This window comes from Panthera pardus, unplaced genomic scaffold, assembly GCF_024362965.1.
Source record: "Panthera pardus isolate Hobbes unplaced genomic scaffold, ASM2436296v1 HiC_scaffold_10, whole genome shotgun sequence".
NCBI lineage: Eukaryota > Metazoa > Chordata > Mammalia > Carnivora > Felidae > Panthera > Panthera pardus.
The window spans coordinates 43,295,149-43,583,506 of NW_026526655.1; the positions used below are offsets into that span (position 1 = coordinate 43,295,149).

Below are 288,358 nucleotides of genomic sequence, written 5' to 3' on the forward strand. Positions count from 1 at the left end.
GAGAAGGTGGGAGGAAGGTGGAGAGGACCTGGGCAGCGTGAATTCTTTGCATTGTGAATTGGGGACATTGAGAGACGTCCCCTACTGCTGTCGGAACCCATGATCTGAGCAGCAGGATTTCTCTGTAAAACTCAGCATCTGGGCCAGAAGGGGAAAAACCCCACACAATGAGGTTGGTCTGGTTCTGGGTTTTGCTGAGTGTGGGGACAACATCAAAGGGGAAAAACGGGTGAAGCGATATGGCATGGGCAAGGTGTGACCGAGACTGAGGACAGCGCTCATGTGACTGAAAAAAATCTACTTTCTCCAACCATGTGTGATTGTGTTACAACAGCTGACAAAGCCTTGACTCTTTTGCCTTAATGTTGTTACTCTGTATTAGGCTTAGACAGTCTGTCGGTTGGCTAAGGGTTCTCCTTCCCACAGGGATAGTAATAAAATCATAATAAACATTTCTTAGACCTTCAGAACATTCGTGCTAGCGGCTTCTCACATTTTACATTATCTAATTCCCATGATGATCTTGTCCTTATGTCTGGTATTGCCCTCATTTATAGACGATATTTGGACTCAGAGCTTAATTAACTCCAAATTCACGTGAGCTTGGCTGATTTTTTAAAATAGCCCCTTGCCCCAAGTCAACTCCAAATGGGGTGTTTGCTTCAGCTTTTGAACATTCTACTAGAGCTCCTGACGACCGCATGTGTCTCCAAATAGCCCCAAATAAATAAAGAAATCTCAAAGAATACAAATTTCAATTTCCATGAATTGAAGGAACCTGGAGAGAAGTGGTCCTTAAGGCTATGGAGACAGGGCAGGGAAGCAGGGGAAGGGGCAGGAGAGTGAACACTCTCAGAGTGCTGAGCATGCCCCCAGAATTGCAGATCCTGGACCAGTGTATCTGGCAGGAAAGCCCCTGAATGCTGAAAATCTTGAACCCTTTGATCAGAGGCTTTTCTGAAAACTGTTCCTCCCTCCGCCTGCCAGCCACGTGGAGGACTGAGAAATCTTATTAAAGGCCTTTCAAAAAAGCTCCATGTCATGGAGCATCTGCCTCTGGTGTGCGAGAGATTACACACGAGTGATCTTGGCCAGGGGGACCCAGGCAGCTCCAGGCTTTGCCAGGGAGACAGGACTTCAAAAGGGAGGCACTCAATTAAGGAAGCAGCCTTTCCTGGTCGTGGGTCTGAATCTCATTTCCAGCACAGGCTCCTCTGGTAAATGATAAGAAGCCAGGGATAAGAGCCTGCTTGTCGCCTGAATGGCTTCCTTCCTGAGGGAGAAGAGAAAAAGGAAAGAAAAAAGATTAGCACAAGCATCAGGCTCCTGATTTAGCTTCCATTCTGAAAAAAAAAGAAAAAAAAAAGAAATTACAAAGAGCCCTTTACCGTCTGAGGCTGTTTGGATTTCTCTTCTTGCACTGCCCCATTTAGGTTGTGTTTTATTTCTTATGGTTGACCCTGTGCATTGTGAGGCATTGTGTCCTTTTTCTATGGAAGGCACTTAATGGATTAAACCTGAAAAAAGTCAATGGTAACCAGACATCCATTAGAAGGGTCTATTTACATGCAGTCACTCCTGCAGTTTTTAAAAAGCACAGAATTAAAAGAAAAAATTGCTGGAAAATACAATCATTAGAGTCCTTTGTCCCTCTTGGTTCCTCCTCTTCTTACCCCCTATCTGTCAAGGAGGAGGGGAAGGTATCCAGTAACTTCTTTGAGATGGGACCTTGGGAGCAAGGGCACGGCTTCTGGAGCAAAAAGAACACTCAGGACCAACGGGGAAGAATGGGCCTCTGGATCTTAACATTTTCCATTCTGCTCCTGCTGTATCTGAGGATCTTTTCCCCCTAAGGTCATAGAAACTGTCTTGAACAATTTGATTCAGGACAACTTCTAAAATTCTTTACAAAAAGCAATGGGCCTGATTTGAAATTTCAGATTCAAGCCTATTTTATATCAACAGAGTCCTGGGCCAGAGAGTAACTGACAGGGAAGTTCAGAAATTTCACATCTCTCACTCCATGGAGTATTTGCACCTGTGAATCCTTCCTCGAAAGGACTATTATTATTTGTAATTTTTTTAAGTTTATGTATTTTGAGAGACACAGAGAGACAGCGCGTGTGCACATGCAAGGAAGCAGGAGAGGGACAGAAAGAAAAGGAAAGAAGGAGAAGGAAAGAGAATCTCAAGCTGCCAGCGCAGAGTCCAATGTGGGCCTCGAACTCGCACGAGATCATGTGACCATGAGATCATGATCTGAGCCGAAATCAAAGAGTCGGATGCTTAACTGACTAAGCCACTCAGGTGCCCTTATTCATAAAGTTTTTTAAATCTACACATTCAGAACTTGGTCATTTTTTGCTTTCGGCGTGCTTTGTGATCTTCACATGGCTAGCATCGTTGTTAGCAGAACACATCTTACTCACTAATGGAGAAGGCTGGTAGCAAACACCCGATAAACATCTTTTCCATTCAGTATGGATACAAAAAGGTTTCTTTGATTTAAAGCACATAGCTCACAAAAAATGCAGCATCAAGATTCTCCTTTGGTAAAATATAAATTGAGGCACGTTAAAAAATTTTAAGAGTCTATTTGAGCAAATATTGATTTGAATCAGGAAGCATCCATCTGGCAGAAAGAAAGGAGCTCCAAGAAGCTGTACAGAATGAAAGACTTTTATAGCCAGAAGGGAGCAGAAACAAGGAAGTTCTACTAGGCAAAACGTGGGTTCCTTGATGCACTTTCCTTTAGGGAAGGGCAGGGGTCTATTGGGCAGATTACCTAACTCCTGCTGATCAGGCGACTCCTAATTGACTGGTTTAAGGTTTTATTAATGGGAGAGTTACTTCTCGGTTTGATGACTCAGGGCTTAGTATAAGGGACTCCACTTGGGGCCTGTTGTCTTGCTAACACATCTCAAATTACTTTTTAAAGTAGAAAACCTTGGGGCACCTTGGTGGCTCAGTAGGTTAAGCCTCTGACTTCGGCTCAGCATGATCTGGTGGTTCCTGAGTTTATGTCCTGCACTGGGCTCCGTGCGGACAGCTCAGAGCCTGGAGGCTGGTTCAGATTCTAGGTCTCCCTGTCTCTCCGCCCCTCCCCTGCTCATGCTCTGTCTCTCAAAAATAAACATTTAAAAAAATTTTTTTAAATAATGTAGAAAAGCTTAAGGGTTATAGAACATAAAAATAATAAAAATTCAGAAAGCTTTTGTTGTGTTGACAGCCTAAAACAAAATGCAAAACGAAAATCAATTCAACAAGTATTTACTGACCAACTACGCTAGATGCTTCTAGGAATACAAAGATAAATTTAACACAAATGAATGTCAAGTCCTACATTTAGGTTCAGTCAGTTGCGTAAGCTCACGTTACATGGTACATGGGTGAATTAATTAAAAGTTGATGTAAAATAAGCTTTGAACCTTTGTTGTGACTGGAAAACAGCTGATGAAGACGTGCCTTCTCCAATCGAAGCACAGTATCTAGTATATCTAGTACGAAAGCGGACTTTTTTTTATTTTTACAGTTTGTTTATTTATTTTGAGAGAGACAGAGAGAGTGCACTCAAGTGCTCGAAAGCGGGGAGGGGCAGAGAGAGAGAGAGGGAGAAAAAGAGAGAGAGAGAGAGAGAGAGAGAGAGAGAGAATCCCAAGCAGGCTCCTTGCCCAGCACAGAGCCTGATGTGGGGCTCTGAACTGTGAGATCATGACCTTAGCAGAGATCAAGGGTAGAGGTCAAGAGTCAGATGCTTAACCGACTGAGCCACCCAGGTGCCCCCAAAAGGGGGCAGTTTAAAGCAGACTTTTACAAAGCAGAATCCATGCAAAGGGAGACACATGTGTGGTTAAAGGTCTTAGGAAACATATAATGTGAGGAACACTTGAGGGAATGGAGACTGTTTACCCTCGAGAGGATCAGAGGTAGGAAAGAGCTAGAATCACAGAATTGACAAGAGAGAATGACCAATTTTGCACTTTTTTGTCTAACCCCTGTCTTTTACAGATGCAAAATCAGGCCCAGAAAAGGGAAATGCTTTGCTGATCTCCATCTACAGCCTTGCCTAAACCTGCTAGTTTTGTTTCTGTAGTACCAAGGTACTGATCCCAGTACTCATTATATAGCTCGGTTTATGCTTCCAGTCGACTGTTGGTTGATTCCTGTTGTCAGAAAGGATGGACCTTCCTTGCCCTCAAAGCCATTTGAGTGTTGGAAAGAAGAGGAAGCCAAGAGTCCAATTCTTTCATCATCCGCCTGGCAAATACCTTCTTATCCTGAAAGGCAGCTCAAATATCATCTCTTCTCTGAGCCCTCACTTACAGTTCTGCAGTAAAAATTAATGACTCTCTCCTCTCATTTCCCCCATCTGGAAATAAGTCACTGTAGCATCTTTCACACTGAATTGTAATTATTTATCATAATTACTTGTACATTCATCTTTCCATTAGACTCTGAGGGCCCGATCTAGCATGTCTCAAAAACCAGGCCTGGCTGACACCATCCCCTGGCATTCCATACAATGTCTCAGTTTAACCATGGCATCCTCACAGCATGACTCTCTGAGGGCACTCAGGCTCCAAGAGCAGGTTCCAGTGAGCAAGGCAGAAGCTAGTGGCCTTTTGTGACCTTGCTTCAGAAGTCATTCTCGCCAGGCCTGCCAAGATTCAAAGAGTGGGGCATAGACCCTACTTCTCTATGAGAAAAGTGCCAAAGAATTCGCAGCCATGTTTTAAAACTTCCACAGGTTGATAGGAAACAAACTAAAAAATATGTAAGATACTGTATATAATGTCTAATGGCAATACATTTTATTAAGAAGAAAAGAGTAAAAAAGGCAGATAGAGAATACTGTGACTTGAGGAATTAGGAGTGAAATTCTAGGTAAGAGGAAATTCTGGTAAAAGAAAGCCTTACTGATAAGTTCGAGCAAATGTTTTTCACTGTTTGATCTTTAACCCATATGTTCAACCATCTTTCCCTTTCGTCCATATCTTTAGGCCATGTTCTGATTGACTTCACAGTACTCAAAGTTGTTCCGGCCATAGACTTTTTAAGATTTTACACTTTTATGGCATTGTCTATCACAGTCTGTAATGTGAATTCCTTTCTGCCTATTGCACAAGACATGTCACATACAATCCTTGTTTTACACGACACTGTGTTAACAGAAACTCGTGCATTTCAGAATTGTGTCCTTGCTGAGATATGTCATTACTACAGAATCATGCAAGGGAGCAGACAGTTTCTTCCTATCTGCATGAGTATCAATTAACATGATACTCTGCAAAGCAAAAAAATACCTGTCTTCTTTCATTTTTTATTTTTTTTTTTAAGGTTTTATTTATTTTTGAGACAGAGAGAGACAGAGCATGAACAGGGGAGGGGCAGAGAGAGAGGGAGACACAGAATCGGAAGCAGGCTCCAGGCTCTGAGCCATCAGCCCAGAGCCCGACGCGGGGCTCGAACTCACGGACCGCGAGATCGTGACCTGAGCTGAAGTCGGAGGCTTAACCGACTGAGCCACCCAGGCGCCCCCTTCTTTCATTTTTTAAAAAACACATTAGGGACGCCTGGGTGTCTCAGGTAGTTAAGTGTCTGACTCTTGATTCCAGCTCAGGTCCTGATCTCAGGGTTGTGGGATCCAGCCCTGTGTTGGGCTCCAGGTTAAGCATGGAGCCTGCTTGGGATTCTCTCTCTCTCTCTCTCTCTCTCTCTCTCTCTCTCTGTCTCTCTCTGCTCCTCTCCCATTCGTGCTCTCTCTCTGTCTCTCTCCAAATAAATCAACATTAAAAAAATTTTTTTAAGTTATTATTTCAAAGCTTCTCTTGAATACTTAAATAGTGCTCCTTTGCAGGCGCTGCTTGACATTTTTGAGCCAGGATACTTAGGTGTTTGGGATGTCGAATAAGTGTTTTCAAAGATAGAAAAGTTCACAAGTGAAAGTAAGGTAAAACACAATGTGAGCTAAGGTAGCTGGTGGACGTTGTGTGCATGTGTGCACTTTGGGTGTTCCTATGGGCTCAGCTGGTTGCGGTTTTATGCATTTACCTAATATTTCTCACAGACGACGTTGCACATAAGCAAAAGCAAGATTAGTGTCATGCCGAAATTATTCCCTGGTGTATCAGTCATGTGGAAACAAACCCACAATTTCAAAATACGTGTTATAGCAGAACTGATTGTATTGACTTTGAGACTCCTATTGTCATACAAGTAGAGATATTGAAGGAGATATTTGTCTCAAACTCAAGGAAGAGATCAAAGTTAGATATACAAATTAAAAGGCCATCGATGCCTACACTTATAAGTAAGGAAAATAAATTAAAAAGTCATTGGTTTATACATGTATTTAAATCCATGAGATCAAACAGAGATTGAATATATCAGAGAATATTGAGAATATTGAGATATTGGGAATATCAGACTGAGATATTCCAAAATACAAGGGTTAAAGGGAAGAGGTTGCTCTTTTGCAACCAGCAAAGGAGACTCAAAAAGAACAGCTGTGATGTAGGAGTAAAACTGAAGATTATTTTAGAAACAAGATGAAAAATGTGTTTTCAAGGAGAAGAGAATGATCAGCTTTGTCCAGTTCTGCTGGTTAACCAAACAAGATGGGGACAGAGATTTAATCATTGATGGAGCAGTAGGAGCCAAAGACTAACTGCAGAGGGTTCCAGAGAGAAAGGAAGGAAAGTAATTGGAGACAGCAAGTGTAGATAACTCTACCAGCATTTTTGCTCCATCCGGGAGAGTAGAGAAGTGAGGTAGTCATTAGTCTGGGATATAAGGTCACAAGAGATTTTTTTGAGATTTTTTTTTAAGATGGGAGAAATTATAGCAGACTTGTATGCTAATAGAAATGGAAAGGGGAAAAGGAAAATTTGATGATGCCCTAGGGAGAAGAAATAACTGACAGAGGTAAGTGCCTCAGTATGGAGGAGGGGATGCAGGAGATTCAGCACCCAAGTAGGGCTCCTTTTTTTCTCTTAGTAAAATAACAAGCAAGCTCATCAACTGAGTAAAGATGGGAGGGATGGAGAGATTGAGGAAAGCCATGAAGGCGTAAAACAGTTATCTGAGAGGTAGGAATAAACTAGGGAAATGTGGGTAGATGGCTGGGTGGCAGTAAGTGGCCCAGTGGAGATTAGTGCTCATGAGATGATCAGTTAGGTAACAATCATATGAAGAGCTTGGAACAGTGCCTGACACATCGTAATGGTGCTGTCGTTGGTAGCCATTTGTTGTTTTTGTTATTACTGTTGTTAATATTATATCACACCTTTTACTCTTAAGAAATTTTAAGCCATCTTAAAAAGAGAGGAGAGGAATTTAATATTGAACTAATATAGCCTCGTTGTAAGAATTTTCCATTACCATTTCCTAGCACAAGGCTCTGCTTTTAAGGAGATCGGGGTTGGTCTACCGAAGTAGTCACTTCCTCTAGGGCTGCTGTACCGATGGTGCAGGGAACTCCAGGAGTGTCATTCGGATTCACTATGACCTAAGTTGGGCCATCACAGAACGCTGTGACCCCGGGAACCGTGGTCAGTCTCATGGTAGATCATGACCCAATGATATTCTTCCCCTATATTGCTATATAAAATTGAGAGCAGGAGAATTTTCTTTCTTTTGGGTTGGCTAAACTGGGACATGCTCTATACCTTTGTCTAGTAGATGCTTTCAACTGATCACTGATGTGTCTCCAACAGATGGTGTCCATCCCTTCCGAATGCACTGAGTAATACCCACAGCACTTTCATTACTCACTTGTGGCTTCTAGAATACAGTCTCATTTTCTCATTTCTCCTCCTATTGGTCCAGTTGTATTTCTATCAAAAGTCGATTGCATTTGTTTCCAAACCTGCTTATAACAACCTGTTCTTTCCTTTAATTATGTAACATGGTGGGGCACCTGGGTGGCTCAGTCGGTTAAGCGTCCCGCTTGGGCTCAGATCGTGATCTCACAGTTTGTGAGTTCGAGCCCCGCATTGGGCTCTGTGCTGACAGCTCGGAGGTTGGAGTTTGCTTTGGATATTGTGTCTCCTCTTTCTCTCTCCACCTCATGTTCTGTCTCTCTCTCTCAAAAAATAAACATTGAAAAAAATTTTTTAATTATGTAACACAGTGTATGCTGTATAAATCAATGATATATTCAAAGAGACTTATACCCATGAAGACAAAGGTAAATGCTGAGGAAAGACTTGAGAAAAGCAAAGCACTATACAAAATATTGTTATAAATTTATGTGTGGACATATAAAATATAAAAGATTGAAAGAATCATAAACCTCAGGTTTAAAAGCATCTTTAGGTTCTCCTCCCATTATAAAGAAACCAACACTAAAAATAATACACAGTGGAATATTTTACGCAAGAGAGACAACTCAGAACTGTAATCAGAGAGAACTTGGCCCTTTATGGAGAAGTTGGTAAATAAATGTATATTAAAATATTTTAGGTTAAAATAGAATGTTTAAAATAACTACATATCCTTTTTATGATTTTATATGGTAATCAACTTTTTAAATTTACTTACCACCTCCCAGACCTGATCCCATAGGATGAGCATAATTTGATAGCTACTTTTGAAAGCTCTGTCTTTCCAAATATACTAGGAGGTGAAATATAGACAGTGGAGGGTTTCATTAAATAAATTACATGCAAGAGTAAGCACTGAATGGAGAAGGAAGCTTAGGTCAAAGTCCGATCAGAAGTCCAGTTTAAATTTGTGTCAGGGGTGTTCATTGGTGCTCCCAGAGATCTAACTGGGAAAGAAAACAGTTTGCAAGAATTTAACAAAAGCAGGAGGACAAGTGTTTCCAAGAACGATATGTAGAGGTAGGAGGTGATGAGACAGGCTGATGGGTCTAGAGTCAGGATTCCCAAGTCGTGAAGCAAAGACCAGGCATGGAGGGGAGCGCAGACCCTAAGGGAGAGGCTTTTTTGCTGTCTGCTCCATTTTATGCTGTTAATGGAACCTACTAACCATGGGCCTCAAGCTGCTATCCAGAGTCAGAAGGATGTTAAAAGACCTCAAGGTGAATCTTGACCAATTTGAGGAAGAGCTGGAGACACTGAGATTAATTCACACTGTGAAAGATTTGGGCACTAATTTTTAATGTGTAGACTTGTTGAACAGAATTATTTGAAGTAGGAAAGCAAAACGTTTTCTATTTTGGAAAAAGTATTCCAGGCATTATTCATGACTGACATTTTTCTCTTCTTAAAGACAAGTGCATATATACTCAATGCCAGCAGGCCTAAGAAAGAATTCCTTTTCAGATGCCATATTAAGATAGCATACCTCATGTACCCACCTTGTACTTCCTTGTTGTCTCTAGAGATAAATCAAAAATGGTTATAGGCTTTAAAGTCCTGATCGCTTTTACTAAAAAGCCAAAGGCCCCTTGACGTTTTGAGAAGATATCATAAAGCTAGGTTGATGACTAATACCATATAAGTCTAAGTTGAATTTTTCACTATTTCAAGATTAACTCTCCAGAGTTTTATTAGGCTTTCTTAGACAATTTTGCCACTAGTCAGGTATAACTGTATTTAGCAATAAATTATTACTTTTCTGAAGACATCCATTCGCTATGCATCAAATTAGATAGTAACTGTGAGATCTAAGTTTCTTCTGTTTCAACAAACGATTTAGCAATCATGTATGTTCCATTTTCTTGGACAGATACTAACATGCTGAACTTCCTATGCTATTAACACTTGTTTAGTGCCCTAATAGTTACCTAAGCCTCTGTGAAGTCAAGTTTTTCATCTGCAGAAGAAAATGACTATAATAAATAAAGAAGGATCTGGAGGTGTAACAGACTAAGTCCTCCTAGTGCCCAGTGTATTTGGATTCACTTCTCAATGGAAATCTGGCAACATAATTCAGAGGACAAGTGACAAATTCAATCTAAGGAAGCTTCATAATGATCTTAAGACTGTAATTGAATGTTTTGGGGGCAGTTAAGTTGTAACCTTTCATTCATTCATTCATTCATTGGTTTTCTTCCTTCAACATTAAACATATCTAAAGGTTATATATGCAAGATGTAAAGACAAGATACATATTTATATGGAGGCTTAGAACAGTGCTCAATAACATAAAAACCAAGTAGCAACAAGGTAGTCCATTTTCAATTGCTAGTCATGTGGTATTGGTCAGTGAGTGTTGTGAATCAGAAGAAGGAAGGAATCTCAGAAGCCGATGTGCAGGGTAACACCCTGGGACTTGAGCAGGGTCTTGAAGGATACACTGGAATCAAGTAGGTGAATGGATCCTATGCATATAGGATGAATGAGGGGAAGGAGGGAACAAGGTGTGGGCATGGAAATGACCATGCTTGCTTAGACTGCATGGGCTAGTCCAGCCCATCTGCCTGTGGTAGATGTCTAATATATTTTTGTTGAATTTAACTGCTGAAGCATTGGAGGAGAGTCCTGGGTGCTGGCCTGCAGTAACGGAACGTCTGAAGTCTCTTGAGCCAGGGCTTGGCAGGATGAAATTAGTTAAGTGTAGTTCAGGAATAATATAACAAGAGCTTGGAGTAGCTTAATCAGTGCATCGGTCATAGACATTGGTTGAGGAAAATGGAAATATGTATCAAATTTATCCATTCAAAGTGAATCCAGGGGCACCTGGGTGGCTCAGTCAGTTAAGCTTCTGACACTTGATTTTGGCTCAGGTCATGATCTCAGGGTTTGTGAGATCAAGGCCCATGTTAGGCTCTGTGCTGGGCATGGAGCCTGTTTGGAATTCTCTCTCTCTCCCTCTCTTTCTCCGCCCCTCTCCCACTGGCGCGCATGTGCGAACTATCTCTCCCTCCCTGTCTCTCTCTCTCTCTCTCAAAACAAACAAACAAACAAACAAACAAACAAACAAACAAACATTAAACAAAAAAAAAGTGGGAGCACCTGGCTGGCTCAGTTGTTTAAGCGTTAGACTTTAGCTCAGGCCATGAGCTTGTGGTTCATGGGTCCAAGCCCCATGTAGGGCTCTGTGCTGACAGCTCAGAGCTTGAAGCCAGCTTCAGATTCTGTCCCCATCTCTCTCTCTCTCTGCCCTTCCCTGTCTTGCACTCTGTCTCTGTCTCTCTTTCTCTCTCAAAAATAAACATTAAAAAATAATTTAAAATTTTTTTAAAAAACCAAAGTGAATCCCAGCATTTTTGTGTAATGTCTAGAAGACAAATAAGTCTCTGTTGTGATATAGTTCTGGACAATGAAAAATAAACTGAAGCTTTGACAAGGGGCTCCCAAAAAAACTCCTTTAAAGGTAAGATTCAATAAGCATACACCATTTTTGCCCTTTTTGCTTTTTCCTTAATTCCTGGAAGTGGAAGCTCTGACTGGAGCCATGAAAAAAGGGCCAAGAGGCTCACTGTGACCTTGGCCTTGATGATTTTGAACCACCCAACCCACAACAGCAAATACCTATCCATCTCCTACTTATCACATGAGAAAAAGTAATGTTTACCCTGTTTAAGCCACTGTTGGGTTTTCTGCTGCATACAACTAATTTCACCTCTGCTAACTTCTCTTCCTTAATTTTTCAACCTTAAATTTCCAATTCTCCCCCAATCCCATTCCCTTAACCTGCCCTTGCACTTCTCCTGTCAGTAGCACACAATTTTCCGTTTCCCCAACAAGCCGTGTCCGCTCACCTGTAGGCCTTGTATATGCTCTTTCTCCTATTTCTTCTCTCTCCCTCAAACTCTTCTCTTCAAAGTCAATCTTTACGTCTCCCTGTAGATGGCATTTCTCCCTTGATCACCCCCACCCCCACCCCCATCCAGATTTGAAGCCTTCCTGTGTATTCCAAAGCACATGTTATTCTCCATTAGAAAAACAACACATCAAAGGGGCTTCTTTGAGAATGCCATGCCTTTCAATATGCTCAACATATGGGAATTACGAGGACCCAAGGCTTCCACATCCATGTTAGCCGTCTACTTTTGGCCTTTCCCAGAGAGCCTCGTGGCCTGACAACCTGCCAGAGAACATGTGAAATACTGGATTCCATCACGCCCAAGAGAAGATCTTTTATCCAATGGAGTGGAGAGAAAAAAAAAAAATGGAGCCACTTAGTTCTTATTTTTTATCATATGGATCTAATAGTCAATTCAAAACATAGGCAGGGTTGGCTTATCCATTTTTTCCTGGTAATTGAGTACGAAGCTTGCTCTATCATGCTGTGATGTAAACATCCAGCAGATTCTGACCTGTTCTACCTTGGTTCCAATATTTATATCACTTTATTTTCCATCTAAAAAATAATGCTTGTGAATAGATACTTTTCTCCACCTATATTCTTTCCTTCTCTCTCCCTTCTATTCAAGGAAATAGCTCCATTCTCATGGCTTTAGGTAGGTTTTGTAGCAGGGCTGGAACAGAAGCAGCTTAGAGAAAGGTCCGGCTTTGTCTTACAAAAGCCTGAATCCTAAGGAAGAGCTCCGTAGCTCTCTTGCCCTCTCTCCCCAGATGAGAAAAGGATCTCTTGGCCTGTTTGTGGGGAGAAAGTGAGAGAGAAAGCAAGTGAGCATGAGAGATGCAGACGGAGGCGAAGTCTGAGAGAGTGAGATCCATAAGCAGAGGGCAACTATGCTGCTCTTTGCAGAAGCTCTGAGGGGAAATGGCTGCACGGGGCGTGTGGGCAAAGGACCACGGGCTTCTGAACCAACATCTTCAGCCCCTAAGCATGTAATGGAAACAGCAGAGGGCCACTGGGCCTGCAACAATAAACAGACAAGAACGATGGACATCAGAAGGCCACATGTATGGACAACCAGAAGGTGTTTCCCCACTCTCCCACCTCCCCCTCCTGAGGTCTTGGAAATTCACAGAATCCAAACTATGGCACTTACCCAATAGAACTGGGGAGAAGCCCAAGAAAGACGAAGGTTGTCAGGACTACCACACCTGCATGCATTTGTTGCATCTCAAACAAAAGTGCCCGGTCAAAGGGCGAACGTGCAGGCCGGGAGAATCCCATGTGTTCTCTGCACCCCAAGCCCTGCACCTAGAGAAAGACGGTTTTTGTGATTTTTCTACCCTTAAGCTACCCAGAAGAGGTGCTTTGGGAAATTGTTAGCGGAGCCCTGAAAGTTTACTCTTACCAACTCAGAGTCAAAAATTAATGTGAATCTTAGACAAGCTCTAGTCTTCCATACCTAAACTCTACATGAGATCCATAGCCACTATATAATGTTTGCCAGGCCTGCCTGATAGATCACCGAGAATATCAAATGAGGAAATACATATGGAGAAAGTGTTTGAAAACTGATGACATGCGCACCAGCTTAGCGCATTATTATCAACAGCTTTGAGCTTTCGGGCCAGAACATTTCTTTTTGTGTATGATTCACGTGATCAGTATAAAATATCTCATTTCTCTTGGTTGTGTGTTATTTGGAAGTGTGAAGGAAAGGCTAAGCCTAGAAAACTGCATGTGTACTTCATACCATTGCATTTGGCTTGTGGAATGGTCATTCTACATCCTTAGATCATTTATTTGTTTAGCAGAGACAATGTTATGTTCTATGCACTATTAAATAAAATTGATGATGGTAACACTAAAATTAAAAATGTAAAGCACCATGAATCGCAGTGCAATTGTTCTTAAAGGACTCTGAAAAGCAAACTTCCACAAGGCCAAAATAATTTCCTCTGTTGGAACACCAGACCACGTTTAAAATGAAAATACGGCATGCATATAAAGCTACATGGTTTTGCCCTATATTGTCACAGCAAGATCTGAACCTGGGGACTCTATTTTTGAAATGGAATCCAATAAAACTTCTATTTTGGCCTCGTAAAGGCCTTTCCTTCTTTCCTGTTCCTGCCTCATTTTGTTTTTTAAACTATAACTAAAATGACTTAGAAAAAATGTTTTGAGACATGTGAATTCATTTAGAAAGCAGTTCTGCTGTAAAATATCTTTTTGGCATCATTTTCAATGAGCTCACTCTCCCCTTTTCCTTTTGTTTAAAGACGATGGAAACTGGTAGGAGGAAAGACTAATAGCCGGGGAAGGGGGTGGGGGGGATGGTTGGAGCCCTCAGGACAGCCCGTGACAGGAAGTCCCAGTGGAACAACCCACAGTCACAGGAAGTGAGGAGCCTTTCTTCCCAGAGTCTTCTGCAGCTGTGTGGCTCGAGGAGGCCACATTCCTGGACCGACCTCCACTTAATTACTCTGACCAACAAAGCCCCAAAGTCTGTCCTCAAAGTTGTAAGAGTATTTTCCGATTTAAAAAAAAATGTTTTGACTCCTCACCTCTTCCAGGCCAGCCACTGCTGTGGGCTCCACCCCCAGAAGCGCCTTGGAGCCTCTTCTCCCTGAGTAAACTATCTCCTGGGACTGTTCCCAGGCACTGGGTGGAAGAGCTTGGTAAGACCAACCAGGCTTTAAAGAAAGTCTATCCGGGTGCCTGGGTGGCTCAGCGGGTTAAGCGTCCGCCTTGGCTTGGGTCATGATCTCGCTCAGACCATGACTGGCTCAGGTCATGATCTCGAAGTTTCTGAGTTCAGGCACTGCCTCGGCTCAGTGCTGACAGCTCAGAGCCTGAAGCCTGCCTTGGATTCTGTGTCTCCCTCTCTCTCTGCCCCTCCCCCCTTCCTGCACGCGCGCGCGCTCTCTCTCTCTCTCTCTCTCAAAAATTAATAAACATTAAAAATAAATTAATTAATTAAAAATAAATAACAAATAAAGAGCATCAAACTGAGAGTCTGCCCAATGTTACACATTCTTACTATCTTCTGTTTTCTCTCAGTAAAAATGTGATATCTCAGGAAATTCCAACCAGTGTTGATAAAAACTTGTATTAATAACTTCTTTTAATGTTCACTAGTTGGAAGAAACAAAAGTTATTGACCCAGAGTCTGAAGTTACCTATATTAGTCATTTTATTGTTTGACCTCTCTAATACCCTGGGCAGGATAAAATGTCCCAGCACGATACGTTTGCTTTTGACCTTCAGAGAAGAAATGGGATTTCAAACCTTTTCAATAGGAGAAATACCCTTAAGCAAAAAGAAACACACTAAGTTGAGAGCAGAATGTGATGTTCCTAAAATTCTCGCCTCTGTTTCCTACATTACAGTGCCCAACTACCAAATAAATTAGGGCCTTTGGGGAAGCCATAAAAACTCATCATTTAAAGGCACATTAATTCTTCTAGGTCACTGGGTGTCATTAAGTAAATCACTGGCCCAAAACATCTTAAGGTGCCTTTGGGGCCTGAAGGAATATATATGCTTTCCTCAAAGAAGGACTCGGTCACTGAGAGCTGGCCTGCCTGCCCTTCTTCCTGGGAAAATCAGGACCAGTCTATTTGAAACTCATATTTAATTCTAAGAAGTTGCTCTATGCCAATGCCGGGAGCCAGCTTTTGCTGAATTGCAACTGTGTGCTTTGTATAAGGGCTTAACACACTGATTCTTCACCCTGAAAGTTTCCTAACGTTAGACCAGTGCTCCTCGACCTTTTTTTTCATTATTGCTCCCATAAGGAGCCTTTTTTGACATTTTCCCCCCCTATTTTTCTACTCTCCTCCCCAGGAAATTAAATACCAAAGAAGTGAGGAGTACGATTTTTGTCAGGTAGGGTAAGGTTGAGCCATTGTAATACTTAAGTTACTATCCTTGTTGAGAATATAGGCTTTAGACCAGTTCCTCAGCCTTGCCACTGTTGATATCTGAGGCCAGATAATCCTTTGGTGGTGCAGGCGGGGGCGGGGCGGTGCAGGTGACGCACACAGAGTAGAACGTTCAGAGCATCCCTGGCTCTACCCACTAGATGCCTGGAGTTCTCCACTCTTCAGTTCCAGTGTGACAACCAAAAAGATCTCCAAACACTCCCAAATGTCCCTAGAAGACGAAACTGCCCCCATCTGAGAACTGTCAAATTAGACATATAAACTAGAAGGAGATATGTCCATGTGTACGAAAAGTCAGAAGAGCATTTTGGACAAAATTCAGGAGAGACAGTTTTTAAACCGAGAGCTTAGGGGAAGACTGGGACCCAGAAGGTGAAATACAGACGACAACAGTGAGAAAGGTGAAGTGCAAAAGGCAATGCTGTGGTTTGGGGGGGCGGCAAGGGGGAAGGAGTGCAGGCAAAGGGAGCAGGTGGAAAATGAGACCTGGTCACTATTTGTCCTGGAGGGTTGCACGCTGATCTCATTCTCCTCACCCATTCTGCCTCCTCTGCCCTCGGGCTCCCAACACGTTGAAGGCCTGATGGCAGTTTGTTGATTTATGTTTTATTTATAACTCTGTGGATCAGTTTCTTGACTTTTAATCATTAACTCTGCAACTTTTAGTGGCAGAGTCTGGGGGACGTATTGGCAGAGTTTGTCCTGGATTGGACTGAGTTGCGAGGCAACCAGGCCTCCGTTTATAACTGAAGTTAACTGAAGAGAATAAGAATCTTGACTTCCTTGCCAAATCCCTTTTCGTAATCTGTAGTTCTCATCCCCTATTAACTGATTCTCAGCAAATAAAGTGATGATTTAGACCTGCCTAGAGCCTCACCCTGGCTTCAATCAGTAAAATTGGCCTTTGATCTGTTTGAGGTACACTCACAAGATTTTATCTGAAGAAATAATTCCTCCACTTAAAATGAAAGCATCGATCATTTAGAAACTGTGAATGAGATCTTAGAACCTCACTTTGTTCGCAGGGCTGAGACAAGAGCTAAAGGTACCAGAGCAAGCACCAATAAAGTGCTATACACCTGCCTTATTACCTCTTATCCCAAGAATTCCAATAATCTGAGAAATACCTTTTGAAAAGGATGGACATTAATGGTTTAGCATCACCCAGAACATCCCTGTTTAGATTGGTGTGAGTAGATTTCATCTCTACCTATAAAACTTGTAGAAGACTGAGAAGGTTTAGAGAAGTACAGCAGAAATGTGTAACAAATAAAAACCAGAAGGAAAAGGTTAAAGAATGTCCATTTTCTTGAAAGAGAAGGCCAAGAGATGATTTAAAAGGAGGAAGATAATTAATAGTTTCAATGCTTTCTAGATATTGTGAATCTTAGTAATTTAATCTTTACAATAAACTAGTGAGGAAGGCTACTATTTGCTCCTAAGATTCATTCTTTCCTTCTTCCATGGTAATAAAATTTGCAACAGGGCTCATAGCTCTTCAGAGCTAACACTCCATTTTCCGGTCACAGTGTAGATGGCTATTTATCTGAGTTCTAGTGATTGGGATAAATATTTTGGGTCAGACTTTGAGACTGCTTCTCTCTCTCTCTGCTTATTCCGTCATTGCTGTTGGCCGGAGAGTAGACATAGTAGCTAGAGCAGGAACTTTAGATGGAACTTTAGATGAACTTGGTAATGAAGCCTTCTACAGACAAAGTCATAAGATGAAAGGAGCCAAGCCTGGGTCCCTAACAGCATGGAATACCATACCGACTCTGGACCAACCTCCAGACTTATTCATGAAAGATAAATAAACTTTTATCTTGTTTGATGCTTTATTATTTGGGATTTTTCTGTCACTCCCAATTCTTTACCCAATTTCAACTAAAAAACCTAGATATGGCCATTTATCATCCTTTCAGATTAGGAAATTGAGTCTCAGAGGTGTTAAATAACTCAATGCCATCTAGCTAATAAAGTTCATAGTACTCTGTCCAACTCCAAAGTCGGTGAGCTTTGTATTACACTGCATTTAAACTACCATATAAATTTAGTGTCGGACAGGTCTTTAGGTAGAATGAAGAATATTTATTGCTGTTCTCCATATCAGGACAGAAAAGTATGGGTTTATCTTATAGTAAAAGCTTAGTATACCTATCCTATTGCCTGATCCCTACTCAGAAGTCAAACTCACATCGTTGAACTTACATCTATAGTTTAGGTATAGACTTGCTTGACAAAGGAATAATCCACATTTAGTCTTTTTTGAACAAATGTCCAATGAACTTCTTCTAACTGCCAGGCACTGTTCTGGCACTGGGGAAAGAACAATGAACAAAAGAGAAAAAACTCTTGCCCTCATGAAGCTCGTTTTTCCCCCATGGAGGTAGATAATAAAAGAGTAAAATGATATTTTAGATGGTGGTGAGTATTATGAAGAAAACTACAACAAAAAATGGAAGTGAGGAATGCCAGTGGAGATAGTGGGGAGGAGAGGAGGGTGCATTTCAAATCGAATGGTCAGGGAGGGGCTCACCGAGAAGGTGACATTTGATTCAGACCTGAAGGAAATGAGGGAGTATGCAGGGTGGATATCTGAAGGAAGAGAGAATGGCCAGGACTAAGGCCTTGAGACAGGAGTGTATCTCTTGTGTGTTAGCACAGCAAGAAGGCAAGCGTACCTAGAGCAGAACATGAGATACAGTTAGCAGGATAAGGAGGGAGCCAGATGGTGGAGCACCTTGTAGGTCGTTATAAAGAATTTGGCTTTCATTCTAAATGTAGTCATAAATAAATAAAGGGTTCTAACCAGAAAAGTGAAGCGATATAACATAACTAGTAAAAGGCAACATTGGGCTCCCAGGTAGAAAACAGACTGAAGGGGCAAGAGTACGAGTGAGGAGACCAATTAGGTGGCCGTTGCTCTACTCTAGGGAAGAAACGATGGCAGTTTCTGGTTCCAGGAGTGGCAGGGTAACATGTATCAGACTCAAGTTGTCACAGATCACAAGTGTAAAACTCCGGACAAAATATTTTTTAAAAATCTAAGACACTGTCAAGTGATCAGAAACAGACAGAAGAAACTGGAGAGAACAAAACCCTTGAAAGAAAAGAATCATGATGAGTGAGATTGTGGCTTTTCACTGCACAACAGGCTCCAGTCTGTATAATTGGGGCAGCTAGAACCCCCTCAGAAAGCACAGTCTCACTGGCTTGAAGAGTCAGAGGACAGAACTTGGGGACTGCAAGAGCAGCTGGAACTTGAGCAGAAAAATCGCAGAAAAATCCACAGAGTGGGGAGCCCAGAAATCTATATATAAATTCCACTCCACTCCCCGAGTGACCCCTGAACTGTAAACATACGGGGTGAAAAAGCCCAGGGGAAAACAAAGGAAGAAGACCGTAACAACCAACCAGAGATGTTAACTACCGCTCACAGAAGGGGAGGCAAGCTTAAAGTTTAAGTTCAGCCAAGCGAATTGTTTACTAGAATAACTGGATAACAGAACCAAAGAGTGTGAGATATATCATCCACAACGTCTAGCTGGAAATCCAAATTAGTAGATGTGAAAAAAAAAAAAAAAAGATGAAAATGTGACTCGTGGCCAAGACAAAAAGCTATCAGTGGAAACCAGCTCTGACCAGATACTGGAATTAACAAAAAACAAACTCATTACAGCTATTCTCACTGTGCTCAAGCCCTTGAAGGAAAATGTGGTCATAATTATTGGTGAACCTCCACAGAAAAATGGAAACTTGTTAAAGGAGGGAAGAGGTTCCAGAACTGAAAAGTATAATATCTCAAATGAAAAATTCACTGAATGGGCTTAACGGTAGACAAGAGAGCAGAAGGAAGAGTCTCTGACTTTCAGATAGAAATTACAACAATCCATAGAGCAGAAAGAAATTAATAGAAATTATCTAATCTAAGAAACAGAAAGAATAAAGCTTTAAAAAAATAGAGTTTAAATGACCTGCGGGACAGTATCAAGTGGTCTAATATCTGTGTACTTGGAGCTCCAGAAGGAGAAGAGAAAAATTTTTATTTTTCCAAAATGGAGAGAAAGGACAGCAGATGAAAACAGATTTGCAGGAAGAAATAAAAAGCACTGAAATGGTAAATACGTGGGTTCAAAATAAAAGGCCATCTTTTTTTTCTCAATTTATTTTAAAGACTGCTCACTTTTTCAAGCAAAGAGTATGTTGCATTATTGTATTATAGGATTTATAACATATGTAGATATAAAACGAGGCGATAATCCAATTAAGCATCAAAATATATCATGAAAGTAACAAAATGGAACACAATGGATATGTCCACAAGTTCCTGCTGACTTAAACAAACACATAATACAAAAACAAATGGGAAGATAGGGAATTTCTTCTGCACAGAATGTTGGCAACTAATAAATGTAGAGATGGCGCATTTTGAAAATCATCAACAGAAGCCCAAACGAGTGGTGAAAGTTTGATGAGAACAGCGTCATCATATATTGTCTTAAACATCTCCCTCCAGATGATTTATTAATTATAAAGGGAAAATTTACCTATTAATTATAAACTTAATTGTAACTTAACACTGAAAAAAACAGGTAGATACCACTTTAATCAAGGTTCAGAATAAAATTTATGTATATGTATTTGTGTGTGTGTGTGTGTGTGTGTGTGTGTGTGTGTGTGATGTTTGTGTGTTTGAGAGAGGGAAGAAAAGAAAGATAAGTGAATGATAAAGTCATTGAAAAATGTAAAACATTAATGACTCTGGGCAATGGGTATATGGGAGTTCTTTATACAGTTTTGGCAACTGTTTTATATGTTTGAAATTATATTGAAATAAAAGGAAATGATGGCAGCTTAAACCACAGTGGTAGGCATGCATAAGAAATCATCAGATTTCTGAATATATATATATATATATATTTTTTTTTTTTTTTGAGAGAGAGAGAGAGAGAGAGAGAGAAGAAGAGGGGCAGAGGGAGATGGAGAAGGAAAGAGAGAATCTTAAACAGGCTCCATGCTCAGCACAGAGACCTGTGCGGGTCTCAGTGCCACAACCATGAGATTATGACCTGAGCCAAAATCAAGAATCACACACTTCACCAATGGAGCCGCCCAGGTGCCCCAGATTTCTGAGTATATTTTGAAAATAGTACTTGATGATATTTTGATGATAGATTGGCTATGGGGTGTGAGAGACAGAGAGGTGTCAAGAATGACCCCAAGATTTGGGATTAAGGCAGTTGGAGGGAAGATGCAGCTGTATGTTGAGATGGGAAAACTGTGGGTGGAGACAGTTTGTAGAGTTGGAAATCGGGGTTTTGGTCTGGGACGTAATAAGTTTGAGATGCCTATTAGGCCTCCAAGTAGAGCTATTCAGTAGGCTATTCGAATTTCTATGTGGACATCAGGGGAGAGGTCTGGGCTGCAGATATAAATGTGATAGTCATCAGTTTAATTAAAGCCAAGAGATGATGCAGGGGATTAACATAGAAGACTGACTTCTGAGAAACTCTGGCTGAAGACCTTCCTGCCCTAAAGCTACAAACAGCACATAAGTCCACAGTCTGTGTTTAACTATGTGCATACTCATGGTGCAGTTTAATATGTTATTTTGTCTAATTTATTCACTTAAACTTTATAAAACATTTGTTGAGTTTCTTCAGTATGCAAGGCACTGTCTCCATATACCTCTAGTGCAAGTACCAACGTGTTTAAAAGGGTCCACCTAGGTAATATGAATTAGTAGGCACTGAACATAAATAAACAATCCAGAGTCATGTATCTTGTCAGGTGGCCTAATTGGTTCACAGAAATTTATTGCCCTGATAAATTACAAAGATGTTTTAGGTAATATTAAGCAATGCATCTGCAAGAGAAAACACATAACTCTATTTTCTCACCGCTTCTGGGAGAGCAAGGGACAAAGCTTATCACTGTTTTGTTTACTTGTTTTTAAAAATAAACCTATTGCTCATGAAAGGTTACAATAAATTGGAGGAAACTTAACCCAAAGTCCCCTAGAAGCAAGTTTTCTATGTCAGATCAACCCTTGACCTCTGTAAGGCATCGCCTTGCCAAACTAACAGTTATGGAAAAATTCGCTCAGTCTTTTGGTTATTTTGGCTTCTTTCTTTTTCATCTCCTTTTCAATTTTTTTTTTTAATTTTTTTTTTAACGTTTATTCATTTTTGAGACAGAGAGAGACAGAGCATGAACGGGGGAGGGTCAGAGAGAGGGAGACACAGAATCTGAAACAGGCTCCAGGCTCTGAGCCGTCAGCACAGAGCCCAACGCGGGGCTTGAACTCACTGACCGCGAGATCATGACCTGAGCCGAAGTCGGCCGCTTAACCGACTGAGCCACCCAGACGCCCCTCCTTTTCAATTTTATTGTAAAATAAGACACTAATACAGAAAACCACACACAGCAAATGTATGGCTTTGTGAATCATTAGAAGGCCAACACTTCTAAGGTCATGAAACAGAATTTCATCAGTCACCCCAGAAGGCCTTCAACATGCCCCTCCTTTCCCCATAAGCTGCAAAAATGATGATATTCGAGGTATCTATTTCTTTCATTTATTAGTTAGAATACTTTCATAAAGAGACAGTTCCCCTCTTCCAATGTTTGGTTACATGGTAACACAGTTCATATAGAGAAGGGAGGATAAATGCTTAGTTCTGCAGCTCTGTTTGCCAGATTTCAAGATAATAATTTGGCTTCCTATCATCCTCCAAAAAGTAATAATTACTTACCATAGTTTTATGAAATTGTGGATTTAAACATATTTGATGAATTTCAATCCACTGCAATTATCATTATAAACTCAAAATTTTCCATCTTTGGCCTGTGGGAGCCTCTTAAAGTTGACTCCAGAGTCCTTTAGACATGACCCTCGTAGTCTTTGATAGCTTCTGTGCCATCTGGTGTGACAAGATGTCCCAGGGTCATCTTGTTAATTTCCTGCCCTAGACCTGGAATCCATCATTTCTCCAAAGAGACCTGGTCCCTTGTAGTGAAAAGTGGTGTTGCAAGGCCACGATCTGCATGCTGGAGATGCTCATGGCTATTGTGTAGCTTGTTGTTTCTAGGTCTTTTCAGTGGACATATCGGGAAGTAAAATAAGATCAAGTACTTCATGGGTTTGTCTTGATAGTTCCAATTCAGTTTTGAGACCACAGAGTTTTTACTTAACATCTTCTCTACTACTTTAGCATCTTCTTTCATCCATATCAAGAATCCTGGTTCTCAAGGAACCAGGGACAAATGAGATGATAGAACTATTCTCAGGAACAAAGGAGATGATAGGATTGAAGATCTCATAAGTACTCTTTTGTTTTAGCCTATGTCGTACACATAACAGTCTCAGGATAGCAGTTATAAGACTAAAGTCAATGTAATAACTAAAAATATCTTGCCCTCTATTTTGAAACATTTGTAGGACATCTATGCTATCAGAAGATATAGCTCTGCACGTGCTCTCTCAGCGATCAGTTAGTCATCTTGGTTCCAGGAACCTCTGTACCTAATGCTCACCAACAGTTCTTATATCAGTCTACGTCTGTCTAGTTATTTTGTTGTTTGAGGCTTATTTTCTAGAAGATTTCACAGGAAGAGCCCATGAAAACGGTCTTTTGAGTTCTATCTGTGCCCATTATACTTGAAGGTTATGCTTGATCAAGAAAAGAAAAAATCTTTGGGGGCGCCTGGGTGGTTCAGTCTTGCTCATCCAGCTCTTGATCTTGGCCCAGGTCAGGATTCCAGGGTCGTGGGAATAAGCCCTGTGTCGGGCTCCACTCTCAGCACGGAGCCGGCTTAAGATTCTCTCTCTCCCCGCCTTTCCCTTGCCCCTCTCTCCCATTCGCGCGCTTTCTCTCTCTAAAATAAATAAATAAATAAATAAATAAATAAATAAATAAATACATTTAGAAAGTCTTTTTGATTTCACACTTCCTTGAAGATCTTACATTTGTTAGTGCATATTTTTTCTCACATAGAACATTTGCGTCAAAAAGTGTAATGATCTAATTTTCTTTTTTACAATTTTTTCATAAAGTTTATTTATTTTGAGACAGAAAGAGAGACGGCAAGTTGGGGAAGGGAAGAGAGAGAGAGAGTGAGAGAGAATCCCAAGCAGGGTCCACACTGTCAACACAGGGCCCAAAGTGGGGCTCGATCTGGAACTGTGGGATCATGACCTGAGCTGAAATTAAGAGTCAGCTGCTTAACTAACTGAGCCACCCAGATGCCCCTAATTTTTCTCTTTCTTATAAATTACCTACTCTTTTTTTTTTTTTTTTTTTAAAGATACTCAAGAGATAGCTTCCTTTTCTTTAAAGTTGAGTGATTTTACTAGACTATATCTTGGTGTTGGTCAATATGGGTCAATATTCTCAGGGTAGATGGTGTATGCTTTCAATATTCAGTTTCAAGTCTTTTTTTTTTTAATCTCAGGAAGATTCTCATACTATCCATATGTTCTATCTTCTTTGCCTATCTTCAATATTGATTGTATTTCCTCAAATTCTTTTATGTCTTTCATTTCCTTTTTATCTCCTATTTTTAAAAATTTAAAATGTTTTAGGCGTGCCTGGGTGGCTTGCTCGATTAAGGGTCTGCCTTCGGCTCAGGCCATGATCTCATGGTTCGTGAGTCTGAGCCCCTCACCGGGCTCTGCACTGCCAGTGCGGAGGAGCCTGCTTTGGATTCTCTGTCCCCCTGTCTCGGCCCCTCCCCCACTGTATCTCAAACATAAATAAACATTAAAGACACTCTTTAAAATATTTTAAAGTATTTTTCATTCATTTTTTTTTTACTTTAGAGCAATTTTAGACTGACAAGAAAAAGTTGTAAAAATTATGCAAAGAATGTCTGACTACTGTTCACCTAGTTTCCCTACATGTTAACATCTTGCATATTAATAGTACAAGTCTCAAAATCAGGAAATTAACAGCGATGTAACTCTGTTATCTAATCTACAGACCTCGCTTAAATTTCATGAGTTGTTCTGCTAATATCCTTTCTCCTACTTGAGATTCAGTCCAGCATCACACATTGCATTTGGATGTTTGTCTCTTTAGTCTCCTTTACCTTTGAACAATCCCTCCATCTTTCATTATCTTTAGTATTTCTGAAGAATATTGGCCACTTATTTTCTAGACTGTACTCAGTTTGGGCTTATCTGATGGTTCCTCACAGTTAAATTTACTTCAGGATAGCTCAGTTTTGGCACTATTGACATTTTGGGCCATAAAATTCTTTATCAAAGGAGTCTGTTCTCTGCGTTGTATCTGTTGTATGTTTAAGGGCCCCCTTCACCTTGACCCGCTTGATGCCAGGAACACTCTTCCAGTCTTGACAATCAAAAATATTTCCAGACAGGTGGGAGGGAGGGGAGGGTGGGGTGGGAGGGAGGGGAGGGTGGGTGATGGGTATTGAGGAGGGCACCTGTTGGGATGAGCACTGGGTGTTGTATGGAAACCAATTTGACAATAAATTTCATATATTAAAAAAAAATATTTCCAGACATTTTCAAAAGCCCCCTGAGTGTGAGAAGGAATCAATTTCAGCTGAGAGCCACTAATATAAGTTACGTATTTGGGGCAAGGATACCACACAAGCGATAGGTGTTCTCATAACATCGCATCAGGAGGCACGCTTTGTTCCATTACTGGTGATGTTAACTCTTGATCACTTCATTAAGGTGGTTCTGTCAGAATTCTCCACTGTAAATTTAATATTTTACCCTTTATAAAAATAATATGTGTCATGTAAGATCATAGATATATAGTGTTTCTCATGATACTTTCACCTACTAATTTTGGCATCCATTGATGATTTTTGCCTGAAACAATTACTACCATAGTTTTTGCCAACATTTCCTTCTACAGTTACTACTTATACTGCCACTTTAAGAAAGCGTTTCCCTTTTCCTCCATTTATTTCTTCATCTATGCTTATTCTTATTGGTAATTTGTTACCATCCTCACGCATTTTATTGCTCAAATTGTCCCTAATATGGCCACTGGGAGCCCCAGAAGTTGACTTTTTTAAAAACTTAACTAAGTTTATTGATGTCTAAAATGTAACCCAAGAAAAAGAAAAGGCGATTTCTCAATCCCCTCCCTTGATTGCTGTCTCCAGTCTCTTCCATGTGGGCATTCTGCAGCTGTCCTGCTGCCAGGCTCTGAGGTTTGGACTTTGTTCAGTCAGTGAAGGTGATGAGAGTCTTCTTTTTTTTTTTTTTTTTTTTTTTTTTAATGTCAAAAGCCAGTTGATCTGGTCTGCAGACCAGAAAACATGGCGCTGAGAGAAGGCAACCACACTCTAGCAAGCGGAGTGAGCACAGAGAGAGGGGGTTGTTTTGAGAGAAGGGAGGTGCTGCATTGCTTAGGTGCAATGAAGAGAGGTCTGTGATATCACATAACACCCAGAGGAAATGCACGTGGAGGTCTCGCTGTGCGCCAGGTGCTCTGCTAAACAGCATCTCACCTGTTCTTCCAAGAAACCTGTGAATTCAGTATGATCAGCAGCCTCGCCAAGCACAGCCACCTCAGATGTTTGTCCTGGCACCCTGGGTTTTAGACTCCCTGCAGCAGGAGATTCAAATAATCTCTAATGGGCCTTGAACCTTGCACTGGTCCCCCAAAGGCCCCAAATTCCATGAGTGTCCGGGTCACTGTGAAGGTCCTCTGACCACGATATAGCTTTCAGAGAGGAAAAAAATATCTGCTGCTTTTTACCTTCGGTGGTGGGTCCTGCCTTACTACTTTCTTGTATTTCCCTCTAAATAGAAATGTGTTTGGAGGCTGGGCAGCTAAAATGACAAGTTCATAAACTGAAATTGTAGATAACAATGAAAGCAATAGCTCAATGCTTATTGCTTACAGAATTTTTGGAATTGGTATGGCATATTGTATAAGTATATATATATATATATATACACACACTCCCTTCCCAAAGGATTATACCAACTTGCACTTAGTGTTTGATGCCATAAACTGGTTGATCCAACAGTAATTTTCAACCTCTTCCTCTCTTGCTACTTTCTGTTATAAAGGCTGGAAGAACAAAGCATTTGATTTTTCTAGTGCTACAGTAGTGACTTTGAGATACAGTTTGTGATGTAAATAAAGATGTGGTTTATACATAGAATGGAATATTCCCGGGGCACCTGGGTGGCTCAGTTGGTTGAGCGTCCGACTTTGGCTCAGGTCGTGATCTCGCAGTTCGTGAGTTCAAGCCCCGCATTGGGCTCTGTGCTGACAGCTCAGAGCCTGCTTCAGATTCTCTGTCTCCCTCTCTCTGCCCCTTCCCCACTCATGCGCTGTCTCTCTCTATCTCTCAAAAATGAATAAAAGTTAAAAAAATTTTTTTAAAGAATTTGGCAATGAGAAAGAATGAAATCCTGCCATTTGCAGGAACGTGGATGGAACTGGAGGGTATTATGCTAAGTGAAATAAGTCAGTCAGAGAAAGACAGATATCGTATGTTTTCACTCATATGTGGAAGTTGAGAAACTTAACAGAAGACCATGGGGGAAGGGAAGGGGAAAAAATAGCTACAAATAGAGAGAGAGGGAGGCAAACCATAAGAGACTCTTAAATACAGAAAACAGAGAGTTGATGGGGGAGGGGGGTGGGAAATGGGTGATAGGCATTGAGAAGGGCACTTGTTGGGATGAGCACTGGGTATTGTATATGTGATGAACCACAGGAATCTACCCCCCAAACCAAGAGCACACTGTATACACTGTGTGTTAGTCAACTTGACAATAAATTCTGTTAAAAAAAAAAGATTATAGGAAGGATTTTGGAAGTCTTTGTTTTCTTAATATCGTCCCAATTTTTTTTTCCTTTCTGTCTTGAATACATGCATGATATCTGGAGACACAGAATCTACTTTGCAACCACATGGCAGTAAGCATGAGGGAAAGGCCCAGAAAATCCCAGACACACTGCTGTGACATCACCAGTGAACCCAAATCAGCACCTACCTGTCTCCAGACATCTGTGAGAAAATAAGCCCTTGTGTGTTTTTGGTTTTTGTTTTTGAAAATATACCTTTCTTGATCTAATTTACCAAACAGAGAAACAGAACCAATAGGATGTGTATGTATATAGAAAGAGGCTTATTTTGAAGAAACTGGTTCACACGATTATAGAGGCTGGCAAGTCCAAAATCTGCAGGATGGCCAGACCCAGGGCAATGCTGATGCTGTGGCTCAAGTCCCAAGGCCATCTGCTGGTAGAATTCCCTCTTGCTCGGAGGATGAGGTCAATCTTTGCTCTGTCAAGTCCTTCGATTGATTGGATAAAGCCCACTCCATTATGGAGGGCAATCTGCTTCACTCAAAGTCTACCAATTTAAATGTTGATCTCATCCAAAAACACCCCCACAGGAACATACAGAATAATATTGGACCAAATATCTGGATAGCATGACCTGGTCAAGTTGACACATAAAATGATTTAACCAACACAATCACTATAATTCAAATTTGTGTTATTTGTGGCATTCCTCATAATAGTGCTATTTGAAATCTCTAAAATGACTTAGGTATTCAAACATTTCTCATCCTAGTTAACCCCAGTCCCAACCACACAAATTATATCCCTGCTCTGTCTTTACTTATTCTTCAACCTCCTACAGTCTCGACCAAGATCTGTGCCTCTGAGAATCCTACCACTCCACTGTGTATCAAAGGCCTTAAGAAACACTGGTAAGTATCTCCATATTTTTAGACAGAGGATTAATTTTTTTCTCACTTTTATTCAAATATTAAGACTGTGGTAATGCATAGGCCTCTGATACAGTAACCACTAGCTATTTATAGGAAGTGAGCATTTAAAATATGGGTAGTTTAGGGGCGCCTGGGTGGCTCAGTCAGCTAAGTGTCCGACTTCGGCTCAGGTCATGATCTCATAGTTCATGAGTTCAAGCCCTATGTCAGGCTCTGTGCTGACAGCTCAGAGCCTAGAGCCTGCTTCAAATTCTGTGTCTCCCTCTCTCTCTGTTCCTCCCCTGCTCACACTCTGTCTCTCTCTCTCAAAAGAAATGAAGATTAAAAAAAATTAAATATAGGTAGTTTGAATTGAGATATGCTATAAGTGTAAAATACATATTGAATTTTGAAACTTTAATTCAAGAAAAAAATGTGAAATATATCTAATTTTTTACACTGATTTCATATTGGAATTGTAAGATTTTGGATATGGGGGTCAAATAAAATGTATTAAATACATTGTTAAAATTAATTTCACTTGATTCTTTTTACCTATTTAATGTGGCTACTAAAAAATTTTAAACTACATATGCAAATTGCATTTGTGGCTCACATCATTTCCATTGGGCAGGGCTGGTATATATAAATTCTTTTTTTTTTTTAATATTTATTTCTTTTTGAGAGAGACAGAGACAGAGCGTGAGCAGGGAAGGGGCAGAGATAGAGGGAAACAAAGAATCTGAAGCAGGCTCCAGGCTCCGAGCTGTCAACATAGAGCCCGAAACAGGGCTTGAACTCACAGACCACAAGATCATAACCTGAGCTGAACTTGGACGCCTAAACAACTGAGCCAGCCAGGTGCCCCAGCGCTGGCATATATACATAAAAGGATTTTCTGGAAAATTCACTTATTAACTTATCAATATTGTATGTACATTTTATTTGGATTTAAAATTTTATTTAAAAATATAAATTGACTTGTTTTATTTTTTTTAATGGGTAGCTGTAGCATTGTTCAAAGTTCAGAAGAATAAGAATTATAATGAAAAATCCTATGTGTAATGAAAGGTTTATAACAGAAAATCAGCACTTTCTGTCCAAAAAGTTTAACAATTTTCCCAGCTAACTGAATTGTGGGAACTCGGCTTTTCCAGGGAATAAATATGCTATTTTTAACATTTTTATTATACAATTTGTCACAGGCTGTCTCATGAGAGTATCAACAATCAGTTTCAAACAGAATCCAACCACAAACACTTCTCCACATGTGACTTGGAACATCTGGCCTGCTCAAGTCCCCATCTATATCAGGCGAGTGCCGGTCTGACTTTGATTGTTAGGCTCCTGAAACCCTTTGTCCCACTTCCCACACTGGGAATGAGGTAGGGTGAAACCATCTTCAAGGGGCCAGCCCGAAGCAAGTCTGAGTGCCAGGCTTGTGTTTCCCCTCACTGATGACCGCAGGCCCTTTCCGAGGGAGGCACGCACTGCGTTCCAGCGATATCACGAAGCAGTAATCTATGTGGCCTTTTCCCTAACGGGCTGATAGAAAGCTTTTTTTTTAGAAGAACTTTAGCCAGCACCTCCTAGCTGGATTATAATACCTGCGCTGAGCAGAATGCTTGAGGCAGGAGGTAAAAATTCTTAAGAGGTACAGGGCTGCTGTGTTGACTATACTTCCAAGGAATGACGAAAAGGCTCATGACAGGAAAAAGGAAGAAAGAAAATGCTCACTGTGCTCACTGAGTCAGGGGCGCTAAAGCAATGAAAGACACCAAAACAGGGTGTTCTAGGTGGATGGAAGAATTATGGAAAGGGAACGTAGGAGTCTTATCTCCTTTTAAGCAGTATCAGTCTTTCTGAAAGTTGGAAACTCACTATTAAAAATTCACTGATGTTGTTGGCCATCTAAAAAAAGTCCCATAGGAAGGAATCCTTAAGGAAGCAAAACTATCCCTAAATTATATTTTCCAAGTACAGGTATCCATACCAGTTTTTCTCTCTTTTTTTTTTTTTAGTTTTTTTTTTTAATGTTTAATTATTTCTGAGACAGAGAGAGACAGAGCATGAGTGGGGGAGGGGCAGAGAGAGAGAGGGAGACACAGAATCGGAAGCAGGCTCCAGGCTCTGAGCTGTCAGCACAGAGCCCGACGAGGGGCTTGAACTCACAAACCGTGAGATCATGACCTGAGCCGAAGTCGGTCGCTCAACCGACTGAACCACCCAGGCGCCCCCATACCAGTTTTCCTTTAAGTGAGGTGTGCATATAGAAGATTCCAGTTCATAGAAGAGAAGACTGTTCAGAATAGCACATACTTACAAGTAAATGTTTTGACACATAGGCTTACCCGTATTCACACTATGCCAGTCATTACACCATAATTCACGTGAGCATATACACACTTAGGTGTTTTCAGCAATGTTAGCAAGACTCAAAAAGCATTTGCTGGAGCAGAAAAACAGATTTTGTTTTCAAGAGGGTCTTTATCAAAGAATTTGAGAAAATACTTAAGCAGAATTGCTATGCATAAGAAACTTACTATAGAATTAAATACATTTGAATGGATATATGCCATTCCTTCATTATCTTAAATATAGACATACGTGTTGCCTTTTGCCACACTCAAAATTGTATGCAATAAATCAGAAGATAGCGAAAGCTTCAACCTGAGTTAGGCTCAATTTAAGATCATTGCTACCGTAACTTTTAAATTCAGTCTTGTAACTTTAATGACAATGGAACATGCAGCATATGTATATAGTTTGTGCACAGAGCACAATTTTTGTTTTCTGACTTTTATGGGGAGTATTATACCACCTTTTATGCTGTTACATAGTCTTCATAATATTCCTGAGTTTTTGAAAAACAAATGAATAAATCAACTAAAAGGAAGCAATAATGCAGGAAAATAAAGAAAAAAGAAATTCTGCAAAATCAATACAGCATTTTCATTGGGAGACACTGTTCACAATATGCTTTTAAATTTTAATACCTGACAAGAATTCATGTGATTTGTTAGAAAGGTTCGCCACCTCTTCTAGTTGATGAATGGTATTCCACATCAACAGAGGTGACAGAAGTGGTGTTTGTGTTGGTTTTTGCCTTTGGAAGAGTACAAGTCCGGGTCACGGATAGCCAGGAATCGGGGAAGGAGACATAGGACTAACAAACACCTGTGTTGCAGAGTCACTGCCAAGTTCTTCCTCTTAATAGTAATATTATTGGGGCAATGAGTAGATAAAATACTTGCATCTGTTTTTTAAAAAGCCAGGTTACTAGGGGCGCCTGGGTGGCTCAGTCAGTTGAGTGACTTTGGCTCAGGCCATGATCTCACTGTTTGTGGGGTCGAGCCCCACTCTGGGCTCTGTGCTGACAGCTCAGAGCCTGGAGCCTGCTTTGGATTCTGTGTTTCCCTCGTTCTCTGCCCCCCACCCCACTCATGTTCTGTCTCTCTCTTTCTCTCTCAAAAATAAATTAACATTAAAAAAAAAGCCAGGTTATTAACACTCTGCAATGTTTCTTTCAACATTTCATTGGGTTTGGCCCATGCTGAAATCCCATCTAATCATGCATTGACTATATTTCAGGAGTTAAGTTCATTATGAGACACCTGAATATATTTTCTTATAAAGGTTGTTCTAAATGATAGTTGGGTTCCTATGCTCATAGCCAAAGCTTATTCATATTATAATGTGGCTGACACCACCACATTTGTAACAATGCTGAGTTGAAAATAATAGTATGCAATATTAGTCATTAAGAGGAAAAATAATGAAGTAAAAAAGGAACTATTTCCACTTGAAACTGGCACATAAGAGAGATTTAACTGGAAAAAGATGAGGCGATAGAATGTTTATTTTTCAAGGATTTTAGATCTTGATCATACTAGTTTTTTATGATGTCTACTTTTAGTTGCTTTTTCTTTCTCTTAAATGAAGATAATTTGATGCATTTTTCATTTAGAATATAAGCTTCAGGAGCTTTTATTTGTCTATTTTATTGGTCATCATATCTCCAGCACCTAGGTCAGTATTTGACATATAGTAGGTGCTCAGTAAATATTACAAACATTCATCCATTCAATTCAGCAAATGTTATTGAGTAGCCACCATGTGCCGGCCACTATATAGAAGCTGGGAGTATTTTTTAAAAAGGAGTGAGAAAAATCAGTCTCTTCTAGGGGAGAGAGAAACTCACAAAAGAATCTCACTAATGAATGTAATATAAACATTTAAAGACAGCTAAGCACTCTTAAAGGAAAGAGTTACTTTGCCATTATTAGCACACATTTTTGCTCATAAATGTCATAAAGATGGGGGCGCCTGGGTGGCTCAGTCGGTTAAGCGTCCGACTTCAGCTCAGGTCATGATCTCACAGTTCGTGAGTTTAAGACCCGCGTCGGGCTCTGTGCTGACAGCTCAGAGCCTGGAGCCTGCTTCACATTCTGTGTCTCCCTCTCTCTCTGCCCCTCCCCTGCTCATGCTCTGTCTCTGTCTCAAAAATAAATAAACATTAAAAAGAAATTTAAAAAAAAATGTCATAAAGATGAAGGAGCTACAAAATTCTTCCAAGAAAAACTGAGACGCTAAGGGGCAAGAAGGAAGGAAAGTATAAGAGTGTGTGTAAGCGGAAGAGAATAAACTTCTCGGGGTTGCAGTGAACTGAGCAATAGAAGCTGAGCAATGGAAAGGCAAGAGAAATGGCCCACGCAGCGGTATGACACCACTAGGGAGCATTGGTGAGAGAAGCAGGTGAGAGGAGGGTATGTCCTCCGCAGTGCCAAGCAGCATTGCCCAGCATGGGTCAGTTGGGAGCACATTGGTGGGGGATGACGGAAACAGAATGCAACTTTATTCCATTATACAGGATGTTTTGTCCCTTAGAAGGTTCCCACATTGGGGCGCCTGGGTGGCTCAGTTGGCTAGGCATCTGACTTTGGCTCAGGTCATGATCTCACGGTTTGTGAGTTCGAGCCCCATGTCAGGCTCTGTGCTGACAGCTCAGAGCCTGGAGCCTGCTTCGGATTCTGTATCTCCCTCTCTCTCTGCTCCTCCCCCACTCATGCTCCGTCTCTCTCTGTCTCTCAAAAATAAAATAAAACATTAAAAAAAAATTTTTTTAAGGTTCCCACGTTGTCTTTCTGAAAAGTTAATTTAATGATTCAGACAAATTATTTCTGATTTAATAAAATTATTTCTATAATTGAATTCTGGAAGGCTAATTGGAAGGAGAAATATAAGGACATAGTTGACACTATATTAATTAGAGAGCATGGCATCCAACTCGAATCGCCTCTGTCGTCACTGCAAGGTTTCCTCCCGCTTGTCACCAGTCCAAACCGGCAGTCTTATCCCAGGTAGCCCTACCTTGCCTGCCGCTCTCTTCACACAGCTTGACCACGTCCTGTCGCTATCTCCATGATGTCATCGTTGCTTCTCCCATCTATCTTACCCTTTCCTCCATTGCTTTGTCAGAATGCCCTAGAGCCGCACAGGCCAACACACTGGTCCACCCTGTGGAGACTGGATGGAGCATCACTGTTTTCTTTTTTCTTTTTTAACGTTTATTTATTTTTTTGAGACAGAGACAGAGCATGAACAGGGGAGGGTCAGAGAGAGAGGGAGACACAGAACCCGAAACAGGCTCCAGGCTCTGAGCTGTCGGCACAGATCCTGACGCGGGGCTTGAACTTACAGACCGTGAGATCATGACCTGAGCCGAAGTCGGACGCTCAACCGACTGAGCCACCCAGGCGCCCCTTTATCTCTCTTTTTTTTAAGTTTATGTATTTATTTTGAGAGAGACAGAGACAGTGTGAGAAGGGGAGGGGCAGAATGGGGGAGAGAGAGAGAGAGAAAGAGAGAGAGAGAGAGAGAGAGAATCCCAAGTTTGATACGGGGTTCGAACCCACGAACCATAAGATCATGACTTGAGCTGAAACCAAGAGTCAAACCAAGAGCCGGACGTTTAATCGTCTGAGCCACCCAGGTGCCCCATGATGGGACATCTTTCTGATGGCATGAAAGGAAACTGCATTTTTTCCAGTAGCAGGGAAGGAATTAACAATGACCTCTAGGGGCCTGGCATTTGGGACTTTGGTCGAAGGTGGTGGATATAGTCCAAGCCAGAATCATGGAATTCTATTTTGTTCTTTTGCTTTTTAAAATTTTAACCCAAGTGTTATGATCTTTGAGGAACAGGACGTGTTGTTTTCAAGGGAAGCAGAAAGATGCAGCTTTATGTTGCAAAACAGTTACAAAAATATCTCCAGTACTTCCTGATTAGATGCATCACAGATGAGATCTGCCTGTTTGCAAGATGAGGTTAAAGTTCAAAGAAGCAAGCATGAAGCAAAGGTTTTGTGTGTGTGTGTGTGTGTGTGTGTGTGTGTGTGCGCACGCATGTGTTTTAATGTAAACCCATGTGCATATGCACGAGGGTGTACACACACACACCCATTCAGAACTGAGGATTCTAGATACTTACTATTTTGGAAAGCAAGTTATCCACAAGAGAGACGGAGTCGTATGGTTTCAAGGAATAATCTACATTTGATTGTTTTAAATATCCGTCTGTCAGTCACAAGCACATGGAACTCTTATGAACAATGCTGCTAAGTCAAGAAAGGCCCCATATTTAAAATTTAAATGCAAATAAGGCTTCCCTGTTGAATAAGGGTCAGAAATAGAAGCAGTAAGAGTCTATGCAGTTAGCTTCTTTAACGTCTGAGCCCCAAGGCTTTAAAGGGGAACAGTGGTAGCAAGCTATTCCCTACAAATCTTAAGTGAAGCATAAATTAAGCTCTGCAGATGCAGTTATTTCTCTTTATGGTCCAAAGCACCAGCTGGGTGGGTTCAAGGGCCATTTGGTGCTCAGGCAACAGTTTGCCATTCTGTGTCCTCTGTGAGCTGTCGTTCACACCAAGTGCTGAAGGACATGCTCAAGATGCTACAACCACTGTTGTCCTACTTCATGCTTGAGGAGTTGAAAAAAATATTTTCAAAGCTGTGGCTATTTTAGCTTATAGAACACAAATCTGATCATACTATTCCAATTTTCTGCTGCTGCAGAGTCATTTTATTGTGGGGGTCTCGAAAATGAAAGGGATCCGACAAAGAGAATCATGCCTTACTTCTTTTTTGTTAAAAAAAAACACACAAAACCCGTGTGCTATGCAGAATATAATCATCAATGACAAAATCTATCCCCAGGAGGATAATACAAACATGTCCTTCTTAGGCATGTTCTGGAAAGTTCAGCATTTTTGCCGATTTTATTTCTCATTTTATTATTATTCTTTGAGAGTTTATTTATTTTTAAATGTTTATTTATTTTTGAGAGAGAGAGACAGAAGAGAGGGCAGGCAGAGAGAGAGAGAGAGAGAGAGAGAGAGAGAGAGAGAGAATCCCAAGCAGGCTCCACACTGACAACGCAGAGCCTGACACGGGGCTCGACCCCATCACTGTGAGATCATGACATGAGCCGGAATCAAGAATCAGACACTTAACCAACTGAGCCACCCGGGTGCCCCTAAGATTTTATTTTTAAGTAATCTCTACGCCCAACATGGGGCTCAAACTCCACTCACTGAGCCAGCCAATCACCTCTCATCATTGTACTTTTTAAATTTCTTTTTGATGGCTTTTGTTTGTGATTTTTCTCTAACTGGAAGTGGCCTCAAACACGTCAGCTCTTCCGGGGCTGCAGAACCCTGGGTTGTCACATTCAAGAGCACTGTGGGTAGGTCTGGGGCTGCGTTTTCAGAAGGCGGCTGACTGCCTTGCATGAGGGGACCCTAGGGCCAGGATTCATACCATATTTGGGTGAAGGAAGAGGGACTATGAAACCTCTACTTCTAAAACGAGAACACGATGCTGTTGCAGTTTGAAGACAGGCTTCCCCAGAGTTGCTTTAGACGAGAGCCCAGGTGGAATTTACGGTGGCAGTTTTCACAGTAGCTCTCCAGCCAAACTTGCATCTGAAGCACGTGTTACTGTGTGCCCTTTGAATCTTCATCAATTTATTCTCAATTTCCCCAAATTATGAATTTTGAATTTCTAATTTCTTGTGAGAAAATTGTGAGCAATCCTCCTTACGTATCTCAGGACTGCTTCAGGGGCAAACTCCAGTGGGGATAATTTGGGCTCCTGCTTTGCACCCGTCCTGAGGAAGCTGCGAGATGGAGGGATTAGAGAGGTTGACACAAGCGAGGGGACTAACAGAGCACGGTGAGCATTAGCGAAGGTTTGTCCTTAAAAAACAAACGTGGGTCAGTGTGTGCTACCGAAGCCCTGGGCTGTGTGTGTGTTTATAAACCAAGGTGAAGACCTAATGGAGCCGACCGACGGTAGCAGGAGCTTCTAAACAGCTCTAAGATGCTCTTCCTAAAAGATAAAACAATGTTAGAGCCTCCGAGTCTAAGCAGGGCAAATCTGTACAAATACCCATCACTACTTTGCTTATCAGAGGTAGCAGGCACTGGTTTATTTCAGGCTCTTGAAATGCTGTCAGTTTCCCTGATCCTTCTTGTGAAATAAATGGCACGTTGCTAGCAGCCACAATTGTTCTTTTTTTTTTAACGTGTTAATTTATTTTTGAGACAGAGAGAGACAGAGCATGAACGGGGGAGGGTCAGAGAGAGAGGAGACACAGAATCTGAAACAGGCTCCAGGCTCTGAGCGGTCAGCGCAGAGCCCGACGTGGGGCTCGAACTCACGGACTGTGAGATCATGACCTGAACCGAAGTCGGACGCTTAACAGACTGAACCACCCAGGCGCCCCGACAATTGTTCTTAAAAAAAGAAAAAACCAAAAAAACAAAGTGCCAAGTCTCATACAGACTTAAATACTGTTACTTCACACATGGTCAATACCAAATAAGCTTAAAATAACGATTTTCTTTAAGAGACAAAATGTCTAAATTCCCCACGTCTTTTCAGGAGGAAGATGTCTGTTCTCTCCTCTTCCCTTTGGGAGGAATCAATGGAGTAGGAGCTCAGTCTGTCTGGAGGAGCGCTGAGTCCTGCACAGGGCCGTCTGAATTAATGCCTGGCTCTGCCTAACAGAAAGCACTCTTCCTTGGACATCTCTACTGGCTCTTGCACAAAAGAAAAAAAACCAAAAACCAAAAACCAAAAAACAAGTGCACGGGGATTCAAATAACAATATCACGGACGTGAGGAAGATGCAAATGTGCTTCCGGAGTAGGTGTTCCTGCTGCAGGGTAGTTTTACTTACAGTATGAAAGATGTCATTTGATTTTGGACTATTCACCATCTTTATTAGCTTAGAGATAACTCCTATGTTGGAAAGAATGAATGAAGACTAAGAGAAAACTTACTGTTTATCTCAATGTTGCTCTCCTTAGACCCTCAAGAGATCAAGTTTCTTCATGAAACATTTGCCTGGGAAATGAGAACAATCCATTTGCTTGTGTCTACGTCCTGATCCCGCCGGAGGGATGGTCCACAGGCATGGAAGGTGAGTCCCTTAAACAGTTATTATGGGTGGTGGGGAGAGTGGACGGGGGTGGGATCTGAGTTATTGTTGATAAGTATCTTTGGGAAAAAGCAAGTTTAATGTCAACTGTATAACTAGCATGAACAAGGACAATGAGAGCTTCAAGCCTGAGGGAACCAGAACACTCAGGGAGGGCAGAGTGCTAGTTATGGAAAAGAAGTCGGGTTTCCATCTGCTCCATTTATTGAACAACTACTAGGTGCCAGACACTGCCAGTTTTGGCTTCTACATTGGGATCTCACCTTTCCTGCATATTTTTTGTATTGTGGCATCTTCCATTAATATCCACCACTGTAAATGCATAAAAGAAAACACAGGAGTTTGGGTATCTTTTCCTTATCCTCCTAAGGGAGCCTGTGGTGGAGAGTGGAAAAACCAGAAGACATGGATTACAGTCTAGTGCTGCCAGTGATCATAAAATGTTAGACCAGCGGCGTCTGAGTGGCTCCGTGGGTTAAGCGTCTGACTCTTGATTTCAGCTCAGGTCATGATCTCACCGTTTGTGAGATTGAGCCCCGTGTGGGGCTCTGTGCTGACAGCATGGAGTTGGCTTGGGATTCTCTCTCCCTCTCTCTCTGCCCCTTCCCCCCTCGCATGTGTGGTCTTTCTCTCTCTCTCAAAAATAAATAACCTTAAAAAAAAAAGTTAGACCAATCATTGAATCTCTCTGCGCCCTGATATTTCTTATTTGTAAAGCAAAGGGGTTAGAGGATATGGACGGGCAATTCACAAACTTTGGAGGTTTTGCAAGGGATTTATGAATCCACATGAACCAAGGCTGTAGACTGTATTAATAAGACTTGCAGACACATGTAATCCCATTTTGCAAATGTGGTGAGAGGTGCTATAATTAAGAAAATGTGAATTTACTTCAGTAATGCATTTATAAAAATCATGTTATTTATTGAATCAGAAGATGCCAAAAGCATGATCATCACATGCAAGTGTTCATGAATAAATTAAGAAGGATCTTCTTACTAGAAAAAGTTGGGAACCACCCTAGATGACAGAGATAATTTCTTAATATTATTTCACGGATATTCTTGAAATTCCATGTGTAAAGGGAAAATTCTTTTTAGGTAAGAGTTGGAAGTGTTTTTCCTTCACTGACACATTTAATCTCAGCATCCATGTTCTAAATCAAGATGGCAGCCTTTCAGACACTTTATATGTACCTTCATTTGAAGGTCAGCGTAGAGTTTCTACTGTGCCGACTGGCAGTTTTGTCCGATGATACACATTTGGCAAAACTTGAGGTGAAGCCTGAGATAGAGCAAAACGGCCCATTAGGGGATCTGATCTTGGTTTAAAAAGTGTTTTATACTTGAATATTTAAAAAACTTTTTTTGTAATGTTTATTTATTTTTTAGAGAGACAGAGACAGAACGCGAGTGGGTCAGGGGCAGAGAGAGAGGGAGACACAGAATCCAAAGCAGGCTCCAGGCTCTGAGCCGTCAGCACAGAGCCTGACGTGGGGCTCGAACTCACAAGCTGTGAGGTCATGACCTGAGCCGAAGTCATGCTCAACCGACTGAGCCACCCAGGTGTCCCAATAATTGAATATCGAATATATTGAAAAGAACAAATGGTGATGCAGTTATTGAAAAATAAGGGACTTGACCACATCAAAATTGGACTTGATCGCAAAACTGGAAGAATTAAAATCTCCACCCTCAACATAAAGCAGTTCCTATTACTAAAATGTACCATGTCTCAGCAGAACATATTTTAAAAAATGCTGCAGGGGTGCCTGGGTGGCTCAGTTGGTTGTGTCCCGACTCAACCTGTGCCAAACTCAGTGCCTGAGTTTGAGCCTCGAGTTGGGCTCTGTGCTGACAGTGCAGAGACTGCTTGGGATTCCCGCTCCCTTTCTCTCTGCCCCACCCCCACTCGAGCTTTCCCTTGTTTTCATGTTTTATTTAATTTTGAGAGAGAGAGAGAGAGAGAGAGAGGCAGAGTAATATCAAGGGAGGGGCACAGAGAGAGGGAGACACAGAATCCGAAGCAGCTCCTGTCAGCATAGAGCCCAATGTGGGGCTCAAACTCACGAACCATGAGATCATGACCTGAGCTGAAGTCAGACGCTTAACTGACTGAGCCATCCACGTGCCCCAAGAGATCTCTCTAAATAAACAAATAAACTTTTTAAAAAATGATGCAGAGGGAGCCTCAAAGATGAAGTATTCAAAGATAGGTTTGTTTGGGAGGTAAGTGGCAACTATGTGACTGATGATGAATTTTTTTTTTTTTTTTTTTGACTAAAGATGACTTCTGAGCAGATCTGTACCAATTTTCCTAATTAGTCTCGTGGACTCATCACAAATGGCTGTTGTTCTGTTTTTACGAATGGAGTGTCTACATCTGTATGTATCAAACCACACTCATGAAATAAACTCGAATAAACCATGTGTCTGGTATGGTTTGGGGGCAGTTCAAGACACCACCCAGGGCATCTTCATCTGTGGGTTTCTTTTCTAGTGGAAAGAACAAATTGGTGGGTGGATTTCCTTCCCATTTTATAATGTTTCAGCTACAGCTCCCAAATGCTTTTCATTTAACGTTACTAGATCCTATTTCTTTTTCAGATCCAAGTCCAAATTGTGCGAGGAAGTAAAGACAGCTGTTACCAAACAACCCATGATCATCAGAAAGACTAAATTCCAACTATTGCTGTTTTCTGGATCTCTACCTTAACTCGTGCCAAGTCTGTCCATAACAATACCCAGACATAAGAACTTTTTGCCTGTTCCTTTTCAAAACTACAGTAAAGTGAGGGTGTTTTCCAACAGAAACAAATGCCAAAATAGCTAAGAATATCTTCCTTTACATTAAAAAAAATTTTTTTTAAACATTTATTTATTTTTGAGACAGAGACAGAGCACGAGCGGGATAGGGGGAGAGAGGGAGACACAGAATCCGAAGCAGGCTCCAGGCTCCGAGCTGTCAGCACAGAGCCCGAGGGGGGGCTCCAACCCATGAACAGTGAGATCACGACCTGAGCTAAAGTCGGACGCATAACTGAGCCACCCAGGCGCCCCTACATTTTTGTTTACAGTCACTCAAATTCTACAAAATAATGCTCAAAATACGAATAACTTCTCTCCTCTCCCGTGCGCATGGTATGTTGGGCAACATTAACTTGTAAAATCCTTTTTGAATTTGATTCTTAAAAATGGTCAGGTTGGGGGTCACCTGGGTGGCTCAGTCGGTTGAGTATCAGACTTTGGCTCAGGTTACATTCTTGCAGTCCGTGAGTTCGAGCCCTGCATTGGGCTCGCCGCTGTCAGCACAGTGCCCACTTCAGATCCTCTGCTCCCTCTCTCCGCCCTTCCCCCACTTGCACATTCTCAAAAATGAACAAACATTTAAAAAAATGGTCAGGTTGGTCATCTCAATAGAAATGTACTGATTTTCCTCCATCAGAAAGTATTAGGTAGCTTCATTTGAATAAAACCGTGTTGAGTCAAATCTAACAGATACAGTTATATTCTATGAACTTCTATTCTAAAAGCTGTTTTCAACCTTCAGGTCATTTTTAGGGGCTAAAACAAGGAGAGTAAGTTTTGATTACTCTGCTTAAAGATGACATTGCCCCTTATTAGAAGTTAGGATTTAAGGAGGGCACCTGATGTGATGAACACCAGGCATTGTATGGAAGTGTGGAATCTCACTATATTGCTCACCTAAAACTAATAATACACTATATGTTAACTAACTGGAGTTTAAATAAACACTAAAAAAAAAAAAAAGAACGTATATTGGGAAAGACCATTATCTTTAAAATATAACATTCATATTCAATCACAAATAAATATGCTGTATATGTAGTTTTAATAAATAGTCATGCTGGAAATAGTTTCTGAAAGTAAAAAAAACAAAAAGAAGACACTAGAATGGCAGTCTCACCACATGTTACATTACTGGATACACAAGGAAGGTTGAATTTATAGCTGAAGGACTACTTTCAGGTTTTTAAATGAAGAAACATTTTTATTTTCTACTATACAATGCCTCAACAACTCTGTGGTGTCCCTTCAGTATATATTATTTCCTATTTGACTTATACACACTTGTACCTTCTCGAGGCAATTGATTATTATTGTTGCATATAACATGAAAAGTACACGTTTTCCTTTGTCTACAGTTGGCCCCTCGTGGAAACACACACACACACACACACACACACACACACACACACACACGGGGGGCACCTGGGTGGCTGTTGGTTAAGCATCCAACTTTTGGTTTCGGCTCAGGTCACGATCAAACTGTTTGTGGGTTCGAGCCCTGCATCGAGCTCAGTGCTGACAGTGTGGAGCCTTCTTGGGATTCCCTCTCTCCCTGGCTCTATGCCCCTTGCCAACTTACATGCATGCATGCTCCTAAATAGATAAGTAAATATATATTTTTTTAAGAAGATGCATGTACCTTAAATGCTACTGAAAAAAAAATGCTACTACATGCCTTTTCAGTGGTGTTCCTCTCTGTCAATTAGAACGTTCATTTCAGGAAACTGAATTTGTAGCAATCATTTTAGAAAAGGCCATTCTGAATTTAGCTCCAAACAGCACACGAGAGAAGAGCTTAGGTGACTGCTAGGAAATTATTTAGAAACATTTTTTAAATTAAAAATAAAAGTTTGAGGGTCCTAGGGGACTTCTAGTTCCATCTGGCTTCATCTATAAACTGTCATCACTGGATGAGATAATCCATTGTAAAGACTGTAAAAACAGTTGTAAAAGATAAAGAATTAGAAAAACCATCGGAGTTCTCTCACCACCAAAGGAAGCACATTTGAGGAAAACAGACAATTTTACCTGAAAACAAAAAGAAATACGTTCATTTATATAAGATAGTAATTTTATGAAGATTTTAGGGAAAACTTAAAGTGGGGATAATTAGTAATATGGATAGAAACTGCTACGTCAATGGAAAACCAAAATATCATGTAAAATTAGACATTAACTGACCTCAAGGAAACACTTAATATTCTCGCCATATGATCCCATTAAGGGACTCCCATGCCCAAATCCCTGTGGCTAGAGAAAAGGGCTGATTTTATGTTCACATTTCCAGGACTCTGATGAACGATCATTACTCCAAATACATGAATGTGTATTTATTTATTTCAATGCTTTACTCCCTGCTTTCACAAGAGTGTAGGACCTCCGAGTTATGAATTTTACTTCCAAATGACCATGCCAACTTGTTCCAAAGCTGTAATGATTGACACGGTTTGGGATTAACACAGAGACAGATAATCAACTTAACGGAAGAGAGAATCTAGAAACAGTGCAGTCTTTTTAAGGCTATCCATATGGGGGAAAAAAAAATGAATCCTCACTCCCTACTTTACATCATAAAAAAAAAAAAATCAATTCCAGTAGACTAAAGAGCTAAATGTGAAAGGCAGAACAATAAAGCTTCTGAAAGAAACCACAAGTATCCTCATAACCTTGAGCAAACAAATATCTCTTCAACAGGAAAGAGTATGGACCCTAAAGGAAAGAACTGGTAAACCAGCCTTCACTAAAATGCAATGTCTGTTCATCCAAAGATACTAGTAGGAGAGTAAAAAGGTAACCACAGACTGTGAAAGATGCCTGCCACCCCCACACCTGAGGTCTCCTATCCAAAATATAGCTACAAATCAAAAAGACAAGCCCAACAGGAAAAAAAAAAAAAAAAGGCAAACTACTTGAATAGGTATTTCACAAAAGATGACGTGCAAATTGCCTATATTGAAAAGGTATTTGAGTTGATGAGTCGTCAGGAAAATGTGAATTAAAGTTAAGATCCACCAGCGGGACCAAAATTAAGAAGACTGACGACATTAGGTGGGGCAAGGATATAGAGAAAATGCACACCCCCCTGTCCCCTCACTGCTGGTGGGAGCCTTAACTGCTACAGTTCCTTTGAAAGTCAGTTTGATGCAATCTACTCAAGGTGAACGTAAGCTTACCCCGTGACCCCACAGCTCTATTCCTAGGTATCCACCCCGCAGACAGGAGGGCAGATACTCGCCAAGATGTGTACAAGAACGTCTGCAGGAGCACTACCCGTCATAGCCAAATGCCCATCAACAGTAAGATCGATTACAAAATTGCAGCCTACCCACACTGAGGTATTACACAGGCCAAGCAAATTTTAGCTACAAGCAACAATGTGAATGAATTCCAGTTATAATACTGAATGAAAGAGGTCAGAAGGAAGAGTATGTACTGTAGGATTCCATCTATATGGAGAAAAAAAAAAAAACACCAAACCCAAACCAAACAAACAAAAAGGGCAAAACTAATATATGATACTAGAATACAAGAGAAAGTTACTTCTGTGGGGGACTGTGACTAGGGCGGACAAAGGGGCTTCTTGTTTTGGGTGCTACTATATGGATGTGTTCAGTTTTTCTGGTATGTGAACATTTCTGATGTGTAGGTCATTAAATGTATATATATGTATTTGCAGAGAATATGCGAGATCCACTCATTAGTGAGAGAAGGGATGAAAGGAAAGGGAAAATGAGAAAAGGAATGTTGGAGGGAGTATAAACTAAGTGAAATAATCTAAACAGAATAACCTTGGGGCTCCTGGGTGGCTCAGTCGGTTAAGCGTCCGACTTCGGCTCAGGTCATGATCTCACGGTTTGTGAATTTGAGCCCCACATCGGGCTCTGTGCTGACAGCTCAGAGCCTGGAGCCTGCTTCGGATTCTGTGTCTCCCTCTCTCTCTGCCCCTCCCCTGCTCATGCTCTCTGTTTCAAAAATAAATAAAAACATTAAAAAAATTAAAAAAAAATAAAGAGAATAACCTTAAAAGTTCTCATCACCAGAAAAAGAAAAAAATAACTACATAAGGGGACAGACGTTCACGGAATATTGTAGTAATCATTTCACAATATACACATATATCAAATCATTGTTATCCGTCTAAAATTAATACATATAGTATATCCATTAGATATCAAAACTAGACCCGCAAAAATGTTTTTAGGTACGTGAAATAAGGTGGCTGGCTGATCTGTTTCTTTCTCTCAGTATCGCCAGGCCATTGGGTGAATACGGAATTAAATCCTGTTCCCAGTCTCCTCCTTAAATGCTGAGAAGCCGACACTATTTTCCTTGGTTACAAAGTCAGATTTTTGTTGAATTTTACGGAACGGAGCAGAGGAGATCTGGCCACCATGGCGGCAAAAAAAGCTAATGAGAAAGAGGCTGTGGTTTACGCTGTGCTGTGATTAACTCCAGATTTTGAAAATGATCTTCAAACCAAAGAGAATGAGGCAAACAATTCCAAGATTTGCAGGAAACCAACTCAAAAACAATTAATTTTCTACTGAGTGCCTATTGGAATAGAAGCCGGTGAGAGCAGAAAGCAAGTGCCAGCTCGTCCAGGCGGTGGCTTTCTGAGGGTTAGCTGACCAGAAGCTGAGAGTGAAGGGCATGGAATGGAGTGTTTGTTACAAGGAGATGCAAAGAAAGAGCCCCTCCAGTGATGAAACATTAATCCTCAACATTAAATCTTCAAATGGACAATGAAAACTTACAGCTGTGTTTTCCCACCAGGAGGAAAAGAAGTGCAAAACTACTGTCCTACCTTCTCTTCCTTTTTATCCCCTGCACCTAACTGAGTGAATTTGAATGCTGTGGTCGTTAGCAGAGAACGCCCAGCTTAAAAACAAAGGCTTGTATAAGACTCAATAAACACATTAGGAGTTTTCAAAATCCTTCTCCAGCAACATACACCATTTTAAAGGGTGCTCGTTATCTGAATAAGTTAGAACCTAAACACCTCACTTATTACATGAAAAATAGCACACAAAAAAGACGCTGTTGTCTACTAGACTAAGAATTTTGAACCATATCCTAATTACCGTAATTATACTTAATTATGTGAATTTGAGAGTTCTCACTCTGCATACTAATTGAAATGGCCTAATAAAACCATTTATCCTCTTAGATTTCTGCCAAAGCCTCAAACCTGAGGGGACACCTATGATTCTCAGAACTCTCGACCATGGTGCCTTAGGATCACAGACACACCTCGGAACCCCTGGGGTAGGAGAAAAGCTATTCAAACTTGAGCTGAAGGCTTTACGTCTGAGTGCTGGGTCCAAGTTATTATTCCAAGAGTGGGAAATACAAAACTGTAACCAATCGGTTAGAGAGTGACTTTCCTACCTATGTTCCTTTCTTGCCACGTGGTGCGTGGAAGTCAAGGTCAAGAATACTCGGCAACTGCCATGGTCTGATTTTTGGTGCTCACTACCTGGTTACCTTTTGCAAGCACCTCTTTTAGTCTAGACCTACAAGTCACTCCAGGGGCTGGGCAAGTAAGTGGTGGCTGGAAACAAGTTAGGGCTGTGTGGCCAGGCCAGAGCACTGAGGAAATCCGGAGTGCCAGTAATACTTTAATCCGCCATTGCAGGACAGCGACAGAAATTCAAAGATAAAGAAATAGTGGTTGCTCACCCATTAGAACAATGCCACAGTTTGTCAGTAACGTTCTGATACACGTGGGCACATGTCGGAACCACCTCCCGGAGGACTTGTTAAGACAGATGGCTGGGCGGCTACAGAGAAACTCGAGGGTTTTTCTTGGTGGTTCTCAAACTTGAATGTGCTTAATCGCCTGGAGATTTTAAGTGCCTATTTTCAAACTCTGTTCTGGAGATTCCCAATTCAGTTGGGAAGGGGTATGGCCCAGGAATCTGCATGGTTGTTTTGGTTGTGTTTTAAAAACAAGCTTTCCTCGTGATTTTGACCCAACTCTAACCTCACATTTGAAAACCAGGGTTTAAGACTCTATTGCTGAGCTGAAAAGCTCTAAATAATTGCTCTCACCAATTATCTCCCTATGGAAATAATCACTAGCGCTTGCTCCCTATGGGGAAAAAAAAAAAAAAAAAAAGGAGGCACCACTACATACACTGAAAACATTAAGAACTCTTGCTTCCAATTTGTACCTTTCAAGGATGCTCTCCCCAGCTGGTGAGCTTAGTTTAGGAAACTCCAAGGATGCGTAGTTCACCCTGGTACATCAGGAGGCTTTCTTGCTAAAGTTCAGAAAAACTTCTCCAAGTCAAGTCACAACCCACCTAGAATGAATTTCATGACCAAAACTTATTATTGCGATGACAAGACTAGAACTGATGGATGTGTATGCAAAAACACTCTCATTTAAAACTACCTTGTAGAGATATTTTTAAATCCTTACAGAACACCTACAACAAAGTTTGAGATCAAATGGCTTCTCTTTTGGAAATGAACTTTGGAAAATATATTATTGCTAACTGCTATTATTGCTAATCTTCATAATGAACAATCTGCAGATAAGGTATTTGGGAAAAGTTAACAAGTAAGACCCATGGAATATTCGCCCTCTCCATCCCAGACTTAAATTTCCATTCAGGAAAACAACCCAACAGTGATCTGGAGGGGACTGGAGAAATGCATCCGTACAATGGAAAATGGTACCACAGTAAAAAAGAATACTGAGCAAAAAAGGCAGAGTAAAGAACAAAGTCTATCTAGCATATTAGCTTTTGTCTACTAAAGCAAGAGGTAAAAATCTGTATTTTTATTTTGTTTTGGAAGCATATGCATAAAGCAGGGCAAAAGCAAGTAAAAACAATGGTTAACTTGGCGGGGGGGGGGGATGGTAACTGAGCACATGGCTGAATGACAGGATGGAGAATTTGCATTGTATATCTGCTTACATTTATTTGTATGTTGAACAGTATGAATGTATTACATATTTTTTAAACATTTTTTAAAAAACCCTCTCTAGTTCCAATTTTTTTTTATTAAAAAAAAATTTTTTTTAAATGTTTATTTATTTTTGAGAGAGACAGAGACAGAGCGCAAGTTGGGAGGGACAGAGAGGGAGGGAGACACAGAATCTGAAGCAGGCTCCAGGCTCTGAGCTGTCAGCACAGAGCCTAAAGTGGGGCTTGAACCCATGAACTGAAAGATCATGACTTGAGCTGAAGTCAGACGCCTAACCAACTGAGCCACCCAAGCACCCCTCTAGTTCCAAATTTCTACTCACTTACTTCAGGAACTATTTCAGAATCTACCACTTTTAGGTACATGCTGGAGAAGACTAAGAGAAAATAATGATATCCTCTACCTGCACCAATAAACATAAAGGCTTCTGAGAATTTCTTTATGGGAGCAATCATTTTAAGTACAAAAATTAAAAAGAAAGTCCTCCCCCACCCAAATACTTTCAATGAATGTTTCTGGTTTATAAAAGGCTAAGTGAAATTCAATTACACAGAAAACATACACTGAATTGTAAAGCCTTTCTATGTGATATTACATTGACACACAACATGAAAAAAGAGCCCGAGATACAAAAATACAGTTGTGATTCAGGAAATGGCACCAAATTAGAACAGTTTTATTATTTAACATACCAATGTATATACATTATCCTCCCAAATAAGAAACAATTTGATTCCAAAGTTTAAAATGTAGTTTCCAAAATGAATCCTTATTGTAAATTTGAAAAAAAAAAAAGTCCTGCAAATTAACACAATTTTGACTCTTGACTAAAATATGCACCCTGTACCAATCACCTCGCATACAAAAGGTATATTATAAATAAAACTTTCAAAAAAGATCTTGGATGTTTATTGCACGTTGTACAGAATGCTTGCCACTATCTGAAAGGCTTTTCAGCTCTTTACTGTATAATCTGTTTAAAGGATTTCCTCAAACTTGGGTGAAAACACTCTGCAAATATGAGCCTATATAGGATCATATATGCTGTTTACCAGAAACAGGAAAATACAATCTTATTTGTAGACTTATTTGGACTGCTTCTGCACTTTTTCTGAAATAAGAATGACTCTGTTTTTTAGTGTTAAAAGCAATGACAAGATCCGGACACGTTAAAAGTCCTGTTCAAATGTCAGTTTTCTCTTTTCAAATAGAAACTACGTGGAGAGGCATTTTTTTACCCAGTCATATATTTCTACTTTCTAGGACCAGCCCTTCTTGAAGTATATTTGTTAAAGATCACACTACAGGATTCAGAACAATGCTGTTCGTCAGCAACAGTTACTGTTTTGGTTTCAACATCTCAACCTCTCTCAGCCCTAGTAAAGTTAGCACAAAGCAGCCAGCCTGCCATGGCCTGAAAACCAAAAAAGGGTTCCCAATAAGTTTTCATTGCATCCAGCACAGTGCCTTGCAAAGAGCAGGCACGCAATAAATATCTGATGAATGAATGCACTATCTTCTGGGACCATTTCCTATACGTAATTACTGATTCATGAGTAATATGCTGATTTAAGGTACACAGATCTAACACAATGACTAAACAGAAAACACGTGTGACATGTTACAGGCCAGGACACGCTGTGTATTTTAAGGGTTAAAACTATTCCCGTACTAAAAATTGATTAGTCGAATATTTTTATTTTGCCAAGGGACTCTTAACAGTATTAGCCTTTGGCAATTCCCAAACATACAATGAACCCCAAACAAAACGAAACAAAACAAAACAAAATTGCACTATTACAGGGAAACAAGTCCGTGAAAGCAGAGAGGAGGAGCCAGTTAAGGAACAGCAACTTCAAGGAGACGGTTGTTTTTTCGTTTGCACGTTGGGACGCTCCCATTTTTCTGGTTGCCCTGAATAAACTTCACACATACTTTATCCTGTCTGAACTGAACCAGGAACCTGGAAGAAAAGAATAGGGCAGATTAAAGAAAAGTACACACACAACAGCTGATGATGACACTAACACTAGCTTTTGTTTGTTTCTTTTTTTTTTTAAGTTTATTTATGTATTTTGAAAGAGAGAGAGGGGTAGGGAGGGGCAGACACAGAACACAAGCTGTCAGCGCAGAGTTTGATGTGGGGCTCGATCCCACGAACCTTGAGCTCATGACCTGAGCCAAAATCAAGTCAGATGCTTAACCGGCTGAGCCACACAGGTGCCCCCAACTAGCTTTTGTTTCCTAATGGATATTGACCTTGACAAGTATTGCCTCTTTCCATCAGCACTTGCAACAGCCATCACTTAGCCCCTAAGGAAAGTGAAGTTCATTAACTCATCACACTCCAGTAAGGTAAGAAGGGCTAAGAAGAATTATTTCCATGTTTCAAATGAAGACCAACCTGCTCTTTTCCCATTTTTCTCCATTTTTGCATAGTAAGACCATAAACTGGCAGGGGGTGGGCGAGGTTCCTATTGAATTACCAACAGATTGAGAAAATTAAATGAAAAAATATCATTAAAGAGGTCTAGAGACACTCCAGACTATGATTTCCAAACACTGGTTACTGACATTATTTCCTCAACAATTTTTGTCATATCCACAGACTATGCTAATAGTTGTTTCTAACCCTAAATAAGTAGATTTCAAAGTAGCTGTGACCTATGGAATAATAATAAAATTGCAAGTTTGATATTCCCTTTATATTTTTTAATGTCCATTAAAATATATATACTATATACTACATATAGTATAGTATATATAGTATGTATATAATAGTATATATATATATATATACACTATATATTACTAATACAAACTACATATATACTATATACATATATAGCATATACATATAATCATAACACACACTCTGTCAGTGCACACCCAAAGCCACTTCTTATCCTACAGTAGTAGCACATGTGGTACAACATGTGAAACCGTATTCTAGTTCCAATCTGTCCTTTCATAGACTGTCAGGGGTCAAGTGCTCGTCCACAGGATGATTCGTCACACCTTCCTACCACAAACGTACTGCATTCCTGCTGGGCTCAGGGCTGCAAGGGACACCTGGCCATACAAAATGAGGTCCCTGCCCTCAAGGATGGCATCCCTGTGGAGGAAGGAGAGCGGCATGACTGGACCAGAACCCGGGCTTTCCCATCTCAAAGCCAGTGCTCGTCACTCCAGCGTAAGAGTCAGTACAACGTGGCCATATTTGCAATATGTTTCTCAGGGAACAGTTTTCTGAGTTGCTGGCATATAGCTGAGTCACTCTAACAACCGTGTGACAGATCGCATGCTCACTGGATCCACGACAACGGCAAACATCAAAACAGCTCTGTTCCATGCACATTAGTCTCAGCGTCAAGGTCTACAGACCCCGTCCGTGTTTTGCAAACATTGCCTACAGGAGTGAAATGTGACACATACGCTCCTGATTTATCAATTGTTTTAACAGGATAGTACTTCCCTGCTTTGGAATGGTCTATTTCTTTTTACCTTGAAAGTACTGACAAAAAGAATTATGGCTCCAAAATCGCATCTCTCCAGCATATATACTTGTATCTACGTGCCTCAAAGAAAGAAAGCACCTTTCGAATTTAATGCCAATACACACATTTAAAAAAATCAAATATTTTGACATTTTAATTTTCAAAGACCACTTATAGTGTAATGAAAGTATAGGGAGTTCTCTTCCCCAATAACTTTAGCATTGGCTGTCTTCATGTTCACAATGCATGATTGCAAGATTTATTGAATGTTCACCATGCACCATACTTTTCTTAGTAAGTTACATATATTAACTCAACTTTAAAATAATCCTATGAGGCAAGTAATATTATTAATTTTTTTTAATGCTTATTTACTTTTGAGAGAGATAGACATGCACGACTGGGGGAGGGGCAGAGAGAGAGGGAGACACAGAGTCTGAAGCAGGCTCTGTCAGCACAGAGCCCGACGTGGGGCTTGAACTCATGAACTGTGAGATCATGACTTAAGCTGAAGTCAGACGCTTAACCAACTGAGCCACCCAAGTGCCCCATAGGCAAGTAATGTTATTCCTCTCCACCTCATAAAAGAGAAAACTGGAGCATGGCCCACAGTGAGGGCATGGTAATCAGAGAATCACCCTCCAGCAAACAATAATGTTGAATGCATTCTTTCACAGCATCAATACCAGTTCGAACATCACAGCAAAAAGAATTTACATGATTTGTTCTGATTTAAAATATTCAGACAAACAACTGCATATGTTGAATGATTTACATGTTTGTATATTATGTATGTGTACCCATGTACATACACACACACATATTTAAAATGTTTAATAGAACAAATTCACTTCGGTTTTTTCAATACTTTTAGGACTTTGTTTTTAGAAACTGTTTAGAAATATTACACATTTTATTTAAGGTTCTCCTTAAAATGCAATCTATTTATGGACTGAACCGTTTGGGAATAAGAACTGGGAATTACAAAGCGGGTTAAAACTGCTCGAAGGAGTAAATAGGACTCTGACTCTCCTCTTGTAAACTGACAGCCAGTTTATCCATAATGCCTAGGGAGACTGGGTGTATTAAAATATTACTTCTGCTTCTGAAAAGGACACACTGAGGAAGGTTTCGGTCATTGAACTGCACACTGGATATAATACTAATCTGCCGAGGGGCGCCTGGGTGGCTCAGTCGGTTGAGCGTCCAACTCTTGATTGTGGCTCAGGTCATGATTTCACGGTTCATGAGTTCAAGCCCCGCATCAGGCTCTGTAATGACGGTGCGGAGCCTGTTTGGGACTCTCTCTCTCTCTCCCTCTCCTGCACTTGTGTGTGTGCTTTCTTTCTCTCTCAAAATAAATAAACTTAAAAAAAAAATTACTAATCTGTAGAGCTGGCAGTGAAATGGATTAAAGCCACTTAGGACTGCAAAAAAAATACATCATGGGCACCCCTGCCCATGACTTTGTAAAATTTTTTTAAAATTTAAAATGCGCTCCAAGGAGGTGTATGATCCTTGCTTAAGAGCTCTAGAGGTTGTGAAACAGGCTACATTGACCGTTGCTCTGCCATGTGGCTCCCTGAAGCCTGGGCAGGGGACCACGGGTGCTCTGCAGGATGCCATCAGCTGTTTTGTTTTTATGAAACCAAACAACGATTAGCGATTGGAAAAGGAAAGGTGTTTTGGACTGGTTTACGATGCGACTAAATGTTTTGTTTTCTTCACATGGCCACCCTGTAAACCTTCACTCCCACAAGCATGGTTTACTGAAAGCTTATGCATCCAGAACATCATACCCCTCTCTCTGACAAGGCAGGGTCCCTGCCACCCACAAGCAAACCATCCCCATCAGTGTTGCACAACTGTGTGCCTCACACACAATGTGAGAACCACGGGAGGGTTCTGTGGTTGATGACGTATGAGAAACAGCACACGCTATCCTGCCCAGCCCCTCTGGAGACTCATGATGTGTGACAACATAGCACATCTGGGGAGACCTGTAGTAAAGAAAGATTGTACATTTCCACGAGCCACTACTTTCTTCACAGCAGAGGCTGTGTTCCTACAATACCAGCTTGGGAAATGCTTAAGAGTAGCAATCCTTTGTGGCCTGGGTGCTGATGTGACTTTCTCTGTAAAGACAACCTCATTAATGTAGTGGGTCAACCGTAAGGCTGCTTCATCCGTATTCCAAGGAGCTCTTGCATCTGGAATACACAGAATCTTCCCGGGATGAGTGGGAATTACCAGTTCCACCGAAACAGAAGCCCTGCATCCCAAGTTATAAAACATTTCAACTAAAGGGAGTTTAAAGTTAGAATAGGTCCTAACAGGTTAAAATCTTAATTGACTAGAACCCAAGTAGCCATTATATTTTTTCCTGATACGTATTCTTTGTTTAATGAGAAAGGACCTAATGACAAGAAAAGCTATTTACTACAAACTGCAATTTCCTATGTAGAGTATACATAAAGGTCAATCTCCCACCAAATCTAAATACCACTGTTGGTGTACAATGAGGACAGATGATGAACCCAAGGTTCTGTACATCCTCAAACATCAAGGAGAGTTAGCTTGGCCTACAGAGGGATAAGAATGGGTATGAATTTATTTTGCTTTTTATTTTATTTTATTAAGTTTATGTTGAGAGAGAGAGAGAGAGAGAGAGAGAGAGAGAGAGAAAGAACAGGAGCAGGGGAAGGGCAGAGAGAGAGAGAATCCCAAGCAAGCTCTGTACTATCGGGGCTCTGCCCCGACACGGGGCTCAAACTCACGAACCGTGAGATTATGTCCTGAGATGAAATCAAAAGTCAGACACTTAACCGACTGAGCCACCCAGGCACCCCAAGAATAGGTATGAGTTTATTTTAGAAAGACTTTTAGAAAGAGTTGAAATAGAATAGGCTGGCAAAAATCTTAATTAGGAAATAAAACCATTTCTTGAGCAATCTGGTTCCATGACTTCTTACTGTACATGCAAAGAAGTATATAAACAGGTAGTAAACACTCTATTGAAAAGTAAAGTAACCAATCAGGTATCAATCGGCACAGTAACTCAAATTCATTCAAATGAGCTCATATCGATAGATTTCGTAAGTGGGGGGAATGCTCCAACCTGCATATAAATAATCAGTCTCTATCCTTAGAGCCCTACTGTGAAGTAAAAAGAGCAAAATTTCAAATTTATATATAGCAGTCTTAGCACACCAGTCAACCTTGTCAACATGGAATGCTTATTCTCTATCTATGTCAGAAAAAGGCATAGCAAATATAATACATCCAAAACAGCACTCTTGATTTCAGCCCAGCCACCCAGCCACCCCCAAACCCTTCTTTCTTAAGCATCATCTGTGGCAGTAAATGGTACCACCATTTGGGCTCGGGCCCCAGACCTACCGTCCAATCTGTTAATAAGTCCTCTTGTTTTCCCTCAAATTACATTTGGAATCTACTTCTCACTACCTCCCACTCCCACCCTAGCCTAAGCCACATCATCCTAGACAGCTCAGAGAAGCTCCCAATTTTTCTCCACTTCCATTTTTGCCTCCCTAGAGCTATTTTCCACACTGCAGCCAGAGGAATCTTTGAAAATCACAAATCAGATCATGCCACATCCTTGCTTGAAACTTATAATAGCATTCCATCGACCTCAGTAAAATCTCAACTTCTTACCTTAGCTACCAAGCTGCACATGGCCGGGTCTCTGTCTATCTCTTCAGGGTCTTTTCCTACCATTTCACTCTGCCATTAAGTTCATTCCCATCTCAGGGCCTTTGCTCCTGCTGCCTCCCTGCCCTGGAAGGCACCTCCCAAGATGGTTGCCTGGCTTGCTCCACTGATTTCAGCCTCGACTCAAATGTCACTGTATCAAACAAGCCTCCCTGACCTCCCTATCAAAAATAGCACACTCTGGGCCTTATCCTGCCTTTTTTCCCTCTCCACAAGCATTTGTCATTAACCAAAGTCATATCACTTATTTATTATGTATGCATATTTGTCTCTTCCACCGGGATGTCAGGGACATGAAGGTAAGAACTTGATCAGTACCATTCACTGCCCGTCCACCATCTAGAATAAATACCAGACGCACACTCGCCACTTAAAGGTAGTGGTTGCATTAATGAGTAAGACTAGAGTGCTCGGCTAAAGCAAGAAAGCAGAAAGTGAAACACCACATTCAAACAGTTATGAACATACTCATCAGAAATTTCGATGCTGAGCTTCTGTTTGGTTTGGCTGAGAGTCGTCCGATACAGCTTTGTGGCCATTTCAATAAGGTGATCGCTGCTGAAGAGAAAGTCTCCTTTACTAGCTGCTTCAGAGCCCTAAAAGGACAAAGCAAGAGTCAGACCATCATAATTAAAGACAGCTTAGGAGGTAAATGTTTACAGGCTTGGCTGAAAACGTATTTACTGGCTCTTTAAAAAAACATTAGTTACTGGAGTCCATTCTTCTAAATAAACAATAACGATGAAAGCTGTATTTCTTCCAACTTGCTTGGGGCACTTTTAGTAAGGTTACCTAACCTGACGCTACCCAAAGTTGGTAGGTAGACCACAGGCACCTTGCACATCACCTGGGAGCTTGTTAGACGAGGAGAACCTCAGGCCCTAGCGCAGGCCCACTGACCAGGATCCCTGAGTGATCTGTTTGCACATTCAGGCTTGAGAAGCACTGACCTAACCTACAACTCAATCTGAAAGGGCTGTTTAAAAAATTCTTCAGTGGTTTGGTTAAAAACATAAGCAGAACAACAACACTCCCAACAAATATGCTAAGGCAGTGGCTCTCCAGCTAAGCTACACAGAATAGGATGGTTGTGCCCCATTCCAAGAAACTCTGGTTTAAGGGGACTGGGGGCATGGCCTGGGCACCAGCATTATGTGTAATCAAGGTTCAGAATCCCTGTGTTAGGACTGGACATGCTCCCTTTAAGTTAGGATCCACAGGGGGGAAAAGAGGCAGAATGAAGCATACGGGACTTTCCTAAGTATAGAAACAGCAAGCTACATGCACTACCAGATACATGCAGGTCCCTAAATATGATTAATATTCGCCGACATCTGCTTATTCAGTGACTATTTGTTATATGAAAGGCACTATGCTGAGCACTTTACACAGTGTCTCACTGAATCCTTATAACAACGTTATGAACTAGTGCCATTATTTTCTCCATTTTAAAGAGAAAAGGGTGCCTGGGTGGTTCTGTTGGTTAAGTATCCGACTCTCTAAAAAAAGTCTTTTTAATGTTTATTTTTGAGAGAGAGACAGCACGAGCTGGGGAGGGGCAGAGAGAGAAGGAGACACAGAATCCGAAGCAGGCTCTGGGCTCTGAGCCACCCAGGTGCCCCAGTTGGACTCTTGATTTCGACTCAGGTCATGATCTCACGACTTGTGAGATCGAGCCCTGCATTTGGCTTTGCGCTGACAGAGAGGAGCCTGCTTGGAATTCTCTCTCTCCCTCTCTCTCTGTCCCTTCCCCACTCACGCGTGTGCACACACATGTGTGCACATGTGCTCTCTCTCAAAATAAACATTAAAAAAATAAATACAATAAAACATAAAGAGGAGAAAAATTAGGTAGGCACACAGAAGTTAAATGACTCGGCCAAGGTCACTGTAAAATTGGTGAGACCAACTCCAGAGCCTACATTCTTAACTACTTCTTTCAAATCAGGAAGTCCTCAAGGCACCTAGGTGGCTCAGTCAGTTAAGTATCTGACTCTTCATTTCAGCTCAGGTCCTGATCTCACAGTTGTGAGATCAAGCCCCACACTGGGCTCACGCTAAGCATGAAGCCTGCTTGGGATTTTCTCTCCCTCTCCCCCACCTGTGCTCTCTCTCTCAAAAATAAATAAAATTAAAAAAAAAATCAGGAAGTCCTAGTTAAGCTAAAAAAGCACTGAATGTTAAAAAGTCTTTAGGTCAAAGTTATGAGGCAGTTGTTTCATTGTGGTTGCCTTCTTTAATTAAAAAACCACAAATTAAAGATGAATAAGGGGATGAACATTTATCAAGCGGTATACAGAAAAAACCACAGGAGGAAGCAATGAACATCCTGGTATTTCCATGTATTATTCTCAAAATAAAGCACATCACTGTGAGTGCAAACAAAAGCTGCTCAGGGAAATCAGAATTCAATGAACAATAAATGTGATTAATCAGTTCAATTTCAACTAGTCAATTTCAATCACTGAAAAGCCAAGCTTGAGATTTTACATAGGAGTGAATATAGCCCAAATCTGCAAATCAATAACATGTAGAAAATTTTAATGTTTTTGTTTTTTATTTTTTTTATTTTTGAGAGAGAGACAGAGACAGAGTGCGAGCAGTGGGAGGGGCAGAGAGAGAAGGAGACACAGTATCTGAAGCAGGCTCCAGGCTCTGAGTTGTCAGCACACAGCCTGACGTGGGGCTTGAACTCACAAGCCATGAGATCATGACCTTAGCCGAAGTTTGATGCCTAACTGACTGAGCCACCCAGGCGCCCCAGATGTAGAAAATTTTAAACCAGTGCCTCGGAAATTGGACAAATGCAGAAATCTTTCAAACAAATCAATAGTTGGACCTTTACCTCTTTGAGATGGATAGCAAAGAAGCCATCATTCTGTGAGCTCATCGATACTTTGGTCACATCCACCAAAGGAACCTCTGACTTGATCTGCCCGGACTTTTGATCGGCAAGAAGGAGATTATTATTTGTTAAGAGGAAAATCCGGGATGTGCTCTAAAACAAAACAAAACAAAACAAAACAAAACAAATAAGGATGTAAAACCAATGATGAAAAACACCCCAAGTGGTCCTTGAGTTTAAAGTATTAGTTATTTGCAGAAATGCCCATTTATTCTGTATCTTTCAGCATGCATACCTATGTAAACTGAGAACACACTAAAAACACAAATAACGTATCTTAAATCATGAAAGTTTCAGAGAACAAGCAAAATTCCACCTAAGCTTAAAGGGGGAACATCTTCCTTTATAAGAATTCTGCTGAGAAAATGAAATGCAAATTTGAATATTCAGAAAACTAAAGATGACTGTCCCAATTGATAAACACTTCTTACAAGTCTTCAGGGATAGCATTTTACCTTCCCATTGGCACGGTTAATTTTGTTCACCACTTCAGCAATGATAATCTTTTCTTCAATAGCATCTTTGAGTTTCTTATACTTGGGATTCTTGTTGATTTCCAGGTAAGCTCCTTGGAATGGTTGCCCAACACTGGAGGGAAAAAAAAATTCCCCTCCCATTAGAAACAGTTCCAGATGGAAGTATTATGGGAGAAAGGTAACACGTTAGCTGATCCTGAAGAGCGATACTTCATCAGAGTTAATTTTATGCATTTTACACATGTCCTAAATAGTTGGAAATTAAACCTGAAACCTACTTCAAATACATTTTTGATGTCATCATGGCATTTTGTAGGTAGGACTTTGATAAAAATCTTATCACATGGAACAATCAAGATAGAAACCTGTCACAAGAAAGACAGCCAAGGCCCAAGTGCATGGTCTCAAGGAAAAGGCAAATCCTTCTAATCTGTTAATATAAAGTTAACAGCTACCCACAAAGGGCTTCTAATGCCTTTAAACAACATGTGGCAACGGGAAAAAAGAGCACAGATCATTACCATCAGCTGCTTCAAAGAAAAACTTCATTTTCTTGCAGAGAATCAGAAAATCAATAGGCCGCCTGGGAAGAACAGATCCAGAGCAACCGCTTTAGAAGAAAGCTACAGAGCACTTAATATTACCATATAACTCTGGCTCTAAATAGGCAATGTATGAAAGAAGAAACAGGCCTTTCCTCCTAGGATATGCCCCTACTCGGACAGAAGGGGCCAAGGTCACCATTCAGAAGCAGAGCAGTTTTCTTTCAAACAAACTGTATCTTACAAGTCGCACAATCATGTGCTAGGATGTCGATTTCCCTTAAAGGTTTGTGGGGTGACACCTGCAGGACAGCTTCTTCAAAGACACCAAAAAAAAACCCCCACAACAACAACAACAACAATAACAACAACAAACTGTGGTTTCACTCTGAGCTGTAAAGTTCTGGCAATTTGCAAATACAACTTTAAATGCTTGTGTTGTGGGTGGAGGAATAGGGAAGAAAAATCCACGTAGGTGGTCAGTGTTTCACAGCTCCCAGCACATAACAGGCTGGCACCCAGAAGGGCCGCTGCTTCCCACAGTGCTGGGAGGCTAAATTATCCCACCCCTCTGACTGCTGCGGGGGGAGCATGCACAGAGAACATTACCCAAAGAGGACCTGGCTTGATGTTAATATTTTTTTCTTGCTGTTCATAGTCAAATGTGTCTTTATTCATTTAATGTTTTTAAAGGAAGAATCAACAAATGTGTTTTTAATAATTAAAAAGTGCTAAGAGTCTCTGAATTTGTTTCTTCAAAAATGCATTTTTCTCCTTTCAGTTTCTGAAGCGTCACCCACAGGGAATGTTAATTAAGATGATTACAAGTGAAAAAGATATAAAGAAAAAGTTAAATCAATTAGTTGCTGGAGAGAGCACAGGGACCATTTTCGTGTTCGAATGTGCTTTCTTTAGCAGGCACTTTGGACAACTTCGGATGAAGATGCTACGTGGGATTCATGGGGAGTATGTACCATCTCAAGTCACCAGGTCAGCTGACCCAGGAGGCTGTGTCCCTAAAGACACAGAGAATACAAGCACAGCACATGGAGTACATGTGAATATACTCAGCAGATAATACTTTTTATTTCCGGGCCATCCTTTGGAAGAAGCTAAAAGTTGTTAAAGATTTCGCTTGAAATTGTACAACCTACTTTTTTATTTAAAAACAGATGAGGGGGCGCCTGGGTGGCGCAGTCGGTTGGGCGCCCGACTTCAGCCAGGTCACGATCTCGCACTCGGTGAGTTCGAGCCCCGCGTCAGGCTCTGGGCTGATGGCTCAGAGCCTGGAGCCTGTTTCCGATTCTGTGTCTCCCTCTCTCTCTGACCCTCCCCCGTTCATGCTCTGTCTCTCTCTGTCCCAAAAATAAATAAATGTTGAAAAAAAAAAATTAAAAAAAAAAAAATAAAAAAATAAAAACAGATGAGAAAGGGATAGGGATTCTGGGGAGAAATGATGAACTTGGGAGATAGAAGAATATTCAGATAAGCGGTCTTTACCAAGGGTTTCACTTGGTAAACTTACAACTGATATTGCTTCTTTTATTGAGTGCTTGGTGCCTACAATAAAGGGACCGATCTGACTGCACAGGCCACTAACGTCATGCCCAAGGAGTTAGCAGACCAAAGGCCATCACAGAGCAGTGCTCCCGCAACACTCTTAGAGTGACAGACCAGCTCACTCTTCTTTACAATGCAAATGAGCCTGACCCAGCTGGTTCAAGGAAGAAGACTGGCATGGGGATTACAGTATATTACCAGCAGAAATTGGGCCGGCCTCTGAAAACTATGGAAAATGAACAAGAATTTACAATGAAGATTTACCTTAATAGCCTATGCAATTTGTATTTTAAACGATGACTTCTAATTATTTAGCGAAGTGTTTAGGCTAATGCCAATGAAATAAAACCAACAAATGTAATCTCATTTCGTTACAGTATGCCATGAAAGCCATTGCTCAAAAGTGTTTAAGTGTACTTTTTTCAACAGAGCTGAGCTTTATTTCCATGTTTATCTTTGATGTCGAATACATATTAGAATCAGCATACAACTTGGGAGAAAAGCTGGACGTTCTCCACTGAATGGGTTAAAAAGGAATATAAAACTACAAAATACTCATTTTAGGTCTTCAATTCTAAATTATGGAAAACAGAACAATAATTACCTTGCCATTTTTCTCTTTCTAGTTTTCCAAGATGAATTTCATTATAAAATATTTTTCACTAACAATTAATTTTAAGAAAGGAAATAAGGGATTAAAACCACTTGACTTTAAGTACAGAGTACAAATAGTCTTAACACGGAACTCCTATCTTCTATTTAAAATACAAATATTTCATCATAGTATGAATTGAGAGTGATTAACTGATGTCAACTGGAAATCTAGTGACCTAAGCAAACCCATACATGCCATTTGCTTTTGTCTGGAAGAGTTAGGCTGATCATAAAATAATTCATAGAATTAAAAATCTCTCATGTATCACTGAAATCAAACTCCACTAGAAGCGACCTACAAATATATTTGAGGAGCTTTTAAAATACTGACTTTTATGGGTAAAGCAAAGCCATAATACCTAGATGGGTATAAAGCCTTCTTGTCTTTGAAGAGTTCACTGGCTTCTAATTTTTCTTCGTAAATCAGCTTTTGCTGGTCTGTGAATTGGTCTCTGTATTTTTTACACTGTGAAAAATGAAAAGGAGAAAAAAAAAAGATATCACTTACATAAGTCATTACTCATTCTTAAATATGCTAAGCCAATTTAGTAACATGAAGAGTAAGAGTAAATGTGTACAAAATATCCATTTAAAAAAACCAAGAGCATTTTTCCTTTTTGGGTTTTAAAAGGTTGGTCTTAGAAAATGCCATAAAAACTACGGTCTGTATTGTGGAACTTGGGATGCTTCTTCAGAACACACGAGGGCCTTGCTAGCAAGGGCCCTACTGGGAGTACTGACCCTCCCACTATGACATCAGCCCCGCCCCCACCCCTGACATCCTTTAGGCTTCAGGCTGTCACACTCTTCTCACAAAGACTTAGCCTAAGAATGACATTGTACATCACAACTCATTGCACACACTGATTTACATGCACACACATAGACAACTGACACAAAAGCTTCACAAAACAATTCCTTCAACATGCCCTGTACTCTATTATTTTTTTTTAAACTTTAGTTTTTATTTTTTTAAATTTACATCCAAATTAGTTAGCATATAGTGAAGCAATGATTTCAGGAGTAGATTCCTTAATGCCCCTTACCCATTTAGCCCATCCCCCCCTCCCACAACCCCTCCAGCAACCCTCAGTTTGTTCTCCATATTTATGAGTCTCTTCTGTTTTGTCCCCCTCCCTGTTTTTATATTATTTTTGTTTCCCTTCCCTTAGGTTCATCTGTTTTGTCTCTTAAAGTCCTCATATGAGTGAAGTCATATGATTTTTGTCTTTCTCTGACTGACTAATTTCACTTAGCATAACACCTTCCAGTTCCATCCACGTAGTCGCAAATGGCAAGATTTCATTCTTTTTGATTGCTGAGTAATACTCCATTGTGTGTGTGTGTGTGTGTGTGTGTGTGTGTGTGTGTGTGTATAGATAGATAGATATATACACACACACACCACATTTTCTTTATCCATTCATCCATTGATGGACATTTGGGCTCTTTCCATACTTTGGCTATTGTTGATAGTGCTGCTAGAAACATGTGGGTGCATGTATCCCTTCGAAACAGCACACCTATATCCCTTGGATAAATACCTAGTAGTGCAATTGCTGGGTCGTAGGGTAGTTCTATTTTTAATTTTTTGAGGAACCTCCATACTGTTTTCCAGAGTGGCTGCACCAGCTTGCATTCCCACCAACAATGCAAAAGAGATCCTCTTTCTCTGCATCCTCGCCAACATCTGTTGTTGCCTGAGTTGTTAATGTTAGCCATTCTGACAGGTGTAAGGTGGTATCTCATTGTGGTTTTGATTTGTATTTCCCTGATGATGAGTGATATTGAGCATTTTTTCATGTGTCGGTTGGCCATGTGGACGTCTTCTATCCTACTGTACTTCATTTTAAAACGCTGGTCAGTAATCTATTAAATTGATTTCACAACTCACAAATATGCTACAACCCTTGGTTTGAAAAATACTACTCTGAATCCCCTATTGCCATTTTACGGTATGGACACCTGACCTGAGAAATCTCTCCTTTGGCTGGATTCTGAGATGGTACTGAAGGGACACAGGGGGTGGCTGGAGGGGCAGGGACAGGTTGTTTTATTTTTATTTTTTATTATGTTTATTTATTTTTGAGAGAGAGAGACAGAGAGTGAGCAAGGAAGGGGCAGAGAAGGGAAGACACAGAATCCAAAGCAGGTTCCAGGCTCAGCTGTCAGCACGGAGCCCGACCTTGGGCTCAAACTCACAAACTGCAAGATCATGACCTGAGTCAAAGTCGGACGTTCAACCGACCGACCATCCAGGTGCCCCTAGGCCAGGTGTTTCAGATGAACTCTAAGACATTCAGTTACAAATGTAGTTGAGACCCATTGATATAATTGTATAAGGGAATGTTAGCATTGCTGCCCACACTTTCAGGAATAAACACATCCCTCTCATTCTCTATCCCCAAATGCAAGGGAGGTAAGGGCCAGGGGCCAGGGGAGAGCAGAGGCAGAGCAGACTCCTGGTATTAGAAGCTCCCCATCGTTATTTCTGAAAACAGTCTCACTGTCAGACTCAAAGAGGGAGATGAGCACTGAGACACTGGTGAATTTCACCAAACTGACTCACTAAGTTAGGAAACAGAAGGGAGAATCCCATTCCACATGCTGTGTCACCAATATTACACTATTCAGTGATAATGTCACTCTACATATGTAATTCTGGAAAGGGACAAGCCTACAGTGCCCAGCAGGAAAGAGTTTCCTGGAAGTGATACCCATCAGTCATTCACTTACCAAATATAATAAGCCTTTCAATGATTATATCGTAGGATTATATGGTTATCATATTAATGATTATATCGTATCTGACATTTGTACATATTTAGCATTCCATATATCAACTGAACTACTAAAATAAAGTCAACATCTATATAAGTAACCCACGTACTTCTGGGCAACACCTAAATAACACGTTATGCTCTCATAAAATTAAGGAAGCTAAAAATATAAGGCAATGTCAAATAGATTTTTAGCTTCCATTTAATTCAGGTTGAGGGAAACTTAATCTCTTTGATGTCTTGTGAGGCACTCTAAAGCCGTTTTTCTTCCCCAGTCCATCAAAACATGTAGTGTTCTCGCGTACGTTTATGCACGTACTCAATACATCTTAGAAAGTAAACTCCTACAATCTTCCAGATTTAACTGTATCCTGTGAAGATGTTCAAATTTTATTATTTCTATCTCTGGCAGTATTCCTTCAGGTAAAGATGAATAACAGAAACACATCAAAACAAAACAAAAACCTGAACTACTTTAAAGCAACTGGAATCTGGAAGGGAAAGACACTGGAGCCATGCACACTCTCCTTTCCAGACAAGGATGACAGGTGACAGTCATGGGAACACCTGGCTGCTCTAGAAATTCTCACACAAAGCCAAGTACAGTGCATGGTTCAAAAATACCAAGGTCCTCAGATATGTCTCTTAGAGGTTAGAGGAAGAGCATGGTTAAAAATCTGCTTTTACATAACATTTTTCAAACGCTCAAAATATATGTTAAGAAGTCTCTGAAAAAAAAACCTAACAAGGCATTTTTTTACCCTCCACAAGTGGAAAATCCTTTTTAGTTCTTTGTGAGTAGAATCCAAAAATAGGTAAGGTCTTGATGGCCAGTTCTTGTCTATTGGAGATAAGGAAGGCATCTTATTTTTCATTTCCAAGAAGTATTTTTGCACCTGTGTTGAGTTTGACAAAAAATGCTAGATAAGTAAAATATACCAGAAAAGTCATTGTTTTACATAAACCAGGATCAAGCAAACCACTTGGTGGAATTTAGCAAGTTTTAGTTTATAAAATGTTGCAACTCCTCTGGAAAATCTCTTTTTAACTCTCTGTATTGGTTGGGAAAATCTAAGCTCCACTAAGTGGTTAAGAGAAAAGAAGAATACTAATTTTAAAATTAAAATTAATACTTACACCAGCTAACACTAGAAAGCTGCATTGTTTAATAGGCAGCCACTTGCCACCTGTGACTATTTCTATTTAAATCTTTAGTAATTAAGAAAAAAGTTAAAAATCCAGTTCATCAATCACATTAGTTACATTTCAAGTGCTCAACAGCCACATGTGGCTAGACTTTACTGTGCCACAAAGATCTAGAACATTTTCACTGCTGCAGAAAGTCCTATCGGACAGCACTGCTCTAGAGTACTGAATATGAGCCAGGAACTGTAAGAGCTTTCAATTATCACTCCATTTTACAGGCGACAAGAATGAGGCTCACAGAAGTTAAGTGATTTGCTCAAGCCGTAAATCTGTACATGGCAGAGTGAGCTGGCTCCAGAGTTTGCACGTTACCACTACATATACTTCTCTGGAAGCCAGAGGGAAATGTTAGAATCCATCCTGGAATCGTGGCACAGCCCTGCTCTCCTCGTTGACCAACCTCGCCCTGCAGCAGCTTGTGGCAGTTCAGCAGGGCAAGATCTTGGTGTTCCCCTCAGATTCCTATGTTGAAATCCTAACCCCCAATGGGATAGTGTTAGGAAACGGGGCCTTGGGGAGGCAATTAGGTGAGTAAGGTCACAAGGGGTGGTGCTCCCAGGATTACCACTCTTATAAGAAGACACGGGAAAGAGCTTGCTTCTCTTTCTCTTCTCCTGTGAGGAAACTAGGAAAAAGCCCTCACCAGAACCAGACCATGCTGGCACTCTGATCTTGGGCTGCCCAGTCTCCAGGACTATGAGAAATAAATGTTTATTTATTTTTTTTTTTTAAAATTTTTTTTTAACGTTTATTTATTTTTGAGACAGAGAGAGACAGAGCATGAACGGGGGAGGGTCAGAGAGAGGGAGACACAGAATCTGAAACAGGCTCCAGGCTCTGAGCTGTCAGCACAGAGCCCGATGCGGGGCTTGAACTCACAGACCGCGAGATCGTGACCTGAGCCGAAGTCGGCCGCTTAACCGACTGAGCCACCCAGGCGCCCCGAGAAATAAATGTTTATTAAGCCACACAGTCTATGGTATTTTCATTATAGTAGCCTGAACCAACACACCAGGCTTTCTCGGGTTCCCCTTCCCCAGAGAACGTTCTCTCTGTCAAAGAACATTTCATTGATCACATGTGGGCCGCTAACCTGACACAATTCTACCTGAATTTGAGGGGAAATGATAGAAGGTCACAATCTCTCAGTGTCACGGCTAGGGTTTAATAGTTACCAAACAAGCCATTTATGATTGAGGTGGTGCTATTCACTAGTTAGTCCTATAATGCTAATTAGCCGCATAGAAAGTATAGACTTACAATTCTCTGAAGCGTAAATTCATAAATTTTCTTTCCAGCATTGGCTCTGAAGAATTTCCTGTACTCCCGACGGACCTTTAAATAGAAGCAGCAGAACACAGAGGTTAACGTGTGGCCGGCAGGTGCCCACATGATACACTTCTATCAAAAAAGGAAAAAAAGGTGGAACAAGTCAAATTTATAAGTGACTTTCTGGATATAGTAAAATGATTGAAGCACACTGAGACAGTGGATTTTAAATCAGAGAAAAAGAAACGAGAGCTGCAAAGTGGTAATACCAGAATGTTCTAATGTTTTAAATCCTCTCAATTCGTTTTTAAAGTGCCTGAAGATTTGACAAGAAACACTCTACAGGCATGGCTACAAACTCATCACAAATCAAAATACATATCAGAAAAAAAATTACATAGGTAATTTTCACTGCAAATTGTTCTTAAAAGATAAAAAGAAAATGCCTGACGAACTCCAGCACAGCTTCCAAAGCCCTGCATACGAAGACAGGACTTCAGTGCCGTGCGCTGGGAGCTCATGGTGCCTAAAAATAAGAACTTAAAAAGAAGCTTGTGGTCTCCCATTAGAAATCTCCCATTTAACTGCATTAATTTTTCTCTCATCTCTACTCCTGTCCGAGTTTCTACTAACACTATCACAACACTCAGGACATGTTACAGTTTTAGTTTCCCTATTTCTTCCTTGCTACACTGTCCTATGCACTTTGCACACTAGTGTTCAACAAATCAATTCACTAGGTGAGGTATTTACCAAACGAATGAATGAATGATACAGTTAAGTTTTGAAACTGAGAAAAGAAAACTAAACACTACTTAAAATACCGATTGTCACTCGGCTGTCAATGAGAACGTTAGATTTTAGCAAAACACCAGCCTATTTGAATAATTCAGACATGCTTTGCCTTTTTCTTTTGTCTTTACTTTTCTGGGTTTAACTGCACATGTTCAAAATCCAAGCTCACAACCTGCTAGCCAAATTCAGTTTGTAGAAAAATGTTTTATACGCCTATTTTTAAATGAAGCACTTCGCACGGAAAATTCAGGCTACACGTTTCTCTTCAAGTTTTCTAAGATCTAGCAACGGTGAGCCCCATTCCCACATGACAAAGACGAGACCACAGGAGCTGTGGCTGCCTTTATGGGACAGGATGCTCCACACTGCTCAGGGCCCCATCCTTCCTGATCCACCTTCCATCTGCTACTTCCCTCATCTTTGTGACCTCCCTGGTCCCATGGGGCATGTAAGTGCCAGACCCATTCTCTACGCTTACGGATTATTAAGGTTTAAAATTTTTTCCAGGGGCACCTGGGTGGCTCAGTCATTAATTAAGCATCCGATTCTTGGTTTCGGCTCAGTTATGGTCTCACAGTTCATGAGTTCGAGTCCTGCCATCAGGCTCTGAGCTGACAGTGTGGAGCCTGTTTGGTTTCTCTGTCTCTCTCTCTTTCTCTCTCTCCCTCTCTCTGTCTCTGCCCCTCCCTCTCTCAAAAATAGATTTAAAAAAAAAATTTTCCGGGGCGCCTGGGTGGCTCAGTCGGTTGAGCGTCCGACTTCAGCTCAGGTCACGATCTCACAGTTCGTGAGTTCGAGCCCCGTGTCAGGCTCTGGGCTGATGGCTCGGAGCCTGGAGCCTGCTTCCAATTCTGTGTCTCCCTCTCTCTCTGCCCCTCCCCCATTCATGCTCTGTCTCTCTCTGTCTCAAAAATAAATAAACATTAAAAAAAAAATTAAAAAAAAAAATTTTTCCCCCAGATACCACACAGGAAGTTCCTCCTTTTGTTCATATTCTATGGTACTGATTATCCTTTCTCCTTTAGCCAAGGAGTTGCTAGATTCAAATCTCAAACTAATAAAGTTAGAAGGGACAAAGGGAAGAAAAATGGTACCTTTTAATTGGCTCCTGGAATTTTAATAGCATAGGGAAGCAGAGAAGTTAGAGTAAGGTTTCATGTGAACATATCCATAGAAATATACTGGAAGTCCTACCATATGTAGTTGAATGTCATTGTAAGTGAGTTCACTGCAACATGCTTTTTGATATTCACAGGAATATTTCCCCTGAAATATTCTCCAGAAATACAGCTATAAATAGAAAAGGCTGGTGACACGTTGACATATAAAATGGGCTCCCCTCACGGGCCCTGGCAGTCCAAAAAATGATCCACTGAACTTTGTAATCAATTCCACAAGAACCTAATCACATAAAAGGGCAAAACTACTGCTCTTATCAACATCATTCTTTAAAAACACAAGCACAAAATTATTACATTCTTGGACTTCAGAGAAGTTTAATCTTATTTCAGAACAATGATAATGGTGACATATTAAAATACTTCTGTTTTATTGGAAACTGGGGGGGGGGGCAGTTACATCAAGAGTAGGGCCAGTTAACTTCAGCTACAACACCATTCACCTACAAACTGAATTTGATTTATAGGTTACTAGCATACACCCCTAAGTTGGAAAGATTTTCTGAAATCATATGCAGTTAGTTAAACCCAGAAACTGAAGACAAATGCGATTCTGCTGGTAGATATTATACAGGGTAAAAATCCTGACTCAATGTTTGGTTCCTTCCTTTTATGAAAATCAGGATGCAAATCAGAACAAGTGAGTAAAATGGGAAATAAAATCCTTTAAAAAAAGTAGTTCTAGAACTTGTTTAGAATTCTTGAAATAGAACATCTTAAATTCATACTTAAATTACTTCTTAAGTACTTCAAAAATTACTTGATGAATATTCAGTATAATCAAAAAGGTTAATTCACTAAAAGTTTACAGGCTAAATTTTCAGGGGAAAATGCAGATTACTCAAAAGCAGAACATACAGATACTGCTGATGCTGTTTAGATTCAGAGTCAGTGGCTTCCTGGATGGTAAATATTTAAAAGAAGATGAATGGTTATAACAAAAATAATAAAGAGGAATAGTGTCAAATAGGGGCCTAATTATTCCTAAAAGACAATATGGATGGTACCCTAAGGTGATGAGTTATTGAACAACAGGAAGACACAATCTTTACACTGCCCGAAAGTTGTTCTCAATGGCAAAAAGTTGTTTCTGGGGCTCAGTCATGTTTACTTACGCATATCTTGCCTGAAGCAGTAAGCACCACTTTGAAATAAACCCTGCCCTACATTAAAAGGCATTTGAATCTAAAGTTCTCTTTAACCCGAATGAGCCACTGCTGGTCTTAATTGCCAAAATCTGTACTTTTAATGCAAAACCCTTTGGTTTCTAAGCTGAACAATTAGAATGGCAGTCACTTTGTAGAACACTCTGCTCCAGGAGCCATCGTTGGAGCAGAATAGGCAGACAAAGGGGAACAAAAGCCAGATATCCCCTGGCTGGCCACTGTAGACCATGGGTCAGCTTTTAGCTCAACTACTGTAACTCTGTCTCATGAATTAAAAACAAAAAACAAAACACAAACTTCATCTTCAAAAAGATAATACAAAATAGGACTTGGATAACAAAATGTCTTATTAGATGCTTTAGATACTTTAAACCTATTATTTAAAGAAATACACAACAACATCAGAAAATATTAGTGTACAGGTTTGTTCTCAAAAAGAAATGGAATTAGGCAAGGTGACACTGTAAAAGACTGTGCAGACCATAAGCAAGCATCATCAATCATTTTCTCCGGGTTAGTAAGTGCTAGGCTTCATTGAGTTCACCGTGGACAGAAAGAAGGGGTGGGGAAGTACCTTCAGTCCAAGCCAGTAAGCCCAAATGACAGCGACTGCATGCTTACGCCTAGCCTCCTCCTTCAAGCGTTTCAATTCCCTTCGAGCCTAGAACGTTTTAGATAGTAAATAAAAGAGACGGCCCAATGCAGACAGCACAAATGACCAGAAGAAGATACCCCACCAAACAGAAGAGCCAACTTATGAATAAGGATTTCAGAATGATAGAAGAATAGGGCATAATCACTTAAACCCAAAGAATCCGCATAAGTCTGGTGCAGTCCTTTGTATGTTTAGTGCACTGAGCCTCTGTTCCAGAGGAAGGCAATCTATGTGGTACTGGAGGTAAGCCACGCCTCTGCCCCCCTACTTCCAGTTTTCCCTTTTTCCTCCCTCCTCATTCTCTCTCCTTCTTCTATTCTCCACACTCTCTCCCTTATCCAAGCCTTAGAGCTGTGAGTGGCACCTAGTGACTTCAGCAGACTTCCCTTTGCTGCCAGTACCCAGGACTAGAGAGTCTAGGAATTCCTGTGTTCATTCATTTGCACGTACAAAAAGACAACTCTTGCGAACAACCATTTAGAACATGGAAAGAATAAAGTTGTTTCTTTCCCATTAGCAAATTAGAAGTAGCACATATCAAAATTCAGTGTGAGCTAAGGCCCTGGACAGTGAAATACACTGAAGCAAGATAAAAAGTGAAACGACTTATGGTTTAAAAATTAATCTTAGGGAACAGTCAATCTGAAGCATGCTACTTTGAAAGATGAAACATGCAGTGATCTTTCACCACTTTTGGTACTCAGACTAGGAAATGGGCTACTTCAGTGGGGAAACCCCAGGGATAACTGTCTAAGAGTCCTTCTGCCTCAGCTAGGACATTTCCCTCTGATTACTAAAGGAACTAGCCTGTTCGTCACAGATTTTTCAAGGGGGGGACACAAATGAACAGCTCTGGTAAGTTTTTTTGGCAAATTAAGATCCTTATACAGGCAAATGTTGACTTTTCTCATTTTTCTCACAAGATGGACTTATAATGCTGACAAGGTAAACTTAAAAACATAGGATTATATTGATATTTATGTTTCTAACTGGAATACACATTTTTAGCAGAGATGACCTTTGATTTTCTAAGTAACAAAAACATCTAAAAGTCTCGTCCCTTGGGGTATGTGAAATGTTCACAGAGCCCACGACTCTGCCTGGGGATTAGTGAGAGTATTTCAGGAGGCCTTTGTTTCTGAACACAAACAGCTGAAGCTGAAATTCTTGGGATTCTTCAGCGGCAATGATAGCTAGCTTTGCATGAACACAGCTTTCTGTTCAATCACAAATGATCATTCTTTTCGCATACAATGTTTTGCTTATAATAATCAATGGCGGCCACAGTGAGCCTAAAAAACAATTTCATTCGTGGATTAATATTTTTTAAGGCATGCGTTAAAGGTGTTCTTCCTGTCACCATGTTGCAGAAGACCAACTGAAGCCCAAATCTTAACATTCCCAACATGCCCCTCCAACCCCCCACCCAACAAAAATATCTCTAGAAAACTGCTGGTATATGCTGGGGGGCGAGGGGAGAGAAAAGGGAAGAAAAAAAAAAAAACAACGAAACATGCATGTTACTTGAGGGGTTTTTTGTTTTTGTTTTTGTTTTGTTTTGTTAAAGAGCAACTGGACCAGTGCCTCATTAATAAGCAATTAGTCTTTTTGGTCTACACATGCTTAGGGCCCCTACTAACGTGCACTACTACACTACCACATCCAGGTTTATTCGATCCGGCGGCTAGGACATGCACCGGGGTGAGGCCCTGTTAACTGTAGGCATTCACCCCCTGACAGGCTAAAGATACAAACTGGTTATTGCCGATTCCGGGACGGAGTAACGGGATGTGCGAATCAAGTACCTTAGATCCGAGCCAGTAAGCCCAAATAACTGCAATAGCATGTTTATTCCTAGCCTCCTCCTTCAGCCGGCTCAGTTCCCTTCGCGCCTGTGATGCATTTGAAAAGGAGTTACAGAAAAGTTTAAGGCAGGAAAGGTTACTGCTGGTTCCCAAAGGAGAGAGAAGAAAGACACCGGTCACCATCACACAGCAAACGCGAAAGCCTGTGCCACCACCCCACACCAAAACGTCAGAGAGAGAGAGACAGGTAAATGCGTGCTCAGTAGCTTAAGCCAGTGAAACAATTTCTGACACCCGCCCCCGCTGCCTTCCAGGGGGCAGTGTCTGGCCTACCTGGGTACCATGCCAATAGGCCGCGATGGTGGTGGCTGCCTCCTCACAGCGCTTTTGGTGCTTCAGTTCCCGCAGGATTTTTCGGGCCTAAGGTGAAGAATCACCCAGAGAAAGTAGGAAGTTAACAAAAAGTGAGATGCCATACTGGTTGAAAACATACTTGCAGAGAACAGTCATAACATCCACTCTCAAGCGAAAGATCTATCGTTGAAAGGAAAAGGGGACATTGCTTATTCGGCCTAAAGGGACTATGAGAAGGCAGCAAATAAAGAGGTCACTAAGCACAACAGTGTGGCCCCCATTCAGACCGAGACAGCGGCCTCCTGGGCCCTAACGTGGGACATGGAGAAATGTGAGCACGAGCCATAGAAGCTGGTGCACGTCAGATGGAAGGAATAGCTCTCGGGATGCGGTTGGAGGATCTCCAGTGCTCCAAAACCCATTTACCACCTTCATCATTGTTGTACACGACGTCACCTCAGCTGTACTTTTTATGCAAAAGAGATGTTTAAAAACTTGCTAAAGAAAATCTCATTAGTCCAAAACCAGTGGCTTCTCCCGGGCAGTTACCAGAAACTGATTTTATGGGGGTCCGGAGGACATGTTGGTTGGGAGGTGGGCTCGGAATGTCTGAAGGCTCTAGACTGGAGACACGGACCCATGATCCAGTAATAAGGTCAAAGAAGGACTTGCAGGCAGTGATTTCACTTACTCTATGTGCTTGCATTTATATTCTGGCATTTACTATCGCACAGCCGCCAAATTGACCCATGGCCTAGACAAAGGTCGATGGATGCTACTGCACTCCCGGCCCAATGTTGTACCCTCTGAAGGTGTTCTGGGCCTGGGAATTGTCTTGAAGTAGCTCCTCTGGATTAGCCCACTCCGCAGAAATCTCCCAGTAGGAAAGTGGTCAGAATAGGCTCTGAAGGTTCTTTGACTTAGAGCAGGGACAGTAAACTTTCTGCAGAAGGCCAGATGGTATTTTTGGCTTTCCCGTTTATAGGTCTCTATCACAGTTACTCAACTCTGCTGTCAGAGCGCTAAAGCACAAGATGTATTTACACACAAGATGTAAATAAATAAGCAAGGGTCTGTACCAATAAAACTTTATTTATATGAACTTTGTACTTCTATTTGTATACATATTTATATACATTTTATATTTGTATATATATTCATATGAAAGTTGTATTCCATATAATTTTTACATGTCATGAAAAGTTCTCGCTGTTATTTTAAACAATGCTTTAAGAACATAAAAGCCATTCTTCCTTCTGGGGTTGTACAAAAACAGGCATAGGCTATGGACTGCTGACCCCTGAACCAAGCCTTGCAGCCAGGATCTGGAACTAGGCGATGGGTACACTGTGATCCCGACTAGAATGGCCAGAGCTCAGGATGTTTTGATCATGACAGGGCAGCCCACAAGATGGTCACCAGGAAGTTATGGAAGGAGTTGGGCTGGGCAGGACGCACAGGTGCGGAGGCAACAGTGTTGACAGACAGCCTTCTGGACTACCACTTCCCTTGCAAACGGGGGGCAAGAGGATATTGAAATCATGTACGGTATTATTTCAAGACTTCCTGCTTCGAGAACAAAGCTCTTGAGAAGAGAGCCAGTTAGAAGGATGCGGCCAAGACATGGTCACAAGGGCCCCAGTGTAGCCCATAATATTTATTCTTTCCATCTGACTGTTTACAGGGTAGGCAGGAGATGAGGAGCTCCCCCCTGCAGGGTGACCTTAAAGACATCATCCTCCTTTGTGAAGAACCTAAAAACCCCCAATAAATAAGGCTCACTTCTTTTAAACTCACCTTCCAACCCCGGATATAAGACTGAATTACCAAGGCAGAACTCTTTATCTGTTGATACCTCTTTTGTTGCTGTGGGACAAAAGGGGGAGATTGTTACCAGTTCTGTTTACACATCTATAATACCTACTACTGCAAGGATTGAGACAGAGTACTTGCTCACTTAGTGCAATTAACCCTTAATCTCCCATATTCCTCCTGGGAACCAATATGTAAAGAAACCAAAATATCAAACAATCCAAAATTATTACAGTTAATCCGGAGTATGTTTCAAGGGTGCTAAATATAATTAAATGAGTATCACTTTAATTGAACTATGAGGTTATACAAGTGACTCCAACTCCATTCCTGCACTCAAGGACTTGCACTGGGTATCAATCAGCAATGTAAAATAGAAACCACATCCTGGGAGGGTCAAGCGAGCACCAAGTAGGTTGAGATACAGCCAAAGTTACTTCTAGGCGGCGAAGGTTAAAGAAAACCCAGTGCGGCAGGCCATGCATGTGGGCACGGCAAGATCAATGCCCAAAGGCCCTTTTTACTTCTACTCGGAAGAGTGGAGGCCACTGGAATACCATCCCTAGAAAAGTGAGCTCGTATTGTATTTAATGTGGAATATTCACCGGCATGTCGGCATCTGTGATGAAATTTCACAGCTTTTCTAACCAAGCCATGAAGTCATGCTGTGCCTCTCTCACTTTGGAAATGCTGGATTGCTCAGCTCCCTTTTCTGAGGTGGGACACATGCCTTCCAGCCCTCTAGGCTAGATTTGGGAAGCTCAGAGGACACAGAGTGATGTTATCAACACATGAGCAGCAGAACAAAAAGAGAATGCCAGACAGAAAGACAAAGAGAACCCTAGGACTTTGGACAAATCACTGCCTCCTCTGGACTTCGGTTTCCTCATCGGTCAAATGAGGAGCTAGAAACTCCGCAAGATTCCTCACAGAGTAATATTCCGTGGCTATAGAACAAACTATATCTATGATATCTGACCATCACTTCTGACATGCATCTGATACCTTGATGTTTTCTTCTGAAGTTCCTAAATGGCTTGAAAACAACTCTATCTTACTTTAAAATTCATCTCACCCGGGTGGCTCAGTCAGCTGAGCGACCAGCTTTGGTTCAGGTCATGGTCTCACGGTTTGTGAGATCAAGGCTCACGTCAGGCTTGTGGCTGTCAGCACAGAGCCTGCTTTGGATCTTCTACCCCCTATCTCCCCGTCCTTCCCCCACTCATGCTCGCTCGTGCTCTCTCTCAAAAACAAACCTTAAAAAAATTCGTCTCATAGAGCTATAAAATATAACAGAATATGGATTTTAAAATAATCAGCAACTGAAAATGGACATTCAGAAAATCTTTGAGTTATTCGATTGAGAAAAAGGGTTGAGTTTAATCACTAGCTTGGATAACATGTAGTTAACTGGTTGAGATATTTAGTTCAAATTCTAAAACAGATGTAACTAACACTAGAGCGAAATTAATACCTTCTCTAAAAGTTGGGCTTATTATTTGTTTCTATTCTCCCAATTAATACTAGTTATAACTCACCATCATGAGCTAATGATACATTATATGGTGGCTCCTTTTTTCACTTGGAGATATAAAAGTTCTATATAGGGAGGGAAGGTAAAATAGCACCTGCTCTCTTCGTTCATTGCTTTGTTTATTCTCATCCCTCTAATGAAATGCCCCCTTCCAGAGGGTATTCCTTGACCATACTATCCAAATTTATATCCTATCTCCTCACTATTCTTTATCTCAGTAATCTGTTTCCTTCCCAGCTGACTATAGTCTATAATTGTTCTGATTATTTACTTGCTTGCATGCATATTGCCCCTCACTAGGTATGAACTCTATGAGGTCAGGCATCAGTTTTGTTCATGTTGCTATCCCCAGAGCCTGGCAGAGTAGGTATTCCGAAAGCATTTGTTGAATTCAAGACAGATGAATTCACTACACTTTCCAACTTGGATTTTCTTAATGATCTGCAAACAAAAAATGACGAAAAGGGTTCCCTGACCACTGGCTATGTGTTGGTCCTTCCTTTCTCAGGCAAATATAAAACAGAGCATTATGAATCTGCAGAAGAGCCAAGTGCCATTACTGTGTACACAGAAGAGCATCCATCACAGACAGGTTAGTGACAACAGTCCTCTGTGCCTCTGCAGAATACATATGAATGAATCTCCCATCGTGGCTGGATAGGTTCATACGTGAACAGCTGTAGTACCATTGGCTGTACCCTTTCAAACCATTTTAAGGATACTCTCTTAAAGCTGAAGCAGTTTTTTTCCTTTGGCTTCATCATTTAAATATCTCATTAATTTCTCAAACGTGGACATACTACACTAAAATGTATTACATGGGAATAGGTCAGCAAAACTGTGTCCTGATTATATACTGCTTCATAGCAAAACTCTTCCAGAGCAGAAAAAGAGAGTATCCTAAAGGAGATGTGATTGCAAATTCAATTCATCTTCCGATTCTTTAGAGAAAAAGCACAGAATGAAAAAGCATTCAGAAGTAGTGTTCTTATCACAAAATTCACTTGTGAGAACACAGCCTAAGTTTAAGCCAGCCTAAAGGCAAACCTTCAGATTTCCCTCAAACTTGTTATGCCTCCAATGAAATATCTATAATCAAGTAAGGAACAAAATTCCCAAAAGAAATTCCATGTCAATTAACTAAACATACTTTATTTGTAAGTCTTTTCCCATAGATAATAGGGCCAGCAATCTGAGGACTAAAGGAAATCCAATCCTTTCACCAAATCCAGAATTCTACTAAAATGTAGCATCAGTTTTCTGGAATTAAGCCACTTTCAGTGCTGCTACAATACATGGAAAACAGCCAATTATTTTGGAAAACTGAGCCTACCCCATGAAAAGGGTTAAATGACACCATCTCTTCCAATCCGATGAGCAAATTCAAGATTTAGATTTCCCTCTATGTGGACCTATATCACTGGAAGGCAGTGTGATATACTCAACTTGAGCTATGAAATAGTCCTGGATTCAAACCTCATCTTTGCCACTTAGCAGCTGCGTGACCACGGGCAAGTTACTCAACGGCTCATGCCTTAGTTTTCCCACCTTTAACAAAGGTACCACAAAAGCACTCAATTTATGAGGTTGCTGGGAGAACTGAATACGTAAAACTTACACGCAAAGTACATAACAAATACTAGCCAATGAGCATCATTCTTACAGAGTAAAAGGGTGGAGGCTCTTACCGCGTATCTCCTGTACCAGGCAGCTATCACGATTTGGCTTTTTCTCATTAGTAGGAAGTGGGTACGACATTTCCACCCCCGATAAATCTTCTGAATGAGAGTGGCCAAGTCCTCAAGACGCTGCTTCCTCAGGTCTTCTAGCTTGAATAACTAATAAGAAAAGATAGCTGGATTTATCAAAACTCTACCAAAACCTTATGAAATACATGAAAGACATCCCCAGGTGGAAAAATGTCATGATGTTAAAGTCAACCCCATTTGAGGAAAAAAATGAATAACTGTCTTGATTATAGATGATATGGATAATAACCCATGAGAAAACTCTTTTCATGAATTCATACAAGATCACTATTTATCTTAGGTGATATAGAATTTATGACAAATCAGAGAAGGGCCGAACTGGGCACTTAGATTTACCTTTACTCTACCCAGGAGAATGCAACTGTTATGGCAGGGAAGTGCTGATAAGGTCTCTGTTTAACAATTCAAACATTCTTCCAGATTCTCCAAATTTCCAAATTACCAAAAACACTGTTGTACTAGTTATACTTCATGCTAATTCATTTATAAAAAAATGCTCCCTTGGACGTTCCTAAGTAGAATTTTCAGCTTAAAATTTTCAGCTTAAAATTTTTTTAAATATGAGTGCTTTCATGTACCTCAAAATAATAGGGCTGGCTTTCCTAAAATTATTGCATAATTCAGGTATTATAAATACAGACTGAATTTACCTCCAATTCCTATGAGTTAAGAAGGTTTTATTGTTGTAACAACAGTTCCTTTATGATTTATGAAGTGTTGTGCAATCTAAGATTTTGATGTTTCATAAACAAATACACATGTTCCTTTAATGCCCCCTACTTGCCCATCCTCTCGGACATTTGCAGAAAAAACTGAATGAGGCACTATCGGCAGCATCTTGGGTAATGTTATGAAGTTAAATATCCTTTAAGAACTTGCCTATATGATTATAACATAAGTTCAGTCTGTAAAGGCTTGGGTTACATACTGTTCTTGGGTTCCGGATGAATATCTTTGATCTACCAAAGGAGTACTCTTCCACAGGAATCTCTAACTCATTAAAGAGAACCTCCACGCCAGCCCTATAAAAATAAATAAAAATAGTTTTCTGAGTTACAAAAAGAGGTTATCTTCTCTGAAATCACAGTATCAGGTTCTCAGTGGTATAAAATAATAGCTTTATTTCCAAGTATAATTGGTCTTTTAGTAAGCAGCCTTCTATCAAAGAATCTTCAGACTGAATTCCACGAATTAAACCAAATCCAGTTAACACTAAAAAAGTAAATTTGGGTTCAGAACTATGCAGTCTAAGACAATAGGGTATTAAAACCGTATCTTGATTTCATTAGCAGAGGTAATCTTTGAATCAGATATACCCATCACAAAGCACCAACCAGAACCCAGAGGGTGTGTAAGAAATTCACATCTATTTTGAATGCACATGGTTAATTCTCCAAAATATTTTGAATATTGCGCCTCCGTGTCTCACAGTGTGGGCAGGACCCAAGAAGAGAGTGCTAAGTGCCAGACCAATGGGGTGTCATGAAGCATAGGCCTTATGTGGTAGGAGCGAGGCCTGCCTGAACTTGGCTCTCACTTCTCCATCCTGGACCCCGGTTTCAACAGCAATTTCTAACTAAACTTTATCCCATCAACCTATGGCCTAGGTGCCAGGCAGGGAGTGAATACATGTTCTGACCTGGAAATTAGCAGTGGGAACAAACAGTACCCACATTCTATATCATCTGTGTATTGAATTTTGTAGCAGAGACCCCATCATATGTCTGGAGTTCATCTCCTTGTAGTAAAGGGTGAGTGTCTAATACTATTGATGTCCCTATTAAAGGCCAGTGCAGCGAGAATGTGGACGCAATACCAGTACAGTGAAATCAAATCCCTAGTCTCTGCACGGGCCCGTAAAAGAGGCATGTTGGCCTTCTTGTGGCAGTTGGGAGAGCTTCTACAACCTACAGAGAAGGGGCAACTCCTCTGACTGGTGAGACCAGAAGAAAGACCACCAGACAGGCAAAGCCCACTTTCTCTTCTGCAGCAGCACCCCCCCCCCCCCCCCAACCATCACACACATTCTCTCTGCATGTGGAGAGCTCACAGGGGCTGCTCCATGGGATGGGCCTGTAGTGGTCCAGTGCTCTGTCTGGGACTGGAGGGCTAAGTACAATTCAGGGAAGATAAACTGAAAGCTGCATGGCCCAGATTCTGCCATATTCTTCAATCCCGCTTTATCAGCAATAACACTGACTCTCTGAGTCCAATCTGCTCCTATATCTATTTCTCCATGGGTGCGGACCTCGTGCAAAGAGAAAGACCCTCACCCCCACCTACTGTCTGTCTCTGGGGTTAATTCCCTACAGAAAAAAACCAAAAGGGTGAGAGCACTGATCCAAGATACCTCTAACTCCACCCTTTTATGATTCTACACAAATATACTTAGCAATTACAGATCCCTTCCTACTAACTTGCCACAGCGTATTTTTAAAATTCGTGGATTGGATAAGCCCCATCCAAACTTTACAATCGAGACCTCTATAATCAATCAATAATTAATACAAAATGGTATCCTGATGGAAGATGGTCCAATACAGAGGTTACATCCAACTTTCCATCAAATTCTGTATACTAACAGCAGGTGAAGAAAACAGCATGTTATTTGTATCCTTTATAACTTCATTATTAAATGTAACCAATGAATTTCTTACCTTGCTGGTCCTTTCCAATGAGGCCATGTTTGTTTACAAAGCATTTTGTATCTTTCTAGGCAAGGTTCATAGGCCTGCCTGAAGGCATAGCCTGCCCTCCTGACTCGGACATTCTCCAAAAGTCCCAGGTACCTGATCTGATGACACACAAGAGCCTCGTTGAAGATGTGTGCCGCTTTTTTATCATTTGGTTTGATGCACCTAAAAGATCACAAAGATTTTAGGTTTTAAACTCTGTCTCTTATGGATATATCTGTCTGTGTTTTATAAAATATAGTATATAGTTATTTACTGCTTGGGATAATTATTTATTATTCTTGCGTAACCTAGTCATTTCTTTTGAAATTATTTCAAATCATTTTACAGAAAATACGTGACATACATGTGAGTTAAAAAAGAATATAATGCCAACCCATACAGTAAAATGGATGAGTATCACTGACATTTTGTTGACTGAAATAAGTTTGACATAAAAGAGTACACTTTTTATGTGAAATTCGAGAAAAATAAATCTATGGCTAGAAACCAGTTTGCTGTTACCTCTGGGGAGAATTAGGGGTACAGATCAACAGGGAAGGGGCATAAAGGAATCTTATGGGATGATGGAAATGTTTTATATCTTGGTCCAGATGGGGTTAAAACTTAAACAAGCTGTACAATGAAGAGTCATACACTTTACTGTATTGTATGTGTATTAGATACTTCAGTGACATTATTAAAAACACTGTTGTCTCCCTATAACCCCATATCTCCCTCCTTTTCAAAAAAAAATTTTTTTTAATGTTTATTTATTTTTGAGAAAGAGAGAGAGAGAGACAGAGCATGAGCAGGGGAGGGGCAGAGAGAAAGGGAGACACAGAATCCGAAGCGGGTTCCAGGCTCTTAGCTGTCAGCACAGAGCCTGATGGGGGCTCAAAACCACGAACTGTGAGATCATGACCCGAGCTGAGGTCAGATGCCTAACTGACTGAGCCACCCAGGTGCCCCTCTCCCTCCTTTTTAACAGGGCATTTTGCTGCTCAAAGAAAGACAACATTTCCCAGCCTCCTTTGCAAGCAGGTGTGGCCATGTGATTAAAACTGTGGCCACTAGGATCATAGCAGAATTAATATATGGCACTTCTGAAAGTGTCTTTAAAAGGAAGGGGCTTGCATTCCCTTTGTTCTTCTGCTAACCGCTCGTTGGGAATGTAGCCATGGTGGAGAGCCATCTTTGACAATATGGATGAGAGAAACACCCTGGGAATCACAGAGCCACATGTAACTCAGAAGTTACATAAGAAATAAATGACAATCTTGTTTAAGCCATTGTTATGTTTGGATCTTATGGAAGCAACCTCTGTATCTTCATTAACACTGCTGCTAAACATTTATGGTTACATTTGCCTACCTACAACTGCTAAATAAATTCTACACACATATGTAATAGGTGAACAATTAAATCTTATGACCTCAGTGTTTTTATGCTTCTCCTTTAACATTTATAAAAATAATGTCCACTCTTTGGCTTAAAAATAGACAACCAGGGGGTGCCTAAGTGGCTCAGTCTGTTAAACGTCCGACTTCAGCTCAGGTCATGATCTCATGGTTTGTGGGTTCAAGCCCATGTCTGGCTCTGTGCTGACAGCCCAGAGCCTGGAGCCTACTTCAGATTCTGTGTCTTCCTCTCAAAAGTAAATAAACATTAAAAAAAAAAAAATAGACAACCAGATCAGTGGAACAGACTAGTGTGTTTAGACTTAGACTCTTACATGTGCTTTCAACTGAATTTCAATAAAGACATCAAGATAACTGAATAAAAAATAAGAGTTTTTTTTCTTTTCAATATATGATGCCAGAGCAACAGGTTATCTATATGGAAAAATATGGACCTTAATATGAAATTTGAAACTACAAAGACTCTAGGAAAAAATATGACAATATTCACAAACTTGTAGTTCATTAAGACTTCTTAGAAATACATTAAAACCACTAAAAGGGAAGGGGAATGAAGGAACAATTCTGGGGTAACAGAGTGTTCCATATCTGGACCAGGGTGGTGGTTGCCAAAGTGTATATATACACTGGTGAAAAAAATAACTGAGCTGTTCACCTAGGATCTGTGCATACCATGTCATGTAAATTATTATTAAGTAATGATTTTTTTAAAGTCCACTTAATTGAGAATAACAAAAGCAACTGACCACAGAAAATTTCCTTTTTTTTCTTTCTTTTTTGAAACTAGGATCTTTACCTAATATATGCTCCAACCTGACTGACTGCAATCAAACCAGGGGATTCTGACTCTTTATATTTGTTACTAATATCAATATTTGGTAAACAAGCCAGACACAAAAATGTTCTTCATGCTAGTTTCCTCGCAACTGTATTTGCAAAGGCAATTATGGAAGGTATGTGTGGGTGTGTATGCATTATATGAAATCTGACCTGTTAGACACACATCTCCTATTATCTAGTTCACCAAATACACACATGTAAAACTCTAATCCTAATTGGTCTTTACTGAATCTTGAGATCTAAGATGCCCAGAAAAAGAAAAAAGAGACCAGATGCTTCTTAAGGAATTCTTTCTGTTGCTTTGAAAAATGTAAGATTGTCTGGGGAGTCATTCCTTTCTTCAAATCTACAAGTCTCCTAGGAAAGAAAGAGGCACATATTTTCTAACACCAAAGTTCTAACTAAAGCCCCACTTGCTTTAATGCTGCATTCTAAGTTAATGTAACAAGAATCCAAAACGAATCCAATAAAGAGTATTATGCAAAACCCTTACCAGAAAGAAAGTCTACATTTCTGAATTTGTCATTAAACAAAAAAGAGATACAGAAAGTTAAGAACCCTAGGAGCCAACAATGCGATTTCATTAAATATCTATTCCCATCCCGCACCACACTTTTTTCCCCCATTCTGAAATTCCTTACTTGAAGGCAGGTAAAGGGCACTGGAGTATTTTTTAAGTAAACCCAAGATACCACATTATTCGACGTGTAAGAGCTTCAGTTATCCTCTGCTGGGGCTAATTCAGATTAAGGCAAACAGGAAAATGATCTTCCTTGAAAGTGCCTTCGTGATGAACTTGTCAGAGAATTTTATGTGCCAAAAATACCTAATGTAGTTTGGATTCTTGGTCTGCAGGTTTTTCATCAGCGTGGCCACGGATGCCTTGAACTGAGAGCCTGCTGTAGGAGGCCTTTTCAGGTTGATCTTGGCTGGGTTCCCTTCCGGGAACAAAGACTTGATGAGGGTGTGGCTGGCCTTCCACATGGCTTGGGACAGGTCTCGATACAGAAGGTCATTGTTTTTGTCAACAAATCCTTCCACCTGGTACAGCACCTACGAGTAGCACAAGAGACTCCGCAGCTGATAAACTGTACTCCAGAACGTCATATAACCGTTAAAAATATTCCAGGACTATCTCTATTGCCGCCTCCTCTTTCTCCATCAAAAAACCCCCGACACATTAGTCACACTCCTAATACCGAATTAGCCTCCAAGTTTAAATTCCATCTGTCTAAATCACAGAAGAGTTCAAAATAAATTCTATTACCCTTCAGGATTTGCAAGAATAAACTCCAAAAATGCTCTCATAACATTTTCAAAGGATTTTAGGCTTTTTTGGTGTTTGAGCACATTTTTGAGGTTTTACTTTTTTTTTTTTTTTTTAAGTTCACATATGCCAATTCTAGTCTTAAGTAGATAGGAGAAAATAGAGATAGCCCTGATATTTTCAGACATCCTAGGTGAGCAGAGAAATTGAACAGAAAAGTATCTTTTAGTAACATAAGCTGGGGGGGGGGGGATAAGTACCAAGTTCCAACTTTTTGAAATTAACAGTAATTCAGATACTATATACTTAATTTTTACTAGCTACATAATTGAGAATGTTTTCCTCTTTGAAGTTTGTAATCTTATTTAGAAGAAAGGAGGTATTAATGTCAATCAATACTTTCTCAGGACTCTGAAAATCAAGCTACGGTCAAATTTGTTTTTAACATTTTTATGTATCTTAGATGGTATAAAATTCCCTCACAAAAGCAAATGAATAATGCTTTTTTTAAAAAGTCAGTATTTCCCCACTGTTGTTTCAAAATCTCACTCTAATAACTCATAATATTTGTGTGCTTGTAAAACCTTATTGTAAGTCTTTAGTGTCTCCTAATTTTTACCACCACGTCTCCTTTTATTCATGTTGACAGATCTATTTTTATAGGATATCTCAGAGCTGAGAAACAACAAAATCGACTTTTAAAATACATTCCAACTCTCTCATGAAGTCCACTGGCTTTCCTCTCAGCTCTGAGTATTAGTAAGATTTTGCTCAACATGACCCAGATTCTACTTCTACTGAACATTTACTGATTCTACTCTTCTAGCAACTCAGCTTCTCCTCACGAGTTGGCACTGGTCAGAACGCCACCTCTGAGGCACAGCTTCCTCGGGGGAACAGCCGCAGGCCCGCTGAGCGCTCATGGCTCCCCCATACCTTGCCGGCATAGTGCTGAATTCTGAAACAGCTATGAGGCAGGGATGTGTCATTGAGAAACCGAGAGCTCTTGCTCATCCGGCTCTCGAAGTGCTGGTGGGTGGCACACACTTGGTTGAGCTTCTCCAAGAAGGTCTCGTCGGTAACCGTGCCAGGCCTCAGGCACTCCTCATCCAGCATGGCCAGGATTCCGTTTGTGTTCTGCGAGAAAGGAAGTAAAAAGGTTTCCTTCCTTCCTCACTGTATTGTTTTCATAATGATTCCTAATTACACCGTCAAACACAATTAAAAAACTTAGTCACGAGAAAATTCCGTTCAGTTACAACGAAAAGCAAGCAATCAAAACAAGTAACAAAAAGCCACAGAAGTCGGTCCCCTTCCACAGTGTCCCAGGTGTGTGTGTGATGTTGGGGAGGAGGGGTCTGTATCAGTTGCCCTCCCCATTCCCTTCCGCCCTCAGAACAGGACCTATGGAGTCACCTCAGCCACCTCAGCGGGCTGATGACTGCAACTCACATTGTTCGAAAAAGGCAAGTCAGACCTCATATTCAAAACACATTCAAACACAAATCTAAACGTCAGAAACTAATGTGACAATGCTGTCTCTACAACATGTGGTCATAAATCACAAAGCACAGTCTTTTCTAAGGCCATTATTTGATTCATAGCTTGAGAAGGAAATTGGTTTCAGATGTTTTCAAATTGTTCATGTGTTCAAAATACGGTTTATTTTGTAGTGTAGTAAAAAAAAAAAAGATGTGATTTGGGATCAATGCAATCAAGCTGTATTTCAAGAGTATCTGTTTAGAATAAAATTCGTATTCCACATAAAATTTCAAAACGGGTGTTGAACATGAGTGAGAATTTGTTATGTATTCAGACCCTATGATTGTATTTATCCCAAGAGCAGCCAGCTCAGTTAAAAGGAGTAAAAAATCAGGAATCTTCTACTTTGCTAAATAAAGGCCGTTGTTCCTTGGATTGCCCCTACAGGCTCATATGTCTCCATTCCCAAGAGAATAATCCACTCTACTGACCATCAGCCCCACCCACATCCACCAGGCAAGAGTCCCGGGTTCCTCTCTCCTTCTCCTCACAAGGCCGGGACATCCTCTGACCAGGATTTGTTGATTCCACACAAAACCCAGGGGAAGTGTGGACTCTCAGGAATCAAGTATGTTCATAACAACCCCAGAGTAAACATTACTTTTAGGTAACGCTGGAAGGAAACATTTCCTTTATGTGCCCAGGCTCCTATGTGAACACGAGTTTCTTCAAACATATGTGCAAGGGTGCTTAGGGCTGAGATAATCTAATTAAACTAAGTGTATGAACACTGTTTTCTCTTTTTTTCCTTCTTGAAGGGAAATAATTAAGTTCAAGGTTATTATTTATGAAGGAAAATGTGCTAGTCATGACTTCTGGAAGTCAAGTTCCCACAATTTGGGTTCCACAAAATTTACCAGGAAAACTTTCCAGTCAGTCTACTGATTTCCTAGATATTAGAGTTCTGAACTGCTTACATGGAACATTAGTGTTCACACTCCAACACTGTTCAGATTTTTCAAAACGAAGTTTACTTATTAATAGAAAAACAGTAACGCTTCAGCATATTCAATTTAATTAAAGGTGCAGCTTTCAGGAATATCTTGAAAACTGAGAGAAGAGATAACTGGCTAATTATATAATTTCCAAAAGGTCTTGTGAAAGGCACTTGTTGGGACATGTAGTGCCTGTGATTCTATTCCTAAAACACAGCACTCACCTACCACTGACAACTAAAACCACTGTAGGACAATAAAGGTTATGCATTGTTTCAAATAACTTTGTTATCAAAGCCAGGAGTGAGAGTAATCCTAAGCATAAAATAAGTTTTTCCAGGTTTTCACATACAAATCAATCTTCCTGCAGTCAATTCATTTATAATAAACTACAGACAATGATATAAAAATAAAATATTTAGTAACCTTTTGGAATCTAAGACATATCTAGTAATTTTTTAGACTTCAAAAGCCTTTTCACATATATACAGACAAATGTGGTCACCTGAAAAATCCTATGGCTCTTGGCCACCTGCAAAGTCACACACAAGACATCCCCCGCATAGGTTCTCTGAACCAAGGCTAGGTCAATACTTGAGCCACTCCTGGGGTCCTACTTAACTCAGCTCCCATGACTGTCCCTTCATCTTCCTTTATCTTAACTTGAAGGGCATGTTTTTTTGTTGTTCTTTATTTACTTTAAATTTTTTTTAAATGTTTATTTATTTTTGACAGAGAGAGAGAGAGAGAGACAGAGACAGAGACAGAGACAGAGCATGAATGGGGAAGGGGCAGAGAGAGAGGGAGACACAGAATCCAAAGCAGGCTCCAGGCTCTGAGCTGTCAGCACAGAGCCCAACGTGGGGTTTGAACTCACAGACCGTGAGATCATGACCTGAGCCGAACTCGGACGCTCAACTGACTAAGCCACCCAGGCGCCCCTGTTCTTTATTTACTTAAAATTTTTTCCCAGCTGTACTGAGATATAATTGACATGTAACACTGTGTAAGTTTGAGGTATACGAGGCGATAATTTGGTACCCTTTCAATATTGCAAAATGATTACCACCGTAACCTTAGTTAACAGCTCTATCACATCACATAATTACCATTTCTTTTTCGTGATGAGGACATTTAAAAATTACCCTCTTAACTATTTTCAAATACATAATATAGCACTGTTAACTGTAATCACCATGCTACACATTACATCTCTAGAACTTATTCATCTTGCAACTAGAAAGTCTGTACCCTTTGACTGACATCTCCCCATTTCCCCTACTCCCAGCCCCTAGCAACGGCCATTCTCTTCTGTTTCTTTGGCTTTTTTAGATTCTACATATAAATGATGTCATGCATTTGTCTTTCTCCGACTAACTTATTTCACTTAGTGTAATGCCCTCAAGGTCCATCTGCGTTGTCACAAATGACAGGATTTCCTCCTTTCTCGTGGCTGAATAACATGCCATTGTATATACACACATCTTCTTTATCCATTCATCTATAGACGGACACTTAGGCTGTTTCCATATCTTGGCTATTGTGAACAACCCTGTAATTAACATGGGAGTAAATATCTCTCTCCAAGATCCTGATTCCGTTTCCCTTGGATATATTCCCAAAGTGGAATTGCTACCATCATATGGTAGTTCTATTTTTAATTTTTTGACGAACCTTCATACTACCTTCTGTTATGGCTGCACTAATTTACATTCCCACCGGGAGTGCACAGAGGTTCCTTTTACTTCACATCCTCACCAATAATTATCTTTTTGGTAATAACCATTGAACGGGATATGAAGAAGCTACTAGAGTTTTAGAAATGAAATGGATATTTGATTTGGCGAAAACCTTTTTTTTCAGAGCCTCCTCTGACCAGTGCTCATATTCCCAGGAGCCGCGGACCGGACCTGGGTTACCAGTATACAGAAAAGAATGATGCATCTAAGGCATATTAATGCCCTAAAGGGCTCTGTGATGCGGCCACAAGATGAGCACAGGAAATCCTAGCCAAGGATCAAAATGTCCAGCTGTCTATATGTGTGTTCAAGAACTGTGTATGATTTCTCATGGCTACAATAAAGTCTCTAGAACTCCACAGCTCTCAGAAGTGTCAAAATCATGAAGACACCAAGGCAGTGAGGTCTTCTGTAAGCAGTAAATTATTACTGAGAATTTTTTAGAAAATTATACCTAATACTCACATTTTCTATCAGGTCACAAATGATAGCATTATTGAAGTAGTCAATGTGTGTCCATTCTATGCCCTGAGAAAGAAAGCAGAACAAAATCAGATTCCATACGATGATGATACTACAACACTACCATCTATAAAACAGACTCTGCCATCTTAATATATTTCACTTCCTCTCTGAATATTTCCTTTACACAATAATGCAGCAAATGTCATCTTCCGGTTCCCAAAACTTCCCTAATTGTAGCAGTCCGCCATTGACACGATGTGACTGAAGGAACACCCTTGACCTGTTCTGAGACTGCCCCTCATTCCACTCTGCCATCTGTGACAATTTCCCATGCACTCCCCTGGCTCTGTGCCAAACACGGACTCAACAGGCCCTTGGGTCAATATTACTCTGTGTATATTTACAATGTTTATAAGGAAATAAGTCAGAACTTGATCCCAGGAATCTAGGGCCTACATTTTTCTGTTCTTGATTTGTAATCACAAGGAAAAAATTAATTTTAGAGTCAATCCCATGTTGTAGGGCAGTTGACTATTTCAAATGTAAAAATATCCCAGTGCTAAGACAAAATATTTTCAACATAAGGAAAGACACAAAAACCAACCCACTGGTTCTAATGCTAGCTACAAAGCCAAATCTGTGAGGCTAAATGTAATCGTTCTGGATCTGTTTATACTCTGCCCATAAGTGTAAACATTTATTTTTCCTCTAAGGGGAAGAAATTTGATTCATACAGCAAGCTAGGGATCTTCCTATATATTCTTAGACGTGTCTCAGACAATCTGTACAAACTTTTAAGTTACACATCAAAGTTGGGGCAACCTCTTTATGGTGAGAAGACAGGAAGGGAACGAATCTGGCTTTTAGGAAGTTTACGTTAAAAAAGTGCCAGAAAAGTATAAAACGTTTCTAAAGCATGATGATCATTCTGAAAGAAAGATGAAATATTTATGATGTAGCTTTCAAGTAGATGGGTCATTTTACTAAGTCACTGGGGATAACAATCACATTAGAAAAATCTATATTGAGGCAAAAAAAAAAAGGATTCAGTGTCTTTAATGATTTACAACTATGCTATAGAAAATGAAGAAAAATAGGTAGTATCATTATTCACATATTAAAGCAAATAAATGAAAAGGAAACAAAAATATAATACAACATATGCAGAATATAATGATTTCTCCTTTTGTCTGAAATAATTTTATACTTCCAAAAACATTAACTATTTAAGAAATGAAAGGATGAAAACCAAGTATGGTTTTACAATTAAGGATACAAGGACTTTGTAAACACTACTTCTGATTACTTTCAAATTACATTGAGATAATCAATACACAGCACCTGTACAACACCTGGCAATACAGTAAGAGCTCAATAAATATTACCTGTTTTTATTATAAAATTTTAGGAAATCAGTGCTTTTCAAGATTGAACAAAGCCTCAAAATATTTTCAAATTTATAGAGTGATACTGACTTTTTGGGTATATAGTTCTCATAAGTTTTGGCAAATGCATGGTGTAATGTAACCACCACCAAAATTTCCTTGTTTTTCCCCTTGGTAGTCACACTCTCACGACTCCCGTCCTCTGGCAATGACCAACTCTTCTGTCTCTGTCACTTTGCCTTTTCTGGAACAACATATCATGGAATCATACAGTATGCAGACTTTTGAGTCTGGCTTCCTTCATTTGGCATTAGTGCATTTGAGAATCCTTCATTTTATGGTGTTTATCAATTGTTTGTTCCTTTTTCTTTCCTTTTTTTTTTTTGGACAATGGAACGCCATTTTTATTTTATTATTTTTTTCCTTTCATGTTTAGTATGTTTTACTCTGGAAAAGCCATGATTAAAATTCTTCAGATGAGCACATGATCAAGTATTTGTTGGCTTAAAAAATTTTTTTTTCAGTAGAGGTGACACACTGTTACATTAGTTTCAGGTGTACAACCTCATGCCCCAACTTGTCTATACCTTAGTCTATGCCCAACACAAGTGTGGCTGCCATCTGTCACCATGCAACACTACTTCAAGACCATGGACTATCCCACGCTGGGCCTTTTATTTCTGTGACTTATCCATTCCATAACTGGAAACCTGTATGTCCCACTCCCTTTCACCCACTTTGCTCATCCCCCACCGCCTTCCCTCTGGCAAGCATCAGTTTGCTCTCTGTGTTTATCAGACTGCTTTTTGTTTATTCATTTGTTTTGTTTTTTAGATTCCACAGGAGGGAAATCATACGGTGTCTGTGTTTCTCAGTCTCATTTCACTCAGCATAATACCCTCCAGGTCCATCCCTGGTGTTGCAAATGGCGTTTCTTCCTTTTTTTAAAATTTTTTTTAGTGTTTATTTATTTTTGAGAGAGACACAGAGCACAAGTGGGGGAGGGGCAGAGAGAGAGGGAGACACAGAATCCGAAGCAGGCTTCAGGCTCTGAGCTGTCAGCACAGAGCCCGACACGGGGCTCGAACCCATGAACGCAAGATCATGATTGGACGCTCAACCGACTGAGCCACCCAGGCGTCCCGTGTTTGTTCCTTTTTAATTGCTGAGTAGTGTTTCCTTGTATGGATGTCACAGTTGTTGGTCCATTCATCTCAGACTCTTTTTTTTTTAAACACACTATTATTTTACATCATTGCACTAGAATCCACCAGGACTCAAGTCAGTCAACTGATGTTTACTGAGCATCTACTATGTGCCAGGCATCGTTGGAGGCACTAGCAGCAGAGCAGCAAAGATAATCCCAGGTAGCTTAGATGTCATAACAAATGGGTTTTTAAGAGACACAACATGGCTACACTCAGATAAATCTGATTTTAGGATCATGTTTAGATAGGCTTCGAAATCCACAATTTGTATTATGAGTATAAAAGGAACATTTAAAAAACATATATTTCAACATTACCTCCCGTATATACTCTTCTTGCTCCTCTTTAAGAGTAAGTTCAATGAAGATCTGTTGTAGCTTTTCATTACAATAATTAATAATGAACTGCTCAAAGCTGTTGTCCTATATGGAGAAAAATGAAAACGGCCTTATGAACCATGCACTAGCTGTCCCACAGCAGCGATGCTCCAACAGCTCAATCCATAAGAGACATCACACGCCATCTCGCAGATTTAATTGCAGCCCAGCACACAGCTCCTGGGACACCGAGGCCCAGCACACAGAGGGTTTGCACACCGCAGGCACTCAAGAAATGGCTCACGAGTCAAGTGAATGAATGAGGTATACACACGTTATGCAGTATTTGAAAGATGAAGACTTTTAGTTGACAGAGAAGCACTCTACATGTGGTTAAAAAAAAAAAAGTTTCTCCTAAAGGATCAGAAAAGGAACAGTGAGCTTTAGAATCTCTGTCACCCAAGTTCTCAATCTTCCATTCTCAGGTGAAACTCTAGAGCCCAAGAAAGTCTTCCTGACCTGACCACTTATTGCCCCCTTCTGAGGTCAGCTCCCTCATTCAAACTCTTAGATACCAGCACTTTTTAAAAAATCATGCTGTGTGTATATACGTGTGTGCGTGTGCATATGTGTACACATGTATTGATTAGTTTCAGCCTCATCTGTCTCATTAGACTGTATGTTCCTTAAGGGCAAGGGCTGACCACGTGTCTCTCTTGCTGACCAATGTAACCCCATGCCTTGCACAGGACTTTGCACCTAGCAAGTTCTCCACACGTACTTGATGAGTGAATGAATGAGTGAAGTGCCTAAAAAATAAGAGACCCAAGGGAATCAGCACATCAAAATCATCTCCCCAGCGAGAAACAATCTCTCTTCTCTCAGAAGGCTCACCTATTTATCACCCTTCGGCCCCTCAGCAGTTTCTCTTCATGTTAGAGTTACCTCCTATGAACTCCGATGCAAGATCCATACCTAAATCATCTCTGAACAATCCGCAGGGTTTAATGTACTGACATATATACTGAGGGCACAAAATGCATGCGTGTGGAATGAATACAATTCGCCAAGAACCACACCATTCCGGAAGAGGTAGATCTGGTAAGAAAACATGTTCTCTTCACCTCTATCATATGTCTTTGCAGACAGGAGATGGCAGCCATGGGAGCAAGGGATGGTATGACCTCACCACTGATAAACCTGACTCCTGTCCCACCGAGGTGGCTATTCCTGGCCTAATGAGCTAGGAGTGTCCAGGCGTGAAACTGAAGCTCGTCGCTTCCTGTGAAAACACAGAGCAACTGGCCTTCGAATCTCTCCGTGAGTGACGAAAGCAAAAAAGTCACGCAGTATCTGACCACATTCTTTGCAGGAAGTCAGCTAAGGGTTTCCTATCACCAGTGATGAACTAATTAATCAGGGAAAACTTCTAACTCTAAACCTTAAATGACACATACACACTATCACTGACTAATCTTTTAATGCTAAATCTGGTCAAGGATAAAAGCTATTTTGTTTTTTGATTTTAATGTTGCAGGTTCTTGCTAAAGGGCACACGCTGATTTTCAAGACGAACACAGTCTTAGGTACAAAGGGCCTTCCCCAATACTCATTTTCACATAAAATTTTAAAAGGTATGTGTTCTAATCTTTGGAACTTAACAATTTTTGTCAGAAGCACAAGCCCATCTGGGATAGACGCCTTATTATGATTATGGTCAGGATAAGGTCATTTCTCAATGAGGAAGTCTAGGTTTCTTAGTTTGGTAAAATATATCCTTATATAATACCACTACCCCAAATTAAACTTACAAATAAAATTAAAGTTTTAATGGGTTTCCATGAAATTCATGGAGTAAATCCTTCCTGTTAATTTAATAAGTCTATGCTCATGGAGCCATTTAAGCAAAATGATGCTGAACTTCATATGGTAACTAATGAGGAAAAGGAAGTGGAGAATAAGTAGTGTCCTTGGACACATCACATGACCATGAACAGCTTGAAGTACGCTCTGCAACAGGACTATGAAATACACACAAGCAGGTTAGAAATCAGAGGCAAAGCTTCACAATTACAACGCCACTCAAGGAGTAAGTTAGAACTCAACTAGATTTCCCTTCAACATTTAAAGATTCCTGTATGAATTCTCTATTTCATATCTGCACACAGTTAATCAATGGCCATTTACTGCAAAATCCACACAGCTGGAGAAGCCATTAACACAGGAGCATGCAACAGACTGTCACTGCAAACAGTTCATACTTACTGCATTCTGGTGCAAAAAGGGACAGATTATACAAAATGCAATCAGTTCTTAATTTGCCATAAACTTCTAACAGTAAACACTTATCGACAGTTATTCATTGGTGCAAATGACAGATTTTACCATTCGGGCTATGTTTCTGATTGGCATAAAACTCCAAAATCAAGGCACACGTCCAACCAGTTCAAACCACAGGTCTACAATACCTACAGGTGGTGTCTGAACTGTGGTTCTGCGAGGCGTGAGCTACGCAGGATAAAAAGTCTGACTCAGACAATATCTCATGTGACTTGCTTGAAGTCCCAAGGCTTCAGGATTTAATGCGTCTAATTCTGAATTATCAGGAAAAACGTGTATGTATAACCCATCGCCCCAGGGAGTCAGAGACAGAGGCAATTAGCAGGTCACCACAAGAGTGAAGAGATCCAGCAAGATCCAGAAGCAGCTCCTCTTTCTCACCACCGCACTCCCCCTCACCCCCCCATGCTGTCCCTGCTATGTCTCTCCTTCAAACATAAACAATGTGGTAAGGAGAGAGCGTTCTGGAGACAGCCTAAGAAAAAAACTGGTCTCTCCTACCTTACCCTGTTGCTTAAAGAACAAAAACAAAATAGAACAGCACAATCACCAAGGCAGAAACCAGCTTACTTCCCCACAGAAATATCTGAGCATTTATTGCAAACATACCTCACAGCCTGCAAAACGTGTTACAAATCACCAGAGCAATCATTATTGCCAAAAATGAAGGCCATCGCATTTCTTATGATCTGTGTTTGAGTTGTTGACATTGTCCAAATGTTTTGGGAAATGGGACTTCACGAATCATTAAAAATAACATGCAAAAGTTTATAATTTGCAAAAAAAAAAAAAAAAATTTAAGGAGCAGCCTGGTAGCAGTTCCTATAGCTGCACCTTGCACAGGCTCTGAACGTGACTTCATGTACACAGGCACTAAACACCGCTGGGTTTTCCACTCGGGTCCTTCTTCCCTTTAGAAAACAGCTAAACTGGATCTAGGAACCATCACATGAATACAAAGGCCCCGAAGCAATTTGATATTTGGATGCTTTTTGTGTGTCGAGAACCGTGGGTGGCCAGAGATCCCTGAGCTGGGCGCGGTCTCCCACATGTCAGTCTCATGAATCAAAGTCTCCTAAGGAGGAAGTGGGCAGGAACTTGAATGACTCATCTCCCCTCCCGTCTCCAGTTTTCTACCCATGCCCCATGCATGGAATGTGTCTCCACTGTCTAAGTCACATTTATCCCCAAAGGCTAAGGGAGAAAACTAAAACTTTGGGGAACATCTTCAAATACGCACATCCAGAATTTTCCATTATACCATCTCCCTGAATGGAGCCCAGAACCATCCCACCCCCATTGGACTGCTCTAGGAAAAACAGGTAAACAGCAAGGTGTCTACGTTTGATACTGGTTTACACTGTAGTCACCAAGAGTATACCGGGATAGGAAGAACTTGGTAGGTTTAGAAGTATGTAATATACCAAAACTTTAAAGTCTAGGGTTTCTGTCAAGAATTCCTGAGTTTGAGTCCACCTTTTCAACATCAAAGAAACAGCAAACCATACCCCCCAATGAAGTTCACAACTAGTTTATGCTCTTAAGTATCAACTATGAACTTTCTGCTTGGAAGGATTCTGAAAGATGGATCAAAAATACTGGCCTGTTATTAATTTCTTTGTATTTTCTTGGCAACAGAGGAGGCTAATGATATCTTATACACTAGAAGACAGGGAGACATTTCAGTCTTATATTCTTTAAATACGTAACATTTTTCTTCCCAGTACACAAACATGGTAAGTTTTAAGAAAAACAGCATGATAGTGCTCTTCTTAAATACTTTAAGCGTTGATTTAAAAGGTTAAAGCAAGAGTAATGACGTCCATACTATTATGAACCATATTATTTCCCTCCATTTTCACTCTAAGGGGTACTTTAAATCTTCTCCTTCCTCTTCAAGTTCTCTTGGATTTCATTGATTCTCTCATTCACACGGAGAATGAAATCAGAGGAAAAAAGCTGGAACAGAAGGGATTGCCTATAACCAGGATCAATTTTCTTCTAAAAACAATTTAGAAAACAAATCTCATAACCACGAGGCACACTTACCAAGCTATACTGACTCTTACCCAACTATTAGGTCATTTGATTTGGAACAATCATTGCATCTAGCCTATCATATCTTTACTATATATGGTTCATATACAATATATGTATATGAGGTTCATATATGTATATGAGGCTCAAAAGGGCAACATAAATAAAGAGCTAGCCCTTCAAAACAACTAGCCCTTTGCCTGCACGAAACTAGCTCCATTGTATGAAAAGTGAAATATCCAGCCTGCTGTTCCGTTTTGGCCTATGGCACACTAATAATTTATTAATTTTCCCAGTAAACTACCTGCCAATTGTAGTACTTCCCAGATAAGCACTTAGCAAGAAGCTAAATCGATTCAGATGGCTCAGCTTAGTCTTGAATTTAATTTTTTAAAAAGAATAGCTGTTGTTCTTTTATGGTGATGCTACGAACGTCTCTCAGAGATCAGCTATAAGAACATCCAAACTTGATTGTGTGGAATTGGAGTGTCTGGATTACGTAACTCTCTTCCCTTACAAAATCGGACTGACGTTAAATAAGGATTCCTGGCTAGATTTTTCCTCTCTGTGGATTTTAACTCACTTCCCCTTCTTTTTGGTATCAGTGTTCCACTAATCTGTTTTCCAAACTGACATCAGATCACATGCGGCCAGCAAGGCAGGGCTATTCACACAGCTGGCCCTGGAATGCTTTGCAGTCAAATCCATGTGTCATCATCCCATGGTTTAATGCATCAGTTTCCCTCTTCCGTTTAGAGACGGACCAAAATGGATGAAAGGTTTCCACCAGCTCAGCTGAAAAGTGTTTTCATGGGAACTGTCAATGGGGTCATGAGGCAGAATTAGAGACATTAAAATTTTTTTCTTCTCTGGACCTTTACTGTCCAATTTTTACAGTGATGCCCAGGGTGTTCTACAAGGCAGAACCCTTAATTCTTGCAGTCAATTTCAAGGAAAGTAAAGGCAGAATTTTCATTATATTCTATCAGTTTATTTTCGCTGGGGTAGACAGTATCACAGAAATCTTCATTTATGCACTGATGAGGATTCTGAATACTTCTCCCTAAGTCAGACCTTCAGCCCTTATATTTCAGCTTGTGGTACTTTTAAGTCCTTAATTATCTGGCTTCCTTATGTTCAACAGTATGAACTTCCTGATGTTTCCATGTTTTCTAATTTTGCTGAGAATCCAGGAAAACTATGGGATGGCATCTGGGGTGCGCATGTGAATAAATCACAAGCAAAAAAACCATTTCTAATTCTGTATCAAAGAGCAGGTAAAAGTATCTAAAAGCACACACCCAAATCTCTATTCTGTGCTCCCCCAAATAAATTTAATTGTAAAATAAATAATGAAGCAGATTACTAAGAATCAAGATGTTTGGAAGATTAACCTGAGAAAGTTTACACAGGAAAATGCAGAGAACAATTAGTTATAATGAAAGACAAGTCTTAATTCTCTCAAGGAAACGGAAAAAAAATCAAAGCATCTATTGCATGGAGAAGGAAAAATAACTTCTCATGATTTTAGGGCCATCATAAGATCTGCCGTAGACATGACTGGTTAATTTGGCCTTGACTGAAATTTCTGGTTTGTTTTTTTGAGTACAGTTGACACACATTACATTAGTTTCAGGTGTGCAACATAGTGACTCGAAAAGTCTATACTTTGTGCTATTTTCACCACCAGGGTAGCTACCGTCTGTCACCATAGGATGCCATTAGTGCTCGCTTCGGCAGCACATATACCATAGGATGCCATTAGTGTTCGCTTCGGCAGCACATATACCATAGGATGCCATTACCATATTGGCGACTATATTCCTTATGCCGTGCCAAAAGTTCTATTTATTATTTTTTAAGTTTATTTATTTAGAGAGAGACAGAGAACATGAGTGGGGGAGGGGCAGAGAGAGAAGGAGACAGAGAATCCCAAGCTTGCACTCTCAAACCCTGAGACTATGACCTGAGCCAAAACCAAGAGCAGGACGCTTAACCAACTGAGCCACCCAGGCTCTCCCGAAAGTTCTGTTTAAAAAGAATAAAAATATAACCTGTTTGCTTTTGGGTAAAGCTGCCCAAGTGATTCCAACATGCTGCTAAGTTTAGGAACTACTGAGCTGGAACATTCTTCTGAAGAAGAAAGAAGGGCATTTTCAAATATAATGCAGGCATTTTCATAACTGAAGTCCATAGTTGTAACAGTGTTGAGAAAAAGCAGGATATAACTTGCAGAAGTGAAGCACAGTCATGAAGATGGGCTTGGAGAGAAACCTGAATTGGCCATTAAGTAAAAAATATTCCCACATTGCTACAGGATGTTTTATCCCGTCCCAAGTTACAGGTTGTGTCCACTCAGAACACCTAACTTCGTTGTTGTTGTTGTTGTTGTTGTTGTTTTTAAGTTTATTTATTTGGTGGGGGGAAGGGAGGGAGGGAAGGGGAAGGGCAGAAAGAGAAGAGAGAGAGTATCAAGCAGGCTCTGCACTGACAGAATGGAGCCCAACACGGGGCTCAAACTCACGAACCACGAGATCATGACCTGAGCCGAAATCAAGAGTCCGAAGCTGAACTGAATGAACCACCCGGGCGCACCTCTAACTTCTGTTTGGATTAGATCTGTAGCAAACGCATTTTTAAAAAGTAACCTAGTTTCTTGATGAGACCTTCCTACCAGATAGGATGTGCCCTCAGCCAGGAACAGACCCTCCGTCTTAGGGTTGGCTAATATCACTGTAGGCTCCATGCAGGGAAGGAACAGCTGTCTTGTTTACCGCAGGAATATGATTCCTATTAGGCAGTAAATAAATAATGACAAATGACTTCCTCACTTAGGCATGGTTAAACTGCTCATGGGGTATAACTCAGCTCCCTGAGTGCTGTGTGGTCACTTATCACATGGCTGATTAGATCTTAGGACAGACCAGAATGTGAAGACAAGCTGATGTCCCCTCATGACCCCATTATCCTATTAAAAAAAGTTTTCATGTATTGTGACATGACATTAGGCACCTGGCCTAATAGATCAATAAATCTTATGGCAACATAAAAATAAAATAAAACCAGTTTCTTTGATTTTAGATACATCATTAAATGTGTGTGTGTGTGTGTGTGTTTTTCCTTCTAACTTTCTAGTAAGATCTCTACTTTTGTCCTGTTCATGAAACCATCTAAATATAGATCAGCAGTGTGCTAGGTAAGAAATCGTTTTCCCTGCCAACTATAAACAATGATTTTGACAGGCTGCCCTTTGGTAACAGTAACCTGAGGACTTGCTAGAAAGAAACTAATTTCATCACCACGAGTTCTGAGTATACTCAAGCCGTTCTCCTCACACACAAACCTCAAATTCTTCCCTATTGCCACGAGACCAGAAACTTTCTTTTGCGTAGTCTGCTAAAGAGGCATCAATACAAGTGGACATTGTGCTGAAGAACAGTTTTCAATGGTCGGCAGGACAGGGGGCAGCAGGCAGGACACAGCACAGGTGTCCCACGCTTGGCCACCAGCAAGCAGAAGAACTCCAGGGGTATTCCCCATGCTGGTCAGTTTGGAATGAGGACAATGGTACAGAAATAGGGATTGAGAAACTTATCATGTTTGGGTTTTCTCCTTTATTTCCAGGTACTGGGGACCCTGTGAGTTTGGGGAGAAAAGTAACAGAAAGGCCCTATCAGAGGTTTTTTATTATTTATGAAGGGGGCCTAGGATTTAGGTCCTGAGTCTGCCATTTTGTAGCCATGTAACTCCAGCATAGTGACTTGACCTTCAGAGCCTCACCTACTCACCTGTAAAATAGGAATAGTAGTAACTATTTCATGAAGTGTTTGTGAAAATTAAATCAGACAATATATGTAACACTTCCCGCAATGCTTGCATACAGTCAGCCCTCAAGAATGATTTACCCCTGGCTACTAAATACAGAACATGATCAAGCAGGGATCTTGATTTACAAAATCAAGCAGGGATCTTGATTTACAAAAATTTATTACAAAAATAAATGTAAGAAAAAGATATTTGTTGGAAAGTCCTGGCTTAGCTGCAGGGAGGGGGCTGATGTTTTTTTTTTTTCTGTTCTGTGAACCTGATAATTTGGAACACATAAACACTTTTGGTGGTCATTCTGGGCAGGGCCTGGTTATTTAAAGGAATTCACAAATCATTACTTATGGGGAGAATGAAGAGAGGAGGAGCCTGATCTACTTGTTATTTTCCTGAACCAAACTAAAATACCACTCCCAAGAAATAAGAGTAAGAGTTTTAAAAGATCCTTACAATGGGGAAAGGAGCAAAAAACAAAAAAACAAAAAAAAAAAAAAAATAAAGCAAAGCGAAACAAAAATTCTTAAAACAACTTCTAAATGTCAAAGCAAAAGGATAAATAGGAAATTCCAATATAAGTATATAATTTTTAAATATTTAATTTGTAATAAGCATGCAGTCTTTTTAAAAAATTCATTATGAAGTTTACCAGAAATTCTTTCAATCTTTGCAACAGAACTCACACTGTAAGATTGACGTTGGATGAGACCCAACAAATCACCCAATCCAGACCCTGAGCCTGAGCCCATCAGGATGAAATGCCAGCACTGGCCAGGCCAGACTGGCATCTGGCTCTCCCGTCCCTGGCTTTTTCATGGCATCATCCTGTCTCACTTTCCTACAAATGACTGAATGACTACAGGCACAATGTCCATAAACCTTGTTGGAAATTGCCCAGTAAGAATTTTGAATCTGCAATTACAAAAGTCAAATACTGATACAAGAAGTTCTTCCTAAACAGCACTGTCTCCAAAATGCTGGCTCTCAGCACTTAAACACACACACATATAATAAACACACACACACACACACACACACACACACACATGTTTTGTTACATCAGCACAGAGTTTTTTGTAGATTCAAAGTTATATTAACTATATATTAAATGCTGTCTATAGAATATATGATTTAATTTCCAACTATTATGCATGAATAGAAACAATACAAAGAATAGAAAAAAGCTTACCTCAAAAATTTCAAAACCATAAATGTCCAAAACACCCATGACCTTCTTTCTCACTTTTGTCTGTGCCTTAAAAAAAGTTTTAAAATAATGAGTTGAATTTAGGCCTGAAATATAACACTAAAAGCATACTAAGGAAGATAGACTTATGTTACAAGTTAACTGTGTTTCACAACTAGAATAACTATAATTTAGTTGTTGTTTTTTAATCTATGACTTAGGATACTGGTATAGAATTTTCCAGAAATTTTAATGATAGATGACTTATTTAAAGAAGGCATTAGTGATGCCTAATTATAATAAACAATCACTGAATCTTACAATAGGTCGGGCCTTTCAAACTCCCAATACTCCAATACCCTCATTTTATTGACAAACATATCAGTAGGTTGAGAGGTCAAGTGACCTTTTCAGCCAAGTGTGTACAACTAGTTAGATGAGCCACGACCATGACCTGGGATGCAGACTCTCAGAGTTAACTCTGCAAAACCCATGAGGCCACTGACCGGTGAGATTTCTCACAAAAACATCTATGCAAAACAAAACAGAGTACTGACAAATTTCAATTCTATGCAAGGTAAATTATTTTCAAGGAACAGTCTTATCTGATTATAAAATTAAAATATCTTTAACTTAACGTTTATAATCTGAACACATCTATTATAGCTGATTTATCTGGTTGCAGAGATTCAGTACCTTAATGCTTTCATTGATTCGATTTACCAACCATGAAAATAACCTGCTATAGAGGTTTTTAGCCAGAGCATCACGGGCATAATATGCCTATTGAAAAAGAAAAGAAAAGACAAGAAAAACTCAACACCCACGATTGTCACAATGCTTAATTTCAATAAAATAATAAAGGTATTTTTTAAATATTTAAAGTTCTTGTATTTCAAGTTATTTTCAGAGCCAGTTTTTACTATACTCTGGATGAACAATTAAACCGTTAAGAGAATTGAGCAAATTATTTATCCTCAATCATTATACTTTTTTGCATCCCAGGAAACTAATTCTAAATATTGCAAACACTTTCTCCATAAAGATACTCATCTCTGTATTACAGAACAGAGAAAAATCAGAGGCACTTTAGAAGTCCAACAACAGGGGAATAGTAAGAAAAATAAATGAAAGCCTACTGAAAGGGAAGTTACACAGTTATCACAGAATGATCATTATGAACATTAGGTAATAAAATGGAAAATGCTTATGTTTTGTGAAAATAAAAATCTGTCTATTTAATACAGTGACTATATCTTTTTAACCCCTACATGTAGGAAAGGAAACTCAACGGAAAAACATTAAAATGGTTTTGACTGATGTGATTCAGAAATGTTTTCCTTCATTCAACCTTCTCAACATTAAAAAAAAAAATTTAATGTTTATTTATTTTTGAGAGAGAGAGAGAGAGAGAGAGAGACATAGAACACGAACAGGGGAAGGGCAGAGACAGAAAGAGAGAAAGAAAATCCCAAGCAGACTCCGCACTGTCAGCATAGAGCCTACTGCGGGGCTCAAACCCATGAACCGCAAGATCATGTCCTGAGCCAAAGTCGGATGCTTAACCTACTGACCCACCCAGGTGCACCCCTTCCGAACATTTTAAAAAAGATATTCCATAACATCTAGAGGCTAGAGTCATGATACACTGTGGGCAATATACTGTATAACACAAATAAATGGTTTTATTTGCTTATTCATTTATTTGAAGCTCTTCAGAGCTACTTGCCAAAGAAGAGGCAGAGGACATAGTCTCTCCACCCCTGACTTAGAAGGCACACCCTGGAGAAAGTCAGCCTTGCCAGGAAGCACCTAAGAGTCCCTGCACATATCGGGTGCCACGAGCATTTAGCTAGTGCACACCAACAATGTGATGCAGTGCTCTTGGGGAGGCCCGAGCGCCAGCAGCTTCCGGGGAGGAAAGCAAGATGGTCTGCTGCTGGGATTTTGGGTTTTGTTTTGTTTTGTTTTGTTTTGTTTTGTTTTGTTTTACAAAGAGAGCGAGAGAGCAAGCAAGAGCATGAGTGGAGGAAAGGGACAAAGGGAGAGAACCTTAAGTAGGCTCCACACTCAGCACGGAGCCCGACTGGGGCTTGATCCCACAACCCTGATATCATGACCTGAGCTGAAATCAAGAGTCAGATGCTTCTCTTGATTCTGGCTCAGGTCACGATCTCACAGTTCGTGAGATCAAGCCCTGAGTTGGGCTCTGCACTCACAGTGCAGAGCCTGCTTGGGATTCTCTCTCTCCCCCTCTCTCTGCCCCTCTCCTGTGCTCTCTCTCCCTCTTTCAAAAATAAATAAACATAAAAAAAAAAGAGTTGAATGCTCAACTGAGTGAGCCACCTAGTCGCTCCAGTTTGCTGCTGTGTTTAACACTCTGGCCACATGCATGCATTTCACTGCTTATAAGCAGAAATTTGAGCATTACTATTAAAGCTTTACATTTTTATGTTATAAAGAACACAACTTATTAGATTATACAGAAATTCTTTTCCCACATTTCTTTCTAAACGAAGTGTAACAGCTTTAATAACATAGGCCCTTCGTTGGCAACAAATCGTAGCTTTAGAGTACCTTTCCAGTTCATCTGACACTTCCATGCTAATCCTGAACCTCTCCCTAGAAAATCCATCAATAAATTGGCACAAAAAAAATAAAACCCAAGCACACAATGTCATCTTGGAGGGTAACAGTGGTTAATGATTCCACTGCAGAAAATGCATATATATGCTGAAATGGGGAAAGAAGCCTGGATTTAGATGAATGCCTTTTCTCTACCCTCCTTCTAGCTTTTACTTTCTTCACATAGGCCATATAAGTGCCTAGAACAGCACCTGGCACAGAGTAAGCCTATACATGTATTTATATTACGATTTCTGAAGTATCCTTTTCCTATCCCACCTGTGAGCCTATAGAATTCTTTCTTAATCCTTTCCCCTTTCTTTTCGTAAATTCTAGTTATCTCAAAACACCGCATAACCTCAAAACATTACCTATTTATAAACAGAAATGTCATCATAATGGCATCCAGTTTTTTTTAGCTATGTGCTGATTCCAACAAACCACCATTTCAATATGCAACCGAACTAATAGTGACAACTCATTCTGGCAAACTCCTTTATATTTTTTAAAATGTATTCACAGCCCATGTTCATCTTCTTTATTTCTTTCGAACAAATACTTATTCCAGAAGTCTCAAACTCAAATGTTTCCAGGGACTACATGACAGAAATGAATGGGAAATAGTATGATCTGTAGACGCATTCCACATTAAAGGCACTCAAATTCAAAATTTAAAAAGCAAGCACACAAAACAAAACAGAACAACAAGACAACAAAACTACCCTTTCATCAAATAAAATATGCCTATTGAGCTATATCTGGTACCAGGGGCTGCCAATCTGCCAGCCCTGATTTCTAGAGTCTGATTCATGCCACCGAATCTCCATAATAACATCCTCCACAGTACGGGAAGGAATGTTTATTCTCACTTAAGGATCACTAACAAGGTGTATAGAAATGAAGGACGACACTGACAGCATGGATTCACCATCTCAGATTCTAAGCACAACATGAAGAGACTGCACTTCTACAGCGGCATTGAAGCGCACTGAAAAAATCCCAAGTGAAATGTGCTTCAGCGATGACTGGTATTAGGTGTGGCCCAGGTGGAAACACAAGAGATGCATGGCCATGGGGGGGCCTACCCTGTAGCAGCTTACAGTGGAGTGGTGGAGACCAAATCCATGAGTGAAACAATCAGAGAACGAGTGTCCAACAGCAGGGGAAAAACGAATTCCCAGAAGGGAGAAGAGGGGGACTATGTGATCTTCCTGGATGAGGGGTAATTAGATGGACCATTCAGACAGGCAGGAAGAATTAGCCACGCCATGTGGGGAAGGGATAAGGAAGAGCGAAGGCACCGGGTAAAAATAAGCATGGCATTTATAGAAGTAGCAGGGAATAAACTGAGATAAAGAAAGGGTGCAGGGTCAGATTACTGAGGGCTTGGAAGCCAAGGAGAGAGGATGTGGCAAAAGCTGAACTACAACTCTGTCTTGAGTTCCTATCATTTCACCATGAGTCACTGTATCTGAGGAAAGATCTAAATGCCTTGGGCAAAATGAGGAATGGGGCAATACGGATGATGATGGGGTCCAAGAACTGAAGCTATGAGGAAACATTAATAAAACAAATTAGTTCTTGCTGGAATCAAAACCTTTTAGGCAGTAAGACTGGTAGAAACCTAAACCCTACATTAAAAAAAAAAAAAAAAAAAGAACTTGAATAAGGAACTGAAAAATCGAGGACCTCAAGCCAAATTCTTTTATGCTAAAGGTTAAAACAATGTGGAAAAGTTTAACCCAGTGATGTAAGGTGACTCAAGCTTATAAAGTAAGACGCACCTGGGCCCGGTTTCCAGAGAGGATGATTAAAAAGCGAGAGTAAAACACACAGTAAAAACAGACCAACATTTACCCACATATATATTCCATATATACCCACGTACATGTGGATATTCTTAAAGGACCTTCTTAAACAGGAGGCATCTTCTCATCGCAATACTTTTTACTTAACGATCCCCACTCTGCCTATTGAAAACGTCTAAACTCAGTGTGACCTTAGTACAGTGGTTCTCAAAATGTGGTCCCTGGACCACCGGCAGCAGCAGCTCTGAACTTGTTAGACATGCAAATTCTTCAGTCCTACCTCAGGCCTACTGAATACAGCAGCCTAGGGGCACAGCCTGCAAACCGTTTTGGACAAACCCTTCAGGTGGCACTGAGGTACACTCAAGTTTTAAAGTTTGAGAACCACCTCCACAATGAACCTTCCCAGCCACGTTACTCTGAATCCCCTTCGCGTGTCTAAAGCTACGGCCAAGCTAGACCACCCCTCCCCCTGATGTGGACTCCAAACTTGGCTTTTCTCAGTTTTCTTTTTGAAACCCCCTACTGCCCATTCTTTATTCATCTAAATCCTTCAAGGCTGGCTCAGAAATTATCTTCTCCATGGCGTCTTCCTTCATCCCTTATGTCCCTGCTAATGGTCTACATGGGGGCCTGTGCTGAGCAGGCTCTCAATGAATTTTTCTTGATTAAGTCAGTGACTCACCATCTGACTTTGCATGAGTGAGACTGACCTGGACAGACATGACAGCAGAAGCAGTAATTTAGGAAGAAGGACACACAACAGTTCTAACCAGAAGAGGATCGTTACAAATCAAATTTACATATAACCGAAGTTATAGTATTTTTCATAGTCAAAGCACCTCACCTGAAATACGAAATCAACACTGAAAGCTACAGACACATAGGCATCCTTGGGTTAGTAGCAAAGACCAGTTCAGAGAGGCAAAGAGAAAGACTAAATCCACCTACTGTCTTACAGATGCTTAAGGCCACTTACAAAGAGGAGGAGAATACAGTTGGACTATAGGCTGAGAATAAAGTAGGCCTCTGTGCCAAAAGTGCCGAATCAGTCATTGAATTCCAGTGCAGATCAGCACAGACGGGTGGGAAAATGTCTAAGCTGTAGAACAAAGGCTTTACATTGAAAGGGGTTTCAGAAGCTTCCTTGGTGTAACATCCACACGTGCATCCATCCATTCATCCATCCACTGAACTTGAACCAAAGGACAGAAGAAGTAAGCAAATCAGACTTGAGTCTTAGAAAGATTTCATTGTCTTCAGATGGACGGTATATGAAAAGGAAGGCAGGAAAGCCAATCTGGCCTCTCCAAACTGGCTTCTCCCACTGTGTTCTCCAAATTAGTGAATGGCAATCCTACTTTTCCAGTTGCTTGAGTGAAACATGTTGGGAGCCATCCTTGACTCTTCTCTTTCTCTCATGCCACATCTTAAGCCAACAGCATCAAAATGTACCCAGGTATAACCGCTTCTCACTCTACTGCTATCACCTGGTTCAAACACCATCAATTCTAGGTTAGCACACAATTCCTTGCAGCTTCCTGGTGCCATGAACGGAACGTCTGTATCACCTCCCAGCCCCAAATCCATATGTTGAAGCCCTAATCCCCAATGTGATGGTATGTGAAGGTGGGAGCCTTAGGAGATAGATTTAGATGAGGTCATGAGGGCAGAGCTCCCATGATGGAACTGGGGTCCTTATAGGGGGACGAGGACACCAGAGCACACCGTCCCCTCCCCCACCCCTTGCCCTATGAAGAGGATACAGCAAGAAAGTGGCCATCTGTCAACCAGGAAGATGGCCCTCACCAAGAATGCAACCATGCTGGTCCCCTGATCTCAGACTCCCAGCCTCCAGAACTTTGAGGAATAAATGGTTCTTTTTGTTTGTTTAAGCCACCTAGACTATGGTAGTCTGTTATAGTAGCCCAACTAAGACACCTTGCTTTTACCCATTCTCCCCCTGCACTCTGCTCTCCACATTGCAGCCAGAATGACCCTTTGAAATACAAGGCAGATCATGCCAGTGGTATCATTTCCCAGCTCACTCAGACGCAACTTCCCTGCCCCAGCACAGTGGGTCTCCCTTACTCTGCTCTCGTTTTTCTCCTTGTCTGCTGCTAGCTTGCCGTATAAATTCATTTATATACGAGGCCTACTGGCTATGGCCACTCCTCCTACCAAAATTTTAACCTCTGCGAGGGCAGGGATCCTTATCTGTTTAGTTTACTGCTGTGCTCCCAGTGCTTAGAATGATGTCTGCAATACAGTATGGACAGTTAAGATAACAACCTGCGAAATGAAATTTTTGTGTCCACTTATGTAAAAACTATCACAGACTTTTTAAAAACTCACTTTCTGGCCACGATGTTTCACCCACCTGAGCCACGTTCAGTGTAGTTGAAACCTTCTCCTGCTTGGCCTCAACCGTGCGGAAACTGAAAGCTCGTTCTAGAACTGATTGATCAATGCCGGTCAACTCACAAATTTCTTTTAACTCTGTTGGGGGACGGACACAAAAAGTGACTACACATGTGCTGCTAAAAATCCTTGTCAGGGCTTAGGATGTTCTTCCTAAAGCACATTCAAATCAAATAGTATAAAATGTAGAACTCAGAAGACTTAAAACTCAGCTCTAATTATGCTTCTGTTCAGTTTCGCTGGAAAGCATTTTCCAGTGAAGTTTTCCAGTGAACAGAAGTTTTCTTTCTAGATTAAGAAGTGGGCAGATGCTCAAAAGCAAGTTTGCTATATAAGGTTGACTCTCCGCTGACTTACCATTTTTATCTTTGATTTTGCTTTCATCTAAACCGTTCACTCGAGATTCGGGCTTGAACTCGATGTTCCCCAGTTTCAACACGGCTGCCACCACCTCCAGGACAGACTCAGCTTCGTGATCCATAAAACCCACAATCTGCATGGCATTCTGGGAGTGGGGGGAGAAAAGCAGCTGTTTTCTTTCTGTCACTCTTTATATTATTTTTTTAATGAATCATGCAACAGATTTGTTTCTAAACACACAACAACAAAAAAGACAAAGCGCCCCAGAATAAGCCCTCCAAGAGGAAACCTAAGAACAGACCTGACAGCACCAGTTGGGGCTGTAGCTTGTTTAATGGTTTCAAGCTGTGATTCAAGGGTCCCTGGGGCATTCTGCATGCTGGGGCAAAGAGGTGGAGGGGAGCAAAGAGGAATTTGGAAGAAGAGGAGGCTAAGAGCCAAGCCTTGGGTTCCAACCCCCGCTTCATCCGCAGCAGCTCGGTGTGTATATCTCTGTGTCTGTGTGTGTCTGTGTGCACGTGTGCACAATGCGTGTATGCGTTGAGTACGTGTTGTTTTTTTTATACCGGGTTCTGCTGCTAGAAATAAATCCGAACAAAAAGCTTTTATGACTCCTATATAAAAACCTCCTCGTTTATTTTACAAGAGAAAAACTGGTCTGCAAAGGTGAAGTGCCCGACCCAAGGCATTACAGGTAACAGGGAACATTCCTTCAGTCATAAGCTTTTATTAAGTGCCAATGATTTGCCAGGCAAGGCAGTTATAGAACTGGACTTGAACTCAACTCTTAATTCATGTCCAGGAAGCGAGAAGCTTGCTGTATGAGGATGCTTACAGAGTTTTTAACAAATGACGTACTCAGGGAAATACTCTTTTTGAGAATAAATGCCAACAGCTTTTTTGTTTTATTTGTTTGTTTGTGATGAGACTACCCAGCCTAGCAATGGGAGTAATATAATTTTTTTGTCATGGAAAATTTCAAACATACACAACAGTAGAGAGAGCAGGAAAAGAACTCCAAGTTATTTTCACTCAGCCTTGAAGATCAACTGATGCCAGTCTTATTTCTGCTAATCTGACCTACTTCCTGCCTCCCCACCACCACAGCTAAAGTACAGTTACCATATCATGTCATAAAGGAGTAATTTTTGAAGCGCACATAAACATAGGAGATAGGATATTGTTTAAAATAATTTATTTTCAGGAGCGCCTGGGTGGCTCTTTTGGTTGAGCATCCGACTCTTGATTTTAGCTCAGGTCATGAGCGCAGGGTTCGTGGGATCGAGCCCCACGTTGGGTTCCATGGCATTCTCTCACCCTCTCTCTCTGCCCCTCCCCCACTCGCACTCTCTCTCAAAACAGATGAATAAACGTTAAAAAAATAAAAATAAAACAATTTATTTTCTAATGAACGTGAAATGCTACTCATTCTGGCTTACATGTGATTTTTGGAAGTTTTCTCTCAAAAGCAGTATTGATTTAATGCTTTCCTGGGACAGTTCTTACAGTTGGAAATTAACTACTAAGCTATGGCTACAAAAATATTTGGAATTTAAAGACGGCATTAAAAGAGTCAGGATAATATAATGAGAAAGCTCCTTTTGATAAATAGCAACATCGCATGCTCCAGTAAAGCATGGGCCTTTACAATATTGTAGGATTTTAGTAAGAATACAATAAATTGTTGTATAATTCTAAAACCTTAGGGGGCATGAGTTATGGTTTTAAGAAAACTCAGAATTGTTACCAGTTCCAAATGAGCAAAAGAGTGTCACCCATTTTAAAGAGTAATGAAAGGAGGGCGCCTGGGTGGCTCAGTAGGTTAAGCTTCCGACTTCAGCTCAGGTCATGATCTCATGGTTTGTGAGTTTGAGCCTCACGTCGGGCTCTGTGCTGACAGCTCGGAGCCTGCAGCCTGCTTCGAATTCTGTGTCTCCCTCTCTCTCTGCCCCTCCCCTGCTCATACTCTGTCTCTCTCTGTCTCTCAGAAATAAATACATGTTAAAAAAAAAAAAAGAAAAAGAAAAAAGAAAAGGAATGCTGCTTACCTTGATTATGTTCAGTCACAGAATAAGGTGAAGGCAGCACCTTGTTAAACAGTAATGAAAGAACTGTATCTTACTTACCCTAACAGTTCTGAAATTTGCTGCATCATCCACTCCATTAACTTTGGCAGAGTCCAAACTCAGGTAGTTATATCTGCTGAAATCTCGCTCGAGTGTAAGCTTATCTATTGAATCACACATACGTGTTGGTAAGTTACTCAGTAAGTCCAACCGCCTTTAATATCTCATTCCTTAAAACCTCCAGATGAAAGTGACTTTCATATATTAGATACTGAATCAACAGAACAAAAATTGATACCCAAATACCAACAGCATTTTTCTAAAATCTACCTTTACCACTGTTGTACATATTTCAAACTACTTTTTTACATTTATTTGTAGTGAGCCCCCTTCCGTATTTTTATAATACAAAACATCTTCAATATACTATTTCATTGTAACATGATGTCTGCCTAGTGATTCCCGTGCCATTGAACATTAGGGCAGCGATAAAGGCCTTCATATAAAATGTTCTTTGGATTCTTTTGAATTACTTCATTGGGATATATTCTAAAAAATGGTGCGCCTGGCTCTGATCATTTTACGACTTATTTTGGATTGCTAATTAGCCCCCAGGAAGAAGTCCTCACTTTGAAGTGACACCCACAAGCTCTAAGCCGACCAGGGCCTGACAATTCTGCCAGCTTTGTCCTTTTTAATCACTTTTGCTAATACATGTAAATAGTGAACACTTCAGTGCTGTTTTAGCTTACACTTGTTGATTATTAGTGAGAATGATTCTTCCCCAAATGTCATTTACTTTCCATACTTACAATTTGAACTATTTGCTCAAAACTTTTATCACTTAGCTATTCATTATTGGATACTATTCTGATGGACTTATATTAGTTCTCTAAAATAGCCAGAGGTCAGATTTTTAACTCTTTTATCAATTACAAATGTTTTCCCACTATTTTTAAGTTTTCACTGAGCAATTTTTTTTTTTTTTAAAATAATTGTTCTCCTCTCCTGGCTCCTGCTAATTTCTTCTTCCTCAGTGAAACAATTATATTCTTCCATTTTATTGTTTAAATTTATGATTGGGGTGCCTGTGTGGCTCAGTCAGTGAACCATCCAACTTCTGCTCAGGTCATGATCTTGTGATTTAGGAGTTCGAGCCTGGCATCAGGCTCTGTGCTAACAGCTCGGAGCCTGGAGCCTGCTTCAGATTCTGTGTCTCACCCTCTCTCTGCCCCTCCCCTGTTTGCGCTGTCTCTCTCTCTCTCCAAAATAAATAAAACATCAAAACAAAATTATGATCCACCTCCTCCAATATTCAGTTAGCTCTTTGAGTAAACCATCTGAGACCTATGCACAGCATCTGGTGAGACATAGGGACATACAGCAAGCAAATTCTGGGGTAGGATGACAGAAGCAAACATACCACGTTCTTCACTTCAACCACAGTCATAGAAAATTTTGAAGAAAATTAAAAAGAATGCTTTGGAAAATGCTTTGACACTAAAAATTAAATTAAAACACAGAAAAAGGGACTTACTGAGGAGCTCTTCAGAGGCACCAGAGAGCAGCTGATAGAACACGTGGAAGTTTCTTTCACCTCTCGGTTGCTTAACAACTCGAGACTTCTCTAAAAGATCTAAAGAGAAAAGAGTCAAATCATACTATATTATTAATTTGCTTTCAAATCTAGCATGGTTCTTCTTCCCCAACCCCCCCACTTTCTTTTTCATCTTCTGTGTTTAATGAAATAATAACAGAAACTACATTTTCAGTTCTTTCAGGAAGAAGCCTCACTATAACTAAAATTACCAAATTAAACAAACCAGGTTCTTTTCAAACAATAGTAAATATGCAAAATAAGTTCAACAATACATTCAACAAGCTGATTAAAGACAAAACATTTTCCATATTAATATTCTTTTGGTGTTATATGTGATACTTTCTTTGATTCCAGATACTTTTATCAAGTGATGAGATGTCTTACCAAGTTTTCAAACTTTCATGCAAAAATGAAGGAAGGAAGGAAGGAAGGAAGGAAAGAAGGAGGGAGGAAGGAGGGAGAGACGGAAAAAAAGCCAACCAACCACAAAAAAGATATTGTGGCAGTACACAAGAGGTGGCAAAGTAAGTACAATGGCAGAAGGGATTCCTGTCTGAAGTCTTGCGTACCACCGACCAGTGATATAACAGGGGCTCTGGATTCTGTAGGCACAAGCCAAATTGAGTTACAAAATTCTGAATCAGTGATCCCATTATTAATTTAGAGAACACACACATTTGATTTCCAGTCAGGCTGAAATCTAAACATTATCAACAAATGAGTGAGAGAGAAAAAACGCGCAAGTTCTCTGGGCATGGTCATTGAACTTCTCAATTTGTATCTCTGGAATCCATATGAGCACGGAAAAAGGAGCCTAGGTAGAATGAAAGATTGTGGATCTGGTAAATGAGAAGTCCTAGGGTGTTTCCCAGACACAGGGTCATTTATAAGAATGAAGAGATGGGTTACAAGGACACATAAAATTAAATTGACTAAAACAAGAACAAAAATATGTAAATTCAAAATTATAGTAACGGGATGCTCCCGAGTTTTCATTTTCATCTCCAGCGCCCATTTGACTTGGATGACTGCCAACACCCTCCCTCAAATCATACATGGAGGATAATGAAGACTTTATATTAAGCAAAACGAAAGAAAATTGAAAATTGAAAAGCATCAGTGAGACAAAATTTAGAAAAGAAGGGGTTGTGTACTACTCATCATCTCTAAGGACTGACTGTTTCAGTTAAGAAGTAAATACTGACGCACAAAGCAGAAGACAGAACAAGCAGATAAGATAAAAATGCAGTTTGCTTGTACCGATCATGTGACCAAGCTCCTATGGGGTTCTAAGAATACAGGCACAGTTTCAGAAGAAAGAATCTACAGAGCATGAGCAGATTCTTCATGGAGAAGCTAATCCTCATAGGAAACTCCTCGAGCCTCGAAGAAAGTAACTCAACTGCATGGAAAATATAAACAAATGCTACGGTTCACTTCATCTGTTCACACACATTTCCTTCAAATCAGCTCACTTACTGCTCACCCACTACGCGCCAGGACTGGGAATGCACCCAGCACCGACTGCAAATATGAAGACGTTCGAGAGCCACACCTGCTCCCGATTTCTCCCAGCACCCAAGCCAACAGCAGCAACTCTTTCCAAGGTGGGATGGCAAGGCCCTTAAGAAAGAGCAGGAGGTGGGGGTGGGGAAGGCAGAATGACCATGTGGGTCAAAGCCCACAACCCCCAGGCTCTTCCCATAGCGTTAAGAATACTGCCATATACCTTGAGAGTACTGGCAGCCTGCTTCCCTCTCATTTCATAGGCGCACCTTACTAAGGATGACAGCTGTTTGATGTCATTTATCTGGTCACATTCTAACAAGCAAATTGTGGTACTTCAAGACATGAAATAATACCCTCAAAGCAAGACAGGGCCACACTGTACAATGGCAATGCATTGCCAGCCTAATGCTTGGCGCTCTTTGCACAAATGCTGACAGGAAATGAAGAGTATAAAACGGCGACAGCTAGAAGATTTAGCAGAGAATAGCCACCAAGTTCAAGAACAATGTGCACAGCGTGGAAAGGAATGTTGGTCTATGTACTTCTTGAACCACACGTGCTGATACGATCAGTGATTACTATCATTTTCAAATATGAAACATACTACAATGTGTGTTTAAAAGGAAAGGTACAAAGGGGAATAGGAAGGGAACTTTCACTGACCTGCTCTGCATTCGTGCTTCTCATTCGTAATCCTATTCAACCCCAAACACCTCCCCTGAGTTGGCTTTATAATCCTTATTTTATATAGAAGAAAATGAGGCTCACATCACACTGTTACTAAGTGACACAGCCAGAATTGAAAGCTTCAGGTGACTAAGATATCACATTTCTGCTGTTTGTAATTTTCCAGCAAAAAGAATGCAAAATCCATAAACACTAGGAAAGGCCATACTTTACATAAAATACATGACTTCACCTAAACAACTCAGTCACAAAATAAAAAACCTTTTATTACAAAGCAGTTGAAGGTTTTATCACCTAAAATGCTTAGTGTATTACTCCAGAGCTTCCTATTTCTTTATGACTTTTCTCCTAAGTTACAAGCTTCTCGGTAGAAAAGTAATCAGGGAAAAGGTTTGCCCCAAATAATTTGCTGATGCGTAAAACCATTCCCTATTCTACTTTTTTTTTTTTAATTTTTTTTAATGTTTATTTATTTTTGAGACAGAAGAGAGACAAGAGCATGAATGGGGGAGGGGCAGAGAGAGAGGGAGACACAGAATCCGAAACAGGCTCCAGGCTCTGAGCTGTCAGCACAGAGCCCGACGCGGGGCTTGAACTCACGGACCGCGAGATCATGACCTGAGCCGAAGTCGGATGCTTAACCGACTGAGCCACCCAGGCACCCCCCTATTCTACCTTTTTAAAGGCGCATGCACCAACATAATCTAAGAGTATGAAGCCATATCAAATAATCACTCAAAGCACAGAACATAAATTAAATTTGCTATAAAGACTTGCTACCTGACCAAATTAATTTACTGAATGTTCCCCTGAATTAAGCCAAAGCAAACACCGGCTAAGCCTTCCTTTTGGCCTCACATGCTCCTGCCACCACTAATTGAGCCTCTGCTCAGAAGATTTAGTAAAGAACAGTACAGGATATGCCAATATCTAGTGGAGATATCTAGTGGAGAAGACAGTAGGAGTCTCCATGTATTCCAATGCAGATGCATTTCTTTCTCCAAATACAAACTTAAGTTCCCATTAAATCTGATACAAACTTACACTTTAAGGGAATAAATAAATCTATCAAGCCATTCTAAAGGAGAAAACCAACAGACAGGGACACAGGCTCTGGAAGCAGAACTTCCCCACCTACCCCAGCATGGTATTGCCACCTGACTATTACCAGAATGAGCCTGTCATTCAGGGGCTTTCCGAGTCCTGACTAATTACCAGCTAGTCTACGGCAGGGACATGTGCCTGTGCACAGCACAGGCCAGCCTCCCCTCAGTACAAGACATGAAAGAAGTAAAATGTCCGTGTTTTTTGCACCTGCTGGAGAAGGAAGTCTTTTAATTGGCAAAGGAATAGCAGGATAAGTAGTGGTTTGGAAGAAAAGAACATCACATTACTTTAGAACATAACAGATGAAGGATGAGATGGCAAGATTAAATGTATTTTATGTATAGTCTACCTTCCTGAAAAAAAAGAAATGGTCCAAGTCCAAGGCTTAAGGAATCATCAGCTTTTTTGCTAGGAAGGCTAGAATGACAATGAAAGTCCATGATGCACAACACCGACCCACCCCCAGAGATCCTGTGCTCCTCTCCAATTGCTCAGAGATAAATATTATGGATCCAGTGTCTGAGTGGCATTCAGGTTTTTCGAATCCATTTATGCCCCTTCACTGATGCATTTAGCAATACCGATGGGCCTGCGCTCTAAGTAACCAGTGAGTTACAGAGCATGACTGACGGTAGTTTCAGCGGAAAACTCTATGAGCTTAAGTGTGCTCATGGATTAGGGTGTACATTCTAAAGTCAACCTTGTACTTTTCCTGGAAATAGACAACAAAGCCTTCAAGGATGACAATCAGGAAGTTTCACTAGTAACAAATTTTAAAGTCAAAAAGACGGGACAAAGGTCTTCTTACAAATTGCACCGTGAATGCGTGTTACAGGGAGAGCAAATGAGAACGCTCACCATGGGGCTCTCTCTAGCCTGGGGATCACAGGAATCTCCATCCACCCGCAGGCCACAGGTCTTGACACACATGAACCACGTGGCACACCACAGCATGACAATTTTACCCTGACCCCCACGTCCACTGCAGCATTGTAATTTTTAAGAAATCAGCTTAAAGTTTTCTCAAAAATCAGTGTCCTGGAATTATTAAGTCAACACTATAGGTAGCTGGACCCAGTGTATGAGAAGCTATGCAAGGGTTTCTGTGTCTGCATGTGCAAACTGGGCTTTAAAACACCAGGCAAACTTGGCTTATTATCTCTCTAATCAACTACTGTTTTTTATTATAGCATCTGTTTACATACATATAGCACATGTGTATTTTCACAACTGATTTTTTCTAATATAAATTTAATGTTTATCTATTGATTAAAAATTTACTCACATAGGTATATACCCGAATCTAAAACTCCATACCCAACTCTGAAATAAAATTAATGAGATACAGCCCATGATATCTTATTATTAGATATACTATCCTAATTAATTTAGATATATTTGAACAAACACCTGGCTTCTTCTATATTTGTATATAATCTTGTTTCATGGCAAACATACAGTCTTTCTTCAGAGTAAACATATTTTTTTAAATTTTTTTAAGGTTTCATTTATTTACTTTGAGAGAGAATAGGGGAGGGGCAGAGAAAGAGAGAAAGAGAGAGAATCCCAGGTAGGCTCTACACTGTCAGCACAGAGCCCAACGCAGGGCTCAATCTCATGAACCGTGAGAGAATGACCTGAGCTGAAATCAAGAGTCGGGCGCTCAACCGACTGAGCCACCGAAATGCTCCGGTAAAAATATTTTTGTAAAAGAAAAACCGCCACAGTAAAACCGAGAAAAAGAAAAGCATGGATTTTTATACAAAGCCATCCATTACAGGGTAAAAGAATTGCTCTTGGAAATTTGTCTTATTGCTACGGATACTTCACAACCAATGATTGATTATTTCTGTCTTCTTTGGAAGCTCTGAATATTGAAGCACTAAAAAATGCCCAGCCTTGTATTATAAACCAGACAAGGTGTGTCTTAGTTTCTGGCGAATTTCGATCCTAAAGAAGACAGGTTAAAAAGACACTGTTTATTGATGAATATTCACTCGCTGTTGAGAACAGACTCATGCACAGGTAATCTCCACCTCCGCATCAATATTTACATATTCTCAGAAAACAAGGCAGAGCAGAGTTTCCTTTAGGAAGTATTCCAACAGGCAGCTTTGCTCCTAGTCAGCACCTTGTCATCAATAATAGCAAAGGTATGATCCAAAAGGAAAAAGAAAGTTATAAATCCCAAACCATCTAAAAGAGTAAAACTATATTCCATTTCCTACAAATGGCATGGATGTGGATATATATAAACACGTAGACAGCACATAAAAGTGTAAGCCAATTGTATCATAAATTCAAAAAAATATAAAGAACAGGAGTTCAGAGACTGGCTCCGTCCCCCCTCTCCCCTGTGAGTGGGGTCCTTGTTCCTTCCTGCTCTAAGGATGCCTTGTGGAAGGATCTCCTTAGACTAACTCCCTAGCCTCTCTCAGCCTCTTCCTCACTCTTCACCCAGGCAGGAGGAGGGACTTCTCTGAGCAGTAAGGTGTGGAGAGGGATGTGAGCATGCACACACACTTCAGCCTTCTGGTTCCCCCCACTGTGTTCCCATTCAGCTTACTCTGGTAAGTAAGTAAGCTCTACTTACCAGCGCTCAAAGATAAATGGGGCAATGCACACAAGGAGAGGCCAGGGGTTGCTTAACGCTGTGATGCCTAAGTCTTGCCAGGCTGCCAGAGGACTACTAGCACACCTGCTTGGGTGAGAAACCAAAAGCCACTTTCTTCAACCTTGCCTCTAACAGTAAGAAAGCTGCATCCTCTCCAAAGTGATTCCTGTGCCTATTTCTCAGGATTCCAAACTGGGTGGGGGAAAGTAGATTGTCTATTAGACCACTACATCAGTTAGTTTTTGCTACATAACAAATTTTCCCCAAACTTAGCAGCTTGAACTAATAATACCATTTATCAGTTCATGAGTCTGAGCATCACCTTCACAGTTCTGGTCTGAGCCAGCTTGGCTGATCCCTCCTGGGCTTGTTCATAGGCTGGTGGTCTGCAGGCAGCTGGTTGATCTAAGGTGCCCTCACTCATATGTCTGGTGGTACATTCCACGTGGTCTCTCACCATCCAGCAAACTAGCCCAGGTTCACCCACATGGTGGTAATGAGAGGGTTCCCAAGAGGAGCAGGGGAGGACACACTCCAGTAAGGAACCAACTTTCAAGTCTCTGGTTGTGCCACGTCTACTATTGTTCCATTGACCAAAACAACACTCATGGCCAAACCCTGAGTCACCGAGACAGGGGACTGCTCAAGGGTGTAGACACAAGGTGAGAAATTATTGTAACCATTCCTGAAAAAAATCTATCAGATTGGAGCTTATTAAAACAAAACGGTGACAAATCATTTGACATTCTTCCAATTGAGAAGTGGGACCTACGTGCCTCACCTCTGACTCTGGGCAAGCTTGTGCCTACTTTGACCTAATAAAGTACAGTGGAAGTAACACTGTATGATCTCTCAGACTACTGCAGGATGTTTCCTCTTGGGACACTCTCTCTCAGAACCTAGCCACCTGTGAGAGCCCACACCACACAAGGCCACATGTAGGTGGCTCCAGTCAACAGTCCCAGTTCAGCACATGCTTTGAATCATCCTAGCCGAGGAGCCTGACATGTGACATACGATCAAGCTGCTAGAAGACTCCAACATCCACTCCACATCCACTCATGCAAGTCACACGCAACCAGTTGTCTTCCCAGCTGAAGTCCCACGTATCAGGGAGACAGGCCAACCCTACTGTGCCCTACCTGAATTCTCGATCCCCAGAGTCCAACGGCCTATGACAGGGCCATTGTTTCACACCCTACTAAGTTTGGGGTGGATTAATAAGTGGGCAACAAACTAATTTCAGTATTTGCCTTCCTTCATAATTCACAGGATAGTATTTCTCTCAAGCCAAAAAGAGAAGGCAGTGACAGATGAAGTTTGAATACCAATAATTTTTTTGCCTTTCTGGGATTTAGAAAAAGCCTTTAAAAATGAATAGCATAGAATATTCAGATATATAAAATAAGTCAGCCATAGGGATGTACTGCACAGCATATCAATTATAGCTAATTATCCTGTACCGCATATTTGCAAGTTGCTAGGAGAGCAGACCTTAAGAGTTCTCATCACCAGGAAAGAAAAGTATCTGTAACGATGTACGGTGGCCAGATGCTAACTAGACTTATTGTGGTGATCATTTAGCAATACTTATTTGAAATCACTATGTTGTACACTGAAACTCACATAATGCTGTACGTCAATTATATCTCAATAAAAAATTGTCTTAAATATTCCAGATAAAATTACCCAATAAAGCAGGAGCTTTATTTCTTGATAAATCTGTCTATGTCACAGCGATATCACCTGTTATTTCCTGTGTGCTTGCGTTTATTAATTAATTCAAGAAATATATGTTAGGTGTCAGACGCTATTTTGGTTGGTGTCATTCAGCAATGAACCACACAAACTAAGTCTCTGTCCGTATAGGACATATATTTGGCTAGGGGCTAAAGACAACAAGAAAGTAAGTATGTAATAACGAGAAAAAGTAAACATTTACTGAATGTTTACTAGGTGCCAGGCATTGTTAAAAGAGTTCAGATGTTAAAAAATTTACACCTTTTCACAACACTATGAGATCGGTACTCTTACTACCTCATTTCAAAGATGAAAAACTGGGAGACACAGAGAAATAAGTAACTTACTGTCTCGTTGTTTAGACATGAGAAACCACATGATAAGAGTTGCTCAAGTAGCCTCATAGATATGCCCCAAATAATGAAGTAGGGAAAGGTAGGACCTGCCTATATTTAACCAATTCCATCTTCAGTTCTGGATTTACTGAGCACCTGCTGTGTGTCAGATATTACACGAGCTCTTCATACACTCCTGTGAACAGGAAAGCCATACCTCCTGTCCTTAAACTATTAAGGACAAGTATATATGCACACCTGAAACATAAGGCTTTTTTAGAGCATATCTATCGGTGCTATTCTTCTTTTAGGAGATAAAATCCCTCCAGACTTTTCTCACATTTTCTTCACAGTGAAAACTGCCATCAAGTGCCACAGCTATAAGAAAGTACCTAGACTATTAATTAAAGCAACAGGTTGCCAGAAGTTTCTAGTTCATAACACTAGGTCCAAAATCTTCAAACACAAATGTATAAATCGTATGACACCTACAAGCATTAACAAAGTAGCAGAAATACTACCTCATAAAATAAGATGTGCTAACTCTGCTTCCACATTTTATCTTCCCTACTGAAGCATAGGTGCCATTTTCTATTTCCATTATGCCCCTTGCCTAACAATAGTAACCTTAGAGATACAGTTGTCAGGCGAGTTCAAGACTTAGGTTTTCAAGCATCCCTCTTCTAGAAAGAGAGAGTAAGTCATGGGGCTTTCTCTTCCACTCACAGGGAGCCCAACTAGCTTGGCTGATCACGTGTCTTCCTCCAGGTATTAAGTACAACCAACGATGATCTACACCGTTACTACACGGCTGCTGGAAGGTGAGGCAAAATAGACTTCCCACAAAATGGCAAATCTTTTCCTCTTTTCTGGACTACAAGAAGCTAACTTTTGGCAGTTTAGAGAGAACAAGAATGAGTTTGCCCATTGCTTTACACCCCTGAAGCCAGGAGACAGCAACTCCCACTGACCACCTATGAGTCAGTGCTCTATGTACATAGGGTGAAATTTCCTGCTCTTAACACGCATGTAGTCCTTTCCTTTCTGAAGCAAAGGGTACTCTAAAATACAGGGTGTTCCCACTACCACAAATTTCCATCTAATTTCATTGTGGGAACAAATGGTAACGAACACCATAAAAAATCCATTCATGAGGATATATTAATCTTAACTGGAGATGAAATGAGTGTTTAATATTTATTCTCCATGGATACTGCAAGAATCAGGGGCAGGAAGACATTTCTGTTTGGAACATACTCTTCAAAATGTAAAACCTAAGTTACTTTCTAATACTTACAACACAATAATCCTTAAATATTTTCCTAGAGTCCTCAAAAGCAATTTTGATTCAGTCATTCCACAATGTTTAGATTATTACCCTCATTTTAAAAATAGGGTATTGTTAAATTAATAACTAGAGTTCATCTGTCTTGTAAAAAGTGCTAAAGATATATAAATATCTTTCAGAATAAAAATTAAGCATTCCTTGAAATGGTGGTCTTCAAACCGGGTCAAATCCTTTTTCCTTCACAGCTATCATGAGCCACCAGACGTTGTGCGGAAAGCTTACAAGGGTGGTCATCAGTGCTTCTGGTTACATCATATATGGTTTGCATGAATACTTTTTGTTTCCATATTTGACATAAAGCCATTTAACCTAAGCAGCCAGTTTCATTTCACATTAAAGATTCTCTTCAAACGTTTCTCTGACAAGTATATATTTTTAAAAATATGGCTTAATCCCAATGTATGGCACACAAAGGGGAAACTAAAATAGAAAATCAAACTATGTAAAAACTACAGAACAGTGGGAACGGGAAGAACCATAGAATTCCTCCACTTCAATCCCACTGTTTCAAAGAGAGGAAGCTCTAGAGGAGGCTGGGTGGCTCAGTCAGTAAGCGTCCGACTTCAGCTCAGGTCATGATCTCACCGTTCGTGAGTTCGAGCCCCACATCGGGCTCTGTGCTGACAGCTCAGAGCCTGGAGCCTGCTTCGGATTCTGTGTCTCCTCCCTCTCTCTGCCCCTTCACAGCTTGTGCTCTGTCTCTCAAAAATAAACATTTAAAAAACATATCCCTCTGCCACATTCAAAAAAAAAAAAAACAAACCACACACACACACACACACACACACACACACACACAAAGATAAGGAAACCCTACCCCAAGGTTTCTCTCTGAAATGTGATTTAAAAACTTAAAAACAAAAAATCAGCTACACATTTTCCTCAAATCACTTAAAATGTTAATTTTCAAATGGCATTCCTCTGGTTCGAGTTCACCAGCAAAGATCTCAGGGGCCCCCAGAGGCGTTCTGGGGTTCTGGCTACTCATCTTCTTTACCAGATCAGATCTTGTTTCCTCTATTTCCTATTTGGGGCTCGGCATACAATCTCATTTGAAGGAAGAATGCCACTGCTATAACAAATCTAAAGGGCATTGTTTTGGACACCTGAGTCAATTTATTACCTTTTTTTCTAGTGCAAACTTAGATTTTTTCAATCCCAATAGGTGGTGAGGAGGCCAGCGGTGATGGGAGGTTCAGTGGTGCGGCCTCAAAAACATAGAAGGATTCAAGAGGATAACCAGGCTGTGGTTCCGGGAGGAAGTGCACAAACCCTAAGTTGTCATTTCCTATTTTCCAAATGAAGCAACTACTAAATCAATACGAGCAGAAATATGAGGGCAGTGCTGTACGTACTGCAGGTTCAAAGTCACTGGAGAAGGGGCCATATTTACAACAATCACGCCCACTTTAGAAAACTCTGGACCTGGGGCTGTTCATTTTTTCACCTTTGACAAGGACATTTCACTTCCATAATCACTAATCATGACTAAGGGAGGCTAATAAATCTGTAGTTTTTCCTACCAGGTTTATTACATGTTAATTATCTAATTACACCAAGACAAACAAAATTTCCCACAATAAAATCTGAAGTACAGGTCCACTCATTTTATTGAAGAAATGTTACCCAAAAAGTTACTAAAAAGTTATTAAATTAAAAAAACTGTATTTTATTTTTTTTAACTGTTTATTTATTTATTTTGAGAGCAGAGAAAGAGAATGCTAGTGGGAGAGGGGCGGGGGGTGGGGGTGGGGGAGAGAATCCCAAGCAGGCTCCAGGCACACAGCACAGAGCCTGACAAGGGGCTTGAACTCACTAACTGTGAGATCTTGACCTGAGCTGAAATCAAGAATCAGATGCTTAGCTGACTGAGCCACCCAGGTGCCGCATATTTATATTCTATTTTTAATCATGAAATAATTTTGTTAAAGAAATGAACCATCGCAGGATCCTTTTTGTTAAATAATTAACTTAAAGACCTAAAGAATCTAAAATACGGCTGGACTAATTCTTATTTCTTTAGCAAACTTTTAAAGATTTTCAAAGACAAAGACTTTAAGTGGTCTTTAAAAAAGATTTAGACATGCTAAAACAATCTGAAATCACAGTCTAACATAACACATAGTCTGAAACACATTGTCTAAGAAAAAGAAATCGTATTCTTATATCTATCTCTTAAAGACTCAAGTATCTAAAATATTCTAATATATGTTTTGCTATTCTGAACTTCTTTGAAAGGATTCAAGTAAAATACTCACAGTTACTTATCACTCCTCCCAGTGGATCGCCTTTAAAATCAAATTCAATGTCCATATATTTGCCCTGCCAAAGAAAGACTTTGTGAGTTTCAAGTTGACCTCAAAATATTCAGTCAGCACATCTTCTCAGAAAATAGCATACTAAGCCCTTTATACATTTGTTTAAATGTAATTAACAGACAATTTCTGTAACCATGAGGCTAACAATATGCCTCCATAAATAATTCATACTAAATACCCCATTAGCTCAAAGCTAACATATCATGTTGCTAATTTAAGAATAGATCTTCTTAGGCAACATGTGACTTTTCCATTTCAGATACGTGTTTCAAATCTCTGAAGTGTGTGTGTATATTCAATTCAAGAATAAAAACTGGGGAAAGGCAGTACTCCTTGTATATGCACTAGTCGGGAATATAAATTATTTCACTTTTATAAGCAAAATGGTTTTAAGCTATGGCTAAGAAACTCCCAAGCATACTGGATAGTGGATAAAATGGAACACATAAAATACTGTTTTTATATCTACTCAAATGAAATGCATGATTATATGGTGTGGCCAATCCAGAATCAAAGACTGATCATTATTACTCTCTTTGGTTTTTGATCTAGATTATACAGCAATATATATATCCCAGGTTCCTATTACATTTTATAGATGGTATTTTAAACACACAGAAACACACATGGAGTTTCATACTATGATTTTTAAAGAACTGGTCTATAACTATCTAGTTAAAGAGTAACAAGTATAACAGAGTAACCCGGACAGCTGTTTTTTGTTTGGAAAAGGGATTGTTGATCTAATAAGTGGTCCTTTTGTTTCATGTTCTACTTTAGTAATAGTCACATAGATGGCTTGTAAATAATTCTCCCAAAGAATTACCACTTTAACTCCTTCTGTTTTCAAAATCATAGTAAGGGGGAAGAAACATGATCACATGGCACTCAGTCAACAATGCAATCTGTGACTTTTTATTAGCTTATATATGCTCCCTCGCCCTTTTCTTTCTTCATTGTCAAGGGTCACCTGTCCTAAGTCTTCTCTTATTCATTAAGCAAATGCCTATTAAGCATTTCCTAGATACTAACATAGACACAAGGAAAAAAGTGAGCACAGTTCCCACCCTCAAGGAACTTACAGCCTGAGGGGAATTGAGGTAGGTAATGAGGAGATTTCTGTGTCTGGAGATAGATCCTACGGTGGGTCAGGGACACAAAGAAAGGGGGATGAATGGTGAAGTCGACCCTAGCTTAAATGCTAAGTATCAGGGTTAAGTAAGGCAGCAAGGAGGCGAGAGAGCAGGAAGGAGCAGGCATAAGAATCAGTATCCATGGACACCTGGGTGGCTCAGTTGGTTAAGCATCTGACTTCGGCTCAGGTCATGATCTCACAGCTAGTGAGTTTGAGTCCTGCATCGGGCTCTGTGCTGACAGCTCTGAGCCTGGAGTCTGCTATGGATTCTATGTCTCCCCTTCTCTCTGACCCCATCTCACTCGTGCTCTATCTCTCTCTCTCAAAAATAAATAAACATTAAAAAAAAAAAAAAAAAAAAAGAATCGGCATCCATGATGATGGTGAGGGACGCTGGAGCATATCATGGCATCAGAACATTCACCTGACAGCAAAGTCCTGTCAATAAACATTCCTAAACAGGGAAGTCATGATCAGACCTGCCTATTTGCAAGATCACCCTAGATAATGTGGAATGGACTGAAAGGAACAAAACCAGACAGAGCTGATAGGAAGTTACAGTAGTCATGGGAGAAATGTTGGTGACTTTCAGCAGCAGTAGCGATAAAGGGAAGATTAAATAGAGTTGAGAGTCACAATGACGGATCCCGGTTGGACATACGAGGTTAACACAAGACAGGGGCAATGATTAAAAAGTCCAGGAATGTGGCCCAGGCAACTTAGTGATCAGTTATGCCCTCCATGATGGCAGCAGACACAAAGGAAGGGAGAAACCATAACTTCATAGGAGAGTCAGAGGCTGACCATATGAGAGGGGGTGATTTTGATGGAGGGTGGTTCCTAGACACAGGAAGTGACCAGATCTAGAGCACAGGTGGAGGGATTAGTGCAAGACAGGAGTTGAGAATCTCCCAGTGTGACAGGAGGGTATCTATGTAGATACAGGGCCAGATGAGGCACCAAAGCTGAGGACTTGGATGAGGAGGAAGAGGAAGACGATGATGATAATGATTTCCATGAAGTAAGCATAACACCATCAGAGTAAAGGATAGGAGGTTTGAAGACAGTAGACTAAACACTGCAGAGCATGGAAAAGGAAGCTGACCAGGAATAAACTAATGGGCAGCACAGAGAATTCAGATGATCTTGGAATGGCATTCTTCCCATGAGCATGTCATGAGTCTACTCAGAGAAAACCAATTACTTCCCACTGCCTAGAAAATAAAGTCCAAGACCTGAACCTGAAACTCCAAGCCCTCCAATTGAGGCCCCGACCCATCCTTCCAGGCCTTTGGCCCCCAGCTCCCTTCACCGATCCCCTCATCCAGCCACTAACTCGGACAAGTGCAGATCCTCTCTGGTCTCTCCCCTCAGCTTCCCCATACTGTGCCGCCAGCTCTTCCTGCTTTCTACTCAATTTTGGCACATTTCAATCTTACGGGCCCACTAAGAACTGTCCCCTGCCCCAGACTCCTCCAGCTTCTCAATTCTGAACTTCCATAAAATGCAACCTGTACCTTTCATGGGAAACTTACTATTTTATGTGTTGTGTTATAAACACAACACGTTTAGACATGTTCATTCTTTCGGACTAAGTCTATAAGCTTCTTAAAAATAGGTATTTATTCATCAATGATTTCTGAGTGTCTACTATGGCGCCAGGCACTGTGGGGCCACCACCGTGAATACGAAGGCTGGAGTACTTGCTCCCATGGCCCCTACTCTCTAAGGTCCATGATCAGAGAGAAACCGAGAAAGTGAATACAGTAATTCCAGAGACGGGGCGCCTGGGTGGCTCAGTCGGTTAAGCATCTGACTTTGGCTCAGGTCATGATCTCGCGGTTTGTGAGTTCAAGCCCCACATCGGGCTCTGTGCTGACAGCTCAGATTCTGTGTCTCCCTCTCTCTCTGCCCCTCCCCTGCTCATGCTCTGTCTCTCTCTGTCTCTCAATAATAAATAAGCGTTAAAAAAAAAATAATTCCAGAGACTAATTAATGCCCGAAAAAAACAAAAACAGGATGAAGTCAGAATCTATAAAAAGCATCATGGAAGTGACACTTGAGGTGAGATCGAAATGATACAAGATGGCAGCTGTGTAATGATCTGGGTACAAGCACATCATGCAGACGGACCAGCAAGTGCAAAGATCTAAGCAAGAAGGCGCTCAGCACTCCAGACAGTCACAAGGGCCTGTGCCACCGAGGCTGGGCATGCAAGGGCAGGGTGGAGCAAGCCCTGGCTGATGTAGGCAGCCATGGGAAGCTCCTGGAGGAGCCTGTACTGCATTCCGGGTCCAAGAGGAAGCCACTGAGGTCTTTCAGCAGGGAAGTGATGAGGCTTAAGTTTATAAAGGTCACTCTGGATGCCAACAGGGAAAGGTCTGAAGGCTCCAAGAGGAGATACAGGGAGACCTATGCTTAACTGTGTTTAAAAAAACAACAGAGGTTTCAAACAAATGGATATGTTGCATGGGTTTTTCTATCCTTACGGAATGAGAGGTTTGGTAATGGAATTTTCCTGACCCTGTGGATTCTCTCCTCTTAGTGCCCAGCTTGGCTCTCTACAGATAGTAGACACTCAACTATTACTCCTCTTCCCTCCTCTGAAATCCTTGGTTGGGAAGAGTGATTCTCTTTTCAAAAACGCTGGGTCACTTTCTTAGTAGAAGTTCAATCTATCCAACTAGAGGCACTTGGGTGGGGCGCACTGAGAAGCACTCCACTATGGCAGCTACGACAAGCATGCATAAGTACACGACCTCGGCTTCTATCACACTGCTCAGGGAAGAGAGCAAGAAGTTCATTCTAGGTTGACCCATTAAACACGGTCAAAGGAAACGCAATTCCCTTGGAGTATAAATGTATAATACATAAGCCACAGTTATATAGAGTAGGGACTTGAAATATAGCAGAGTCCTACTATCCAATCATAACATGGAGTTCAGTATATTACTGGTCAAGTCACAGGCTACAAAGCAGAGAAATTACTAAAAACTGGGCATGAAATGATTTAGCCTATAATCAAGTATTAATCTCATATCCTAATACCCATATTATAATAGGATTTTTCTGAAGTTACTTATTAAGCCAAATCACCTGCCAAGCCTTTCGCTCGATTTCAAACATCACAAAGTAGTAATGACACTTTAAGCAATATAGTTTTCTGCATTTTTATGGTCTGAAACTAAATATGTTTAGAAATCTTTTAAAAATGTATATGTGTAATTTGCAAACAGCAAAAATAAAGCCTCCATAAGGGAGCTTGATTTATTGGAATTACTTCTATCTGCCCACACTTTGCTTCTAACTCTATTTATATAAAGAGATTAGCCATGTTACCACAACAGGAGAAGGCCCAGCTCCAATCAGTTTTAGCAACGTAAGGGGGCTAATCCAACGGAAAAAATTCTCGGCACTAGAATTGGGAACCACAGCCTTCCACTTTCCGAACTATCAAAACTACCTCTGCCTGAGGTCACTGTCTTGCCTTAAGCACTGGGGAACCAGAAAAAAGCAAAAAGGAGGCTAAAAGTAGTGGGGGAGAAAGGGCAGGAAGAGTCTCCGACAGAGAGGCACAAAAACCACCCCAAATGGTCCCATGTATATGAGAAGAGAGCTTATAAAGTAGATGACCTTTTATTATAAAATGGATACGGTTGGCTAAACTATAGAAAAAGGGGGCCAATTTAAAAATGTCACCATCACACTCAACATGTATCTCCCAGCTGCCACCAGGCAGTGCCTGTGTCCCCATAACGACCAAACACAGGACAGCACGTGTACAGCTGGAGAGACCCCAGCGGGCCGCGGTGCATAGTACGTGCTGCAGAGTGCTGGGGCGTGAGGCCAGGAAGGCTTGTATTCCTGGAATTAGCATTTCCCGCCTCAGCCAAAGCCAAAACATCCATTAGCGGCAGTTTTGACCATCCAGTTCCCCTCCCCATCCCCTGCCGTTGGTCGTCAAACCTAATGACCTTCCTTCTATAAAGTTCTAGTACGCCCTTCCATCCTCTTCAGTCCCTTGAATAAAGGACAAAAGCTGTAGAGTATACAAGCTTGACACCCAGTTTATCCTTCCTTCTACTTCATTTAATCTGATTCTTAATGGTGATTTCTAAATACCAAAATTCAGGTAAGTAAAGAGTTATTCTGAATAGCCTCATTTAGGGGCGCCTGGCTGGCTCAGTCAGTAGACCATGCGACTCTTGATCTTAGGGTCGTGAGTTCGAGCCCCACATTGGCACAGAGCCTCCTTAAAATAAATAAATAGCCTCATTTAAATTGCCCACGGGGTTGTATGATAGAAGACAAAGAAAATATGAAAGAAATAGCTGTCATCCAAAAAGAATTAAAAAGAAAAACCCCAGAAGGCAAAAATAGGCCTTATAGAGCTTTCTATGTCTCAATAGCAATGGTGTTCTCATTTTTCAAATGTGTATAAGAAGAAACACTAAACATCTACTGGTTGTTTAAACATACATGACCTAAATATTAGTGTTAACACTTATGCTTACACAAATACTTACAAATCTAGAGGAGTTGTCATTCCTTACAGTCTTGGCATTTCCAAAAGCTAGTAAGAAAGAAACAGATGCGTGGGTAAAATTGACAGAAAAATAATTTCAAGCAGCAGTTTAAAGCGAATGGAATATTTGACAGCTATAAATCCTAGAAAATACAACTTGTAGCCATGACATTTCCGTCCAAACTTCCCATAGAAACATACTTAACAGAAGTCTTAAGAAGTTGCTAACGCGTCAAAAAAAAAAAAAAAAAAAAAAGATTCAAAAAAAAGAAGTTGTTATATCTACCATCTCTTATCATAAGTTCACAGAAAAAAGAGAGTCATTTCTCTGATTCATGGAATTTTTTCAAATATTACTATAACCGTAATCCTGTATAATTCAATACCTTTACCGCTTTGAGAGCAGTCAATTGAGTGGCTGGCAAAAATGGCTTATATTCTCTTCCACTATTTTCATCGGTGAATAAGGTTATTTCAGAGACATCTACGTAATATTATCAAAGGTTCTGGGGAACTTGATGAGGTTCCCAGATGGAAAAAAAGCACAATAAACTTGAATTTTCATTAATTTTAAAACAAATCTATTTCAATGTGATTACATATATAACTGTGAAACACAGAAAGAGTAAGAGATTTGGAAACTAACATCATTTCCAATAGGCTAAAAATGCTACATAGTTTCATTAGTCCACATCCATCAGACCTAAGTAAAACTTTCCAGAAAAGAAAAAACACCAAACTGGCCCATAACGCAGAATCCAAGTCTGTTCCAACATTAGCTGCTGTGTGGAGCCCAACCTCCCATAGGGGTCCCTTTTAAGAAAATGAAGGCACATAAGTGTAAGAACCACAGGCTGATGCCACTCAGGCACAGAATGATCCTGTTCAATACCTCTGGCTCATAGTGTCATAAGGAGAAAGGGGTGTTTCACCAAGCTTGCGCACAAGGGAGGGGCAAATTAATCTGAGGATGACATGGGATAAATATAAGGTGTAAGAGCAGAGGGATCCCACTTTGATGCTCTGGAAGCCCAGCAGTATACCTCAAACCTCAACGTGCAAACAGGCACCTGCGGATCCTGTTAAGTGGGCCTGGAGGTAGGCATGAAATTCTGCATTTCTACCATTACTACCCCCGCTCCCACCCCCACCCCCAGGCTATTACTAGGATCCATGGGCCCACTGCAGCTAGCAAGGACTGAAGAGCACACAGTGAGATGGCAACCCGAAACAAATCTTTGGATTAAGAGGCCAGGCATCAAATCCCTGGAAACGCCCCCATAAGTGCATTAAATTAAAGGGAGGGAAGAAAAGAGTAACAAGAGCTCAAATGATTACTAAGAGTTAAAAGCTGATCCAAGTTTTGAAAGCAGTCACATGATCTAGGTGCAGACCTGTGTTTAAGGTTGAAGTTCATTTGGGGGCGCCTGGGTGGCTCAGTCAGTTAAGCGTCCGACTTCAGCTTGGATCATGATCTCACGATTCACAAGTTCGAGCTCTGCATCAGCTCTATGTTGACAGCCCGGAGACTGCTTCGGATTCTTTGTCTCCCTCTCTCTCTCTCTCTCTGCCCCTCCCCCACTCATTCTGGCTCTCTCTCTCTCTCTCTCTCTCTCTCTCAAAAATAAACATTTAAAAAAATAATAAAGTCGAAGTTCACTTGGGATATTCAGTAACCAAACCTGATGAGTTCTATTTCATGTTAGCTGGCTTCTTCAGGTTTTTGATTTTTTAAAAATAGTTGGTTCCTGCTCACTTAAGACAAAATGTACAAAGTCAACACAGGGAAAGTTCTTTGTATCAGAGATTCTGCTTGGGGCGGGAACCGCCTGGCAGGTCCCAGATGCCAAGTTCTCTCTTCAGTAGAAAATAAGCTGAGATGCTCTACTGAGCGGGGAAACCTGCACACAGGAAATACTCCAAAGAGGATGCTAACTGAAGAGAATCGCATCATTATCCATGTCTACCACCAGCTGAGAGGCATTCATAAATGCAACCTTGAAAATGCAGAGCGCTGCTCTAGTTGTCATGAAGACCATGACATCGTTCATGTTTGCACAGGCTGGTCTTCCTGGTGGGTGTGAACATGTAGGCCTGCCAACTTAACTAACTTGCATAGCCCAAAGTCCAACTTGAGATGCTGATGTATAAAGGACAGTTTATTGTGGTCTGAAGGTCAAGGGCAAGTGAAGGAATTGCTTCAAAAAAACTTTATTCAGGGCGCCATTTGCACACCATAAAACCATCTTTTCATCAAACAAATCTGAGTTGCACACACAGCGCTAAACACTAAGGTCTTTTATTGTGAGCCACAGGATCAAAAACAAGTGTTTCATTATAGAACACTTGAGACACATTCCTCAATTGTTTTTTTAAGTTCATTGTTTGAAATGTTCATTTACAGTAGCAGTTCCAGTTAAAAAGTAAAGCATTCCCATAAAAGATAATACATGCCCACAGCAGACATTTCTTCCATTTCCTGCACTGGGGCCTAGTTCCAAATACCATCAAATAAAGGGTCAGATTCTAATCACAGATGCAAGCTAGAGCATTCCACAGTGCTTCTCCTTTATATCACAGCATTCTTAAAGTAAACAAATACAGAAATACATGTATATTACTCTCACTTAAAAGCAAAAGACAAAGTAAACAGAAAGCCAAATAAAATGAAGATAACAGCACTTTCTATAATAGCTTCTTTATTCATTAAGGTACTGACGAGGAAGAAAGGTCGGTGACAATGGAATAGATGTTTCAGCCTTTGCTTTTCACAGGCTAAAGTATTTTCAGTAGTCTTATTTCACTTTCTGCAGGGATAAAGATGCCTGGTATCTCCTTGGAATAAAGCAGGAAGGAGGGGCTGGGTCTAGGAAATAAAGACAACAGGCAAGGTTCTGTCCCTCCACTCTGGGAAGGGGGTATCCGACTCACCCCAAAGCAGCTCTGCTTTAATCCCTGTTAAGCCTTGACCCTCCATGACTTTGAACAAAGAGTCGAGCCAACCTACTCTTCTAGACCAAAGATTTTAACCAGGCATGGTTCTGACCCTTCCCTGCCAGGTGACATTTGGTAATGTCTGGAGACATTTTCAATGGCAATGACTGGGGGCAGAGGTGATCCTGGCACCTAGTGGGTAGAGGCCAGGGATGCAGCTAAACGTCTTCCAGTGAATGCACAGGACAGCATTCTGTAGTAGAGACTGATCCAGTCCCAAATGAGGTTGAGAAACCCTATTCTATCCCAACAACTGTATTAAGTGACAACAAAGACATGCTTACAATATAAAGCAACATTAAGGACTTGCCATCAATAGGAAAAGACTGATTTATTGTTTCCAAAGCAAAGAATGGTTTATACCTATGTTTTATGCCAACTTCCATGGCATTAGGGGCTCACCTCTGGCTTTTTCTGATGGTTGCATGAGCTAAATGTATGTATATTTTTATGTTGAAGCCCTAACCCTCAATGTGAATGTATTTGGAGCTGGGGCCTTTGGAAAGTATTTAGGGTTAGATGAGGTCAAGAGCCAGCCAGGGTCCCTGCCCCCAACTGCCACACGCAAGGAAAAGGTTATGTGAGCACAGAACAAGATGGTGGCCACCTGTAAGCCAAGCGGCCTACTTTGCCAGCACCTTGATCTTGGACTTCTGAGCTTCCTGAAGTCCAGAAATAAATTCCTGTCATTTAAGCCACCCAGCCTTTGGTATTTTGTTATGGCAGCCCAACCTGACTAACACAGATGGCCAACCATAGAATCTGAACTCTAAAGTCAGGTTTAGACTTTCTGTGACCCTCAAAAAAAACTATTCTTTAGCTGTTTCTCTGGCACAGTCTTTCTAACAAAAGAAACAAGCGTTCACGTATGCTATCCTGAATGATAAAATAGCACTGTGCTCACGCTGCTCTTTTTCACCAAGTTTTTCCTAGCCATCAAATCAAATGCAAACATCAGTTGATTATTTTTAGGCAAAGTCAAAGTAAGTCAAATAAAAATTGAAACGGAAAAAAGTGACTGTAAGTGGAAAAGCTCCTTTGGGATGAGTGAACGGTTTCCTCCTGGAAGCACCTGAAGGCAAGAGTTCTTAGGACACAGCTCACTTGCTTGGCAGGTCAGGGCCTGAATCTCTTCCTTCCTCTTCCCCTGCAGCCCACCTCCCAGCCCACCAGGTACCTGAAGGGCCCTGCAGGCTGGATCTACTGTTAAAGTCACACTGACCCAGTGTACACAGGAAATCCTACCTTCCAGGACTGGATTAGACTGTAAAAGCTGTTCTTTGACTTGGTTCACTTCTGCTCCTTTTCCACAAACTGCTGCTACGTAGGACATAACAAGCTTGCTGGCCTCTGTGAAAGAAACAAACCATATTTGTAAATTAAGCAGAAATCTGTAAAAAAAATTTTTGGAGGAAGGAAATTGGGGGTAGAAGATCCACTAATAATGTGTCAGAATGTCTTTATACCTGGGAGTAAATAATGTTTTGGAAATATTTTAAAATATGGGTGCTTTTCACCGGTCAGAAGGACTAAAATTAATAACACAGGAAACAACAGGTGCTGGCGAGGATGCAGAGAAAGGAACCCTCTTACACTGTCGGTGGGAATGCAAACTGGTGCAGCCACTCTGGAAAACAGTATGGAGGTTCCTCAAAAAGATAAAAATAGAACTATCCTATGATCCAACTGCACTACTAGGAATTTACACAAAGGATATAAAAATATTGATTCGGAGGGATACAGGAACCCTAACGTTTATAGCAAATATCAACAAGAGCCAAATTATGGAAAGAGCCCAAATGTCCATTAACTGATGAATGAATATACATTCAGCTATAAAAAAGAATGAGATCTTGCCATCTGCAACAACATGGATGGAGCTAGAGAGTATAATGCTAAGTGAAATAAGTCAGAGAATGACAAACACCACATGATTTCACTCATGTGGAATTTAAGAAACAAAGCAAATGATCATAGGGGGAAATAAGAGAGAGGAAAACCAAGAAACAGACTTTTAACTATAGATAAAAAAATGTTGGTTACCAGAGGGGAGGCTGGGGGATGGGTAAAATGGGTGATGGGGATTAAGGAGGGCACATGCTATGATGAGCACGGGGTGTTATATGGAAATGCTGAATCCTTGTACTGTACTCCTGAAACTAACATTACACTGTATGTTAACACTGATTTTAAATAAAAACAAAAAATGTAAAAACTAAAAAATAATAAAACATTTGTGCTTTCTATTCAATGACATGTCATTGATTCAGATATAATAGGAACTGTGCTTAAAGGTTATCACCAGGAAGAAGAAAATTTTGCTGAGTAATACAGCCAACAACATGTCAGAACTATCTTCTCAAAGCAATCATTTATACACGATGACTCTATCATACACAGTAATTCAACTCAAAAATAACTTGGTAGCTTTACAAAAGTATTTTTTTTTAACGTTTATTTATTTTTGAGAGAAAGAGAGCATGAGGGGGAGAGGGACAGAGAGAGAGGGAGACACAGAATCAGAAGCAGGCTCCAGGCTCTGAGGTGTCAGCACAAAGCCCGATGTGGGGCTCAAATTCATGAGCTGTGAGATCATGACCTGAGCTGAAGTCGGACGCTCAACCAACTGAGCCACCCAGGCGCCCCACAAAAGTATTTTCAAAGTTTAAAAGAACTGTTCTCCCCCAAAATATTTCCAAATCCGACTGGTCTGCTCACAACTAAATTAATGACTCTTCAACTCAGTTAAAACACTAACCAGCTAGGGGCGCCTGGATGGCTCAGTTCATTAAGAGTCCGACTCTTGGTTTCAGCTCAGGTCAGGACCTCGCAGTTCATGGGATCAAGCCCCGTGTCAGGCTCTGCACTGACAGTGTGGAGACTACTTAGGATTCTCTCTCTGCCCCTCTCCCATTCATGCTCCCTCTCTCCCTTAAAAATAAATAAATAAGCATTAAAAAACAAAAACCCTAAGCAGCTAATGTAAGGATTTGATAACAAGAAAGATAGCTTTTTCAGGGCACAGTTGTATTCATAGATTTCACTCGTAACTATGAAAGGTAAACCGCTAAAAGAAGCTGGCTACCTGAGGCACACGAAGGTTTCTTAGCTCAAAGGAGGACAAGATTTGTTTTCGGTGATTTTATTCTTTGGTGTCTACCTATCAGCCTGTGGGCCCTCCCAGCATCTGCCTCCCAAAACCTGATCTTTTAATACTGTGTGCCAAGGAACATTAATAGATATTCAGGGGAAATGAGGTCCAAAGTCAACTGAATTTAGAGTCACAGTGAATTAGAGGAAGTGAAATGGGTTTCTTTTTAAAGGGTTTATCAGAGGATCATGTGCATTGTGGAATTCTGGAGAAGGATCTTGAATGCTACGTTTTCCAAACTGGTTTACCATGGAATCTGTTTCTCACTGAGCTGTCCTCATTCTGATTTTCCATACCAAGGTCTGGGAACAGCTCAACTATTAATTGTCAGCAGAATTCAACACACACCCTCATTTGGGCAGTTGAGGTTAGAAGACCAGTCGCCCAAATCTTGCTTTCTCTGAAGTCTGTGCACTGGTGCCACTGTCCAAGAGCTGGAAGCCTTCCTCAGGTGTGAGTGACGATACCTGTGCCCTCAGGTGTGTAAGGGGGCAAATGTCAACACTGTCATTTCTCACACTATGACAGGCAGGTGGCTTCCAGTCCCACTCCCCACCACGAGGTAATAAATGAACAAGTGGAATGCCACCTTGGGCACATTGCCAACACTTGCTTTAGGGTTTTAGAGCAACCCAAAAGCACTGACTAACAGAGCCACTGAGCACAAAGAATCTATGCAGATCACACAAAGCTCTCAAGGCCTAAGGTGACTGCTCACAGAGTACGAGCAAGTAGGGTTGTAGGAAAGTTAAAGGATCTCGTGGAGCCCTGAGAAATGACATGGGAGGCTGGGGACTTCTGCGATGGTCGGAGTTAAGTCTTCCTCCAATTTGCTTTCTGGGTAAAGAAAATGGGTCCAAATAGATTCTCCACTGGTCTGTGATGACTGATTTCTGTTGTCTCCTTTTAGGGACTGTAACCAAGAAACGCCAGTCTCTTCATCTTTGCGATTACCTTCCTCTAAAGGGCAGGGTCCCTTCCTTCACACACTGTCCACTGTGTAAAGTTCCCAAACCACATTTCCCACTGTTCTTGGGGTTTAAGTCTCTAAAAGCTGGGGAATTATACATGGACAATGGGTTTATATGTTATCACATGTCCTCTGACTTCTGGTGCCACAATTCCCTCCGCCCATCAGTCCAAACTAGAACTCTTTTTCTGGTCCCATCAGGGGATTTTCTTTCTAGACTCTCTGGCTTTCAAGTTCAAGTGACGCTGCCCTCCCAATAAATTCCTGACATCTAGTGCCGACAGGTCTCCAACTCGGGGCCACCTCTCCTGAATTGCCCACGTGTCCCAGCTCTGTACCGGCCTCTGAAGCAACTCACCTCCAGGCTTGCTTTCTCATCATTCTGCTTTCTCAGTGTTACCTTCATTCCCCATACTCACCTACACCCTCACATAGGTTACTATATTCTTTCTTGGCAAGAATTTCTGGCCTTTTGACTTAGTATACTATTAGAAGACTAAAAACATTCACAGGCACAAAACCTGTCTCAGATAGTGGCAACTACACTTAGACACACACACATACATAAACATATTTTAGGTGAAAAGGTAAGTTTCCTTTTAGGTAAACTGACAATAAATATCAGAAGTCCAGGCTAAGCTGTTTTGCTTATTCCCATGATTATGGACCTCACTGCAGCCAAACCTCAAACTTCAGATACATGACCACACCAAATTCTCTAGAAATCCTGTTCTGGTCCAGGATGGACTCTAAAGAACAAAATGCTGGATGGGGAGGGGAGGGTGGGAATCAACCAAGAATCAAATCTGTCTGGTGGCTGTTGTAATTGACTTGGCCTCTCAGAGAATTTTTAACGGCTAGTATGAAACAGAATCAAGTTTTCTCAGAGTCAAATCTGTTAAAAAACGGTACAAGATGTAGATCTTTCGGAATCTGAATTGGACTTACATTACCTAGCTGTTGAATTGCATATAAACTCACAATATCTACTGAGATACAAAGATGAGTTAACTTCACTGAAATTAGGAATTACCTTTACTGACTCTATGTAAGTAATTCAAATACAATTTTTAAATACTGTTCAAGGATACTTATTCCTAAATTGTTAAAAAAAAGTTTGTACATTCAATTCTTCACTATCTTCAGGAAATCTAATACTGGGCTTATTTTAATAATTCATTTCTGGAAGCCAGGATTAAGAGTAGTTTTCTTTAAACAGTATCATGATCTCACAGAGACAACACTTATAATTTCTTTTCCTGACATAATACTTGCTCTTTAACTTAAGTAGTTCATGAGCTACTCACTACTTTAGAGAATTAAGTAGAACAGTAAGGAGAAGTTGCAAGCTCCAACATCATTTAGAAGACTGTTCTCATAATATTTCACCATGCTGGAAACAGGAAATAAGAGTCATCTCATGAAGCTTTCTGCTTCATTTCCCTTTGGCCCCTCTGTGCTAAAGTTCAAATAAATTTATATCTTCATTCACGTAGATATTTATCCAAATCAAAACTTGCTGCAATAGCCTCTATGAATGAAATAGATTTCTAAGAATCAAGAATTATCATCTTCTGCATTTCAAAGTCTAGTTTTTGAGTTACGTTGACTGTTAACGGAAACCAACTAACCATGACCTTGGCAATCACAGCATAAAATTATAAGCATTTTCCAAAGAAACACAGACTGTGGATACTTTAATCCAGTAATCATACTAACAACAATGCCTTTCATGTATACTGTAAAAATATAAAATGATTCTATTTGAGACAAAAAGGTATATTCTTCACGTGTACTCAAAATTCTAAAAGCACTGCTATTTTAGCCCTGAGTACACTGGCATTTAAAACTGGCAAAACATAACAGCATTTGCTTAGAATCAATTCTCAGCTCATCATTTTCTTTCACTCATATATAAATTTATGTACATATATATGTTTGAATGTAACTTGAACCCTAAAATTCATCAACAGTCAGACAAACAAAATACTGAGTCTTCAAAGTAAAAATTTCTTCTCACCAGAAAATGGTAGAACATCTAGGGCTTAATAGACACTCTGCACTAATGGGAAAATGGCCTACAACATTTTGATCCAGATCAAAATTCATTTCGACAAACAATGTAAAGGGGTTACAGAAGACAGTTTATGATTCTGGGCATTTTAAATTCCTGATAAGAAACACATGATAACTAATTTACCTCGGTATTCTCTGGTACCTTGCAAAAGGTTGTGAACAATATATATTATATGTTATTAGGCAATTATTACATAATAATTATATAGTAATATTTTTATGAACAAAAGCATCGTGAAGTAGCAGTAGGTGAATGAGAAGGGAAACACAAACATTTCAATGAAAGACATTTGCACCAAAACATCAAAACCGGGGCATGTTCACAGCAAGCTCCCGTGGACTTAGTCACTGTATCATGAAAAAAAAAAGTATGGGGGCACCTGGTTGGCTCAGTCGGTTAAGCCTCTGACTTCAGCTCAGGTCATGATCTCACGGCTTGTGAGTTCAAGCCCCACGTTGCGCTCTGTGCTGACAGCTCAGAGTCTGAAGTCTGCTTTGGATTCTGTGTGTGTGTCTCTCTCTCTGTTCCTCCCCCACTTGCACTCCATGTCTCTCTCTCTCTCTCTCTCTCTCTCTCTCTCTCTCTCTCTCAAAAATAAATAAAGATTATGGGGCACCTGGGTGGCTCAGTTGGCTAAGCATCTGACTTCGGCTCAGGTCATGATCTCACGGCTTGTGAGTTCGACCCCCGCGTCAGGCTCTGTGCCGAAAGCTCAGAGGCTGGAGCCTGTTTCAGATTCGGTGTCTCCCTCTCTCTCTACCCTCCCCCATTCACGGTCTGTCTCTCTCTCTCAAAAATAAATAAACATTAAAAACTATTTTTTCTAAGGTATGAATATAAGCAAGGCTTATTCTGGGTTTTCTTCCCAGAATTTCTCCTAAATTCATCCAGGAATTAACAGGTATCCGTGTATCCGTTCATTGCACACGCAACACCATCAGTGTCACATATAGATCATATAACACGTACACATACAGCAAACAGAGAGAGCCACACATTCACACACACAAAAAAAACTGACAGATTCATCTGCTCCTATACCTCTCTATCTCCTTGGCTAGGATACCCAAGTTTTTCTAGGGACTGAGCTTAGGTCTGCTGGCCCAGGGACTTCAACAGTAAGACTCCCCAAGTCAACGAGGCCACCCTTGTGCACAATGAAACAAGGATGCTGCAACACGGAGGAACACCCTTCTTGGCAGTCATCTGTCTGCAATGCTGTCAAATGACCCAGCTGCAGCATATCCAAACTAACCAGATGGGCAACCGCAAACTGTTCCAAGCATGGGACACAACGCATGGGTCTTGCAATGAGAAACGCAGCCTTTACTCTAAGAGGAGTCATGACAGGCCACGTTTTATTGAAATACAACTATGTACACAAGTGGCTTTGCTTCTGAGAGTTGGCCACAAGGTCTCTGATAATTCATATAAAACATGGATCGAGAGAGGCCTTTCTCACATGGGGAAGAAACAAAACAAAAGCTCACTGTATTTGGGGTTTCTGTTTGCTTAGCTATTCTGCTTCGATGTGATATCTCTGTAAAGAGATGCAAAGTAGTACAAGGTCATTTGGGGTTCAGAACCAAAGGTCTTAATGAGCAAGGCAGGCTCCATAACTCTTTTAGCAGACGGCTAGAGAGTTCCTAGAAACCAATGTAACTATAAAATTAGAAACCAAATAATTCATAATGTTTTCTCACGTCAGGATCATCTTCTTAGGCCCACAGATTCATTTTGATGTCTTTGAAAAATGTAGTTACGATGATTCCTTCATGTTCTGCCCCCCTGCCCCCCATCAGGGCTTGAATGATTCTCCATAAACTATCTGTATTCACGGTAGTGAATTCTGAGTTCACTGCCTAGAAATACTTGGGCACTTTTATGAGGCATGATGAATTTTTTATTTAGCACAGCAGTAATGAATTAAATAGGGCCCCAAAGGACTCAGAGTTCACGCCTCTCCCTGAGTGCCCACATTATATAATCATGCAGCATAAGAGTGTGCCCGATGCTTAAGCCCAATAACATCATCATCTGCCAAGGGGGTTTATAACCTCGTTAAATTAATTACTTCTTATAAACTAAGCCCTCTGATACTGCAGGGTACTTCTGTATAAGCTGTCAAGTAAAGATTCTTACTGAAAACAGACACTACGTATAAAGCACATAGCACACTCTGGGCCCTCAATAAATATTAGTTCTCTTCTTCTTTCATTTAATTAGTAACAAAATTTTTAGTGACTGTGTACTCAGAAACAATTTTAGTGGATAAGATGACATGACATTTCAAAAACAGCCTGGCATCCCTCTTCCCCACATAACTAAACCCCCTCTCCAAATTCCTCACATTACCATGCTGCAACCTCTGTATTATTTTCCATCACTTCATTTTCCCGGAAGTAATCTCCATGAAACAGACATTAATTAATACATAAATTCTATACTTTACTGGAACGTATAGTCTAATGACAACTAAAACCTAGATAAAATTTGAAGCAATTTTTGTATCACTGCTTTCAAAATGAAAGAAAAGTAGGAAAAAATGGAATAAGTAAGCAAAGCACGATGTGTCCCTGGGGACAGAGGTAGGAGATGCTGCTGGGATCTAGAAATGAAAAGGAAGAACTTGTTAGCAGCTACCAAAGAGCATAGTTGAGTGGATATTTAAAAACAGCAACTCTTGGGATGCCTGGGTGGCTCAGTTGGTTAGGCGTCCAACTCTTGGTTTCAGCTCCGTCACAATCTCACAGCTTCGTGGGTTCAAGCCGGCATCAGGCTCTATGCTGACAGTGTGGAGCCTGCTTGGGGTTCTCTCGCTGTCCCTCTCTCTCTGCCCCTCCCCCACTCATGCTGTTTCCGTCTTTCTCAAAATAAACAAACTTTAAGAAAAGAAAAGAAAAGAAAAGAAAAGAAAAGAAAAGAAAAGAAAAGAAAAGAAAAGAAAAACAGCAACTCTCAGGAGTAGGGTCTACCTCCTGGCACTAGGAGGTTTAGTGATAATGGAAAACCAAAGCATCACAGGGCCCAGGAATCACAGCGGATCAAAATGGAGACAAATGCATCAAACGACCTCTAGGCAGTACTACCCAAAGTATGATCCAAAACCCCGTGCTACTGAAAGTTGGTTGTTCCATGGACTGTTACCAGTCTGCACATGAGAGTAGGCTCTCATAAGTTTTTACAGCAATTTGGTGATTCATTTTGCCTGTTTAAGCTAAAAAAAAAAAAAAAAAATTAGAGATTGGTTCTTCCATACCTTTATTTCCTTTTTCTGGCATCAGTCAGGAAGAGATTTGGGAAGGAGAGAGACTGGTGTTCCACGGTAGAGGGTTTGAGAAGCGCTGTCCTAGCATGTGTATGGTACCCTCCTCCAGATTCCCACTCAAAGCAGTACCCAGAATGCTTTATTCTATTATAAACAGAATGGCCCCACTGGAGGGGAAAAGCAAAGGCCCTGACAAGCAGCTGTCTATTCTTATGACAGAGAACAAAGGGATCCAAGGAAGGACTAAATCTAGGGAAGACAACTGGGAGAAAAGGATTCCAAGTGGCGAATGCGATATTGAAACCAAAAGGACAAGTTATTAATTTAAAAAAATATCAAGAGAAGAGAAAACTACAGAAAAGAAGAATGAACTCCACGCCACTAGATTTCCCCCAGAGGAATGAGGCGTTTTTGTTTTTCTCAGAAAAGGATGAACACCAATCCTCTCAAATAGTACCAGCAACCTCCACTTGGTTTTTCAATAAGGAAGACACACGAGCCCACCAGGCGATAGAATCTTTCTCCAGGAGGGAGCAGTGCAGTTTACGACACTCTGAGGAGGAGAAGGTCATACGCTGACATGGCTAATTAGCAGATGCGCTGTCTTCATGGAATGTATGTTCCAGCGGAGATGAAGACGTGGCCAACACCAATCAAACCAATGACCACAACCCACTTCTGATGACTCACTTAGGAACAAAGTGATACAATCAGACCCTCAAAAAATGTATCTTTAGTCACGATGAAGAATGAGTAAAAACTTAAAAAAAATTAATAGGCTTAGGAATATTTTCATCTCTTCCTCCTTCACACTTAAATATAAAGAAAGGTGTGAAGTGAGTAGGCTTGTAGATACAGTCAAAAGGATTGGGGGAAGGGGCAGGCGGCATGAGATACACCACCAATACAAATGCCTTCTGTCAAGAGGCATAGTTTTTAACTTGCCTTGCTACCATTTTCATTGGTCAACTTGGAAACAAACAAGAAGCTATACTGCTTCTAAGAATTAAATTGTTTCATAAGAAAGAACTGCTTAGTGATAGAAAAGAGGCAAACACTTTCTCCCAAGACACCAGTGTCCTCTTAAAGTACCTACTATAAAGAAAGAGTTCTGAACAAAGACCTCACAAACTTCTGAGCAAATAGAGGTTTAAGAGCCCATACCCAGAGATTCAGATGAATGATCTAAAAACGGATGGGACACTAAATAATGAAATACTGTGTTTATATAAAAAACTTTTTTTAACATTTATTCATTTTTGAGAGACAGAGCATGAGTAGGGGAGGGGCAGAGAGAGAGGGAGACACAGAATCTAAAGCAGGCCCCAGGCTCTGAGCTGCCAGCACAGCCCAATGCGGGGCTCAAACCCACGAACCACAAAATCATGACCTGAGCTGAAGTCAGACGCTTAACAGACTGAGCCACCCAGGTGCCCCATAATACTATCTATATATAATACAGAGCAAAATTTTTAACAAAAAGTAGCACACGGTGCAATTACCAAAAAGGAGAAAAGCATGAGAGAAAGGTGCAGAAGTAGGTAGGGACAAGATCACACAGAACCTTAACAAGCACACTGGATTTGACATTTATTTTAGTGCAACAGAAACCATTAAAAATTTTTATATAAAAAATACCTTGAGACAAATGAAAACAGAAAAACAATATACCAAAACTTTTGAGAAGCAACTTTTAAGAGGAAAGTTTATAGTCACAAGTGCATACAAGAATAAAGACCTCAAATAAACCTAATATTATACCTCAAGGAAGCAGAAAAAGAACAAACTAAGCTCAAAGTTAGCAGAAGGAAGGAAATAATACAGACTAGAACAGAAATAAATGAAACACAGAATTGGAAAATCACAAAAGATTAATAAAACTAAGAGCTGGTTCTTTGAAAAGATAAAGCAAACTGACAAACCTTTAGCTATATTAACCAAGAAAAAAGAGAGAGGACTCAAATAAATAAAATTATAAATGAAAGAGGAGACATTCAACAAATATCATGTAAATACAAAGAACCTGAAGAGACAGTACTCTGAACAGTTACATGCCAACAAACTGGACAACCTAGAAGAAAAGGATAAGTCCTAGAAACATGCAAACTACCAAGACTGAATCATAAAAAATAGAAAATGTAAACAGATTAATATCAAATAAGATTGAATCAATAATCAAACCCCCCCCCCAAAAGAAAAACCCCAAATCAGATGGTTTCACTAGTGAATTCTACTAAACGTTTAGGGGAGAATTAACACCAATCCCTCTCAGTCTTCCAACACACTCAAGAAGAGATAACTTCCAAACTCATTTTACAAGGACAGCATTACCCTGATACCAAAGCCAGATACTACAAGGAAACTGCAGATCAATATCCCTGATGAATACAGATGCCGAAATTCTCAGCAAAATACTACCAAACTGAATTCAACAGCTTGTGAAAAGGATCACACACCATCATCAAGTGGTATTCATCCCTGAGATGCAAGAATGGTTCAAACATATGCAAATCAATAAATGTGATACATCACATTAATAGAATAAGAAGATAAAAATCATCCGATCATCTCAAGAGACGCATAAAAGCATTTGACGAAATTCAATATCCTTTCATGATAAAAACTCTCAACTAACTGGGTATAGAAGGAATGTACCTCAACATAATAAAGGCCGTAAATGACATGCACACAGCTAATATCCTACTCAATGGTGACAGGTTGAAAGCTTTTCCTCTGAGATGAGGCCCAAGACAAGGCTGCCCACCCTCACCACTCCTATTCAACATAGCAGTAGAAGTCCTAGCCAGGGGAATTAGGCAAGGAAAAGAAATCAAAGACACCAGAATCAGAAAGAAAGAGGTAGAATTGTCTCTTTGTAGATGACATGATTTTATATACGGAAAACTCTAAAGATGCCATAAAAAAAAGGTTATAATAAACTAAGTCAGTGAAGTTGTAGGATATAAGATAAACATACAAAAATCAGTTGTGTTTCTTTATGCTAACAACAAAGTATCTGAAAAAGAAATAAAACAATCCCATTCCCAAGAGCATCAAAAACAACAGAATACTTAGGAAAAATTTAACCAAAGAGGTGAATGATCTCTTCACTGAAAACATAAGACATTGGTAAAAGAAAATTAAAGAAGACACAATAAATGGAAAAATATCCTGTGTTCGTGCACTGGAAGAATTAATAGTATTAAAATGCCCATACTACCCAAAGTAATCTATAGATTCAACATAATCCCTATCAAAATTCCAATAGCATTTTTCACAGAAAAAGAAAAAGCAATCCTGAAATTCATATGGAACTACACAATAGACCACAAATAGCAAAAGCAATCTTCAGAAAGAAGAACAAACCTGGAGGCATTACAATTCCTGATTTCAAACCACACTACAAAGCTATAGTAATCAAAATAGTATGGTACTTGCATAAAAACAGACACAAAGAGTCGTCAGGGTGGCTCAGTTCGTTGAACGTCTGACTTCAACTCAGGTCATGATCTCATGGTTTGTGAGTTTGAGCCCCGCGTCAGGCCCTGTGCTGACAGCTCAGAGCCTGGAGCCTGCTTCAGATTCTGTGTCTCCCTCTCTCTGCCCCTCCCTCCCTCATACTCTGTCTCTCTCTCTCTCTCTCTCAAAAATAAATAAACATTAAAAAAAATTTTTTTTGAAGACACATAAACCAAAGAAACAGAATAGAGAGCCCAGAAACAAAGCCATGTATGTTCAGTCAACTAATATTTAACAAGGGAGCCAAGAATACTCAATGGGGAAAAGACAGTCTTTTCAATAAATGGTGCCAGCAAAATTGGATATTCACACGCAAAAGAATAAAACTGAACCCTTATCTTATACCACTCACAAAAAGTAACTCAAAATGGACTAAACTTAAATATAAGATCTTAAGCCATAAAAATCCTACAAGAAAACATACGGAAAAAGCCCTTTGATATTGGTCTTAGCCCTTTGATATTGTCTTGGCTATGACATGCAAAGCACAGACAGCAAAAACAAAACCACACAAGTGGGACTACGTCAAACAAAAAAGCTTCTACAGAGCCAAAGAAACAATCGATGAGAAAAGGCAATCTACAAAATGCATGAAATACTTGGCAAATCATGTATCTGATCATGTATCCAAAATATGTAACTAACTCCTACAACTCAATAGCAATAAATAATAATCATGATCTGATTAAAAATAGGCAAAGGACTTGAATAGATATTTTCCCACATAAGATATTCAAATGGCTACCAAGGACCTGAGGATGTAGTCAACATCACTAATTATCAGGGCAATGTAATTCAAAATTCCAATTCAAGAATGTAATTCAAAATTCCAATTCAGAGTTACAAAATTATCACCTCGCACTTGTTAGAATGGCCAAAATGAAGAAAAGCAAGAGACAACAAGCGTTGGAGAAAATGTGATGAAAAGGAAACCCTTGCACCCTTGGAGGGGATGTAAATTGGTACAACCACTATGGAGAACAGTACAGAGGTTCCTCAAAAGCTCAAAAACTCCCAATGATGGGATTAGTGTTCTTTTTTTTTTTTTTTTGTAAGTTTATTTATTTATTTTGAGAGACAGCACACGTGTGTGGGAGAGCAGGAGAGGGGTCAGAGAGAGAGGGGAGGGAGAAGGAGAGGGAGAGAGGGAGGAAGGAAGGGAGGGATGGAGAGAGAGACAGGGAGAGAGAGAGAGAGAGAGAGAGAGAGAGAAAGGGAGAAAGAGAGAGAGAATCCCAAGCAGACTCCTTGCTGCCAGAGTACAGCCCAACGCAGGGCTCCATCCCACAAACTGCAAGACCATGACCTGAGCCGAAACCAAGAGTTAGACGCTCAACCAACTGAGTCACCCAGGTGCTCTGGGATTAGTGTTCCTCTCTCTCTCTCTCTCTCTCTCTCTCTCTCTCACACCCTCCCTCCCTCCCTTCCTCCCTCCCCCCCTCCTTCCCTCCCTTTCTCCCTCCCCCTCTCCCACCATCTCCATCTCCCATGTGAGGAAACAGATAGAAGGTTCTCACCAGGAACCAAATCAGCAGGAACCTTGATCTTGGACATCCCAGCCTCCACGACTTAAAAATAAATGTCTGGGGGCTCCTGGGTGGCTCAGTAGGTTAAGTGTCTTGACTTCGGCTCAGGTCATGATCTGGCAGTCCGTGGGTTCGAGCCCTGCATCAGACTCTGCTGACGACTCGGCGCGTGGAGCTGCTTCAGATTCTATAGCTCCCTCTCTCTCTGCCCCTTCCCTGCTCTCTCACTCTCTCAAAACTAAATAAACATTAAAAAAGAAGGAAAGAAAGAAAATGAAATACCTGTTGTTTAGGCCGCCCTGTCTATGGTATGCTGTTAAAGCAGGCTGAACTGGCTAAGAAAAGTGGGGACTCTAGAGCTATATATACTACTTGTGCTCAAAATCTCATCTCTGCCATTTACTCACTGGGAAGTTTGGGCAACTTGGTTAACCTTTGTGTGGCTCAATTTCCCCATGATAAAAATGGGGGTAAGAAGAATACTTCTATGTGTAACACACTAAAGCACAATGCCCAGCACAATGGAAATACTTATGTAGGACAGCCACCCTTATTACCCAGTGGCATGGCAGTGGTTCTACGGGAAGGAACAGAATCAGAATTTGTCAGTTTCACAAGAGGCTATTAACAATGGTCTAAATTTATAAAAATAAAGATTCCATCAGTAAGCTTAAAATAACTTTGTTGGACAACACTAGATTGAGCACATCTGACCTACCAAAAGCTGACATACAAGAAACCTACAGTATCTTGCCTGATGGGAAGACTGGTAAGACTCAATACATACGCTATATTATATTAACAGAAGCCTGGTATCCATATTAAGAGAGCTAACAGTTTCCCCCATAACCAAGACCAAACTTGAAGTATTTATTCGGTTTATTTCTCTCCTTGGGATGTAATTTTATGAGGCATACTGACAAACAGGGATCATTCCAGAATAATATGACCATGATAGTGAGGGTTTTGAGAATGAGATCTGATCGTATTATATGCTCTTATAAGTACCCCGTACTTTTCCTTTTCTATATAAACTACATGTATACATGCGACATAGGTATATGTGTATATACAGTACCCATACTTGTGTACATGCACATGTAACAGAGTGCTATTGTCTATCTCCTGCACTAGATTACAAATTCAATAAGGACAAGGATGGTGTCTGGCTCACCAACGTGTCACTAGTACTTAGTACAGTACTTTCACCTTATTAGTATTCCTTTAAGGTACTCAAAAATTACTTCCTGGATGAATGAGTAAATGAATGTGCATCACACAAGAAATTTTTGAAGGCCAAGGATGTTTAGACCTAGCAAGCTATGATGGATGACTTCAAATAACCGAATGACTGTCCTATAGAAAAGAAAGTACACTAATTTGGGAAGGTTCCAGACTGCAGAGTTAAGGCCACTAGGTAGAGGCAGAATTCAAATCTAGGTAAGAAAGAACTTGTGATAGCTGAATCTGTATGACAAATTTAGCAGGTTGCTTTACAAAGCAGTGAGTCCTCGAGGTGGCTCAGTCAGTTAACCATCCAACTTCGGCTCAGGTCATGATCTCATGGTTAGTGGGTTCGAGCTCCGCATCGGGCTCTGTGCGGACAGCTCAGCCTGGAGCCTGCTTCAGATTCTCTGTCTCCCTCTCTATCTGCCCATCCCCTGCTCATGCTCTCTCTCTCTAAAATAAACAAACAATTAAAAAAATTGAAAACAAAACAAAGCAGTGATCCCTCCATCACCACAAAACAAGGGAGTTTGGGGGAGCCTGGGTGGCTCAGTTGGTTAAGCATCTGACTTGGGCTCAGGTCATAATCTCACGGTTCATGAGTTCAAGCCCTGCATGGGGCTTTCTGCTGCCAATGCAGAGCCTGCTTCAGATCCTCTGTTTCTCTCTCTCTCTCTCTCTCTCTCTCTGCCCCTCCTTTGCTTGTGCGCATGTGCTCTCTCTCTCCCTCCCCTTCGAAATTAAACATTTAAAAAACTTAAAAAACAAAAAAAGAAAATAAAACAAGGAGCTTGGCAGTTCTATGGGAAGGACCCTACAGTAGGTAGTCTACACCTACAATCCTTTCTAACCATACAAGACTGGGTCTTCTGTTACTTTACCTTCTTACATGCCAGTCTTTGCCTATTTCTGCCCATCCAGGGCCTAGAACCTCGCAAAGGAAGTGTGTACTTGCTATCTCTCTAAAGTACTCTAGGTAGTTGGATACACTTATCTACACTGGGGGCAGGGAGGGAATACTCCTAAAGAGAGCGGAGGAAGGAACAGGTGCAGAAGGGAAAGCCCTCTCAGAGCCGATAGTGAGATTTTAAAGGCGCACATCTTAGGAGGGGCTCATTTCAGTCAGTTGACTGAAATATCCATGGGCAACTTTCTTAATAATCAGAGACTCAAAGTATGCTAATCTAATCACTTCTTAGCCAAGCAAAATACAAACATTTAAATCCCAATCTGGCAAACTAGTAGAATCATCAGAATCTTGTGTATAAAACAAGAACATTTTACAGATAAAATCGTGAAAATACCATCTCCCTCACCATTCTCCTTCTTCAGGGCTTAGCACTTCCATCAGAGAAGCTCACTGACAACAGCAGTTTCAACCTGTCCCAGTCTGGACTCAGAGAGCACAGCTCTTTCGGACCTTTTCCAGGTGGCTGGGCATCATGTGTGAAATTACTTTTCACTCGAGAACATCAATCATACAAATTGTTTTTATTAAAAGCACATGAAAAACAGCACAATCTCTCCACTCGAGGGTTTGTTTTATGGAACGGTGCCAATCCATCTAACAATATATAGAAAAATCTTGGGGCTCAGTAGGGTTGAGCATCTGACTTCGGCACAGGGCATGATATCACGGCTCATGAGTTCAAGCCCCACACTGGGCTTTGCACTGATAATGCAGAGCCTGCTTTGGATTCTCTGTCTCCCTCTCTCTGCCCCTCCCCAGCTGATGCTCTCTCTCTCTCTCAAAAATAAACAAACACTTAAATAAAGAAATAAATGTAAAAATATATAGAAATACTCAATTCGTTAGGCTTCAAAGACTTTATTCTAGAGTGAAATTAAGCATCTTTCTGGTGCCTTCCCTCCTCACTCTTTAGCAGAGATAAGATATGCCTGTGGTCTCCCAAAGCCCAAACAATTTGTCATTCCTCAGAAGTGGTAAGACTTCACAGGTCTGGTGTCTTACGGGAAAGGTAAGAGACCCTGAAGCGCTCAGACTGCACCAGAAGATCCAGAATCCAGAAACAGACTCCCATATTGGTTGAAATCCCTTTGACAGGTACCTGTTTCGTCATGTGAGAGATGGGGTAAAAGTCCTTCCCAGAGAACATTCCATGATCCGAATCAGCAGCCTCCCACAAAGGAGCGGTCACAGTGGCCCGGTGCAGCTTCATGCTAATGAGGCCCCCGCCCTCTTTGCTATACCATCATCTGTGCAGCACTGACCTTCTACAGAGGAGAAAGGAAGGTAGGCTGGGGCTGGCCTTACCTGTTTTTCCTGCTCCGCTTTCCCCGGTAATGAGAATACATTGGTCTTTATCTTGATCTCTTAGGGACCTGTATGCTTCATCTGACAGGGCAAAGCTGTAGGGGAGAATGGGAGAGAAGTCCTTAAAATTCAGCTCATTATTCATGTGTTTATGAGATGTAACTAGAGGCTCTTTAAAGGACACTGATATGCTGCAGATAGAAAGCCGAGACGTCAGATTTTATTTCCTTCAAATTCTTAAAGGAAATAAATAAACCCATCCATCCTTGTGGCCCATGGTCCCTTTTCCTTCACATCCTCTAGTAAACAAAGTGGTACTGACTTACCGTCCTCTAAAGATATGCTTTATTTAACCCACATGTGATACTTATGGTTCATTTTATTAAAATCTTGGCAATTCAGAGAACCAAGAAGAAAATGTCGCATCACATGCCCAACACTGGATGATGCAGTGGTTTTCAGGACAATACACTGGAATTTCAAAAAAATTTTTTTGAATGTTAGAAAAAGTTCTATCAAATGCCAAATGGCTGATACTACCATCATTGAGCTAAATACAGAACTACTGCCTTCACAAACAGATAACAAACTATAATGCCCACCAGAGGCAAGGAGGACCATGGGTCGGCCAGGGGTCTGCTCCAGTCCTAGGCCCTCAAGCTCCTCACAGGGCCCTGTGCTGACAACAGGGCCCCCTATCAAGACCAGGCCAGTCCCCAGGTTGATCTTCCTTGCCTCAAAATTTATAAATAAGGTAAAATTTGCCCCCTCCAGCTAAATGAAAAATAATTGTTTGGGTTTCTTTTTTTTTTAATGTTTACTTTTTTATTCTGAGCGAGAGCATGAGCAGGGGAGGGGCAGAGAGAAGCCCAAGCAGGCTCCACACTGTCAGTGCAGAGCCCGATGCGGGGCTTGATCTCACGATCAAGTGAGACCATGACCTGAGCTGATACCAAGAGTCAGACGCTCATCTGACTGAGCCACCCAGGCGTCCTTAACTGAGAAATAATTTTGACAATATGATACTGTATTTAAAACAGGGGCTCCTGGGTGGCTCAGTTGGTTGAGCTTCTGACTCTTGATTTCAGCTCAGCTCCTGATCCCAGGGTTGTGTGATCGAGCCCTGAGCAGGGACTCCTCACTGTGTGTGTAGCCTGCTTAAGATCCTTTCTCTCTGTCTCTGTCTCTCTCTCTCTCAAACTGAAAAAAAAAAAAAAAAAAAAAAAAAAAAAAGGTAAAGCCCTATTCATTTATCAACAAGTATTTATCAAGAGTCTACCTTGTATAAAGAACATGCTGGAAATATAAAGGTAAGCTAGACTCAGCCCTTTTCCAGGAATTCTCGGTCAAAAGCAGGGGAGAGAGATACAAATAGAAAACAGCAACCCAACAAGTTAAGAGCAATGAGAAAGATATGTGCACAACATTGCAGAACAAGACAGGGGCCCAAGAGGATGGGGAAGGGAGCCGCAGATTCTTCAGAAGTAGGAAAACCAGTCCTAAGGAATACATTAACAAGGCTAAGGGCTTTTAGGCAAAAAAGCAAAAAACAAAATAATCGAGAGTGTGGATGTTCCTTCTTGCTGGAAGGCAGAACATAAAGAAGGGGTGAGCAATGAGCCAGGGAGATAGATGGGCAGACTCCAAATTGGAGCAGAGATGATAAGGTTGCCACACTCCGGGACTGTAAGCAGGAGAGTGGCAGGATCAGGTAGGATTCAGGTAGTAATTAGAGCTAAAAATGGCAACCTTACCAGCACTGTCTCCAAGCCCTTCATATTTAATCATTTTAACTCAAACTACTAAGGGCAAGTTATTATTAATCCCACTTCCTGATGATAAAACTGTGGCACAAAATAAAGACCTAATTTGCCAAGGTTACACTGCCGATGGGACACAGTAGAGCCAGAACTGATCCCTGCTCCTGACAGCCTGGCGCTTCATGGTCAGCAGGGCCACAAGAGTGCATAGGAGACCAATCTGGAGTAAGGAACACCAGTGAAGGGCTGGCAATACGGGGAGAGTTTACATTTCACTGACCAGACCACAGAAAGCCTTTCAGTCAACGACCGGCTTTTCTTGAAACGGTGAGTAGGAGCATCATTAATACTGACAATTTACTGAGCAGGATGAAGTGCTCATATTCATAATCAGATTTGATCCTTAAAACAGCTCTATGAAGTAAACGCTGGCCTCCTTGAGGATAAATGATCCAACTCAGACCGAGAAATGACACAACGTGTCCGTGACCCCTTTCCCAGAACAGTCATAACTTGAACCTGGAAATACTGTGTACCACATTCTTCCCTTCTTGTCACATCCTCTTAGGGCTATCTGTGATCTCATCTTCTGGCAGAGCTACTGTGGGACCTCAAAGAGCCACCATGAGCCTTATTCTGTCACCATCATTTCAATGAATCCAATCCCTTGCCCATAATAAGTATATTCTTGAAAGCATTTGTTGAATGAACGTATGAATATGAAAAGAGAAAGGAAAAAATAATGGAACTCTCTGGCACAAGGGACTTTTTTGAGTAGCAGGTGGCTTTAGCTCATTTATAAGACCAGTGCACGGGGTGATCTTCTGCCCAGCAGGTCTTACCCTCTCCTCAAATCCCTCTCAGCCATTCCCTATCTAACCAGCACCTTGCTCACCCCCTTAGACCACTCAGCGGGGCTCCTCCTTCTCTTGTGTTCTCTGATGTCCTCAGGTAAAAACAAGCATGTCCCTGCGCACACCAATGCACAGTAAGGACAGTGAAAAATACAATGACTGTGGGAACAGAAGACACCCTCGGTAGGATTCTCTAGGCCCGGGATCCACAATTCCCCACCTACATGACCGTGAGGCCAGTCCCTCACCCTGGCTGCATGGCAGTCTCTTCACGTACCAATTGGAGAACAGAGCCACATACCACATACTTCAGCTTAGAAGGTTAAAGAAAGGTGTATAAAAGCTCTGGAAGTGTTATAAAGCCCTAAATAAATGTGTGAATTCTTTCTGTGCTACAATCAGTTATGTACACATCTTCCCAACCCCTACCAGGAGGTAAGCTCCTCTAGGGCACCGCCTTTTTTCTAGTTAATCTTTGTGCCGTCCGGCAGAGTTACAAGCATAAGACGCCAAAAATACGCAAATAGGAAAGAATAGATGAGTGAATTCTCTCCAAATATCAACAAAGTAAGTCACTATTGGAGTGAGCCCCGCAGAATGGTAAACAGGAAAGTCATTTCTTCTTATGACCTTCATGCAGGAAAGAAAAGCAGAGCTTAGATTTCTTACTAGCTTCACTCTCCCTGCCATTCTTCTCACCTCCAGACAACAGTTCAGAGATGCCACTATCATTATCATCACTGGCAAGAAATGCAGGAAAACACATTATGGCAAATACAAATGAACTTTTCCTACTATATATACATATATGGTGTGTGTATATATATATATATATACACACACATATATATACATATACATATACACATACACATACATATACATACACACACACACACACACACACATATATTCACTGTACATATTCACTGACTTCCTCATGGGTTGTTCAACACAAGCCTTTCCTATGCTCCTAAGACTGCAAGTTAGGTTTAAATATTACACCATCAATGATTCAAAATTATTTCTAACATGAATAACAATATATGACTGTGTGTGTGCACACAACACACATAAACACACATACACAAGGCTTTAGAAGATCACCAAATGACCCTGCCATGAGTTTATGTCACATCAAAACACTTATGCTGAATGCTTAGTTTTTTTCTTGTCTGTCCAGACAGAAATAGTTAACTGCTGTCCCCCAAAACTGGGTTTGATTTACAATGGAGTATATTTTAACATAAAGGCTAAAAGGGAGAGTTATTCTTTCGAGACTCTAGACGGCCATGAAAATTTATCAACTGAAGTACTCAAGCACTGGAACAATGGGCTGGGACTGTCGGCACACCCAGCCCAGGCACACTATAAATGCGATCGTATATGTACTTCGTATGAACTCAGACCTTGACTTCACTTATTTAAAAAAATGACCGAAGGGCAGACCATGAAGGACATAAGCCCTGCCCCCCCGCCTTGTTCTCTTCCTCTCCGGCAACATTAGCAGGTACCCATCACCACGGCCAACATTTATAACTATAAACTGAAACCACATGCCAGTCTTCCAAACCACTCTGTAATTAAGGAACCTAAATAAATCTTTAGAAAAGTTTTTCCTTCAAAACACTTGTGACCCATATGCTTCACATTATTTTGTGAGCATGTCAGCATTGTTATTTACCACACGCAGAAATGAATGGTTTATTATAACGCAGTGACGATAACGTCAGGGGCAAGCATGGGTTTGATGCCACCACATCAAGAGCGTGGGTTTCACCCACTTCTTCTGTCTTCTAGTTGAGCTCTAAGAATAGAGACAGCCTGACGCTTGAAAGCAAGTCCCCCCCTTCATTTCCAGGTCAGCTGCACAGCTGTTAGCTGAGAGCCAAACTTTCCCGAACACCACCACGCATGCTCACGGCACATTTCCAAACAGCTGAGCTGTATGTATCTCTTGCTTTTCGGTTTTAGATGTTTGGTTTGGGTCATCTGTTATTTTCTGTCGGGGCGCAATGTTGGGTTGCACGTTGAAAAATTAAGTAGCCGGTACGTATGCTTCTCCTCCATCTTATTTCTGCTCAGAATGTCCATCTCCACAGCGGTTCTGCTTTTATGGTCATCAAAGGGGACAGCAGGGCTTTTTTCCCCAAAACTCTAGGCTCTCCACCCTGCCACCTGCTTTCTAAGTTTATTTCATCTACAATGCAAAGCAGGAAAGATGTCACACAAAATACATCACCACCACTACCTAAAGCCAATGTTCTTCCAAGCAGATCTCTATTTTTCACTGTCTCTGGCTCCCTCATAATGAGTCGCTTGAGATCTTTTCCCCAAAACAGTCTGATCCATTTCGTTAGTTTGTTATCTCCATTAGCCAAAGTTCAGCAGAACAAAATTTGTCTAAGAAAACTCTACTGAATGTACGAAACTGTTACTATCTATTTGTTTCATGTCATTTTCTTCAAAAGCTCTCAAGATGGTATTCCCTTTCACCTAATCCTGAATTCTAGAATATTTTAGAATCATACTAGGGAAATTCTGCTTCTGATTTTAACCCTCTTAAAATCACCTGTCTCAAAATTCTCATCTACAATTTAGATCTACAAATCTCAACTATTTCTTCTCTTTCTAGCTCTGGCTCAGCCGTACGTTCTTCTAAAATTACATAACAAAAAAAAAATTAATAAGTGTTTTTTTAAAAATTCCTAACCTTCAAGTGTTCCACCAATTTCTAACTTCATACTGAACTCCATTCAAGGGCTGAGACAGTCCACGAGAAGAACAGGGGAGAAAAGGAAAAGGAGAAAGGGAATTATGTGTGGAGTGTATTACATGGAAACGTTGAGGCTTGTTGATTTGTTGGCTTATTATTTTTTTAATATAATTTATTGTCAAATTGGCTTACATACAACACCCAGTGCTCATCCCAACCAAGTGCCCTCCTCAGTGTTGGCCTTCCATGTAAAACATTATTGCAGACATCAATCATTGCCTCTTATTCTTTTTTTTTTAATGTTTATTTATTTTTGAAAGAGAGATAGACAGAGAGCAAGCAGGGGAGAGGCAGAGAGAGAGGGAGACACAGAATCTAAATCAGGCTCCAGGCTCTGAGCTCTCAGTACAGAGCCTGATGCAGGGCTCGAACTTACAAGCCGTGAGATCATGACCTGAGCCGACGTCAGACGCCCAACCAACTGAACCCCCCTGGGCGCCCCCCTCCTGTTTGTAATTCAGAAAATGTTCACCCACTTGAAAAATATCACCTTGTTAAGTTAGTGTAATGCTCTACCACCACACATTCATCATATCACATCTGAAGAAAGAATTTCAGGGAAAATAAGTGTTTGTAGTTATTTATTACAAGTTACTATAACTTTTTATCCTGGAAAGCTTTATTGCATTCTTGTCCTATGCCAGACATGGTAACTTAACATATTTTTCACAGTACAGTTATCCTCCATAGCCATGTCATCAGTGAGCATTCCTCATAACTCAAGCCTCAGAACAACAGAAGATAGAGAACAAAAATGAGTCTCTCTTCAAAATAAATACCAATGGGCAAAATGTACACTATAAGTAAAAAAGGACAGAAGATGAAAACAAACATAAAGAATAGGTTCAGGGGAGATGGATGGTAAATGGACTCAAATGGCTGCAAAGTTCCTTTATTTTACATAAAGTGATACAGTATTAATTCAATAACAGTCCTGAAAGGTGTATTATAATGCCTAGAACAACAACTAAAGTAATAACACAAGAGCTGCAAAGCAACTAAAAAATTAAAATGGAATTCTAAAAAAAAATTCAAATAATCCAAAAAAAGGCAGGAAAAGAGGAATAAACACAGAGGAGACAAACAGAAAATAAATTATTAAAAGGTAGACCTAAATTCAACCATATTAGTAACTACATTAAATGTTAATGGACAAAAATACTCCAATTAAAGGGCAGAGAATGTTAGAACAGATACAAAAGCAAAATCCACCTATATGTTGCCCATAGGAGCCACATTTAAAATAGGAAGACATAGATAGGCTGAAAGGAAATAAGATTTAAAATAAGCAATTGCTTAAAAATACAATATTGTACTTTTTTTCATATATTTAAACTCAAAGAAGTCCCTAGTTGTCACCTAAGAGGGATGCTATGCAATGGCACAGCATATGGCAGAGAGCAGGTGAGACTTAATTATCTTAAAAATATGAGCTACAATCATTTTTGTAAGAACACTTTTTTTTTAATCAATACTTAATTTTCCAAATTCATAGACATTTGTATATCCTCAACTTAAGTAGCCACACAGCTTTCTTTCGCTACACAATTGGAAAGGGCCTGTTTCTATTAGCTACCAAACAGAAATAATCTCATCAGGGATGAATCATTTTAAGATGACATCTGTTCTAAAGTGACAAAAGTAAAGCATCAAATAAAGCTCAAAAGTCAGGCTTTAAAATAGGATATGACAAATAGGCACAAAAAAGTTTCTTCTTCCTTTAGAATTACATTGGTTCTTGAAAAATAGACTCCCACAGGATTTTTGTGAAATTCCATAGATTGCTGAGTCAACCTCAATGTACACCTGGTCTCTCACCATTTCTTAATGGGCCAAAAATATTTTTTAATCTTTAACAATCAAAGGTAATCACCAAGATGACAAAAATCACGGTATCTGAATGTCTTGTATATATAAAATGAGTCACTTGTATTATAATGTTTTAAGTAACAGCAGAAATCCCTGCGTAATTGGAGAAGAAACTCTTCTTAGAATTTACAAGCACAGCTCTTTATTTCAAAGGTTCAACATGCCAATTATGGAATATAATCTAAAACAAACAGCAAAGATTGCTTTCAAGATTTTAGAAATTTTATTTATAATCCTCCTGTGATGAAGAAGCTTTGAGGTATACACACAGTCTTCTGACCCTATGTGCCTAACCATTATCAAAATCACCATGGAGATCCTCATGTGTTCCCCCATCTGGGGTCAGCCAGCCATAAGTCACTTCTTCTGGAGACTGATACAAAGGTGGACTGGGCCAAGGGCTAATACTTTTTCAAAGGTGGATTGCAAAACCCAGGTACTGGAGACATGCATTAGGAAGAGACAAGGGGTTTAGAGAGACTCAATTATGCCAGGAAGGAAAAGGACTGGACTTAAGATATGCAAGCAGTGAGGAGGAAACATCTGCTTTCAGGGTCTGGAAGCTGCTGTTTGGAATTTAGTACTAATCCCTTGTGCTGCTCAAGACTTCCTTCTGAAAATGATGCCCTGAGCATGAGATGCCACAGGGGGAAAGCCCTCACTGGGGTAGCATCCTGCTTTGGGTTTGGCAAGCATCCGGAAGCAAAGAGGCTGATTCCCCTTCATCAGTGTTCACTGCTGCAGGGCCTTATCCCTCAAATTAGCGAAGGGCGAATGGTTCCTACTATTCAAGAATGGATCAATGCCCTAATAAGTAAAATGGAAGAGTGTGTGGAGGAAGGGGTTCCCAGGGAGTTCATGGGCACCCATGAGAAAGGAGGCATTGTACTCACCAGGCAAATTCTGAGGACAATGGTGAAGAAAATCTGTCCTCTAGAGGCTTAAAATCTAACAAGAAAGACACTAAAGTCCCCCAAAATGGAGGTGGGAGAAGGTAATAAGCACATCAGCAATCTCCTAAAGATATTCATAAAGGGGAGAAATGACTTTTACTGAGAAGGGTATATCACGGAAAGCTGCAATATCTGAACCCCAAGGCAATATGCAAGGACAGAGGCTGGGAGAACACAGACACCAAGGAGGAAATTATGTTATTTCCCCTGTCCAGAAATTAACAAAACACACCTGATTTAGAGGAAAGAACAAAGAGACAATTAGACTCTTAATTCAAATTCAGTAAGCCCTGCAAGTATTTTTAGTATCCGTTTTAACAAAAGAATACTAACAATCACCCAATTCTCATAAAAATAATTACACAGTTATAATCTATAAAAACAGCCTTTCCTGCTCAAGGTAAACACAATTTAAACAAATTCCCAACACAACTGTTCCCAAGCCTTTTGGAAAAATGGATTATTTCAACTAATCTCATAGTCAGCTTTTATGACTTTATTACAGGCAACTAAATCCTGGAAAAAGTTATCCCAAGAGAAGTTACTCCAAAGACCTTCCTAATCACCCATAGGACTCAATGTTTTACTCATTAAAGTAAACAGAATGACTTCACATTCTTAAGATGCTAACTGATTTTCCAGATAGATGTTCCTTACTGATTTAAGGCCTAAAAATGTGCACCTTCTGTGTGTCTTTGTCTAACTTGGAACAGATACTGTGATCTAAGGTACCTCACGTCACCATCCCAAATAGTTAAGTCAATTCAGTGAAGTGAACCTTTCAGGTTTACAACATTCAAATATAAACCTGTATCGTTTAACTTGGATGGCCCCTCAGTGCCTGCTATGGACACAGGATGCAATGAGGCAGAGTCTCAGCTTTCCTCCAAGAGAAGCGGGAAACATAGGGATACTTGTCTACAGTAGAAGACACTATGCTGGGGGCCTTTCGTGGCGCCATGCACTGAATGAAGAAGCGTAGCGAAATCTGGCTGTGGCCCTCACAGAAGGACTGGATGGAGACGGCATCTGAATGGGAACCCCAAGTACACCCTGCTTTATTTCTTTAAAAATGCACAGAGGAGAGGGAGTGAGCAGTAGTGGGAGGTTACCAATTTCTTCAAGCGTTGGTCTGTGCTTCCAGCCCACGGAGCTGCGCAGATGATGTTTGTAAAGCACCCTGAACAGTGTCTGAAATGGAGCAGGCACTCAGGAAAGGACTGGAGGGCCAGTTGGGGCCAAGTTTGCATGTTTAAAGAATCGAGGTCACAAATCAATTCACATTTTGGAAAGCGAGATCTGCCACCATTTCATAGAGTGAATGCAAAATTCAATGAAATCAACAAATATTACCAAGATGCCTGATAATAAATAGACACATGTATATATACATACACACACACACACACACACACACAGACCACTGTGCATATGCAATGAAACATCTGGGTTTGCCCACGTTATTACAGAGAAAAGGAAGTAAATACGTAAAATAATAATAATGATAATAATAATTATTATTATATTACTACGGTTATTAGCTAAATTCACTTCATGATACCATAAAAGGAGGAAACATTTTGGAAATAATTTTAAGAGAATTCAGTATTCATTTATTCAATAAGCATTCTGTGTGCAGGCAGAGGAATACATGTGACATCATCCCTACCCTTGCACACTCCAGGTAGAGAAATCATCTACTATCTAACTAGATAATAATCTAATCATTTGAGGACAGGTCATTTGGTCTGTGGCTTACCTAAAAACAGCAACAAAACCTTTCTCTAAAGCATGAGGGATACTGGTACCAGGAAAAACATTTTTTGAATTAAAATTTTGCTTGACTCATCCAGATATCCAACACCTTTCAAATCCACCCCTTCCTTTCCTCCCCATCACCAGTTTTTATTGCCTTAGACAAGTTCCTCACTTCTGGACTGAGCATCAGTAACTCCTAAAGGGGCCTTCTATAACCAGGCAAGATATTTTCACAAGCCATCCTGATACGATACTGTTAAAATATAATGTCATTTTTATTACCATGACTTTCTTTATTCCTAATCCTGTCCTCACTGCAGCCAGGTTTGACTACTTGCTTTTAGGTGTTTCTGTAACCAGGTTTGTTAAAGCTTGCTTCTGTAAAGCAAAATTGTATCATTGCTGTCTTCTAAAACTATGATTCTATGGAGTATTCTCCATTTTAAGTATCACCCACTTACATTGTTTAGGCATCAGAGAGAAGTGTTAGATACATGTTGGAGGATTTCCTAGGAATCTGGACTCAAGTGATCCTTGTGGCCCAGAGATTCCCTTCCCTCCCACACCCCCGATGTTTTAATATGGGGTTTAAAATCTACTCCAATCTTTGCAAATTCAGCACATAAACAAAATGCAGGAACCTTTCCTCCGGGCTTCCATATGGAAAACAAATGAGTCCATTATTACACAGTCAAATCCACGTCTCAAATTAAAAAAAAAAAAAAGAAACTGAGTGATTGAAAGAGGGAAATCAGAGGACCACAAATCAGACCATGAAGAACTCCCCCACTCCACGACCCCCCGACCCCCACAGTCCCACACAGGCTTTACCCCTGGGATGACTGATGGCCCTCTCCAAAAGGTCCCAGGGTGGGGAACCAAGGGATGACTACTGCTCATTGGGTATGTCTTCCAGACGGTTCTCACTCCCCCTCTCCCTCCCTTACCCCAGTTTTGGTCCTCACCCAGGAGGAAGGGACTTCCATGATAAGGTAAGAAAGAAAGGCTCAAGATGCCAGAAGATCTGTTCTACACAGCAGTTACTGTTTCTTACATGTTGCATTTTTCTTTTAACGCTGAAACGTTTGTCACTTTAAAATGGCTTCAAAGTGGCCACATAAGAATGGGTAAATCAAAAATACCACACGCCACTCCGCCTGCAGGCTGGCTTCCCTGCAACCCTCCTCCTTCTAAAATGCTAACGGGTCACTCCCTCCTGGACGCACTCCCCTGGCTCTCCACCACTCTGGCAGAGAGGGGTCCAGAACTCTCGCAGGAAATGATGCAACAGCAATGCTTTGAGCTTCTGCTGGAGGAAGATTTAACGTTGATCCAGAAGAAGTGCCCTAACACTCCCAAAAGGATCGAATACAACTCCTGTATTATTCCATCCCACAAAAGCACAGCTCCAAAGTGAACTCAAATACAGAGCCCTCAAACATCTGCTTTCAAGTACTTTAAGCCATGTCACACTGTCTGCAGAGTGGCCGCAAGAAAATGACATGTCACATACACAGATCACATATTTATTTGAGAAACACTGCAATCTGCAAGCAGGCAGCATTTATTGCCACGTGTCTGGGGAGGGGGGGTAGCTATCTGATAAAGGCGTTGTCATTAGAGACCAACCTTGGAAAAACTAAGAATAAAGTCCTGAAAGCCAGCAGCAACCATCCCCTATCAGCTAGGGAGGGGCGAGAGACCCTAGATGAGAACAGACTGTGCCTAAGGCATTCTGGATACAAATACTGGGTCCTTGAGAGCTATGCATAGTGCTGCTGGATGTTTTTGTTACAGAATATAAGCTCAAGACAAGCTTCTATCTTCAACACAAAATCTTGAACTTAAAAACTTCCTTCATGGGTGTCTCGACTGGTTTCTGGTTACCCAGAGAGGTAAAGCAGTTTCTCACACAGGATCTAGTCTCTAGGAGCTTTGGTTTTCATGGGTGTGTGATGCATGAAAAAGCAAGCAAGATCCTTCCCAGGAGCTAGTCTAGCTCTCTTTCCAAATGGTTCCTTTCCTTCTTGGCTCCTCATCTGCCCAACTGCCCCCACCAAATACCCTCTTCCCTGGAAACCCTGGATGATTCCCCTTGTTCCAGGAGCTCCCTGACTCTATACCTGCAAAATCCCATTTATACATGTATTATACCCCCAGCGTGTTTTAATTTTTGGACTTTTTTTTTTATTACAGTTTCTCTCCCTTGAGAGCAGGAATTATGACTCACCATCTCAGTGCCTGACATATATGCTCAGAATAAATTTGCATAATGAATCCTAACAGTCCTTTCTCCTAGTCATGCAAAAAAAAAAAAAAAAAAAAAAAAGGACAAAAATTAATTTATGGCATTTTCAGAGTCTGTGTTTGCTTACCAACTATTTATAAAAAAAAAAAAAAACCTAATAAGGGAGAAATCAAGAGAACTGTTACTCGAGTATGCATATGTAAGTGCACATTCATATCTTTACAAGAAAGAACTCTATGGATTTAAAATACTCAAAGAAGAAAAAGAAAGTTAAAGGGAAACTTCATGCTTGCCAGCTGAAATTCTTCGTTTAGGTTATGTTTTAGTATTCGGCACTTCTCTCTGATGCTTGTTTGTGCAGGTTCTGTTTGAAGGCACAGGCAAAATGATCACCTAAAATCTTCTGCTTTAGAAAGGCAAAGTGTGATTATATTTGCACTCCAGAATCTTGCCAGTTCCTAAACTAACAGGCAAAAGCAGTCATCTCTAGGGCTAGCTGTGAGAATATCTTGCTCCTACCCTTCCTAGAGACCCACCTGATATGACCTCTCTTCTCTAAAGTATGTACAGTCGCTTCTCTAGGTCCCTGCTGAGCAAATTATCATGTTTATCCTAACTTCCTTCCCGAGTTTGATAGCCACTAGCTACCTAGTGCCTACAACCGGCCAGGAACTGACCCAGCATCACAGGGTATAAAAATGAAAATGGAGCTGTCTCTGCTCTCCAGACTCTCAAGTTCAAGCCTCTCCCTCCACCATGGCCTCTTGAGAGTCGCACGCATCACAGACCCCTTCTGGCCCCCAAACAAGTTCATCTCCTCCCTGGAAGAAGGCACACAGTTAACGTCCTGAAATTTATGTTCTTCAGGACAGATTTTCTGCACCAAGAAAAAAATCACTGGGACTTGCAGAGGTGAGGCACTCAACATTTCTGTTAGATTAATAAACCAACAAATCTTCAAAAACTCCTCACATTAAATCTTCATAACTCAAACGAGTAGAAACAATGCCTGGAAAACCTGTGATAATATCCTTCTGCTCCTCTCCATGTATCTTTCTCGCCACTGAGATCTGGCATAATAGTGAATCCAACTCATTCATTCATTCATTCATCCATTCATTCATTCATTCATTTGAGAGGGAGCATGAGCATGCACACACAAGTGAGGGAAGGGGGAAGGGGAAGGGAGTGGGGGAGGGAGGGAGAGAGAGAGAGAGAGAGAGAGAGAGAGAGAGAGAGAGAGAATCTAAAGCAGGCTCCACCCGGTCAGTGCAGAGCTCTAAACGACCCTGAGGTCATGATCTGAGCCAAAATCAAGAGTCCAACACTTAACCCACTGAGCCACCCAAGCACCCTGAATCCAACCAATTTAGTGACAGGTCCTAGAATGATGGCAAATAACCCTTGCTGGAGCTTTCTATATGCCTATAGCAGGCTTAGGACAGAAAAGAAAATCTACAATATGTGGAACAAAGGCACACCCCTCAGGTTTCAGAACTGCAAACATAGTGGAGGATGACTTCTCTACAATTTGTATAAACAGTCATTCAAATAGGGAATCCCGATTCCTAAAGATATTTAATGTACCTAACCTTACGGCTAAGGTTTAAAAAAAAGAAAACACACACATGCACACCCACATGCACACGCACATATGTAACTGCTCTCCCCTCGTATATGTACTTCAAAAACCTACTGACTGAGAAAATACCAATGTCTGCAATCACTCTCCAGGCCTGAAGACTGGAACCATGTCTATATCTTAACACAGTTGCTTCATAACCATCATAAACTAGTTCTAGTCTAGGGAATTTTCTATTTATCATGTGTTACGGTCCACCTCTCTACAGAGAGGAGGGGGCCACCTATTCAAACAAGTCTCAGTTTGCGCCATCAATTTTCATAAAATGATGACAGCCCAACCTATTACTTGGTGGGTTTAAAATTGAGGCTCTTTTACAGACAACAGAGACTGTGTACTCTGGGACTTTTCCAGAAAATACAATCTCTAAATGTCTGCAGAAGACCTTTAATCCAAAACCCAGTTATGAGGAAACAGAAAACAAATACGGGAACATACGAAACTGTCACAGACGATACGTATCGCTGGAAGGAGGAAACACAATCTCTCTGTTCCTTGCATTCCTGAATCAACTCAAACCATCAATAAGCTAGGTATTTGTACTGGTGGTTCGTAACTTTGGATGCACATTGGAATCACTGTAGGTGCTGATGCCTTGCTCCTCGGTTCCTCCACATTCCACAGATCCTGATCAAATTCTGCAACGGTTCTAAGCAGCCCAGGATGACAACCACTGACTTATGTGTCTTATGGACTTCCTCTTCCTAACCTGTGCTTTGGGTGTTACATCCTCTCTAGTGGCATAGCTTCGGTTAGCTTCCACATAGTGAAGTGGCCTAAGAAGTAGCTATATAGGGGCTCCTGGGTGGCTCAGTCGGTTAAGAGTCTGACTTCGGCTCAGGTCGTGATCTCACGGTTTGTGAGTTCAAGTCCTGTGTTGGGCTCTGTGCTGACAGTGTGGAGCCTGGAGCCTTGCTTCAAATTCTGTCTCTCTCTCTCTCTTTGTCCCTCCCCAACTCATGCTCTATTTCTCTCTCCCAAAAATGAATAAACATTAAAAACAAAAAAAAATGCCTTTCTTTAAAAAAAAAAAAAAGAAGTAGCTATATAAAATTCACGACTCTATTTTCTGCAGGGAAATTTTGAGGTGTTGTTCAAGATGACATTCTTCACATCCTAAGTCCCATAAGAGAAATTTCTTTAAATCTAACTGGTAAGGAAAACTCTACCTCTCTTGAGCAACTCAAGTACTTTGATCTTATGTGCAAAAATTATTTTGTAACGGATCATATTTCCCTTTTTGTTTTGACCACCAGCAAACGAAAATCCCAGTTCAATAAACATGCAGGACATCACGGCATTAACTTTTGTTTGGGCCTCATTCATTCTCTGTTTCCTTTGCTCTGACTTTTAAAAAGCTAGTCACTTTATAATATTGACTGTAAAATAGTAAGCTGCCTCCAGTCAATTTTCGATGTGGGGAGATATAATAATTATCTCTTATTCACACTCCTCACACACTTTTGAACTATAAAAAGCCAATAATGCGACTAATGTGACTAAAATCCATGTAAACAGTAACAACTCTTCTTTGGGTTTCGTTTGTTTGTTTGGTGGGGGAGATGATACATTGATGGATATACAGACAGGTTAGGTAGGTAGGCAGGTAGGTAAGTAGATAAATCTGCTTCAAAATATAGGAGCTCCTTTATAAGCATGGCTAAGAAAGGCAATTGATCAGAAATTTTTCTTTTATTCACTTACAACTATAACATTCAAAAACTGTTCTCCAGTCATCAGTATCAAGCAGAATAAGTGATACCAACACTGAGTCAAGAGAAACTTCATAGGGCTATTTCCCTGCCACATGTTATGGAAACAGGAATTCTAAATGCATGACTGTTCACATGGATTCTGTATCTATTCAAATTGTGCATTCCTAATTCTGTGTTTTATCCCCTAATCCATCACCCAACCACCGCAAACCTCCTCAATTCTTCTGCAAAAATCCAACATTATTATTCTTTCTTGCTAATTCCTAGAGGATTCTTTCCTTACATGCTTTTGTGGAAACACTACAAAGGAAAAATATGCTTATGAGAATGTATTGTTCCATTCACTGAAATCCCCAATGTAAATAAACCAACCCTTGGCCACCAATAACTCAAAAACAATTAACATGTATTTCTTGAGAGGCATCTCTAAAAAGAGAATTGGAAAATATTTGCCTACATTTTAATATAAATAACACCCCTCAGTCACATCTCCAAGTTGACAGAAGAGGTTCTGTCACAACGTCCAGTTGACAATGAAGCTGAAAAAGGGCAAAACCAAGCTTCAAATCTAGATTTGTTAACTCATCTGGATTACTCCACTTTAGATCATGACCTCTAGTTTAGAAACTCCACAGAATGAAACTGCCCCACATATGCCCCATTAACTACTCTAGAGAACTGATGCAAATCTTTTCCTCATTAACATAAAAAAAAATTTCTAATGATTTTTCCTAAAATATGCCATACATTTCTCAAAAAGGAAAATCATATACCCACAGAATTTTACATTAGAAAGGAACCTTAAAATTAAGTATTTCCCATTCATAGATTCTTTGTTGAATATTTCCCATTCAAAAATCATTAATTCTTAAACACCACAAATGATTGTACGAACGGTGCAAGTTAATCTGTAAATATTTAGCTGTAACCTCAAGATTCATTCAAAACTCATACTTGAGTAACTTTATTATTTTCTGTTCTCTATTATGAATATTTAGAGTTGTTTCCTATATAACTGAAAATTATATCATTTGAAATTCCCTTCCCTCTTTCTTTCTTTCTTTCTTTCTTTCTTTCTTTCTTTCTTTCTTTCTTTCCTTTTGTGGCAGTTGCTAAATATCAAGCTAAGATAAAGTCTTTACAATGTATCCTGGAATTCCTGGAACACGGGACATTTTTGAATGATGTGATTAAGGCTTATTGAATCTACTGAAATGATATTACAGACTGTCTAACCTGTACCAGCCACTGTTCTGGGCACTGGGGATACACTACACATTCTATGGGATGAGATGGAGACGGAAGGTAGGCAATAATAAAGGAAGCAAAGTACAGTTTGCTGGAAGGTGGTGAGAAGAGAAATAAAGCAGGCAAGAGGAATACTGAGTGTTGACAGAGCAGAAAAGGGGAGCAGGCTGCGACTGTTAGGATACAATGGAAGGACCCACTAAGGTGGCAGTTGAGCAAAGACTTGAAGGAGATGAGGGAGAAGGACATGTGAAGAAGACGGATGGATGGATGGATGATGGATGGATAGATAGACAGAGGCATACAGAGACACACAGGCATACATAGGTATGTAGGTAGGTAGATGATAGACAGATAGGCAGACACATACACAGACACACACACAGGTTGAGGGGCTAGGGCATTGTAAGCAGGAAGAACAGCAAGTACAAAGCTCCCAACACCCAAGTGTGTTAACAGTTAATTGGAATCTTATTCTAATTATCCATCCTGCTTTAATACCCTATTTAATGCCTTCAAAGAGTTGGTTGACATTGAATTTTAACCATATCTTTGGATACACTGACTTACAAATATTGACAATGAGCAAGATACTGAATTTGGTACCCTTGAATCATTCAAAGAAAACAGAAAGTTTACCCTGTTCCCAAAAGGCGATACTGTGTTGTAGGTAAAACAAGATATATAGACATAAGAACATTGATTTGCTTTTTAATAAATGCTTAGAGATACATAAACTGGAAATTGCTTTTTATATTCAATAAAACTGTAAAAAAAAAAAAAAAAAAAAAAGTATACTTGTCCAGATTAAGAGGATACAAGAAAAGTATATAAAGGATATACTTCAAGTATTTTTGCAAGTACTTGGATCATGACCAAAATTAACAAGAGAATCATACAAATTTGTAAGTAAAATTCAGAAGTAACATATTATCTACATTGTATAATATGAAAATACAAAGGGACATTATATTGGGGGTTGAAGAGATGGGTTTTGGTTTGCCTACCATGAAAATCAAGATAATTGCGTTAAAAATAAGAATTATAGTTCTGTAATCATTTCTAAAATGTTAATACTTCTTCACCTTCCATCTTTGGCTACATCCGTATTTGCAAAAGAGAATTTAACTAAAGTTATCCTGTAAGCACAGCTTAAACTCCCCAGTACAGGGGAAACTGAGTTTTATTTATTCACCACCCATCTGAAAAAGACTTGAATCCAAAAAAATTAACACTGCACTGGCTTAAATTTCAAAGCTTGTTAGAACTATTCTGCCACAATTCCCAATAGATGAATATGTAATTAATACAGACAAGGTCAGCATCAAATTTTCTAAGACTCCCGGTAAACATGTTGGTTCTAAGAAAATCAAAAATATGGGAGTTGCACCAAAGACAGATATATTGCCATAAACTATCAAAGCATGTAAACGCATCTTCAAATATTCGCATATTAACTACTCCTGTAAACAAGAACAATGAAATGTGACACTATTAAAAACCCTTGTTCATAATAAACCAATATGCCACTAGCCTCTATGCTGAACAGCAATGTGAAAGAAAAGGAATAACAACAGAAACATGAAAAATGAGTGAACGGTTTTACTTCTGTAGTTTAAATGCATTCACCCCAGGTTGGGTATAGAGATTACTTACAAAATAAATAAAAACTAACAACTGTAAAAAAAAGATAAAATCCTAAAAATAAGATAAACTGCATCCAAATAAGATTAAAGTGGAAACGTGAAAATGCACCCTAATTACAGTCCTTACAAGGAAAAATTACATGAAAGAGGATCTGTTTTCTTTCTAAATTCTATTACTGAACTCCTATTTAAATTCACACAGAAGTTTGCTTTACACAATACCTGTGAGTTCAATTATGAAATAGTAATAACCCTACTGAAATGAACAGATGATCCCAGCAAACAGGGGGCCCTGCAACACATTTACCAAATCCCATCACTTATTCCCCTTCCTGGGTACGTGGGAGAAAGTACCTCCCAGCTACCTTTGCAGTTAGGCTGAGCCATGTGACCTCACACCGAGTGCCCCGGGCCAGAGAACGAGGCCTGACTGTGCTCTCTCTTCATCTTCCACAGCAAAGTTAAGAGTCATGTGTTGCGGCTGTTAACAACTCTAAGCTAAAAGCAGCTTGGATATGTGTGACCACTTGCAGGAGAGCCTCTGAGGAAATCCCCTCATCAGACGGGGGCTATTAGTGAGACACAAACTTTCACGTGTTCCATCTTGAGATGTGAAGGTTTGTTACCCAAGCGTAACCTGCCTTATTTAGCCTATAACCCTGATTTTCACTAGGACAGTCAAAAATTTTGTTAGCAACCAGCACAGAATCGCTAAAGGTTAAAAATAAATAGGTGCGGGGGTGCCTGGGTGGCTCGGTCAGTTAAGTGTCCGACTTCGGCTCAGGTCATGATCTCACAGTCCGTGGGTTCGAGCCCCGCGTCGGGCTCTGTGCTGACAGCTCAGAGCCTGGAGCCTGTTTCAGATTCTGTGTCTCCCTCTCTCTGTGACCCTCCCCCATTCATGCTCTGTCTCTCTCTATCTCAAAAATAAATAAACGTTAAAAATAAATAAATAAATAAATAAATAAATAAATAAATAAATAGGTGCTGAGACCCTAACGTGTACCTAACACTAGGCCTCCAAAGTGAGGTTTGGGTCCAGGACCTGACCAAGATGAGACACAGGAGTATGGATATAAAATATTAGAACTTCTATTTTAATGTCTTTATTCATCTTTTCCCCCCTATACATGTGTACGTTTTATAATGCACACAGTACATTTCCATGGTATTTACTTGAATAGTTAATTATGTGCTCAACCGTATATAAATATCCACACTGAATGGATCTTAAGACCACGATCTTAAGGCAACAAAATAAGCATAGTGCATAGTCCCTGCTCAAAAGATGCTTCCTCTTGCTCAAGTCCAATACACAAATAGGAAACAATTAATGAAATATATAAGACAGCACACAATAATGTGCCATATAATCGACGCATGCTGTGGAAAATAGGTGTTAGGGCCATGAAGTGGCCTTTTAGAAAGAAGCTGCAAAATGCAGGTGTACTCCTAAGAAAATGCAGCTGTGTTCCTGATACATGTTGAAAGAGGAGGAGCATGTGAGGATATGGAGAAGTGTGGAGCGAGAGTAACAAAATACAAGGCCAGGGGGGCGGGACGGGAAAGGAGGAGAAACGAAAGCAACAGTGGGGCAGGTGGGAAGAGGCCAAGTAAAGGAGGGCTCACAACCAACTGATCACCAGCCACAACTTCATGCAAACTCAACTTCTCTAGTTCCACAGCCAAAATCTTCACTTAAGACTGATTTTCATCGTCAAAGTTCTGGTCACAATCAATGCCAGATATGAACACCAAAGAAGAGTTGAAGTCCCTAAATATAAAAAAATGACAGATTTTCAAGTTTTAAGATAACAGTTATGCTACCTTAACTGTGCCTGCAAGACAAAGAGTGATTCCCAATCATAGACACAATATTATTATAGTGAAAATTATGTTACATTATGAAAAGGAAGCAAATATGCAAAGCATTATATGCCATTTCTATTTGTTTTAGGAACAACGCCCAACAAACACCCATACACATGTCGACACTTCCTCCTTTCTTATACCCACATTCCAGGTAATGAGTAATCAGATGGCAATGACTCATCCATATCATGTTATCTTAAACAGCCACATGTGTTCATTTGATAAATCTATGACTTAACATCTTTATACTTCAGTAACATTTTTAATGAGTTTTTCTGTGACCTCAATGGGATTCTGCCATTTTCAATGTCCTTGTTTTTATCCATAATGTTATTCACATGGGCAAGTTATATATAAGCCTCCATTCTTAATAATGGACAAGACAGTTATAAACACAGAAGCAACAGCAACACTAAAGGACTGAATGTGAGGTAGGGCCTATGAAGAGGAGAGTACATCTTTTGAAAGCAATCAAAGCAATAGCTTAAAAATTAGCAATTCTAAAGAAATATCCAAGAGCTCTTAGAGATCTTAGAGATCTTCATGAAACTATAGAATATGAAAGTGGGAATGAATCCCTCTAATGGCAATCTAAAGTCTTAAAAAGGAGGAAACCTAAACATATGCCTGCATGCATTTCCCAAAGGTAGAGAGATCCATGGTGCAAACCAGCCAAATCCTCCCTCCCTCCAGGTGCTTTCTAATTTTTTGCTGTTGAGGTGGACTGAAGGAACAAGATTAATAGAAAGTGTATGCGTTCTAATTTATTCCTCTATTGCTAATCTTTTTACATTAGGCCAAGCCATCTATAAGGCTTAGAATGTTCCTAATGTAACTGAGAATATGATTTTCAGACCACCAGCTGAATACCCACGCAGCTAGACAGCAAACACTACCTCAAGGGAATGGCTTCATAGCCAAAGGAGTGTGCACCCTTTATGGAAGTCAATAATGGCTGAAATTCAGTATATTGATTTTGATGGTCTGTATCACATGTTCCTCCTCCTGAATAATATGATTGATCACCAATAGCAACTAGAGGTTCTGTCATAAAACATAATGAATTAACATTTGTTTCCACTTATAAGTCATTTCAACATTCAGCCACTCACCACTCATTCATTAAAACACTGCATTTGTACAAATACATATTTAGGCATATTTAACAAGTCTGAACATTGTTTCCAGTTGGTGACTGAAAATGCAAGATGACAATTTTTCCAGACATATAAGCCTGTAATTTTAAGTACTGCCCTCATCTCAAATTCTCCTCCTATTACTTAGGAGTGATCTTCGTAACCCTTCAATACTCCCAAGGATTCAAGTAGACTGGTATCTGAATGTTTTATTAAAAAAAAAAAAGTTCTATATGTAGCTATCATCTCAACTCAAACACCTTTTGCCTTCGTAAGATTCCTGGTTCACTGTGCTGTAGCCCAAACTGGCCTATTGCTTTATCTTCTACATAGCTAGTTACTACACTATAGTGGCCACCTATTTCTAGAATTCCTTCTGCAAGACTCAACACAGATGGTGTCTTCAGAATCCCTGAAGCCACTAATTTTTCTGTACTTCCCACTTGTTCCTTGTCATTGCAAGTATGCTATTATAATAAAATGACCCATTTACGTAGCCATTCCCCACTCCCTCCAACTAGACTGGAAATTTCTTGAAGACAACGACCACGTGTGCCTTTTACACACAGTTTCTAACAAATAGTAGACCCCCAGATTCATTCATTCATCCGCTCACCCAACGAATATTTTATGGAGTGCCCGCTCTTTGTCAGGTGTTATTCCAACTGCTGTGGATACGTGGATGTGAGAAGTAAACAAAGCCCCTGCTCTCGTGGAGAGGGCATTCCAGCCCAGGAGCCAAACAATAAAGACATCACGGCACCTGGGTGGCTCAGTCGGTTAAGCGTCCGACTTCAGCTCAGGTCACGATCTCACAGTCCGTGAGTTTGAGCCCCGTGTCAGGCTCTGTGCTGCCAGCTCAGAGCCTGGAGCCTGCTTCGGATTCTGTGTCTCCCTCTCTCTCTGCCCCTCCCCCACTCATGCTAGGTCTCTCGCTCTCAAAAATAAATAAGCACTAAAAAAACCCACCAAACAATAAAGACATCAATGAATGAACACTAGTGAAATGTCAGATAATGATTAATGAAGAAAAGTAAAATAGTCTGAGGAGATGCCTCTTGGACACCCAAGGAGATACTGAAGAGTTGAATATGTTGAATCGCCAGGAGCTCAGGGGAGAAGTCCAAACTAGACGCCTAATTCTGGGTGCATCAGCACGTAGAGGGCATTTAAAGCCCACAGAGGCTCATGTAACCAATGCCTACAGAAGAGAAAAGGAAAGGTCCAAAATCAGGCCCTCAGACGTGCTCACTTTCAGAGCACGAGGAAGAGGCACATCCAGGGGAGGCTGGACATGGAGCAGCCAGTGGGCTCGGGGAAAACAGGAAAGTGTGGAGGCCAGAAAGCCAAATTTTTAAAAGAGGATTTCAGGAAGGAATTGGTCATATTGTCAAATGTTACTGATATTTAAAGGGAGATAAGGGTTCAAAATTGACAGCTGGATTTGGCAACACGGAGGTCCCAAGTGATCTTGAAAAGAATAGCCATAGGTGAGTGGGGAGATAAAAGTCCAACCCAACAAGTATGTGCAACTTCTTCAAAGAGTTTTATGACAGAAGGAAACTGCTATAGCTAAGAGCCGTAGAATCATAAGAACCATTAGAGCATGTGGGTCAGTAGGAAGAGAACAGGGAGAAGGAAGAGTTGAGGATACAGTGGAGAGAAAATCCTCGAGTGATGTCCTTCAGGACTACAAGAAGGGCTGGATGGGATCCAGGCCCCATGTGGAGGGGGGCGCCTAAGCGGGGAGCTGACAGTTGGGTCTTTATGACATTCAGTGTTTATTGAGTTGAACTGGTGAACTACCCTTAAGATATTTCTTGGAAAAAGGAGGCGCACTGATTCCGGTTTCCAGGGCATCATACAGAAACTCCAGCAGCAACTTGGTTTCAGGAAGCTAACCCTCAAGAATGATGCATGCACATGTCCACATCTGTGGTGTAAGGAACGTATTTGGTCTCATAGCACAGAGCTCTTAAAACCCTTGGAATTTCCTGAGCGATAGGAATGTTCTTTGTTATTCACAACAAGTGCCTTTCACCCACACCTGAGTTTATGCTACTGAGGTGACTCAAGGTGGACCCCCGGTGGCTCCAGGATGAAGGCTGCTAACCAGAAAGACCAAATGCATGATGAAACAGTGGGAACTTACAGTCCCATCTCCCCACCTCGGGGAAGGGAAGAAGGAGCAGCAGGCTGGGTTATAAAGACTTCCGAACAAGGAGATTCAGGGAGCTTCCGGGCTGGTGGAAGCAGTGATGTGTTGGCAAGCTGGCATGTCCAGAGAGGGCATGGAAACGGTGCACCCCTCCTCCCCCACACTTGGTCCTATGCATCTCTTCCTTTTGGTTGTCCCTGAGTTCTCTCCTTTGTAATAAACCAACAGATGTAAAGTGTTTTCCGAGTTCCAGGCGTCACCCTAGCAAATTACTGAACCTAAGGAAGGTTGTGGAAACCCCCAAATTTGTGATCAGCTGAGCAGAAGTGTGGGTGGCCGGGGCACTCCACTCGCAGCAGGCATCCAAAGCAGGGATGTGAGGCCCTGGCCTAGGAAACCTGCCCCAAATCTGAGTCGTGTCAGAACTGAAGTGGATGGTTAGACACTTGGTTGGTGTCCCCACTTCCACATGGGGACGTGGGATCCCTGAGACAGGCTGGGGCTGGGAAGGAAGAACATTTTGGACAGTGCAGCGGCAAGAAGACCCCTGCTGGGGCTGGTACACTAGGGCTGTCTATCCCAGGACAGCCCCAGGACGCACCCCTGCCTCTCCAGTCTCCAAAGTGTGGGACCCGACACGCTTCACTAAACTCTGTTTCCATTATCTCTGGCTTTGCTAACTGCCCCAGACTGGATCAGGACTAGTATTGGCTGACCCCTGTTTAGACAAACTCGACACAGCTCCTTTTGCCCTACCTACCCTGTCCTGCTGCCACACAAGCCCCAGCAACAGACATGGCCATGCTTCTCATTTCGACAACAAAGGGGGTGCCCCTGGCCACCTACCCTAAACACACTCTCTCTAGACAGGGCTCCCCACACGGGCTCCAACTATAGTTCTCTTTTGGGAGTAAAATGTTAGATTAATCATTTTCAGGGCTGAGGCCTCAGTGCCACTCCTTTGGATGAAACAGATCTTTTCTAGAATGTTGGAGAATTTCTCAGGGCCTGTCAAAGACCTGTAACACTCCAGCAGGAAGAAACCTATTTTGCTAAGAACCAAGCTTTTCCGGGGTGCCTGGGTGGCTCAGTCGGTTAAGTGTCCGACTTCGGCTCAGGTCATGATCTCGCGTTCCGTGAGTTCGAGCCCTGCGTCAGGGTCTGTGCTGCCAGCTCAGAGCCTGGAGCCTGTTTCAGATTCTGTGTCTCCCTCTCTCTGACCCTCCCCCATTCATGCTCTGTCTCCCTCTGTCTCAAAAATAAACATTAAAAAAAAATTTTCTTTTAATTAAAAAAAAAAAAAAAGAACCAAACTTTTCCCTTTAAGAGGGTATCAGTGACATAACCACACATGCTGGGTAGCATGTGTGCTAGGCATTGCCAACAGACTTCTCAAAATAAACTTCCAAGTCTCAGATGTGCACTTTGTGAGAAGTGATATAAATTCTCATTAGGGATCTAGAAATTAGGACTCTGAGACTTCTCAGACATACAGAAACAATGATTTTCATGATAAACTCATTCTGGTGGCATAGATCCAACCTTCCAACTTTAGTTTAGAAAGGTTCTTAATCTGAAAGAGAAATTAGTTGAGGTGTCTTTCTGCCAGGAATATATACCCAATAAAACAATAAACTGAGGGGCACCTGGGTGGCTCAGTCGGTTACGTGTCTGACTGGACTCCTGATTTCCGCTCGGGCCACGATCTCACAGTCTGTGAGTTTGAACCCTGCGTCGGGCTCTGCACTGACAGCATGGAGCCTGTTGGGGATTCTCTCCCTCCTCTCTCTCTGCCCCTCTCCCTCTCACTTGTAGGCGTGTTCTCTCTCCCTCTCAAATAAATAAACTTAAAAATAAGATAAACTGAGAATAAAGGCTTGGGCATCAAAGGTTGGAAGTCAGTACACGGAGCTTTGTAAAAACTGAGTTTGGGCTAGGCCCAGAAAAGGTCCTTCTCACCACGAACTCAGGAAGCCTTCAGCTGAACGGCTGTCCTTCACCCACCTCCACGGCACAGCTGTACGGCTAATATGAAACTCCACAGTCTCTCCAAATCAAGTTTTCTAATCCATGGCTGTCCAGAATCAAACAAATGTCTGGCAAGACTAAAAGCGAGCACGGTGACTGCCTTCTGCTCATCGTGAGCCATGAGAGTCGTGCAGAAAGGTACAAGGCAATTCCAACTATTTTCATGACGATGTCCTTCCACGGAAATGTCAGCTTAAGGAGCCTACACCAGAACTCAAGATGGAGTGCGGACTCTGTCAAGCCACTCACGCTGGTCACAGGTCCGCACAGATGCAAAATCTTCCAGACGACAACCTATCGGCTCCTGACGCAAACCACCCGAGAGAACGGGAACCAACTGTGCTTTCTAAGAAAACTATCTACATTCACTTTGTCTTCCACAAAAGCTTCCTTGCCTTTGCTCTGTCGGTTTCCCTCCTAACTGATGGCTGCAACAATCTGGGTTTCTATATACTTAAGTCAGAAGACTGGCTCCCCATCAAGGAGACAGGAATTTTATCTGCTTTGCTCACAACTGCATCCAGGGCCGGACAGAGAGCCTGGCACAGGGGGAGCGCTCGATAAATATTTGCTCAGTAAATGAGTAACTTTCCTAAAGCAGTAAGTGGAAAGAATGCTAAATGGGAAAGCCCCACATCTGTTTCTGCAAGTGGTTTTTGGAGAGGTACAGAACCAATCAGAGGCTCAGTTACTCCAAAAGTAAGATGAGAGAAATAATACAAAAGCCTCAGCAACATGGTATCGCATCAACTAACTTTCTCTCTCTGTCTCTCCTTAAGAAAGCACTTTCACACTCTGATACACAAGCAACCTCTATGAGAATTCAGGATCGAACTGTCATAAGAGTTCTCAAAATAAATACAATTTTATTCACAGAATGTCAAGTCGGCTGCAGAGAAAAAATACTGATATCCTAAAAGGGACAACATCTGGATCTTCTGTCCTGGACCTTTATCCTAAGCTTTGGACACTCACAGCACTAGTATATTTTGAAATATAGCCAGAAATGTTCTTTATAACATTTATCTGGTTTACCTTGAGTAAAAGGATAACAGAAGAAACAAAGACTCAAAATACACAAGCCTTCCAGCAATGTCATTCTACGGGTGATGGCATGTGGTCCTATAAAATCAATCTGGCACTGAATTAGGGGTCAAAAGCTCCCTAGTGACAGAGGGCTCATGTCTGGACCACTGACATGAGCACTGTCCAAATCCTCCATTACTTTCTCATTTTTAGGTGAGAATAACAAAATTTTTCAAAGCCTTAAGCCAGTTTTCTCCGTTTTTAAAACTTGTTGCAGGGTTTTTTTTCATTTACTAAAAGGGAAAGACTGCTTGCTTCAAACAGTGCTTGTAATGCCCCGAGTAATATGGCTACCACATTATATCCTAAGCTACGGACACATTTCAGCTTTCTCTTGGGTTGTGACCACCTGAAGGGGTTGCTGGCTGGGGCTACAACACACTCTTCCTTCTATGTCACCATGTCCCTTGGCTAGACACATCAGGAAAGTGCTCTGTATCATGAATAAATTGGATCTGAACACCCAGGGTTGAAGGGCACCATAAAAATACTATTTTAGCTTACTTCTTTTATAAGAATGTGAAGAAGTTCCCATTATACTCCATGAAATTTTGAACACTGTAAATATCCTACTAAGAATAGTTTTATTTCATTGAATTGCCAGAGATGAGATAACACAAGTAAAATGTAATGAAAAATTATAAAAGCTCTTTTGCTCTATTGTCACTGAACTCTTAAGAGAAAAAGCACTGAGAGAGCCACAGAGATATGCAGGACAAGGTTCCTGATCTACAGTAACTTCCATCTCATTAAAGAGGATGACACAGAAACACAACAAACCGCAGTAAGAAAAGTGGGGTGTGGGATCACAGGTGGTTCCGGTAACTCAGAGGCAGGAGAAGTCACTTGTGGTTTGGGCTTTCAGACAGACCTGAGGAGACTGGCGAGGTTTTAACAACAAAGATGGGTATGCAGCAGGAGGAGAGGAAAGGAGGAGACATAAAAGGCTGGGACTCAGAAGGAGGTTGCATGAAGGAGGTTGCTGGTGTATGGGGGCCTGGAGAAGAGCGCTAACTGAGGCTAGACGGTGCAGAGCTTGAATACTAAGCCACGGAACTTGGGAGTTCACTCAACTAGGGAGCCCAGGAAGGCTTCTGGGAAGGGAAGTAGCATGTGCTGATTTTAGGAGGATCCACAGAATGGTAATAAAGTGGTATCTAGGGCTGCAAGATCACAAAGCAATCATCCACCAAAAGGAAGTGGATTTGGTAAATAAAATCTCAGAAGGTATATTGTCCTGGTGCTATTCTGAATGGGAAGAGATTAAGTAGGTCGATTACTCTCCTCATCGCTCCTGCCATTCTTTCCCATCTATGAGGTTCTGTGGTCTGAGGCAGTTCTCCATGAATGCAGTTCGTGAGTTACCTGAAACGTACTAAGTCCTCACCGGGACGTGGTAAAAAAATTCCTTATGTGCAAAGAATTTGAAAATCACGTGGGAAAGACACTCCTTACACAAAGAGAAAGGCACGGTGTCATCTATGCTGCTCCGTGGAGCCCTCATTTCTCTGGGCATGCCCCCCAAGGATAGCCTGCTCAAGGGGTGACTCCAAACATAAAGGGGATAGGAGTTCAGAGAAGAGAGGAGAAGGGGTATGACAACATAAAACTACCTTTGAAAAGGAGTGTAGGTAAGAAGCCACTATTTAGTTTTCATTTTACTCATTTATACATGTCCGCTATCTCAAAGTCCCATACTTACATAAGATGTAAATATTGTTCAGTTGTCTGGCATTTAAAGAAAGATAAGAGGCGCCTAGGTGGCTCAGTCAGTTAAGCATCCAACACTTGGTTTTGGTTCAGGTCACGATCTCTTGGTTCATGGGTTCGAGCCTCGCTTGGGCTCTGTGCTGACAGTGTGGAGCCTGCTTAGGATTCTATCTCTCCACCCCCTCTCTCTCTCTGCCCCTCTCCTGCCCACACACACATTCTTCTCTCAAAAATAAATAAACATTAAAAAATTTTGTTAAAAAAAATAAAGAAAGATAATTTCTGGACACCTTTAAAAACGTGAGTTGTAAGGGAAATATCTGGAGGTTCTGATGGCTCACGGCAAACAACAGGTCAAGTTAATTTCCAAATGTAATCTGAGGTAAATTAATTGGCAAAATTCTCAAAGTATATGTGGTCTGACCAGCTATTTAAGATTTTTCTTCAAACTGGGACCAAATTCTTGAAATAGTTATGGCTAGAATGCATCAAAAGCCTAAACTAATCTTATCTTTTTTTTTTAAAGTGTGTTTCTATTTACTTTTGAAAGAGTGAGAGAGAAAGCATGCCCACAAGTGGGGGAGGGGGGACAGAGAGAGGGAGAGAGAGACTCCCAGGCAGGCTCTGCACTGTCAGCCCAGTGCAGGGCTCGAACCCACAAACCATGAGGTCGTGACCTGAGCTGAAGTCAGACACTTAACCCACTGAGCCACCCAGAGGCCTCTCGTTTTGTCTCCTATTACTGTAACAACTACTACCTGAGAATGTCAGATTAGGTTTTAGTAGGTAATCTAGGTATCACTGACCCTATTTCAGACACTGTCAGAGATGGACATTCACAAAGAATAATGCAGGAAAATGCCTTAAAGGAGAGGAAAATGTCCCACCATGGAGGAGAAACTGGGAAGAAAGAGCGTGTTAGAGGTTTGAAATGGGTCCCACACACAATTGTAATCACTGTGAATAGCAGCCACTATCAATTCACTACAGGGCCCATTGCATACAATTCACTACAGTGACCCATTCCATACTAAGCACTCTCCGTATGCCAGATAATTACCTAAATATCTACCAGACAGTTATCCCTCACAAAAAGCCTAGGAGTTAATAATTATTTTCCCATTCAACAGATCAAACTGCTTAATTTCTGAGTTGAAGTTTTTTTTCCATTTGCTCAAGATTACATAGTTCGCAAGTAAGTGGAGGAAGGAAGTGTTCAGCATGTTTTCAGCACCGAACTTACTTTCGGACGCTGAGAATATTATGGTGAGCTGGCATGGCAGGTGAGGCTGACAGGAATCAAATAATCTCATAAAGCACTGTTAAATTGTAACTGTGACAAGGGCAATAATAGATCTGACCTTGGCCAGAGAGGGTGAGGGCAGGTTCTTCCCCGAGGAGGTCTAATGCAATCTGAGATCTAAAGGAAGAACAGGAGTTGCCTGGGGGAAAAGGGAGGGAAAAGCATTCCAGGCCAAGGCACAGAATATGCAAAGATGACACAGGTAGGAAGGAGTGAAAGAACAAAGGGAGATGGGAAAGGGGTGTGATAGATATCTCGCAAATTCAGATTCATAGGTAAACTTGGACCTTGCACAGTCACCCCATGCAGTGTTTTATAGACCATGGAAAAAAGTTTTTGTCACCTAACTCAATCTAATAAACATTTCTTGAGTTAAAAAAAAAAAAAAAGATTTTGTTTTTATTCTAAGCACATTGGATATTTATTTTATAGCTGATCGTAGTTGTTTTCCTTGGGGAGTAAAAGGGGTAAACCAGGGATAGCAGTGCCACACAGACTCTTAGAAATCTTTCAAGGGCAGGGATAAACATGGATATAACAGGGCGTGAACCTCTTCGTTCTAGAATAGACATCTATTATATATCTAAATATCCCCAAACTGGAAATTAAAGCTGCAAATGGAAGAAGGATGGTCTCTGGAGATAAACGGAGGCATAGCTAAGTTTACCCTGGAGGGCCTCGTGTGTGGACAGAAGTGCACAGCAAGAGTCCCTACCATGAAAAGGGCAGAATCCATTTCTGGCTGAGAGGCACAGCAGATGACTGTTTTCACAGCCCGGCTCCCCATCCATGAGCTGTGTGGCTTTGGTAAAACTTCCTCGTTTGTAACAGTGTGTGCCTTACAGAATTATTTTGAGAATAAAATGAGTTATCATACACATAAAGTATTTAGAGCAGTACTTGCACATGGTAAGTGCTCAATGAATACAAGCCATTGTTATATCATTAAGACTATTTGCAGTAAAGATCACGATTTGCAATAAGCAGTTAAGGAAAGGAAAACATCTGTAAATACACATCTAGGACAACATGTTCTCAAATGTGCATGTACTTAAGAATCACCTGGAAAGCTTGTGAAAAATGTACATTCCTGGTTTGTTAGAGGTAAGACCTAGGAAGCTAGATATTTCATAAGCTTCTAGGGGATTCTCACACAGCTTATCCAAGCATCTTATTTTGGGAAGCATGGCTTCAAGGCCGAGGATTTAAAATAAATATTCAGGCATCAAATAAAATATTTCACGACACGGACTTAACCTCAGGGATAACTTTATAAAACAAATTTCAAAGCAAAATGAAACAAGATGTACTTGCAAAATCTACTTCTGGAAGAAAACAGAATAATCAGAATCCACTTGACTGGTAAAATAGATAACATTTAGCTTGAACAACCATTTTAAGGAATTATTTAAATCTTTAGTTCCAAACAGTCCAAAAATGTCACTATGCGCTCTATCAACAAGGGAAACATCTAAGACAGGGGTATGTATATCTTTTAATTATTAGCTTTTACTTTCTATCAAAGTCAACAGAGCCCATAGCTCATCTTCAATCACAGAGAGAAAATTCTTTTCTGCTAGAACACAACTGAAACTCTGCAGGCTCTTTCACTTTAGTGCAGGGTTTTTCAACCTTGGCACTATGTGATTATTGTAGATTATTATTTACAAAAATTCTTTACACTAACAAGTGACCTTCAGAAAAATCAAACAAGTGTCCAGTTTCAGGGAAGGTGAAATCATTGGTCTGATATACACATCTGGTGAAAAATGTCTGTGAAGATTATAAACTGAAAGTACTATTTCTTCCTCTTGCTCAAAAACCATTACACAACTCAACACTTGGGATCTTTCTGGATCCAACTTTATGAAAATGCTGCTTGGGCTCTTTAAAAGAATAAACAATGCACATTCTTGTTTTATTTGCAGAAATAATTAGCAGCAGCTGCTACTTACACAAAATTTTTAACAGAACATATTTTACATACTGAACCCAAATATTTCAGAACTTAAAGGGCCTGACGCCCAATGAAGTATTCTGTCTTTTTTTCTTTAAAATAAGGCAATAACAATTAACTTCCACATTCCTTTATCTAATTTTAAAAAATGACGAAAACATTTTCCTGAGACTCAAAGGAAACAGCTGGACACATCTGTCAACTACACATCTCTGGAGTGAAAGAGAAACTTAATGCTTTAATACCGTACTTACATGTGAGGGCTCAGCTCATAAAAATTTCTATTCCTGTAATCTTCCACTTTCTCTGGTGAATAAATGGGCAAGGACCGGTATGGGTTAACGGATATAACCACACTTCCAATATACGTCTGCAAAAGCAAGAAGAAAATATCCCCCATGATTACACAGGATGTATTTTAACAACTTAGGTCAGTATCTCATGGTTTCACCCTCTTGAAACACAAAACTATCTCTACTCCTTGACCATTCACACTTTTCAAGAACATTTAATATCTCTGAAGACAGATGGCCAATAGCGTTCATTCATTTTGTTGATAAGTGGAAGGCATAGATTTGGACATTGAAAATACCTTTCAAAATAAATCTCCAGATTAATTTATGATCTTGGATAAGAGTTCTCCAAAATCCTGTGATGCTTGCCAAAAATTTCGTCACCAGCCACAGCTAATTTTGAGCAACAGCTAGGCTCTCTCTTACTCATTAGAACTGGTGTTTCCTTCTCTCATCTTTAGCCTCCTGTTTGAGCCCACTGGAACCCAGGGCCTCCCTCCTCCTGAACCACATCCACACCTATCAAACAGGCCTCTACTTTGGCACTGCTCTTACCCCAGCCTGTCAATCTCTCCAAAGGGCTGAGACAGCGCCCAACTCCATTTGAGAGCCACAGTTATCCCTTGGGCCTTCAAACAACATAATTTCATATTATATGTACTGTAATATCAGAATTTAAATGCACTTTGTAAAGGAGGGTACATTTAATGTCGAATTTAAATTTAAGGTAGAATTTAAATGTACTTCTGGAGGGACCAATACTTTATTTTAGCACACATTAACCCTCTCACTCTACAAACTGGAACACTATTAATCTTCCCTTCCATTTTGATCTGGAATTCCTGGCAAGCAAGAGTAGTCTGGTTCAGTTCATTTTGTACAAAGACTAGCACAATGCCACAAGCCAAAGTCACGTAACTGGAACTCATTTTAGTGGCTTCATTTTTCCTTTCAGTTTCAACATTACAGGGGACACTAACAAAAATATGTTAAGTGATAAAAACTGCTTTAAGAAAAAGGTGAAAGAAAAAAAAGAAGGGGAAAAAAAAGTCAGCTCTAACTTCCCCACCTTTCCAGCGCATGCAACAAAAGGTGGCATTTTTAGAGCAACAAATTTGTCCAGTAGTTCCATTACTGGATTCAAGACTGTCAAGATCTTTCCAGAAAATTGAACAGAATAGAAAGCAGTACGAACATTTTAACATTCTTTAACATTATGATTTCTTTGTAACATGGGTCACAATTATTTTAATTACAAAAGACTTCTCCCCCAACCTGGAAAACTGAACAGGTCATTTCTACACATACTTTTTCATCCTATCAAGCACAGACAAGACCACAGTTATGAAAGAAAACTCTGTTCCCACGCAAGCTTCTCCATTTATTTCTGGCATTCATTTCTGACATTCTATCACAAGGACCAATTAATCTGGCCTGACAAGAGATGACTCCAAGTTTCCTCACTTACCCCATTTGGATAGGACTTTTTCAAGAAGGTTTCTTCACACTCCAACCTACCTGGGCCAGCGGATGCTAGAGATGGAAATACTGTCTCACTAGCTTCGAACTAACACTAGCTACACTGGTAGATATGAAAATATAATGACTGGTTCTTCTTTTAGTATCTGTTGATTAAAAGATCGTCCTTCTTCAGTAGAAAAGTACATGACTCTCCTTTTTTAGGTAATTTCTTGAACACAATAATTGAAATACGTATTTGCTGTTGGCAGAGAAACCAATGATCAAGGTGCTCCCTAAAACCACACTTCACGGTGGCTAACCTCTTGATAAAAATCTGCCTCTATGGCATTCTTACAGAAAGAGCAAACTTTGCTACCTCAACCTCAAAATCAAAAGCCACACTACTGAGTTAACACGTTTCTCTTTGTTACTTGTGACTTTTATACGTAACTGAATCGTGTGCTTTTTTTCCCCAGCTCTTTCCCTACCACCTAGAAAGGGCCTGACCTTTTAATGATGTCCCATAAATACTGGTTAACTGAATGACCAATGCAGACAGGGCCAGTTCATCTAAGAAAGTGACTCACGTGTAACTGTTCTTTTGTTGAAATATAATAGCAAGTACGTATACAGTGCCTAATATTTTATTAAACCTTTATGCCACGTGTTGCAAATCTTTAAAGTATACCCTTTTCCCTCAGGCTCCTACTGTGGGATGTTGTTTGCAAAGATGGCGAGAACAATTCCTTCCACCCCTGCAGGCAGACCCCCTTGAAATGTGACTTTGCCACTCTTTCTATCAAGAGATACAGTTTACTCCTCCAGCTTTTCAGTTTGGACTTGTCTATGTGACTTGACTGTCAAATGTCCAATGGGACATTATAAGATGAGACACAAGGGGCACCTGGGTGGCTCAATCGGTTAAGCGCCCGACTCCGGCTCAGGTCATGATCTCACGGTTCGTGAGTTTGAGCCCCGCGTCAGGCTCTGTGCTGACACCTCAGAGCCTGGAGCCTGCTTCAGATTCTGTGTCTCCCTCTATCTGCCCCTCCCTCACTCACACTGTGTCTCTATCAAAAAATGAATAAATGTTAAAAAAAAATTTTTTTAAATAAGATGAGATACAAGCAGAGGCTTGAATAGTACCTGTATAGGATGAACCCCTTTTTTATGGCTATGGCTGGAAGCCAGGATGTGAATGAACTTGAGCCACATAGATGGCCAAGGTGCCCTGAATTGCACAGTCTGACAACCAACCATCAGACATATGACTGAGGCCATTCTAAGCCATCCAGTCCCAGTTAGGCCACCAGATGCCTAAGGTCAGATGTGTGATTCCAGGTGAGACCAGGAGAAAATACACCAAGCTGACATCAGCCCAAACTGCGATCCCCGAGAACTGTGCACAAATAAATGGTTGTTGTTTTGGGCCACTCATTTGGGGAGCTGGTTTGTTAACCCAGCAACAATTACTGATAGACCAACAGAGCTCAACAAATCAGTGAAGGGCAAGTTTTATCAATCTCAATAAGGAAACAGTAAAAGTAACTGTGCTATCTCTCCATTCTACTTTATGTATATGTTTCAGATATGTATCCTCTAATCGTGAATTCCTACTAGGTTTGTCCTCTACCATGACACCTGCCCTTACTGTTTATAAGGGTTTTTTCCTTGAAGGGTCTTTGTGCATTAATCGAAGATTTAAATATTCCCACACGTACCAAGAGAATAACTCAAATGTTCAGTCACAGTCCTCCTTTGTCTGAGACAGGAAAGAATCCCCAGCAGCAGCTGATTGGCTGGGTGGAGTTTACAGATCTACTCTGGTTTTAGGCAGCTTTCCATTCTCCATTCAGGTAACTGCAATACCAGATTAAAACTCCCTTTTGGGGATCAGAACAACAGGGACCAGATAGTTCATGTTTACATCAATTAACACCTGGACTTACAATTGACAGACATTTTTTTTTTTTTTTTAACAAGCAACTGTATACTATTTAAAGTTAGTATCTTCTTATTGCACCATGGTCTAGAAAGAACTACAAACGAACTCATTAAGTAATCACCGGCATCAAGAGGTTGCAGATAAGACACAGAGTTTCTTAAAGTCAAGTACGTAAAGGGGCACCTGGGTTGAGCGTCCAACTTCAGCCCAGGTCACGATCTTAGGGTTCGTGGGTTCGAGCCCCATGTCGGGCTCTGAGCTGACAGCATGAGCCTGCCTTCAATTCTGTCTCCCTCTCTCTCTGCCCCTCTCCAGTTCATGCTCTGTCTCTCAAAAATAAATTTAAAAAAAAATTTTTAATCTTAAAATTTAAAAAAAAGACAAGTACATAAAAGGGCTGGGTGTGTCCTTTTTATTCTGAATATGCCAAGGAGAAAAAAAAGGAAACACAGAAATACTTACAAATCTTACAAAAGGGAGCAGCAACAAGGATCCATCCCTTGCCCCCTAGAGCTCCACTTACTTACTTGACTGGAAATAAGAGGTGCATAGATCCCGTGTCCATCAACAAACTACTACTACAGAGCTCAGATGGTGCCAGCACCAAGGGAGCCCACAGAAAGGTGTCTCACAGCCTACTTCATTTCCCAGCAGGCCACTTCTATGGCTGGGCTCACACTTCAGCCTTGTCCCTGTGCCCCAAAGGACTTGCACAGAGAAACTCCTACTGGAATCCAGAGGATGTTCTTCCATTAGGCTAATTACACTGAAAGGGATTCCTTTCACATAATGGCCAAGATCACCTACCAATTACGTTCTATCGACCTCCTCCAACAGAGACAAGCCTGGCTCTCATTAGCCTCATATGTACGTATGTATGTACTTGTTTATTCAGTATAACCAACCTAACCATCTCAGCCACTACCTAGCTCACCACCTCCATGTTCCCACCCCTTGGCACCTCCAAGAACTCAAGCATGTGCACTCCATCACCACAACACTGGAAAGTTCCCTTTATTCCCACCGCCCTATGGGACCAGTCTCTGACATCCAGGAGGGAAAAGGGAAGAGAAGGAGAGGAAGGGAGGGGAGGGGAGGGGAAGGAGTAAGTTGGAAAGAAAAGGGAAGAGAAAGAGGAAAGGCTCTACCTTCTTACAAAGGGCACAATTAGCAACTTTTATCTTTCACTTCTCAAGGGCAGACATTAAATCAAGAATGTTCAAACATTCCCAGGTCAAAACAATCTCCGTCTTCATACTTCAGATATCTGTAGCATTCCAGAACAGATGCCTTGTGAATAACCAAATAATACTTGTGTATTCCTATTGTGATCACAGTGAAAACTGAGGTCTTTTCTGGAGGATGTGCATCCAGCAATTCAGAACCCAGAAGAAAGACCCCTGATACATATACACCCCCCCCAAAGACCATGCATTTTATTCTAGAAGAGAGTTCTTCCAGAACCCCATCCTCAGAGATTCAATTTCAATGGTCTGGGAGCAGACAGGTTCTCACATCTTTTAACGTGTCCCCAGAGAAGGCCAGAGGTGAAAACCAGAGGTGAAAACCACTGCTTGTGGTGTTTACCTTCAGGACCCACACGACTGTGTTTTACTCCCAGTGGCAGCACTGGGATAGTGTCACTGTTGACCTATCTTCTATCTTACTTTCCTCTCTTATTCCTATGTAATTAATTCTGTAAATATTTCAAAAAGGAAAGAAAGTCCTTCTAGCTTCATGTCCTTTTATTTTAGCCACATTTCTAATGAACTTGGCATACGGTCTCTCAGCACACTACAGAGAAACAGCAACAACATCTCTAAATTGGGGCCATTCTGTCACAGCGTGTTTCAAATGATTGACTACGACTCATTGTGAGAAATAAATTTTCATCACGACAAAGTGTGTGTATTTGAGTAGATATTTACACACACGTACACACATATATGAAACCAAACTCTCACAAAACCCTAAATACTCTTACCATGTCATGCACTGATATTATTTGTTCAACTCTATTCATTACAATTTTTTTTAAAAAAACTGTGGGCCCTAACCCATTAAATGGTTTTTATCACCCATTAATAGGTTGAAACTTACAGTTGGAAAAATACTGCTACAGAGCACTTCTTAACCTTTTTTTAGTTGTAGGTCCCTTTGAAACGTCAATGAAAGCTATGACACTTCTCCCCAGAAAAAAAACAAAAATGTGCATACAGCTGGGTGCCTGCAGGGTGCAGGTGGTTAAGTGCTGGATCTTGATCTCGGCTCAGGTCGTGATCTCATGGTCCCTGAGTTCGAGCCCTGTGTTGGTGCTCTATGCTGACAGCGTGAATCCTGCTCGGGTTTCTCTCTCTCCTTCTCTCTGCCCTTCCCCAGCTAACGCACACTGCCTCTCTCCTCTCTCTCTCTCAAAATAAATAAATAAAATAAACTTTAACAATTAAAAAAAAAAAAAGTTTGCATACAGTTGATATGCCAGGTTAAGAACTCCTACCCTAAGGGAAGACACAATGGCCACTAATGGAAAAAAGAAAAAGAGACAGAGAAAGAGAAGCAAAGAAAGAAAGAAAGAAAGAAAGAAAGAAAGAAAGAAAGGAAAGGAGTAAGAAGGGATCAAAATAATTTTAAGAGCATAAATATGAAGAGCTGTTTAGAGTAAGAGCCTGCATCTCAGATCCGCTGGCCCTGAGTGCATCTTGTCAGAACAAAGAAGGATGACGAAAGGCTGAAATGAGACAGAGTATTATGATTTTGAGGACAAGGATATACACATTTTGGAAACATATCCAACTAAAAAAAAAAACTTTTTTCAAGTTAAACATTGAAGCGTAGTTTGAATATTTTCCAAGTCTCCATTGCGTGGAAGCCTGCAATGCTAGGTGAACAAAACATTAGTAGACAGACACAGGAAAGTCAGAACAGTTTCACGTCCTTCGTACCACAGCTCTTCCCGGGGCAACATGAAGATCTTTAGACACCTAAAATTCTAAAAGTTTACATTTCTTTTTTAATTTTTTAATATTTATTTTTGAGAGAGAGAGTGGAGGGGACAGGAGGGGCACAGAGAGAGAAGAGAGGGAGACACAGACTCCGAAGCAGGCTCCAGGCTCTGAGCTGTCAGCACAGAGCCCAACGCAAGGCTTGAACTCACGAACCACAAGATCATGACCTGCGCCAAAGTCGGACGCTGAACCAACTGAGCCACCGAGGCGCCCCTAGAAGTTTACATTTCAATTCCCCACATGAAATTGAAAATAAAATTGTAACTAAACCATAAAATACGTGTAATGGAAACCCCACGATGACTTGTTTTCACCATGATGACTACTTTGGCACCTCTTTTCAATACCAGTTTTTTCCAAAATATATTTTTAAAGCCCCTGCTTTGCTGAGGCTCTAACTAGGCATCCCATCTGCCTATCTACCAGTGTCCTTATTTTCTTCAGGATGATTTTCAGTTAGTTGTTTACCATCTCTGCAGCTCCTTAAAAACTCATCCCCAAACCTTAAAGTGCTGGTATAAAATACGCACTTAAACACCTTTTCTCTTTTTTTTTTTTTAATTTTTTTTTCTTAATGTTTTTATTTATTTTTAAGACAGAGAGAGACAGAGCATGAGCAGGGAAGGGGCAGAGAGAGAGGGAGACACAGAATGTGAAGCAGGCTCCAGGCTCTGAGCCATCAGCACAGAGCCCGATGCAGGGCTCGAACTCACAGACTGTGAGATCATGACCTGAGCCGAAGTCGGACGCTCAACCTACTGAGCCACCCAGGCGCCCCTAAACACCTTTTTTCTAAACTCTTCTTCAGTCCCCATGAGATGGATATGAAGTCTGCACCTTAAGGTCCATAACGACGGAGCACAAAGAAGTTAAGCGGTATCAGCACACTATCTAACAAAAGTGCAGTCAGGACAAGGAGTCCACTTTCGTCTCATCAGAGCACTCGATCCATGCTATCAGTTAGGCCTCCGAAGCTTCGAGGAAAGTGGCCAAGAACAATGCCTAATCAGAAAAACTTGCGCCGTGCAATGCCTTTCGGCAACATCTTCACCTTTGTGTAACAGAGAACCATCTGTTGGGCAGAAGCTTCTTATTTGATCACCTGAGGAATGCTGAAATCCTTATGCCACCAGGGATAAACAAAAAAAGAGGAGGGGGAGGAAAAGACCTAGTTACAGAGAAAATTTTTCATCTTAAAAAAAAAAAAAAAGATTTTTTTTTTTTTTTAGTGTTTATTTACTTTTGAGAGAGAAAGAGAGAGCAAGAAGGGGAGGGGCAGAGAGAGAGACACACACAGACTCCCAAGCAGGCGGTGGGCTCTGAGTTGCCAGCACAGAGCCAGATGTGAGGCTCAAACCCACAAGCCGTGAGATCATGACCTGAGCCGAAGTTGGAGGCTTAACTGACGAAGCCAGCCAGGCGCCCCAATAAAAACTTTTTTTAATGTTTATCCCAGCACACAAAGTTGTGCCTCCATCGTGAAGAAATGCAAAACAATGTATAATAATCATTCCTTAACTTTAGAGAAATAAACCAGGAGAGTGGCAATGCCACAGGTAATATTTAATGAAGTATCTTACTTGATGCTAATGATTTGGCCTAAAATGGCACCAAGGAAGTATTAAAAGCATGTGTAGGATTCCTCCAAATCCATCTCCAAGCCATGTTCCTCCAAGCCACTTTCACCTGTACAATGATAACAGTTCAAATCCAGGATGGGTTGGACCCAAGGAAAAATAAACCTTCACATGGCTGCACTGCCTGGACAGAATTTAGGTACAGCCACTGAACAAGCAAGCAACACATTTACTAAGAGCCTTCTTTACGCACAACATCGTGTTTGGCAGAGTGGGAAATAAAAGACGCTCCTATGGTCTGTGCTCCCAAGGAGCTTATAATAGAGCTCAGGAGGTGAGACTTTTACATCATAAAACATAAAATTTAAGAGTTAACTAGTCTGGCCACAAAAAAAGATAAGATCTAAGTGATTCTTGGCTAAATGAGTCATTAGTCATCTTTTTTTTTTTGATGTTCATTTATTTATATTGAGAGAGAGAGAGGGATAGAGAGCGAGCAAGGGAGGGGCAAAGCGAGAGGGGAAGAGAGAATCCCACGAGATCATGACCTGAGCTCAAACCAAGAGTCAGATGCTTAACCAACTGAGCACCCAACAGCCGCCCCGAGTCATTAGTCTTCTTACTGCCTAGGTGAGTGCTTTGGGTCGGGTCTGCTTGAGGGAATGGTCACTGTGAACTGCAGAGGTCCAAGAATGATCCAGGAAGTCAGAAGATTTGAGCAGGTCTAAAAGGATGGGCGTGATTCACATAAAGTAATGTTCCCCCAAAGAGTGGCATAGGAGAATTCAGGTTTTAGGTAATGATTGAACCCCTCTCTCTTTTTCTAAAATTTTACTAAGATAGTTGCATCCTTCAAAAAAAAATTTTTTTAAGTGTGAATTGCCAGAGACTCAAAACAGTTATCTGTACATCCAGGTTCACTGTGGCAATGTTCCCCACAGCCAAAAGGTGAAGCAACCCAAGCATCTGCTGGTGGAGGAATGGATAAATAACATGAAGTATACAGATACAGTGGAAGATATCCAGCCTTAAAAAGGAAGTTAATTCTGACGCATGCTCCAACATGGATTAAACATGGACAGAGGTACAAAGGCCCACCCACCCATATTTCAAAGACAGGAATGAGACAGCTTGCCTAGAGCAAAGACCTCCTGTGAGTAATCGCCTAGACAATAAGACTGGGATCAAATTGCAGAGAGCCTCAAACATCAAAGTGAGGGGCCTGAGCTCCATCCAGTCTGAGAGCAGTCAGTGTGTGTGTGTGTGTGTGTGTGTGTGTGTGTGTGTTTGGGGGTGGGGGGGAGTCAGATGCTGAATCAGAGTGACTTAAGTGTTTTTGAGCTCTTTGCTCAGATTCTATGTCATACAGAATTTAATTTGCTTCAAATGCCTTTGAAATATTGTTTAACTATGGTTCCAAGTTATCTGGCAGTTTTCTGGTTTCCTGGGTAATCTACTTAACTTCTCCAAGCCCCAGTTTCCTCATCTGAACAAGGAGGAGAATATTGGTTCCTCCCTCATCTGAGGATTAAATGAGATTCTGTGTTAAAGCATGAAACACAGCACCTGAGATACATCAAGTGTCCCATAAATATTACCTGCTGTGATTACAGAACCTCACAGTTTCACTCTATTGGAATCTGCTGGCCACTGTAGAGAGCCAGGACTTGAAAGCCTATAACATACGTTAGTAACTCAGCTAAATTCGAGGCATCCTATGATGCCAAAGTCTTACAAAATGGTCTTTGTATACAGAGCACTGTAGAGTTATCAGATGAGCACGTGAGGTATGTCTTAATGAAGCTAATGTTAAACTCCTAGGATCCTGAGAAAATGATGATACAGGATAAGCTGATGGGATCTTCAGAAATGACAACACGCGACTCACTTCATGAGGAGGAATTTATCCTCTTCTTGAGTCCCAGATCCTGGGAATCTGATCACAAGACATGAAGACATTACGTGCCACAGTGTTTTTCATTAGACATCCGTAAGATTTCCCAGATTCCCCCAAAGAGGACTTTTGTCTTATTTGGTTTTTGAAAAACACAGTTTGGTCTAGCCAACACTTTGGGTTTTTTTAGACACAGTCCAAAACTGTGAAAAGCTGCCTGAGTGAAAAAATTACAAATGCAAGGTCAATACCGATGTAGCCTTCTCTCTGGGTCTTATATCCAACACAATGTCATCCAGTGTGTACGTCACACATACCCGGTCTAAGAACATATTTGTGATACGTATGCAAAATATATAGAGAGAACTCATGAATAACGGCCTATTTTTACTGAAGAAGAAACTGAGGCATTCGAAGGTTTTAAAAAAAATCGCCCAAGGTCTCCCCATGAGTGGAAGAGACGGTTTTATGCCAAAGCTCTACGCCAAAGTCTGTGACATTAGAACAGAGAAGTGGGATTCGGTCAGACTGTTTCAGCCACTCAGCACAGTGATGCTGTCATGTTACATCAAGTCCTGAGTTCCTGTACCTCAAGTACCAAGTTCTTGAACGAAGGAACACACCCAGGAACCCCTGAGCAGCCTGTGACCCAAGAATAAGTATGAGTGCAGGGCATCATACTAAGGCAACACAAGTTGGTGGTAACTTCCCGTCCAATTCCACTCTCGGTGTGCTCATCCCCTGCTCCTGTTTCTGCTTTTCTCTGGGCCGGTTCCTAACTGGTTTTCTCACTTTCTACTCTATAGCCGGTCTACTTCAAAGAGGCTTACTCATAGTGCCTGCTTGTAGCATGGCCCACCATGGCCCTACAACCTCATGACCGCCAGCATCTGCTTTCATTGATAGTTTTATTTTTCCAGGATTTCTCAATTCACAGTTTGAGGAAAGAATCAAGCGCTGTTCACCTTCTTGTCTCTGCTGTCCCACAAACGACCAGTCTTAGAGCGGGAGCCCACACGTAGTCCGGGGGTCGTACAAATCATGGCTGCCAAGGAAGGCAAGCAGGCTTGTCAGCCATGGCCACTGTTAGAGCAGTCCGAGGCTTGACTTAACTACCATCATATTACAACCCTTTCTTCCTGGGCTGCCAGTCATTTCAGACTATGAATTACAGAACTATATATGAGTTCTATGCCACGCTGAAATACTGGCTAAAAATATCACCGCGGGCAGCCTTTATTTTAGAGCAAAGTAACACAATACTATAATATCTTTGTTGAGATAAACTCTGTAATGAGAAAAGTATTTTCCAAAAATGTACCATTCTCCAGACCTAATAAAACTCTTAACTAAGGTACCGAGCAGTCCTGTGTTAGAAGTCTATTACTATCTGAAAATAATATTTGTGGACAATTGAAATAGTAATACAACAAAAATGAAATCTGTTCAATGAATACCAAAGGGGGGGGCAGGGAAAAGAGGGAGGAAGAGAGTGGGAGACAGGGAGGGAAAGAGAGAGTCGGGGGGGGGGAGAAAGAGAAAGACTGTAATTACAAGGAAATCGCAGTGTCTGAGCCCTTAGAGAAAAGTCATTCTGGTTTCCAAGTTTTTCAGATGGTCATGGCACCTACCAGGTACTCCACACCTACTATGTGCCAAGCACCACGCTAAGATGCTCCCTAATCTCCATCACATCTCAACAACATAAACATCATGATACCTAAAGTGTGGATGAGAAAACTGACTCTAAATTACTGACAGTGCTCACGGTGGTTGCAAGTGGCCGAGATTCAACCTTAGCTCTATATGCCTTTTCCAACACGCCACCTCGTATCTCAGCCTCCAACCCTCCAAAACAGAGTATGAGAAACAAAACAGCGTCTCTTTAGAAATTACAATTCCCATTAATATATATCTGTGCTACAGATCTAACAGCAGAAACAGATGCACAGGGGGAGCTGACTTGGTCACATGAATCAGCCACACGTCCCCTGTGATTTGCTCCTCCTCCTCTACTTCCTGCTCATAAAAGTGACGGGCCACGTGCAGCTGTCAATCTCCTGCCATCCAGTGAACGTGATGAAAATCAATTTCCTTTCAAGATCTTGTCCCACCCTCCAGAAGGAAAAACATCATCCTAACGGTTGCTATCGCTTTTCCTTGACTAGTGGGCACCTGCAACTTTAGAACTGAACACACTCGTTCCATGTCACGCCAGTTCATGTTACTGCATTGTTAAATGCTAACTCAACATGTGGCAGGAATGTTGATTATCATTTGAATTCTTCATCTGGATTGGTGAGACTGCCTTGTTTCAAATCTATACATTCATATACATATACATGTTCATATACGTAATCTATACATATCATAATTATTTTGAATAGCACATTATAGAATGCGAATACCTGCATATTAATGGTATCACTGAATGCTCATAGCAACCATATACGGTCAACAGGACTATTAAAAGCATGAACTCTAGAGCCAGATTTCCTGGGTGCGAATCCCAGCTTTATCACCTACTTGCTATGTGACCTTGGACAAGTTATTTAGTCTTTCTGAGCCTCGGCTTCCTCATGGTAAAATGAAGATAATTTAAAAACCTACGGGGGTGCCTGGGTGGCTCAGTTGGTTAAGCATTCGACTTCAGCTCAGGTCATGATCTCACAGTCCGTGAGTTTGAGCCCCGTGTCGGGCTCTGTGCTGCCAGCTCAGAGCCTGGAGCCTGCTTCGGATTCTGTGTCTCCCTCTCTCTGCCCCTCCCCTACTCATGCTCTGTCTCTCTCTGTCTCAAAAATAAATAAAAACATAAAAAAAAAAACCTACAATGCATAGGACTCCAGTGAAAATTAAATGAACAAATAAGTGGTCATGCCAGGACCGGGGCTCAGCTCTTTGCTTCTAGTACCCACCATATTGCCATCAAAAGACGACACTTCTGCAGGCCCGAGGTTGGGCCTTAATTTCCTCCAAATAAACTTCAAATATGGCCTTGAGCAGAACATTTAAATTATATATTATAAATATCACACAAACATTTCAAGTACTGTATAGGGCCTGTATGATGAAACAACTCTCTTAAGCTTGGTAAATAACAGATAAAGATGTGTCCATTTTGCAAGTTCTAAGAAGGAAGAAATTTTCCAATCACCAAAGGCTAAGAGAGCTTACACAGGTTGAAACTGGCAAGTTATCACCAAAAATGATTTTCTGGAAAAACATAAAACTGTCCAAGAGATAGACTATGCTCAGAAATTAGACACAACATTTCTCTTCAGCCTTGTGATTTGCTATTTTTCACCAGCTTTATCCAGCCTTCTAACGCTGTCTCCATTCCAAACACCAAAGCTATACCCTTGAAAACACACACAATTTGCTCTTCATGTCTCTTGAAAGATCTACCTTTTCAATGAGCCACGCAGGCAGAGTCTAGTCATGGTGAACCGTTCATACGTGATCAAATCAAGGCACTTCCTTTCACCAGGTCAGGGAATCCCTCCTCCTTTCCCTGCTTGGTCTAGATGGGAGGGGAGGGGGCAGTAAAAATGGTTCTTTTTTCACTCAAATATTTTTGGGTCTGGGTTCTCTGGGTAAAGAGCCATTCATCTCAGTGAAAAAGAACCTCTTCCTACTTCCAATTCTAGAACAAAAAAATTTTAATTTTTAATCAAGCTGATAACATAATCTGGAAAATTCCCTACTACTCTCTTAACTACTATTACTTCTAGAAATGAGACTGGGACACTGAGGTGAGAAAATTACATTTTTATGTTATGCATCCCTTTACCATCTGAATTTTTTTTCTAAAAGTAGTTGTTAATTCTATAATGAAAAAAATAGAAATAGAAAAAAATTTTTAATGTTTTTATTTGAGAGAGAGACAGACAGACAGAGTACGAGTGGGGTAGAGGAAGAGAGAGAGGGAGACACAGAATCCAAAGCAGGCTCCAGGCTCTGAGCTGTCAGCACAGAGGCCTGTGCGGGTCTCGAACCCACAAACTGCAAGATCATGACCTGAGCCAAAGTCGGATGCTTAACCAACTGAGCCACCCAAACACACCCCCACTCCCCGCCCCCCAAAAAAAAGAATTTTTAAAGGAAATTTTAAGAGAAAAAAAGATTGGAGAATGTCCGAGTAAAGGAAGAATAACACTAAAACGGATGTCTAAACTCTAGCTCTCCACCAACATCCCATGAGCTTAGAAAAGGACCAAGCCTCCCATCAGACTATAGTCCTGGCCAAAACCTCAATGACAGGCTGGTAAAACCCAGAGCAGAGAACCCAGGTAAGCCACGCCCAAACTCCTGGCCCCAGAAATACTGAGATAAGGAATGTATGTTATTACAAGTTGCAAAGTTTGGGGGAAATCTGTTATGCAGCAATAGAAAACTAATACATCATTATGCCAAATTCCATAATTTGATCTACAAATTAGATCTACAGCCAGTAGGTAGGAATTTTCATGTGTGTAAATGAGAAGTGTTTGGAACTTCAAATAAGCATATAAATGTTAACCCCATTTACTTTGCACTCTTTTAAACCAAACAGATTGTGCACTTATAGTTGTGTATCTTTGATAAAAGCATCTGATTCTATCCGTATGGGGATCCTAATTCTAGCACCAACTTTTAAAAATTAAGACAATTCTTACTAGACTTGCAAAGCAGTCATTTTTACATCCACAATTAGTTTAACTTAAGATCCTAAAACTATACTAATTCAGCCCTCTATATCTGGATGATCCCCAAACTAACAATTCAGATAGAAAACACACTACATCGACTTGTCAGCACCAAAAATACTTCTTGTCGGAGAACAGACACCTCGGTTCTTTAGTTTCCAAATTTGCCCTGGGCCTTGTTCTTGCCTAAATTGCAGCCTTCCTGTTCCTGAACAGAACCACAGTCCTGACCAGTCACCCTAAAAACAGAATCATGTCTGGGTGGGTCTCCTACATTACAAGTCCACATGAAATCCTGCCACCGTTCCGTCTGGTGGGGGGTGGGGGTGGGGAGGCCGGAAGAAGGTCTGACCAAGGCAGCAGAAAGAATACAGAAGAGCAATGCTCAGTTATGTCACGACCAACATTTCCCAACACTGGCCCCACACAGACTGGGAGACCAAAAGGCACATCACATCCTGCAGCTTGTCCCAGCCGGAACTGCACTCAGCCAAGAGTGAGGAATAAAAGCAAACAGAGTCTCTGACCCTGCATGTTACCCCATCAGGCCAACATCGCCTCTCTCTTTTCTCACCTGATCCTCCACTATGTCCAGCTGAACAGCTCTTACTGCAAAGCTCACATCAACGTCCAGAACCGTCCCAGATTTAGAGACGCTGCCTGGCCACACACCGGATGATGAACCAACCCAGTGCTTCAGTGCATGAACCCACCTCAAAGCAAATGATGGGTGTTCCTAGAGCGTGCATGTTAAGTATCCTTCGGAAAAGTATCTGATTCCATCTCTACGGGGATCCCAACTGTAGTACTAACTTCTAAAAATTAAGACAATTTTTACTAGATTGTCAAAGCAGTTACTCGCAATTACAATTAGTTTAACTTAAAATCCTAAAATGGACGAATTCACACCTCTGTATCTACATGATCCCCGATCTGACAATTCAGACAGAAAACAAACTAAATGTACTTATCAGCACCAAAAAAAACCTTATTACTCAAAGGGTTGCAAGGAGCATATTAGATAAAAACAAACCCATATGCATTACAGAATAGAATACAACTGAATTAGTTTGGAATCAAGTATTTCGACAAAACTTCTCTGAAGTGGATGGACTTCAACTATGGCCCCGGAGTCCCTGGAGGCAACTATTTACTCTTCTTTGCCATTAGGAGTTCTCCAATAGAAAGTCTGAGAAGCATGCCTTTGGGTATACCTGAAGCCTGGAACGCAAATGACAAATCCTTCTCACGGGGCATATCCTTTTCATATCAACACCCACAAAGCTACTTCATTACAAACTCCCAACCCAACATGTGATGGGTTTACAGCAGTGACCTCATGAGCATTCATTCCCCCTTTCCTCTTCTTAACATGTTAATCAATATATTTGGTTGGGTATTCACATACTTACACACATCCCACCTCCTTTGGAAAAAGTTGGCCCTACCCAATCTTAGGAGAGGACATCATTTTCTTAAGCCACTCAGTTCATTCTGGTCAGCAGGCCACAATCAGTGGTCCAAGCAGTAGGTGTGTGAATCAAGTGGTCTACCCAGAGATTCTGGTTTATTATGACAGGATCACAAGGAACTCTACTTCCAGAGTCAGCTGGCTGGGCATCCTGAAAATCACTAAGTATTATAAATGCTCTTGAGAGTTGATAACTCATATCTAGAGACAAACCAGTCCCTTGTGAGAGCTGTGTGAAGGCAGAGACTATTTTAAGAAATAGATATTGGGGGTGTAAGGGCAAGTGGATAGATGGGCAGAATGGAAAAAGAGGGTCCTCTGACCTTGAGCTGGTTCACAAAAGAGGCTACTAAGTCTGTGGGTACAGCCAGAGTTCAAAAGTCTGAGCCAAGGCCTTTCTACTCATTGGCTCCTTTATCAACCATGGCTTCTGAACATACAAATGACTGCTCAATTTGCTCACGTGATGGATCATCATAGACCTCCACCCACTTTTATAGTATTAAACTATGAGACCACAAAACAGACTAAAAACAAAACAAAACAAAACAAAAAACACTGCACCTTCACTTTCTGGGAAAGAATTTAAAAACAAGCAAAGTACAAGATAGTAAAATTCTACATGTCATATTAACTCGGCCTTTGGCATCAGGCTAATCAATTCTGCAACAACCCATGAACAAAAGCAGAGGAGGAATATTATTAGAATAAGAGCCAGAAACAGAGTTCTCAAGGGTGGTATACCTGACATTTGGGGTTCCAAAGGTGTGGTCATCAAATTTAGTGTATTTTTTTTTTAATTACAAAAACAATACATGCTTGACTTAATGAGTTCTATAATACAGAGGTCTAAAACAGTAACCCTTCCCTGTCCCCGTATCTCAGCTCACTCCACTGTGATGCCCAAAGTTAGCCTGCCTTTCTCTATGTGCAAACAAGTATACAGACCTATGTGCACATCCACAAACCCCCCATTAAAAAAAACAGGATCATACTCTACATATTGCTCTATAACCCCCCTCCACCCTTTTTTTTTTTTTTTTGGCTTAAAATAGAGAATGCCCAACCCTCCAATATGACGCATGTTTAGTTACAAAAAATGAAGGCACACATCTCATGGAAACGATAGTCCTAACGTACCATGGAAAACATTAATTGATATGACCATCTAGAAGCAGAAAGCAATTTTCTGCTTTTGTTTTTGTTATACCAGAAAGGGCATTCCTCAAATGGTTAGAAAATAAAATTACGTAGGGCTGAAATCCAGACATTTCGTCTGCTGAAGACTCATGAACATTAACATTTGGCATTTTGTTAAAAAGGGGACTGCTTTATTTTAGTGGGCACAAAAACAATCAGGTATTTGAATGCATGCAATGTTCCAGTCTCCCTCCTATTTTCAAGTCCTCGAAAAGTGAACTGTGTTTCTTAGAGCCAAAAAGAAAAATGATCAGCAACGTTACTTAACGATAGAATGGATTCCTCCTATCTCCATCTCAAAGACCGATGTTTAAAGTCGGTCTTTCATTCGATATCAGACCATACTTTCAGTTAAAGCTGCAGAATCGTAAGTTTTTCCCACCTGAAAGCTGAGCCACTACGCTCTGAGGGAAGGTGACACCCTGGGCCTCACAGCCAAACCAAAAGACACCTCCTCCCTCCCTCCTCTGCAGCGCTGTTTTATACCTTTTCCATTTGAATCAACATTTTACATAACTGCATCTCTCTCTGAACTTCATACATAGCAGTCAAATTAATATTCCAAATGAAGTATCCACATATCTCAAGTGACTGTCAACCTCCCTACTTGCAGCAACGCCAATCAAGGAAGATAAGAAAGTTCAGTTCCCAGAAGATAACCACCACTTCCTTAGGAAATTAATTATACAAAGTTATCCTTGAAACATGACTGGCTAACTGGAAAGGAAAGCTACATGTGGCATAAAATTATATAGCTTTACAGATAATTTTTTTCATATATTCATTCCACAAAAGTAATAAGTGATCATACTTATATGATCTCTCCACTTATTTATTTATATTTCTTCCTACTGTTCCCACAGTGATAGGAAAATATGCAGCATAACCCAATAATCCAATTCATCTGCAAACACAGTTATGATATAAAAAGAGGGGGAAAGAACTCAGGAGCAAGGCAGAATCTAACAAAATTACTTCCACCTCGGGGCACCTGGGTGGCTCAGTCGGTTGAGCGCCCTACTTCAGCTCAGGTCATGATCTCACAGTTTATGAGTTCGAGCCCCACATCGGGCTCTGGGCTGACAGCTCAGAACCTGGAGCCTGCTTCAAATTCTGTGTTTCCCTCTCTTTCTACCCCTCCCCCACTCACACTCTGTCTCTCTCTCAAAAATAAACATTAAAAATTGGAAAAAAAAAAAAAAAAAAACCCACTTCCATCCAAAGCATGCTGTTTCTTTCTCAACTGCTGGGACAAGGAATCGGTGCCCCATTTTCTTGGATTAGTTAACAATGCACCTGTACCTGAAGAGATACAAACTTTTGTGCTTTATGCAAATTCCTGAAAAGCTGTATATGAATGTATTTTTTACTCATGTTTTATTTTTTTGCTACTATTTTTATTTATTTATTTTTGAGAGAGAAGAAGAGTGAAAGCAAGGGAAGGGCAGAGAGAGAGAGGGAGAGAGAGAATCTAAGCAGGCACTGCACTGTCAGCACAAAGCCCGACGCAGGGCTCGAACCAACGAACCATGAGATCAGGACCCAAGACAGAATCAAGAGTCGAACACTTAACCAACTGAGCCACCCAGGCACCACTTACTCATGTTTTAAATATATTTAAGGAACAGATAGGTAAAGTAACATTGTAAAATCCTTTATAAAGAATTCTTACAACATAAACTTTCTCCTTTTATCGTATATCTTCATATGTTTTCATTTTTTTTATATGACGATATGCTTTTCTGTAGCAGGACAGGACTATTCCCAAATCTCCAGGAACCAAACATATATTCTTAACTGATAATCTGTCCCTGTCTCTATTAACTACAAATATCAACAAGGTTCATGTCTTTTTTGACAGTTCACTGCCTTGCATATTAATCGGTGGCTTCTCAAAGGTTAGAATGCTAATTTTATGAAGGCACCCAAGAAGATACCTATAGGTTTTAAAACTCCTCCTGAATATATGTTCCTCAGAGGATAGGAACTCAACATTCTACTTGCTTTAGGATGCCTCCAACACCCGGTACAATCCTCTGCACAGGGTTGGCACTCTATAAATACCACATGGAAAACACACTCCCTTGACTCTAATCGATATTACTCATGTGCCAAATGAGCAAACATAAAACTCTTTCTGAGAGATTAAACACATACCTCTGGACTCTAATAAACAAACAGAAAAAAGAAGAGTCTGGAGAAAAGAAGCCAGCTCTGTGCCACAAAATACAAAGTCCAAACCCCACAGATGACCTTTGGTGTGTATACTCACATAAATTTCATTATGATCAAAGCGCTTCTTGAGGTTGTTGATGAAGGTCTCCTCATTGAGAGGCTCTAAAAGAACCATATCTCCAACCCCAATCATATTGTCCAGAAGTGACGTTTTCACCTCCATTTTGGCCATTGTCTCTTGCTGTAGGAAAGAGGGGGGAAAGGGAAAATTTAAATGGGCAAAATTATTTCAGATGGGTTCTTAGCACCACTGGAGAAATGAAACATCAGTAGTTTCAAATGGCCCTCGTCCGCCTCTCAAATGCCATAACGTCCCCTCCCTACAACCTACAATCAGAAGCCTCTGAGCTAGCCGCAATCCCTGCCAAGCCGCCAGAAGCCCCAGTTGCTTGAACCTCCCTACCAGTCCACCATTCCAAGCTCACTCCATCTACAGAAGGAGCTACTAAGAAACTGGAATCTCCATTTTCTTTTTTATTTTCATTGAAGTATAGCTGACATACAATGTTATATTAGTTTCAGGTGTACAACACAGTGATTCAACAGGTATATATATTACAAAATGCTCACCACAGTGTTATTACAGTATTATTATAAAGTTATTATAGTATTATTGATTTTATTTCCTGTGCTGTATTTTTCATCTCTGTGACTTTTTAGAAGCAGAAGTTTATACCTCTTTAGACCATCCTCTCTCCCTGGCCAGAGGTTGCAAAACTCTAAAAGAGAACCCAACCCACACCATTCCACCAGCCCTTGCATACCAATGTCAGATTTGAACCCATATGAACCTGCTTCCCCCAAGATGGCATCCCTCAGTACTCCATGATGAAATTCAGAATGCATTTCCCCAGGAAATGTTTTTTTAATTTATTTATTTTGAGAGAGAGAGAGAGAGAGAGCAAGTTTGGGAGGGGTGGAGAGAAAGGGAGAGAGAGGGAGGGAGGGACAGAGGGAAAGAAGAAGAGAGGGAGAGAGGGAGAGAGAATCCCAAGCAGGCTCCCTGCCGACAGCACGGGACTGATGCAGGGCTCTATTCCATGAACCGTGAGATCATGATCCGAGCTGAAACCAAGAGTTGGATGCTCAACCAACTGAGTCACCCAGGCACCAGGAAATAATGTTTTTTTGTTTTTGTTTTTTTTATTTATTTTTTAAATTTACATCCAAGTTAGTTATCATATAGTGCAACAATGATTTCAAGAGTAGGAAATAATGTTTTTAAAATGATACCACCATTGAGCTACCTATCAGACACTATACCAAGAACTTAACATGCATTAATTCATTTAATCCTCACAAAAACTCTATGAGGTAGATACTGTTAGCATTATCCCCATTTTAAGATAAGGAAGTACAGAGGTAAGAAATTTCGCTTATGATTACTTAAGAGAGTATTACATTTCATGTTAAAGAACTCAATCACCACTTATAATACTGCACTTATGGGGGGAAATTTCATTCCAGGCATCAACACTGCATCATAAAGAAAGGAACACAACCCTGTTGTAAATCAAAGGTTGCTTAGATAATTTGCCAAGAGTGACCTCAATGTTCTTAATTCTTATCCCAACAGACACACCACTACAAAAGCAAAATCAAATGAACATGCAATGAACAGACCAGAAATATTACAGTTTCTATCTAGCTCAGTAAGAAACCCTAACAAGTAGAAACAGAGGCACAATACAAAGGTAGCATTCTACCCTCACCACTAATATGAATGAATGCACCCAAAAGTAGAATGGTAAATCCCCATGCCTTCAGATCTGATCGCTGTCAAAAGTACTAAAATTCTTTCAAATATATGAACACGGGAAAGTAGAGTACATGTGTTTTGTGTTACTCTTTCTAATATTACCAGGATATACAAGTGCATTCATCTGAGACATTCCCTCTAAATGCTTCCAATGCAGAAGTCAATTTTGTATACCTTCAGTATACGAATCCTAAACAATACCTCAAGATACTAACAAATATTCATATATCTTCATGTCCCTAACACTGAGGGGAAGTACATTTAATTCTTCTCATTAAGGTGTCACTCAGGCACATTACATCTTATACAAAGGTTGGTCTGCTTCCTTGAGATAACAATTTAAACAAATGTCTTCCCACTCTAGTCTGGAACATCTAGCAGATCTCCTAGAGGTAACAGAAACTATATTTAGTTGGGCTATTTTCAAGAGAACTGGGAAGGGGTGAGAATTATATACTTCTTTATTATTAATTACCAATGCTTTATATGAATCCACAAACAAATCCTTTATTTCTGACCCTTTTAAGAAAAAAAAAATCTTTTATGTGTGCACTGAAAAGCCAAAGATATAGAGACTAAAAGAAGCAGAGAGGAAAGGTCTCTCATAAACAAAAACAACCCACCAAGGAAGTATTTAATAATCAAAAGAGGAAAAATCAAACTTTTTTGTTTACATATATGTATGTATATATATATATATATATATATTTTTTTTTTTTTTTAATTTCATGCCAACTACAGCTAGAATAAATGGCCCTAGGTATCACTAAAGCCCAACAATAGAATGGTTTCATGTGCTTAGAACTAGGCCAGATTCTGTTTTAAAACAATATGGGTGGGAGGCGGGGGAGGGGCACCTGCCAGTCTCTGGAGATGTAGCAGAAGCCAGGGAGAGCAGCTGGTCTCATGCCAAGCCCATAGAAAGACTTGCACAGGAACAGGAACATGAGTGCTCAACCTTTGTCGCAATAAATTAACATTTAAATCAAATCTCCAGTTCTCAGACTCATGAAATGCCAAAAGCACTCTAGCTGCGATGCATTACATATAATTTGGCAGATGAGGGAAGAAGGTTTAGGGATTAAGGGGGAAGTCAACCTGAGAATGGTTTCAAAAATAACCACCTCAAACCAGCAATTTAAATCAAGCAAAGAGGCTGAATGGGAACTCTTTGCTCCAGGCTGTATATAAAGTCTATTTATGGAAACAGAGGCAGAAAGACAAGGACTTCGCTGCAGGTAACAATAATTAAGTAATCTTTCTCTGTAATTAAGCCTGCTTTACCATCTTTTCAAATACAAGTTTCAAGCACGTTTGCAGGGGTTCCGATTTTTACATTTCTACCTCAACTTCAAAATCCAAAGTGGGGGAGAAGACACATCAAACGCTGAGTTGCAAACAAAAAAAAATTCTGAAAACACAACCTTTGCAAACCAAAATACAACAATAAACCAGCTGATAAGGAGATACCAACATTCATTTAGTTATTTAAGCACAGTTTTGTTCCATTCCAGTTTGTTTTGTTTTGTTTTGTTTTGTCTTTTTTAGCATCTAAGTACTTTGGGAGAAGAAACAGTGACACCCTCTCCCTCATTCTCATGGTAAAAATGGACACTGGGGAAACGGCATAGAGGCACTTCCCTAGTTTCCTACACATGGACTGAGTCCCCTTGCTGTGACTACTATATCCAGCCTTGGTTTGCTTCAGAATCACCTGCTAAAACTCAAGATTTCAATAAACTATCAGAAGTCACATGGGAGAATTCAATGGGCACATATATAGAGCACCAAGGATACTTCTTATTCGACACATACATACCCACTCCCACCCTTCCCAAGACCCCCCGCAGAAACCCATGTTGTTCTAAGGAAGCCAATTTTATCCCTTGTGCCAGGAATGTAGCACATGATCTAGACTAAGGCAACCAACACATTCCCATCTCCCAGCGACTGTCATTGATTCGGGGCTCGTCATTTAACTGAGCCTCAAGCTTTGGCTTGGTATATTAGGACAAGGGTTCTATCTACCTCTGGATGGCACAATTTACAGATGTGATACTTGAAACTGCCATGGCCATGTCACGCCTGCTTTCACATTGGGAGTGTGTGTAGTCCGAGGAGAATGGCATCACGTGGAGGGAAGCAAGGCAAAAATAACTAAATAAATAGCTGAGAATTAATGCAGGAGCCCTGATAACATCACAGACCTCTGGATCAAATTACAATAGAAACCTGCTCCACAGCTCTTAAGTTTACACACACGGAGGCCAATTAATTCTCCTTATTGTTTAAGCTGTCTGAGTTGGATTTTCCTATTATTTGCAACAGTAAGCATCTTACCTAATAGAAGAAGCTGGTACAAGGAAGTAGAGTGTTCTAAGTAACACGCCAAAGAGCATGGACTGGCTGAGCCAAGACTACGAGGTGGGGGGGGGGGGGGGGGGGGGGCGTGAGGAACTACCATCTTGGACCGGAAAGATGATCGTCTTTGATATGTGATAGCAAACAACTGATTAAACCGTGGCTTATCACACCTTATGACTTGGACCTTGTGCCTCCAACTTTAGCGAATTCAAGGAAAATTCAGATGCTGGAGTATGTGTTGGCTACTTCTTAAGGATCTTCAAGAAAAAGACAAGCTTGCTGTGAAAGTGGCCTGTTGGAAAGCCAGAGCGGAGAATATATGCTGCTGCTAAAGGAGTCACTTTGGCTGGAGGTGGGAGATGATGAGGGGATGTGACCTGCCCACCGTTTTGCCTCTATGGCCTGAGGAAGGGACAGTACTCCCACCTTGAAGATGTAGCACAAGAGAGGCATCACCTGTTCTGTTGCTTCTTATGCTTCTTAACTGTTCCCAAGTGGTTTCTATTAACCAAGAGCTAAGACACTCTGCACAGCATCCACGGCTAGGTCCCACTGCCAGGAGACAAGTTCTCAGACCACATCCTAGGTTCAAAACACTGGCAATTGGCAGATCTCTGATTCTGGTTACTAATCCATGGAAGGCAACAAATCTTAAAAACACTCTTTTTTTCAAGTTTAAGAGAGAGAGAGAGAAAGAGAGAGCACAAGTGGGGGAGAAGGGCAGAGGGAGAGAGAGAGAATGCCAAGCAGCCTCTACGTTCAGTGTGGAGCCCAACACAGGGCTCAAACCCACAACCTTGGGATCACGACCAGAATCAAAATCAAGAGTCGGGTACTCAACTGAGCGAGCCACCCAGCCGTCCCTGCTAAAACACGTTCAAGGTTCCATGCTGCCAAAGAAGTCTGGCTGACAGGGCTTAACAATTACTTGATCCTTAAAACAATCAACCCCAAGACCTCCAACTCAGGAACAACAACAATAAAACGCTAAAGCACTGCAGTCCCTGCCAAAGCAATCTTCCTCAATGCTCATCTTAAATGTGGCCATGGAAGGCCATGGACAAAGAAGATCTTGAAGAGGAGCACCTCTGAAGAGGAAGTGGCTAAGCTTTCGGCCATACAGGGGAGAGTCGCATCATGTTGGCTGGGGCATGTTACTTGCATAAGCATGGTAAGAAAGGTGTATGTGATTGTTGGGCAGCTAAAGGGGAGAGCCATTGTAGACTTTTGTCTTTCTTTTTAAAGGGTCACTATCCAGTACACAGTCCTGTTCCTATTTGCTCCTAATCTCCCTTGCAGGAAGTCCCCAGTTACCTTGTGCTGACAAGTAACCTAGTGAGAAGCAGGGCCCAATCACCACCTCAGAATTCAAAGGAGATAGATCTGCTCTCCACCCCAAGGAAAATGGCTTATGCACAGGTCGATCTCATCCTCCTGGGACTTTGAGTCCTAGGTGATGATGAAAGCTGGGGGTGACAGCTGGAGGTAATACTCCTCACTCAGCAGCAACAGTAGCAGCATGAAGACCAGAAGGTTCCTGCAGCATGGCTTCTGCTATGGATCTTGTTGCCCAGCCCTCTAGCCTTTCTTTGGTTCCTGCCTATCTTCCAAGCCTGTATCCTTCCTGGGCTTCCAACCTCTCTGCAATTCTGTGAGTGTCTACATCCTTCCTGCATTGCAAGCAACCAAGATCCCTAACTGACAGGAACACTACGTACAGTACCCAAATACAGTACGATACCACTGTTACAGCTTCATTATTATGTAAAACCTAACCTTTTTCTCCCTACATTGGTGAAAGCAATCTACAAAATACAATCACTGGGGTAGCCTTTGGAGGAACGACAGAGGAGCTTGGAGGCAGGGTCTCTTTATCTAAAAGTGTTGATTTAGCCCAGGCACCAGCCCATCTACTGATGACAGATGATTCCATGGGTGCCCCAGCTTTCCACCTGTTTATTCATCCAAGAAGAGCAGAATACATGATTGCAACCATTATTTTCCCAACCTACTATAATCTCATAAACTTCCAAAATTACTACCTATATTTCGATGTATACCAATTCATTTACTGGCATCTTTCTCAGTGTAAAAATGCCATTTAAAACACTGAAATCATTTCAAAAATTCCTCAAAATCCAAAAGAATACAGCATAAACATCCTATAGCATCTTAAAATGGCCACTTGTAGCCTAATATTTAAATATAAGTAGTCTACCCTTGTCACCACCCTTAAATTACAAGCCACCTACCACGTTAATGTCATCCGTGCCTGGGAGTCAAGACCAGCATTCTCCAAGCCAAAAGCCCCACAGAGACAGCCAGACCAGGGGGCACTTCCCCCGTGAAATGCATGGTCATTCCATTCAATAGCAAAACAGCAACAGCGAAAAGTTATTCCAAATTAATAATTAATTTGCTAACAATTTAACAACAACTAAGAAAAGATGAAGGATAAACTAAAATACCACATCTGGTGGTCTCCCATGTTATCCAGAGTTCTCAGAGTTAACACAGATGAGAACAAACATATATTTTTAAGTTGAACTGGTTTTATCGTAAAATTTGAAAGGACATTCACAAAACTGAGCTGAGGTTGCCATAATTAACAAAGATTAAGATTGAGTCATTAGCATAATTTTAAATATGAGGAGAATTTTTATTTTTTATGTTTATTTATTTTGAGAGAGAAAGAGAATATGTGTGCATGGGGGCGGGGCAAAGGGAGAGGAGACAGAGAGACAGAGAGAGAGAGAATGAATCCCAAGTAGGTTCCATGCTCAATGTGGACCCTGACACAGGGCTCCTGAGAGCATGTTCTGAGCCAAAATCAAGAGTGGGATGCTTCACCGAATGACCCATCCAGGTGCCCCTAAATTTGAGGGAACTTTTAATACCAAGCCAAAAAAACCACTTGCTGGAAAACTTAATGAAAGCAGACATCTATTGCACTGGCAACTGTAAATGAGGACATTTGAAACACATCTATTATAATGTCATTAGCAGTATAGTCAGAGGGAACACCTTCGGGGAGTCTTCTTAGCATAAGAACACAATTGTTCCCATCTGACTCTGGTTCCACTCTTGACCTCCCTGCAGGGTGGTCAAGTACGCATGATAGCCCCTCTGCTGGAGAATCAGCTCTTTGGTGTCAGGAGTCACAGCTTATTCATCTTTATTTCCTCAAAGGCATAGTGCACTGCCTTTGCACATGGTAGGCATTCAGACAAATACAAAGGGAAAACAAGTATGCAAATTTACGATTGACAACTGCATCGTTTAGTAATGCACGGTCTCTCGCAGCTGCCATGGTTGGTCTGACCAGAAGGCAAAAAATGACTGTTGCTTCAAGCCACTTTGATCCATTCCTCTGAAAACATAATATCATCAACAAAGGACAGGAAACAGAATTGAGCCACTTCACTCCCAAAGAGATTACTAAAGCTTTTAAGAATAACATGAGAAATATATTTAAGCAACAAAACTCGGCCAGTGTGGCAAGATTTCATGAACAAAATAAATCTCAACAAATCCTGATGGCAAAACAAAGGCAAAAGAGGGGCCAAGTCTATAGGACGTGGTTCAGTACCTAATACGATGAGCTAAGTGACTGAGAAAAACTGGAATTTCCTTCCTAGATCTTTTAAAACAGCACGAATCTCCTCTCTGAGAGCGATTAGATTAAATTTCCACGCAATTGAGCTCAACCACCATTTACAGCATTGAGCCCCTTTGGTCTCCGGCACTGTGTTCAGTGCGAAGGGCACACTGAGAATAATCTGGCACTTCCCCCTCCCCACGGTATCCCCTCCAGAAGCTCACGGTCCAGTATGAGGCAAGAAAAGAAAATAAACCACTTTTGAAATTGCAGATAACCTTTTTAATGATTAAACACAAAACATATTCACTATAGGAAAAAAAATCAGAAAATACAGATGAGCAAAACACAAGCCAAAGTCAACAGTCTCACATTTTAGTCTGAATCCTTTTGAATTCATTAGAACCCTTATGAAACCCGATTTTTATAACCAATGAATTGGCCATCATTTTTGGTTTTATACATTTTGACATAAATTTTGATAAATTTATAAATTTTGATATATTTTTGCCTCGAGGTAGGAATGTGAAGCAGATCTATAGGAGCTGTGAAACTCTTAAGCTCCGCCAATAACGACCCCACCGCTTTCCAATTCAGCCACATTGCCTGGCCATCTGCCCCTTTATTCTTCACCTTTTCCCCTCCCTGCAAATTAGCAACCCATACTGTCAATAGCCGGCCCATCAACCATCTAGCTCACTTGGCTGAGTCTAACATCTCAACACATGTCCACAACTTCTATCTCCTACCATCCCATACCAAAATACCCCCCAAACAAAAACAGAACCTTCCTATTCCCACCCCCAAATCCCGTAAAGTCTCAACAGACCCAGTTTCTCATCCTTGGCCACTCCCTGTCTCTTACTTCTCCCCCGACCCCCCCAGCCAACCTGTCTCTCCCCCTCCCTTCTCATCCCTTCCGCGTTCTTCCTCACTGTGACTGCCCTAGCTCAGCCTTCATCCTTTCTCACCTGGAAGACAACAGCCTTCTCACTGGTCTCTCTCTCTCTGCCTTGTTTTGCTGCCACAGCCTCTGCCATCCCTCTGCTTCCCCCATGCATGGGTCACATTTCCCAAGTTGCCTTTCGAAAACAGCCTGATCAGGTAAGCCGTGCTTTAAAGCCTTCAATAACTCTCCAGTCCCTTTAAGCCAGTATTTAAATTCCTTAGCAGACCATCAAAAAAGAAAAGAAAAGAAAAGAAAAGAAAAGAAAAGAAAAGAAAAGAAAAGAAAGAAAGGAAGGAAGGAAGGAAGAAACACAGAATCACCTTGATATGACCCAGCAATTCCTCTTTGGGGTATAAAAACAGGGACTCAAAAAAGAAATGTGCACACCCACGTTCGAAGCAATACTATTCACAATGGTCAAAAGGTGGAAGCAGCCCAAGGGCCCACCAACGGATGAATGGATAAACAAAATGTGGTATGTGCCTACAATGGAAGAGTATTCAGTCTTAAAACCTGAGGAAATTCTGACACATGCCACAAAATGGAGCAAACCTGAGGACGTTGCGCTAAGCGAAATAAGCCAGTCCCAAAAGGGCAAACACTGCATGATTCCACTTACGTGAAGAACTAGAGTAGTCAAATTCCTAGAAACAAAGTGGAATTTCGGTTACTGGCCAGGATGGGAAGTTGTCTCATGAGCACAGCGTTTCAGAAAAAGTTCTGGAGACGGATGGCGGTGAGGGTTGCAAAACAACGTGAGTGCACTTAATGCCACTGAACTGTACACTTAAAAAGGTGAACGTGGCAAGTTTTTTGCTGTATCTCTTTCACCGCCCACATAAAAATTCCTCCTCAGGGGGGCGCCTGGGTGGCTCAGTCGGTTGAGCGTCCGACTTCAGCTCAGGTCACGATCTCGCGATCTCGCGGTCCGTGAGTTCGAGCCCTGCGTCGGGCTCTGGGCTGATAGCTCAGAGCCTGGAGCCTGCTTCCGATTCTGTGTCTCCCTCTCTCTCTGCTCCTCCCCCGTTCATGCTCTGTCTCTCTCTCTCTATCTCAAAAATAAATAAACGTTAAAAAAAAATTTTTTTTAAATAAAAAAAAAAAAAAATTCCTCCTCAGGGATCGAGACTTCACAACCTGACCCCAGCCCTCCTCCTCAGGCTCTTCTCTCCCTGTTGAGCCCACCACCCATGGCAACACGCACAACACGCAAAGATGCCAAGGCCTTCAACAGTTCCTTGGCCCAGGCCATTGCTGATGGGTAGACAGCAGCCCGAACAATGCCGGCTTCCAAGGATCGGCACGTAGGACAGAGACTACAGTCAGGAGGCTATGGGCAAGCAGCATAGATCCAGGGGATGGGATGTGTTGTTCAGGGGAGCATCTGCCGGACTCCTGCAGAGGAAGCACATCTGAGGAGAGGAATGAGCACTTCATTGCAGAGAGAAGCAGCACGGAACCTCGTGCAATGCTTTAGCTCCTGTAGTAGCTACTTCTAGTAGTAGTTCTAGTAGAAGGCTCTCGAGAGGTTCAGCTAAGCTTCATAAACCCCCTGACCTGGGCTAGAGTGAGTAGCCACTCCTCACAGGCAGCAAGTTCCAAGCAAGCCAGTAGACCTCCTGCACAACGGTGCAGCCGCTGATCCCATCCTCCCTGGAGAAGGCTTGAGTTCTCCAGGTGCTGACGCCCCACTGCCCGGCCCAGCGGCTGACGCCCACAGCTCCAGAGTGGAGAGCAAATGAGTGAACGCATGTAAGAGAGACACAAGCCATTTTTCCTTCCAAGACTGTATCCATCACCTCTACCCCTCCCATACAGGCCACAACAGGCACAGGACAATCAGAGAACCCCCAAGAATGGAAAGACTTGGGACAGAAACCAATGGGCAAGACGGTTTCGCAGTATTTACCAGCCAAAAGGGCAGGCAAAGCGGTAGGACAGTTGACCCCAGCAGCATGGTTTTCAAAGGAGAAGAGAGTTGGAGGGCCACACAGAACCACACAGGGTGCTCTGGAGGGCTCCTCAGAGCACATGAGAAAGTGGGCACCGGCATGCATCTGTGAAAGGGCTCGGTGACTGATTCTCACTCCCATCAACATACTTCCTTAGGGAAACTGACATAAGGCATGTCAATTCACGGCATTTACTTCACAAAATACCATTATGTGACTTCCCAATTCTTTATTCCATCATTAAAGCCACTACGTATTGAAGGTCCTCCCTTCTCTATAGCTTTTTGTTACTAATATTTAATGGATTCTTACAGGTTGGCTTTTGTTAGAATCTTGGATTAGGGAAGAAATAGGCCCAGCTACTGGGCAACTTCTATACAGTAAGTTGTTCTCATGTGTTCAAACACTGGATAATACAGAGAACATTAAATTATCAATAATAAGGTAGAATAGATTTGGACAAGGACTTAAAACAAATAGCTAAAAGCATTCGGAAGCCTATAAGCCAGGAAGCCAGACTCCAATCCTAAAAAGCTCTGTCTAATGGAGGGGCAATTAAGTCAACATTCTGGTGGTCTAGGAGTTAACACTCCATGGGGTATCTCCCCACAGGCAGATGGGGGCCAGGAACCACCCAGCCTTAATGCTAAGGTTTGTTTCAGTCTGGGTATAAAAAGGCTGGCCTACAAACAAACACCTTCAACCAGGAGCTCAGCTACCCTCCATCCCAGGAACAGGCTGCTTATTAAGGATTTAAACGACAGCACAGAACTTTACAATTCGTAACGTGACAGGTTAAAAGAAAGGTTTTTTTCCAACTGTGAAAATGGTGAGTATATTACCTAGACTAATTAGAAGGATTTTTGAGTCAAAAATAACAGTGGCTGCTATGACAACATTGAAGGTTTTGGATTACAAGCTACCAACTATCTCTTCTGATGTCTGAGCAAAACGTCTTTAGATCTCAGGCAAACCCTTCTGTGAAGAGAGAAATGGACCCAGAAGCTGTTGCACAGCTGGTTTCTGGAAGAGGCAAGGCGAGGAGGAAGCTTTTCTGACTGGTCTGAGTGGTCTTTCACCCATCTTATATTACATACACTCATCAATCTGATTCCCGAATCAGCAAACTCTTCACAACACACCCAGTTTTTTACAGAGAAGCTTCACCTCCACACTGGGAATCGTCATTTTCTACAGAAGTTTTGGGGCAAGAGTTTGCCATGACTGAGAATTCCCTTTTGATGTGCCCCAACAGGGAACAACACAGGCTTTGGATCACAGACCCGGGCTCAAATCCAAGGGAATTCATCTCTGGAATTTGAACTTCTGATCTAAAACCTCAGGGATGACAACATCCATTCCACAGGGTGATTACGCAGGCTGCTGAGGAAGCAAAGCCCCGAAGAGGGCAGGGTCTCATTGGATGCTAGACCCCTCCCTTCCCAATGCCCACTTCCTCTGGCCCTGAGGAGCTCACGTACTCTTCTTGTGCTGCCTTCTGGCAGGTGTGTCCAAGGTGAAAAAAAAAAAAAAAAAACCTAGAGAGCTGCCTCATTTGCACTAGGCATTCCATGGGGTTCGGTGCCCTGAGGAGGAAATGCAGCCAACATCACTGTCCCACCATCATTTCCCAGAGGAAACTCTACACAGTCATGGCAGGGACAACTGCCAAAGGGCAGGCAACATCGGAGAATGCCATCCACCACCCCACCAAAACTGGGTCTGAAAGCCCCTCCCAAACCCTCCCTCTCCAGCCAGCATCCACCCTGGCACCCCTCACCAGCCAAAACCCTAGAAGATCTAGAATGGACAGTAAACCGTGTGGCTTTAGGGGGAAGTGATGGTCACACTCTCTTACTCCCACCGGGTATTAGGAGAATTAATGAGCTAACGTCTGAAAAGTCCTATGAGTTCCTATGGAACAAGGTAGCCAAGACCCATAAACCTCTGTTATGGCCAGAAACACAAACTCAGCTGCACATGGGATGTGCTAATTACAAGCCACAGACTTCTCGATGTGTTCCCTCAAGGTAGATAAAAAAAAAAAAAAATTCCAAGAAGCTGACTATGTTTAGATTGGCAAACCTGAGACCCTAGGACCCCTAGGTAAATGTAAAACGGCTCAAATTTAATTGGCACACCAGACAGCTCTGATTCGTTCCTGGCCGGTGCACAGACACCAAGTGCGACCAGTGGTTATTAAACTGAATACAGCCCCCAGGGGAAAACCAAATTTCCTTCCAAATGAATTAATTGGCTTGTTAATCTGAGAGTCCAGATCTCATCCCACAGGCTCATATCCCGACCAAGTCATCCTGTCCCTTGCCCCCTTCATGTGCTTACGATGCTTGTAGATTCTTCCTTTCTCTTCTCTTGATACCTGATCACATCATGCCATCAAGTTACTCCCTTACAATTAGAAGTACAGTGTGTTTGTTGCACCTGGTACGCACTCACACAGGGTTTCCCGTCCCTGTCGGATCCCGTACATGGATCAGATTTTGAAGACACCTGGCTGAACAAAGCCACTCACAATAAAACAGCCCAGGGTATGTCAGAGCAGACCTACCTTATTTTAAAAGGTACCTTCCTATCATTCAGGCTCTTTTAAGTGACAATGGAGGGAAATGTACTGAATTTAGTGCACTTGTTCTTTGGGGGAAGGAAGCAAGTTATCTCGCAGGGAAACAGCAGCTGTTGCATTCTGCAACAGACCACAGAGGTTAACATGACTACCAAAGCCGCTCCAGGAAAAAAACACCCAGAATATCCAAGTCGCAGACTCAGCTCTGCAGCTAGCTGAGAGCGAGACCTTGGGCACACTGCCAACGCTGAGCCTCAGTTTACCCACAAAGGGGGAACACATCATCTCCCAGCCCGGTCCTAGTCCGTCATTACTGAGTCAGCAAAAAATGCTCAAATCTGGAAAGACTGAGTTTCTTAATTTTGGGGTGAACATGCATCCTGTGTCTGGTTATAAAGAATGTTGAAAACCAAGAATGCCAGTCCACAAGAATCTTTCTCAATGACATTTACTCAGAGGTTAAGGAAATTAGCTCTTTATTCTGACCTCATCAGCAAAAAAAAAAAAAAAAAAAAAAAAAAAAATGTATTAAGGGTCTAATCATACATAGCACAGAAAGAAATGGATGGAGTCAACAGGATCTTCATAACTGCAGGCATCAAGGCAGGTGTGAATGCATTCTCTGTTTACACCTATATGGCAAGCTACAGAATGGCACAGACTATTTTAAAAAGTTAATCCAGTCATGAAAGCAAAAAGGGGTCTAAAGATTACAAACTAAGGAACCTATATACTAGTAAAAAAGAGAGAAAAAAATATGTATTACTCAATAGTATGTCTTCGGTAGTATCTTTGTACTTGTGCTTAAGAAAAAAATTGTAGGGGCGCCTGAGTGGCTCAGTCGGTTAAGCGTTTGACTCTTGATTTTGGCTCAGGTCAAGATCCCAGGGTCGTGGGATCAAGCCCCACATGGGGCTCCATGCTGAGCACGGAGCCTGCTTAAGATTCTCTCTCTCTCTTTCTCTCCCTCTACCCCTCCCTTGCTGCTGCTCTTTCTCTCTCTAAAATTAAAAAAGAATAAAAGATTTAAAAAAAAAACAGAAAAAAGTTTTTAGAATAAAAACTCAGAAACTTCCTCAAGCAGTTACCCGCTAAAACAAAGTCTAATAAATAAACTATGTCATCAAAGGAAGAGATGTTTATACATTTACATTAGGATTTCATGAGTGTTTATTAGTTGAGAATTGATCAAACAAAAATAGCTAAGATGCTTCCAAAAAAGACACTGATGATGTAAATTCAGAAGCCAAAACTACTTTGTCATTAAAAAAGAATTTTTAAAGAAAATAGCTAAATTGCAGTGGGTTACTTCACCTAAGTTTAGATTGAAATCAACAATCAGAATTTGGAAGTATTTTCTGGGCCAGTGTTTTTCTAATTTTTCTCATGTTGGAAGCATTACTAAATTTAAAATCAAATGTATCATAACATAATATGTTAGATTGCCTCAAGTACATTCTAAAGTATTTATGAAAAACAAACATACAACAAATCAACCTATAAGGCATGCCATAACTCGTAACTCTTTTTAAGTCACAAATTAAAATGTTTTTTACTAAAATTTGTTTACTAAATTTAAATTTATAAATTTTAACAAAGTTTGAATAGTTCTAATTTCCAAAAGTTCTGTACAATATAGCAATTATTTCAAATATTTATATACAGACACAAACATGCAAATCTCCCCCCTTGCTGCCATACACATACTTTTTTTCCCCTTGAACAGAAGGGCACACTTAACCTGTAAAGCTACACAAAATACAGTTTTTAAAGTTAATCTGCTTGGCCATGTACAAAATAATTTTTCAATAAATTTTTGCAAAAGAAATTTTAGTAAGAAATAAAATATTCAATAGTGAACTGCGCTGTATATGCCTGATTAAGAAAAGTTGATTTCCTTCTACAAGTAATTTATCAAAATAAAAGATTTTCAAAATAACACATTATTATATTGTAAGTCATCAAATCAAAAGGCATAAAAACTTAAAATTCACAATCCACCCTTAAAATCATGTCTCTCAATAGGCAGGCAGACAGATAGATTAAAGGAAAACTATAGAGTTCTTTTTAAATGACATAATTATAAGATCCCCTCGTTTAGGAATTAAAACTGCTTACCAACTCTTGTTCTCCATTGTTTTTTCCACTGATTTAACTAGCACTTTAGCATTCGGTTCGTATGAAAGGAAGAGACAAACATTCGTTGTGACAGGGAGAACACACTGAGTACAACAAATATTTTGCACAGAGATAAGAAGGGAAAAGTAGGTCAATATCCTGTGGCCAGGAAGAAGCAGCCTGAGCTTCCATCCAGGACTATATTATATGATTAACCAGACTGGACTCTCTTCTCTCCAGGCTACTGCTCTGACCCGTGTAGCTGGTATACACAGACTCTGGGAGAAAAGAATGAGACCTGCATCTACTACTTCCCAGTCACTGGAAATCTGAGAAAACAAAATACTTCAGAGCAATATAACTAATAAAGTAAGCGCTCACCTAGGGCAGATGATTCGCCTCCAAAGGAGCAATATAGAGACGAGGGTTTATGTTTAGAGGTGGGGCTATTACAGTGTAGGAGAATCAGAGGAGGATGGCTGAAGGCATGAAACTTGACCTTGGCTTTCTGAGGATGAGCAGTATGTGATCAAGCAGAAAAGAACTTTGAAGCACGAAGTACAAAACATTCAGAAGATAGTGACTAGGCGGAATGGCAGAAGACAGCAGGTGCGAGGCCCTGGCGGGCCATGACACTGCGAGGAAAGGTACACTGAGACAAGACTGAGAGTCCAAGCTAAGGAGCTTATAGTTGGAAATGTGGGAAGGGGTGAGAGAGGAGAGGGAAGAGTATCTACGGTGTCCATGTGGCAGTCAGCACATCCAGAGGGCAATAAGTGTGACTGAGGGTCACTGGTGATAGTACAATAGAAAATAAAATCAAAGACAGCCATTATAGATGATAGAGAGCCATCAAAAATGCCTTGAGCAGCGACAGACAACAAAAAATCTAAAGGAGGTTTTATCAGTGGATAGTCGAAATTAGTTGGGAGAGAGCTAGAAGCAGGAAGCAAGATTGCTCTGTGCAGTTGTTCAGTTTGTGCACTGCATACAAGTGGGCCGGGCCAAGGGGGGAAATGGACACTGACATCAAGTCAAGCTCCTGTGGGATAGTGTTTGCTTTGAAGCGTACCTTTTTATTTTCTTTTTTTCTAAATGTTTATTTATTTATTTAGAGAGAAAGAGGGAGAGGGAGAGCATGAGGTGGGGAAGGGAAGAGAGAGGGGGAGAGAGAATCCCATGCAGGCTCCACATTGTCAGCACAGAGCCTGACCCGGGGCTCAAACTCTCGAACCATGACATCATGACCTGCTGAGCCGAAATCAAGAGTCAGATGCTTAACCAAATGAGCCACCCAAGCACTCCTGAAGGGTACCTTTGTCTAACTGTGTAAAGGCGCTTTACGAGCTAGCAGCAGGGAAACCAGCGAGGGGCACAAATCTAGCAGTTCAGGAATAAAAACTAGGGTAGAACTAATGGAAATGAAATAAGAGAATAAGTGCAAGAGAAATAACAGATGAATCTATCACAAAAGGTGGAATTCTGATGGAGGGGGCAAGGGGGACAGGAGGGTTTGAGACTAAAGTAGGCTCTCTCATCCAAATGCATAAGGATTGACAGTTTGGCTGCTGGGCTTAAATTTTAAAAATTCAGTCAAAGTTGGAAGTCATTTAAAAAGATAAACCTGGGGCGCCCGGGTGGCTGAGTCGGTTAAGCGTCCGACTTCGGCTCAGGTCACGATCTCACGGTCCGTGAGTTAGAGCCCCGCGTCGGGCTCTGTGCTGACAGCTCAGAGCCTGGAGCCTGCTTCGGATACTGTGTCTCCCTCTCTCTCTCTGCTCCTCCCCCGTTCAGGCTCTGTCTCTCTCTGTCTCAAAAATAAATAAACATTAAAAAAAAAAAAGATAAACCAAAACATATTATTTTAAATCAAACCCTATAATCATACATTTATCTGCCCATCTTTCTGCTGTAAAGCGGAGGCCTTTTCTTTGAGTCTGTGTCCACTGACTATAGTAACACAGCAGTACTTTCTTTGATAAGCCATCTCATGGCACCACCTTCCAGGTCTAATCTCTGTAAAGAAATGGTGAGGCTGTAAAGACACGAGAGAAACAACAGGGAGCAGACCACATTATTCTTGACAAATGCTCGACACTCCTCCCTGTGGGAAGATTTTACACCCCCACCTCGCTGAATGTAAGCCTACCTCACAGCTGTCTTTCCCTCCAGCCCAGGGATCAGCAACGCTCCAGAGGGCGCTGCTCCGTCAGACTCTGTCCTGGGGGACAGAGGACGAGTGAGGGTGACACGGAGCACAGCCACAACCTCACCTACAGTGGATGCACCCTGTGAGTGTGGATTACTCCTCCGAGCCGCTAAGATTTCGGGTTTTATTTTTTACCTATTTTTTTTTAAGTTTATTTATTTATCCTGAGAGAGAGAGAAGGAGAGCACAAGCAAGAAAGGGCAGAAAGAGAGAATCCTAACGAGGGGCTCGATCTCACCAACCGTGAGATCACGACCTGAGCAGAGATCAAGAATCAGACACTTAACCAACAGAGCCACCTAGGCACCTCGAAATTCTCGGGGTTTACATGATCACAACTCAACCCACCTATCCTGAATGGCTGACAATACCAGCGGGAATACTGTTCTTTCAGGTCTCCCCAAATCCTTTGAGAGTGCAGCCACTCTCAAATCAGCTGCAATCATTTTTCAGAAACGTACTTTTATCGGGTGGCCTCCAAAACATTGAAATGAATTCAAATAAACGTTCACAAAAACAGCAATTCTTTTTGCACATCAATTTCAAACCATTATATTATAGAGTAGTAAGTACAACTGGCATAAGGTTTGGGGGAAAGAAAACACAGCTGAGTCTGGATGTGCACACACCCCCACTGCAAGGAACAGAAACTCAAGAACATACTACAGGGCAGCCCTCTAACTCTGAGCATTTAGCGTGTTATGGGCCACCAGTTGATATATTTTACAGAGAAAAAGAACACCAACTGATCCAGCAAGTCAGGAGGTCACTAAGACCTTATACTGTTTTCTAGAGCTGTGAGCCTAGAAAATTAAAAGAATGAGTGGTACTATCATATTACCAGGTTAAAAGTTTGGCTGGTGTTTCAAAACTATATCCAACTGCCATATTTTTTTCTGTCCCAAATGTAGTCAGAAGTGCTTAAGTCATGTAAGAAAGCACAAAAATAACACTTGAAACCCACAACCAGACATAGAGTCAAGAGTACAAGGTCACATGTCATTCCATAACCTTGCTCTTAAAGACAGAATAAACACGTAAGTTACTATTAAAAACTAAATTTGAGTTTCATACTTTAAAATTATATACTTCTTTAAAACTGTCCACAGAGATAAATGTTCCTCTCAAGGTTGCCCAGCAAAATCTGGGTGTTTCTATTTTAGGTAGCCAAATAGTAAATCTCTCCATAATTCACATACTTTTAGAAATCTGATACTCAGCTTCTTCAATAAAAATATGAACTTTTGTGTAGAAATCCTATTGATATATCTCAATAGGCTATTGAGAGAAACACTGTGTAAACACACATATACCAGAAACCCCAAAACAACCAAACATAGTTTAAATACCCTACTCACAAATCAACCTCGGCCCCTTAACCAATATGCATGTGAAGGCTCCCTCCTCAGCATCAGCTATGATAATCTTAACCTCTACAGCTTTAATTAAAAAAAAAAAAATACTACACCTGGAGAAAAAAGGCAGTCATACCATAGCTGCCAAAATAATTCTGCCTCAGAAGGAGAGAGGGGCAGAGAGAGAGAGGGACAGAGAGAATCCTAAGCAGGTTCCTCACCTAGTGCAGAGGCCAACACGGGGCTCAACCTCATCACTGGGAGATCATGACCTGAGCCGAAATCAAGAGTCTGACTTGACCGACTGAACCACCCAGGCGTCCCCAGCTATTTTTTTTTTTTAACTGTGAGATAAGCAACCATAAGGACAGGATCACAAAATGATTTAGTCTCTCATCAAATAAAACATCATCAAAATAATAGAAGGGTTAATCTGATACCTGGAAGAATGAATACTTTGCTACAGGATGAAAAGCTGCAGTTGAGAAGGAGTTGCAGACAGATGAACTTCATTTCAGGAAGAGAAGAGGGCCAAGGCCCAAACCCTGCGGGACCTGGACAGCAAAGGGTCAGAAGGAGCTAAGGGGTGAGACCAGAGGAGCACAGGTCACCAAAGCCAAGAGATGAGTGTGACAAGAAGGAGATGATCAACCGTGTGGAAGATGGGGAGCACGGAGGGAGACATGTGGATCACCAGGCCTGAATCCATGTGTTAGGGGCCGAATTGTGTCTGTCTCCCAAATTCGTCTGTTGAAGCCCTAACCCCCAGGACCTCAGAATGTGACTAGATTTAGAAACAGGGTCTCTGAAGAAGAGATTAAGTTAAAATGAGGCCACTGGGGGCACCTGGGTGGCTCAGTTGGTTGGGCGTCCAACTTCGGCTCAGGTCACAATCTCGCAGTTCACGAGTTCAAGCCCCGTGTCGGTATCTGTGCTGACAGCTTGGGGCCTGGAGCCCGCTTCAGATTCTGAGTCTCCCTCGCTCTCTCTGCCCCTCCCCCGCTCACACACACACACACACACACACACACACACACACAGTCTCTCTCTCTCTCTCTCTCTCTCTCTCAGAAATAAACATTAAAAAAAAATTTTTTTAATGAGGCCATTAGTGTGGGCCCTTACCCAATATGACAGGTGTCCTTATAAGAAGAGAAGACTCAGACACAGAAGACACGGATGGAGGGGCAACCACATGAGGACACAGAGAAGGGGGCAAGCCCAGGAGAGGCCTCAGAAGAAACCAGACCCGCCGACCCCCTGTTCTTGGACTTCCAGCCTCCAGAACTGTGAGAGAATACATTTCTGTTGTTTATACCACCCAGTCTGTGGTATTTTATTACAGCAGCCCCAGCGGACTAATAAACCGTCCTACAATCCCTTCTGGCAACTGCCTACTTCCAGTCTCTCCTTCCACCCCTCAGGTTTCTGACGAGGCCTGCCTTTGACACTTGCTACCCGTTACCTGGCACACGCCGCCGAAACAGCCTCAGAAAAAATGTCACCACCTGTTTGTTGCCCACCTCACTCTCTCCTCAAAACTCACTCCTGCCCTGGCTTCCACTGGCCATTTCTCCCTGGCGGCCCACTTCCCACCCCCCTCACTCCTTATTCTCCTTAATGGCCTCTCCTTCCTCTGCCTGTCACAAAATAAGGTTCACCAGAGTTCTATCATCCGCCTTCTTCTCTTCTCATTCCACCCTCCAGCAATCTTAACATCTTCAACCAGATACCCGTGATGCCTCCATCTGGACCTCAGGCCCTGGCTTGTCCCTGAGCGCCAGGCCCTGGACTTCAGTGGTCTGCTCAGCCTCACACACCGCCCTGAGGCCCTGCAGCCCAAACAAACCCATCCCCCTTCGGGCCTGTGTGTGCCAGCCATTCCCGACGTCTCACAGGCCAGAATCCGGGGAGCCATCCCACACTCCAGCTATCGAAATGGTCACAACAGTGTTTGATCCAATCAGCTTGTTCTCAGCGTCTACTGTCAGAAAAGCATCCAAACTATGGAAAAGGGTAGAGGTCCAAAAGTGTTTATCACAGTATTATTTACCACGGCAAAATGTGGAAGCAACCCAAATGCCCAACAGTAAGAAATGTTTGGTGTGGGGGGCCTGGGTGGCTCAGTCAGTTAAGCGTCCAACTTTGGCTCAGGTCGTGATCTCACGGTTCATGAGTTTGAGCCCTACCTCGGGCTCTGTGCTGACAGTGCAGAGCCTGCTTGGGATTCTCTCTCTCCCTCGCTCTCTGACCCTCCCCTGCAAGCTCTCTCTCAAAATATAAACTTAAAAAAAAAAGTTTGGGGACATTATGGTACTCAATGGAATAATACACAATTATAAAATCTATTTGAAAAACTAGGCAACAGTATAGATCTTAAACACAGACATCAAAAGCTTGGAAAGGAATATTCAGAAGTGACTACAGTTGATATTTTAGAGTAGCTGGCTCAAGAGGTGTCTTTTTTAGCTCCATTTTCCAAACTTTGTGTAAGGTTCTTAAGATGACTCTCTAGGACAGAATGTCCATATGAGAGTTCTAGCAATCTTGGACTTTGTGAATTGCTTGGCCTCAGGGTAAATGGGAAGTTTACTACAGAAGCCCCCTCAGCTGTCTGTCACTCCACCTCCATGCTGCATCTGTTACAACATCCAGTGCAAACTCCCATGCAATAAACTTTCCCCTTAAATCCTATTATACTTGTAGACCTCAGCATAAGATCCTCGAAAAAGTGATTAATTCTCTCAAGAAATCCAACTGAACATACAAACAGCTGTACGGCTGCGGAACTGAGCTCCCCACATCTGCCACGGTAATTAAATGTTCCAGTAAGAAAAGATCATCACGCACAGCTGCGGCCAGGAGAGCACGCGTAGGGCTGGAAGCTAAATCACAGGTGAAGCCACCTCTCTAGCCAATGTCGCCAGCCTGTGTGCCAGGTAAAGAGGGGAATTTCTCCCGCAAGTTGTCAACTATTCCATCCTGGAATCCATGAGACGGAAAACTGGCCCCTTCCAAGGATGTAACCGGGTACAAGTTTCCTTTAACATTTTACGCATACCGTTTTGTTTGTTTTCCAAATAAGCAACAAAAGGCAAGGATTTAAGACTGGGCTGACAGTTTTACCATTATTTCTTCAATGCTCATGCCCTATTCCTGGTACACTTCATACCAACAAACCCAACAAATTTCTCCTTCTCCACGTTTTGGTGCAAATGAAATGAAACAGGCAACAGCCACAAACATGTACAAAGTCCTGCGCATACCTAGGTGAGTCCGTGCGAAAACGGGTACATGCCGCACGGGTACATGTACATACATACCTTCTCCGACCGCTGCCTTACTCAAAAGTCGTATGTGTATTGTTCCTAATTTAAAGGATTCCTAATCACGAATCCTTCTGAAAAAGAAATACTAACTCCTGGTGATACCCATTCTATAAGTCTAGATTTTACTGTAATTGTACTAGACTTCCTCACAGCACAGAAAGAATGCTCATAAATATTTATGTCACATTGAAATTGGGCATTTGTGGTGAGAGATGAAAAACATTATAAATTGTGAAATATGGGATGGGAAGGCATCACCTCATTCAAATCCCCTCAACTAGATTTCACATTCAACTGTGAAATCTCACTGAAATTAGCAATATTTCTCAAGGAAGTAGCTCTTCCTCTCCACGGCTGTCATATCCTCCTTGAAACCTGTATCGGTATTATTTTGAGATACTCATAGAATACCACTGCTTACGCATAAATTCCTGCAGATAAAACAAACTTAGCAGGAAAGACCATTTCTCCACTCACGATTATACAAGAGAGCATGAAAGGAGAGCTGGAAAGCTTGCCGAACTTTTTAAAAAGTAATTAAAAGCAACAGACTTTTGAGGAAATGTGTCAGATTTGGCAAGGTTTTCTTTGTAAAAATGCACCTTGGTAATTGTCCAGAATTCTGTTCTTCCAGTTTGGAAACGTTTAAAAATTCTAACACATAATGAAATGGTAACAATACAGATCATCCTAAAGAAAAACAGGGAAAGAGGAGAAATTTAACTTCCTCATCCCCTCAATCTTCCCTTCTTCCAGGCTCCCAATCTCCCATGATTCCTGGAGCTATCAGGAAGGCACAGACCCACCTCCCCCCGCCCCCAGAGTTTAGTGATTTAGTTAGAAACTAAGTCAATCAATCAATTAATTACAGGTGTGAGTAAATAAAAGGCAACTCAATTTAGATTTTTGAAGGCAAAAAGTTACATTTAGTTTTACGATTAAAAATAAAGAAAAAAATACTCTTTAAATTGTAGAACGTATGCATCTCCTTTACTGCACGACAACAAGTAAAGGAGAAAGATGGGGGATGAAAAAGAACATATTCGAGGGGGAGGGGAGTATGGGGAGCCCAAAAGAGACTGAGTGACAGATGGCTGGAGGCCTGCTCAGGGAGCGCAAGAAGGAACACAAAGGGAAAAACAGAAGAAGAAACAAAGAATGAAGAGTTTCCTTTCACTAGGAACCACATCCCCCACCTTCTAACTTTCGGGGCCATCTCTACTAAAGACTTTTAAATACCGTTGTACTTCTGCCCGGAGAGACATAAACCGGAAGGTACTCCACCACGTGTCAAAGCAATCTGAGCAGGCAGGACCCAGGCGTCCCTCCTCTTCTGCCCCACTTTAAAGAACCACTAGGGTTAAGTGCCAGCCTGGCCTTTTTCCATAAGATGTTATTATATTATCATCTGTACAGAAGTAACATAACCAGATTATGGGAAACGTGTAAAATAAGAGGAGTAAAAGTAAGTCACCACAATTACACCAACACAATCGCCATGAACATTTTGGTTTATTTCTTTGCCATCTTTATTCCTAATTATTTTTTAGGAGTAACTTGAGTCCCATATCAAATCATAAATTATGTGCACTGCTCGGATTCAAACAGGTCTGGGTGTCTGGCAGGGAGGAGGGAGAACCCCAGGAATCCATTTTCAGGAAAGACCAAGGAGTAGTAACTAACCTTTACACAGAGTGATGCCTGTGCCTGACGCTGTTTTAGACACATACACGTGTTAACATGTTGAATCCTTACTACAAGCCCCAAAAGAAGGCTCTATTGTGACCTGCATTTTGCAGATGAGAAAGCAGAGGCATAGACAAATTAAGCTACCTGCCCAACGCCATGGACTATTAAGCAGAAGAGTCAAGTCTCCAAACCAATACTTTCTCTAGAACTAGCCTGTCACCACTGCACCACACTGCCTCCCACTGAGGCATGTAAGAAAGAACAGACTCAGTCACACTTACCCCGGTGCAAAGCTTCAATGACCAAAGAGCAGTTAGTCTAGGTGGGCTTAAGTGTAACTCACACAGGACCCCTCCACCTACCCCAAAGCCTTCAGTGTATCTTTGGAGAATGGGGGGGTGGGGGGGGGGGGGGTGGTAAGGGCTTAGCCACTGAAAGAGCCAAAGGTGGCCCTGCTCCAAACCCCTCCCGGGAAGGGAAGAGGGCTTGTCCAGACTCAGAGCAGGACCCAGTCTGAGCAGGATTCTGATGTGCCCAGCAGGTGCCAGTACACGGGGTAATGGCAGCACTCAGATGGGAAACTGGGGGTGGAGGATGGGCAGCAAGCAGCCCAGTTCAAGCCGCACCACGGAGGCACTCTCTTAACTCGAGCGTTTTCTCTTCTTCTTAAAAAAAAAAACGTTTTTAATGTTTATTTATTTTTGAGACAGAAAGAAACAGAGCATGAGCAGGGGAGGGGCAGAGAGAGAGGGAGACACAGAATCCGAAGCAGGCTCCAGGCTCCAAGCTGTCATCCCAGAGCCCGACATGGGGCTCGAACTCATGAGCTGAGAGATCATGACCTGAGCCGAAGTCGGACATTCAACCCACTGACCCACCCAGGCACCCCTCGAGCATTTTCATTTGAGGAGGAAGGGGCGGAAGAGGAAATTACTGACCAAAAATAAATATTCCCATGTCATCATAATTTACACACTATTGAATACCACTATCATGATGATTTACTAAGAGGCAGTAACTTGATTTCAGTCACTGATTACTAAAATTTCCAGCAATCTACCATTAACAGCAGAGCCCCATCTTGGGGCTTCTGAGCTTGTTTTTGAGGGTCTGGAAAGCTCTTCGGGCTTCTCTTCCTCCAGCACCGACTCATTCTCAAGACCACTGCACCAATGTCCACGTCCTCAGGCCCTCCCTGGAGCCTCAATCTAACATCACCTCTCTTAGCCTTTCTTATTCTCACAGCCCCCTGTCCTTTTCCTTCACAGCACCAATCACAATTCATAAATCATAAATATCTGCGTTCATTTCTGCAACATCTCTCTCCCCTCATATGCCATGAGAGCGGAAATCATGCCTGTGCTACCACCACTGAAGACTAGTACAGGGCCCAGTCCAGGGTCCGGCACATAGTAAGCACCCAAACATCTGATGAATGAATAAATGCATACACTGAAGAATTTAAAAAAGTCACCTCCCCTTACTTCGAAAAGTACTGCAGTAATCTTACCAGTGGGAAAGGTGACATTTCCACCGCAGGGTGTATTTTGTGCTCTATTAGGTAAGCCACCCAACCTCAGGCTCCAAGCACAAACCCAAGTTTAAGCGGAAACTTGATCAGTCAAGACCAATCTACAAACAAACACAAAGTCAATGTCACTGTTGTACACCAGCAACACCAATCAGAGATATGAGACACAAATCCATTCACAATGACCACAAAAACCATGAGGCACATTGGCACAAATCTAACAGAAGATGTAAGCGTTTCAGACACAAAATGATAAAATTTCATCAGAGGACATAAAAGACATAAATAAATAGAGAAGTATATCAGGTCACAGATAGTAAGCCATGAAGCCCTAAAGATCTCAATTCTCCCTGCATACTATATACATGCAATGTAATAACAATAACACAATTTTTTTTAAAAAAAAGCCACATGCCTAGCTAATGGGAACAAGCTCCCCAGTATGGAGAAAGAGGCAAGAGTGTAATGTGTGTGTGACACATCAACAGACACAAATAGGGAAAGTGTCATTTTTGTGAATTCCAGTAATTTAACTATTAGGGGTGTGCAACATTCCTTCTAATATTTTGACTGTTTTAAATATTTTCTCTTTGTTTTAAGTGGTGAAACAGTAAATGCTCTAAGTTCAGAAGAGCAAGAGTCTGGGGGAAACTGGTTGAGATGAGAACAAACCCGGTTGTGAAAGACGTGTAACAGGGTGGAGAGGGCCTTCCAGGGTGAAGGAAAGCTCCAGGAGAATAATGAGGTCAAAAAGCTTAAGACACATCTGAGAGTGAACCAAGTGTGGGTGGCTCACATCAAACGAATACACATTCTCCTACAAAGTCAGCTGGTAATGGCTCTAGAAATGGTACTATGAAGTAACTATAGCAGTGTTGTCAAATAATGACCCCTGCCAGAAGGGGTTCAGTGGTCACACAATGGGGACATGTGCATACTGTATCTCTCTCTTGGATAGTCATAGTCCGCAACCACAAATGAAAGGCCATAACAAGTCTTTCTGCAAAGAAACCTATTTAAAATGTTATTGAACCAACACCTACTTCTCCAAGGAACCCTTTTTGAAGTACACATCTACTCACTTTATGGGATTTTTTTTTTTTCAACCTAACTTTTTATGGAACAACCCACTTTCGTAATTGCTACATTCTACTAACCCAGCATTTTAGAGGCCTGAGCCAGAGCAGAGGCTTAAGGACTTGGAAATTAAAGGCAATAATCAACCAAATAAAACAACTGAATGGATGGGTCACAGAAAGTGGAGAAGGAGGGAATGCTTCTGGAATCCCAAGTCCAGATGATGATGGGAATCCTATCAGCACAAACAGCCAAGTCAAAAGAGGATCAACTATTAGGTACTGGGTACTAAGCTTGAATTTAGATGGACTTGGGGAGACAGTGAAATATTCCCCTAGAAGGAAAACTGAGCAAGAAGTTAAAAGACTACAGTCAAGGAGCACCTGGGTGGCTCAGTCATTAAGCATCTGACTTCGGCTCACGCCATGACCTCACGGTTCATGAGTTCGAGCCCTACCTAGGGCTCTGCACTGACAATGCAGAGCCTGCTTGCGATTCTCCCTCTCTCTCTCTGCCCCTCTCCCACATGCTCACTCTTGGGGCGGGGGGGCAGTGAGAAAAGAAAAGAAGACTACGGTCAAGTTCCCAGATCTGTCCCAGGTCAACTTCATGAACCTAAGCAGGTCTCAGATACAATGAAGGGGTTACAGCAGTGACCTTTAGGCTCTTTCAACTTTAATACTCTACTATTCCAAAAATTGGGCACTTGAGAGTCAAAATACCAAGTTCCTATCAAGTTCCTTTGAAGATGTGAAATGTATAGAAGATAGAACAAAAATAAACAATTCAAGAATCTTAATATATGAATTTAAATATATGAATGAGAAGTTTTTAAGAGATCATGCAATTAGAGATATTTAAAGTTATCCATGAAACCTACGAAGCTATGAAATCTAACTCCAGCCCCCTGCCCCGATGTCACAGAATACTGTTAACTTATATTCTGCTGCTGCACAAAGCAGAAGCCTGAATCTCACCCAATGTGACAATTCATATGTTTTTATGAATACCTCTCAACACCCTGAAGATTTCAGGCAAATGAGAACTTCTTCCTAGATGGCTCACCACATCAGGGGTAGATCAAAACTGTGGTCAGCCTATTACAACTGTTAAGCAGAGTGCCTACAAAACACTAGCCATGCACACTGACCTAAGCCCAGGGTTCATAAAAATTAAGCTTTTCCTGGGGTGCCTGGGTGTCTCAGTTGGTTAAGTGTGCAACTTCGGCTCAGTTCATGATCTCACGGTTCATGGGTTCGAGCCTCACATCGGGATCTGTGCTGACAGCTCAGAGTCTGGATGGAGCCTCCTTTGGATTCTCTGTCTCCCTCTCTCTCTGCCCCTCCTCTGCTTGGGTGCCACACACTCACTCTCTCTCTCAAAAATAAATAGACTTTAAAAAATTTTTTAAAAATTAAGCTTTTCCTAAAAGCATTTAGCCTGGGATTCTAAAATGAATAAAATCATGATGATCCTTCTGAAGTACTTTCAAGGGGCAAAAAAAGATCAGCTAAGAACCGCAAGTAGCCCTGTAGGGTCTAATAACAAAGAACTTAAAAGGAAGCAGCATTCAGGGAGAAGAAAGAAGGAAGGCGCGATGGAAAATGCAAGCAGGCTAGCAGGGATTTTTCCATCAAGGCTGAAAAGTTTTTGAAAAAACCAAGAGTTGTTGTTGCTGTTTGTTTTGACTGAAGTGTACAAAAACTACTTTTGTGCAACCCGTGAAAATCAGCAGGGAAATGACATGAACACCCCGTTCACAAAACTCAGTAGTTAACAACCTGTTCCATCGTCTTTTCCATGCAATTTTTGAAAACCTCTTTAAGGATGTCGAATTCCTCTCTTTTCTCTTTAACAAGTTTAAAAATACATAAGGTACAATTTTGAATTGTATTTTCATTTTTAACACAGCAAAATGAAGACACCTGGGCACTTCCAAGCTTCCTGGATCCACCCAGGATCAGTGGGAAAGTCCCTGGAAGGCACAGACCTGGTTTCCTCTTGGCCTCTCAAACTATCAGGGAAAGCCAGGCACCTGGTATTTTTAGAAGCTCAGTGTTGTTTATCTGATAAGAAAAGAAAGAATGTCAATTTTCACTTTTCTCCAGACTTCAACTTCTAAAACTGCCTATCTTGGAAGAATATAAATTCTACACCAACCCTCTTTTTCCCCGCCTTGTCCGACGTCTTGGTCCCTCAGCCCCAGCTCCACAGCGGTGCTCACACCATACCACTCACCCACGTCGGGCCCTGACCTCCAACTGGATGACCAGCAGCACACCGTCTGCCTTCGGACAGACTAGAGACCAGAGACCAGACAAGGCCCCTGCAAAGCCCCAGATGGCCGTCTCATTCCTGCAGATAAAGAAGTGCCAGGAGAGAGTAAGAAAGAGCACAGGCAAGGAACGGGTCTTCACCAGCAGGCTAAATCCTGTTCCCCACGTCGCCCTCATCTGGGGGAGACTGAGGCACGATGGGAGAGCCAAGCATGAGGCCCAGAAAAGAAGGAGAAACTGAGAAGCATTTCAACCAAACGGCCCAGCTCTGGACTGGCCAAGGACACCCACGGGAACCCTGACTCCAGCTGACAAAGGAAGCAAGGAAGGCAGTGGGGAGGGACTGTCAAGGGCAGGCCCTCCCTCCAACTCCTTAAAATATACTCCTTACAAGTGGCCCAACGCAGGACGCCTGGGTGGCTCAGGAGGTTAAGCGTCAGACGACATTTCAGCTCAGGTCACAGTCTCTTGGTTGGTGAGTTTGAGGGCCGCATCCGGCTCCACACTGGTGGTGTAGAGCCTGCTTGAGATTCTCTCTCTCTCTCTCTCTCTCTCTCTCTCTCTCTCTCTATCTCTCTCTCTCTCCCCTCCCCCACTCTCTCACACTCTCTCAAAGTAAATAAATAAACTTAAAAGAAAAAAAAAAGTGGCCCAAAGCTTCAAAGAACACTGCACCAGGAGGCAGCATGTTGTTCTGGAAAGCACAGTTCCTGGGCTTACTCAGTTCCCTCATCCACAAATATCTCCTACTGGAGGAGAGCAAGGAGGATTCAACAAAACCAGCTGTAGAGAGCACCCAGCATGAGGCCTGACACAAAGAAAGCACCCAACACTTCACTGACAAGAGCAATGACCGTCATATAAAATATGAATGCTTCATTCTTTGGGGACCTGGCATTTCTTGTCCATAAGGTAAATACAGCCGAAGTCTGTGAACAGCCTCAATGGGACTGAATCGCCAGCCAGGCTGAACACAGGAGGAGGACAGGACACTGGCAGGTGTGAAGGAAAGAAAGCAGGAGGCACCAAGGTCCTACCATACGCCAGGGCCAACCACGCAGGTCGGCACCTTCCTCCATGGAAGGGCACTTTAGACATCCTCAGGATCCACAAAAGGATCCCCCGCGCTCTCCTCCAGGATGCTGCTTCCTAACATCGCAGCCAATCCAACCTTCAGAGGCAGGTGTTGAGACCCCGGGCCCTTGCGCACCATCAAAGGCTGGAGGAAATGAAACCTCCGACAAAGAAGGAGCGGGCACTGTGCTCGGGGTCCCCCTCACTCTCTTGCTTTTGTTTTCAGCTTTTGTCTTGGCAGCAAGTGTTGGCATGGCCCTGGTCACCACAGCTGTCACAGTCACTTTCTTCGTGTCACCAACATCCACTCTGGGCACAGTGACCCGCCCTGCTGTGCATCCTTTGAGGCACAATGGATTTCCTTTATTGCTTTTTAATGCATGGCCTCCCATCACCCGTATGCTTAATAAAATACGAATGGATGAAGAAGGCACTGACAACTGAAGAGAAACCCAGGAAAGGTGACAGGGGCGAGACGCTGCTACGCATCCCTCACCCTGCTCAGCTGCTAAGTTGGAAGGTGCTCCCCAATAGAGCTCAGCAGACCTCGTGTCTGGCTCCCTCCAAATAGCTGGCGAAGAGGAGAAGACAAAAGTTACCACACCTGCACCATACTCCCTGAAGACCCCAAATGAGGTCCTAGCTTGAAACAATTACACACGTAAGTAGAACTTACAGTCTTCACAGTCTTGTCTTAGAAACAAAACCAATATTGACTTTCCCATTCGCCCAGGAGCATTCTGAGAAAGCCATAAACAAACGATGATGCCAAGTGTTAAAATCCATTCCGCTCCTACACTGGGTGGTCACTGCCAGGTCAAGGACAGGTGCCTCCTGCCCACGACCGCTCTCCATTCCACCCCAAGGACTGGAGACAGCTCCCATTCCCTTCTCACACGGGCAACTAAGCTCGTTTGCTTCCCCTGTGGGGAAGGATGAGCACAGAAGTCCCGTGAAATATGTGTTCCCATGAGCACAGAGATGTGATGATCTCAGAGGTATTGTAAAAAAAGGGCCCTCGACACTTCCCTAAGGAAGGATGTCTTCTGTAAAAGGCGCCTGCCAGGACCCAAAGCATGTGCTGGGAAAATGTACGGCCTGCTGCTGCGTATGTTTCCAATTCTGATGCCCCACTTCCTCTTCATAATCACATTCCTTCCCTCCTTATTTCTCTTCTAAAAAGACACTCTGGCACTGGGTCTCCAAAGTGTGCTGTTCTATGAAAAGGCTGTAAGATAAAAGGAGCTAAAATGGATTTCAATAAATATAAAATGCTTAAACACTATGTAAGATCTATTCTATTCCACCACTTTTAAAGGTCTCCAAAAAAGAATAGTTTTTTTAAGTGTTGGCAGCCTAACTTTTTAAAAATAAAGTTTCCTTCACTTAAAGCTTAGTCACACAGGCCATCACACAGCATAAAGCTTTTTAACAACACAGTTTTAAGGGTTGTGATGTCACTAACTGTGCCTTCCAAACCTATCTCACAGAGGTTCCTCAAAGGATCAGTTACGATAATATACGGGAAAGTGATACGAACTTTGCAAAAGGCGAATCAAATGATCAAACTGTTGTTATTCCTATTATTAACAGATATCATACCATACAGTGTCTACACAAAAGACTAGGGACCTTGGAATCAGAGATCAGGGTTCAAATTCCCCGTCCACCACTTACTAGTTACCTACACAAGTAGGGTGTAAGAGGCCAAGCTACTCAATTCCCTAGGCCTCATTTCAACTGTAAAATGGATATAACACCCACTTCATCAAGCTCTAAGGATTCGTAGTTACGTATGCAAAACCCGTCACACATGGTAAACACTTACTAAAGGATAGTGACAATTACTCTTAGGCTATTTAATTAAAATCCAAATATCCAGCTACTGAAAACAGTAGAAGGGAAGGGGAGGAGAGGAGAGTCTCACCAAAAAGAAGGACAAATGTGAAAAACATGGATCTTACACTCTGAAGATCCCTTGTTAGCCAAACCACTCCCACCCCCACTCCTTCCCCACTGACATCCACAGCTCCTCCTTGCTTTGCATAACTGTGCGGCAACCACGGAGAGTCAGTCTTTAACGCCAGGCTTGACAAAGTGATGATTCATCCCATCCCATGAAGGGGGTGCAGCCAGTAGTCAGCCTCAACGCACAACAGGAGCTCCACGGGGAGAGCCCTTGGCCAGAGACAAGCTATGGAAGAGAAACCCCCTACCCGCACCCCGTGTCCCAGCAACAGTTAACACAGTCTCATGCTTTGCTTGTTGTTAATGTATATCCCAAGGAGTACTTGGGAGGAATCCAACTGCGCTACATTTTACAGAGTTATTCACAGCACACATGAAGAGTCCAAAATGGCAACACAACAATAAGGAAGGAGTCTCCCTCTGTTCCCTCTGTTTGCTGCCTGTGGCACAATGTTTTGCCAGGCAATGTGTTAGTTATAACAACAAACAGCTTGATGGTTGGACTACATCCCACTTCAGCTTCACATCATAATGGCTTCTGAGGACAAGTCCCACTGCTTCTCAGCCTGGCCTGAAAATGTGACCACATCCCCCCACGAAAAAGACAAACCCTCAGCAGCAGCTTGCACAGCTCTTTTCCATTACCACTTAGTGGGCAGGAAACATATTTTCCCCCTGGAGTAAGCTCCTAATTCCCATGCTAAGGTTAAGAGGCTTTCAAACTTGGTTGTCCTAACATGAATGCCCAATGGGGTGGTTTCACAGTGGGTCCTCAGAGCTGTCAAAGACACAGCACTGGGTCATCTGCCGCCCCTGCCTGCAGCCAGACTACATTCCTGGCCCTGCCTGCAGCCAGACTACTACACCTGAATGTCTCCTAAATTATCACCACGGTAACTCTAACCTTCAGTCCCACTTTGGGATCCTTCCACTACTGTCCCATAGACACAAACCCATGAACGCCTGGAAATGTCAGCCTCCTCCCAAAACAGGTTTGCTTGGAATACCCCATTCAAACAACACTCATCATTCAATGCCCCCTGGCTCCCTCAGCAGGTCAACCTTGTTTCCTCCTGGGTTTCTTGATTCCAATCTAGAAAAGGGTCACTCAACAAATAGCCAACATATTACATTTAATTCTACCTCCCCTTTAAAAAAAAAAAAATTCCCATTCACCATAATGGTAAGAGTTCTTTTTCTTATTCCAGGTGGCCCACATGGGGAGAGTGAAAGCACAGAAGCAGTGGCTTTTCAACTCAAAATCCAAACACTGGTGTGCGGGGTGTGTTTTCTGGGAAAGCCTGCAAAAGGGTTTTTCAACTCAAGTGTTACATAATCTGATTCATTTATTTAGCAATGTCTAATTTTATAGTGGTTTCCCCTCAAACATTCCTGGAAAATTGTTATATACTATATTACAATAGAGAAAATTATTTTATGTCAAAATCAATTCTATAAAGTTTGCCTCATACCCATTCAAGCCAATATCCACTGGCTACACACACACAGATCCAGAGGCACACACATACAAACACCCTGATCCATAACAAAAAGAGTCTTCCTCCACCGTAACTAAGATTTGATTTCAGCAAACTAACACCGGGAGCGCCTAGAACTCAAGGAAGTGCACAACTTGTTGAGGCAATAAACGCTCGGGCCACAGCCTGAACAAAGCATTACAAAGAAGCTTCAGAAACCCACACGGCCCCTAGACAAAATGTTGTGTGTTTGCAATCCATTCTCCAGGGCACTCTCATCAACGCCTCCCCAACCCTCCTCCCGGCCCCCGCTAGCACCCTCCAGGGCTCCCGTACCTAATCTGGTTTTCATTCCGGCCCCGCTCCCTCCCCTTCCCTCTCAACGACCGTGAATCAATCCCATCCCGGGCAGGAAACGAGACCCAGGGCAGCCCCCTCCGCTGCGGCGGAACAAAGGAGCGAGGCGCAGCTGCACGCGCGGGACGCCCCATCGGGTCCTAGACCCCCTTCTCCCCTGCCGCCGCCGCCGGGGCACGCCGCACCTGAACCCCACTCCCCGGGACGCCCCATTGTTCTCCCTCCGTTTTCCTTCCCGGAGGAGGCCACTTCCAAAGAACCAGGGCGCCAGGAAACAGCTGTGGGCCAGGGAAATGGAGGGGTGTGGGTGAGAACGGGGAAGATCTGGATTCCACTTTGCCCACAGTGCTAGGAGAATAGGGCAAAGTAAGAGCAACTTAGTTCACAAGCCTGCTCTCCCACCCGCCCCCGAAACGACTGCGGAGTCACGACCACCGGGCGCGACCTCCAGCACGCGCGAGTTCTCGCCGCAGCGCGGCCACGCCGGGACGAGAGCGCCGCAGCCCCCTCTGACCCGTGCCCCGCGGGCTGCGGCGGGGCCACCGGGACCTCGGGCACAAAGGCGCGGGGCGCCCCCTCTACCGCCCCTGGCGGGCCGCGGCTGGAGCGAGCGGGTAGGGCAAGGGAGAGGGGGGAAAGCGCTCGCGCTACCTCGCCGGGCGCCACTCCGCCTCCTGGTCCTCTTCGCGCTCCGGGGCGCGGGCCCACTGCGAGGCTGCGGGGCTCCCGCGGCGGCTGCTCGGCGGAGGCTGCTGGGCGGACGCTGTCCCGCGGCTGCCGACCCTTGGCGCGCCCCGCGCTCCCGCACCGCCTCCACGCGCCGAGGCTGGGCTCCGGTGCGCGCCCGACTGCAGAGAGCTCGGCGGCTGCGGAGAGCAGGGCTGCGGCGGGAGGCGTGCGGCCACTCCCCTCTCCCCGGCAGACGGAGGGGCTGGCCGAGGGGCGGGGGCGGCGACCTCGCCGCCTGGGATTCGCCCCTCCGCGCGCCTGCAGGACCGGGAGCCGCCGCCTCCGAGCCGACTCACCTCCGGCCGCCCGGTGCCGGCTGCACAGCGCCCCCCGGTGAGCGCGAGCGGCAGCCTCCGCACCCGAGGGCAAGCCTAGATAGGGCCGGGAGGGGAGGGGAGGAGAGGAGAGGGAAAGGGAGGCGTCACCGCCCAGCGCCCACGGAGAGCACGGCCCTTGTACCTTTTTTTACTCCTGAATTCACTAACATCAAACTAGAAATGTAATAACTGGGGCAGGAGGGATGACGACTAGGAGCCAGCCTGGGGGCACATACCAGCAAACACTGGGAGTGTTCTCAACAGTTCCTTCTGCCCCAGATAAAAAAGTTCGGATACCCAAGAATATCAGAAAGGATTAATTTGACCGAAACGGAAAAAAAGGTGTATTGAGTAGCCAAGTATGCTTTTACTTACAGGATTTGTAATATCTCACATTATGCTAAGTAGACACTGGCCAGTTCTCTGCTACAAAAAAATGAAAGATAGTTTAAAAGGAATTTCAAATACCCGTATATCTGAAAATAGCATATTAACTGCCATTGGGTAATGATCAGAGATGGGGTATTAGTCTACATATTATTTAGGCATGTTGGAGGGGCCAGAGAGTCAGGACCTCCAGCTTCTCACTCTAGCCTGCCTCTTGCCTCTTTGTGGAATGTAGAACAAGCCACTTAACCGAGGTCCTGGTTTCCTCATCCCGGAGGAAGGAAGGGTGCTCCTCCAACCTTACTCACTGGGTGAGGTGAGGATTACTTGGCTAAGGTGTGAAAAGCAATATAGGCACAGTAATTATTACTCATGATTCTAACTACTTTATCCTATAACGAAATAAATTGCCATAAATGGGGCCAGGTTTAAATGGACTGACCTATATCTGGCAACTGTCACTAAAATGAGGTGAACCAAAGAATTCAGACCATATATAGTAACTCTGTTCCCAGAGCCATAAGAACACAGGCACTGGGATTTGTCAAATGTCACCAGTAGATTTTGGAAAGGTGGCAATTGCCCAGACTCTGTCTGCTTGGAGCTATATCATCATTGACGACCCTATCCGCATCAATTCAGATCTGCATGACAGTGGTCTAAGTTAAGGCGTATTGAATACCGGGGACTGTTCTGTTCTTGTTTAATCTTCACAAAATCCTGAGATAAGTTACTCTCATTGTTCTTTTACTGACCGGGAAAGCCAAAACCAGAGAGGTCTTCCGACTAATAAGTGGCAAGGATGGTTTGAAGACACGTTCTCAGATTCTTGGGCACCCTTCCCATTGAAGAGTCTAATTGCCTTCCTCTTGAATGTGGGCTGTACTTAGTGACTTGATTCTAATGAAAGGAACACAGCAGAAGTGATGCTATGTGATCTGATTTTAGATCATAAAAGGAGCTACAGTTTTCACCTGGACCTTTATTGGAACACTCACCCTGGGAACCCAGCTGCCATGCTAAGAGGAAGCCTGGTGTACATGGAAGGTCATGTGCAGGTGCTCCAGCTGATGGTGCCAGCTGAGAACCCAGCCTGCAGTCAGGTATGTGAGTTACTGAGCCTTTGAGATGACTCCAGCCTCACTCACTGATTGACCACACTGCATGAGAGACTTAGAAAACCTAACTAAATCTAGTCCGTGCTCAGAATCAGGAGAGAGGACAATAAAAAGAGATTGTCTTTGGAGTGGTCGTTACCTAGCAACTGAAACTGAAAATAGTGGCGGAGCTGGGATTTGAACCCAGGCAGTCTGATTCCACAGTCTCGGCCACAATCCTACCGCCTCGGACCTTGATAACCCAGCCTGATGAACACCAGCGTTCACAACGGTGTATGGGCCTGCCATCTGATGACACGTTGAGACTCACTTTTCCATTTTGCTCATTTGATATCAGGTTCCAAACAGACGGCTTAGAGCAGTTTGGCAATGAGGAGGCCCCTGACCTCTCTATCCAGTCCAGCTTTTCAAACATTAACAGAAATTCAAGTGGCAGGTTTGCAAACACAAAACGTGAACAAATGGTTTGAAAGAGTAGGGGAACTCTATAACCTTTTCTTCTTTGAAAAAGGCCAAGTTTTCTTCAAAAGTAGGTTTGGGACAAGTATGTGCTGAATAGGACTACTGAGAGAGGGGCTCTTAGGAAGACTTCGGAGCTCCTGCCCCAAGGTAAAGGTTGGGAATTTGGTTACGTTGGGACAATTCTGCCTCAGTGGGGACACTTGAGGCTCTCTCCCTTTTTTTCAGCAACCTGAGACAAGAAATCATGAGAAACTGTTGAACTCATCCCAATAAACATTGAGAAAATGAACCAAGAAGCTATTAGAAAGCCAAAAGGGTTTCTAGAACAAAGTTCTGCCTGTCTTTTAAAAACACCATTAACCTATAGTTTTCATAAATCTCAAAATCCAACTCCTGAAGACATACCATGAGGTTTTTAAATACTTTCACCTTCCTGGCCATTCTTCTCAAAAGTCAATCAATCAACAACTTTCGAATTTAAGAGAAGCAGACCACAGGTATAATAACTGTCAAGCATGGATAATAAATCCACCAACTACAAAAGCATTTTTTTTTTACTTTCCCATCAGTCTATTTAAAGGAAGTAGAATGTATGAAGAAGCAGAAGAACTCACTATGATTTTAGGGTGAGAGACATAAATTGTCAAATTATAGGAGTAAAGTGACTATAAGAGATGCACTTCACCTCAATGAAAACATGCAGTGATTTAAATTAAAACAAGGGAAATCCTGCCATCCTTGTGGGGAAAATGTATGTACAAAGCACATTTGTGTGTCCCAGGAAGGGAATTACCATGAAATGCGCAGGATTTCTTGTTCTTCTTTTATCCTAGTTGTTTTTAACTGGAGCCCTCTAAAAAAAATTTATTTTAATTCAATTGTGGGGAAATGAACAACAAAACGACCGTATGACCTGCTTCTACCTCATTTTGGTGTAGCAAAAGAAATACTGGGCCGGAAGTCATGATTTTACATGTTCTCACTGGCCCTCTCTGCAGCCAGCTTTAGCATTTTAACCAGAAACTTCATGCTTTCTGTCCTTAGTTATTTTACATCATCCTGAATGTGTTAAGGGATTTCCAGTTCTAAAAAACCTAAGCATCTTTGTTTTTGCCATATTTTCTCTTTTCATCTGCCCACCCAAAGACTTCGTTTTCACCCGCTTTACTTATCCTTTGGGACCAAACTCCGTTCTCCTCTACCCTCACCATCTTCTTGAGACGCATCCTGCATTCTCTTCCAGGGTAACATCTTAATGCCACAGACTCTCGGTACCTATTCTTTTATTCCAGGTTGTAACATCTTTCTAGTTCTTCTCTTATAAATGTTTGGCCTCTCCAACTAGAGATGATGGATATCGAGATTAAAGAAATAATTCAGGGGCTCCTGGGTGGCTTAGTCAGTTAAACATCTGACTCGTGATTTCGGCTCAGGTCAGAATCTCTCACAGTCCATGAGTTCGAGGCCCTGCATCGGGGTCTGGGCCAACAGCACAGAGCCTGCTTGGAATTCTCTCTCTCTCTCTGTCCCTCCCTCAGGCACTCTCTCCCTCTTGTAAAATGAAAATGAATGAATGAACGAATGAATGAATAGAACAATGCAGTCTGAAAGCACCAGGCCCATTACAATAAGCATGATCTCAGAGAGCTTACTCTGTTTTCAAAAGTGTTCTCAGTGCTCTGAGTGTATGTTAATTCATTATTTACCCTCACGACAGCCCAAGGAGGTAGGTTATTAATTATAAATTGTTGTTATACACAATAATTACAGCAAATACGATCATTAATTTTTATGAATCCCATTTTACAGATGATGAAACTGAGGCAGAGGAAAATTAAGTTACTCGCATGAGGTTACACAATGGTAACATCAGAGCCAGGATTTCAATCTAGCCAGTCTTGCTTCAGGGCACAGTCTCTCACCTCAGGACCCTATACCTCCTCTCACATTTGTGAGCATTTAATCTGTGAGCTCTTTGTTTCTTTTATGTCAAAAAACAAGTACTGTCTTATTTCTTTAGTATTTATCTCTTAGTTTAGAATAGTGCTCTAAATACAGTAAACACTGAATTAGTATTTCTTATGTAGTTTCCTGCGAAAGAAAATCTTTCTTATGTATTTAAAGAGTGCTTTGAAAATAAATGCTTAATACTGAAAGTATTATTTGAAATTCACATTAGGTATTGTAAAAAATATTTCTGTTGGCATTTTCAGCCTCCGGGACAAAAAACACTACTCTTACTTTAAGTATTTAAGAAGCTGTATATAGAAAGCGGCTAGGAGAGTGGATCTTGAAAATTCTCATCAGAAGAAAAAAATACAACAGTAACTGGACTGTCAACTGGTGATCATTTTGCAATATATACAAATATCAAACTATTACATTGTACACCTCAAACTACTTTAATGTTATACCAATTTCAATTATACATCAATAAAAACTAAGATTAATTTAAAAAATTAAAAACTGTAGATAAATGACAACAAGAATGTTAGAGGGTAAAATGACTGATAGAATTTCTCCTGGGCAGGAACATGCACTAAAGCTTTTTTTTTTTTTTTTTTTTTAGCATTTATTCATTGTTTGAGAGACAGAGAGAGAGAGCACAAGCAGGGGAAGGGCAGAGAGAGGAGGAGACACAGAATCCGAAGCAGGCTCCCGGCTCTGAGCTGTCAGCACGGAGCCCGATGCAGCACTTGAACTCATGCAACGCAAGATCATGACCTGAGCGGAAGTCGGACGCTTAACCGACTGAGACACCCAGGCGCCCCTAAAGCTTTTTGAAGATAAAAAAAAAAAAAAAAGAAGAATTCAAAGGTCTCACAGATAGGGTTCCTTATAGGTATTAGCCTATGTGAAGATTAAAAGCAACTATTCTTTATAAAAATATAACAGTATAATTGAGCACTAAAATCAGGCAGTGAAACTCTGGGTGTAATTTTTCTCTCCACAAACTGCATTTGTCTGTAGCTCAGAATACTCTGATCCTACAAATAAATTATAGACCCATTGCCAGGAAATTTAAATTGCCTGCATTTTTCCCCTGACATTTTTATAATTTGGCATTCTGTCATTTTAACTACTAAAATAATTGTCTTTTTAAATTCCTCTCAAGCTGTAGCATTATGGCAAAACCTTGCTGTTAAACAATAAATCTGTCTGAAAAACAGCCAGACTTTTGTCCAATCTTTTTGAAAAAGTACTTTCATTTTTCCGATGATAACTGGGGAGCTGTCATCTCGTTGCTGAGGAGACTCAAGGAGCACCGTAAGGAAAAGCAAATATTAGGGCAGAGGGAAAGAGTACTAGCTGTCTATCCCAAATGAAGAGCAATTTAGCAAACGTGAAAAAATATTCTGTTTCTGCTGTAGGTCCCCAAAACTAGATGCCCATTTATTTGAGTCCAGTGTAGACACTCCTCACTAGTGTTAGCATATGAAAATGCTTAACAAAAAAAAAATTAATTTATTAACTAACAACCAAGGTGATATAATCCAGGCAGAAGTACTATTGACTAATCAACTGAAATGTAACTTGGAAATATAAACCAAGGCTTCATAGCACGTTCACTCATTGCTTCCGCAGTGTTCTCAATCTTGACATCTGTGTGAGAGGCTCCATGAAGGCAGAATTTTTGTCTCTTTGGTTCACTGTTGTATGCCCCAGAGCCTGGGAACATACAAGATATTCAATAAATATTGTTGAACTGATAAACGAATTTCGTGTACTATTATTTTAAGTAAATTGAACTGGCCTATAATCTCAGTAATTATTTCCAGATGGATCTCAGAGCAATTTCAAGGACTTCCACAGCAAGGTAGAACAAAACAAGTCCTATGATGGCTTCACAGTGATGATCTACCTCAATTCTGAATAAAGCTGGAAAAAGTTTAAAGAGAATACCACCAAGGCATAGTCCACCCTATACAGAGGAAGGAGACCACATGGGCCAGGACACTAGAAAGTAACTCAACTTCCAAAATAAGCGTAACTTCTATTGAAAAGATGCATACCCTCCTCTCCCATCAGACATTCCAAAATGCGGAAGTTTCTCCCCAAATCCATACGTGTCAATATGATTAAGGGAAGGGAGCACAGGCCTATGTCTTTGACCCCCTTGGGGCCTTTTTGCCATGCCTCAGCCTCACCTGCACCAGCCCCCATTTCAGCAAGTGGGTGCTTGAAAAGTTCTCCCCAAATCTTGAATCTGCACCTAAAATGACCCTGACACAGCTCAGGGGTCTCAAATGCCTTTTCCTCTCTGGTGCATTAGGCCTATAAATTGCTTCAAGAGTTCCTAACCTCCTGAAGTCGTCTTACAACTCGTATCAAAACTAGCATCGGGGCCCCTGGGTGGCTCAGTTGGTCAAGCGTAGTACTCTTGAATTCAGCTCAGGTCGTGATCTCGTGGTTTGTGGGTTCCGGCCATGACTCGTGCTGACAGTACAGAGCCTGCTTGAAGTTTTCTCTCTCACTGCCCCTCCCCTGCACGCGTGCTCTCTCTGTCTCTCAAAATAGATAAATAAACTTTTTTTAAAAAGCTAAAAATAAAAATTAAAACCCTAGCATCTACTCCGGGAGGGGTCCTGCAGGGTCCAGCATGCTTCCACAGTTCCACTGAATCCGAAAGCATGCTTAAAACTTTTTAATTTTTTTTGTGAGTCTTTATCAGCCTAAAGCAGTTGTCACCATCCAGATTTAGCTTGGGCATAGGAAAAAGAATCTCATTACTTCTTGGCACATGGGCTCTCCATGCCTAAATGGTCTGGTCCCACTGAGTGATTTTGATTGCTACATAATTGCTCTAGATTATCAGCCATGGAAGAAGCTCAACCTTGGGGACTCCCATTCTTGCCCCATCATTGGGGACTCCCATCATTACCCCAGGGCCAAATAGTGAAGAAGATGGAACTTGACCGACATCAAGAAGTATTTGAGTGCCTGCTCAGTCCTGTGCTGGCCCATAACTAGGATGGGATGGTGAACATGATGGTCAGGGTCTGGAAACTTCCAGGAATGAACGGTCTAGCTTTCCAGGTTTTTGGCACCTTCATCCCATGGATATAACTCCCTTTTCCTTTGTAATGCCCTCCAAGTCCTATAGGCAATGGGAGTCCTGATACTGCCCCTGCATATCCTCAGGCCTCACCATCCACCTAGCCCTTCATATGCTGCCCCAAGCATTTTTTTGATCAGTGATAGGCAACTGATCGATGGCTACAGTGCAGTCCAGGATTTCCATTCTCAATGGAAGATTAGAAAGCTGCCTTTACATTCCTCCATTTCATACATTTAAATATAAATTTTCAAATATTCAAAAATTTAGGGGCTAAAAGGCACTCATTGACATTTTTCTAGTCATAAAGTAAAATATTTAAGAAATCACTTGAATTGTCTTTTAAACTATGGCTTCCTATGGGCTTTGGAATTTCAAACTACATTTACTTCTTCATACAAATGATGTCCAAGTTTTTGTAGTAATTAAGCATGTATTAATTTATAATCAGAAAAATATAATAAAGCTATTTTTATCTTGGGCAAAATATGTAGCCTATAAATTTGGGGGGTGGTGGTGTTTTCTGAATTGACCCTAGTAGGTAAACAAACAAATAAATATTGCACACACACTTTCTAAAAATACCTTCCCATCAGTATTTCCGTACTTGGTGATCTCTTCCATCAGGATATGTCAGAAACTGGCAAATCTGATAACCAACCCCTGCCGAGTGAAGGTTTGTGTTAAGGACACACAGCATTTGCTCTAAATGCAAGGTCCTTGGATTTCTTTATTGGACACTCTTCAGTGGAAGAGGTCCTTTCTGCTTCACTCTCTGTCTTGTGCCCACAGATAGTGGGCAGCGTGTGGGAGGGATAAGAGGTGAGAAGGAGCACTCGGGGAAGTCTCTCCATCAAGGTCTTGGTGGTTGGCTATGATGGTCACCTCAAAGGAGAATGATGGCTGTGGAGACACATCTGCCAAGGGCAATGCATCCAAAATCCCTGGGCCAGTGTGATGGCCTTGCCTTAATGCAAAGGAAAAAAAATGGAATCAAGATCTTAGCTAGAGCTGATAGAGATGGGGCATCAGGGCATGTGTCTCTTAGAAACCTCAAAAGTGACTGGCTCACTACAGACATGGGAGAACTTACATATGGAATCTTCAAATTCCCAATTAGCTGTTTCCTAGGCTAGTTGCGATTGAAGACACCGTAGTTCTACGTGGTTTCCATTTAATAATAGTTTATCCATGACTCTTTGCTTTTGTAACTGACCTTGAAACTTAGAGTGTAAGCAACCCCCCAAGCCCCTATCACGGTGCTGAGCTGTCCAAGTGAGGTCTCCATTAGCAACCTCGATGGGTAGCAGGGCATATCAAAGTCTTGGGGAGCGGATGATATTTTGTTCTATACTGTAAGTATCTTATTGGAAAAATATTATTTTATAGTATAAATTATTATAAGTAAAGTTAGAAACAATCTGCTTGGTTGACTGAAATATCCAGAAGATTGAGCCATGATCCCCTGCAAGAAGGGAGTTCTACCTGATCAGAATTTTGAGGTAATAAGGTTGCATTCTTATGTTTGTTGAAAAAGGAGCCTGGGTTTTAAAAGCTCTCTCTCCCACCAGTCAAGTTTTACAGAAGTGTAGTAGGTTTTCATCTGCTTACTCACCTCCCTTTCATTCCTCAATCCTTTGCTCCTATGACTGCAGTAAAACTGATCTCACCAACGTCCTCAGCAGTCTTTCAGTTGTCACATCTTAAAGGCAGTTTTAGGTCCTTGTATCACATGACTCCCTACCGCCTTCTTGGACCCTCTTTTTATCGGCTTCTGCTTGCTACCTCCCTTTCTTGTCCTCTTAATGGTCTCACTGCTTTTTCTCAATATTATTTATCTTTCCTTTCTCCCTGCCTTTTTCCTTTGAATATGATGTTATCTTAGATTCTATTGTCAACCCTCCTTCTCCCTAATTTCACCCACACCCAAGGCTTCAACTACTGATGACTCCCGAATCTGTTATCTCTTCAGCTCAAGTTCCAAATATTCGCGTATCTACTGAGCACCTACCTCAAGCTCAATATATTCAGAAGAGAAACTACATGAAAAGAGAAATCATCATCTCCACCCATCCCAACCCCAGTCCTCGTCCTTTATCCCCAGTCATGGTGAATGGCACCTCCATCAATCCAGTAACCCAAGCCAGAAGTAAACGTCATCCGAAATTGCTCTCTCAGTTACCGTCTGACTCTGCCTCTCTGGGAGTTCTGTTGTTTTTCTACCTCCCAGTTGACTCAAGTATCCATGCTCTTTTCTCCATACTCATTGCTCTGCCTTCTTCTCCTAAAGCCTTTGACTTCAGGATATTCCACTGGCATACCCGTGACTGCTACACCAGTCCCCCAGCCCAGGCTTCTCCCACCAAGTCCTCCCAGCTCCGGACCTCTCAGTACCACTTACCTTTTGCACATGCTGTCTCTGCTGCCTGAGATGCCTCCCCCTCCCTCTTCTCCTGGCCAACGCCTTCTCATTCTGGAAAACATCACCTCCTCTGAGAAAGGATGATGTGACATGAGCGAATGAATACAAAGTTTTTCCAGGATCTTCTTTTGTGGCTCCTGCACAGCTTTGATTGCTCAATTTGAAAGATTGCCACTTTCCTCTTATAGTAAGATGTTTGGTGTCATATCCTCTTCTAATAAGCTCAAATACAACAAATAGCTCTAAATGTTTTTGTAAAGCCAATTTTTCATTTTTAATCCATCTTGGAACTGCCATCTCCTATACTTCTGATGTACATTAAAGAATACTTTAATGCTAAAGCAGTCTTATTTCGATAGAAACAGATACAGTAGGCTGACCTCATTCAGCTTATCACCGATGTTCCATACTGCCTTCTTCCCATCTATTTGCAGGACCAATACGTATGCTTTCCCCAGCCTTCTTGCCCAAGTCAATTCATAAATATTTTTAATCTATGAACTTTTAAACTCAAAAAGATGCATTGGGTCGCTTTAAATACTTATTTCTTGCTTACATGGGATTGAAAGATCACAATGGCTCGGGATCAATTGCATTTCATCTTTTCAGTACTTATTTCACAGCCGAGCACTTCTCAGAGTTATGAACGTGAGTCCGGTCCCTGACAAGCCATAGCAAAGGCCAAAAGAATGAGCAAAATTATCCACCCTGGAAACCACATGGGATAGCAGGGACTGAATAAGCAGCATCTGCTGTGACTTATTACAGCCTACATGTTACACTAGGCCCCAAATCAATCCCCAAACGGAAGTCTTGTGTTATGGGTCTTTCACCACAGGAAAGCAACATAAACATACATTCAACAATAACACTCCATAAATCTCTGTCCCAGTTACAGAACTTTATCTCATGTGGTGCCAATAAGAAAGACAGATATCTTAAAACAGCAGGAAGAAATTACTGTTTCATGTGCAGAAACATTTAATATCGCTGTAGAGAAATCTTTTAACATAAGTAAGACATGGAACTATCTGCCTTAGGATAAGTCCAAAATAAGGAAGACTCTCTCCAAATAGTGTCTAACAGGTTTTATATTTTTTTTTAAAAAGGGGGATGAATGGGAAGAAAATAATTTATAAAACTGCAGCTACATACATAGGCCATACCCAGGGCATCTTGATTATAGATAGAAGAACAATATATGACCAAAGACTATGTGGCAGGGTAGGGGAGTGAGAGATTCTTAATCTGGAATCAATAGCCTACTGGGATTTATGTCAAAGTGTGTGTGTGTGTGTGTGTGTGCATGTGTGCACATGTGCATGCCCCTGTGTGTGCACATGCTTGCTTATAATTATGGCACATATGCATATTTCTCTGGGGGAGGATTCTGACCAGTCTTCAGATTCTCCCAAAACACTTTCGACTCACAAAGAGTTACCAACCACTGTTCTTTGGCAAATATTTCCCAGGTTCATAAACAAAGATATGCTACTGTCAGCTGAGATTCAAGATTATGGAACACAGCGGTGAACAAAACCACATCACTGGGGTCTTGAGACAGTGGTGCCGAGCAGCTGGGATTGCCCACTCAGATGGGAATGAGAAAGAAAATCACTCACGAACTCCACATAACATTTTGCTGGAAACTCAAATATTAGCGAGGTAAGGCCAGAAAATCTTCCTCTCCATGTTTAGAAGAGTGCAAGCAACAACGTGCGCCAGGCACACAGAGGAAAAGACGCTTCACCTGTTTCCCTAGGGCACCCCTCAGAGGCACCCCAACCTACCTTTGACAGCTGTTAGTTTTATAAGGTTTCCTGCCTGGGGCGTCTGGGTGGCTCAGTCAGCTAAGTGTCTGACTTCAGCTCAAGTCAGGATCTCAGGGTCTGTGGGTTCAAGCCGTGCGTCAGGCTCTGTGCTGACAGCTCAGAGCCTGGAGCCTGCTTCAGATTCTGTGAATCCCTCGCTGTCTGCCCCGCCACCACTCGTGCTCTCTCTCCCTCTCTCTCTCAAAGATAGATAAACATCAAAAAAAATTTATAAGGTTTGTTGCATGTATAAAACCCCCAAAGGGACATGGAATAAGGTCCTCCATAGCAGCATTCCATCCTGGAGAACCATTGATCTGAGATGTCGCTATTTTGTTGTTGTTGCTGTTGTTCCGTTCTTTTTTTTTTTTTAATTCATTTTTATTTTTATTTTTGATGTTCATTTGTTTTTTAGAGAGAGAGACAGAGTGTGAGCAGGAGAGGGGCAGAGAGAGAGGGAGGCACAGAATCCAAAGCAGGCTCCAGGCTCTCAGCTGTCAGCACAGAGCTCGATGCGGGACTTGAACCCATGAACCATGAGATCATGACCTGAGTCAAAGTCGGATGCTCAACCGACTGAGCCACCTAGGCACCCCTATTTGTTCTTTTCACATTTGTTGTTTTACTACATCAAAATTATGATTAACCCCTTGTGTCTGGGAATTTTGTATTCCTTTTTCAACATTGACAGACCTACTAACACATTAGTCCAAACACATTTGCCGAGCTGATTGAGTTATACACAAGGAAAATTTCATTACTACATGTAAATTTGATGAGCTCATTAGTCCAAAAGTCAGTAAACAGTTGAATATGTATTTTATGATTATTTATATAAACTACTCTTTTTAAATGTTATTTATCTTTGAGAGACAAAGAGAAAAACAGAGCATGAGCAGGGGAGGGGCAGAGAGAGGGAGACACAGAATCCCAAGTAGGGTCCAGGCTCCGAGCTGTCAGCACAGAGCCTGACATGGGGCTCGAACTCACCAACCACGACATCATGACTTGAGCCAAAGTCAGACGCTTAACCCGCTGAGCCACCCAGGCACGCCTATAAATTATACTCTCAAGATTTAAGCTGTTGTCTGAGAATTATCAGAATGATCTTTTCTCCACAGACAGCTCACTTTCTCCTCTAGTGGAGCTGAATAAGCAGTTATAACAAATAACTATCCAAATACACAACTGCACAAAGGCAGTAATAGCTTCTTTCTTGTGCACGGGCCAGTTTGAGGTGGTGAGTGAGTTCGGTAGGCTGCCCTCCTCCATGTGGTCACTTAGGGTTCATTCCATCTTAAGGCTCTGCTGTTCTCTGACTTCTTGTCATCTGGATTCAGTTCATGAAGACTTTGTAAGACTTGAGAACTGAGGGGCGCCTTGGTGGCACAGTCGGTTAAGCGTCCAACTTCGGCTCAGGTCATGATCTCGCGGTCCGTGAGTTCGAGCCCCGCGTCAGGCTCTGGGCTGATGGCTCAGAGCCTGGAGCCTGTTTCCGATTCTGTGTCTCCCTCTCTCTCTGCCCCTCCCCCGTTCATGCTCTGTCTCTCTCTGTCTCAAAAATAAATAAACGTTAAAAAATTAAAAAAAAAAAGACTTGAGAACTGAGAGGTTCAGAGAAGGTCATAATCTCTTAAATTGATTTTAGATTACTGGTTTGTATTTTTTTTTACGTTTATTTATTTATTTATTTATTTAGAGAGGTGAGGGGACAGGCAGAGAGAGAGGGAGAGAGAGGATCTCAAGCAGGCTCCACACTGCCAGTACAGAGCCTGATGCGGGGCTGGACCCCACGAACTGTGAGATCATGACCTGAGCCGAAGTCGAGAGTCAGATGCTTAACCCATTGAGCCACCCAGGTGCCCCCCAATTACTGGTTTATTATAAAAGGATATAACTCAGGAACAGCCAGGTGGAAGAGACACAAAGGATCAAGTATGTGGAAAAGGGCGCAGAACTTCACACTCTCTTCAAGCACACCCCTCTCCCAAGCACTTCCACGTGTGCACCAATCTAGAAGGTTCTGCCGTTAGCTGCTGTTACCATCGTTAGCCCTCTGTTCAGTCAGGAGCAAGGTGAGAAGATGGAAACTACTGTGGGTGTTTCAAGCAAAGGGATTTTATTACGGGAACTTGTTAAACACGTGATGGAAGAACCAGAACCAAAGAGTTAAGCAGAGATGGTGAGGGTAACCCAAAGTTTAACAAAAATCAGAAAGCGCTAACCCCCTAGGGCTGGAGGAGCCGAGGGAGAAGGTGGTGCTATCAGAGACTGGAAGATGGAACCATCAGAGAGAAGTCGGAAGCGCAGAGGAGGATTCCTGGCAGATGCTGAGACCACGAAGGGAGGGGCTGTCCGACAGCAGTTGGAAGCATGGAGGAGAAGGAGCCACTGCCAGAGAAACGGCTCCAAACAGAAAGAGAAGAGGAGAAACTCCCTGGCTCTCCCTTCCTTCCACCCCCCGATCTTCTACCTATCCCTCCCTTTGGCTCAGCCTATGTGGGAGACAGAAGGCAAAGAAACCAGAAAATGTAGTCCCCTGTGACACAGCAGAGCAGGGGAAATGCCAGAGCAACCAGGCAAGTGACCAGCGCGTTCTTTTAATGACGACGGTGCTCAGACGAGCCTGAAGAGAAAAGCCACACGGCTATGGAAGAGCCTGAAGAGAAAAGCCACACGGCTATGGAATTCTTTGCTGGTCGGGAGAAGAGAAGGAGGGGAGGTCAAAGGAAGAAAGGTAGGAAAGAAAGAGGAGGGAGCAAAGATTGCAAGTCAAGAAGAGATAGGAGGGAGGGGAAGGATCTCTCTCCAAGTCTGCTCCAGCAACTGCTTAGATCAGAGGCTCCATTTGTATCCCTGTACAGCGGTATCTAGAACGGACCAACAGAAGAATTACAGAGCCCTAAAAACCAGTAGAGTACTAAAATCCTTACTTTGATGGAACCGAGATTTGTTTGGATTTAATACGTAATTGATTGAAATTAATGTGAATTTAATTCCCTCCCGTCAAAATGGAATTTAAGTATCTTTTGAGATTCTTCTAAAGAGATTTCGGAAAGTCAAACCACTGCAGGCCCTTGTGTTGGGCACAAAGGCAAAGAGAACTGAGAACAAACAAAGCGGCAGAAAAAAAATGTGTGTGGGGGGAGAGGGTGTGGGAGAAGGCAGCCCAAGGGATTTCTTCAGTAATGTTTGTTTATTGCTGTTTCAAATTAGGGAACTAATTTTGGAATGGAGAATAAATAAAGAAGTTCCTTGAGAAAGAGAAGACTCTTGCTAAGAGCACAGCACTGCCTGTGCTTAAGTGGGGAAAAAAGGTCTATTCACACTTACACCTGGCCTGTATATTTTGTGATGCTAATGTGTCTGTGCAAAGAATTCTGCCCGCATTATTTTTCTCAACGTCTCCTGTTAATCTGCTCATGCAGATAAATAACTGCTATCTTTGTCTTTCCTTACTCGGGCCTTTGATGAGACTATCTTTTTAGGAGAAGCAAGAAAGGCATCCCTGGAACCTGTGTCTGTTCCTTTGGGCACCATTGAGTAGGACTTCAAAGCCCAGTACTGGATTCCTGGGCTCCATGGACCCTACTATGTGGGATGATGTATGTGAGTTCCGTCAGATGCGCAAAGACGTCTGGGCCCAACCATGTACTTTGGTTAAGAGCCTAGTAGATGGCCATGTGGAAACATGTGACAGGTTTTTTGAAGGAGGCCAGTTGGCTGGTGTGAAATAGAACCTGTAAAGCAGGGTAGGAGGAGCGTCAGGCAGGGCACATCGGAACTGTGGGCGTGGAGTTTGTACAAACTCCATCGTCTCCCTGTTCGCTTCACCCGGCTACGCTCAACTGCATGAGAAAGGAAGCAGAAAGCCTGCCTGCAGCTCTAAAGTGTCTTATAAAATAATTTTGCCAGGATCGAGACCTCATCCAGGAATAGTGTTAGTTTTTGCTTTTTGTGATTTGAGCCGCTCAAAGAGACTATTGCTATGGGAAAGTTCCCATTCAATATTCAGCCTAATCAACCGAGTTATTAATAGAAAGTAGTTCATGGCAACCATTTCTAAGGTACTAATAAGTTCCTAGCATTAAAACGGCCAATGATCTTCTTCCACGGGTTTTCTTAAAATAGTAGCTTTGGTTCTACCGTTTCGAATGTTAAAGACATGCCATTTCTGAAACACATCACCTTGGCCATTCCTGTTGTAATTTGCGGGACACAGTTTTCAAACTCATGAACGTATGGGTCCGTGCTAGGGATAAGAGATGTTGATAGAGCAGAGAGCATGAGATACTATTCCGAGTTTATGAGGATCAGCTAAATGACCAACCTGAGTTATCAGTCAGTGGTTCTTTTCTCTTCTGCACCCCGGAGAGCTCCTTACAAAGGTAATCATTATATCCACAAGTTTTCAAGTACCTCCTACAAGCCAGGCACTGTAATTACATCATCCGCTCCTCACAGAAACCCTAAGTGGAATGTAAATTAATCATGCCCATTTTTAAAAAAATGGAGGTTCAAGTTCACAGATATTAAGTAATTTTCCCAAGAGTTACACAATTATTAAGTTGGAGGGCTGGGATTCAAACTCTTGATTTTATTTATTTTTTTCTTTAAAAAAAAATTTTTTAACGTTTATTTATTTCTGAGGGACAGAGAGAGAGCACGAGGTGGGGGAGGGGAAGAGAGAGAGGGAGACACAGAATCTGAAGCAGGCTCCAGGCTCTGAGCTGTCAGCACAGAGCCCAGCCCGACGTGGGCTCGAACCCACAAACTGCGAGATCATGACCTGAGCCCAAGTTGGACACTTAACCGACTAAGCCACCCAACTGCCCCAAGGCCACCTCCCTTCTGATTAAGAAGTGTCCTGATCTTGGTGTTGCCAGTCCTCCCACACCTATGCCACACGGCCCGGAATTGTACGTCAGGTGACTGATGGCATTTCTTCCATCTGCTTGGCCTGAAATTGGGCCACCAGCGCTTGCTCCCCTACAGCAGCCTGGATTTCCTGCTGCCACCCTGACTCTGTATGGTCCTGCCCAGAGCACTAAGAAGAGGATAAGCAGTCCCCAGGTGCTGCTGGACTGGCTCCATTCCGTGCCCTTGTTCTTCAGGATCCAGTCACGCCGGTTCATAGGAAAGGTAACAATGGCTCACACATGACAACCGTGGACCCACTTGGAAAATAAACACTCGCTGTGCAATAACATCCAAGCACTAGAGTCATACATAGGAATTCTAATTCAGCAGCCCAGACATTTAAAATCTGAGACTGAGAGTCAATCTCTTGGTTAGGGACCTCCCCCATCTGTAGCTAGCTACTTGAAGGGCTTGCCTGAACGAGAACCACTGGCAACAAATGAAACCAGACTTTGACTCCCTCCTTCTCTGCATGGTAGAAAAATATTGGTCATAAAAGGCAAATTGTGGGGCACCTGGGTAGCTCAGTTGGTTAAGTGTCTGACTTTGGCTCAGGTCATGATCTTATGGTTCCTGAGTTCCAGCCCCACATCAGGCTTGCTGCTGTCAGCATAAAGCCCACTTTGGATCTTCTGTCCCCCTCTCTCTCTGCCCCTCCCTGGCTTACACCCACTCTCTCTCCTCTCTCTCAAAAATAAATAAAACATTTATTTTTTAAAAAAGGCAAATTATGACTACTTTAACATGGAAAGCTAGAAGGACATAGCACCCTTTTTACAGAGCCACAAATGAAGTGAAAATGGTCTGGTCTCAGAAGATGATGTGGGCTAGCCTCATTGTAAATGCAGACTCCAAACCCTCCTTTTTACTTGATGATAGTATATAAAGCAAAACAAGGAAGGATGGTGATGATAAGGGTAGGGAGAAGGGGCAGTCAGGGAAGATAGGAAACTTGTATGATAACCACTGTTCTATAGACCCAGTCAAATATCCATTCTCCTCAAGGAAATGCATTCACTTTAAAATGACCGATTTTTCTGATGGTGGATACAACCAAGTAAACTAAAGCCTAACACTCCTAAATGAGCATTTTTCAAAAAAGGAGGCATAAGAGATTCATTTATTATCCTGACAATTTTGGGTTTTTCTCAGTGCAGTGCCCTCTTCTGATTCCATTGTTTTAATTGCAAGCTTCAGATGATAAAGCTTGAGCCAATCAGCCCCCTAGGAAAGGTCCAGAGACAGGAGCTCCCAAGAGAGGCCGGCCATCTTTGCTGCTTCTCATACCAGGCACGTCCTAACTTTGACACAGACAGGATCAGAGCCGTGAACGCTTGTTCGACCTGAGGTTATTGACTAAAGTTTTGTTTGTTTGTTTTGCTCTCCACCTTTTAGGATGTCAGCTTTCTAAGAGCAATGTCTCTAAGAGTGATAGTTGTATTTTCAGTTCCAAGGACAGATCCTGACATACAGCAGGCATCAACAGATGAATGAAGGAAAAAAGGAAGAATAAACCCATTCCTAAAGGAAGTAAATGAGACACATTGCTTCTGGAGTATCCCAAATGGCAACCCTTATGCTCCAAACAACCAATAGCGTTCTCCATCATTCATTTACCAAACATTTAATGAGTACCTTCAGTGAAGACATTATCTGCCACTCAGTACACAACGCTTCTTATTTCATCCATTCAGAACATCATCTCCCTCCAAGAGTTAAAGCCAGAAGCAACCCCATCCTCAAATTCAGGACAAAATTCTACAGTGATAGTATTTCTCGAAGTATTTTTCCAAAGAAGGGCTACCTGTTTCACTACAGAAAACACTGCTACCTTTATGACACCAGCTACCGTTATGATTCAACTGATTTAAAAATTCACTACATATTTCACGTGTGAATTCTTGTTAGTACATCAAAAGATGGTTTCAGTACATGGAATTCAGTTTCCTACTTAATGTGTTCTAGCTTATTACTATTATGGGAATGTTAGTAAAACTAAGGCAAAATTCCCACTTCAGGGAACTGGTTGGTCTTTTCCCTCATTCCTCTTAATTTATTTATTTCCTGAGAGAGGAACAAAAGTTGAGCTCTCTCTAATGTAGTGGCCTCTGCTATTTCTCTGATTCCAGAAGTAAACTTGAAACCAACTTTTTAAGTAATAAATATGCCAGGCCCCATGCAATAGTTGTCTTAAAAGTGACAATGGTGGGGGGGGGGGGCATCTTTTAATATGTATGTGGAAGGAAATCGTAAATGCTGTCCAGAATCACGTTTTGTCTGTCGTACGGCAGATGTTAGTATGAATGAAGAAAATATGCATAGAATGTTTGAAAAGGTTATTCTGAGACATCTTCGTCCTTGAGGGGCCCCCTCACAGCACGCAGCTCCACTGTCTCTTTCAGGCAATGGAAGACTCCTTAGGGACTCAGAAAATGTTTCCCATCCTAATGCAGGTCTTTGTCGGACATTTGGAAAAGGGGGAGAGGAGTAAAAATATTTTCCCAAGTCAGAAGACTTCTGGTCAATAGGAACAAATGTGGAATCTGGACAGGTTCCAATCAGCTTCCTTGAAGTAAAATAAATTCAAGGTTTTTCTTATTTCTAAAACATCTTTCACTCGTGTAGGCAACACGAACAAGTGACTGATAAATTTCATTAATGGAACCACACCACCACGCGGGGAAAAAAATTCTCTGTGAGAGTAAGTTGCTTTCTGAAAAATTCTTAATACCCTCCACCCTCAATTTCATTTAGCTTATTGGTAGTTTTACGATTTCACAGGTGATTTGTTTTTATACACATAGGTGGGATATGAATTATTGTTATTATTATTTTAATGTATTGAAAGTCTATTTCAAACCGGTCTTAAAAAAATAATTACTGCTTGGGGTACTCAGCGGAGTACTGTCACCTTCATTAGTGCCCTAATGGGGCTCTGCAGGGAAGAAATTCTGCCCTGGACCTCAGCAGGGGTAAAATCATGAATGAAGCAAGAATTTCTTTTGTTTGTTTTTCCAGAAGAGACAAGGGAATGCAAAATAAATAAAATGTTTTACTAAAGAGAAAGAAAAACATCTGGGCGCTTCTTTTCCTCACTGCCTTCCTAGGAGCTCAAGTGGAAAGATAGAGAGCCAGGACTTTCCTGAGGACCCTAACAAAATCTCAGAAATCGCAGAGCTCACATCACCCTTTCTGGGCCTCAATTTCCTCATTTGTTAAAGAAGAAACAATATCTACCTCACAGAATGGCTTAAATACAGTGTAAACCATTGGGATAAAAACTGCCACACAGGAAGCACTCATTAAGTGTTAGCTTATGTTAAGTGTGGAAATGGCCCTGTATAATATTGATTTTAAGAGTCAAGGGTTTGTAGTTAGAACTTGTTCTAAAAATCTCAGTATGGGTACAGTACCCTGGAGGATAAAGCATTTGGTCTGGCACTTTCCATGACTATCTTATCTTCCAGCAAACACATATAGATTTACTTACTTTTTGCTTGCTGTTTATGAGCTACTCTGCAGGGAAGGAGAGAGGTCAGGACGCAGGGCCTGGTCTCTGGATGCTCACAGTCAAGGGACAAAAGCATTCCTAAGCCAGTTATTGCAATGCAACATGGCAAGTTCTGTAATAAAAATAATTATACCTATTATTTATTGGCTGTGTTTGGGGGCGGGTCAGCATGTTGCAAATATTGTCCTAGTTGTCTCTCACAACAGTTCTATGAAGTAAGTGCTATTATTCCCATTTTACAGATGGGGACACAGGTTCAGAGAGGCTAAGTAGCTTGTTCAAGGCCAAATAGCTAGCAAATGATAAGGCTAGACTTTGAACTTGGGCTGTTTAAATCCAAAATCTATGTTCTTAATCACAACACTATGCATCCTCCCTAAAATATAATACAGAAATAGCAGTATCTATTATTTGTGTTAAAATAATGAATATATGGTAAAACATAGAGAGTGAAAATGTTTGGGAGCATAGAGGGGTCAGTTGGCTAACCCAGCTAGAGGAAAAATGGGAGAGCCTCAGGGAGGGGGTGACATTTCAGTTAACCCACAGAGCTATTTTTATGGATACATCACAGATTAGACTCAAATATATGCCTTATCTGGTTTTCCACCACCCAGTCACCAGAAATCTAATTTTTAACTTTTTCTTTTTTTGTTGTAAAGATTTTTTAAAGTTTATTTATCTATTTTGAGAGAGAGAGAGAGAGAGAGAGGGAGAGAGAGAGCGATCAGGGGAGGGACAGAGAGAGGGGGAGTGAGACAATCCCAAGCAGACTCCTCACTGTCAGTGAGGAACCCAATGTGGGGCTTGATCTCACAAACCATGAAATCATGACCTGAGCTGAAATCAAGAGTCAAATGCTTAACCGACTGAGCCACCCAGGTGCCCCTTAACTTTTTCTAATCAGCAATACATTTTCAAATTTCTTTTGTTGATTTACTGTATTTGGTCACTGAATACATTTAGTCACTGAAACTCTCAAATACCATCATCCCCTAAATACCATTCTCTTAAGAGGAGGAAGCAAAAATCACTCACACACACACACACACACACACGCACGCACACGCACATGCACACACACACACACCCTAGTGTATCGGGGATTTCTTAAACACACTCCAATAGATAATGATACATTTTTACAATGTATACCTAGTGATATACACCAAAATGTTAACATTGACTACTTCTAATTTTATAGCTTCTGCGCCTTTGGGTGCAATTTGTTTACTTCTCAATTTTGCAAATTTTCTCAGATAAACATTTGTTAGTTTTGTAATCAAATTATACATGGATTTAAAATAATGAGCAACGAACCTCCTAGGTGTTTTCCTAAAGTCAATGCATGTTCAATTTATGCAACTACATCTTGTCTGCACCTCCAATAATGAGCTACTTAGCAACAAGGACTGCACCCCAGGAAGAGGTAGAAGTAAGGCCTTGTATGTATGTTGTAAGGGCTTGACAAATATTTGCTATCTCTTAATGTGACAAATGAATATCTGCGGTAACTTACAAATGAAGTCAGAGCCAAGAGACTCTTAAACTGATGGTCTGGCCAATAATGCGTAAATGAAACAGCTATGCACATCCTATTGCGTAGGGGTTCTCTCAAAAACAGGGCCTGTCATGCACAGGGTGCTGAATAGGAAAAAAAAGAAGGCAGGAAAGGGCTACTTTCCAGCCTTGGCTATCTTGCAGTCCAGCTGTAGAGACTAGACATCAATGCAAGAAAAGATAACCGGCAATATGTGTGTAGAAAAGCCATCTCTTTTCACAAACTCACTTGTGCAAGAAACAGAAGTTTTATTCCTTAATAATAGTAAAAAGGTACATTTCTTCAGTTGATATCAGGTTCAGATTCTTCCAAGAGCAGAAATGTAATCCTAGACAATGCAAAGACCTTCTTTCTCCTTGTCCATGGTACCCCTGTAAGTTGGAGGAAGCTGACACGATGGGGGAAGAAGGGGGGCATAGGTAGGTGCCCAAGCTGGCATCCACTGAGGTCTGTTGTCTCATCTGGTCATTGGGGATTGGCCAGCCAGATGGCTGCTTGGCTGGACCTCGCTCCTATCCAAAGGGCCCCTCGTGGTTGGGGACTGTCCTTGCTCTCAGAGCCCTTCCTGAAGTCTGAATGTCAGGTGGTGTGGCCTGAAAGACTGTCCAAGGTCCTCCAGAAGTTCTGTGCTCTTTATGAGCAAACTGGAATCATTCCCCAAAGCCACATCAAGTCTGGGCTGGGAGGCCCTCTGTGAGACAGTGTCAGGCCGATGAATTGAGACACATTTCATTGACAAACTGCATAGCCATTTCTATTCTGACATCTCGAAGCTTCTTCAAACCCTGTCTGTAACTAGCAGCAGTTACCTGTATTTACTTGGGATTTCTGTTGTCTCTCATCCAACACCGAGGGTGGGGGAGATGCCTTTTTTCTAGGAATAAGCTGGTAGCTCATGTTCTTTGTTTCCCCTCCGATATTCAGGGAAACTTCTCACTCTTAACTCATTAAACAATCCTTTGGGGCAGAAAATCTTGTTCCTGCATCATTGTGTATGCTCTCAAATCCATTAACGTCACCTGAGAACACCTTGTTCTCTGTAGGGTTTATACATTTGAACTCAAGTCAGGAAAATATTTCTTTTTTTCTCTGAGTCAGTGGATGGCCTGTGCTCTAGCTGCAAAATGGGAGAAGTGCCATAGGGTTGCAAGAAAACACATGAACACAATTCTTGAGTAATGGGTGAAAGTTATTGTGCTATCAATTATTTAAATGAATGCTTAAGACAATAAGGGAGGAGGGGGGCAGGTTTAGACCTCAGACAGGCCTGGAGCCTGCTGGGGGATACCCCTGAGAACCTGACCTCCTCACTCAGCCTGGCAGTCGAGTCTCAACGATGTGCACTGGCTGTCTCACACGTGCTACTTGCTCCTGGTGGGTAGGCATTTGGTGGCTAGAATTTCCACAACGGTCAGGCAGGAAGAAAGATCAGAATAGAATACAGCCTCCTGTGATTATGGAAAAGGGGTCATTTTGCTCTGTTGCAACCCTCATTCTACAGGCAAAATCCTGGGGAAGATTCCTGGGTGTCAAACCTCCATGCTGTGTTACCTCTCGTGTTACATCACTATCTCTGAGTTTTTGTATTCTTTTTGTTTGCTTTAGTTTTCGTATTCTTTGCCATCGGTCATGCCTGTTGGTGTCATTCATCCGTTGTGACATACATGCAAACGTCACAAGGGTATAAAATTTAATGAGCACATTTTATAAACATTAATGTTGTTATTCTTAGCAAGTCCAATCAATGGCTTTGGGTAAGTTCACCTTTTATCCAATTAAATCTTACTAAATAACAAATAGTTATTGAGGTCATAGTATGTACTAGGCACAGGACTCATGACTGGGATACAATTAGAAGTAAAGCATGTATATTTGCTATTCTCACGGGGCTTGTGATTTGGTGGGGGAGACACAAAAATAATCTTTTAAAAAAAAAGGGAGAGAGAGAGGGAGAGAGAATCCCAAGCAGGCTCCACAGTGCACATGGAGCCCGATGTGGGGCTCGATACGGGGCTCAGTCTCATGACTATGAGATCATGACCTGAGCCGATATCAAGAATCTGACGCTTAACCTACCGAGCCACCCAGGCGCCCCTCAAAAATAACTTTTTAAGGATCCCACAAATACGTGATAACATACATCATTGCTATGAGGGAAAAGTTCGTGGAACTAGCCTGAAGGCAAAGGAGGCTCTTTTTGGGACATTACGCGGTTACCTAAATATTGAAGGTTGAGTAGGGGTTAACTTGACAGGACTTGAGGGGTAGGAGAGAGTGGGAGCCCACGTCAAAGAAACAGCATTTTTCAAAGGTTAGAGACCAGAATGGTTGGGAAGAGGTGTCACGAGGTGAAGCTGGAAGCAGAAAGCATAACTTTACAGAAAGTGTTAAGAATTTTGTTTGTTTGTTTGCCGTTTGGTTTTCCTAAGAACAACCCAGAGTTTTATGTGTGACATGTTCACATTTGTATGTTAAAATGATCACTCTGGGGCACCTGGGTGGCGCAGTCGGTTAAGCGTCCGACTTCGGCTCAGGTCACGATCTCGCGTTTTGTGAGTTCGGGCCCTGCGTCGGGCTCTGTGCTGACAGCTCAGAGCCTGGAGCCTGCTTCTTCCGGTTCTGTGTCTCCCTCTCTCTCTGCCCCTCCCCTGCTTGTGCTCTCTCTCTATCTCTCAAAAAATGCATACATGTTAAAAAAAAATTTTTTTTAATGATCACTCTGTTTGCTGGGACGTCATCCCTCCTTCACCTCAGCCACCAGTTCCTACAGCCATATTAACAGTTCACGTCAGTCACTCAGAAACCTCAGTCACTGGCCACAAAATGCTGTTCTTCTGTGGTGATAACAAATACCCCAGGATACCCTCTCTTTCATTTCATGGAGACCTCCAGTGGCCTTCTCACTCTGCTGTCCATATTTTCATTGGTTCTCTCTTTCCTTCACTTTCCCCCCATTTAGCAGAAGGGGATCAGAACCTGCCACCCCCAAATACGCCACTTTCGCATACTGATTATTTTGAGCAGAAGAAACAGCATGTGCCGAAAGGGCTGTCTGCCCTCCCCCTTTCTACCTAAAAGCAGGACATAAATATCCCATGAGAGAGAAGCCCTCTGTACTAGGAAAAGGAGAACATTCTTATCACTGGAAACGAGATGAATCTGTATAAATAGACCACTAAAAAAAACCCTTATCTTTCATTAGTTTCCCCCATATATGTACTTGTCACTGTCTTACAATGTACTGCCCCTTGCCCCAAACCCTTTTTTCTTGGTCTTGTCACATCTCTGCAACATATGGTTCATTGTTGAAGTGGTTTGTGAGCTCTCTGAACTCTCAGCTCCTTCGGGTCTGGCTGTCTTTTCTCTGAAGTCTCCTGTGCCACGGGAAAGCAGGCACACCAAGTAAGACCTGAATGCTCGTCTTTTGTCACTTTAATTCCCAGGCCCAGGCTCAGAACCTTCGAGGCCAAAGGAAAAGTCTTTCTTCCCCCACACGGCTCAGATTCTGTGGTTCCCGACTGAAGTCACTCTTTTGTTAACACCCAGCATTACCTTGCCATCGTCTGTGCTGTTGACATCTGCCCGGCAGCACCTGGCACACGGCAGAGGGGCTGGCGCGGAGCAGATGCACATGTGAGAGTGAACACGCCCAACAGTTCACCATCTCTGGGTAACCTCTGGGCCACAGACGTCGCTCACCTTCTATCCGTGTGGCTGCACGTCAGGGGTCTGCAATTTCACCTGGGTGCTCATCTTGCTTAGTTAGCACGTCGACTGCTTCAGATCTTCCCTCTGCTCCCACCCCACCCTCGCTGACTGTCAGCTGATGACACCCTTTGTGTTTAAGAGCCAGTCGCCAGCACCACATAGACAACCACACCAACTTCCGGCTACCGATGCTCTAGGCGTTCTTGAGCTTACCTCATTCTCGTGCTTCTCAGGAGGAAGTTGTCCTTCTTCCTGGGTCCTGGGTCCAATCCCCTGCTGCCTTCTGATGAATCTTTCTCTTGCCTGCATTTTCAATGTCTCTCTCTCTCTCTCTCTCTCTTTCTCTCTCAAACTACTAGCTTTGCTGTATCAGCATTAAAATTGCTCGTGTTTCTCTCATGGAAAAAAAATACTCCCTCCTCTACGTCACCTTCCTAGCCAAAGTTCTAGAAAATGTTTTTAGCATGTATTATCACCATTTCTTTACCTCACGTTTAACTTCTCAGCTCACTGCACTCTGGCCCCAGCCTTCAATGTGCCATAGAAACTGATCCCACCGAGCTCACCGGTGACCTCCTTGTCCCCAAATCCGAAGAACACATTTTAGTTCTTAGCTCCCCTGACTTCTCCATAGCTGTCAATACCATTGACTTTTTCCTCTTTGATAATCATTTTTCGGTGGGAGGGGAACTGGACCTCCCAGTTTTCCTTCTATACCTCTGAGCTCAGCCTCTGTTTTCATTACTGATTATTGATTCCTAATCGCTACCAATTTGGAAAATGGTGACGTTCCCTCAAGAACTGTCCCAGGACAACTTCCCTTGTCCCACTTGACTTGCTCCTTAGAAGGTCTCCTCAGAGTTTCCATTATATCTGTATATTGATAAGACTTAAATCTGGATGAACAGTTACAATCTTTCTTTTGAGCTCGACACATATATATGTGCTTTCTTAACAACTCCTCTTGAGTGTTAAGTGCCCCAGACTCAAAATATCCTGAAATAAACACAAGAATTTTCCTCCAAAATTGCTACCTCTCCAATATTTTCTACCTTGGCAATGGTAATGTCATCAATCTTCTTGTTCAAGCCAGAAACCTTGGCTCCTCCCTCTTACACATCCCATCAATGAATCCACGCTGTCAGTGTCTCTCAGAGCCCCTCGCTTCCTGCTGTTAGAAATAAGCCCATCAACCCGATCAAAGGAGAGACGTGGCGACCCAGAGCACAGTGAAGTGAGGCTTTAATCAATGTTCTTGCAAGAGCAGGTGTCCAAAAGACAGGCACACCCTGGACAGTCACAGCAGACAATTTATCTCCTAGCATGCAAGTCCCCCCCACCGCCCCCCCCCGGCCAGTTTCTCATTGGCTGAGTACTACAGAAGCTACAGCCTTACTGGGAGGTCGCCCATGCCCATACAAGGTAAAGAGTAGTCTAACTGGAACAAATGTACATTCCCTGAGGTGACACGGAGATTTTCAGTCTCTCCTCCCTTTGTTCTGAGGTTCATACTCATTGCAAAGCCTGTGAAAAGAAGCCCGTGAAACGGAGAGGGAAAGAAGAATCAGGAAGTGAAGTGTCTAAGGGTTTGGGACTCCACTGGGGGGGATGGGCTCGTACATATTTTGTACATAACAATAGGTTGTAAACCTATTGTTAGTTAGCACAGCTTTTATTTGGGATTTCTGAGAATGAATCACCTCCCTTCTTCTCACCCTGCCATGCTGGTTCAGGCTGCCATCATCCTGGGGTTGGGTTCCTTCCCAACCCGTCTTACCTATTCGACCCAGCCTCCCCATTTCAGTCATAACATCCTTTAAAAACAATGCGCACGATCGTGTCTTTTTTCTATTTAAAATGCTTTAATACTGACTGCCCAGCAGGCAACCTCTTCAGCTTCTGGCCTCTCTGTCCCACTTTTTCTCCCCTTGAGCTATATATCCTGGAACCTTCTCAGTTGTTTGCCTTGAGCAGGCTACTTCCTGCTTACGGGCCTAAGCAAATATCATTTCTTTCGCCTGGAATGCACATCCCTCCTTTTGGCTAATTATCCTGAGCGCCTTGTACTATCACTTCCTCTTGGACACTTTTCCTGAGCTGAAGACCAGGATAGGTTCATCTGTCTTACGTTCCTGTAAGACCTGGTACTTTGCACATTTGTAATTGTTTACTTTTGTGTCGGTATTTGTTTAACACGCATCTTCCGTACTAGGTTGGAAGCTTCATGAGGGGGAGGGTAATACCTGCCTTGTTTATCTTTGCAGCAGGACACAGAGAAATGGCCAGCTCATTGCAAATGCTAAATCCCTATTTCTGCTTCTAGTGACCATCTTACATCTGGTAAATAGCCACAGCTTTACATTAGCACTTCAGACTAAAACTCCTCTTCTTGATGGTATATTCTGAGCCCAGTGAATGTTGATTACATTTAAGTGTCCAGCTACTAAAGGTCATATTATCAATTCCATTTCATAGAACACGCATTTGGGTCTTCTGTGAGCAGAGCACTCCTATAACAGGTGATGCGGGATGAGGGTGGTACCACGATTGTCCTCATTTCACAGATGAGGATCTTGGGTCACAGAAAGGTTAAGTAACTTGCCCAAGGTCATACGATAGCAACTAACAGGGCTTGCATTTGAAAAAAAGCCTGCATTTGAATTTGCATTTGAAACAGACCTGCCTTTATCCACTACACCACGGTGATTATGCACCTGAGAACTTTCCTCCTCTGACAGCACAGTAGGCAGAGTGCGCTGATGTCTGGCATCTCCTAGATTAGCCCTGGATACAAAGCCAAGGGTCTGGGAAACCTGAATCTTTTTGCCCAGGGCGTTGACAGAACAACGGAAGTGTGCTCTCGCAAGCCCCACATATAGAGACATTAGCGCCACCTGGTGGATATAGTTGTTGTGCTATCTTGCTTGGATCCTCCACTTTTTTTGTTGAAGTTTGTTTATTTATTTATTTTGAGGGAGGGGAGGGCGGGGGGGGGGGAGAGAAAGAAAGAGAGAGAGAGAGAGAGAGAGAGAGAGAGAGAATCCCAAACAGGCTCCACATGGTCAGCACAGAGCCGGACGTGGGGCTCGAACTCACGAACCACAAAGTCATGACCTGAACGAAAATCAAGAGTCAGATGCTTAACCCACTGTGCCACCCAGCTGCCCCAGGCTCCTCCACTTCTTAACTGTTATCTCCAATGCAATTCCACATTCAGGTGGATTTTAGGAACTTGTTAATAGATTGTTATGCAATGATATACTTGGGCATTATGCTAGACTCTTCAGGGATGAATACCTCTTTTTGTCTTTTTTTTTTTTATCACATTTAATTTTTGTTGACTCTCCACTAAAGTTTGACAAAACAAACAGAAGAAAGTCCTTTGTCATTGTCATTCAGCACTTTTTTCTTTTTTCATAAGAAAGGCAACATTTGTTTGCAATTAGATTTAAATTTTGTGTCTTTTTTTTTTTTTTTTTTTAATGGTGATCATAGTAGCATTTACCTCCCAGGGCTGTGGCGAGAATGAAATAAATTAATCTGTATGAAGTGAGAGGGTCTTGCCAGACTCTTGATCAACACTCAGTAAATGTCGTCTGTCCATTACTTGTATCATCCCACAGGGAAATTGGATACTTTTTTTTCTAGAGGATTACGACAAAGAAACATTTCAAAGTCTGGCATGCTCCAGAGTCTTTTTTTTTTTTTTTCCAATTTAGAGAGAGCACATGAGTGGGGAGGAGGGGCAAAGGGACAGAGAGAGAGAATCCCAAGCAGGCTCCACGCTCAGTGCACAGTCTGACGTAGGGCTAGATCTCACGACCCCCAGATCATGACCTGAGCCAAAATCAAGATCCAGATGCTCAAGAGCCACCCGGGCACCCTGGGAGTCATTCCTTTTGAAAACAAGGATGGCATAAGAGAGAAGCTTAACTATTACAACTAGGCATGCAGTTATGGGCTAAAGTTTTCATTCATGCTGTAGATATTTCCTGAGTTTCCACCATATGCTGAGGAGAGAAGAAAAGCAATGATGAGGGACAAGCGTCCCTGCCTGCAAAGAACTTAGAGTCTTGGGACAGAATGAGTAGGCCGACCTACTTGAGTGTGACGTCGCTCTGTTCAGAGAAGCACCTGCCGCAGTTTGCCCCTGGAGAGACAGACTTTGTCTCTGGTAGTCCTGCTGAGTGTTCCGTCCCCTCCCGGAGGTATCCTCTTCCTCTAGCCAACTTTCTTTACCACCTTGCAACTCCCTCTCTCTCTCTTCTTTTTCAGGTCATTGTCAAGTAATCCAAGCTAAGATGTGAACAATCACATCTTCAGCTGTTGCCTAGTCACATAGCCTTCCAAGGGGCATTTGCATTCCAAGGAAGCACTTGAAAAATTTTTTTTATATTTATTTATTTTGGGGAGAGTGCAAGCAGGGGAGGGGCAAAGAGAGGGGGAAAGAGAATCCGAAGCGGGCTCTGCACTGACAGCAGAGAGCCCAATGTGGGGCTCAAACTCCCAAGCCCGCGAGATCATGACCTGAGCCAAAGTCAGATGCTCAACCTGAGCCACCCAGACGCTCCTCAGGGAAGAACTATAGAAGATTTACTCACAGTCCAAGACCCAGACCAAAATGTCACCAAACGTCTTTTCCAACCTTATGATTCTTACTTAAACTCAGTTAAACCACACAGTCTAGAAAATGGTGGCCAAATGACGATCAGAAAAAAAAATTAACAATGAATTTTAGCAAACAACATAATTTCATGTTCTAATGGATGTGAAAGCGCTTTGAAAGAAGCAAAAAGCACTGTGCAGATGTGAGAAATTGTTCCCCCTGTGTATGTATAACTTACTCCCTTATGCCATGGATATTGAGAGGTTCAATTTGGGACCATATTTCTGGCTCCTAGGCCCAGACATGCTGGTTATAACAGCTGTCACATAAATGAGCTCCATAAAACAGGCCTGCTTTTATGACATAAATACTACCTGACTCTCTGAAAAGATCTCTCTGGATAAAACATTGAGTTGAAAGACTTAATTATATTTGTGTTCCTCTTTAGTACCAAATAATATCACAACACATAAAGAGCTTTTTGTTCTTCTGACTTAAACATTAAAATCATATTTTGTCATTTTTTGTCAGCGTATCTATCTGCTTCCTGTCTCATCTTTCCCCTCCCCACCATCAATCACCAGGATATAAAAAATAAAAACAAAGATAAACTCTCATTCAGAGAGGAAAAGTCCAGAATAGAGGTATATAATTAAATAAAATTAATGGCTGAGTGAACAGGGATTCAAAAGGGATGTGTGCCAACCCATCAAGGTGGCCACAAAATCTTGAATGTATCATATTCTGGTAGAATTAAGTCCCAGGTTTTTTATCTAGCATCAGTAGATCATACCTCCTAAGGCCCCAAACCACCAAATTCCTTTCTGCACTAGGCTTCATGCTTCAAGTTGCCAGAATTTCCACTGGGCAGGATGAAACAACAGACCTGCTCTCCTCAACTTCTCCATTCGCAGTGGCCCACACCCTCCCTCCTTTCCCTAATCTGCCCAATTATTTTGTTTTTTGAGACAAATAATATCACTTCCTCAGAATGAGAAAGAGGATCCTATTATATAACCTGTTGGAGATCTTCCCAAGTTGCCCAGTTCGTTAGGAAAGTAATATGGCATTAGCAGGGCACCAGGAACAGAACTTCTACATAATAGGCATTAAGTAAATGTTAGAGTAATTGAATTGAGTTGTCTAAGAGGGCATAGCCATGTGGAGGCATGAGGAACCACTAGAGACTGTCCGAATTCCACCACTGATGAACATGGCTAATTTATCCAAGATGTTTTTCTCCCATTAACTGGCTTTCCTAGTCCGTCAAATAGTTTGCTGAAAACCATTCTGGCACAAACTAAGAAAACTGCTTGATCAAATGATGGTGGATATGGGAGGGGATACTGACTCTGCAAAGATGACTTAAATTAACCTGACAATTACTGTATTCTGCCTGTATTTTCACAAGTAATCACTTTGTATTTTTTACGCTCCTGCTGTGTGGTTGTTCCAGTGAGTTGAACCAGTTTCCAAGTCTAATTGGTATAGCATGAATGTCCTCCTGGCCAGAGAGAGCTTCTTCCAGGCCACTCTGCTTTGCTCAAATCGCCCAATTCAGGTCACGGTGAGGACTTAGGGGAGTACCTAGACTCCCCTTCCAGTGTGTGGTCGTTTCGAGCCAACCACAAATTACAAGTTAATTGCTCTAGTCTCAATAAGACTGGCTAATTCAACTTATTATTTTAAAGTTAAAAATCTCCCGTGGTGTAGACAGCCTTAAATTTACCACAGTTTGCAATTATTGCCCAAACTGTTGGGTCTTTCCAAAGTTACTCTGAAAACAATAGCAATGCTGTATCGACAAATTACAAAAAGATGGTGAGATTTTTGTTTAGAAACAGATATGGGAAAGTCTGGGTGTGATGAATTACGAAGCAAATTGAAGAAATTATGACCTAGAGAGAAGGACTTGTTGTGGAGTTAAAAAATAATCTGAGTAGGGGTTCAGCTACCTTATCGTATCGTAAGGTACCACACCTTCAACACCACTCAAAGGGACATGCCTTTTCTTTAATTGTCTTTAAAGGTCACACAGCAGACCTTCTAGGAAGGAGGCATATGGGTTTGCTTTTGCCTGTTCCACTAGCACATCAAGGGTCTAAATACAAATTCTTTTTATCAATAAATTAAACAAAGAATTTTGTATTTTTAGTATCAGAAATATTACAAAGGGCAGATATCTAACAAAGTTAATACTGTAGGGGGCACCAGGGTGGCTCAGTCGGTTAAGCGTCCAACTCTTGATTTCTGCCCAGGTCATGATATCCCGGTTCGTGAGTTTGAGCCCCACATCAGTCTCTGTGCTGACAGTGTGGAGCCTGCCTGGGATTCTCTCTCTCCCTCTCTCAAAAAATAATAAATAAACTTTTAAAAAAGAAGCCAATACTAGATATTTTTTATATGATTCCTTGGTTTCAGCAATCTTGTCTTTGACATGGTTCATATTGACCCTTTCCCCTCCTTTCCCCCTCTTTTCCAGATGACGACAATCACTTCTAAATGGGCTACCCACCTCCAAGCTTACTCCTGTGCTGATCTTTCTTCCACAAGTTGTCACAGGGCAAAAACTTAAAGCTCAAAACCAAACAAAGAGAAACAACATCCTGGTTGGGTTTTTTTTTATAAATAAAAAATATATATTGGTGAGATATTTTACATTCTTTTTTCCATACTAAGTCTTTAGGTTTATTTTCTTTTTAATTTTTTTTAATTTTTTTTAATTTTTTTTTAACATTTATTCATTTTTGAGATAGAGAGAGACAGAGCATGAATGGGGGAAGGTCAGAGAGAGAGGGAGACACAGAATCCGAAACGGGCTCCAGGCTCTGAGCTGTCAGCACAGAGCCTGCCACGGGGCTCGAACTCACAGACCGTGAGATCATGACCTGAGCCGAAGTCGGACGCCCAACCGACTGAGTCACCCAGGTGCCCCTCTTTTTAATTGTTTTAATTTAAATTTTAGTTAACATACAGTGAAATATTAGTTTCAGGAGTAAAATTCAGTGATTCATCACTTACACGCAATACCCAGTGCTCATCGCAACAAGTGCCCTCCTGAGTATCCATCAACCATCTAGCCCATCTCCCACCTACCTCCCTCTGACAACCCACATAGTTTGTTCTCTATTGTTAAAAGTCTCTTCCCTCTCTTCTCTTTCCCCCCCACTTCCCATATGTTCATCTGTTTTGTTTCTTAAATTCCACATATGAGTGAAATCATATGGTATTTGTTGTTCTCTATTTCACTTAGCATACTACTCTCTGGCTCCATCCACAATATACTGTTTATGAATCTATTCGTGGGAGATAAGATTCTTCAAAAAGCAAGAGAAAGTGAACACAAAATACAGAAGAGTGGTAATCTCTTAGGGGAGGCAAGGAGATGACACAGGGAAGAGGCATATAATTAGAGCAGTGGAACCGGAAATGTTTTAGTTCTTAAGTTGGATAGCAATATTTACTTCTTATACTGAGTAATGAGTTCACCAGTATCCATTCTACTATTCTGATTCAGAATTTATGTATGCGATAGATATTCTTTTTAAGGTAATCAAATGCTACAGAACACACGATTTTAAATAAGGTGAGTGAAGTTTGCTTCAAAGGAAAGTATTAAGTAAACATTAGGAGAATTATTGATTACAGCCCAAATTAAAGTTAGAACTTTTTGCTTGTATCTCAGCAGGTATAGTAAGCCATAGTCATCAATAAAGTAATTTTCCTGTAAAAAAAAAAAAAAGTAAACATTGGTACAGGTTTTTTACAGTATACATGGTGATAATGTGAAGGTGGTAAAAAAAATGGCTAATATATAGGAAACATGAAGTACAGTCTTAGTCGTGTTTACTTTCCCACCAATTTCCTCTCACTGCCTCCCTCCCAAACATATTATACATCATAATCTTTTATGTTTCTGTGCCCTTGCACATGTCATTTCCTCCTGTTGAAATATGTCCCCTACTGTCTCCACTTAATGAACTCTTATTCATTCTGGAAAACCTAGCTTCGATGTTCCCTTCCCAAGGACACTGAGATACCATGCTACTTTCCTTAGGCAGAGTTATTTCCTCTTTACGTTTCCAGAACACCCTGTTACCCATCCTCTGCCAGTGCAGTCATGCATTGCATGGTTACTTTTTGTTTGTCAACGTTTCTATCTGAGTGATAAATTTCGTGAGACCAAAACTTACTCAATTTTGCACCTCCAGTACCGAGGGCATTGCATGGCATGAAGAAATCTCTGACGGACTGCTCACAACAAATATCCAAAAGTACATGAATAAACCTTCCTCTGTTTGAGTAGCACTGTGACCTCCAGCTCACTTAGACTCCCAAAGAATACAGCAATTTGAAGACTAATTCTGCAATCACACGGTGGGCAGGGACAAATAAGCCAACACACTAAAGAGAGGAGAAGTTACAGAGGCAAAAGGCCCCTGAGCAAAGAAAGAGTGTCCTTAGTGTTGGAAACTGCATCAGAGAGGGACTGAGAAACTATCATTTAAGCACATCTATACCTCCTCTCCATGAGGAAGTACGCATACAGAAACCACTGTTATCCTTAGCTCACAGAAGCTTCCAGAGCTTCAGTGATTGAGGGAGACTGACAATGGGGCAGGGGATTGGCAGAGGAATACAACAGATGAAAAGGAGAAGAAACATGAAGTCTTACCACCAGTTCCATTGAACATGCTATCTCCATGGCAACCCAGGGTAAGGAGAAGTTGGCATGAGCTATAACCACAACAGGATCATTGACCTTTGAAGCACACATCCAGAGATCAGTGGTGCCTGCATTCAGAGACTGCAATGAACAGAGCTGGATTCTGGTAAAAAAAAAAGTGGATCAAGGGCAGCTCATCTTAGAGGCCCTTCCATTTACTCACATCGTGCATTCAACAATGATTTACTGGGCACTACTATTTGACAGGCCTGGGCCAAGGTGCTAGGAAATCACAAAGGTTATTACACCCGGGTCCTTCCTTTAACGAACTGGCGTGGGTGGGCAAATGTGACAGCTGTACGAAGATGATACAGGTTAGAATTGATAATTATCCTTCGTGAAGTATAAATCAAAAGAAGTGGAAACATAGAGGGGAGAAAACAAAGTCTCAATTTAAATATATTACAAGGAAAAAAAATCTTAAAAAAAAAGGGGGGTGGCGCCTGGGTAGCTCAATCGGTTAAGAGTCCGACTTCGGCTCAGGTCATGATCTCATGGTCTGTGAGTTCAAGCCCCACGTCGGGTTCTGTGCTGACAGCTCGGAGCCTGGAGCCTGCTTCAGATTCTGTGTCTCCTTCTCTCTCCACCCCTCCCCCACTTGTGCTCTGTCTCTCTATCAAAAATAAATAAACGTAAAAAAAATCTTTTAAATATATTGACAAGGAAAGAATAAGTAAAGGGGGTAATATATCATCTGAGTATTGAGGAAGGTGCAGAATTTAATAGCTACAGACATATGCAATGAGATATGCAAGAGAGAAGGAATAACGTGAGCATGGAGTGAATTCAGAAAATCTAGGGCATAGTACATGCTTTTTATTCTGGAAGAATTCATCCAGAAACCTATGAGTCTATCCCAAATAATAAATACTCCTATAGCATTTCATACTTCTTTATGATACTTAGGAGAGTTAGGCTTACAACAGAGAAAAATAAAAGTCCTATGCCAGCACCACAGTAATGCATTGTAGCAAGAGTTGTATATTGCAAAAAGAAGTGGGTTTTCAGGATTGAAGGCAATTAACAGACAATACAGATGTGGAGTTGGTGTTTTCAGTTTATTTTGCAAAGGGCCTCAAGGTCGTGGGACTGAACTAGTCATAGTTCATGGTTCATGATAACACTCTTCCTTGGTTAATGCATGGATACCTTTATTTGCTTATTAGTTGGATAGTTATTTTTACAATGTAACAAAATTTCTGCTTTTGGAAAAAAAATGACAGGGTAACTGGTACTGGACTTATGCTTTTTCTGTAAACAACTAGAAAAGTGGATGAAGTGTAGGAAAAGACTAAGATTTCAGATATTGGAAAACGAGTTGTTCAGGGAAGTGATCCCTGAGGAAACTGGCTCAAATAAAGTTGATCTATGACCACTTTGGCTTTCTTCATGGAGGCACTTTATAGACTGTGCAGCAAGCAGGGGAACCCAAGCAGAGTTCAGAGGACTCACTGAGGTGGGGAGACAGAAATCAGAAGAATGACAAAATCTAGACACCCAACAATGTTAAAAGGGTAATGTCCAGCATCTAATAAAAAATATTAAAAAGTCAGATAATATTATTTTGGATAATATAGATAATAACAGATAATACAATACTAAAAACAGAAGAGGCAGGGAAATGTGACTTTTAACCAGGAGAAAAGTAAGTAATTGGGAACAAAATAATAGTCAATTTCTTGTCAAAATTAACATGAGCTAGCAGGTAGTAACATTTCTAGCACACTGTAAAGCAGAATATGCTTTAGCATGCTGAAAACAAAAATGCTGCCAATATAGAATCCTCAGATCTGAGAGACCATCCTCTCCTTCTCCCCACAGAGAGCCCCAACATGGAATTCTATACCTAGCAAAAATATCTTTGTAAAATGAAGGGCATGGCCATTATGAAGTAATAAGGACTTGATGAGCACTGAGTGAGTGACATATAGAATTATTGAATCACTATATTGAACACCAGAAACTAATAAATACAACACTACATGTTAATAATACCTCACTAAAAAAGAAAAAAAGACCTTGCAATTTCATGAGATTTCTTAAGAATCTTAAGATTTTGGGGCACCTGGGTGGCTCAGTCAGTTAAGCATCTGACTTGATTTTGGCTCAGGTCATGATCTCACAGTTTGCAAGTTTGAGCCCTGCATCAGGTAAGAAAAATACCTAAAATGGGGCGCCTGGGTGGCTCAGTTGGTTAAGTGTCCGACTTCAGCTCAGGTAGCGATCTCGCGATCTCGCGGTCCGTGAGTTCGAGCCCCGCGTCGGGCTCTGGGCTGACGGCTCAGAGCCTGGAGCCTGCTTCCGATTCTGTGTCTCCCTCTCTCTCTGCTCCTCCCCCGTTCATGCTCTGTCTCTCTCTCTGTCTCAAAAATAAATAAACGTTAAAAAAAAAAAGACAAAAGAAAAATACCTAAAATTAGAAAAAAGAACAAAAGAAATTAGTACAGCAGAAACACAGAAATCCAATAAACATAGGAAGAAATGTTCAATATTATTAGTGATTAGAGAAGTACAGATAAAGACCTAAATCACATACCATTTTATACTTATTTGATTGGCAAAAATACCAAAAAAAAAAGGTTAAAATTTCAAACAATAAGACTCCAATATATCCTAGTTTGGCTGAAGGGTAGAGTGTGGACTACAAATAATCTTACAAAGGCACTTAGAAACTAACCCATGGAGAGTATTAAATGCTAGTCTAAGTAGTTTAATTGCAGGTATCTGAGGCTGTAGGGGATCTGCTGGCTACTCAGACCCTCTCGATGGAGTGAGGAATACCTTTCCCCAGAGCGGTTATCCGTGATTCAGCTCTTTGACGCATCTTCCCTGTTCTCTTCACAAGCCACTGACCACATGTTTTTTTCCGCAGAATATTCTCCTTTTCAAATAACTTTTGACTTTGGCATGCAGCTTTTAGTACGTCATCCCAAAGGTATGAAGAAGATGGGGATTTCAGATAGTTTGGAAAGTGGAACAAATTTTTATGTTTTGTTTCAATAAAACAGATACCTTTATTGACCAACTGAACCTTTTAGTCTGTCTCTCAAATGCCTGGAAAGCCCCACAGGAAATAGTACATTCGATTTAACCATTTTAGATAAAAAAAAAAAATCTGTCCAAAAACGCAAGTTACAGAAAAGGTAGTTGTGATTAAACAATATTCCATATGAATAACAATAATGCCACCTTCTGTTACAAAATACAGGTACCTTCCCCAAGCGCCTTCGCTACTGCTTTATATTTACAATTCTATGATGCAAGGTAAGTCCTGTTATTCCCATTTGATGAGAGAGAAGCTGAGACACAAAGATGAAATGAGTTGGCCTAAAACGGTCGGCCTCTTAATAGAGCTGGAATCCAAACTCAGCTGTCCTGACCCCGAAGCCCTGTTCTTACTCTCTTTCTCCTCTCTTCTCTCTCCTGTTTCTTCCTGCTTCCCTTCCACTCTCTTTTCTTTTTTCTAAGTATTCATTTTAACAGCTTGTTAAAGTGCATATTTGTTGTTGAGAATTTATTAAAACATTAAAAAAAGAAAATCACACACGATCTAACCAGATAACAACTATTAAAATATTAGTGGGTGCTTTTTAGTCTTTTTCTTTGTACATACATATTTTTAAACAATTTTTTTAACGTTTATTTATTTTTGAGACAGGGAGAGACAGCATGAACAGGGGAGGGTCAGAGAGAGAGGGAGACACAGAATTTGAAACAGGCTCCAGGCTCTGAGCTGTCAGCACAGAGCCCGATGTGGAGCTTGAACTCACGGACCTCGAGATCATGACCTGAGCCGAAGTCGGCCACTTAACCGACTGAGCCACCCAGGCGCCCCTTTTTGTGCATACATATTTTTAAAACAGGGAGCATGCTTACGTGTAACTTTTGTCACATGCTTCTTCACTTAATGGTCTAGTGTAGATATTTTTCCAAATTGTTAAATATTTTCAAAAACATAAATTTTATTGGCTGCATAGTATTGTAGTATATTACTATACTATAATTTATTTAACTGATCCACCCTGCTGTTGTAGGTTATTTTCAATGTTTTGCCATTAAGAACAACAGATTGTTGGACATATATATATATATATATATATATATATATGTAAATACATCTTTGTGTACATCTCTGATTTTAATAATGATAAATGTTTTGTAATGGAATTTCTGAGGCACTTTTTTGTACTCTGAAATCTATTGTTACTTTTTGTACTCTAAAACATGGCCATTATGGGGTAACGGAGATGTGATGCATGTTCGAATGTTGCCTTTCAGAAATGAAATGGTTTTGGATTGTCTGGAGTGTGACCATGCAGGTAGTTGAATAAACTAGAAAGTAGATTTTTACAAAATAGGATGACAGCATTCTGTACATTGTTTGTGAGGGTATAAATTGGGTGTTATCAGGGGGCAATTGGGCAAGCTTTAAAAATTAAAAACGTGCGCACCCTTGGATTTAGCAATTCCACTTATATTTATTCAATAGATTTCCTTCTGCATGTGTGAAATGATGCACGGGGTTTTCACTGAAGTGTTACTTATAAAAGACTGGAAACAACCTATGTATTCATCAGTAGGGATCTGGTTAAAAAGAATGTTACAGTTATTCAAAATACATTCTTAAGGGGCTCCTGGGTGTCTCAGTCGGTTATGCGTCCGACTTCGGCCTAGATCATGATCTCGCTGTTCCCGAGTTTGAGCCCCACATTGGGCTCTGTGCTGACAGCTCAGAGCCTAGAGCCTGCTGTGGACTCTGGGACTCCCTATCTCTCTGCCCCTCCCCTACTCATGCTCTATCTCTCTGTCTCTCAAAAATAAACTTAAAAGACATTTAAAAAATTTATAAAAGAACAAATTACATTCCTAAGTTAAAAAGAAAAACAAGGAATAAACAGCAATATAAAATACTACCATTCATGGAAAAAGATAGTAGTGGGGAGAACCCACACACATACAAACACAAATACATAAAATATATCACGGAATATTATTCAGCCATAAAAAGAATGAAATCTTGCCATTTGCAACAGCGTGGATGGACCTTGAGGGCATTATGCTAAGTGAAATAAGTCAGACAGAGAAAGACAAACACCATTCGATTTCACTCCTGTGTGGAATGAAAAACAAAAACAAAACCAAGCTCATAGATGCAGAGAACAGATTGGTGGTTGCCAGAGGCAGGGGGTGGCAGTGGGTGAAGGGGTCAAAAGGTACAAACTTCCACTTATAAAAGAAATAAGTCACAGGGATGTACTGTTCAGCTTGATGACTATACTTAATACTACTGTAGTGTATATTCAAAAGTCGCTAAGAAAGTAAATCATAAAAGTTCTCATTACAAGAAAAAAAAAAGGAACCCCACGGTGAGGGATGTTCGGTAGGCTTATCGCAATCATTTTGCGGGGTATACAAATAATGAATCATTTAGGGGCACCTGGGTGGCTCAGTCAGTTGGGCGTCTGACTTTGGTTCAGGTCATGATCTTGCGGTCTGTGAGTTCAAGCCCCACGTTGGGCTCTGTCCTGACAGCTCAGAGCCTGGAACCTGTTTCACATTCTGTGTCTCCCTCTCTGTCTCTGCCCCTCCCCTGCTCATGCTCTGTCCCTCTCTGTCTCAAAAATAAATAAGTGTTTAAAAAAAAACCAAATAATGAATCATTTATGTTCTACACCTGAAGCTCCTATGATGTTCTAAGTCGATTACAGCTCAAATGGAAAAGAGTGACGATGCGGTACATCTTTAATAAGAGGGAGACCTGGCAACAACGGGCCTCAAGGCCAGAGGCTACGGAGCCATCTGGGCTGCCCGCCGTAGGCTGGCAGAATGCGCCTGCTCGCACCTGGCACCGTCGTCTCCCGTCCCATTACGTCCCTGCTCGGCCGCGTGGACGACAGTTTTCTACACCCAGAGCAACGCCTGGGAGGTGCCGGGCGACCCCTGGTAGCATCTTTTTTGGCTTCCAAGCGCCTGTGGAAACAGAGGGGCTTTCCTGTTCCTGCCAGCGCGGCTGGTCCATGGACCAGGGCCAGTTGGGACAGCCAAGGCGGAGAAGACAAGCGGGGAGCGTGGCCAGGGCTCACAGAGGCCAGCGTGATTAAAGGGTTGGAAGACAGAGCCTATGAGGCAAATTTTAAGGAACTGGATTTTTTCCCTGGAAAAAGAAAGGACAAGGGGATGACTCAATTGTCATCTTCAAGGATCTGAGCGGTAATTACGATGGGAACCATACCCAGCTACTCTCCCTCCCAAAGCCACCGCACCCTACCCTCCCCACCCGCCTCGTTTACACTGGCAGCAAGAATGCGGCCCAGCAACAGGGAGCTTTTGACTTTTTACTTCAGGCTGACAGAAGCCTCTGTCTGCTGCGGGCCAGGCTACACTTTTCTGTGTGAAACAAAGAAATAAGCTGGGTGACTCCTTGAATTCTATCCCAACTTTAATTCTTCTTGCTTTTCTCTACCATATTCTCTTTCATTTCCTTTGGGCTTATGAGAAGAAAGTTCGAAAGAGCTTTCTTGAATAAGGAAACACAGTCTGAATGAATCACTGTAAAATTCTCTGTAGCAGCAGCTAGCCTTGATGTTACCACAGTTAAAAAAAAAAAACAAAAAACGCATGTACTGTATATACTCTTCCTAAACGTACAATTAGGACACAGCTGGGAAAGTATTTAAGATTCTTTCCCCAAGTTTGTTTTTTTGCCGGTTAAATTGCTAAAGGTATACTTTGCTCAACAGACTGGAGGCGAATCGTCTGGAGGACTTGAGCAAGTGCAAGTCTTGGAAAAAAATATTCCCCAGACTATCTAGTCTTGCTTGCTTTTATTTGGTTTTAAAGACCATGGCAGTTTCTCGTGTCTCTGCTCGTTGTGGATTCTACGAGTCTACGCAGAGGTCCTGGAGGAACTTCTCGAGATGTCAAAGCCACTGGACGGCATCTGGTACAAATACATTAGAAAACAGACTCTGGTAGATAAACGGTCAGCGGAGTAACAATAGCTACCCTTTGTTGTGAGTCTGGTGGGTGCCAAGTGCTTTTCGTATTAATCTTCATAATGACCCTGTGAAGGAGATAGCCACATCCTCATTCGACAGGTCAGAACACAGAGTCAGAGAGATGAGGAACTTGCCAAGGTCACAGAGCTAGCAAGTGGTGACCTCCACGTTCAAATCCAGGTCTGAAGCCTGTTGTTTCCATGCTGCTGCCCAGCTCCTGGTTCGGGTGTTCACTCTGTTAGGATGCAGCAGCCACCCAGGCACAGGTCTGTGCGGCTTAATGGGTTATTTAGGTCAGTCTCCCAGTATCATTATTTTGCTCACAATGAGAGCTCATTAGCGCCCCAGGTCAGCAAAAGCAGTGGTTGACCGGGACATCGTAATGAAGCAGCCTCACCACCTTTCTGCAGTTTAATTTCCCATCTCCTCCATGCAGTCATCTGTTGAATTCTTTTAGCCTGCACTTTAAGTGTTCAGAGCTCTGGCTTCTTCACTCCCGCCCACAAGCGCAGCCCTTCCTCACGATTCTGTAAGCAATCCCGGCCCTAAGGTAGCGTTCCTTAAGGAGTGGTTGATGGACCTTCTGCAACCACGTCACCTGGGCTATTGGCTAAAATGATAACTTCCTGGGCCTCACCATTGGTCCACTAATTCAAAATCGCTGGGGGTGAATCTGCGTATTTAATGAGTCCCCCAGGTCGTTTTTTATACATGCTGAGGTTTGAGAAGGGCTGCTCCTAGAGCGGTGGTTCTTAACCTCAAAGAGACATTGTAATCGCCTGGAAAACGTAAGCCTCCGTTCCCCCTCTGGAGAGTCTGATTCATCTGGGGTGGGGCCTGGCCATCAGATTTTTTAAGAGCTCCCCAGGGAATTCTGATATCTACCCAAGACTGAGGACCATGTTCCTAGACCTGGAGCACGGCGTCTCAAAGATGAGCATGCATCACACTCACGTGGAGGGCTTGTTAAAACACGGATTACTGCCTGCTCCTCCCCCCACACACTGAGTTTTTCTGATTAAGTAGGTCTGGAGTACTTTGCATGTCTAACAAGTTCCCTCGTGATGCTGTTCCAGGGACCACGTTTTGAGAACCACTGGTTTAGAGTTTCTTGGATATTAGCATGCATCACTGCTAGATTTTAAATAATTAAGGAAAACTCTTTTTGGCTGCTTTGAAAGCTTCAGAAACACCGTGCACTTTCCTGTCCTAATTTAAATAATTTTGCATACATTAGGTCCACCACAAAGTCAGGCTTGTAAATACAACTATTAACCTATTTTTCCCCACAGGAGATTTAGATATATGAGGGAATGAAAGCAGCATTTAGCCAGAATAAATAAATAGGTTTCTTAGGCAAATTGCCCCTTGCAAAGCTAGAAGAGATCTGATGAGTGGAGATCCAGGAAAGTACAGGTCACTTCCAACAGCAAGGTATGTACTAGGGAAAAAATGGTAGGGAAAATCAAACTTTTTGCACAAGCACACAAATAAACTTTGGCCTGGTCATTATTGGTCCTGTTTGCATTCCTGCTATTGTCAGAGATGATGGTACAAAAACTGATTTCTTCGGGACTAGGGAATCACTGTGTAGAGGCAGGGTCACTTCAGATGAACTTGCAGCCTAGGCACGGCACAACCCTAGGCCACCTTTCATGTAGACTTTGGTGCAAATTGTACCCTCTGGGGTTGTGCTACACCACAAAACTAGAAGAGGTCTATACCTTTTCTAGAGTTACAGAAACCTGAGCAATATCCCCAGGAACGGGGACCTAGAAAGCTTTGCAATGCACATCCCAGAGATCCAAGTTCAGTCCACTGGTTTTCCCTGACCACACCTGCTTTCTAGTAACAAACTAGGGAAAGGATGAGGAGAAGAACAAAAAATTCCCACAGTATTTGTTCACATACATAGACTGAGACATGGGAAATCTAGTTGAGGGAACCCTGAGAGCAGTCTTAAAAGCCAGGAAGGCACAGAAAGAAGTATCCTGGGTGAGATATAGATCTTGAACATACGGGGACTAAGAATGTACACGTAAACCTCAGGTCCTTTTTAGAGCTATGGATAAAAGCTAGACCTTGCTCCTCAGCTAAGTTCCTTTCTCTTTCACTTCTTTACCTTTACATAGTCTTGTATTTCCTCCGCTGTCTCCTGCACCCACCCAAGAGCAACCATAAACTCTGTATTATCTGGAGAAATTCCAACTTTAAATATTTTTGTATGAATCTGGACCTCTGCCCTGCTTTTAGTGCTAGAAATGTGGTCATTCTTAACTTCCACCCAGAGGATCATCAAGATGTCACCACTTCCACTCCACTCGGGCATTTAGTTGGGTCTCTTCTGGGACTTCTACCATCATCCACCCAAATGGAAGTAGCTTCTAAGGCTAAGGGTCTAAACTAGGAGGTAGGGGGTCATGCAAATGGGAACAATTCAAGGGAAGAAGTCATTGGTTTTCGAGTAAATCTTCCAGACAACAAGAATGAAATTGGGGAGACAGAACCATTGCCCCTCCGGGTTGATGAACTCCGGGTGTTATAGACTGAATGTGTCTTCCCCCAAATTTCTATGTTGAAGCCCTAACCCCAAGTGTGATTGTGTTTGGCGTAAGAACGTAATGAAGGTTAAATCAATTCATTAGGGTCTGATAGGATTCGTATTCCTGTAAGAGACACCAGACAGCTTGCCAGGCTGTTCCCCCCGGTGCACAGACCGAGCAAATGCCATGTGAAGAGAAGCAAGAAGGCAGCTGTCTGCGTTTAGCATTTAGCAGATTCTTCTCCTGCAGTAATGTGTGAAGGGCCAGGCAGAACACACAGTGGAGGCAGATGCCTGCAGAGGGTGCAGAAGGCAAATGCCTATGCCATCTTGTTATTTTACCTTTTACTTTTAATGGTAGATCAAGAAGGCATTTACTCCCACTGCTAAAACTTCATGTGAACGTGTTGAGGCCAGGGATGGCTGAGCTGCCGGAGTGAAAACACAGTGAACAATGGCCATGTCAAATGTGGAAGACAAGAATTCTGCATCATTGCCCCAGCTCAGGCACCTGTCTCCTCAGGCTTGGCTGGCACTTGCCAGACTCCTGCCCGATGGACAGCCTGAGATACAGAAGATGGTGTGGGGGGTAAACTTCCTCCTAGGTCGGCTAGAAATCTTGCATTGGTGAGTCCTTGGTATAGGACTGGGAAGATCTATCTAACCCTTAATAGGGGAGATACTCAAAATATCTAACACCAGGTAGATCAGTTGTAGACAACCAGAGCCACTGTATTAGAGCAGAGCAGTTACTCATCAGCCCTGGAGTGAGCTAACTGCTGATTCCACTGTCCACACTTGCTTCACAGGCAAAAGTCACATTTGTGGTCACAGCTAAATCACAGCAGCCTGTACAATTCATCAGAAGAGTATGTGTGCTGCCGTAAGAGCTACTCAGAGAACTTAGTCACTCAGGGACTTGGGGACGCAAAGCCAGGTCTGAATCAGATACGTGTCCAGTTCATGCAAGTGTTGCTTTTATTTTATTCTTTAGTTTTTTAATGTTTTTATTTCTTTTTGAGAGAGGTGGAGGAGGGGCAGAGAGAGAGGGAATCCGAAGCAGAATCCAGGATCTGAGCTGTCAGCACAGGGCCCGATGCAGGGCTTGAACCCATGAACCATGAGATCATGACCTGAGCTGAAGTCAGACGCTTAACTGACTGAACCATCCAGGTGCCCCAAGTGTTGTTTTTGCTTTAAACCAAATGTTAGGAAACCAAAGAAATAATATCCACAGGTATTGTGCCAAACACGAATATATTATACAAACAAACTGGCATCCTATTTGCACATGTACTTCACCCAATGTTTCAAATATCACAAGGAACATATTTAGAGAGATAAAATGCAGGGAATAAGCCAAATATAAGACTTTGTTTATACTTTAGAAATTATGTAATGTGAAAAAATTATTTCTAGTAAGTCCTGGCATAAATTGTATAAGTTGAGAAACAGTGATAAGGGAAGTAGATGTAACAGAATGTAAAAGGTTCCAATCCAAATTGTTCAGGCAGCATACAATTCTCTCATGTACTTGAAGCACATACTTTGAGAAGAAACTCCTATATTTAGAATGCATCTATACGGTAGGGCAAACTAGAACTTTTTGAATTCTACAATTGAATTACAATTATATGTAAGTATCACTTCAGCCACAATGGCTCCTCAGTTGTGCAAATGCCATTTATGTAGCACATGCAGTATTCAGAACCCAGCTGAGAATCTGGAAAATGATCAAAGGCCTGTAATGGTTAAGATAGGTCCATGTATTAAATGCCATTCATTTTACTTCCTAGGAGAAACCCACATTACTCAAAGTCTCTACACAATTTTCTAATAGGTGTGGATATTTGGTATTGGAACATGGCAAAGGTTGCCAGTGGTTGGCCCCAACATCCTTTCTTCCATTTCAACTTAGTTGAACCTCAAGTTTGTTCGGGGAAGTCATGCACCCAGATAAAGATGATATTTCCCAGTCTTCTTACAACTATAAGTGTGCCAAGTCTTTGACCAATGAAATACAAGCGGAAATGTTTTGTAAGACATCCAGGAAGTATCCCATAAAGGTGAGACCCAGCTCTCTGACTTCCTGCCTGCAGTCTGCTGGCTGGAACCCTGATATGATGGCTGTAGGGGCCATCTGGAGCTGTGACAGTGAGAGCTATGCCCTGAGGATGTTGCAGTGGAGAGCTAGAAGGAGCCTGAATCCCTAAGAAATTCAAGATGTGCTATGCTCATCTTGGATGGCCCATCTCTGGAATTCTTATGCGTGAGAACCTATCTTGTTTTAGCCACTGTTAGTTTTGTTCTAAATGTTAAACGCATCCAAGTTTATCCTAATAACTATGCTCAGAATAAATAAAAAATAATAAATTTTTAGTTTTGTGGTTGCTAAAGACAGACACATTTTACCTGGGAGAAGGAACATCTGAAAATTTGGTGTCTCCTAAAAGTGAAGGAGACACCAAAAAACAAAACAAAACAAACCAGAAAACAAACAAAAAATCAATAAACTCTATAATGGGTTTTCATGTAAATAGTTTTAAAGCATAGCATTCTAGCCATACCTATTGAAATAAATTGTCCTAGACCTCTTAGGTAGGCTCCAAGGGTATCAATATGCTATAGGAAATTAGAATCATCTGAATTAATAATACCTGGAGTCATCAAGAAAAGAATAAAATATATTTGGTATAAGAAATAGGAAATACCTTGGGCCACCTGGCTCAGTTGTTTAAGCTTCCAATTCTTGATTTCCACTCAGGTCCTGGTCTCATGGTTTGTGCGTTTGAGCCCCGCATCTCTCTCTCTCTCTCTCTCTCTCTCTCTTTCTCTCTGCTCTCTCTGCTTGCACTCTCTTTCTGTCTCTCAAAATAAACAAATAAACACTAAAAAAAAGAAAAAAGAAAAAAAGAAATATGAAATGCCATAGAAATATTTTAATTCTAAATAGTTTAGTGGTTTTTTTTAATTTTGTTCACAAAAGAGGAAGGAAAAGTAGTAAGTTTTCTGAAAATTCTGCAATATGGAGTAGCGGATTTTTCCAGGTTGCAAAATAAATGAGTTGTCACTGCGTAGGGTTCTGTCAGTTTGAACATTGTGCTGATTTTATTAAGAATTATTTTCTTGGGGCACGTGGGTGGCTTGGTCAGTCAAGTGTCTGACTTTGGCTCAGGTCATGATCTCGGGGTCAAACCCTGCGTCAGGCTCTGTGCGGACAGCTCAAGCCTGGAGCCTATTTCAGATTCTCTGTCTCCCTCTCTCTCTGCCCCTCCCCTCCTCACACCCTGTCTCTCTCTCTCTCTCAATCAAAAATAAAAATAAACTTAAAAAAAAGAATTATTTTCTTAAAATTCCCTTACATTTATGTGTTGTATTCATTTTATTTGGTCAGCATTCCAACTAGTTATACATTTTCCCCCACAAAATAAAAAAATTAAAACCAAAGAAAGCTACAAAATGATAGAGAACATAAAATCTCAATCTGGAGCCTTGGAGGTAACAAAATAAAGAAGCTACACCTTTCTTGCTCCCTTTATTTCCTGGAAAGTTTTAGGGCTCCTATTCAAATTGTGTGAATTCTCACCTGAGCAGTGCTGTACGCAGATGGGTGGGAAAAGAGCCAGCTCCTTCTGGCAAGGAGCAGGAGCAAGCCTACAGGCAATTTGATCTTTAAGCCAGACTTAGATAAATGAGAAACCTATTACAAACGGGAAATCTTCTGAGAACTTGCTGGCTATATGCCGTTCTCCAAACAGAGCAAAAGACAGCAGTGGTATAAACAATGGAAGCAAAAGGTTAAAGAACAAAAATATTCGAATAAAATCCCTTAATAGTGCCTCATGCAAAGTAATCAGAACTCTCCCCTCCGATGCCTCATCTTCCAGGAGATTGACGTCCCCACCACATGCTCTGTTACCATCCCCAACTTCCAGGATTCCTTGGTTCTTTCATCAATTATCACAATCTTTTTTTCACTCAAGTTTTCAGCTGCACGAGGGCAAGGACTGTGTCTCTTAGTCGCAGTTATAGCCCCATTACATGCCTAGCACAGGGCCTGGCAAATAGTAGGTACTCATTCAGATGTTGGATGGGTAGATGAATGGATGAGAGAAAGAAATTTGGAGAAAGGTATGATCAGGCACACAGGCAAAGGGAATTTAACTAAAAAGTTATCCTTAACTCCCACTCCCTCCAACCTAACTTTGACTCTACAAAAAATTATGGGCTCATTAAGAGAAAAGAGAGAGAAAATGTAAAGAGGAAATAGAGGAAAATACCATGATAACGAGATGTAAATTAAACTATGGAAAAAGTTGACCAAATTGGTTCTTTAATATTTATCCTACACCCACACACACACTTCTAATACACACAGCTGTCCAACACAAGGCAGATATTGCCACAAAGAATGGTTACTTTGAATAGATTATATAAATTAGAATTATCTAATTTATTTGCATATTATCAATAATATGCAAATTTCTGCATGTCCCATCCTGAACCTGACAGTGAGCCCCAGAAGAAACTTTCCTAGGTGGTAGCACAAAGCCAACCACCTTTGAGGTGGATGAATTTGCATTTTATTCATCATTTTCCATCTGGCTCTTTAGTGCTCTGGTTGCTGAGTAATAACAAGCCTAGAAGCTGAGCAAGAAAAGCAAGAAAAAGAGGAAGAGGCCCAGTTTATCTAGAAATTGACTAATACACCTGTAAGAACATAGACAAAACCACTGCTTATAACTCATTTATAACAGCGCAGCAAAAATGGAGCCACAGAAAGAGATGAATGGAAGAATGATGTAATATGCAATAGACATCACTGCCGCTGGTCAGTGTCCGTGGTCCTCCTCTTCTAGACCCACAGAGGACTGCCTTACCATCTCCCTGTGCTGAACTTACATGTGGCCATGTGATCTTCTATAATCAACAAAATGTGCATGCAAGGGATAGAGGTCACTCCTGGGTAAGGCATGTAAGAGCTGGTGCATGATTCTCCATGGTCTTCTCTCCTTGCACCAGCTTGCTGGGTGGCACTCCAAGTGACAGAGTCTCCACCAGCCTGGGTGCCAGAATGAGGTTATGTAGAGTACAGACCAGCAAACTATAGCCCCCAGGTTGGCTGCCTGCTTTCATAAATAAAGTTTTACTGGAATACAGCCATACCTATTTGTCTATGTATGCTTTCCAGTGACAATGGCAGAATTGAGTTGTTGGGACAGAGACTATATAGCCTGAAAGCCTAGAATGCTTACCAAATGGCCCTCTAAGCAAAACTATGCCGACTCTTGATACAGAACACTGAACCTCCACCCACATTTATTCGAGGAGGACATGTAGGTTGAAGGGAGAGACAGGCCTCTGTTATTTTAAAATAACAAGAATTGGGGGCTTATTTGTTACTCATATATAACCCAGGTTATTCTGACTGACACAAAACCCTCAAAAGAGAAAACCACTCAATTCATGTGTATGTCATTAATAGAAATGTATTGTCTAAGCAAAGTACCTGGCACAGTGTGAGCACTTGAGTAGTAGGTTCTCATTTCTTTATTGAACATTCCCCACTGAAAAAGGAGACAGAACATTGATGTAATCACAAATGGACTACATGTCAGCTCCCTCAGAACACACTGCCTAAAAGTGGTGGCTTTTCAACAATTTTTAAAGGAAAGACGTTGACATGGTAGTTATTAAGATGTTATTAGAAGTTATTAGAAGAGGCAGAGTGAAAGCAAAGGTGAGTCATGAGCTGTCAGAACCTGAGGCACGTAAAGAAAGAGGCAGAGTGGCCCCCTTTGATGTGCTGGCTCCTGGGATGCTGGAGCCTGGCTATACATTTGAAGCAGAGGTGAAAACATTGAACTGGACTCATTGGCTTCAGTGATGAAAATGATTTTAAGGTTTTGAACGATAAAAAGAAAGTTTCTTTTTTTTTTTTAATTCTCGAAGAAACAAAGGTAAGGGAATATTTGCTGAGTCTCTCATAATACCAACATTGAACACCATTCTAGCTCTTACAATGATCCAGGCACTGTTCTGAGCACCTGACACATTTCAGCTCTTATAATTAGCACAATCCTGTAAGTTGGATGTTATCATTATCTTTAGTTTACTGACAAAATGGTGAAGTACAGGGAAATTAAGTAGCTTGCCTGAAGTCAGCTATTAGCAAGAGGTGAAGCTGAATTGCAATGCAGATGTTCTGTGCCCAGTGCAATGACTCTTAGCCATCTTGCGGCCTGTCCAAAGGCTTTGCCACTGGACTTGAGACAGAGTATGAAGGCAAAGATTCATTGCTAGGCTGCTGTGTTCACTAGGGTACTTTTGGCTCTCTGTATCAGAATGCCCAACTCGAACTGGCTTAAACAAAGAAGAAATTTATTACTTCATGTAATAGAAATCAAGAGGAGGGGCAGCTGCAGAATTGGTCAACCCACTAGTTCATTGATGTCTCTTGCCTTCTGATTCTGTTCCCCACAGGGTTGACTTCACATCAGATTAGTTGCTGTTATAGTCAGGGATGGCAACCAGTAGCAAAAGGTACGTATGTGCCCCTTTGTTGCCACCCAGATAGAAACAAATCCACCCACCCTCTTCATTCTTTCTGGGCCAAATTAGCTCCACATGGGGGTAGAGGCGAAAAGTGACCAGGGCAATGCCACCCACTGTTCAGTTTAGAAAAATTAGGGTTCTTGGAGTGAGAGAAGCAGTCAATTCTCCTGAGGCAATCTGGCTTCATGGCAAAAGTACTTAATACCTAAATCAAATTAGGGTTTGTTTAGGAAGGAGGATTGGGGTTGGAGGGGTAAACAACCAACAGTATCCACTAGCAGGTGTCAGCTGAAGTGCAACCATATTTGCCAACTTAACTGTCTCTGCCACCCTTTCCCTGGGGATCCTTCCACAGACTATATTGAGGTGGTAAAATTCATGCTCTCATTGCATCATGAGTTTGAACCTTAATCTTGCTCTATGTTGATGGAGAAGCTGCTTAAACTCTTGAAAGGCTCATCATTATATAGATGAACAATGACCAGACCATATATAAAAATAGAAGTCTGACCAACAGTCTGCAGCAAACAGCCCAGAAAGCCAACCTATTGCCTATAGTAACCGGTCCAGGAAGTCAGACCATTATCTCTAGCAAGCAGCTCACAAAACCAAATAATACCTCTGTAGCAATTGACTTCAAATGGCCAGGACTTGGTTGATATCTGACAACTTCCATAATTATTGCCCCCACTTCCAACTTAGAAAGAAAAACCAGAGAAAGCCAAATACGCTCCCATAATCAATCACATAGGATGATTGCTTCTAGTTAGCTTGTCCACAGCTTCCCTATGCCAACAGCCTTGAAGCAAGGCAGACCTGAAACCATCCCTTTTCTCCACTGAAAAGTTTTCCCACCCTTCTACTTGCCTTTGAGTCTCTGCCACACGCAAGTGATGCAGGCTGACTCCTTTGCTACAGCAAGTTCTGAATGAATAGCCTGTGCTTGTCCTCATTTGGGTCACCTTCATTTGTTTCCACACTCTCTATGCTAGAGTGTCTTCACCTATAAAGTGGGGATAATACGGGCACCTGGGTGGTTCAGTCGGGTAAGCATCCAACTTTGGTTCAAGTCATGATCTCGTGGTTCCTGAGTTTGAGCCCCACATTGGGCTCTGTGCTCGCAGCTCAGAGCCTGGAGCCTTCTTTGGATTCTGGGTCTCCCTCTCTCTTTTCCCCTCCCCCACTTGTGCTTTGTCTGTCTCTCTCTCTCTCAAAAATGAATAAACATTTAAAAAATTAAAAATATATATTTATAAAATGGGGATAATAAAATTACTGACTTCAATGTGAAGATTAAATTCGATTATGTATCAAAGCCCTTAGCATGTTAATTCTTAAGGACTGGAAATTATCTCTTGAGAAATAACTGTTCATTTGACTATTTGGTGGATTCGTTTAAGAGGTCAAAGAAACTGCAGGGATCACCATAGGGCATGATTTAGCAAAGCCAAATGCCTTGTGGTCTAAGCAGAAAAGGTCCAGGATTACAGGGGTGTTTTCCTATGAGAAGCTTTTGCCATACATTTCACATGAAGTGTCCCACGAGTGAGTGTGTCTTTGTGTGTCTTCACTGACCTCCCCATGGGCTTCTCAGGACAGTGAGACTGGCCTGGATTGGGATGAACCAAAGATGCCCAGAAGATCGCATTGTTTGATAACTTCCAGGGCTCACACTATACCTTCCACACAGTAGGTTGATAGTAAACAGTTGTTAATGGACTGATTGAATAACAAGTGCCATTTACCACTGCTGGAAGTTTGAGAATTAATTTGACCTGCATGTGCAAACTATTTGCATGTAGTCGAAGAAGCCAGAATTTTAAGGATCTATGAAGGAAATACCTTCTTCGGTCCTCATAAATATTTCGCACCACAGAAGTTGTAATTCATTACCCTTGCTGAAAGGAAGACACGAAGAAATATGAAGAAAATGTAATGAGGAAGAGGAAGACACAAAGGGAGAAAGAGAGAGAAACACACACACAAGAGGATGAGATTTTTTTCTCATTTGTGTTATGAGACACATGAACAAGGAAGCGAGAGGCTCTCATGGGAAAATGTCAAAGGACAGGGTGG

At 41.5% G+C, this 288,358-nt stretch overlaps 1 protein-coding gene and 1 long non-coding RNA gene across 5 annotated transcripts in view; both read right to left on the bottom strand.

Moving 5' to 3' along the window:
* Positions 1-48,286: 48,286 nt before the first annotated feature.
* On the bottom strand, positions 48,287-235,870 carry MYO1B (myosin IB). 4 transcript variants are annotated; one of them, XM_019462617.2, is made up of 31 exons: positions 235,505-235,870; positions 201,224-201,367; positions 181,675-181,790; positions 149,702-149,796; positions 132,934-133,038; positions 128,696-128,742; positions 122,975-123,038; positions 111,314-111,412; positions 109,837-109,940; positions 107,708-107,855; positions 107,310-107,428; positions 101,193-101,279; positions 100,500-100,565; positions 91,112-91,216; positions 88,202-88,264; positions 84,457-84,657; positions 83,080-83,306; positions 79,978-80,178; positions 78,249-78,342; positions 77,240-77,389; positions 74,003-74,071; positions 72,185-72,271; positions 71,852-71,938; positions 69,966-70,052; positions 66,244-66,318; positions 64,539-64,673; positions 61,357-61,463; positions 58,221-58,353; positions 57,706-57,858; positions 55,329-55,456; positions 48,287-49,594 (listed from the first exon to the last, which is right to left on the bottom strand). In XM_019462617.2, the coding sequence occupies exons 2-31, from the start codon at positions 201,356-201,358 to the stop codon at positions 49,471-49,473; spliced, it is 3,411 nt and encodes a 1,136-aa protein (XP_019318162.1). In that variant the 5' UTR covers positions 201,359-201,367; positions 235,505-235,870; the 3' UTR covers positions 48,287-49,470. The 4 variants fall into 4 exon arrangements, with proteins under 4 accessions (XP_019318162.1, XP_053762790.1, XP_053762792.1 ...); XM_053906815.1 differs by lacking the exon at positions 235,505-235,870 and adding an exon at positions 216,511-216,629; XM_053906817.1 differs by lacking the exons at positions 71,852-71,938; positions 235,505-235,870 and adding an exon at positions 216,511-216,629.
* Positions 235,871-263,859: 27,989 nt separating this feature from the next.
* The window catches only part of LOC128777023 (uncharacterized), a 26,136-nt gene continuing 1,637 nt past the window's right edge, over positions 263,860-288,358 (bottom strand). Inside the window, exons 2-3 of the long non-coding RNA XR_008422170.1 lie at positions 264,361-264,499; positions 263,860-263,969 (exon numbers count right to left, since the gene is read on the bottom strand). This is a non-coding gene — a long non-coding RNA (uncharacterized LOC128777023). The remainder of the gene's footprint in view (positions 263,970-264,360; positions 264,500-288,358) is intronic.

What these genes read in the sequence shown, in the direction of transcription:
- MYO1B (XM_019462617.2), bottom strand. Translation starts at nt 201,358, where the DNA reads ATGGCCAAAATGGAGGTGAAAACGTCACTTCTGGACAATATGATTGGG. An exon ending in GTCTAATCCAGTCCTGGAAG is followed by an intron (nt 128,743 to 132,933) that starts GTAGGATTTCCT and finishes CTTTCTTACTAG; the next exon opens with CTTTTGGAAATGCCAAGACT. An exon ending in ATGACAACTCCTCTAGATTT is followed by an intron (nt 123,039 to 128,695) that starts GTAAGTATTTGT and finishes TTTCTTTGGCAG; the next exon opens with GGCAAATATATGGACATTGA.